This window comes from Aristolochia californica, unplaced genomic scaffold (genome assembly GCF_029961685.1).
Source record: "Aristolochia californica isolate CCGP_79_NKW_82.1479 unplaced genomic scaffold, dmAriCali1.0.hap1 SCAF_1, whole genome shotgun sequence".
NCBI classification, from domain to species: domain Eukaryota; kingdom Viridiplantae; phylum Streptophyta; class Magnoliopsida; order Piperales; family Aristolochiaceae; genus Aristolochia; species Aristolochia californica.
The window spans coordinates 6,373,107-6,656,729 of record NW_027181770.1 but is presented as its reverse complement, the minus strand read 5'-3'; the positions used below and the strand labels follow the sequence as shown (position 1 = coordinate 6,656,729).

General features: G+C 38.1%; 25 protein-coding genes and 1 pseudogene across 44 annotated transcripts in view; 14 read left to right on the top strand and 12 right to left on the bottom strand.

The window, feature by feature from the left end:
• The window catches only part of LOC137944207 (uncharacterized protein At3g49055-like), a 13,115-nt gene extending 1,242 nt beyond the window's left edge, over nt 1-11,873 (bottom strand). For 2 of the 4 annotated variants that reach the window (XM_068789808.1, XM_068789791.1), the window contains exons 1-5: nt 9,515-11,215; nt 9,347-9,423; nt 2,228-2,339; nt 1,985-2,101; nt 1-134 (exon numbers count right to left, since the gene is read on the bottom strand). The exon at nt 1-134 is cut by the window's left edge. In XM_068789808.1, the coding sequence (XP_068645909.1) occupies nt 1-134; nt 1,985-2,101; nt 2,228-2,339; nt 9,347-9,423; nt 9,515-10,885 (1,811 nt within the window). In that variant the 5' untranslated portion in view covers nt 10,886-11,215. Of the gene's footprint in view, nt 135-506; nt 1,167-1,984; nt 2,102-2,227; nt 2,340-9,346; nt 9,424-9,514; nt 11,216-11,807 lie in introns of those variants that run through there. The other 2 variants (XM_068789799.1, XM_068789818.1) reach the window with 2 other exon arrangements.
• Nucleotides 11,874-11,969: 96 nt separating this feature from the next.
• On the top strand, nt 11,970-24,981 carry LOC137944225 (uncharacterized). Of its 2 annotated transcripts, XM_068789831.1 has the most exons (16): nt 11,970-12,624; nt 14,011-14,105; nt 14,260-14,373; nt 15,537-15,641; nt 15,730-15,801; nt 21,242-21,354; nt 21,438-21,572; nt 21,658-21,726; nt 22,196-22,283; nt 22,399-22,470; nt 22,580-22,680; nt 23,083-23,200; nt 23,725-23,784; nt 23,910-23,969; nt 24,200-24,310; nt 24,595-24,981. In XM_068789831.1, exons 1-16 carry the CDS (start codon nt 12,528-12,530, stop codon nt 24,700-24,702), a joined length of 1,518 nt encoding a protein of 505 aa, XP_068645932.1. In that variant the 5' UTR covers nt 11,970-12,527; the 3' UTR covers nt 24,703-24,981. The 2 variants fall into 2 exon arrangements, with proteins under 2 accessions (XP_068645932.1, XP_068645941.1); XM_068789840.1 differs by lacking the exon at nt 23,725-23,784.
• Nucleotides 24,982-25,180: 199 nt separating this feature from the next.
• On the bottom strand, nt 25,181-26,404 carry LOC137957803 (uncharacterized protein At4g14100-like). Its single transcript, XM_068805203.1, has 2 exons — nt 25,785-26,404; nt 25,181-25,480 (listed from the first exon to the last, which is right to left on the bottom strand). The coding sequence occupies exons 1-2, from the start codon at nt 26,260-26,262 to the stop codon at nt 25,314-25,316; spliced, it is 645 nt and encodes a 214-aa protein (XP_068661304.1). The 5' UTR covers nt 26,263-26,404; the 3' UTR covers nt 25,181-25,313.
• A 6,707-nt stretch (nt 26,405-33,111) lies between these two features.
• Nucleotides 33,112-37,685, top strand: LOC137944198 (LRR receptor-like serine/threonine-protein kinase RPK2). Its single transcript, XM_068789779.1, has 3 exons — nt 33,112-36,740; nt 37,249-37,322; nt 37,459-37,685. The coding sequence occupies exon 1, from the start codon at nt 33,453-33,455 to the stop codon at nt 36,651-36,653; it is 3,201 nt and encodes a 1,066-aa protein (XP_068645880.1). The 5' UTR covers nt 33,112-33,452; the 3' UTR covers nt 36,654-36,740; nt 37,249-37,322; nt 37,459-37,685.
• A 1,731-nt stretch (nt 37,686-39,416) lies between these two features.
• LOC137945366 (uncharacterized) lies at nt 39,417-39,824 on the top strand. The gene has a single exon (XM_068791234.1). The coding sequence runs from the start codon at nt 39,417-39,419 to the stop codon at nt 39,822-39,824; it is 408 nt and encodes a 135-aa protein (XP_068647335.1).
• Nucleotides 39,825-46,721: 6,897 nt separating this feature from the next.
• Nucleotides 46,722-48,594, bottom strand: LOC137959181 (pentatricopeptide repeat-containing protein At5g48910-like). The gene has a single exon (XM_068806538.1). The coding sequence runs from the start codon at nt 48,525-48,527 to the stop codon at nt 46,839-46,841; it is 1,689 nt and encodes a 562-aa protein (XP_068662639.1). The 5' UTR covers nt 48,528-48,594; the 3' UTR covers nt 46,722-46,838.
• Nucleotides 48,595-50,672: 2,078 nt separating this feature from the next.
• On the bottom strand, nt 50,673-52,951 carry LOC137957794 (succinate dehydrogenase assembly factor 2, mitochondrial). Its single transcript, XM_068805199.1, has 5 exons — nt 52,813-52,951; nt 52,612-52,704; nt 52,386-52,512; nt 51,076-51,144; nt 50,673-50,973 (listed from the first exon to the last, which is right to left on the bottom strand). Exons 1-5 carry the CDS (start codon nt 52,923-52,925, stop codon nt 50,830-50,832), a joined length of 546 nt encoding a protein of 181 aa, XP_068661300.1. The 5' UTR covers nt 52,926-52,951; the 3' UTR covers nt 50,673-50,829.
• A 521-nt stretch (nt 52,952-53,472) lies between these two features.
• LOC137957778 (uncharacterized) lies at nt 53,473-56,858 on the top strand. 2 transcript variants are annotated; one of them, XM_068805198.1, is made up of 6 exons: nt 53,473-53,569; nt 53,708-53,895; nt 54,461-54,653; nt 54,735-54,816; nt 55,800-55,864; nt 56,255-56,858. In XM_068805198.1, the coding sequence occupies exons 3-6, from the start codon at nt 54,480-54,482 to the stop codon at nt 56,492-56,494; spliced, it is 561 nt and encodes a 186-aa protein (XP_068661299.1). In that variant the 5' UTR covers nt 53,473-53,569; nt 53,708-53,895; nt 54,461-54,479; the 3' UTR covers nt 56,495-56,858. The 2 variants fall into 2 exon arrangements, with proteins under 2 accessions (XP_068661299.1, XP_068661298.1); XM_068805197.1 differs by having other exon boundaries at nt 56,252-56,858.
• Nucleotides 56,859-57,176: 318 nt separating this feature from the next.
• On the bottom strand, nt 57,177-72,130 carry LOC137944181 (uncharacterized). Its single transcript, XM_068789755.1, has 5 exons — nt 70,719-72,130; nt 61,226-61,797; nt 60,121-60,340; nt 57,556-58,886; nt 57,177-57,478 (listed from the first exon to the last, which is right to left on the bottom strand). The coding sequence occupies exons 1-4, from the start codon at nt 71,904-71,906 to the stop codon at nt 57,579-57,581; spliced, it is 3,288 nt and encodes a 1,095-aa protein (XP_068645856.1). The 5' UTR covers nt 71,907-72,130; the 3' UTR covers nt 57,177-57,478; nt 57,556-57,578.
• Nucleotides 72,131-73,649: 1,519 nt separating this feature from the next.
• Nucleotides 73,650-77,439, bottom strand: LOC137957760 (probable leucine-rich repeat receptor-like protein kinase At5g49770). 4 transcript variants are annotated; one of them, XM_068805182.1, is made up of 9 exons: nt 76,684-77,439; nt 76,538-76,582; nt 75,961-76,178; nt 75,631-75,866; nt 75,250-75,376; nt 75,078-75,149; nt 74,700-74,889; nt 74,482-74,614; nt 73,651-74,164 (listed from the first exon to the last, which is right to left on the bottom strand). In XM_068805182.1, the coding sequence occupies exons 3-9, from the start codon at nt 76,109-76,111 to the stop codon at nt 73,901-73,903; spliced, it is 1,173 nt and encodes a 390-aa protein (XP_068661283.1). In that variant the 5' UTR covers nt 76,112-76,178; nt 76,538-76,582; nt 76,684-77,439; the 3' UTR covers nt 73,651-73,900. The 4 variants fall into 4 exon arrangements, with proteins under 4 accessions (XP_068661297.1, XP_068661283.1, XP_068661292.1 ...); XM_068805191.1 differs by lacking the exon at nt 76,538-76,582 and having other exon boundaries at nt 76,684-77,053; nt 77,145-77,439; XM_068805196.1 differs by lacking the exon at nt 76,538-76,582 and having other exon boundaries at nt 73,650-74,164; nt 75,631-75,863.
• A 2,142-nt stretch (nt 77,440-79,581) lies between these two features.
• On the bottom strand, nt 79,582-83,471 carry LOC137944188 (probable protein kinase At2g41970). The gene is made up of 8 exons (XM_068789767.1): nt 83,394-83,471; nt 82,719-82,904; nt 81,239-81,486; nt 80,726-80,852; nt 80,367-80,640; nt 80,119-80,251; nt 79,940-80,026; nt 79,582-79,813 (listed from the first exon to the last, which is right to left on the bottom strand). Exons 2-8 carry the CDS (start codon nt 82,801-82,803, stop codon nt 79,694-79,696), a joined length of 1,074 nt encoding a protein of 357 aa, XP_068645868.1. The 5' UTR covers nt 82,804-82,904; nt 83,394-83,471; the 3' UTR covers nt 79,582-79,693.
• Nucleotides 83,472-84,661: 1,190 nt separating this feature from the next.
• LOC137944164 (gamma-tubulin complex component 3-like) lies at nt 84,662-90,868 on the top strand. Of its 3 annotated transcripts, none has more exons than XM_068789743.1 (4): nt 84,662-86,963; nt 87,089-87,492; nt 87,584-87,636; nt 90,267-90,868. In XM_068789743.1, the coding sequence occupies exons 1-2, from the start codon at nt 84,688-84,690 to the stop codon at nt 87,372-87,374; spliced, it is 2,562 nt and encodes an 853-aa protein (XP_068645844.1). In that variant the 5' UTR covers nt 84,662-84,687; the 3' UTR covers nt 87,375-87,492; nt 87,584-87,636; nt 90,267-90,868. The 3 variants fall into 3 exon arrangements, with proteins under 3 accessions (XP_068645844.1, XP_068645836.1, XP_068645827.1); XM_068789735.1 differs by having other exon boundaries at nt 90,311-90,867; XM_068789726.1 differs by lacking the exon at nt 90,267-90,868 and having other exon boundaries at nt 87,584-87,813.
• A 671-nt stretch (nt 90,869-91,539) lies between these two features.
• Nucleotides 91,540-94,197, bottom strand: LOC137945357 (indole-3-acetic acid-amido synthetase GH3.17-like). The gene is made up of 4 exons (XM_068791222.1): nt 93,908-94,197; nt 93,721-93,822; nt 92,763-93,595; nt 91,540-92,153 (listed from the first exon to the last, which is right to left on the bottom strand). The coding sequence occupies exons 1-4, from the start codon at nt 94,195-94,197 to the stop codon at nt 91,540-91,542; spliced, it is 1,839 nt and encodes a 612-aa protein (XP_068647323.1).
• A 16,863-nt stretch (nt 94,198-111,060) lies between these two features.
• LOC137944154 (chalcone synthase 2) lies at nt 111,061-112,714 on the bottom strand. The gene is made up of 2 exons (XM_068789715.1): nt 112,458-112,714; nt 111,061-112,293 (listed from the first exon to the last, which is right to left on the bottom strand). Exons 1-2 carry the CDS (start codon nt 112,636-112,638, stop codon nt 111,290-111,292), a joined length of 1,185 nt encoding a protein of 394 aa, XP_068645816.1. The 5' UTR covers nt 112,639-112,714; the 3' UTR covers nt 111,061-111,289.
• A 29,344-nt stretch (nt 112,715-142,058) lies between these two features.
• On the top strand, nt 142,059-148,550 carry LOC137957747 (calcium-dependent mitochondrial ATP-magnesium/phosphate carrier protein 2-like). 3 transcript variants are annotated; one of them, XM_068805176.1, is made up of 6 exons: nt 142,059-142,306; nt 142,976-143,453; nt 145,398-146,183; nt 147,090-147,180; nt 147,286-147,714; nt 148,270-148,550. In XM_068805176.1, exons 2-5 carry the CDS (start codon nt 142,979-142,981, stop codon nt 147,476-147,478), a joined length of 1,545 nt encoding a protein of 514 aa, XP_068661277.1. In that variant the 5' UTR covers nt 142,059-142,306; nt 142,976-142,978; the 3' UTR covers nt 147,479-147,714; nt 148,270-148,550. The 3 variants fall into 3 exon arrangements, with proteins under 3 accessions (XP_068661277.1, XP_068661276.1, XP_068661275.1); XM_068805175.1 differs by having other exon boundaries at nt 142,945-143,453; XM_068805174.1 differs by having other exon boundaries at nt 142,059-143,453.
• Nucleotides 148,551-155,884: 7,334 nt separating this feature from the next.
• LOC137957734 (nudix hydrolase 13, mitochondrial-like) lies at nt 155,885-160,752 on the top strand. 2 transcript variants are annotated; one of them, XM_068805173.1, is made up of 7 exons: nt 155,885-156,297; nt 156,391-156,495; nt 156,611-156,699; nt 158,796-158,904; nt 159,049-159,132; nt 159,932-160,081; nt 160,204-160,752. In XM_068805173.1, exons 3-7 carry the CDS (start codon nt 156,629-156,631, stop codon nt 160,426-160,428), a joined length of 639 nt encoding a protein of 212 aa, XP_068661274.1. In that variant the 5' UTR covers nt 155,885-156,297; nt 156,391-156,495; nt 156,611-156,628; the 3' UTR covers nt 160,429-160,752. The 2 variants fall into 2 exon arrangements, with proteins under 2 accessions (XP_068661274.1, XP_068661273.1); XM_068805172.1 differs by having other exon boundaries at nt 155,885-156,495.
• Nucleotides 160,753-167,122: 6,370 nt separating this feature from the next.
• LOC137945342 (ethylene-responsive transcription factor LEP-like) lies at nt 167,123-167,953 on the top strand. The gene has a single exon (XM_068791198.1). The coding sequence runs from the start codon at nt 167,156-167,158 to the stop codon at nt 167,951-167,953; it is 798 nt and encodes a 265-aa protein (XP_068647299.1). The 5' UTR covers nt 167,123-167,155.
• An 11,838-nt stretch (nt 167,954-179,791) lies between these two features.
• Nucleotides 179,792-182,070, top strand: LOC137944134 (pentatricopeptide repeat-containing protein At5g61800). Its single transcript, XM_068789680.1, has one exon. The coding sequence runs from the start codon at nt 179,795-179,797 to the stop codon at nt 181,316-181,318; it is 1,524 nt and encodes a 507-aa protein (XP_068645781.1). The 5' UTR covers nt 179,792-179,794; the 3' UTR covers nt 181,319-182,070.
• A 480-nt stretch (nt 182,071-182,550) lies between these two features.
• On the top strand, nt 182,551-185,069 carry LOC137945335 (uncharacterized). The gene is made up of 5 exons (XM_068791185.1): nt 182,551-182,630; nt 182,767-182,962; nt 183,052-183,168; nt 183,286-183,456; nt 184,941-185,069. The coding sequence occupies exons 1-5, from the start codon at nt 182,551-182,553 to the stop codon at nt 185,004-185,006; spliced, it is 630 nt and encodes a 209-aa protein (XP_068647286.1). The 3' UTR covers nt 185,007-185,069.
• Nucleotides 185,058-188,489, top strand: LOC137945326 (U-box domain-containing protein 44-like). The gene is made up of 3 exons (XM_068791173.1): nt 185,058-186,242; nt 186,323-186,620; nt 186,890-188,489. The coding sequence occupies exons 1-3, from the start codon at nt 185,058-185,060 to the stop codon at nt 188,449-188,451; spliced, it is 3,045 nt and encodes a 1,014-aa protein (XP_068647274.1). The 3' UTR covers nt 188,452-188,489.
• Nucleotides 188,233-229,357, bottom strand: LOC137944140 (sucrose nonfermenting 4-like protein). 3 transcript variants are annotated; one of them, XM_068789691.1, is made up of 13 exons: nt 228,729-229,357; nt 228,546-228,633; nt 212,563-212,742; nt 212,172-212,306; nt 211,766-211,825; nt 211,434-211,523; nt 208,093-208,215; nt 196,082-196,226; nt 195,828-196,001; nt 195,371-195,434; nt 195,171-195,240; nt 188,836-188,947; nt 188,233-188,725 (listed from the first exon to the last, which is right to left on the bottom strand). In XM_068789691.1, the coding sequence occupies exons 1-13, from the start codon at nt 228,794-228,796 to the stop codon at nt 188,634-188,636; spliced, it is 1,401 nt and encodes a 466-aa protein (XP_068645792.1). In that variant the 5' UTR covers nt 228,797-229,357; the 3' UTR covers nt 188,233-188,633. The 3 variants fall into 3 exon arrangements, 2 of the variants coding, with proteins under 2 accessions (XP_068645792.1, XP_068645802.1); XR_011110791.1 differs by having other exon boundaries at nt 188,638-188,725; nt 195,161-195,240; XM_068789701.1 differs by lacking the exon at nt 212,563-212,742.
• A 1,967-nt stretch (nt 229,358-231,324) lies between these two features.
• On the top strand, nt 231,325-234,902 carry LOC137957719 (uncharacterized). Of its 2 annotated transcripts, none has more exons than XM_068805169.1 (4): nt 231,325-231,553; nt 233,293-233,509; nt 234,125-234,185; nt 234,264-234,902. In XM_068805169.1, the coding sequence occupies exons 2-4, from the start codon at nt 233,295-233,297 to the stop codon at nt 234,546-234,548; spliced, it is 561 nt and encodes a 186-aa protein (XP_068661270.1). In that variant the 5' UTR covers nt 231,325-231,553; nt 233,293-233,294; the 3' UTR covers nt 234,549-234,902. The 2 variants fall into 2 exon arrangements, with proteins under 2 accessions (XP_068661270.1, XP_068661269.1); XM_068805168.1 differs by having other exon boundaries at nt 231,326-231,553; nt 233,288-233,509.
• A 2,998-nt stretch (nt 234,903-237,900) lies between these two features.
• On the top strand, nt 237,901-238,889 carry LOC137959673 (uncharacterized). The gene is made up of 2 exons (XM_068807011.1): nt 237,901-238,083; nt 238,295-238,889. The coding sequence occupies exons 1-2, from the start codon at nt 238,063-238,065 to the stop codon at nt 238,748-238,750; spliced, it is 477 nt and encodes a 158-aa protein (XP_068663112.1). The 5' UTR covers nt 237,901-238,062; the 3' UTR covers nt 238,751-238,889.
• Nucleotides 238,890-239,242: 353 nt separating this feature from the next.
• Nucleotides 239,243-239,984, top strand: LOC137945318 (uncharacterized). The gene is made up of 4 exons (XM_068791162.1): nt 239,243-239,260; nt 239,381-239,505; nt 239,584-239,865; nt 239,942-239,984. The coding sequence occupies exons 1-4, from the start codon at nt 239,243-239,245 to the stop codon at nt 239,982-239,984; spliced, it is 468 nt and encodes a 155-aa protein (XP_068647263.1).
• Nucleotides 239,985-242,364: 2,380 nt separating this feature from the next.
• Nucleotides 242,365-266,445, bottom strand: LOC137957656 (ALBINO3-like protein 2, chloroplastic). 4 transcript variants are annotated; one of them, XM_068805166.1, is made up of 15 exons: nt 265,918-266,445; nt 265,439-265,545; nt 263,208-263,335; nt 260,005-260,076; nt 256,618-256,719; nt 254,209-254,268; nt 253,920-253,985; nt 251,766-251,813; nt 244,850-244,957; nt 244,626-244,739; nt 244,484-244,539; nt 243,830-243,950; nt 243,622-243,690; nt 243,067-243,176; nt 242,365-242,984 (listed from the first exon to the last, which is right to left on the bottom strand). In XM_068805166.1, the coding sequence occupies exons 1-15, from the start codon at nt 266,328-266,330 to the stop codon at nt 242,870-242,872; spliced, it is 1,689 nt and encodes a 562-aa protein (XP_068661267.1). In that variant the 5' UTR covers nt 266,331-266,445; the 3' UTR covers nt 242,365-242,869. The 4 variants fall into 4 exon arrangements, with proteins under 4 accessions (XP_068661267.1, XP_068661264.1, XP_068661266.1 ...); XM_068805163.1 differs by having other exon boundaries at nt 244,626-244,706; XM_068805165.1 differs by lacking the exon at nt 265,439-265,545 and having other exon boundaries at nt 265,918-266,024.
• A 15,930-nt stretch (nt 266,446-282,375) lies between these two features.
• Nucleotides 282,376-283,324, bottom strand: LOC137945310 (mitogen-activated protein kinase kinase 9-like; annotated as a pseudogene).
• Nucleotides 283,325-283,623: the final 299 nt, after the last annotated feature.

Sequence of the window (283,623 nt, the reverse complement as noted above, 5' to 3'; positions counted from 1 at the left end):
AATTTTAGGGATTTCTCTGCTGCATCACGAGCAGCCATAGCTGCAACAGCAGTCTCTTCTTTGAACTTAAGCTTGTTCTCAGATTCCAACATTTTTTGTTTTGCCTCCTCAAGCTCCTGTCGGAGGGTTGTTAACTGCAAATTGCAATATAAATGGTTACATTATTAGATCCAGCCGCCAATTGATAGTCAAGTCCACAAATGGTTATTTGTAACCAAGTGAATGAAATGATACAAGTTCACTAGTTTATTTTATGGATAACAGGACCTACGTGGGCATCAACCTGACAAAAACAGTTCTAACAGAGAGAGGGAAAAGGAAAAACAAACACTTAAAGAGAGACAGAAGCAAGCATCTAAGATACATTTTCTCTGTAACTACTGTTACATTTTGCCTCATGCCACACCTCAAAGCTAGAGCTTTTCTGTTCTCACCATATAAATGTTTATGATAATCAATGAGAAAGAAGTGAAGCACTGCTAAAAGTAGCCAAGAACCCATGACTAAGATCACAAGTCTCAGTGATATATATGATGGCCCAGAACTGCATGCAGTTACCGCCAAGATCTTCCAGAATTGTCCAGAACATAAAATCTAACTTATCAAGGAAGTAAAGAACCATACCTAACATAAAAGTGGAAGCCCAATCTTAAGACAAAACAGTAATGATAATTTACCATGTTTATTACAGGATACTAATCCCAAAAAGTCAGATGGTTTAGTAGAGGTCAAATACTTGATGATATATTCAGCTCGTGAAGAAAACTATTTGTAGCAAATTCTTCTTCCATAAGACTTCCATCAACGAACCAAACTTTTACCCCATTGTTTAAATAGCTTACAACTTCCATACAACTTTCGGTAATATTGTGAGGTTGTAGGTGGTTACCAGTTTGAAACAAAGTAAACCAACAGCTTTCATGCAGGCAGCAGTGGTTGCCTGATATAGTGTAAGTTCATCTTTTATCTTTTCATTGGAAGTGCAGAAAGAAAAATCCCAAACACACATGACCTAGTCGTGACGAGCTGCTTGGGTCATCAAGGCCAACTTTGTGTAAATGCATATGATGTGACCACAGAGTCGCGAGGAAGTTTTCCACTCATGCTACAGTCATGCCTTTGCCATTCAAAATTGGAACGAAGCTTCTCTTGGCCATAGTGGAAACCTAAGTCAGTGGAACTCATATGTTGATTAAATTGTTAACCAAAAGGCAGTTTGTGCCACTTCACCATTTGACAAAGCATATCTTGGACATAATAAACGACAAGGCCAAAGAAAATTGTTGACATTAGGAAAATGAAACTGTAGAAGGGAAGAATAAAAAATTACCAAAGAAAAAAAAAGGTAGAAAATATGCTCCTTGTAGGATTTCAATGCAGGAATATTAATGACCAATGCCCTCATAAAGGAACAAGCTAAACAGAGGGTTTGGAAACATAACTAGTTCTTACTGACTAAAGGATGAAAACCAACACACAGAAGCATTCACAAGAACAACCAAGAAAGGTACTGCCATAAGGTTCTATTTCCCACAACAATTTTAGGCAGGCTTTCTAGATATGAAGCCCCAAAACTGACCGGTACATCTCATAGAAGGGAACTTTTTTCTTAAGAATTGCACAACTTAGTTCTGCTACCACCATGAATTGGATGCCACAAATGAAGAATCAAACAAACATTTTAGAAAAAAGATTTTTTTTTTTTTTTTTACAAGGAGATGCCCACGGATATCTTGAAAGAATATTATCCAAAATGGACCATAAAAGAATACTACAATAATATGTAAGTACGACTCTACAAGATTAGCAGCCTTTATGAAATGTCGTGCTAAGCATGTCATACAGTATGATATTGAAAGATACGACTTGCATTACGAAAAGATGCTACATGCATGTAATGGGCGTAACATTGACAGCACGACCAACTGGAGTCTGAACCTCAAAAATAAAAGAGAGAACAAGTTCATCATGATGTGAAGCAAACCTGGGCAAGGAATTCTTGTTCAACAGCTCTTCCTGCTTCTGCTTCTTGCTCTGCAGCCAATTTCCACCTTACGATTTCTTCTTCTGCAGCTGCAATATCCATCATAAGGCCTTCAACCTGTTGGTGATTTAGCCAAAGTCAGCATGCTTATCACAAGGGAGTTAAAATCAAAGATAATAACTTCATTGTGCCCAAAAATCCTTGGTGAGCATATGCACAAAAGTTGGTAAGGCAGTGAATTACACTGTCATTTGCCACTCTCTCTTTTTCCTCGAGTTCCTTCATATATTGTTTTTTCTGGCCAAGCTCTTTTGCCTGAGCCTCCAAATGTCCTCTAAGTAGACATGACTCTGCCCTTAATCCATTAAAAACAATGACGAGTAATTAGTTATTACCTTCCATTTGATTGAGTTGTGAGCTGTAAAAGAAAGTGGTATTGCAACTAATAGTAGCATCAAACCCAACTTGATAGCAGTAAGACAAATAGTAACGCCACCCATCCTTTTTCCTTTTGCATTACACAAGTTAGTGAATTGGGGAATCATATAAAGGATACCATATTAACAAATTTGCCAGTGTCTAATGCCTAAGTTTGTCTCCATCAGGAATTGGAATGTATTGGGTTGGTTCTGAAAGGTAAAAGATGTGAGAAATTTTCCCAAAAATAAAGTACAAGACTGGCAAATCCAAATCCCTATCCAGAGAAAATTAAGGTTTGCCTACGATAGAGAGAAATTATGTGTCCAAGATTTATGGTTCAACTAGTAGTATTTTATTTTATATATAAGAAATGGTTTTGTACAATTTTACCTCCAAGATAGAAGTGATTGGTTCCCCTCTGCCTGTGGACCTATCAAAATTAATGTTTTTTTTTTAAATTAGTGAGATTTTAAAACACATTTGCGAGACTAATGGTGGACTAAACATATTTGTAAGACTACGATTCCATGTATCACATTATCAGTCAAAGTCCACATAAAAAAAGAAAGCACATGACATAGCACACGATAATGCACATTTAAAAAAAATCCTTTCTAAAATCGGTATCCTCAGTTCCAAGTTCATAACAATACAAAGACAAGGAAACTCAGGTTCAGTGATTCTGACTTCACAATTATTTCAGCAGTCGGCTTTGCTGCTACCAACCAAATTATATGGTATGGTCACAGCAAGGGTACCGACTTCAACAAACAACCAGTAAAATGCGAATTTCATCTTTCCAGGTTTCATCTGCTTTATGGACTCACTTAGCCGCACCGACAATTGATACTTGATGTGCTTCCAGGCAGAGACTTCTCAAGCAAACCTGATCACTAAAAGACACTTGTCTTTCGTTTTCATTGGTTTTTTCTGATTTTTTCTGATTTTTTTACTAGTAAGCAGTCAAGCTGATAAACATCAGAACTTGAAAAAGATTTACCTGAACAGTTTACAGAAGAGAGGAATGAGGCAGTGAGAGATGGGACATCTCAACAACAAACCTATCTTCTTCTGTTGAGTAACAAATAACAAAAGGAGCTCTAAATGGAGGTAGGGCCAGCAGCAGCATGTGCGAAGTTACTTGGCAACGAACTCTGCAGTTCATCTCCATTTGGATTTTGAAGGGAACTGATTCTCAGCTGACAATGGCAACTTTAGCATGAACAATAAGTTCTGAATCAGATTCCCTGGGAGTTTCTTTCTTCCCAAGACATAGTAGGATGACACTCCCATAAAGTGAATCAAATGACTACTTATTTAAAATGCCTATGATCCAATCTTATAAACTGAGTTCAAACATTTTACCCAGGTTAACACTGTAAAAGGTCAACTTTCCAAACATTTTGCCCAGTGAGTGTCTTTCAGCAGAACCGGAGGAAGATGACTCCCCAATCCCCAGCTGAGATTGAGATCCCGTCCCATAGGGTTCCCTCTCCTCAGATGCCATAAAGCTTAATTTTGGTAGCAGTTCTAAAGGCAATCCTTGTACTGCTGGCCTCTCCCTGCCTCCCTCTTCTGTGAATGCCCTAAAGCTTGATTTTAAAGGCATCCCTTATACTGCTGGTCCTCCCTTCCTTAGCAGATGCTCGCTTGCATTTTGGATATGGGATAAAACTCATGTTTTTGAGTATGCTATCGTATGCATGAAAAATTCTACCTTCATTTTCCTATAATAAAATGGAACGATATGGGAGAAGTTTTAACTTTATGATGATCCTAGTGTGCTGCTTATAAACTAAATCAGGGGCTCCTTGATGCAGTGATACGGCAGAGATCTTCCTTTATACTATACACTACGTAGAGTTACAGGGTTTGTAAAACAAAGGACAACACTAAGATCCAGGAAGATCCAAAGGAATAGAAGAAGAAATATATAGTACAGCTAACTGTGCTCAAATTATGTGGCAGAATGAGATAAAAAAACTCCAACAGGACTGATATCCAAAGTAATCTTACTCTTGTAATCTCTCTTTTGAGTAAAACAGTCCCACAAAGTAAGGGGAAATTACTTCCAACGATAAATTAACAAAAGAAAAGAGACAGGAAATTAGATAACCCAAGTATAACAACAACCACTCAAGTCAAAGTGTGGTGCGGGAGTGATGTTTCTCCCAAAAAACTTGTTTCATTGAACAGTCAGGAATCTCAAGAATGTTATGCTCAAGAAATATCAAATCTACTTTGATGTGCCAACTGAACACCAGTTCTTGAGTCAGGGAAGAGACTCACTCCCTCTCTAGATGTTAACTTTTGTGTAAGAATTTTTATGGGTCTTGTTACAGGAATCTATATTGGACTGGGGAAGGGACCATCATCAAAGACCACAATGATGACCCAAAAAGGGACACCAACCATGCGTATGCATAAAGTTAAACCAGGAAAAGGCTGTTGTATGCTGCATCCTCAGTTTTTCCCAGGAAGGATAGACTTATGATGCTCCAAAAGGCCAAGCCAAGAATATCCTTGATCATGGTGCTCCCAAACAACACAATGTCTCATCCACATACACAACCAGAACAATAATCCCAAACTTTCTTTTCAGCAAAAAAAATAGAATGATCACAATCGTTGCTTCATATAAACCCAAACTTCATTATTATATTACTGAATTTTTCAAACCATGCTTTGGGACTTTGCTTAAGCCCATAAATAACTTTTTTTAACTAGCAACTTTCCTTGTCTCTAAGGGGTGGCATCTAGCCGAGCCAAGCTCGAACCTCCATATATTCGAGCTAGGCTTGATCTGAATACTTCGAATTTGAGCTCGAGCTCAGCCTCGAGCCTAAAATTGGAATCGAACTCGAGCCCAAGAATTTTAAAAAAGTTTGAGCTCGAGCTCGAACCGGGTTCGAACTCCAACCTACATTTAAACTTTGCATAAAATACATATCAAATAAACTGTAGGACTCTGCATCAAATTATACATAAACACTGATAAATTATGCATAAACTTTGTTCAATAAATAATGCTAGCATAATCGATAGTTTAAAACAACTTGCTGAATCAAAACTACAAAAAGAATCTTATTTGACTCTCGTTTAGTTGTTAACATCTAGATTATTACAGTTTTCAATAATGATTGATACAACAAAGTATATGACAAGTATCTTTTCCAAACTAGTTCTATATTATGTTCCTTCCAATCCCTTACTTGATTCTGGGCCAAAAAGTTCCAATACAAATATGATTGGGCCTTTGGCTGGCTTCTGAACAACTCTTCTTTCAACCTTATCCCTTACTTGATTCTAGGCCAAAAAGTTCCAATACAAATATGATTGGGCCTTTGGCTGGCTTCTGAACAACTCTTCTTTCAACCTTTCTAACAATTCTTTTGCTAACCAAAGTTTTAATGTTAGTAGCTTCGGCTGCACTCCTATCTTGTAATTCAGGTTTCTCTGATTGAGTTTGAGTTTTATGAAGGCTTTCACTTTTCTATCCATGGGCTTACTCTCTTTTACCACTGGTGAATTATCATCAGCATTACTCTTCTTCTCACCAACTTTCACTTTTACCTTCTTGATAATCTTCTTCTTCACTGCCTTGGAGTTTCGGCAACTAAAATCATAAGGGCATCGATTCCCAAAATACAAACAACAAAATAAATGGAAATTGAGAAAACAAGATGGACCTTTAGCATCCTTATGTGGATCGTATCTTTGAAAATTCCATTGCAACCAATTGGTGGGTAATCTGATTGCAATCAAGTATACAATCACATAAACCCATTTATGAGTTGTTCAAAATTTTCAGCATATCCACGCAATGGCTCTCGATAAGAAGAACGATAAACGTGCAAACAATTTGCAAAGGGCCCTTATATCTTTCTGTGACCCAACATGGAAAAACCAAAACTTATTTGTGCGAAACAACAATAAAAATTGAAACTTACCTATAGGGCATGAGTGTTTCACTACTCTTTTCTATGCCGGAAAAGCTTTTTACAATTAGGAAGAGGGAAAGTTCTTTCTCCCGCGTCAATTCCTTTGCACTGTGGAAATTTGTTTGTGAATTTTTGAAAGAGGAAGACGAGATTTTAATGCATGTAGAGCTTGAAGACGCCGAAGAGCGAAGACAAACATGGTTTGCCCTAGTTTCTTGACAAACGCCTCTACTTTGCTAAATACCTGCCCAAAGAGTAGAATGCCCTTATTCCCCTTGTTGCCTACTGGTTTAAGTAAACGAGCCGGCTTGTGAACCAAAGCGTCGCTCGTTTGAGCTTGGCTAGTTTACTTAAACGAACCTTGAATTCAATCTCGAATTTGATTCGAGATCGAAAATTTTCAAACCGAACCAAGCCGAACTCAAGCTATTCGCAAACTGGCTCAGTTTGATGCCACCCCTACCTATCTCCCACCGAGCAACATACCTAAGAGGTTCCTCCACATAAACCTCTTCCTTTAAATAATTATACAAGAAGGCATTTTTAATTTCCAATTGAAATAGTGGTCACCCTTTTTTTATAGCCACACAAATCAAAATACGAACCTTGGTGAGTAGAGCAACAGGAGAACATTTCAAACACATCAACACAAAAAGTTTGTGTATATCCCTTTGCCACCAATCTAGCTCTGTATCGGTCAATAGACCCATCATCTTTGTGTACACCCAATGACATCCCACAACAACTACCCCCAAAGGTGGATCACAAAGACTCCACGTCCCCCTAAACTCCAAAGCATCAATCTCTTCATCCATAGCTTGTTTCCATTTAGGAGAAGCCATAGCAACCTACATTGAACGAATTCAAGGAGATACAGCTAATGATCGTGCAAATGACTTGTAGGCGGGTGACAAGAAATCAAGGGACACATATTTCAATATAGGATGAGAAGTACATGACCTTTTACCTTTCTGGAGACTAATTAGCAAATCCAAATCAGATGGAACTGGACTTGTTGGCAAAGAAGAAGATGGTTGGTCTTGAGAAGGGGGCTCATGAGTTGGAACATCAGGAGCCTCAAGTGCTAGTAACAGATGACGAGAGTGTGGTTATATACTTGAAGTGGCGGAGAGGAACCTACGGTAGGTGCATCCATGACAGAAATAAGCAGTGGGTTATCCAGTTCCAAATGATGACTGAGAATCAATAGAGGACTCAAAATAGGTATTCTCAAAAAAAGTAATGTCAACAAAAAATATGGCTTACACTTAATGGGATCATAACACTTATATCCATTCTGACGATAGGAATAACCCACGAAAACACATTTAATAAGAATGAGGAGACAATTTATCAATAGAGTTACTTATATCCATTCTGACGATAGGAATAACCCACGAAAACACATTTAATAAGAATGAGGAGACAATTTATCAATAGAGTTACTAAACAAATGAACAAAACAAGTAGACCCAAAGGTACAAGGAAAGACATCAGAAAGTTTATATTGTAGTTTTAAAACCTGCATAGGAACTTATCCTTGCAAAACAGATGATGGCATATGATTGATTAAGAAATATGATATTAACACTGTATTGCCCCAAAAAGATTTGGGAACATTCATGTAGAATAACAAGGTACGAGTAACTTCAAGGAGGTGCATATTTTTCGTTCAACAACCCTATTTTGTTAGGGAGAATATATGCACGAAATTTGATAAGTAATACCATGTAAAGGAACAAATGAATTAAACTTTTGATTGAGAAACTCAAGGCCATTATCTGTACCAAAAATATGAACATTAGTACCAAACTGGTTTTTTATTTCATTGAAAAAATTCACAAATACATCAAAGACTTCTCCCTTCTCCCTTAGAAGATATACCCATGTAACTTTGTTAAAATCATCTATAAATGAGATATACTCATGTAGCTTTCTTCTCTCTTTTAGTTGCCTTTTAGTTGTCTCCTCTCTCTTTTCTTATTTCTCCCTCTTCTCTTAACTTCTTTATTGCACAAATTTATAGTAATTATGTTTTTCTAAGTTAGTCTCTGCCACATCTAGAACTAATCCTGGCACACATATTAGAAGGACTCATTTCTTCTGACATATATTTTATTTCTCATATACTCTAAAACTGAATGTATGAATCATCTCCTCTCTTTGCACTACTACATTCTTCCTTGATAAAATCATTTTTAACTCTCACAAATTAGTTAAAAGAAGAAGAACAAGCTTCATTTTTTGGAGTTCTTGGCTGGATATCAAGGTACAAGCAAGATGCTATAGAGCAAATGTTCATAACATGGACACACTAATCAGGTAAATTATGAAGTTTGTTGGTGGGTAAAATGTCCACCCATCTGTAGTTGTACGTGTTTCATGTTCAGGCTATTTTTCTATAATGAAAGTTGTTATAAGTGGGACAATAGTCCCATATTGGCTTAGGCATAAAACAATCTTATCCTTATGTATTGGAAAAACGCATCTTATCTTCGGTTAGTCATTTTTGGATGGATCTGGATCCAACTTTAACATAGTATTAGAGCTAACTCAAACCCAGAGTTCGAGTTCTATGTAGCCTCTATGTGTATTCTCTTTAGGCCGAGTGTGCAGGTCTTCTATGCCTTCGGTCGCATTATTTGTTTATGCCTGGATGTGAAGGAGAGTTTGAGTGGGTAAAAAGTCCCCCCACTCTATAGTTTTACATACTCCACATTCAGGCTAGTTGTCTGAAGTGAGAGTTGTTATGTATAGGTGAAATACTCCCATTTTGGCTTGGAGATACTATGCTTATTTGTTGGGAAGAGGCATTCTTACTTCGGCTAATGATTTTGGAATGGACCTGGACCAAACTTTAACAAAGTTCTACTATGAGTTATGACTAACCAATAAGAAAGAATGAAAAAAAAAAAAAAAAAAAAAAAACAGGTGTAGAGACTTGTCTGCTTGCAATTAGAACCATATTTTGCATGTTTATCACAGAGCAGTATGAACTAACCTCAGTGCTTCTGCAGTGTTTTGCAGCTCAATAATCTCCACTTGTGATGCTTTCACTATCTTCTCCAATGCACCAGCCTAGGTGAAAATACAGATGATATTAAATGATTTAATATAAGGGAAGCATAATCCCTAGTAGCTCAATCAGCAAGACAAAAGAGATACTAACCAAAGAATAAACTTCGTCCTCTTCTCTCATTCGAGAACCAGGCTTCGCCCCATTTGCCAGAAGATCATCAAACCTAACATCTAAGCCTGCCTTTCTTAACCTAGTTTCTGCAATATGTAAGATCTCATTTGTTTTAGCTGAGGGATCCAATGCCATCTTGCTTGATAAAGCACTTCTGAGCAATGAGCCAATATGTTGTTTCTCCTTCACTAATTGCGCATTTGTTTCATTCAGGACTTTCACTTCACGATTCCTTTGTTCAATTCCATCCCTTACTCTTTCCAAAATATGTCTACCCAGTTCACCAATTGAGATGATACCTGTTAATGAGGTCCGGAGATTCTCTTCCATATCCGTTTCATTTGGTAGAAACAACGACTCCGTCACATCCGCTTGATCTACAATATAATTAGCACTAACAACCTTAAATATTTCACAGAGTTGGTTGTGAGCTTTGGATACGCAGTTCAATTGGTCAATAATTAAGGGTTTCTGCAGATCCAACTTGGACTCCATAGCCCTCAACCTATCGTGGGATTCCTCCACTTCCTTCTCGACCAAAGCCAACTTCTGGGAGAGCTCCTTCTCCATCTCCAACATCTTCACATCTTTTTCCGCAGCCGCTTTTTCCAAATTCTCAGCTAGGGAAGTTCTGTTCTTAAGATCCTCTCTTAACCGACTAATTGTGGCTTCCAGCTCCGAAACCTCAATAGCAATTTCGTAGTTCCTCTGTTCCATATTTTCACGAGCCTCGTTTCTAGACTTATTGGCTGTTTCAATCTGTTTAAGAAGTTCGTCAACTATTTCATTCGTTCTTTTGATAACCCCATATGCCACTGCGGACAAACCGGTGAATTTCTGGGATCTCGGTAGGGCACCAGAGAAATTCTTAAAGTTACCAACCTTACCGGATATTTTATCAATCCCCTTAACAAGCAAATGAGCAGCGGGCTCAATCTCGGACCTGGAAGAATCTCTCGCCTTAACGGCTTCTTCCACCTGGCGAGCGATCTCATCCCTTTGCCTCAAAGCCTCGTCCTTCAACCTCGTGGCTTCTGACAATTCCCCGGATAACTTCTCATTGGATCTCAAACTCTCCTCCTTATCCCGAATTGCCTCGTCCCGCTTCTTGATGGCCTCGTGAGCAAGGACCTTGAGACGATTGAAGGAGATTTCGAGCTCGGACTTGGCGGCCTCGACGGCCTGGCGGGACGCTCGTTCGCGTTCGAGCTCCGCTACGATCTCGCGGTATCGGTCAGGGAAGACGGTCTTCTCGTTGGAAGGCGGAGAGTTGAGAATCAATGAAGGAGGCTCGTCGGTTTCGACGTCGCTAAGGACAGTGTCGTCGTCACCATCGCTGGTGGTGGCCATACAGTACACGGCCGATCAACCTGGGGAATAGAATTGCTCCTCAGGAAGGTTCCAAACTTCGGCGGAAGGTTTTGGCAGAAAAAGGAAATCCACCATTACCAACCAGTCAATTCTGAATTCTCTCCTGGGTTAGGCCTCTAATTGACAACGGCTGACTCGGGCAGGGAGGTATGAGGCATCAGGCAAGCAAAGGAAAAACGAAACAAGAGCCCAGGCTCGTCGCAATCGACAACGACCACGAAATACGTGAGTGCGTTAAAATTTACGGCAGAGATTGGGAAATACGTCTAAGATGGGAGAAGACGCAGAAAATATGAAATCAAATTTATTTTAAATAATTTATTTATTTTTGGATAAGATTTAAATAATTTATAAATACCATATAATTAAAATAAAATTATCATTATTTTATTAATTTAAGTTATAATAATAATTATTCTATTTTGCTTCCTCCCATGAATTCCGTTTGATCAATTTTTTGGAGGTATCAATTAGAATGCAACAATTACTGAAAAAAATTTACGGTTTACAGTAAACTGAATTTCAATTCCAGAATAATTCCAGACACATTAACTCCCAGTAAAATGGTTTTGCATCAAAGACAGGACTAATCCAAAGCTATTAATATGAAGAGGATGAATCTTCGAGAAAAAACAAAATGCAAACCACACATACCCTACACAATAATCTACTGCAATCTATGTCGGAAATTCGGCAAATCTGTAAACTCCATAGGAATCAAATAATTGAGTCGTCCGCGACAAATCAGCACCAACTTTTAACAAAAAAGTTCTTATCAAATGTTGATAATATGTGGTTTGGATTCTGCCAGTAAGTGTCGGCAACAGTCTTCTGCTCTATACTGATCCGTCCATTGATCAATTCTCTGCAGACCGATAGAAAATAGGAAGAGGAACTTTACCTTCTTCGATGTTGGAATCTCCAAAGGCCTTCGATCTGTAACTCTAACGACCTGTACAAGAAACGAAAGGATTTGCTAGAGGGCCGGCGCAGGGAGCCCTCCACGCTTTCTGGGTTTATTCAGCCTTCTGAGGCGCTAGGTTGCCTTGCTGGAGTTCCGGATATTCCCTCCCTCGGGTGTCGTTGCTGAATTGTTTTATATTTCTCTGTTTTAATTTTTTAAAGGCTGAAGTTTGAAGTTTTTGTAACAGATTCTTGTATGAGAATCGTGTGAGAAGTCACTCAGGGTCCCAAGTGTTCTCATTCCTCTGGTTCTTCGAGGGTTAATTAACTGCCGACTCAGCCGTTAGACTGAAGACACAGAAGAAGAACTAGTAGCGGGTCTGGCTTAGAGCTTGTCTTCTCATAGTAACGCATTGTCAGTGTATTAACTCCTTGTATCTAATGAGGTGAACGTTACCTGGAAGAACAAACGGCGAGAAGTCTTACAAACCCGTCGCCGGATCGATTTACTGTCTCATAATTTCTTGACATTTTCGTGTCTGCGGAGCATCGTGTCTTGGAGGGATTGTGGAGAAACTCTAGATTGCACTTCTCGTATTTGAGCGTCTGCTTGCTGTGGCGCATCTTTAGCTTGGCTTTAAATTGCGGTTTGTGTTCAGTCACGCAGAGCGTCTGTCTTCGTTTGGTCTTTCCTTGTTTTATTTGATTGTTGTCAAGGATGAGTGGACATAAGAAAGATATCATACGCCTGGAGCGGGAGTCTGTAGTTCCCATTCTGAAGCCCAAACTCATTTTGAAATTGGCTTACCTTATAGGTATGGATCTCATTCTTTGCCAGACTTTTAGGTACTTAAGGATCATTTCTTGTTTTATCTTTGTTGGGAAATGAGTTCTAAGACGTTTCTCTTTTGGCTATTCGGGATTTCGTTGTAATGATTGTAGGTTCTCTGGTTTTTGGTGTTTGAACTGATTAACTTTTCATGTTTAGAGCTTCATTCGTGTGCTTCATTCAACTTACCTAATTCATTTGTATTTTTTTATGGGTTTTCAAGTTTGAACAAAGCGACGTATTTTGGTTTTCTGAAAGTTATGATTCGGTTGGTCCAGGGTTTTTGGGCATTGTTCCCTGGATAATTTCCCTGTATAGCAACGTGTGCTTTCCTTTAACCATCTCCAGTTCTGTTTGCCAAATTATTCTGATTGTTGTTCTTTAATTTTCATCATTTTTCATTTTGCGCTGGGTCTGTGATTCAACAATTGGTTGATGTGTCCATGTATTTTGGTCTTGCAACTGCATATTGTTGGTATTGTATTTTGTCCTTGGTAGTTTTCGTTCATGAATCTCAAAGAAAAAAGTATTCTGGTTCAAGCTATGACATGAATTGATATAATGATTTTAATTTTTTTATCCTTTCTTTGAATTTTTTTCCTGAAACTGCAGTAGGTTATTCACTCCGTTGTTATGATTATAAACTGGATGGCAGAAGTGTGGATGAACCGTGTTATCTGTAGTATGACAGTATCATTTTTATCAAAGTTCTGTTTTATGGGTTTTCCTGTTTAAATTAAATGTCTTTGTTCTGGCATCCTTTTTTTATATTCACTTGGTTTGAAGCTTTCATTTTTTTAAGTAATTCATATTTTTTTCTCCTCAGTAAACAAACTTTTCCTCTCTTTTGACTTCTATAGTCATGAAGCTTTTCTTAGAAAAATATTTTTCCATATTGGCTATATCTTCTTGGGGTTGGTTTATCTCGATTTTGCTTATGGTGTACATATTTCAGATCAAACCGAGCATAGTTCTCAAACTTATTGTTTTCAGTGTTTACTATTGTTATTTATTTATTTATTATATTTTTATGAAGTAACTGTTTTTCAATTCCAAAAGTTTGAAGCATGATAATCTTTTAAATTTAGAAGGCTTCTGATGTAATTTTGTTTTATGTGTCACTGTATTGAATTAAGTGATCATGCTTACTTTGTTGTCCTTGATAAACCTTTTGCATTTTTTATGTAATTGATTCCCAAGCAACTGTGATGCGAGTATTTTACAGATATAATAAATTTCTTTTTGGAGGTCACAACTATATTTTGCAGACCCTTCTTTAATTTTTTTTTTTTTTTTTTTTTTTGTATTTGTCATATTCTCTATGTTTGAGGCTTGCAAATATGCATGTTTTACCTTTTCCATTATATTGTAGAACAAGCTAGTGATCGTGCTGAGTTTTTGAAACTATGTAAGAGGGTTGAGTACACCATACGTGCTTGGTATCTTCTGCAATTTGAGGATCTAATGGTATGGTTATCTCCAAGTTCCCATCATACTACCATTCTTCCATAATGTGGCTCAATTATAGTTTTACTTGCTCTGCCATTTATAAGTAAAGCATTTTGTTTCTTGCTCCATTTTTTTTTGGATGTGTACTGAAGGGGAATTTTTATGCTTCCAGCAACTGCATTCCCTCTTTGATCCAATTTATGGATCTCAAAAGTTGCAGCAACAAACTCTTTCCTCAGAAGAGATTGATGTTCTTGAACAAAATTTCTTGACATACTTTTTTCAGGTCAGCCACTAAGCCCTCAATTAATCCTCCATATTTATTGTGCCAGACAAGTCTTGTCATTAATAAAGTTCATCAGAAGTTTAACTACAGATTTCTGTAATAGAACTTCAAGTTTCAAAAAGCTTTTGCAGAAGTAGTAAGGAAGTTGTTCTGTTTGTCTACTTTCAAGATAAGAACAAATTTCAGTACAAGTTTGTGCTATTTCCGGATTGTGAGATTATGGATATCTTACTGATAGCCTCTAAGTGCCTACTTCATCATTTAATAAGTTTGGTACCGAGTGTGGTAGTAACCTGAAATTGGAAGCTGTAAATTTAAGTAAATAACCAAGGTGCAAACCACTATTGGCAAAAATTATTCTGTTTAATTAAAGAGCAATATTGTCTTTTTTTTTTTTTGTGAAAGTCTATACTTGATCTAATCCTACGTTAAGATGATAAAAAATTATAGGAAGGTTCTTGTCTGTACTACTTCAGAAGGTTCTTGTAAAACAGGGAAGTTTAGAAGAGGAAAGAACAAGTGGGCAAAAAAATCCAAGGGAGAGACGTACCATCCACAGAGTGAGGAGATAAAACCCTTTCAAAACTGTTGACTTTCCATTATCTTTCTTGGTAACTTAAGTCATTGTTTTCAGAAGACTACTATCCCCCCACTTATACTGCACTGATTTCTCTTTTGAGTTGCATAACAATTACACCTCTATGCTAAATAATAGAGCTCAAGAGTCCTAATGACTTATTCCGTGGTTCTTGGATTGTGGAATTTCTTTTACATGCGAAGCAGATTACGTGACTTACATATGTACATGTTCATAATTAAAAACTAAATAGAAAGTTAGGACTTGATCTCCTGAGAAGAGAGTCCTGTAAACCCGCAAATGCAATAGTCCAAGCAATCAAACCAGGTTGTCCTATATAGAGGTCAGAGTTCAGAAATTCCACTACTTGGATTATTTCACTCGTCTGATATAAGGTGTACTTCATCATCATGAGAAGGGATAGAACAGTTGAGGCATTGTTTGGAAGGATAAACCAATCCAAATGGTGATAGACCTTGCCTTGGGCATGCAGTATTCATCTTGTAGATTACATCATTATGATGGTCCATGTACTTTGTGGCATGATTTTGAAGATGTTCAGATTTTTCCTTTTCCTATTTTGCAGGTAATGGAGAAGAGTAATTTCAAAATAGTGACTGATGAGGAGATCGAGGTTGCACATTCTGGGCAATATCTCCTGAATCTTCCGATCACAGTTGACGAGTCAAAGGTTCTCAATGTCCATTTACCAGATTTTGGTTTATGTCAATATGTTTGTGTTATGTATGCATTAAGTTCACAAATTTGTGTGCATACAGCTTGATAAAAAGCTTTTGAAGACGTATTTTCAAAATCATCCTTGTGAAAAGCTTCCAAACTTTTCAGATAAGGTACTGCATCAAATCTTAAGAATATTTAAGTTCCTTTATTTTAGAGTTTGTTTTTCTTGCAGTTTCCCTGCTTTTTAAATATTTTTTGCAATTATTGTTTTTTATAACTGTCTCGTATGGATGGTTATCTTTCACCTCTGTAAGTTTAGTAAGTAAAGCTGCAAAAATAGCTTAATTGCCGACCACTTATTAGCTTTAATATATCTGGTACGTTGTATTGATGTGCATGTCAAAACCATTGCACAGCAGTTTAAAAACAGAATTGAAAATGTACTTTGGCTGAGGTTCAAACTATAGTTGGCTTCTGCTGTATGTATTCATGGATACTTCATATTTTTGTGTACTGGGGCCCTCTACCTGATAACAGTAATACACACTATGTGCATCAGTTGCATAGTCTTTACACAGAACTTTACAAGTGTTCTTGATGTATATCTCTCTTCTTTAACTTCGTGTCTGTGTACCCTCCCTGTGGTAACACACTAGACTATCACATTGTTTCCCAGACATCTTTTGATGATTTACATATAATCAATCTTGGTGGAATTGATTTTAAAAATATATTGTTGAAAAACAAGAACAGAGGCATTTCGGTCATTTTACCTTGTCGTTATTCATATTTCTTGATGTAATCTTATTCTGCATGTCAAACTATGTCTACAGACCAAATTTCATGTAAAGGGGACACGTAGAATAGGAGATATAGAAAATTAGGGTTTTCACTTAAAGTAGGGGCAATGTTGTAAATTGATCTCACCTATATTCAACTCTAAATCTATAAATAGAAGCTGGAGGAAGTCCAGCCACAAATTTTTAGTTTTCTTTTCTCAATTTCTCTTCTCCAAGCTCTCTCCTTCTCATTCTCTTTCTTCAACCTTTCTTTTTCTTACTTTTTACATGGTATCAAAGCAATAGATCGCATCTGGGAAGGATCTTTGTGAGTTTTTTCTCTTTTTTGAAGCAGAAATATATATAAAGGAAGATCTTTTTCTAGGTTTTTTGGTTATTGGTTAGTAAAAATCCAATTTTTTCTCCTTTTTTCTCTGCCATAACCCTAGGGTTACTGGCCCTACTGTTCTAAGAACATATTCTGATGTTCTAAACTACCAAAAGAGGCTCTTTTATGTTAATCTGGAAGTGTGTGCCAAAATTCCAAAACTGTAACTGCTGATATCATCTGCACACTTGCTGACGTCCACCCTGGTGCAGGTTACAATGCACTTTTTCTTCTGATTTTAATCCCTTTGTTGGATTTTCTGGACTGTTTGATATGCGCACATCTTATAATTGCCCTAATTGTGTTTTTTTTTTTTAAGTGGCGGGGCACACTTGAACTGGTTGATTTGGAACTTTTTGAAGGGTTTATTTGATCTTCAATATCTGATATGACCAACTCTGTGAGGTTTACACTCCAACGAAGGGGTCATATAATCTTGATGGTAAAGATATTTTCACTATCACCTCTAATAGGTTGAATGGTGATAACTACCTTGCTTGGTCTAAATCTATTACAATGTACTTGAAGGGCAAAAAAAGTTGAAATTTATTAGAGATAATTTTAGCAAAGGACAAGGCCGAGGAGATGGTAAATTTGAGCGCAAGTGTGTTCACTGTGGATGCACCAATCATTACTCAGATACATGTTGGAAAAGAATTGGGAAGCTTACATGGGCAAATGCTAGTATACATGAAGGTACAACACCAGGGTCTGAAAATACAATCCCACCTGGTGCTCCAGTTGAATTACAAAAATTGATCCAATAACAATAACAGATCTCACAACAGCAACAAAAGATTTCTCATTGTATGGCACAACTATCTATTTTCCCCTGCATCCTTGACACATACGAATCCGGCTGCATGTATGTCTACACTCTCAGTGTCTTATTCCCCATCTTAGGTTCTTTACTTCAGTGCTACAAAACACATTCCAGGTATGTCCTCATTATTTTTTAATTTAAAAGAGTTTGTTATCATTAGGCATGTTAATCTTGTTGATGGGTCAGTTTCACTAGTACAAGCAGTGGGAAATGTTACCTCCGAACCTTTTATTTCACCTCAATATGCATTGTTAGTTCCAAAATTTCCTTTAAATCTGTTATCTGTCATTCAAGTGGCTAATTTTATGAATTGTTCTCTCACGTTTTACCATACTCATTGTGTGTTTCAAGATCTCATGACGAGGAAGATAATTGGTCATCTCATTTCTAGGAAAACTGATTCAATTAGTTCTAGATCTTCCTTCTAGTATTACTTTCCAATGTGAGTCATGTCAATTGGGCAAGCATCACCGGAGTTCCTTTCCTATTTCATCTCATAAAACTAGTAAACCTTTTGAGCTTGTCCACTCAAATGTCTGGGGTCCTTGTCATGTGACTAGTCAGTTTGGTCATAGGTATTTTATTTCCTTTATTAATGATTTCAATAGATATACTTGGATTTTTCTCATGCGAGCAAAATCTGAAGCTTTTGATGTCTTTCAGCTATTTTTTAATGAAATAAAGAATCAATCTGCAACTTCTATCCATATATTTCGTACAGACAATGGTCTTGAATTTATGAATCTTAAATTTGACTCTTTCTGTCAGTCACAAGGAATCATTTATCAGACTTCTTGTGTGTTTTTCCACAACAAAATGGAGTTGTTGAATACAAGAATCGTCATTTACTTGAGGTAGCTTGTACTATGCTGATTCACATGAATGCACCTAAGACTTGGGGTGATGGTTGTTCTTACTGCATGTTTTTTTATAAATAGAATGACGTCTTCTGTGCTTGATGGCAAGATCCCTATTCAGATTGTTTTACCTATTGCACCTTTGTTTCTAGTGACACCTTGGGTCTTTAGGTGTGTATGTTTTGCACATGTTTTTTATTAGTCAAAGGATAAGTTGTGTCCGCTGTCTATCAAGTGTGTTTTTCTGGGGTATTCTTGAACTTAAAGGCTATTGTCCATCTATGAGAAAAACATTTGTTTCTACTGATGTTACCTTTTTTGGGGATGTTTCCTTCTTTGAATTTTCTACATTTGAATCGATTCCACCTAAACCCTCTATACCTACTCCAGTTATTCCTCTTCTAGTTGATGAATGTGCTCCAGCTTTACGAGATGCTCCTACTAAAAAACTACTACAGGTATACTAGCGCCGATAGCAACCTTCTCATTCTGATCCAAACCCCCTCCTCACATCCAACCATGACTCTTCATCGTCTCTTGATCTTGAGGTAAGTGATCTGTACCTTCCTATTACCCTTCGGAAAGGTGTTCGTAAAGGTACCCACCGTCCTTTATCTCATCTTGTCTCCTTCGATTCCTTGTCTGATAACTATTGTAAGTTTGTTTTATCCATATCCACTTGCACTATTCTTTCTTTAGTGCAGGAGACCTTGTTACAACCTCACTGGAAGAATGACATGGATGTTGAGATGGAAGCATTAACAGATAGAAGGACTTGAGAGTTATGTGACTTACCTCCAGGTGGTGCTATAGTTGGATGTCGATAGGCCTATACTATTAAATATAACTTAGATGGATCAATTGAACGGTATAAGGCCCATCTTGTTGCCAAAAGGTATACACAAACATTTGGGGTGGATGTTTTTTAGACTTTTCCTCCAGTTGCTCTCATGTCCTCTGTTCGTATACTTATTTCTGTTGCAGTCCATCATAGTTGATCTCTATTCCAGCTAGATATTAAAAACGCCTTCTTATATGGTGACCTTGAGGAAGAAGTCTATATGGAACAACCTCCAGGGTATGTTGCTCAGGGGAAGACACATAAGGTATGTCGTCTAAAGAAGACTTTTTATGGTTTAAAACAGAGTTCGTGAGTTTGGTTTGAAAATTTTAGCCAAGTGCTTATATCCATGGGATTTCGTAGAAGCCATTGTGATCACTCATTATTTATTCTGAAACGATCATCAGGAATTATTATCTTACTGGTATATATATATGTCATTCTATTTGGGAGTGATAGATCAAGTATTGAAATAGTTAAATCCCAGTTGGCGAATCATTTTCAGACTAAGGATCTGGGTCAATTGTATTGAGGTAGCGAGAAGCAAAGAAGGAACAACACTAACTCAGAGGAAATATATTATTGATATGCTTCAAGAATATGGTCTTTTGGGGGTTAAACCTGTGGATACACCTATGGAAGTAGGATTTGATCTTCATGATGATCAAAGTCCAGAATTGCAAGATAAAACAATGTATCGAAGGTTAGTGGGCAAACTCATCTATGCTACATTGACTAGACCAAATATTTCATTTGTAGTGAGTCTAGTGAGCTAGCTTATGGAGCATCCATGTAAAATTCACCTAGAGGTTGCACAAAGAATCTTGAGATATCTAAAGGGAGCACCATGAAAAGGTCTTCGTTTCAAATCTAATAATCACTTGAAGATTTAAGTTTTCTCTGATGCTAATTATGCAGGTTCCAAGCTTGACAGGAAATCAACCACTGGACATTATGTATTTTTGGGAGGAATTTTAGTCAGGTGGAAAAGTAAAAAACAGAATGTTGTTGTTTGGTCCAGTGCAAAAGCGGAATATAGAGCAATGGTCCACACTACCAGTGAGCTAACGTGGATAAAATCTGTTGTCTAAGAATTTGGCCTCAATCAACAGGATCCTACGACTATGTATTGTGATAACTAGGCAACAATTTTTATTGTAAATAATCCAATCTTTCATGAAAGAACAAAACATATAGAGGTAGATTGTCACTTCATCCGACATGTAGTAATGAGGAAAGAAATAACTACTCTATATGTTCAGTCTGGTGATCAACTCGGCGTATATCCTAACTAATGCACTGGGAAAGCATGAATTCCTAAATTTCTGTCGCAATTGGGATTGTTCGACATATACTCTCTAGCTTGAGGGGAAGTATTAAAAAACAAGAACAGGGGTATTTTGGTCATTTTACCTTGTCACTATTTATATTTCTTAATGTAATATTATTCTACATGTCAAACTATGTCTACAGACCAAATTTCATGTAAAGGAGACATGTAGAATAAGGGATATAGAGAATTATAGTTTTCACTTAAAGTGGGGGCAATGTTGTAAATTGACCTCACCTACTCAACCCTAAATCTATAAATAGAAGCTGGAGGAAGTCCAGCCACAAATTTTCAGTTTTCTTTTCTCAATTTCTCTTCTCCAAGTTCTCTCCTTCTCATTCTCTCTCTTCAACCTTTCTTCTTTTTACTTTTGACATAAACCATTTAGCTAATTTGGTGTCTCAAACTGTTTCCTTTGATACTCATTACTTGAACCACCATTTAATTTTGACTTTTCTTTATCATTTCTTTGTTTTCTTGTACCATTTATTTGTTTTGTTTCATTTTATTTTGAATTTCTTTACTTTGTTTACATTTATGTTTATTTTCTTTTAAAATATTATGGTAATCTGGTATTTCTTGTGCGTTGAAGTATGTTATATTCCGTAGAGGCATTGGAATTGATCGTACATCTGACCTCTTTTTAATGGAGAAAGTGGATATGATCATTTCTCGTCTTTGGGCGTGGTTCCTCAGAGTGACTAGGTAAGGTCTGTTTTCTTTTGCTACGGTATAATTTCTTGCTTCTTAAGTGTTTATATAATTTTGAATGGGTTTGGGTCTTTCAGGATTCAAAAGATCCTTTCCAGAAAAACAAGCTCACGAATTCGGCAAGATTCAAAGAAAACTGATGAAATAACAGCTGATATGGAAGAGGAAGACCTATTTGTGGAACGGATTCGTATAGAAAATATGGAACTTAGGTTCTCATTTATTCCATCATTATGAATATTTTGACTTAGTTGGAATTAGCTTTAAACTCAGGTTTCATCTCTGAGTGTCCTGCAGCATGAAGAATTTGCTTGGTAAGATTACAGTACAGGAACCAACATTTGATCGGATGATTGTGGTATATAGGTAAGAGCTGTCTAGTCTGGTTCTACATGACAAGCTGTTATCGTGACCTTAAATTTCTCTGAGAATTGGTTGTTTGATTTGATTTTGACTTGTGTGGTTCCACTGTTAATTATTCATGGTTCACACTCTAAGTGGGCCAACTGTTTGAATTGTTAGGATCTATCTCTTAATACAATAGAACATCGTTTAAAGACTATTCATTGGATGACCAGGTTGATGTAGTTTGTTTAACATTTGCATGTGCATTATCCATGACGCCATAGTCCACTTGTAGACAAGCTGATTCTGATGCAGTGGACTGTCTCTAGATGACTATAAAACTTTCTCTGAGTTTGTAAAGTTCCAAAAACTTGTTGATCTTAGAATGATCTGGAAGTGTTTTTTTTTTTTTTTTTTGACTTATTAACTTCTTTAAGATACAGATATTTTTTACAGTCTCATTCCACTGCTGATTATGTAAAAATTTCAGAAGAGCTAGTACAAAAACAAACACAGAGCGAGGAATCTATATAAAACATTTCAAAAACATCCCCATGGCTGATATGGAATTGGTTCTGGTGAGTCATTTATGTAAATGGTTTTGGATTGTAGGTCCTAGGCTTTATTTGAGCATAGAAAAGTATATATAGTGGCTGACATGGAATTATTTTTCTCCTCTCTTCCTATGAGCAGCCAGAGAAGAAAAATCCAAGCTTAACTCCAATGGACTGGGTTAAATTTCTCATCTCCACCATTGTTGGACTGGTCAGTCATTTAAAAGTTTTTTATTTCAAAAAATTCTTTTATTCTTTTTCTATTATTGAACTTAAGATGACAGGTATGTATATATATTTTATCTCTTTCATTCTTTTAGGTTGCACTTGTTACTTCACTTGAGATGCCCAAAGCCGATATTTGGGTGATTATAGCAATCCTTTCTGGAGTTGTTGGTTATTGTGCAAAAATCTACTTCACGTAAGTGTTTCATTTTATGTCCTGGTAATGGGACTTTTCTAGTTGTGATTCATCTCCATGTCCAATTAGGCCATAGCATCCTTTTGATGCTTGATTGGGGTTGGGATACTGAAACCAGATCTGAACTGTGTTCAGATTTGAGCACTCTTACCATAGTTGGGTTTTTTTTTGGAGTTCTTGAGTCGTCTAGCGTTCAAGATTTGAAGAGATCAATGAAATTTTATGAAAAGAAAATTTGCCATTATGAATGGTGGGGAGGCAGGGGGCATTTCATAACTGGTGGGTCGAGTAGGTGGTGTTTTTGTTGGTGCCATCTACTAGCAGTTGCGCTTGTGACAGGATCCAATGTCGTTATCCTCTTTGAAAGCTAACACGTTTAATGTTTCATTTTCTTTCACTTAGGTTCCAGCAAAACATGGCAGCTTATCAAAACCTAATCACACAATCAATGTATGACAAACAGTTGGATAGTGGGAGAGGAACACTGCTTCACATGTGTGATGATGTGATTCAACAGGAGGTAGTTGCCAATCACCTTATCGTATTTCCAAAGGCTCATTATCAAATTATCTGGGTTTGGAGTCGGTATCTCCTTTCAACAAGCCAACTCATTGGGCAATTTTTTTTGACTGCTTGAACTCACTCTTTCTTGCTCGGCACACTTTCTTGCTGATTCACTTGATATGGATACACTCACTGTCAATGGTCTTTGTATAGCTTGTCCTCTTTGTAGACAGCTTTTTCTGTTAGTAGTTTATTTCTTCATCAATAACATTCACTCATTTAAGATAGAACAAAAAAAAAAAGATTTTTCTTTTTAAAAAATGCAAGATAGAATTTATTGATGAGAGAATGAGGACACGAGGCCATCCTAAAGAAGGGTGAGGCCAACAGCTAAAGATTACTGAAAATTTTAAAATAAATGATATAACAATCCTGAAAACAAGAAACTAGATGAGGTTCTCGTACTGGTGAATATTCAGCTTGGAAAGAAAAAAAACCCTCTTTGGCGAGTTTATCTGCCTGCCGGTTCACTGATCTCAGGGTGTGGGACCAGGAGATTCTGAGGGGCCTAGCCAATTCAAGGATTTCTTCTTCAAGATGGTGAAAATCCCCAGTCTGATTCAGTTGATTCAGTGGATTTATGGAGTACATTTTTTTCTTAACAAGAATTCTCCATCACATTGCATCTACACATGGAGTTAACATCTTGCTATTTATTTGTGCAGGTGAAGGAGGTCATCATTTCGTTCTTTATTTTGATGGAGCAGGGTAAAGCTACACTACATGTATGAACACAAAAAGTTAAACAGCTTGTATTTTATCTTTTTGATATTCACCCAAATCACAGATAAATAGTAACTGATATGAAGGTCATATGGGGGTAAGGGAGATGTGTGCATGTGTAGTTGACATTCAAAAAATAAATAAAAAAACTGATGCAATGCATCTGTAGTTGAAGAAAACAATAATAATTTGAAGGATTTCTGACCGTTTAATTTGTGTGATTTATTTGTAGGATCTTGATCTTCGTTGTGAAGAATTGATTTTAGAGGAGTTCGGTGAGAAGTGCAATTTTGATGTGGTAGATGCTGTACAAAAACTAGAGAAGCTAGGGATAGTTTCTCAAGTGAGTGATCATATCTGATTTTCATTAAGCTTTTCAATCATCCTTTTCCTTCTCGTTCCTGTTCGTCTTGAAAACATTTTATTCATATATATGTAATGTGTCTGCTTATAAATTTGGGCATCTGTTTCTGGTAAGCTTGCATGATGATGACAGCTATGGTTTATCATAAATATCCTGGAAGGAAAACATATCACCCTCACCCTTTCATTCTGCGAGTACATGCAGCACTTGGGTTTCACAATGTCCTCTGTCTTCTAACTCGTGAGACATAACTCTCAATTCAGGATTCTCTTGGAAGAGTTTACTGTGTTGGCTTGAAGCGTGCAAATGAGATCATAGGCATCACTACAGAAGAATTGGTGATGAAAGCAAAACAAGCTGCTGCTGTGTAGAACTTGAACAAGCTGGAAGCTTATCTTTCACCTTAATGTAGACATCTCATCTCTTGATGAAAATTCCTACAATCTTGTAATGTGTTTCTTGCAGGCATTATGTGCATATGCACGTCACTAGACTGTTGGATAGCTCTTGTAAAGGTTTGGTTTTCTTCAAATGGTTTATCCTTCCACTTCAGCTATTCCTACCTACAGATTTTGTGTAATTATCGTGAAAATGATAGGTGACATTTTTGAGATATTCAGTAATATTCTTATATATGTTACCCATCCTAATTATGAAAGGTTTGTTAGTTGTAGAAGTGAAGGAGGTCTAAGGGAGTCATTTGAGATGTTGAACGCTTCTGTCTTTTTGGCCCTTGAAAGAGCTTTCGAGGCCGGAGTTTTTGCTCCACATTCCAACTGTCCTGTGTGGAGCAAATCTCCGGCCAGTTGGGATGATTACAGATAGGACTGTTGGAATGTTCAAGTTGGCATTCTCGTTCAAGAAATTTGAGTAATTTCACCGAGTTTATATAGCTGTTTCATCAAACTCGGAAAGCACCGAATTCAGGGTGAAAAACTAATATGGTTCTGGGTGAGATTCTGCTAGTTGTCACGATACAGCATCAGCATTTTTTATACAGGCTTCTCAATTCTCTCTCTGCTATTGCAGATACTGATTGCAGCGTTGGTTCATCTTCTTCCTTTCTCTCAAAACAGTAGACAGGGGATTGCCATTTGTCATCCACCAGCACCGCACCAACCTCAAATGTCATAACATGAGCTGATCTTCCTGCAAAAATCACCGTGTATGGTTTATATTCCCAACCAAATACCAGGTCGTCGCATATTTACATCTAGGAAAAAATTGGCTCAAGATAAAGAAAATAAAGAACTTTGAACAGTATAACTGCAGAAAAAAATTGGCTTCAAGAGGATCATAATCTGAACTTGATGACAAGGATGATACGCGATAAGCGGAGCCAAAGACAATGAAGCATAGGCACAGCATGGCAAACCAAATTTTGGAGAACACATAAAAATTATGGCTTCAGGCCAGAAAAGGAACAAAATAACAAAGTTCCCATGTGAATTACCAGTGTAGAAGACCCAATGAACAGGCCTTTTGGTGACAACATCCTCGTAATACCAAATGAAGTCCACTTTCTCCCACACGTTGCAGAGAAACCCATCCACGTACTCCTGTCCAAGGTAGCGAGCCCCATCGAGCCAATTGGGGCGGAGGATCCCAACCTCAAGCTGCGCGGTCCTGCACTTCTTCCTCTCGTCCAAAGTGTAGATGAAGGAGGTTGCATTGTTCCATTCCAAATCGTAGAGGAGCTGGCCCAGCTGGTCCTGTATAATGTTAAAGTTCCTGCCATTGGGCCAATCGTACCAGAGGTCGATGAGCTGCAGCGACCCGCTGTAGTTCATGAAGAGGATGGAGTGGAATTGGTGCGGCCATGGAACTGGGGTCGGAGGTGGGTCGTTGGAGCCCGAGGGAAATAAGCAGAAAACGGAGGGAAAGAGGACCAGGAGTAGCAAGGCCCAGGCGACAGATGTCGTCTTCGCCATCACGACGAAGGATGCAGGATAAGAAAAGTGGGAAAAGCAGAGAAGGCAAATGGGGATAGATCCATTGGAAGAAGTGATATTTTAGCAATTCCACTGCGACGAAGTTGCGCTTCCAATATTGCTTCCAATATTGTCCGGCGACGCGGTTATCTTGCCGGAAGATTTCAGACATCAAAAGTAAAAAGATCTCTGGTACAATATACCGTCGGGCGTCTTTGCTACATTATACCGTTAGACGTAGGTAGCACGTGCATACCGACTCGTGCTTCCATATTGTTGCTTTGAAATTTTATAATCATGCTCTCACAAAACTTTAAATAACATTTTAATGAAACCCAAATAAAAAGATTGGTGCAGATATATACCTCTTTGTCGAACCCTAATACCTTAATTTTGCCTTAGGCATGAATTCACTGTCTTTAAACGATTTATCTCTAAAATAGAACAACTATTTTTGTTATCTTAGACATACATAGTATGAAGGGGGTTCGAACTAGACCAAACGACGGATTTTTCCTCCTTTTCTCTCAAGTACACGAAGAATACTTTCAAAACACTTATTAGAGGTCAAATTTTCATTTTTTTTGGCTCTCCCTCAAGTTCAGGTGTTCAGATATGTAGTTACATGATTTGATGGTTCAAATTTATAATTGTCCTACCAATGGTTCAAGTTTGTAACCGTTTTCATCCAACTGTGTTGATCCTCATTCATCTCAACAAGATTGATAGTTTAAAAAAAATCATCTTGCCTTGCCCCTACATGTCGCACAAGTGACATGCAGGGCCTACCCGAATATGGGTAAACATATGTGGCAGGCCATGCATGTGCAAGACCACACACACATACACAAATGGGCGCCTCATGCACGAGTGCCTTTGTCTCACATGTGCTCAAAAGTTATGGACTTATTTTCCTAACCCGTTCTTTAAGCTCAATTTATAGATTAATGAACCTACAATATTACAATTATACCCCTGGAACTTAACTTAATAGGCCTATAGGCCTTCTCCTTGGTTTATGGGCCTTGGGTCAATTTTCCACATCTCTTGGATGTGTGGGCTTTCTCCTTGGTCTGTGGGCCTTGGGTCAATCTTCTACATCTCTTGGATGTGTGGACCTTCCTTGGTCTTATAGGTTTGAGCCCATCTTGTAACACACTTGGATGTGCGGGCCTTCTTTGGTCTTGTGGGTTTGGGCCCATCTTCCAACAACATCTAGCGCTCTCATTCTTCTTACTCATCCATTCATTCAATTCACAGTGGCTCAAATTTTCTCATGGTATCAAAGTTGACAGTTTGATCATGACGAGGGGGGGGGGGGGGGGGGGGGGGGGGGGGGTGATCTCATTCAAATACGTATGTCCTCTTCCATTAATTTCATATTATGTTCTTATATTATCATCTTCTTCATAAATATTTTCATTGTCTTCTTACTTCTATCTCTTATAATCATCATGAGTACCAATGTCATTTCAATACATTTTATCTCTCATGTCCATTAAATTTATTACTGTATTCATTTCAATTAAATTCTCCTCCAACAACTATGTGTTATGCAGAAGTCAATGGATTCTGGTTTTGAAATTTTAAAGCCTCATGGGATTTATTACGATACCTTCACAATTTGCTAGTCATAATTCATCATTTGAATAATGGAGACTTATAGACCAGTTACTTGTTAGTTAGTTCAATGCTACAATGGCTGAAAAAACCATTTGCCATGTGGTTGGTTTCAAGACCACAATGGATGTATGACAAAAATATGAAATCATTTTTACAAATGACACGAAAGTACTTGAGATGCACCTCCGTCAAGCTTTAAAAACAAAGATGAAGAAGATGGAGGATCAAACTTTAATAGACTATGTCACAAAATTCAAAGGAATATGTGACACTGTAATAGCCATGCAAAGTCCTATTTCAGAAGAGGACAAATCTTTTTGGCTTCTCCATGGGTTGAATGCCCCACATGAATGCTTAGTCACACCAATGCTTGCTCGACCTCCATTGCCAACTTATGAAGAAATTCCACTACCACTCCAACGTCATGATCTTTGGATAAGTCAAACACTTGGAAATTCATTTTCAGCCATGATTGTGACCAAAACTTTTGCCAATAAGTCATCAAAGGAAAAAAAAAAATAACAACCGATTTTTCAACCAAAATTCAGGTAAGTCTCCTAAACATAATCACTTCACCCAATCTGGAAAGAATACTTCCGTTCAATTCCATAATAAGAAGTAACCAGCATCTACTATCTCATCAAATGGGATATGGTGTCAAAGTTGTCACAAACCCAATTATACTATTAATACATGTTGGCATCAACTCAATCAAAAATACCAAGTTGAAAATATCCCAAGTGTTTAGCAGCTCTCACCATCTCCGAATCGAAAGAGGACTCACAATGGTTCCCTGATACTGTGCTACAACACTTATAACAAACAATCCATGTATATTCTCAAACCTATCTTCTTATAAAGGATCAAAAAGAGTACAAGTAGGAGATGGTAATGCTCTCTTTATTGAAGGAAAATGACAAGTTCAACTACCATTCTCTATTGGTTCCTTTTACCTTAACAATGCTCTTTTAGTTCCACATATAAAAAAAATCTCCTTTGATTTCAAAGTTTACAAAAGACTATAATTATTTTATGGATTTTCATCCAAATTATTTTCAAGTGAAGAACACACATAATGGAATAATTCAGGCTAGAGGGACATTGTCTGATGGTCTATACTTTTTTCCTCAAGAAAAAAAAAAACTTTTGAGTCACAAAAGAATCAGAATTTATGTTGTGGCATAGGAGATTTGGTCATTCATCTTCAAACTTTGATTTCATCCTTAGTTAGACAAAAAAATACTTCCTAATTTAAGCTCTGTTTCATATAGTTGTGTAAGTTGTTGGATGGCAAAACATACTAAATTGCCTTTTAATCGTGTTGAACATAAAGTGACTAAACGACTTGAAGTGGTTCATTCTAAATTGTGGGGACCTTCACCATTAATGTCTAAATTTGGATCCAAATATTATATTATTTTTATTGATGATTACAATAGATTTGTGTGGATGTATCCTCTAAAGGCTAAGAATGAAGCCTTTGGAACATTTGTTGGATTTAGGAATATGGCGGAAAATCAATTTTCTTGCAAGATCAAGGCATTTCATGCAAATGGAGGAGATGAATACATGAACTCTCTTTTAAAAGATTACCTTATTTATTATGAAGTTCTTCATCATCTCTCTTGTTCTTCTACTCCAGAACCAAATGCAATAGTTGAAAGAAAATACAAACACATAGTTGAAGCCGGATTAACATTGTTATATGAAAGTAAGGTTTCAACTAGTTTTCGGGTTGAAGCTTTTCAAACTACAATATATTTGATTAATTGGCTTCCTATTGCTCCCTTACAAGGTAAAGTTCCTTACTCTTTACTTCTGAATGCCTCTCCTACTTACAATCATATTCATGGTTTTGGATGTCTATGTTTTCCTTATTTATGACTTTATAACAAGACCAAGTTTGAACCACGGTCTATACTCTATGTTTTTCTTGGATTTCATGATTCTTATAAAGGTTATCAATGTTTCTATCCATCTTTAAACAAAGTATTTATCACTAGGCATGTTGTTTTTGACGAGTCATGTTTCCCTTATTCATAACTAGAAAATTTTGAAACTATGCATCCATTTACTCTTAGTGTATAAAATTTTTTCCACAAATTACAAGAACCACCACCTACTTCACCACCTCTTTTAACCTATGATAACATTTACATTCATAATCCTCCAAACATATCCTCCGAGTCTGCAACAACACCTCCAACCTTATCCTCTACTTCCTCAAAATCTTCCTTAGACAATGGTCAGATTGAAATTATTCTACCTTTTTCCCTTCCTTCTTGCATTAATACTCATCCCATGATGATTAGAGCAAAGAGTATTTGTTTGTGATGAGTCATGTTTCCCTTATTCATATCTAGAAAATTTTGAAACTATACGTCCACTTACTGTTAGTGTATAAAAAATTTCCACTAATTACAAGAACCACCTACTACTTCACCACCTCTTTCAACCTCTGATAATATTTATATTCATAACCCTCCAAACTTATCCTCTGAGTTTGCAACAACTCCTCCAACCTCATCCTAAGCTTCCTCAAAATCTTCCTTAGACAATGGTCAAATTAAAATTATTCCACCTATTTCTCTTCCTTCTTGCATTAATACTCATCCTATGATGATTAGAGCAAAGAGTAAGGCAGCTGCCTCAACACTTCAAGCTCATATGGTCACACATTTATCTAAACATAATATTATTATCCGGCTGAACTAAATCTCAATCCCAATTGAATTGGGTTCAACCAAATGACCCAGTTACTTCACCAAGTCAATGATTGAATCAACTTTTATAATATTTCTAGAATATCTGTATTAGGCCCTATTTCTATTTTTTTTTCAATATTTGTATGTATCTCTTGTTTCATTTTCACTCCAATGTGGCATTGACCCTACTAATGTTGCCACATCATATCAAACTGGAGTTAGTAATCTAGGTTTTAGATAGTGCCTGGATCTGATGGTTGAAAGTAATTGGATCCATTGATGTAATTTACAAATACTAAATCTTGACGATTAATTATTCCAGATGATTTGTGAAGGGAGGGGAGAGGTTTATTACTTACTTGATACTTCAAGCAATCAGAGAGTTTTGGTCAAACAAGATTTTTTTATTAGCACGAACCCACGTACTCAAAATTTAAAAGATTTTGTATGTAACACTTAGAATCAAGGCTACCCTAATTAAGCTAAGAGAAACAACATTTGATCAATAATTAGGCATGTAAATGCTCATCTTGAAATAGTAGAGGTTCAAGTTAACTAGGCTAAAAAGGAAAAATCATTAAAAAAAAAAAAAAAAAGCTGACAAAAAAAAAAATGGAGAAATTTTTTTAATAAAAAAAAAGTATGGTGTAATGTGATTGATGCTTTATATGATTTGATTGATACTTGTATTCATTATGAATATTTAGAAAAGAGAATGTTCATGAGGTTTAGCATTGAGATGTAAAAAGAAAATTCCTAAGCCTTGTAAGCTCTTCGTGTTAGAGCTTAGAAACCACGAAAACAAGCAGAGGGAAATGGAAAATTTTAAGTAGTTTGATCCACAACGAGAAGAAAAAATTGATTCACTCAGATTCACTGGTGAAAATGCTTTCTTATCTTGTTGTTATATTTATTTTAAATCAGTCTTAGTCTTTTCATGCACAAGATCCAAACAATGGTTTACCCTCCTTGTGTCATTTACTCTTGTCATCAGTGGTTCTCCCTGTTTCCTCCAATTCCATGGAGGTGTAACATCAGTAACGAAATTGCTTGTCATCATCCTTTATTAATTACTTCTAGCAGAGACTCCAAAAGGCTCTATTCATCTTCATCTATTTGTCCTTTTTTTCTTCTGTGGAATTCCTTTGCTTGAAACCACTCAAATTGAACAATCCTAACCATACCAGACAAAAACAAGAGTTGGGTGTTCTTGCAGGCAAAAGAAAAATCTTCTTTCCTCACCCTCTTTAGTTGATGCAAACTTCAATATAAGTTTTTGTCTGATAGTGTTGTTTGGGAACCAAACCATGAAAATCTGGCACGGATGATGTCAAAGATTAAGACCGTTTTATATTTTAGCTCAACGTTTATATCGCAGAACGGAAGAGTATTAATTTTTATCTCAATAGATGGATCAGTCATTCTGGTAAATTGTTTATTGTTCATTGTAATGGTTGACCTCATTCGATCGAGCTTGAAAAGTTTTTCTATTTCCTGAAACAGTGTGGATTCTGAAGTTGAAGCCTGATCTGTTTTGTTCAAATCCTTCAACCGGGCCATGTTTAGCGTTCGCGATTCCACAAGGGCTTATTATATTCTTAGACGAGATTGTATTTTTGCGAAGATGGTGAGCGGTAACAGGTGAGCTTAAGCTTGCCATGAATTGTTTGGGAGAATTTATTAATTTTTTAAACGGATATTCATCTGGAATCCAGGTCCTATGGGTCTCTCTGCTCTTCTGTTTGGCCTTTGCATGGGAAGCAGCGAAGCAAAAGATTCAGAAGAAGAGTGGAGGGTCGTGGGTTCAGTGAATGCGTCAATGGAGGTCTGGAGTGAGGAGAGAGGAGTTGATGAGCGGCTTGCCACTTCGAGCCCTTTAGATCGCATCTCTCTTTGAAATTTGCAGAGCCAGATCGATCTGCTTTTTCCTGCTGTCCTTTTGAACCCTCCAAACAAGATTCGGTGGAGAAGAATCCTTTTATATAATCAAATTCAAACTCTTCATTGAAACAAGATTTCACGGCGACTGATACGAGCTTGATGCCGGAGATGCCCCCACACTTATATTCTTATTCAATCAATGCTCACGTGAGCTGCTGCAGACACTCACGTGACTTGAACTGCCGGTCATGCCGGCGCAGGGTTTTTTTTTTTCTTTCCTTTCGCGTATCTCCGGTGATTGGACCGCCAGGTCGCCGGCCGACAAATGATTCACTGCAGAGATAAATTTGGTAAATTCATCTCCACCGTCGAATAAAACCTGAAAACGAAGAGTGCGTACGACTACGAGAGCTACTGGGAGGGAATCCTACCCTTTTGGGTCCGATCTCCATTTCAAAACAGCGCCGGAGGCGAAGACTGAGCACAAGGTCTCAGTTGTCGCTACTTCTCTAGAGATTTTGATCTCGTTGGGACACGCATTTACGGGCTTGAATCTTTGTTCCGTCGGTCGTCTTTCCCAAGCCGGTGCGTCATTTTTCAGTGTACTGCCTTCTACTCGTTGATGGAGATTTTCCGGCCAAGGCCACCATTTTAAACGTCTTCCACATAATCTCTCTGTAGTGGTCCTTATATAGCAAGATTTTTAGCGCCGGGTTGCTGGCAAATTGTCCCGGCTGGACTCGCGCCAATGTTTAATGTCTGCTGGAAAGTCTGAATCTTTTGGAAACGTATTGTAACTTTTTAAGGACCTCGGCGTCTGTAAAACCGTAACGTGTCATTGATCTTGGCTTGTGGCCGTTACAGAGTTTTTTTGTTTCGGTAGGTAGGTGGCTACAATGAGTTTCTTTTTTCGTCTCAAATATTGAGACAGCCAGCATTTACGGATCGAGATCTCAGAGGCTATCACGTCTTCCAGCGACAATGGATGTTACCGCTTTCTTCATTTTGTTGTTAGCCTGTCGATGTTCGAGTGGCATTGCGTCCTCTTTTGCCGGTGACTTGACTTCTCTTCTCAGTTTTAAAAGCTTCGTCTCTTCTGATCCATCGAATCTACTCACAGACTGGAATCCTGCTGGTAAAAACCACTGCGAATGGTACGGAGTAACTTGTGATAGAGTTTCTGGCCGAGTGACGGCTTTAAATATTACTGGAAGTAGAGTAGTCCGGTCATCGGACTTCCCCTGGGGATCGCTTGGGTCACTGTCCGAATTGGCTACTAACGACTCTTCCCTGGTCGGGACCCTAAGCCAGGCTATTGCGAACCTCACGGAACTTCGAAATCTCTCGCTACCTTACAATGCATTCTTTGGCGAGATACCGGTGCAGATAGGTAAGCTTCTCTTCTTGGAGATTCTGGAGCTACAAGGAAACAACTTTTCTGGGCGGATTCCAGATCAGATAAGTGATGTATCGTCTCTTATTGTTCTTGATCTAGCTTATAATTCTTTGTCTGGTCTGATCCCAGAAGATCTCGTCGGTCTCTCCAGAATTAAATTCATTGATTTGTCTCATAATCAGCTTTCTGGTGGAATTAAAGTAAATCGTTTCAGTTGCCAGTCCCTTACTTATCTGCGACTTTCTGACAATTTTCTGGTGGGTAAGATTCCACCAGATATTGGCAACTGCTCAAGCCTGCGGTCACTTTTACTGAATGGGAATATCTTAGAAGGTCGAATTCCAGTGGAGATTGGTCGGTTATCCGAACTCCAGATTTTGGATGTTTCAAGAAATAGTCTCACCGACAGAATACCTAAACAGCTCGGGAATTGTATGAAACTTTCAGTGATGATATTGACTAACATAGTCAGTTTCCAGAACAAAGAGTTTGGAGATAGTATTGCTTCTGGAGAGGAATTCAACGCTTTCGTAGGAGAGATTCCTCGGGAAATTTTCTCGCTTCCAAATCTTGAGATTCTTTGGGCTCCTAGAGCAAATCTTAACGGTCATTTGCCCTATGACTGGAACAACTTATGCAGACTACGAGTTCTCAATTTAGCACAGAATTACAGGATTATTGGCCAAATACCAGAAAGGCTCGGAATGTGTAGAAACCTTTCTATTCTAGATTTGAGTTCAAATGATCTGAAGGGGTCCGTTCCTTTGCATTTGAGAGCTAATTGTATGGTTTACCTGAATCTTAGTCGGAATGCGTTATCTGGATCTCTGCCAGAATGGGGAAAAACAAGCTGTGGTCAATACTCCACTTTCTTCCAAACCGAAGCTCTGCTGAATGGGTACTCTTCAAGTCTTCTTTCAAGCACATGGTTAAGTTGGCCTTTCACTTCTGTTTCGGGTCAGACTTTTGCAGTTCTGCATGATTTTAGTTGGAACAATTTCACGGGTCATGTACCATTGTTCTCCCTTGGAGATGAGTTTCTATCTGAAAATGAGAAATTGTTTTATGGGTTGTCTCTTAACAACAATCTGTTTAATGGGTCCCTGCCTACTAACCTTTTCTTGGACTGTGATCTCGTAGAAGGCTTTGCAGTTAACTTGAGTGTTAATCAGATATCAGGTGCAATATCCTCACTTGGTTGTTTGAAATTAAAGGGATTTGAAGCTGCTCATAATGAGCTAATGGGCTCAATTCCTACTGGCACTGAGGTTTTCAAAATGCTTTCCCATCTTGATTTGAGAGGAAACAGAATGAATGGAACTTTACCTCATGCGATGGGGGAGTCCAAAAATCTGAAATCAGTACTTCTCGGTGGGAACAATTTTACTGGAGAAATCCCCCCTCAACTTGGTGAAATGCCTTCTCTTACTGTTCTGGACTTGTCAAAAAATTACCTAACAGGTAATATCCCAGGAAGTCTAGCAAGTGCCTCTCACCTCAAAATTGTGTTGCTTGATCACAATAAGCTTACTGGTGAGATTCCTCCGTCTTTCTCCAAGCTTGCCAATCTGACCATATTAGATGTTTCTTTCAACAACCTATCAGGCAACATACCATATCTAGGGCATTTGAATGACTGTGACTATTTCCAAGGCAACTCCTTTCTTCAGCTATGTACTAATTTGCTCTTTGCCCCACCAGTGGGGCGTCCATTCCCCCTTCAAGGGAAGAAGGGATTGGCCAGTCAAAGGAACAAATTGAAGCCATTTTCCATTGCACTTGTGTCCTCAGCTTCTCTTATAGTCATTATCCTGATAATTCTGATTCTAATCCTTGTCCTTGGAAGGAGAAGGAGGAGACTAGTTCGAAACCGCATCCTAAGGAAACTTGTTGTAACATTTACAGACGTTCCTCCTGAGTTCAACTATGAAAATATTGTTAGGTCTACAGGCAATTTTAGTGTCCAGAACTTGATTGGCACAGGTGGGTTTGGTGCAACCTATAAAGCAGAGCTTTTGCCTGGGTACCTTGTAGCAGTAAAGAGGCTTTCCATTGGCAAATTTCAAGGCCTTCAGCAATTCGATGCAGAGATAAGAACACTAGGAAGAATTCGGCACAAAAACCTTGTGACCCTAATTGGATACCACATGGGAGGAACTGAAACATTTCTTATCTACAATTATCTATCAGGTGGAAACCTTGAGACTTTCATTCATGACAGATCCACCAAAAACATGCAGTGGCCCATTATACAAAAGTTTGCTCTAGACATTGCCAATGCTTTGGCCTATCTTCATGAGTCTTGTGTCCCACGTATAGTTCATAGGGACATAAAACCTAGTAATATATTGCTTGACGATGATTTAAATGCATATCTATCAGATTTTGGGCTAGCAAGGCTTTTGGAAGTTTCTGAGACTCATGCTACCACAGATGTAGCTGGCACATTTGGATATGTTGCACCAGAGTATGCAACTACTTGTCGGGTTTCTGACAAGTCAGACGTGTACAGCTATGGTGTGGTGCTCTTGGAGCTAATGTCCGGCAAGAGGTCTCTTGATCCGTCCTTCTCAGATTATGGAAATGGATTCAATATTGTGGCATGGGGAGAATTACTAATCAAGGAAGGAAGATTTTCAGAGATATTCTCTCCAGACTTATGGGAGGCAGCACCCAAGGATCACCTGATTGGGATCTTAAGACTAGCTTCTGCTTGCACAGTCGAGTCCCTATCTGTCAGGCCTTCAATGAGACAAGTTGTGGAAAGATTGAGACAGTTAAAGTGAAATTAGAAGATCAGAACTTTCATTTGAGCTTGGGAAAAATTATCAAAGATTTAAGGCTGAAGCACATTATTCATTCAGATCATTGAGGTAATTTCACAAAATTTCATTAATTTCTGCATGTTGATGAGTCTACTCTTTTACTTTCTTGAGTAATCAATTCTTTAGATTCCTTTCTAAATGTCAGAAAACTCATTTGTCCCACTTTCTGGACTGTAAAACTATTGGATTGATGCTTATCATCTCATTACCCCCCGCCCACACACACACACACCCAAAAAAAAAAAAAAAAGAATAAATGAATGGATGAAAGAAAGAAGAAGAAAAAAAGAAAAAAAGAGAAGATGAAGAATGGTTACATTAGGGCCAATTATGATATCAAACATTACCTGATTTTACTGTCATCTACTGAAAGAAACCCACTAGCTAAAGTCTGAGAACACACTAGCAACTTGCTTTTTAATTTGATATACTGAGCTGATTTGTGTTCTCGTGCTGTTATTCAAGTAGAATATTGTTATTGCATTCCATATGTCAAACTTCGTTACTGTACATTGTAATATTTTAGTAGATTCCTTACTGTAACTTCTGTTTTCAGGCACTGATCATAAAGACAACGGGTTTGTTTCGCAATTTGCATATGGTGACAATTATCCCTCACACAGATGTAAGGTTAGTGTATCTTAACCTTTTCTCCTCACATCAAAACCCCCCCATTTAGCCAAAGGTCCAAGTCACTAGATTATCGATCAGGGTTTAAATATTATGATATGGTCAAAGATCAAATTAATTTATTTTACTTGTGCAGATTTCATTTGCCAGCAGTTCAGCAAAATCTTGCATTGAGAAACAAGACCAGTAATCTTTATGTGTGAATAGCTGACTCACTGTAATATATAGTTGTTTCTTTCATATAAAATGATCTTTTCTTTCATTGTGGAAATTTCAAATTACAGAGTACTTTAGATTCTTCTGTTTGGGTTGCCCAGTAGGATTCTAAGAATTATGCTAATGTAGATGCTCACTTGTATTCATGTTTATTACCGATGTTGTTGTTTTATTGTTACCATTATTCCAAAAGTATAAGTTGAAAATTGCCTGTAAAAGAGTGATAAGTTGGGTCCAAGCCCAAAATGACTAGTCAACTTAGAAAACTTCTTTCCTAACTAATAAACTCAAGATCTTTGTACTCATTAATCTATGTGGGACTATTCCTTAACACTCTCCTTCACGTGTAGGCCCTCTTTTGTGGCTCTACAAGTGGATAGTTTTAGGTGTAGGCCTTCTTTTGTGCCTCTACAAGTGGATAGTTTAGGTGTAGGCCCTCTTTTTGTGGCTCTACAAGTGGATAGTTTAGGTGTATGCCCTATTTTTGTGGTTCCACAAGTGGATAGTTTATGTGTAGGCCCTCTTTTTGTAGCTCTACAAGTGGATAGTTTAGGTATAAGTCTTCTTTTTGTGGTTCCACAAATAGATAATTTAGGTGTAGACCCTCTTTTGTGGCTCTACAAGTGGATAGTTTAGGTGTAAGCTCACATATGAGTACCTACTTTGATACCATGTTAAGTTGGGTCAAAGGCTAATCCCAAAATGACTAGCCAACTTAAGAAACCTCTTTCCTAACTAATAAACTCAAGATCTTTGTAATCATTAATCTATGTGAGATTATTCTTTAACAAAGAGTGTTCTTGCCATTGTGTACTAATACTAATTCTGGGGCAGACTCAAGCATCCCTCTCTGTTTATCCATCTGCTAAACTTATAACTGATTAAAAGACAAAGTTTAATTATTAATAAAGAAGAGAAAGAGGGAAATTCAACTTAAACCGTGCTTCATGTCTTTACTTACCAAAATTGGAAAAACAGTTCATGAGAAAATGTACTGATGGTTGAGGAGAAGGTTCTCCAGTGAAAAATATATAGTCAATAAAATCCAATGAAGAGCAAGTGGATAAAAATTCAACTAAAATGTTGCTTATAAGAGCTAAGATAATTGTTGGTAACATATTCTTTCACATTTAGTGAGTATATAGAAATTTATGACTTAACCAAATGACAGGGCATCTTGTAGAAAACTAGGTGTTGGAGCAGAGGTGTTAATTTTACCCATTTACCTGATTTTTTTATTGTTTATTAATATCATTAAAATATGATGAAAAATTCTCACTTGATTAGGCATTTGAATAATTTTACTCCATTAGATATATATCATTGATTAAATTGAATGAGAATAATTTTAAATACGAGTAATTGAATTTATGTTTATAATCATAAAAAGAAATTTTATTACTCTTCTTCATATTTAGTGAGAAAAGGTTAAAATTATTTTAGGGGGTTGAAAATGTAATGAAAAGTGAATTACTTTTTATGTTAGTGTGCGTAATGAAAAGAATAGAGTAGGAGAGAAAGCAGGGCAAAAGGGAGCAATGCCAAGAGAGTTCAATGGAGAGCAATGAGGGGAAGTGAAATCACAACCTCATTTCTAGGTAAAATCTTTCACCGGATGTGATTTCACTTTCACTTGCCGCTCTCTTCGGCCCTGATGGTAAGAAATTTGAATTGTGGAGTGGTTGGTGAGTGGCCGACAAACGCGTCCCCGGGAAGCACCTGGCTGTTTCGTCCCCCCGACGCCGGGATGGACTTGGTCTGTTCAACTAAATACCACGTTTGAGGGCAGCGTCCAGACGGGTATTAAACTCCCATGCATTCTCTGTCCATTCTGGACTCCAATAATTCACGTAGTTTGAGAAGTGATTTGGACCAGCCATGGCCGACGTCTCCACCGCCACCGCTCACTCCGCGCTGCGTTCGATTTCCGTCTTCTTACTTTTCTCCTTCTGTCTCCTTTCTCCAGTCGTCGGATCACGTATCGACTCCCCCGCCGTCCGGCTACTGGAGTCGGAACCCGATCTCTGCCCCGGAGAGGCACATGGAAGTTGCCCCGTAAACTGCTTCCGTCCCGACCCCGTCTGTGGCGCAAACGGCATCACTTACTGGTGCGGCTGCCCCGACGCCCAATGTGCGGGCACCCGTGTGGTGAGCCTGGGACCCTGCGAGGTCCAAAACGGCGCCAGCGGCACCGTCTCCGGTCAGGCTTTCTTGTTGCTCCACATCGTCTGGCTTCTGGCTTGGGGGTTACCATCCCCTTGGGGCTTAGCTGATGGAAAGCTTTGACCCCTTCCATATGCTCCGGGATTGGGTGTTCGTGCACTCCTGTAAATGTATTATTTATTCAAAATGATCTCCATTATTTCTGAAATCGATTCATTGTTACGATCCAGAGCTACTGAAATCCTATCATTACTATTAGTTACTGTAAACACTTGGAATCTGTCTCTGAGAACTCAAAATTTCAAGACGGGCAGATCTTTACAGCCAAGCTCCAAGCACCTGTAAAATATATTAATATTTTGTTACTTTGTCCACAAACCTCCTCAAAGCACAGTTGCAAGGTGGCATAAATAGGGGTGGGCACGGGTTTGGTCGGGGCTTAAGTTTACCAAAATCCAAATCCGAACCCAAAATCGTCGGACCCAATCACCATCCTTGTAGCATGGTCCCTGTCCCGTCCCCATAAACTCGACTAAACCCGACCCCTCTCAACCCCATTTTATATCTTTATCTTATATGTGGGTTAGTTTCGAATCGGGTACCCAAAATCCGGTGGGTTTTTTCTTGACTCGTCGTCGACCGGTTCTGAGTCAGCTCGAGCAAGTCAAGCTGACTCATTCTACCACACAGGATTAAGACAAGTAGGCTCAAATTAGTAGTAATTGAGATACATTACAATTAATCAATCATTTTTCTAGCATTATTACCAATAGAATTATTGAAATAATTTGAAAGAATACTACAACTATAAATATTTTTATTGAATTAAGTTTGAAGCGTGGTTGGAAAACTCGATAATCGTAAATGAAAATGGCAACCTAAAAATTCTAACTTGGAAACTTTTGCATCGATAACTCGTACGGATGCTCTATACATCAATTAACAAAAATTACTAGTTAAGTTTTTGATATATCATATTTTAATGTTCTATAAAATAGTTCGCGAATCAACAATTTTGTCTCTTAATTTCCCTAATGACTAACATCATTTGTATAATTTTATGCTTGTTAAAATTAGAAATTAATCATTTATAGATAATGATTAAATAAATAAATTAGAATGTATTATTTAGATTAAATAATTTTTTATTCAATTAAACAATTATTTCGAGCTTGAACCCAAATTATGATTTATTACTAATCCATTGCTTTTTCTAATTTTTTTTTTAAAATATTCCATTTTAAGCAAAGAAAACCTCCCATGACATTTTTGGAGCTACAAATTAATAAACCCTCACAATTGGATAATGTTAAGTTTTTTCATATGTTTAATTATTTATAGCTTAATAAATAATGATTCCTACTAATTAACTTAATGACTTATTTAATTATATAAAATTTAAGGGTTTTTAAATCCCTAAAACTCAAAATAATAATATTATTTTTTTAAAAAATTTATATAATTTAAAAATATATAAATAAATAATAAGTACCATTAATTAACTTAATGACTTATTTAATAATTTATTAAGTAATAAATTTTTTAAGTTATTTGATTAAGTTATTAATAATGTACTATTAGTTAATCACTATTATCGATCACTATTGCTCTAAATTATCAATAAAATAATAATTAGTAATTATCTTGACATAGAATTAATTGATATTATAATGAAGGAAAGCAGGATTTTCCAACCCCATAGAGGAAAAGACACAGCCTCAATAAAACATGATCTTGAAATACCAGCTTTTGCTAGATGATCTAAAATTGCATGAGCCCAAGATGCAAAGATACCTCTGCATGACTGTGAGTGTAACAATAAAAGAGAATTACAAAATTTAAGGTGATGTAGGATTCAACCTCCAATTTAATCCTTTGATTCGATCACCACACACGAACTTAACTTCGACCTTGCTTAACCTGACGAATGAATTGGAACTTCCTTGGTCGACTAGTCTTGATTTATAACTTAACTTTCCGTTTGATAGTTGACAAGAATATTTTGACTTTGTATTATGTGTAACAACTTCAAGGATAGGGACATAGTAGTGAGCAATGAGATTGTTTGTTGCCACGAACCTGATGGAACTTCGGTCTAATTTGAAATTTAGAGCATCATGAGCACAATTCAAGTTTTTCTTTTCTCACGAGCAAAGTTTGGCAAACTTGAAATTTGAAGAAATCCTCTAGCAATTTTCTCCCAAAATTCTCCCTAGGATTATTTATTGGGTAGTGGAAGGGTTAATATGATTCTTTTATTTTTATGGTCTTATAATATTTTAAGTTAATTTTCTTATTATTCCATTTATATCCTGATTACTCATGGTATCACTTGATAAATAGGTACATAAATGGTGTATAAAATAACTTGTTCTAAATACCAATAATAGGGTATATAGATATATACCCATTAAATTTTATTCTATATAATCAATTTTATTGTAAAAAATCGGTTGAAGTCTTTCAAATACAAGTGATGAATTTCTGCTTATAATCATAAAAAGACATTTATCATGCTTCTTCATATTGAGAGAGAATCGGTTTTACATATAAGATGTCTGTTTCAATAGGTTAAAATCCTTTTATGGGGGATCAAAACTGTAGTGAAAAGTGAATTACTTTTTAAGTTATTGTGCGCAATGAAATGTATAGAAAGGAAGAGGGAGGATAAAAGAGAGCAAGGTGAGATGGCGAGAGGTTGCGAGGGAGAGCAATAAAGAATTCACTTTCACTCGTTACTCTTAGACCCTGTTGGAGCACTATGAAAGTGAAAGTGGAAGGGAATTCACTTTCACTAGGCAAAAAGTATATGTGTACTTATTAGAGGCGGGTGAAAGTGAATTAGGTATATTACTTTCACTTGTTCTTAAGAGAAATAAGATAAAGTGAAATCCTTCACTTACCCTGTGGATTTCACTTTTCACTTGTTTTTAAGAGAAATAAGAGAAAGTGAAATCCTTCACTTACCCTGTGGATTTCACTTTCACTTGTCGCTCTCCTTCACACCCTCTCGCCTTACTCCATTCGGCCATGCTCTCTCCGCTCTTTTCTTCTCTCTCTATACTTTTTGTTACCTATGCTAACACAAAAATATAATTCACTTTCACTTTTATTCTCATTTTTATTTTGACTTTTTATGGTACTTTCAAAATACACTAACCCCACCCTCAAAAAAAAAATGAAATACCTAAGTAATTTACTTTCACCCGCCTGTAAAACGTATACTGACATTTAGTGAAAATGAATTCATTTTTACTTTAACGCACTAAAAGGCCTTAAATGTGTGTGAGAGTGTAAGAAATCGAGTTATGGAGTTGCATGGTGTTTGGACATATTACAGTATTGTCAAATAAAGTGGCGCAGCCGCCATCGCCGCCAGGATGGACTTGGTCAGTTCAACTAAAAAATACGACGTTGAGGGCGGCCGCCCAGACGGGTATTAAACTTCCATGAATTCTCTGTGCATTCAGGACTCCAATAATCACACGAAGTTGGGAAGTGATTTGGAACAGCCATGGCCGACGTCTCCACCGCTCACTCCCCGCTGCGTTCGATTTCCATCTTCTTAATTTTATCCTTCTGTCTCCTTTCTCCAGCCGTCGGATCCCCTATTGACTCCCCCGCCGTCCGGCTACTGAAGTCGGAACCCGATCTCTGCCCCGGAGAGGCACCGACACCGGAAAGTTGCCCAATAAACTGCTTCCGTCCCGACCCTGTCTGTGGCGCGAACGGCATCACTTACTGGTGCGGCTGCCCCGATGCCCTGTGTGCGGGCATTCGAGTGGTGAGTCTGGGACCCTGCGCGGTCCAAAAGGGCGCCAGCAGCACCGTCTCTGGTTAGGCTTTCATGTTGCTCCACATCGTCTGGCAAGGGTTCAGGGGTTTCCATCCTCTTCGGGCTTATCTGATGGAAAGTTTTGACCTCTTCCTTGTATGCTCGAGGATTGGGTGTTCGTGCACTCCTGTAAATGTATTATTATGCAAAATAATCTCCTCATCTTCTGAAATCGATTCATAGTGACGATCCAGAGCTACTGAAATCCTATCATTACTATTAGTTGTTGAGAACATCATTCTGTCAACACTTGAATCTGCCTCTGAGAACTCAAAATTTCATGATGTAGGATTCGACCTCCAATTTAATCCTCTAATTCGATCTCCACACACCAACTTAACTTCAACCTTGCTAAACCCAATGAATAAATTGGAACTTTCTTGGTCGAACCTGATGGAGCTTCAGGCTAATTTGAAATTTAGGGCATTAGGAGCACATTTTCTTTTCTTGCAAGCAGAGTTTTGCACACTTGAAATTTGAAGAAATCCTCTAGCAATTTCTCTCCCAAAGTTCTTCCAAATGTTCTCTCTCAAAATTCTCCCTAGGAGCTATTTATTGGGTAGTGGAGGTTGTTCTACCATCCCACCTTGCTCTCCCTAATCTTATCTCTATCTCCTTTACTCTCAGTACACATATAAGGAGAGAGAGGTAATATGGCAAGATCCATTCTTATTTGATGAGAATGTGACACTTCACCTTATCCTTTGCTACCTTTTATTTAAGGTGGAACTTTCCTATGACACATAGTGTCGCCCATATGTCACCCTTCTTACTCGGGTGAAGCTTTCATGCAACACAATGTGTCACATTTTGTGCCACCTTGTTGCTTATGTAACACTTACGTGGTATCTTCACTTGATTTAATCTTAGTCATGGCCCCACAAAATCCGCTTCATCTTGATCATTGATTGGACCTTGATCTCAATGATCGACTCCAATTTTTACTGAAACCCCAATTTTGACCATTAATCGACCTTTAACTAATCTTCCAGACTTTAACTTTTGAGAACTTTGTCTTTAACCATTGTTCAACTGGTGATCAAGTTTCTCCAATTTTGACTTTTGATTGAAAGTCAATGATATGGACCATTGATCGGGTCCCAATTTGATGATTGAAATTTTTATGTCTACACCCCCTCAATGAAACAAGTTCTAGGAAAAACACCTTTAGCTAGATCATCTAAACAGTTTAGGCTCCCCAAGGACATGTTTTTACAAAACAATGTAAAGAACTCTGAAAATGAAGAACATCATTATTAAATATGCCTAAGCCATGTCTGCACCCCCTCAATGAAACAAGTTCTTGGAAAAGCCACTTTAGCTAGATCATCTAAACAGTTTAGGCTCCCCAAGGACGTGTTTCTACAAAACATGTAAAGAACTATGAAAATGAAGAACATCATCATTAAATATGCCTAAGCTATGTCTACACCCCCTCAATGAAACAAGTTCTTGGAAAAGCCCCTTTAGCTAGATCATCTAAACAGTTTAGGCTCCCCAAGGACATGTTTCTACAAAACATGTAAAGAACTATGAAAATGAAGAACATCATCATTAAATATGCCTAAGCCCCAGGAAGCGCCTCCCAAAAAATCCTTTACTAAGGACAACTAAACAACAACTACCATCAAAATTCAATTTCATAAAGCCAAATTAAGGGATGTTCCTGACATAACAACGACGAAGATTTATATGAATGATGTTTTTCAAAGTGTAATCAATCAGTTCATCCTCATAATGGACCAAGGGAATGTAGAGTAAAGAATTGGACGCACAACGGCTTCAATCACACCGATTAATCATTAAACACCATTAAAGTTCAAGAATTTCTTTGTTTCCATCAATATTAGATAACAGCCACAATCGAGAACTTCCACTTATCTACAGTATAGGCAAAAATAATGCTGAAAAATATATCTACCATGAAAGAATGGGAAATTCATAATGAATATCAAAATTCTTTAAAATGTCACCCCATACCTGCTAATTAAAAGCCTAAAATGTGATTAGTTATATTGGGATAGAATTCTTGTCTGCTTGTGGTAATCAATGATAAACAAATAAATAATCAAAACAAATGACACCATGAAATCCATAACAAACTTGAGTTGCACCTAAAAAGTTGTCAATCAAAATAATTGTATACAGATTTCTATAAGAAACTTTATAAATGTTAGAACAAAGTCATTAGCTATCTATAGCAAGGTAACTGGCGGAGGCGCCAGTATGGCCATTGGACTCTAACGGACCTACCAATTATGGTTAAAATAAAAATAATTTTAACAATAATTGGTGGGTTCACTGGGGCCTAATAGGTATACTGGTGTCCCCACCGATTCTCCTGAAGTTGGAGAACTCAACCCCGTCGAGTTAGCTCTTGAAGTGTGGACAATACCTCAACAAAAAAGTTTTATAAGCTATAATAGGATGTCGAATTCAGATTATGAATTTTTGAAATCTTCTGTTTCGGGCCTCTCCTTTTTTCCTTCCCCTTTCTTCTTCTTTTTTTCCACCTCCTATTCTTCTTTATTCTTCTCCTTCTAAATTATTCTTCTCAATTCTCCTATTTCTTGTTCCCAATTACCAATATCCGATATGTCAATTAAAATCGACGCTACATTACATATTCATCCTGCATCAATAACTGAATGCTAAAAACGGACAAAAAAGTAAAAGCATCCCCATCCACTCCAAGCTACACCATATGAAGTTACTAGTAAATTATATTGAACCCAAACTTATAGCAAATTATACTGCTTTTAAGCTCCTCACACCATTTGTATTAGGTGTAACTCAAAGAAAGCCACTGCATTTAGGGTCACTGAAAGAAGGCCCACAATCTGCCAGGAGAGAGAGAGACAGACAGACAGACAGACAGACTGAACAGCCAAACCTGGAGCGTGTAAAAGAATTTGCTATTTTTAAAAATTTGGCCTCATAGGATAAGAAAATAAAAAATTATTTGAGGACGATTCGATGCAATTCTTTCAAGCTTGGTAGAAGAGTTGAGATATTACCCTTTCTTTTTCCTGCCATCTTAATTTTGTAAGACCTTCACTGAAGTAGTCATCTGCATGACAATGGAACATCCCATATTCATACAAAGGTCAGAGATGGAACAACCTCGCAGAAGCACAAAGCATGCTCTGGGCCACTGTAGATTTACTTTCAGCAAAAGTACCTGATTCAATGAATAATATTTGTACTGTTAATTGATAGTTTATGAACAAACTCTTTGGCAGGTCACAATACAAAGGCCTGGATGGATGAACAATCATATAAGTTCAAGATACTGGAGCAAATCACCAGTAATCACCACAGGAACATAATCCTCCCCTAAAATGATGAAAACGACTGCGGTCTCTAATAATAATTCCTCTCTGAAATGTATTTGACACAAGCTTCATAAAATAATGACAATCCCCGCAGATTCGGATGTTCTTCACAATCCTGATTGAACTCTCAGGATCAAAACAAAGAAAAGCAAATGCAAGGGCTAATTTTTCACTGTGGTAGCTCAGTGTTTGCTCCTTCTCCTCATCATTAACATCAAACAGCACGTTAGATGTGTCTGGGGCATAGCCCACAACTCTTAGACGTTCTAATATTAGACCCAACATTTCTTTGATAGCCACTGAACTGGGGTGTGAGTCATCTCCAGCAGCAAATTCATGAATTACCGGTCCAACCTCAATTAAACTACATCCAGGTCTCTTCCCTATTCCTTTGTATTGCATCAAACTCCTGACTTCAGCTCTCTCAACCCACCGTCCCATCCCACCATACGCATTCGAGATAAGAACATAATCACCATCATGGTAAGGATCAAGTTCTGATATCCTCTTCTTTACCTGCTCAGCCATGTCAAGATTTCTATGATTAACACAAGCTCCAAGAAGAGTCCTCCAAATAACTGAATTTGGGTTAATTGGCATTTTCTCTATAAACTCATAGGCTTCTTTAACCAAGCCAGCTCGACCCAAAAGATCAACCATGCACCCGTAATGCTCAAAGCCTGGATCAATATCATAATCTCTCTTCATACTGCTAAAAATCTTCCTTCCCTCTTCTAATAGACCTTTGTGACTACATGCAGATAAAAGTCCAATAAAAGTGATATAGTCCGGCCGAAAACCAAGTTCCTGCATTTTGTTAAATGCTTCCAGTGCCTCTTCACTCCGACCATGAACAGCGCAGCCATCAATCAAGGCAGTCCAGGTGAAAACATTTCTTTCAGGCATTGCATCAAAGACTCGAATAGACATATCAATCGAACCACATTTTGAGTACATGACTATCAATGCCGTGCCAACTGATACTCTGAGACCGAATCCATTTTTAATAATGAAAAAGTGAAGCCATTTGCCCAATTCCAGAGCCCCAAGACTCGAAACCGCTGAAACGACGCTAACTATCATAATCTCGTCTGGCCTAATTTCCGTTACCATTTGCATTTCTCTAAACGCGGCCAGGGCTACTTCAGAAAGGCCATTGTTCACATAACAAGAAATAAGTGTTGACCACGAGACAATATCTGGTTGAGGCATTTCAGCAAAAGACTTCTGAGCAGGTTCGACGAGACCACAGTTTGAATACATACCGATGAGAGCGTTCTGCACGAAGATGTCATCATCTAATCCAAGTTTGGCTGAGAGAGATTGAATTTGTTGGCCCGTCTTTGGAATGACGAGATGACCACAAGCTTTGAGGACAAAGGGCAGTGTATAGTGATCGGGAGAAACATGCCTTTGGCGCATTTTTCCAAATAAACTCACAGCTTCCGAAAAAGAATTGGCATTGGCGTGAGCCCGGATGATGGTGTTCCATGAGAAGGTGTCAGGAGAAGGAAGCGAGAAGAATATGGAGAGGGAGTAGGACAATGCCGCTTGAGCGTTTGCTACACAGGACAACAGGATGGGCTTGACAGAGAGAGGGTCTTGATCCAATCCCTGTTTTATAAGACGGCAGTGGAGCTTGTAGGCATAATTCATGAGATTTTCCTCCACAATCAACCGAGTTGTCCCTTCTCATTTCTCCATCTCTCCTTAATTTTTCTGATTTTAGTTTTGGCTTTAAACTTGAATCAAAAGTGTTCTAAGTGCAGGTTTTAAACCGTTAGGGTTCTGAAATTGTTTTTTTGTTCGATTTGAGGGTGTTCAGTGATGTGTGAGTTTGGGATTTTCTGAGTCCATAGATTCTGATTTGGATTAAAACTAATTGGGTTCTTAAACTTTGTATTTCGGATTTGATTAAGTACAAAAAGAAGCATAAATTGGGCTCAGCATCTCAAATTTGATGTTTCAATTCTGATTTAGGGTGAATGAGTTCAGAAATTTCATGTTTGTCTCCATCTAAGCTTGATTAGAGGTAAATTAAGTTTAAATTTTAAAAAATGAAGTTCCTGAATTGGTTTAGGGTTGAAATTGGTTCTGAAATGTCTTGTTTCATTTGATTTAAGCATGATTAGAATGACGTTGGGTGTAAACAAATTCTGAAATTGAGATTCCTGAATTGGATTAGGGTTAATTTAGGTTCTAAAATGTCATATTCTTATTCTGTTTGATCTAAATATGATTAGAACTAGATTAGGGTGAATTGGGTTCTAAACCATCCAACAAAGGTATTTTACGATGTAGATACTTTATTGTGCTAGTTTGCCTTGTATTAACATGGGAAAGTCTAAGAAGCAAGCTTACATCCTACATGAGCCTTGCTTCCCGATTTACCGATTTATTGCAGTTATGAGTTTTTTTTATATACTATACTTTTTTAAAAAAATATCGTGCTAATGATAGTGTATAAATGAAATTGGAAATGTGGAATGACTAAGTTGTTATTCTTGTGTTGGATGAGACCTTTGACTAATGTTTTATAACAAGAATTGAGAGTTGTGAATTAATATTAAATTTTATGTCTTTGAATATATGCCTCAGGTAATTGTTATCTGCAATATTGAAAACTGTGTGTATAAATGTAATGCCCTCATTTGGCATATGCAATAATAATGAATAAAGCATTTGGGACTTAGTCTCTTATATATATACTTGAATGAACTGTCATAATTGACCTTACTTAATTATAAGAGTGAGGGGATTTGGGCTCCTTTTAAAATTAAAAAATAAATAATAAAACAAATATTAAAATTTGGACTCTTTGCATGTGGGGTTAAGCATATGCTTACAAATGAATCTTTGTCCCAATTGCAATGGAGAATCTGGGCCTCAACTGGATGACCAGGAGAGGAAAAATATTGTGCCCTATTTGCATAGAGGAGTCTAGGCCTCAATCGGGTGACCAAGAAAGGAAAAATAATTGTGCCTCATTTATGGTGGGGAGTCTGGGCCTCGACTGGTTGTCCAGAGGAGGATAATATGGACCTTGTTAGGATACTGACAAAAACACGAGATAAATGTTAACTAGGAGTAAAGAAAGGAAAGTTGACACAGGTTAATAAGGACCCTGCCTCAAATTAGTGAGGAGTGTGCACCTGATGGAGTATTCAATGAGGGCACATCATGAGATAGTGATATAAAAAAATTAAAAAATTCTTATATTTCACAAGATCTAGTTGCAGGTACAATTGAAAAGTTGAGGCTGAATTGGATTCATGTTTATGCTAAATAATCATCATGAGATATCTATGTGGGATTGATGTTATTATTAGATGGTACCCTTGGTGTTAACCGAATGATACTTGTAGAAGTGTATATATAGACTTGTCTAATGATTGAAGTATGCAAGAGTTTTGAGTTGGGTTAAATAATGAAATTTTATAAAAGTATGTGTAAATTGTAAGTTTGACTGTGTCATTTCTGTAGTGATAAATAGTAATTCTGTTTTAGATTCCTATTTCGAAGTTTTCTATGACCAGCAATAGGACATATACTGGACAATAGCTCACCACATTTTTCCAGGGGAATAAGAGAGTTGGGTAATTTGTTTCATACAAGAGCAGAAGCACTTAAAGAATCATAAGTAAGAGATTGGATAGGTGTAAGAGTTTGAGTTTGTTAAATTACAGTTGAAGAATTTGTGCCCAAGATATCTGGAACATGTACAAGTATGTGATGTAAAATACCAGAGTCTGACACTAAGCCCTTTAAAGTGTGTATTTCTTAATTTGAAATTTTTTTATAAAAAAAAATAATTTGAAAATAAAAGCATATTTATCAGGGGGCTGAGTTTTGACATTCAGTGACATGCACACTAAAAAGTTGATTATTATAGAAATACCAAAATCATAAGATATAATGCATTTATTGAGATATATACAACACCTCTCTGTGCTATAGGCTACTGGTTTCCAAATTTTGAATTCGCCGTCCCCCTCTTATCATCCCACCCTCTCACCCATGGATGGCCGGGTTTTGCTCGTGTCTCTGGGGCAGCATGGCTGTCGAGATTGAACAAAACTTTTGATCGGACAGCAGAAAATACCTGTAATATTGTTGGTCCATCACAGATTAACACACGCAAACAACAAGAGAACCAATATCAAAATAACTAAAATACATTTCCAGTAGTATTTGAAAATTCTACCGGATTGTTAATAACAGCCTCTGGAGGTTGCTCCTGACCAGTGAGCCACTTCCATAAGTCTGGGTTTTCCTGCACAAGTCATTACGTGATGTTTAAACGAAGCTAAAAAAAATGTACAAAGCTCCACTCATTAAAGAACTAGATGAATCCAAATCCTGTCCAGATAAAAAGTCCTTAATAATCATCTAATAGAAATGGCTTTCTGTGTGACATTTAGAAACGGTTATACTCATCCAAGAAAAGGGGTTCTCTCAATTTGAAAGGCCATGGAAAATTATTACCAAGAAGGAGAAACAGGAAAAAAATTTATGTACCTGGCTGCTTAAAACTGCCTATGAACAAAACTGTAATTGCAGACTAAAAGCACACATTCATGCAGGCTTGGTCCACTTTTCTACACCTTACACCAGTTTTTGTTAATCAATTGGATGACAATCTTGGTATCGGTTGTCCCTCAGCCTGGATAGGGTGTTTTGGGCATCAGGGCTTATGATATCCATCCCCCACATTGATAAAGGCAGGCCACAGGCATTCATTAGAAAGTTAGACAGGGTAAATGGAGATAAACCAATATTTCCTTTTATTTGTTCTAAGAAGCTATACAGGATTACAACATTTTCTGAAAGCCAATATTTCCTTTTATCTGTTCTAAGAAGCTATACAGGATTACAACATTTTATGAAAGCCAATATTTCCTTTAATTTTTTCTAAGAAGCCACACAGGATTACACCACTTTTGCGTAGGTTATGCCTTTATTTCCTCCACAATCAGAAGTTGAGGGCAGCACATGAGTTAATCCATAAAGAGATTTGGATAGTAATTCTGAAAGAATTTCTGTAATTAGATAGGATACAAATACTCGTTGCAGACTAGATCACACTTGTTCTTTTCAGGTTGATCAGGTTAAGAAAACTAGTATGCACACACTCAACCTATTAGTTAAGCATAAAAACAAAATTCAGCAAGGGTCAATGCAAGAATAATATGTGAAACCATCATTTCCTGTTTTGGTTTGGATAAATAGAGTCCGGCACTTTTTTTGTCAAACACAACAGACCAACATTTTTTTGCATGATGTAAACAGACATCATAGACAACTAACCGCTGCACTCAGAAAATTTAACAATAACAACTGACAGGTTTCATCAAAGAACAGGACGATGTCAAGACCATTTCCTAAATTCGTCAAGGTCCAGAATGTCACAATCCCCAGGAGAAGACATGAACATATAGAACATCGAAGAGTGCAATCATAAGACACTTCAATCCACAGAAACTACAAAGAAACAAAGGGACACATCACAATTACCAGATCAAGAACCTCAACAAGTGCTTTGATTCCTGCTTCATCCATCGTTCGGATATGGGTCTCCACCCAGTTGCCCAACACTAAATCCAATTCGAGAAATCCTCGTTGCCTACTCCTGTATAGCAATCTGCCGATCAAGACAAAAACCAGAATTAGAATTTCCAACCATAAAAGATTTACCTTAAACTAAACTCACAGAGTGAAAGAGGGAGCCCCACTTCCCTACCTGTTAAAAAGACGTCTTTTACTCTCTTCATTAGAAAAATCAATCCCAGTCCCAGAACCATCAGAAAAGCAAGACATAGTGCCCAACTGAAACCTGAAAAATATTTTAGAATAGAAAACGTTAGATCTCATAGCAACGGAGCAGAAGAACTGAGTGAATCAATAAAAAGTAAAATTGAACAGGAAAATCAGAGGCCGATACCCCAACTGAGTTTCTGGCAGCCTACGGACAATCGATAGAGAAGGCCGATTCGCCGCGAATGGCGAAATTAGCGTTTTGTTGAGTTGAACAAGAGCTCTTCGCAGATTCGCCATTGTATCAACAACAAAAAGAAAAGCAGGGAAGGTCCTCGCGTTAAAACGGAAGGAACCAGAGGTCCAACAATTCCTGTAGTCCTCGGGCCACCGTTCGTTTTCCACTTTACACTTAGACTGCACTGTGGATGCATGGCTGGCCGTCTTCCACGATGCACATTCGCGAGCCCTAAAATGAAATCGCAGCGGTTGTTTATGAGGCCCACGCGTGACAAGCTTGGACCCACAGTCATCAACTCATCGTCTCCTTCGACGGTCACGATTACAGAAACACCTCCAAATCCACAGAAGTCAACGGCGGAGTTTCCAGCCGTGGCAATCTAGTGGGCCCAAGAATAAATGCTTTTATCTATTCACCTCTCCTATTTATTTCCTTTTTTTTTTCCTTTTTTCAATTTCTTAATATCTTTGCAGTGCGTTTCATTAATAAATATATAATATAATATTCGCGGAATTAATATTATATTTTCCTATTTTCTAAGTGAAATAATATATTATTTATTATTCGACTATTGGAGGTTTTTCTTTTTTCATCTTCATAGGTTCTTCGAGGCATTCCTTCTCGCCTCTCCTTATTTTCACAAATTGTGCGGGCTGGCTGATCGTTGATCTCGGTGAGGCCATTGGTCGTTCGTTCTCGACAGGTGAGTCTGCATCCTGGAAAAAAATGAATTTTTTTTTTATGATTTATGCTTCACTTCTTTCGATTTAGCTCTTTTAATGAAGAGGTTCAAGGCTATGATTAAAATTTTGATGTTTTCCTCTACTCTTTTTCGTTTCAGGTTTGGTCTTTGTTTATAGATCAGGTTTTGTGGTGATCAGATCATAGTTTAGGACTTCTATCAGTATCATTGTCTTTTTTATTGGTTGTTACGGCGCTATGCTCTCGGATTTGGACCAAGATTGAAGATCGCATCTAGTTCTTTTGCTCTGTCTACAATATATCAGTTGTATAATCCATTTTTTTACGGTAATTTTTCTTATTTGATCCTTCTATACGCTATTCGTTGAGCTGGAAACTTCCATCGTTATTCTGAATTTTGGTTGACATATTTTGATGAGAAACTTCACTGAAAATTTTAATTGGAAACTTCCAATGTTATCTTCGTTTTATTTTTTTGGTTTTGTTGTTGTTGTGGTGGTGGTGGTGGTGGTGGTGGAGGAGAAGGATAATGATTATGTGGATAGGACTCGGATGATGCCTCTCTTGTTGCCAGTTTCGGGCATCACTCAAATCGTGCTGGTTTTTGCAACAGGATGCATCTGTGTTTTGCAATGTCTTACGATCATCTTTCTACTCATTGCCTTTCGAGCACTCCTTGTAGTATTGGCTGATCTCACATTTATTTTCGCATTTTTAAACATTATTCTAAACATTCCTGGCGGTTTTTGCTTTTCTTTTCTTCTAGTATAATGAGGTTTGCCAATTCGTGAAATTTCCCTTCATTAATTAAGTTTGATATTCCAACCAGCAATTTACTTTTAATCCCTACTTCGTTCAAATTAGCTCTCAGTTTATTTAAATTTCTGTATAGTGGGGGTGCCCATCATATCATGAATAGATCGAGACAAAACCGGAAATTTATTCAAGATCTTGAGCTCAGATTAGGCCCTTCTTTTCCTCCAAAAGGAGGAAATATGTTGACTTCAAATTTTGTCAGGGGTTTCCCTGATCTAATTACTATTGATGATGAAGATGAGGATGTGCAAGTATTTTCTCCATCTGAGGTACCCTAAGCATCTTTTGATGGATATTCTTAATCAATTTTAAAAAAAACACCTGTGGCTCTTACACCATTTGATTTACAGACTCTAAGGTTCTTTCCTCGTGTGAGTTCCTGGGTACCTGTTATTTCTGATGAAGATTTAGAACTTCGGCTTGGACTAAAAGGTAATCTCCTTGATTTCCTTTTGATGCCTACCTTCTTGTTGTATATTCCGTACGATTGGTTCCCTTCACTTTTACATTTTAATAATCTTTCAAATCACAAACCCTTGGCTACAATTGAACGCTCAGACCTTAGTTGATGTATTGAGATCGACTTATTGACTAGACAATTTACTGTAGGAAGGGATTGTCTTCTCTCTTGTATACTTGCTTACTCCTTAGGTACATGTCCAGATGCATAGACTTTCTTTTAGTTCTCTTGTTAGAATGATATTTTTAGTCCAATCTACTGTTCCCTTTTGTTCAAAAGAATTTGTTCTGGTTCATTGTTTATCTCTCTAGTCTTAGAGGATGATGCATGTATCAACTGGAATGCACCAAGTTAAGGTATTAATGGATAAGATGCTAAAATATCATTTTTATATTTTTTCTTTGGTACTTGAGTTGAATGTACTGGATCTGATCGAATTAAAAGTAGTCGAAGCATCAATATTTCCATACGATGGACTAGGCAGAATGCATTCTCTAGGTGTAATTATGGGATTAAATATTGAGTATCCATGTAGCATTGGAGAATTGGAAGAAGGTTTCAATTTAGTTTTAAGTGAAGAAAGGCACTTGGACTTGGTTGATAATTTGGGTAACTGTTGATTATGTGAGAATAAATGGTACCTAGGGGAGACAACATAACTAGATTCTTTAGTTAGTGCAAGAGTTGAATCGTTGTCATCATAGGCTAAGCATTTTATTAGTTGTTAGCCATGCATTAGTTTTTGGTGATCTCATGAAACATTGATCCATGAATCCATTGTTAATTAAATTTAACTGGGCTTAAATCTCTTCTATGGCTACAGCCTCATTTGTATTTTTCCATGTTCTGATACTCATTTTCTTTCTGTATATAAATTTTTCATCTATTTTTTTATGATTCATCTATAAAATAAGCTTTTATGAATCAGTTTCTTATATTTTTGGTTTTGTTGCAGCACATAATGCCATACAAGTACCAGATGACACATTAGAAGATCCGTTTACATGGGCATTTGTGAAGGTATGCAACCTTTTAGCTTTAACACTGACTACTGTAACGAGTGGAGTTTATTAGCCTCCCTCTGACTGGCGCTTGGTACTCAAAAAAAAACCAAATGCCTCTTAAATTTTATGGGGTCCTGGACTTGTTTGATGGATAAATGAGCATAATGCGTAAAACGTTGTATAAAATTTCTTAACACTTGTGCATTTGATAGACTAATCATCTACACATTTATTTTAGACGTCTACTGAAGCCCTAATTGATTGATGATCAGTTTTTTTTTTTTTATATAATATTTCTTTTACCAAAACTAGAACCTTCGGACCTAATGGGATATAGAGTTAGCCTGGCTCTCTTTCTTCTAGTTGGTTAAATTTAACAAGGTAAACTTTTTTTCCTTCACAGCAGAAGAAAAAGCTGGGTCAGGCTTCTACCAGTCAGTGTGGCATTGAGGTACAAGAGGTGAAATTCAGGTGCTCCATTTGTATGGATACCATGAAAGAGGAGACATCAACCATATGCGGGCATGTTTTCTGCAAGCCGTGCATAACGAATGCCATTCGTGTTCAGAAAAAATGCCCTACTTGTCGAGAGAAGCTCACTCCAAGCAATATTCATCGCATTTATCTTCCCGGAGCCACTTCCTGACGGACATATACAAGCAGTAGTAACTTTCCGTGATATATTTTGCAAGTATAGTCATCTTGCTCAATGATCAGCATCATACCTGAAAGTGATACTTGTAGAGAAGTGATCAAGGAGGGTGTCTGGTGAAGACATCTTTTTTATGGCATCCTCAGCCCAAAAATGCTGTTTCCCCGACAGAAGGTTATGAGAGGGGATGAAAGAAGAACTTGGGGTGGTAGTGTTTTTTTCTTTTCTTTTTTCACTTCTTTTACTTCCAACCTCTACAAGAAATGGTTTGGTGATTGTTGATTCAAAATAACCCTTGCTCCTTATCATAAAGTCATAATAACTGTGGGTTATTTGATGACGATCCTGTTATCATTTGCAGTAATAATCGCCAAGACCAGTTCAACATTATAATTAAATTGCTGCACATTTTAGGCCTTATTTGAAAAAGAAAAAAAAACGTTTCAGTTGAGATATAACGCTGATAATTTTTTTCCTCAGAATAGGAACCCTTACTCCCTACTGAACCAAAAACAGGGCACGCTACTTCTCCTGCTTTTTGTTATTTCTTTCCCTAAATTGAAGGGAAATTTAAACTTGGCAACACCACAGATGAGTATCCAATGTCGACAGAGCTTCGCATATAAGATCCTATTGCATTCAGAATACAGCCAGATCTTCAGCATCTATACTTGGATTATTAAATGGAAAGAGTTTTTACGAAACTCCCTGTTTTAAGTTAGGTATTCGTACAAACATGACTGTCATCGCCACTGTCGCCAAAATCAGAGGCAGACTGGACAGGACACACAACTTCTGGTCAATTTCTAGAGCCTGCTTCACTCTTTTCAAATTACACAAAAGGGCAAATGGTTCAAAAACAACATGGAGAGACAAGCCCTTCGCTTGGTTTTGACAAGCTTCATGATATCAAACCGATGCTTGGCTCTTGCCAAAATCATGGCAATCCTCACTTCCATTGCACCAGAAGCATATAACCTGTAAGCATTACAAACAAGGAGATCAGAAAAATGAAAACTACAGGTAACAAGGAATGGAGTAAACAGTATTTGTACCTGTTATCAATGTCACATTCGGTTCATATATACTTCAACCCAGCAATTCTGATCTGCCTTGATATCAAATACTGGACCAAAGAATAGATAACTCCTAAGAACCCTAGCACCCTAATCGTGATTATATCTGTAATTATAATTGAAGGTAAGTTAAGAGGCATTGTCAGCAACAGCATTGCATCTGTCTGCTTCACATAATCCCACAAGAAACGATTGAAGAGGATATGATTAGGTAATGTAAGGACAAGAAGGGCAGCATTTTTTACAGCAAAAAACCACCCCGGCCCACCAATTTCTAATCCCCATCCAGCATCACCATGCCAGACTTCCTCCCATATTCTGTACAAGGCGGTGAAAATCAAGTAGCCAGATATTACCACTGACACTGGAAAATACCTTTCCCGATCTCCAAATCCAGCAAAAAAGTCCATATCCTGATTGAGAAGTAGCAAGATAGGCGCTAACAAAAATATTGCACGGTTTGACCCACCCGTCAGATTAATACTCAATATTAGGCAGATAATAAAACATAAAATTGTTGAAACGTTTCCCACAGCAGGCATCCAAGCTCCTTCTGCTGCAAGCCTCTTCACAGTAAAAGAAGGTGCAAAAGCTTTTCGCTGATGGGCAAGTCTCAGTTTTGGGTGCCCAGAACTTCGACCCATCTGAGCAACAGAGCCATCTTTTTCAAGTGCTTTCTCCCGTATAAGTGATGCCAATTCATACTTGATTTCTAACGCTATCAGCATAAATAATGTAGCATACAGCCCCAAAAGTGACATTCTTGCCCCTTCAATTGCCAATAAATTTGTAAGCTTATCCCCTTCACCTTCTCCAACTTTTACTCTGAACTGACCCTCCAAAAGGTATGTAACAGGAAAAAGTGCCACCAAAAGAGCAAAATCCCAAGGCAAGAGCCTTGCGCTTGAAGCAGAAGGGAGGTGAGTGAAGACCATGAAGACAGATGCACATAAAACTGCTGCAACAATTAGGATATGAATGACCCCAGCCTGAAGGAAATATTCAGCACAAATGTAAACGCCCAACGTGATACCAACTCCAACAGCATAGAAGGCTCTCAACTCAACAACATATTTGATAGGTATAATAGAAGTAACAGCAGACAATGTCAGTAAGATCGCCGCAATCAGCAGCCACGATGGCCATGTGGGCCTTGAAGACACAAAGCCATAAATTGAAATATCATCAGCAGATTGATGTGAAGCTCTGATTAAGTCAGATTCAAATGCCCATGACCATGGAACTGGTGGTTGAACAAGAATAAACAGAAGACCAGTGGCCACAACTAGGACTAGGAATCTTTTAGCTGACTGCACATTGAAAAGAAGTAGGCATATTAAAAAGTTAGTTCAGATAAATAATTAATAGCAAAAGACTGAAAACAGTGATATAATTTGCTCACTATCATTTTTTTCATGTAAAGGTGCACAAACAAGAAAAAATCAAAGAAAAAGAATATTTTTTTTGAAAAGTAAAAAATATAGCAATAATTGAAATGCTAAAAATCACAAATACAAAAGAATCAGTAAACAAGAAGGAACTCCAGATACTTTGATGGTTGTTCATTTTGAGTAATCATTAACTAAAATTCAAAAACTTCTAATTAAACACAAATTTTATTAGCTCTTACATGTTCCTATTAAACCATTAAACCATCTCAAGTGCACATGCACAATCTTCTGAACTTACACTTAAGATTCTAAGGTTTTCTGTGCAAAGAACCTAGCATATGAGAGCCTGGATGTTAAATCAACTTCCTACACCTTCCAGGACTTTTTTATAAGTTTAGAAAAATGTCATCCTCCATATCAATAATGTTGTCCACCGAAAACCCTTCAACCCTAGGCATAGGTAGCACATGATAGAGGATCAAGCTATTCCAAATTGCAATGAACACTGTTACTGAAAAAGCTCAATGATTTTTCCACTATGGAGTTATCAAAAAATCTTCTATTAAAAAAATGCTGGATTTATTTTTTTAGTTTTGATTACACCAAAATGAAGCTTGAGACTAAATCCTCCTATTATCAGAAACCTGGATGTGGCCACTCAGCCAAGGCTCAGCACACAGGATTATAAATATTGCTCTGTTAATCTCAGTTTTCTCCTTGGAACGTCATGAATTTGTCAAATTTTACATTCAATAAAGATCTTAGTCAAAGTCCATGGCATTTTAAACCACAAATTCCCAGGTCAACCCTAAAGACCGATGCATAAAACAAAGCGTAAGGAACACCAAAGATGTTTCCATGCACAAACAGTTTGGAGCATAAATGAAAACAAAATGAAATATAACAGGACCTAGAAAGTTATAAGAGCTCTGCAATGCTAGCAGATAAGTTTGTTATTTCAAGCAGACAATATTGAACAGCCCAGGGATGCCCTGAGACAGCTTTGGGTGTAGAAACATCAAATCGGTCCAAACTAAAGCCTCGCAAAAGACACTAAAATGTTGCATGCACAACTACTAGAACAGCACATAAGGAAGCCAGAAGAGACAGGCTCATGCACTAGTTAGCTGAAACACCAAAGAAATGAGAGCACCTGCACATGGGAAAAGTGAAGGGTGACAATTGGTATGCAAGCCAGCCCTGTCAAAAGTATATATGATCCCAAAAGCAAGCCATCAGAGGGGACTCTGCCATTCCACCACCGTAGCACCTCAAATATTGTCTCACGACAGAACCAGGCAGATATAGCTACTAGGCCACCATGTGTAAAACCTTGCCAGGGTTTCATTCTTGGACCTGTGTTTGACTTATTCCTGAAAGTTTCAGGCACCAAAAAATAAAATAGAAGAAATCATTGAGAATATGTAAGTAGTCAATTTGTAAAAAGTTCTTTCAACAAGAACACAAACAAGCAACAATTTCAGAAAGTAAATAGGAACTTCTCTAGAAACAAAAGGGTCACTCTTATTCCTTACTCCGTATTGCACAAAAAGCTACTTTTAGCCTGAAATTTCAGTGCAGCAAATATTAAAGGAGGATTAGTGCTCAGAGAAAATAGATCACCTAAAGAAAGAGAATGCAAGTTCATTCCATGGTGATTCACTTTCGCTAGAGAATGTTTTTTTTCTTTTTGGTGCTTGTATGTATACATGAAAGTGTGTAACAGAAATTTAAAAAAAATAGTGGAAGATTTAGTTGTATTTTTATTCTAGGGTTGACATGGAGGTTATTACCATCCTACATCATCTCAGTTAAGATTCTCAAGAAAAAATGAAATTCCATCCTTTTACATAGAATTTCACTCTCATTTTTTATCCATAAACAAGGTGATTCACTTGCTTTAGGTAATGTAAATTCCAGTAAAATTTTCTATGTACTATCACATTTTAGACACTTTTCCACAAAATCCACTCTCCCTCTCAACTTTCCTTGAGCACTAACAGAGCCTTAGCATCTATTTTGAACCAGGCAACTTTACCCACTGCTTGGTTCAAACATTTGTTTAAGTCTAAAACAACAGCATCAACCAAAAGCCTTCAAAGTTTGGAATAAAGAAATTTATCACTTTTCAAAACATATCCATATTTACCGATGAGTACAATTCCGAACCCATCTTATTATGAGATTTTTTATAAAAACAAGAAAATAAAAAAGAAGAATTTAATGCAAATGGTTCTTCTACATGGTAAAATTCATACTTGTAAAGAAGTAAGGGAGGGGAAACTGCCAAAAGCAGAACAGCTGATACCCATACAACACTCTTTGATGTAATGAAGAGCATAGACAACTTTGATAAGTAGAGACATGTCAAAAGCCAAACTGCTCTTGGACCAATCCGATGATCAAGTACCAATCTTCTCACAAGTGCCAAGCCCAAAAAAGTAGTTAATATAAGCATGTAGCTTGGATATATCACATCATCCTCCAACCCAAAATAGTATAAGCCGGTATAATTGAAAAAGCAATTCTCTATGTAGCAAATCAGCAGGGCATGGCTGATAAGAACAACTTCAGCAGCAAACCGAAATTTCAAAGGAAGAAGTGCCAAACCAGGGACAGCCATAGCCAAGATTACACTTGCAACGATCATCTTACAGAAGGATTTGAGAGACATTCCAGCAAACCAAATATTGAGATCCCAGAAGTTATGCATAACAAACCATGCAACCATTAAGCTTGCGAGCAAAACAAAGGCAAAATATGAAGGTAAGCTCTTCTTAGTGAAAAACCGAGCAACATAGAACCCAGAAATCAAGGGTAGCGGGAGCAACTGCAAAGGACAAAGAAAATTTTAGGTAAACAAGATAAACTCTAGCTTAATGATACAGGTAGAAATCATTATGCAGTAGATACAATGGAAACAGAACATGTAAAGCAAAAGCATAAAGAAGTATCTTATTACTGGTTTTGTTGGAGAAGTTTTTACTTTTATTATTTTTATGTTTGGCAGCCAGAAAGACAGAGAGTTTCACACAAGTAATAAGAAGAGTAGCTGGAATATGATGTAAGCTATTATAAGAGATGACAACAAATACTACTCTTTGATTAGGGAATTTGATATACATTTTTTCTTGGTTCCAGCTACCACTATTTGCCTCCAAGGGATACCACATGCCACTGTCCAATCAATGGCATGGTAGAGCCCTTCTGCCAAAGATAACCTTCGCAATGTTCCTAACCGGCACATAATCCAGTTGAAATGCAAGTCCCAACACAAAATTAAGAACCACGACAGACTGCTTATCCAAGTTGCGTCAATGACCAGGAGGTTCTAGTGTGAGGACTGGAGTCCCACCAGGGGTATTGAGAAAAATGTGCTGAGTGTGTATGTGTGTGTGAGGACTGGAGTCCCATCAGGGTATTGTGTGTGTGTGTGTGTGTGTGCGTGCACGCGCATGTGTGAGTGTGAGAGTGAGTGTGTCTTAAAGAGAGGATATCCTTCAAATGGCTCTATGTCAAAATTTATGATGTTTAAAGTCCCTTAGCTTGATCACCACCATTTAGTTTGTTAACAAAATTGCTAACTGATTTCCCATGAATTATTATTTTAGCTACTAATACTGCAAAATGTATAAAAATTTCACTCTGTATGGTAGAAATATCCATCAACAGAACAGACCATGTCAGCAGCAAACACACTTAAAAATTAAAATTTCTCTATTTAAATGTACACTACACCTTTTCTTCATTTGTAGTTCACTGTAGTACTAAATTCAACAAACTCTTCTCAGCCTTATCTTTCTAGCTTTATCTGAATGGCTCCATTAGATGCATGGTTCATTGAAACCTCAAACTTTGCTCTTTTGTTGAGCATTAAGCCTTCATAGTTTAATACTGCTCAAAGCCCCAGGCACACAAGAGGAGGATAGTCAAATTTCACACTAAATACAGCAAGAAGAACAGAAAGACTAATCATCTGGTAAGTTTTCATGACTGACATGTAACCTCAGTCTCGAGGTTCTGATTTTCTTCACCATTTCATAATTGTTTTTAGAAGACCATTTCAAAAACTGCTAAACAACTTGCAGTGACTTGCTACAAAAATGAGAGAGAACGAGCGACAGCATGGAAGAACGAAGAGAGTGAAGAAGAAGAGAAGCGAGGGAACAAATGCTAGAGAAATCAACGAGGCAATAGAGCAAGAAAAGGCGAAGGATGTCATCAAAATGCTGAGGATTCAATGGACTTGGAGCGACTTAATTCTCCTAGAATCATCCAGTAAAGAAATGGTGAGAGGAAGCGATGCATCATCAATCCTACCTTCCAAAGCGGCAGTCCAAGGACCGTGCAAGACGTGGAGGATGACAGTGGATGGAAGATCAAGGGAAACCAACTTAAGAGAAGCAATGGATTTCATTTCTCGTTTGGAGATACAACATTATCTATCACTGAGCTGAAGGGGCGCATTGATCAAATCATACGTGTTACTATCAGGAAACAAGTGTTTTTTCATATCCATCTCCACTATGGTCTGCTCTTCCTTCATCAGATGGTTTGAGAGAGTCACCTTCGACCGTCATTCTGGTAAGGGATCGAAAGAGCTCTAGCTTGGAAATCTGGTCTTCTACTTCATAGTTTGCAAGTACAATGGCACCTAGGAATGTAAATTTGTTCAATGCTGGGAGGGCACTATTATGGCTAACCTGTACATCCCAGAGTGCACCAACTCCAACTTCAGATGGAAATTTTTCTTGGATAGCCTCCACATTTTTATATCACCTAATGCCCCTCACCAGAAAGAGCAACAAGTTGTGAAATTTATGGTGCAATCCACCCCCCTTCCTTTTACCCAGACAACACTGCTCGTGACTTGCAAAACCCTCCTGCCACAACCGTGTCATTCCCCACCCGTACCTTTGTCCCAATTACACCCAAAGTCTAACATTTAAAGATAAGTCATAGCATAATTAAACAACTCAACATAAATAGACAACTAACATAACTAAAACACCTTTAAATTGAGACTCTTCTATGAGACCTCCTTCTGTGAGACTCTTGTAAGACTCCACCATATTAATTTTGGCTCTGTGAAAATCATGTAAGAGTTTTCCATATCTTCTCTTCAACACCACCCCTCAACTGGAGTTTATAACTTCAGCTTGTAATGAAAAGGATCATTGATCTTCAATTTTCTTTGTTGCAAAAAATTCTTCATAGATACAAAAATTTCATCTTTTGTGCTTTTGGTCACATAAAATTACCACAACATGTGGAACAAAATGCTTATTTCTTGTACTTCTTCTTGTACTTCTATTTTTCCCCCTCAAGCTGGGGATAAAAGATATAGAGACCCAGCTTGGACAAAACACAATATGGGAGAAAAAAATCACTCCTAGCCGTACAACAAAGCTCCATACACCAATCAAAACAGTCAATTTAAAACACACTCCATTCAATTTTAAAGGCAAAAAACTAACCCAACTTTAAGGCTTAAAAAAGTGACTACTCACTTTTTAAGGGTAGAGCAAACACAAATCACCTCTTGGGTGAAGAATAAAATACTTGACTCAAGATGGACGTTGGGCACACTCCTATACTTTTTAGGTAGTGGGTTCTAGGCATTGCTCTGAAGTGATAAAAACACAAGATGATAAACTGAAGAAATACTTGAGGAAAAAAACTTTAATCGGAAGGAGGTGACTATGCAACACTCATACTTCCAAAGTGACCTCTTTTTAAAAAAAAAAAAAAAAATTAGGGGAGACTATAACGGTAGAACTTAATAAACTTGACCAAGTATAACTTTTTTGGGGTAATCACATTTTTTTGTTAACTATGCCGAAGATATACAACCAAGTAACAAAAACACAAAACTTGAAAAACAACATTGATGCAAGATATTGCATATCTTGAATGAGCACATCATGGAGTGATTAAGTTGGATCAAAACTCTCTAATTAGAAGACAAATTTGGTCAAAAAAATCGGATTTTAGGAGAAAACGAAACTCAAATCACGTCAATGCCTGGAGTGATAATAGGAGAGAAAATTGGGAAAATGAGATATTTTTGCCAGAACTGACCTTTGATACTTCCGATATCAATATCTCCAAAAATATTGTTCAGAATCATAAACGGTTTTTTGCTCAAGAAACTAGACTCAAATATCTTTAGTTTGATATCTAATTTGACACAAAAATATTTGTTCTTGAATATTTTATGACCTCTTGATTCTCTTCATTCGGTATCTTGACCCTTTGAGACGAGGGGCAACCAGCCGAGTCCAGACGGCACGCCCACACGCCCACCACACAGCTCCAGCACAAGAGAAGGCAATGCGCATACGGCAGAGGAAGCGCGTATGGCAGCCATTCAAGTTTGGGAAGCAACGCACGCAAGGCAGCGCACCAACAGACGCGCAGAGGCGGGTCAAAATGGGGTTACGTACGGCCAGGACTCCAAGCGCACACGCGCAGCAAGGACTCCAGGCAGGGCTCGCGGCAAGACTCCAGGCGGGGCGCGCAACAAGACTCCAGGCGGGGCGCCCGCAAGACTCCAGGCGGGACACCAGCAGGACTCCAGGCGGGGCACGCAGCAAGACTCCACACGGGGCGCCCGCAGGACTCCAGGCGAGCTGTGCACAGGACTCGAGGCGGGGCGCGCGCGGCCAAGCGCCAGGAGACTCCAGAAGACTCCTGAAGGCACCGGAAGGCGCCAGAACGCGCCAGAAGTGGAAATCTCTGGAGCTAAGGAGTTTTCTGGGCACCTTTAGAAATTTCTAGAGGTCAGGGACAGCAGCCAGGTTTCTAGGAATTTCTAGAGCCTTCTAAAGGCAAGGGAGGAGGCCTATAAATAGGAGGGGCCTCTCCCATTGTAAAGCATTCTTGAGCATTCTTTGCATTCATTGCTCTCCAAGTGTATAGAGAGTTTTAGCCTTCAATAGAGTTGAGCTTTTCTCTTCCATCTCTTTGGTCTTTCCATTGTCCCTTTGTCTTGCAACATCGAGTGTGAGAGGTTGGGAAGAAGATCCGAGGCACAAGGAGGCTGACTAGTTCTTGGGAAGAGCTAGGCCGCACGAGGTAGATATTCCGCTTGGCTAGACGGACTTAGCCAAAATCTAACCGCGTGACACCCTTGCTGATTGGCACTACCCTAGCATGGTTGACAATTTTGCTCGCTGCCTTTAACCCATACTACACTACTCGTGACTTGCAAAACCCTCCCAAAGCCCACTCACATTCCAAAAACACTCCTACCCCTGTCAACAACACTTTCTTTGTCTGCCAACCTAACATGGTCTGCAACTCTTCAACCTCTCATCGACCTTGTACGCGCACCCTACCCAAACCACCAAAAAACCATTTAATGTGTCATGGGGCTAACAAACTATTGAACCCTGGCCTGATATGGGTGAGACTTCCCTTACCACATGGCAGCCTCCATTTAATGACATTTTAAAACTATGGCCAGTCCCAACCACCCCCCTTCTCACTGAAACTACTGGGGGATGAAGGAACTTCAGGAGTCTCAAAATATAACCAGGAATGATAGTTTTATCATGGAATGTACGCGGAATTGGCACCTAGAGGAAGCATGCCATGACCTGAAGTCTCCTTGCCTCATCCAAACCTACCATTGTCATCCTTCAAGAAACAAAATCCCAACGCATGACTGATTCCATTGCCCGAGACATTTGGCAATGTGCAATCTTGACTAGTGGGCTGTTAATGCAGTGGGAAACTCGGGTGGAATTCTTATTCTTTGAAATATTGACAATGTTGATGTCCTTGATTGTGATTCTGGTCTGTAATCAATTGGATTGAAGCTTCATGACAAAATTTTGATTTCATATGGTGCCTTGCAGGGGCATATATTCTATTGAAATTGGATATATTTCTGACAAAGGGTGCTTTGGATGAGATTACATGAGAGTGAGAGAGGAAGGATTCTTAATCACACTGATTCTGATCACTGGCCGATCCAGCTGAATACGATATTTGAGCAGTGGGGCACACTGCCATTTAGATTTGAAAATTGCTAGTTGAAGGAGAAAGAATATGATAAAGTCCTTGCTGATTGGTGGTCATTGTGTCCGGCTCTTCAGGATGGATCATCCCTATGAAGCTCAAATGTTGAAAGTTAAATTGAAACATTGGTCCCAGATCGCCAGTCTGTTGCTAATGCTGAAAAGGCCTCCCTCCTATCTCAGATTGCAGACCTTGATGCTGCTGAAGAGCCAAGGTGCTTCACTTCTATTGAATGTTTTACCTGAATTTCTCTTCAAAACAAATTTCAAATTTTAGTTCACAGTGACAAAATTCAATGGACACAATGGAGTCGCTTTAAATAGCTTATTAAAAGAGATGTCAACACAAAATTCTTCCATACAGTCACTTCTGCAAGGAGAAGGCCTAACCAAATTACTTCATTATGCATTGGTAATGAAGTAACATCGGATAAAACCTCTATTGCTAATGCTTTGATTAGCTTCCATGCAGCTCTATACTGGAAGAATGCTTTAATAGACCACAACTCCAGCACATAGGGGTCTCAAGGATCTCCCCTTTTGTTGCTTCACTGCTTGAGCTACCATTCTCTGTCAAAGAAATCGAGACAGTTGTCACGGGAATGCCTAATGACCGGACACATAGGCCGGATGGATATAAGGGACAGTTTTATTAGAGGAGTTGGTTGATCATTAAGGAGGAAGTTCTTGCTATGGTGCATGATTTCAACGCAAGGGCATATCACACCAAAGCATGGGTGCCTCATTTATTGCGCTCATCCCCAGAAAAGTGGACGTGGAATTCTCAGCTGACTTTCGTGCCATCAGCCTTATTTTCAGCTTGTACAAGATCATTGCACATCTTCAAGCCCATAGGCTTAAGGTTGCTCTCCCAATGGTAATTCACTGCAGTCAAAGAGTTTTTGTGAAAGAAAGAAGCATTCTTGATTCTATGATGGCGGCTCATGAAATCCTTGACTATTTCAAGAGATCTAGATTGTCTCAAATCGCTCTTAAGTTTGACCTTGAGAAAGCTTTTGATAGGGTCAACTAGTTGCTATTAGATGACATGCTTGGGCATATGAGCTTTGGACAGCGATGGAGGTTTTGGATTAAAAGTAGCATTTCCTCGGCTTCTTATCGCACTTAATGGTACTGTTTGCGAGTTCTTTGACAATACTAGAGGTATCCGACAGGGGTGATCCCCTCTCCCCTATGCTCTTCAACATTGTTACTGAGTATCTATTTTCCACAGTTTACTCGTCAAAGTCTGTCAAATGGCTCAAACCCATCGTTGCCCAAGTTGAATTTGATATTCCCCTTCTCCAATTCATTGACGATACTATATATTTTGGGGAGGTCACTTTCAAGTAGGATAGAAAAGTTAAAGCTCTCCTTGGGCTGTTTGAGCTTTCATCTGGGCAGTTGATCAACTAGCACAAGACCACTCCTTGGCCTCCCCGTCCACCACCTACCTCGGTCTCCCTCTATTTGACAGTTGGCCTCACAAGAATCTATGGATCATAATAAAAAAAATTAAAAAATAATAATAAAAAAGATCTATGGACCCAATGGTAGAAAAGCTTGAAAAATGTTTCACCACCTGAAGGGGAAAATTGCTCCCTGAAGTTGGAAGACTTATTCTTCTCAAATCTTGGTGTTGGGATCTTGAATTACTCCCTATCCTTCATGTCATGTCCTACTTCTATCTATCGCCACATTGAAGTCACCAAGAAGCACTTCCTCTAGAGGGGTATCGGAAAACCATTCAAATACCACCTTGTCAGCTGTAGTGAAGTCTATACGCCCAAACCCTCGGTGGTTTGGGTATTCGCCTTGCCAAGGATATGAACCGGGCATGTGGAGCCCGATGATTGCTGCAAAGCTTCGTTGGGGAGGTAATTGGTGGATTGGGGTGGAAGGCGGAATTGGTTATCTCCACTTTGGAGATCCTTATTTCTCCTCCTACCAGCATTTGAGACAGTGATACGCTATTTTGTTGGAGATGGGTGCAAGATTCAATTCTAGAATGACTGGTGAAATGAGGTGGGACCAATTAAAGACTTTCCCTAATGCAAATCATCACACAACGTGAGAGTTGTTGCTGCATGGAACATTAGTGCTTGGAATCTTCATTTCCAACCTGGGTTCAATAATGAAGAAGCCACTGATATATGTCGATTAATAGTAAAATTGGTATTGTCAAGATCCAAAGGCATGTGCAAGATAGAATGATCTAGCTGCTGGAAGAAAATGGCAAGTTCTCAGCCTCCTCGGCATATAGACACGTAAATGGTTGGGCTGCCAGTTGGCGACTCTCTACCCCCTACAAAGAAAAAATTCTGCTTTGGAGTTCCTACTTAAACAAGATTCTCATAGTGGACAACCACCATAGAAGGGGCAATCTTAATCAGTGACTCCTTTGTCCAATTTGCAATGCTTAAGAAGAAAGTGTCACCCACCTTCTCACTCATTGCCCATTCGTGAGGCAGGTATGGTCCTCTCTACTTAATCGCATCGGCCTTCAGCTTTGTTTTCCGAAGTACCTCATTGGCACTTGTTGAATGCTCTTAGGGACTAATATCCTCTCAGTGTGTCCCTCAGCACATATCTCTTGGTGCCTTTGGAAAGAAAGAAACAACCCAATATTCAATTGCAAATTTGGTAATGTAAAGGAGACGACTAATTGTATTATTGGACATATGTCCTCTTGGCTTCACACTAGGAAGGAGTTTGCTTGCTTATCGATGTTCCCCTTCATATCAATTGGAATGCAGTGGCACAAATGGCAGCCCCCTCCAAGCACCCTACAACTATGCTGAATGGCAACCTCCTCCTTTCCGGCACCCTCAAACTCAATTTTGATGATAGTGCTCTTGGGAATCCTAGCTTGGCTGGCTTCGGTGGGGTTTTTTGAGAATCAGATGGCACCCCTCTCATTTCCTATTCGGGACCATTGGGAATATTTGACTCTACTTCTGTGGAGCTTTTTGCCCTTCTCCAAGGGCTCATCATCTACTGTGACCATCTCAATGGTCCCTTACTCATTGAGGGAGACTCGAAAGTGGTGATTGGTTGGTATTCATCTGTTGTTGAGCCCTCTTGGCATCATTGGGATGTCTTTCATGAGATTTTTTATATTGTTTTTGGTCAACAAATTCCTTTGCTGACAAACTCGCTAAGCAAGGAGCCTCCCTCCAATCCTTTGTTGTAAAGGGAGGGCTCTTTTGAGTTGTTTCCTTTTTGTTGAAATAATAACACATCCTTTTCAAAAAAGACCATTTCAGTAATACCCGCACCAGTTTATGAAGAATAATTTTGATTAAAAATCTCACAAACAAAAAAATATTCTTTCTCTTGAAATTTAATAGCTTGATAAACCAATATTCTGTTTATTTGTTCGTCGTCATGGTGTCCCATCACAACAAATCAACAGGACCTATTATTATAATTGTTTGATTTTGAAAATTTGCAATTCTGCTTTTAATACTTAGAAATGGTTAGTCTTAGTCAAGACACAAACAAATGATTGTGAAAGGCAAATTTAGTTCAAAAAAATATCTACTGGGGGACCCAGCCTCCACTGCTTTGCTCCAAGGAAAAATAAAAAGGAGAAAAAGATTATTATGAGATCATATAGAAAAAATTGATCGAAGAATATATCAGGAAATCAAGATGAACAATTAAACTTCAAGTCATTCAAATAGAAATAAGATAACGAAAAAAAGAATAGACTCAGGACACATACCCAAAGAGGAAAGCCAACAACAATAGCCCCAGCCGCACTAGCTAAAACAGACATCGCTGTGAAGGCCGCGGAGCTAAATGCATCTCCAACCAACCCAACCGCATAGGCTCCCACGGCAGAACCCCCTCCAAGCATGGCCACTGTCACAAGAAGATAATTCAACGGCGGCGGGACATGCAAGTACTTCCCAAAAGAATGGAACACCACCCGAATCTCCAAACATATGACTACTACGATAAGTGCCACAGCCCCATTGACCACACGTATCCTCTGAATTTGATGTTGGTGTTTCGAGACCCACCAGAGCGCTCCATGAGTCGATGCGTAGAGCAAGAACAGGAACGGGATGAAGAAGAGGAGAAGCAGGTCGCAGACAGAGGCAGCAGAGGAGAAAAGGGTCGCGTGGTGGGCCCCAATGTGGAAGGCCACCGGAATAAAAAGTAGATTAAGAGTGTGAAAGCAGCTCTCCAGCGGACCAAGGATATAAGCGTCGTCATTGGAATTGTGATTGCCGGGTTTATGTTTGAAAGAAGATGTGCGGGGGAGGGAGAAGATGTAAAAGAAGACGCAGGTAAGGGCAGCAAGATAGTATGCAGTAGCATGACCCAGACCAAGGGCAGCAATGGTAGCCCAGGTGAAAAGGGCTGGGCAAGCGACGGGGATAGACGCAAAAAGGAGGCGCTCCAGGGCGACGACAATCGAGGGGTTCTCGATCTGGATCCATCGAAACTGGAGCGAGGCCCAGACACCGATCAAGAAATTGTGCTGTGCGCAGAAAAGGATTGAAAGGATAGAGAGAGGAAACGAGTGGACGAGAGAGAAGGAGTTGGATGTAAAGAAAAAAGCAAGCTGGGAAGCGATTAGCGAAAACCAGACGCCAAAAAATGCAGCCGATTTTAGGCGGAGGGAATCCAAAATATAGGATATCATAAGTCCAACGGTGAGGGTGCCAGCGACGACGGGTCCCCCGAGGTCAAGAAGAAAAAGGCCCGCCGGGATCAGAGCGACTGCGATTCTAGGGTTCTGGGAGAAAGAAGCGGAAGAGGATAAAGAAAATCTAGGGTTGCTTGAGGGGGAGGAGCGGGAATTGTGAGCGGAGAAGGAGGAAAAAGTGGGGGCGCTCATGGAGGGAGAGATATAGGGGGGGCGGCGTGGGTGCGGGTAGGGTTGGGCGTCGTCGAACATCATCTTGCGGGACTGAAGAGAATTTAAAATGCTGAGAGTGGTGTCTTAGTCAGGATCTTCAATTGAGGCGGGCAGCGCGCCCAGCGATGGCGCTGCGCATCGGTCCTGACAGAGGGAGATGAGAGTAGAGAAATACAGGAAAGAAGACGAGACGCTTTCGCAGTGGAAAGGAGAAGAAACGGGACGACGGGCGACGACGACGGGGCATTGGACCTATTTACTAAAACACCATTGAATGGAAACCTGGAAAGTTAAGATAGACTCGCATGGCCTTTCTAGGCTTTACGTGCGGTCTGCCCAAGCCCACTCCGCCCAGTGACTCTCAAAGTCTCGAACCCGACTTTGCTATAGGTGGATGGACATCAATCCCAATTGCTTCAATTAAGATGATTTTATAATAATTAAATTTTAATAATTTAAAAAATTAAACATTTTTCTTGGGGGGGAGCATTTGATCAGGTTGCCCATTTTTATTTACCATTTATTAAATAAATTAAAAATGAAATAAAAATTCTTACTCAATTAGGTATTTGGATAAATTTACCTGATTATCGTTTTGTAGTTTGCTTCCATCTCATATATTAAACAATATATAGACCAACTTATTTAGAAACTTCACCCTATTGGGAGGGAGAGAAAGAGAGAGATGTCTTCTCTCTTTAGAAACTTCACTCTATTGGGAAAAAGAGAGAGAGATATGTCTTCTCTCTTCAGTAACTTCACCCTATTGGGAAAGAGAGAGAGAGATATGTCTTCTCTCTTCAGAAACTTCACCCTATTGGGAAAGAGAGAGAGAGATGTGTTCTCTCTTTAGAAACTTCACCCTGTTGGGAAAGAGAGAGAGAGAGATGTGTCTTCTCTCTTCAAAAGCTTCACCTGTTGGGAAAGAGAAAACGAGAGAGAGAGAGAGAGGGGTGTCTTCTCTCTTTAGAAGTTTCACCCTGTTGGGAAAGAGAGAGATGTCTTCTCTTCAGAAACTTCACCCTATTGGGAAAGAGAGAGAGAGAGAGAGAGAGATCTTCTCTCTTCAGAATCTTCACCCTATTGGGAAAGAGAGATAGATGTTCTCTCTTAAAAACTTCACCCTATTGGGAGGGGAGAGAGAGAGAGAGAGATGCCTTCTCTCTTCAGAAACTTCACCCTAATGGGAAAGAGAGAGAGATGTGTTCTCTCTTTAGAAACTTCACCCTATTGGGAAAGAGAGAGAGAGAAAGAGAGATGTTTTTTCTCTTCAGAAACTTCACCCTATTGGGAAAGAGAGAGAGAGAGATGTCTTCTCTTCAGAATCTTCACCCTGTTGGGTAAGGGAGAGAGAGAGAGATGCCTTCTCTCTTCAGAAACTTCACCCTAATGGGCAAGAGAGAGAGATGTGTTCTCTCTTTAGTAACTTCACCCTATTGGGAAAGAGAGAGAGAGAGAGAGAGAAAGAGAGATGTTTTTTCTCTTCAGAAACTTCACCCTATTGGGAAAAGAGAGAGAGAGAGATGTCTTCTCTCTTCAGAATCTTCACCCTGTTGGGTAAGAGAGAGAGAGAGAGATGTCTTCTCTCTTCAGAATCTTCACCCTGTTGATGTCTTATCTCTTCAGAAACATCACCCTCTTGGGAAACTCTACAATTTATAACAACATGTCTTCTCCATTTCTGGGACGGGTAGCATAATAGCCCTTGAATCTATAGAAGCTTGAACTTACTGTATATCAGTCCACTACAGACACTCCAAACTCATCAAATTATTTCCCAACATACAGTACAGAAACCAAATCTTCAAAAGAGATCAGAAGAGAAAAAACACAGAGTTTATACAAGAACATTTTCCTTCACTATAATAAAAGAAGAAGAAAAACAAATTAAAAAATGATGCAGCTGTTATTTTATACACTTAACAAGCAGCTGAAACTCTCCACTCTACAGGTCCCAAAAAAATAACGCACAAAGAATTAAAAAAGCAAGCAAACAAAAGAACAAATGAACAAACAAATAAAGCAGTATACATCCTTCATCTCGATGATGTAAATAGCTGGCTCCCAAGAATCACAGTTGGGGTGCCTTCACCCATTACTGTTGTCAAGCTTATCTCTTTCTCCAATATCCGGTCAAGCTCTGCAACAACATAGTTCATGGTGGGCCTTCTGTCGCCAGACGGGAGAAGACATTGGACAATCAGATTTACAAACTCCCCCATGCTTTCAGCTGTGAAACTGCTGATCAATCTCGTATCCACAATGGCGGCAATGTCGTTCAAGTCCTGATGAGTTTGGACCTTAACAAGATGCCAGAAGAGATTGTTCTTTGGTCAGCTACCAGCATAAGCCACAACTCAATAAAGGCATCATCATCAATTATCATTAGATGAAACATATTCTGACGCTTGTTTTGCCTATGAATTCACACTTTTAAGGATTACTATCCTGCCCAGAAAAAAAAAAGGCCACGGCTACCATTGACCCAGGCAATGCATAGCAAATAAGATGTATGATCTCGTATGCTTGTCTATTCAAGAACAAATTAGAATACCATGTGAAAGAATTAACAAAAGATAAAAAAAGAGGAATTTCAGTGCAAGAGCATATTATGTACCCATTGGGCCATCCTTTGATTAGACTCCAAATGTCCAGATTGTACAGCTGCTCGCCCACTCAACAGCTCAAAAAGAAACACCCCAAAGCTATATACATCACTCTTCTTGACAAATCTTCCACTCTCTCTTTCCCTACGAGACAATTAGACTGTTAGAAATGGAACTTATTTGAAAAAAAATCTCAAGTACTCAAAAACCTTTGACAAGTGATCGTTACTCTGGGTCAACGAATATGTCACCATCCCCGGCCAACTGAGAAGACGTGCCTGCAGGATCAATCCTACTAAGCAAATTACGAAGCCCAGCATCAGCAACTTTAGCTATGAAATTTTCATCCACAAGAACATTTTTGGTAGTGAATCCTTTGTGCAGTAATGGGGGGTTCATACTGTGGAGATAAGCCAATCCTGTAAGATACAGAACAGAGAAAAGTCAGAGCTTCTGTACGAAAATATGATACTCTTGGAGAAAGACATTCAGTGGAGGAGGAAGGGCTATATGAAGGCATCAGAGCAACAAACTGTTTTTAATTCATTGAGAAAGAAATTACACAATGTGTTTCACCAAATTCTCTATAATTTTGCAAAATAATTACCTCTAGCGGCTCCCAGAGCTATTGAGAGCCTATGCTTGAACTCCAGCTTTTTGTTGGAGACTTGAACCGTACCTGAGAGAGAGGGAGAGTGTGAGCATAAAGGTCTGCTTAAGAAAAGTTCAAATTACAACTTTAAATACGAAAAAATCATCAAAATTGAATAGATAAATACCATATAGGTGACTAGAAACACTTCCATTGGGAATATATTCATAAACAAGCATCTGTAGTTCACTTTCCTGACAATAGCCTAGAAGACTCACAAGATGGTGATGCCTTACAGATGACAGATATAGCACCTGAAACAGAATATGATCACATTGGTTAATATAAAAAATAAAATATTAAGTAGCAACCACAGGATTCATGCTAAAAGGAAACAAATCATCTGAAGCTCCGGTCAAGTTTACAATGGAACTTGTGTTAATGTATGTATAGCTAGATAAATTGCTGTGATTACAATTTATAGAACAATAGATACAAGGATATCTTTGATTGCAGTCCAACTTTTGTATTTCCCTTTGATAATGCGAATGATGAAGTTCAAATGTACCTCTTCAATGAATTCTTGACAAGGAGGCCCCAGCCGCTTTTTGATTGCTACAATCATCCCATCATGAAGCAAACCTTTATATACTTCACCAAATTTCCCAACTCCAATCATATTGATTTCACTAAAATTCGTAGTCGCTGAAACCAATTCTTCCAAGCTAAAGCGCCTTGTTCCTTGTGAGTCAGACGGAAGAGGAGCTCCTCTGAGGGGTAATTCAATGCCAATGTTTCGTCCTACTGAAAATTATGATGAAGCCATAATGCCATTGTTTCCCTTCTTTCTTCCTGGAAAAAGGGAAAAGAAAACAAGTATAGAAGCAAAAATCTTCACCTTGAAGAGATGGATCAGAAGAACCCGTTTCAGAAGTTCTTGAGAAGCTCCTGTTACGTGATAGGCAGTACCAAAGAAATATGACTAGTATCACCACAAGACCAACGGCTCCTGCAGCACCTCCAAGTACTGCTGCAAGAGAACTTGACATTTGATATTGACTCCACTTCAATCACAAGAAACAGGAATCCGACTATATGTATTCCCCACCATTGAATCTGAAATGGATAACACCACCAAGGAATTAGAAAAAGGATCTGTTTGTTCTCAAATCTTTCATGGATCAAATACTTTATATTTAGGAAAAATGATCGATTTGGGCATCTGTCCGGTAAGAATCGGATGAGAATGAAATCAAGGCAAGCTTCCAGGAAAATAACTACATGAATTAATGTCAGGAAATATTCTACCCATGACTAAACAATCTGGTTCCAATCATTTTCAACTTCAAGCAAAAATAGAGAATAATTAGTTTAAGATCATTTCAGACAAATTCCATAAAATTGCTGTCCATATTAAGGATTTGTAATCATGAAGGATGTATCTTTAGATGTGCATGAAATCAAAATGTTCCTACCTTCGTGATAGGAATATATGCTAAGCATACATCGGCCATGCAATGCTGCACTTGGTGAACAAATAGGACAGTAATAAAGCAAAATTTCAGATCTCTTTCTCTTCTTCTAATAATCTTCAAGTAAGAAATGACCACAAACTATGTACCTGCAATCTTCTCCAACACAGAGATTGAGGAATGATCTTAAAAAAGATAAGCTTCATTCGCTAACCAAGAATTAACTGGGTGACATTTTCCACAAGTTCACATCATAACTCCTCACTGGATTCGATTCTGTGCAGAATCTCCAACCAGACAACGAGAAATGCCCAGCAAACAGATGCGCCACCAAACCCTGTACAAACTGATCTAGGAAGAACTTCACTTGGTTTGCCAACGATGGTCACTTCATCAGGTCAGAATTTGCCACTTACCAGAAGCAAATTTCACCTACATTCTCATTCCATACCTTCTCTGGTGGATCGAAACATTTCTTGCTTTGAGTCTGAGAAGGCAGGGATAACCAGATAGCCATTACTGCAGGAAATCTAATAAGTCCCACCAACTGCGATTGATTCAGGAACTTCCAATTGCAAAAACAACCAAAATAAGCCGTCACCAAACTGACCTTCCAACTGCTTCCCAAGTACTAGCCCATTAGCAAGCACCTCTCTCCATTGTAATCAAAATAAATAAGACGGAAACCCCACCTCCGAGTATCGTCTGTAATACCGACAGAAAGCGACTGCACGCCGACACGATAAAGGGATTCGAAACATAACCAGACCAACAATAAAAATCACCAAAATCACAGCGAGATAAAAGCTACCCATTCTTCATTGTCCCGATTCCACCCTGACCCAGTAGCTGTAGCAAAAAATAAAAACTATAGTTGAACTATCTGAGAAAATCAACCCCTCCTCCCCCCCACCCAACCCAAAAAAAACAAAAAAAACAAAAAAAAATTGAGAGCGAGAGAGTATCTTCTCTATTCAAAGCTGTGGGGTTGTTGTTGCTAGCATCCAGCTGTATTGACGTTGCTCTAACCGAAAAATGAAAGGCAATAACGGCTACCTCTCACTTCCCACTCTCTCCCCTGCAATATTCCAATTATCAGTCGTAAAAGAATCCACAGGCAAGGAGCTCCAGATGGTAAACAGTAAAACTGTCAAAGAGGGTACTCATTGCTAATTGATTCCCAGAAACTCCCAACAGTAGATTCTCCAATCTTCATACGATTCCGTTTGCTTTCCAGACAGATATACCCTGCTTGTACTTGGAGCGGATAAATATACGATAATGGCGAAAAGACGAACCATATTCCAGAAAGGAGAGATGGGGGTGGGGGGGGGGGGGGTGTGTGGTGTGAACCGTAAATAATCCCCCATTCCCCCCGCAGTGACGCCGTCGAGAGGAAAGCTGTCCTCGATCGCGTCTCTCTATCTGGCTCGGTCAAGCAAACCTTTTTGAACAATTAAACGGACATGTTAATTGCTGCACCAAAACTTAAATACGATTTCAAGAGCGCCACTGAGGAGTAAATACTGGAATTTGTTGGAGTTTGAACTGAAATACGAATGAACTTTTCTCTTTTAGCTTAAATTCTAATCAATAGTTACCTAAAAACAGCGACATGAAGAATTAAGTGTACAGTCTTGGAACCATGTGTTAAAGAAATGAAATCAGTTTTTGACTGCTTCTTTCCCGGTACTACTATGTTAATGAGGGAATCCATTATTATTGAATGCCAATGAGGGTCGCCACCATTTTGGGTAATTCTTAAAAATTATATTTTAATTTTAATTCATAAGACTTAGAGGTAACACTAAAAGACAATGGCAAAATTCTAAAACTGTAAAGAATTATCTGTCAGATTTGAACTGTAAAGCCCTGCCGTTTTCAGAATCATGGTCAATAACATTTAGAAATACGGCATCCATATTTGAAAAAAACTTAAAAATCATCTTTCCAAGAAAAAATGGGTGTAGGTGAGAGAAAGAGCAGACAATACCCTGTTGCTATAGATTCCTTTTTTAAATCCGATTGCCAGATTATAATTTGCTAACAGATCCAGTGAAAGAATTCTGATACAAATCGTTGCTTTAGCTGGATTACAAATATGCCTCTCTTCCTATACTTGAATTCTAAATAAAAAAAAAACATAGCAGGCCAGGATACCTCCTCTGTTTGAAACGAAACCAGCTGCTGGAAGCCATTGATGAACCAATCCAGCAAATTCAGAATACTATGAACAAGAATGACAGCTTCAACAAGATGGAATGAATCAGTCCTCGATCGAGGGATTTGTTATTACATAATTTATTATCTGGGTGTCAACCCATGTCTCATATCTCGAGTTGGTTTAAAGGAGAACAGATAGCACCGTCAAGAAAGTAAAAAAGAAAAGAAACAGAAGAAGCAAACATTGACCAGTAGAGAGACAGAGATGATGGAAAAATGGTGAACCCATGTGTTGACTGTTGACCTGCAGCAGCTGGTAGGTCCTCTTTGTCTGATTCTTATCAGACCATGTTCATTCTAATCAAGACAAGAGGTAATTCCTTTTTAATCTTGCATTTCCCAATGATCAGAGCTTAAGGGAGTGTGAACTCAATCTAGATATTTCGGGGAATTAGAGTAGGGGTAAAAAGCAGCCATATGAAGCTACACCAGTTTCATATATTTGAGACAAAAAAAAATGTGAAGAAGAGCTGAAAAGAATGCAATACCCACTAATAGGTCTATTTATGTGGTCTCCATCTAATTTTTTATGAGATTCATAAATCACTCGTATGAACATTTATAAAAGAACAGATTAGAGTTAATTAATTGAACTGTAATGGTAAAGGGTATGTTATTTTACTGTTTTTAAAGATTTCTGTTGATTTTAATTGCAGTTTTTTAAAACAGAAAATTTTAAAAATAATCATAGCAATTTCCCCTCCATTTAGTGGCAAGCATGGAAGGAACTTTAACTCAAGTTAATCTTGCAACATTATACATACCAAAGAAAGTTCTGTCCTTGGCTAAAAAAGCACTGGCAGCATTTCTAACTAGTGCAGATAGAACATAAAACATAGACTTGGTATTTGGTATTTGTTTCTCAAAATTTGATACTTGTACAAGGAAGTTCCAATGGATTCAGTCTAGAAAGTTTCAACAAAGGGAAGTAACAGGTCATGTGTGAGGGTCAGAGCCCGCCTGTTTAAGAAGTTGTTGTAGAGCCTTGACAACAATTGTCATATTTGGCCTGAAGTCTGCTTCATACTGAACGCACAGTGCAGCAACTGCTGCCATCTGATACACAAATATAACATCAGAGGAAGGCCGGGGAGTGTGTATTGTATGTCCACGACAACATTATTTTGTTTTGCAACTGAACTCGGTAAAAGTCAAAATAAATGGGGGTGACAATGGGGGCACCTTAGCAACAGCCTTGGGTGGATACTCGTTGTTGAGTTTGGGGTCGACACACTGCTTCACCTTGTCCTCGCTTAATCTTGGGGTTGCCTGCATTGTAATTGTTGTTTGAAGTTAGAGATGAAGGCATCAGTTAACACAGGAAATGAACAGAAATTACAGTGGACAAAAAGTTCACTCACCCAAGTAACAAGACTCTGTTGTCCCTTTGGCATGGTATGGTCAACTGGTTTTCTTCCTGTTAAGAGTTCCAAAAGAACAACACCGAAGCTATAAACATCACTTTTCTGTGTTAGTTGTCCAGTCATTGCATATCTGGGCAGGGGAAAGACAATTGTCAATAAAGCAGAGCTGCAAAAGGTAACAAAACCCTCTGACAATAGAAAACATGTAAAAACAGCCAAGTTAACAAGATTAAATTAAAGCTTACTCCGGAGCGTGATACCCAAACGTTCCCAAAACTCTTGTAGAATGCAAACGAGCAGCTGTATCGGGAGACTGGTTAGACAAATTAAAGTCTGCTATTTTAGCCAGAAAGCCGTCAAACAGAAGAACGTTGCTGGATCTGACATCCCGATGAACTATTGGAGGCTGAACTTTTTCATGTAGGTACTCAAGTCCTCTAGCTGCACCACAAGCAATTTTCACACGTTCACTCCAGCTTAACACGAGTTCTGGTTCTGCCCCCTGTACTCCTTTCCTTCCTGTGTCAAAAATTGACAAACCAAAATATATTTCAACAATGAGAATGAGAGAGAGAGAGAGAGAGAGAGAGAGAGAGAGAAATACCATGTAAAACATCATGTAAAGAACCTTTTGTGGCAAACTGATATGCTAAAATGCGATTGTTTGCATCCAGACAGTAACCCAAGAGCTCAGAAAAATTTTCATGCTTAAGTCTCGATAACATTGATAACTGCACCATTGACAGTACAAACACATTCCTCAGTCCAGAATCATGTGCTCAGAGGAGTTGAAAAATTATGGTTTAATTACATATTAATACATGTAACTTCGTTATGCTGGTAAAGTACAAATTCCAAAATTGCTGAATCTACTAAAGATGGAGGACTAGTTGGTTTTAAGCGAACTATGACTCTATGGCATGTACCATTCTCTCCCTATTTTTTCGTTTTTTTTGGAGCAAGTTTCTCTTTCTCTAATTTCATAGTCAAATGAGAATGAGCACTGAGTTAAGGTTAGATACATGAATAAGCAGCTTATAGGGATTACTTAAAGCTATGACAGTTAAACAAAAGGAACGTGTATTAGAATAACAGGACCTTTTAGTCCAAATATTACCTGGGCAGCAAAATCAGAATCAGGCTCTTGTGAAGAACCAGGATCCAACTTCTTTATTGCAGCAGCCTCGCCAGTTTTTAATACTGCATAGAAAACTCGACCATAAGACCCTTCTCCAATCAAAGCCTTTGGACCAAAATTACTGGTCAATCTGCTCAGCTCATCCAATGATAAGGCAGGTGTTTCGATGGGTAAGACTTTGGCAGGGGCACCACTCTTGGCTCCAGCCCTTGGTTCTCTGTCATTCCCTAAAAATCATATAACACATAAATGACTTTGAATCTTTGCCTTATTATGCAAGTTTTCTTAGGATATGATGATAAAGTTGAGGACAAGGATGACAGAATTATTTATGGATATGCAGTAGTAGTACATATTTGATGAAAAAACAACATATTGTAACCAGTTCTAAATAAGAAATTTTGGCAGTATTATAAACAAGACCAGATACATGATAGATTTTCGAACTAGGACAGTATGTTACTCCTTGCAAATCCAAAATTTGGCCCAAAACGATGGGCAGACCATGGTTCAAATTCTTGTATAATTGGTTGATCGAAATTTTACAGGTTGAATATAAATCAATTTGTTCTTAGAAAAGAACTTAGCCTCCAGTCAAGCAAAAGCAGAAATTAATTTGAAAACATTGATGAGCAATATACAAACAACTGGATCACAAACTTGTGCTTCGCTCCCATTGAGAAATTTTATTATTTCAGAAAGAAGACATTAACCCTTGGTTTCTTGGGACTAACTCCCCTCCTGAGATCACTTCACTTTATGTAGCATCTTTTGCACTTCCCTTTCTAAAATGGAGAGCTCTGGCTATTGGCACACACCCCTGTCCTTTGTATGTTACACTTAAATGAAAAGTGAGCACATGACTTATGTTCTGGGGCAAAGGAACACTAAGAATAAAAAAAGAATGCAAACAAAGTGTATACACACCACGAAACATTTCACATAAAATATGTTAAAGCAAGGAAAATTGTTCTTAACAGTGCGAGGCATTATTCTGTGGCTGGAATGATCATAAACCAACTAAATCTCTGATAAAGAGAATAAGAAATGGAAGAAGATGAAGAATAGAACAAGAATGCTACTAATAAGTAATTTGTTAATGGTGGCCGTCGGCCTCATAAAAGATTGACTTCTTCACAAGGACACCAAAGAGCCTCAAGATTCAGGGAAGCTCAGTAACGTATATCTATTGTAGAGAAACTGTTTGTTGTTTAAGACTGATCACAGTAGCGAATGGAAATAAAACACTTGTACATAAAAGAAAAAGCCATAAATCACCATAAAAAACCCCATGATCAATATGTTTCCTACAGAAAAAAAACAGGATTATAACTTCATCAGATTTTACTATGCACACGGGATAAACAGTAGAACTGTACATAACTGAAAATTTCAGATTTTCACCAATAAGTTGTGCCAGGGGATGATTACGGCTTACAGTAAACTCGAGAAACAGTACCATATGAATTTCCACGAGGTGGAGCAGTGTATTGATTGACAGGCTGACTAAAAGGCTCCTCTTCGGCACCTCCACAGCACAACATATTGTATGGTCGCAGTATAAGGAAACCACTACACTTCTGGAATGGATCAATAACCCATCCCGATTGAATTCTCCCTGACGTTATCTGGGTTCCCCAACCTACTGAATCGCATAATTCGCCGCCCGAGTTTTAATCAAGAAGTAAAAAAAAAAAATCAGTTTCAAACGGACAAAATAGTTCATAGAGAATAAATTTAAAAATTTCCAGAAAATCCAGATATTTAATTTTGTCGCCATGTTAACAAGAAAAAAGTAAAAGTTATAGCCAATAAAACAAAACATGTTGTCTCAATAAAGACAAAATCTCCGCAAAGAGGAATTCTTTCACACGTTCAAACCCTGCAGTTTCCTAAATGTGAACAAACGGCAAATTTCACAATGGACAATGGAGAGAAGAAATGCGAACGGGATGGAAATCAAGCAGCACGTAGAAAACCAATCTCATAAATTAATTAAAAGCAACTTTTAAATAACTTCGACCAATTCAAATTCATCGAAATGGAACAAAAACAAACAAAAATTAAACAGATTTTCAATTTATTATTAAAAGCAAGGAAAAATATGGAATAATTGGGATAGTAAGTTGAATACCAGTGAGATTGGGATGGGCATCGACGAGATGAGGCGCAGAAGAATCGCTGAGCGAGAGAAAATTGGAAGCTTAGTTGGGATCAGACAGACAAATGAAGGCCGGCCTCCTCGTTCGCTCGCGCGAAAGACGTTTTTTGCGAACCCAACCGCCAAAACGAACGGGCCACGTCACACCAATCAACCTCGCACGATCGCATGTGCGAACACCTTCCCATGTTCGCACGACGCAATCGTTCGTCTTTGACGATGAGAAGATCCAGCGGCCGGCTTTTGGTCCTCGTCATGTGGGACACTAAAGATTCTTGCAAATTCATAGAAAAAAATGGTTTTTTTCCTTCTGTTCTCGTTTACTTTAATTATGCCAATTATATTCGAATTATAAGATCCTATTTATTTAGAAATGTTGTCTTGTTAATTTCAGAAAATCCTTGTAAATACATTGAGCATGTTCGAGCTCGGCTTGATGAATACTTCAAACTCAAGCTCAACTACCAACCTAAAATTGGAATTGAACTCGAGCCTAAAAATTTTATTCGAGTTTGAGCTCAAACTCAGAGTCGGGTTTGAGCTCCAAACTACATATAAAACTTTAAAAATAAAAATAAAAATAAAAATTAGAAAAATAAATAAAAAAAATATTGTGATGACTTTGGTACTATTGAACCGTAAGGTATCACAAAGGAATCCAAGACCAGTTTAATAAACCTAAAAGAATAAGCAAATACTTTCATTAGTAGTGTTTATTCCATTCGCAAACCACAATATTAGATGTTGTGGGACGTAAAGGGTTTGAACGATCAATCGTCTTTGAGTTTTGAGGTAAATAAGAATAACTACCATCTACGTTAACGAGTCGACTCACGAGCTAACAAGATGAGTTTGAAAAATCTCGAGTTTGACTTATTATACTTAAGAGTCTTATTTTAAGTTTGAACTTTATCCAAACTCAAATTAAAATTGAACTGAATCTAGTTTTTTTTTTTTAGCCGGTTTCGCTTAGTGCCATCCCTAGTCTTAAGCAAAGTCATAGGGTGAGGGCAGTTTCAAAGTGGCCACTGGTTTTCCCAAGCCAACTCACCGGCGTCCGATAACCTGGTCGATGGGCCCCTGAGGGTTCCGTCTTCCTTCGTTTCAAAATATTAGAGTTCCGCGCCTTTATTAGAAAATTAAAAAAACCCCCAAAAGTTTTTCAAATTACAAGAATCTTCTCATCCCACTGTCGAGGCCCCGACGAGGAGGAGCTCTTTTGTCTCCTCGATTGACTAGGGTTTACGGGTGGGTTTTGAGCTTCGCCATGGAAGACCAGCTCAAAACCCTTGATCTCGTCAAGGAGCTCGTTTTCCGCCTAGTTGTTCCTTCAGATCAGAACTCTGCAGTTGAGCACAATCAACCGCTAGATCTCGAAAAGCCCCTGAAATATGCAATTAGGATTCTCAACAGCCGCATGACGCCTTCAATCGCTGCAGATGAATCCGCCATGGTTGAATCTATCAAACGCCTTCTGGTCAATGAAGGTAAGTCTTCCAATGCGTTAACATTTGCTGACATGTACGCGAAGTTATCAACGAAATCTGGTCCTGGGACCATCAAGAACAGGTGGGCCGTGGTGTATCTCCTTAAGGTAGTCTCTGAAGATTGCCGCAAAGAGAAGTCGTCAAATCTGTTTCCACCCAGTATCTCTAATGGCCTACCACTATTAACACATGAAACGGATAACCTTAGAATTTTCAAGAATCAGAAAGCCATAGATGGTAAGGGCAAAGGTGGCATTCTCATGGTTTCAAAAGATCCGGATAGTATTCGTGAAATTGCAATTCGCGAGTTTGCAGACTTAGTGACTGAGGAAACTGAAGTGCCTGAGGATGCCTTGGTCCGTGATCTGCTGTTCGCCTGTCAAGGAATCGATGGGAAGTACGTTAAATTCGATAACCATTTGGACGGCTATGCACTGTCTGATTCTTTAATAGTTCCTCGGGCTACAAGAATTTTGGTTCGCAAGCTTTGCGAACTGGGGTGGTTGTTCCGGAAGGTGAAGAATTATATCTCTGAAAGTATGGAGCGGTTTCCTGCGGAAGAGGTGGGGACTGTGGGCCAGGCCTTTTGTGCAGCATTACAAGACGAGCTTTCTGATTATTACAAACTTTTAGCGGTTCTAGAAACTCAGTCATTACATCCAATTCCATTGGTTTCAGAGATGGCTAGCTCCGGGCATTCTGGCAACTATCTATCCTTACGGAGACTGGCAGTTTGGTTTGCAGAACCTATGGTGAGAATGAGATTGATGGCAGTTCTGGTTGAGAGTTGCAGAGTTTTACGTGGCGGTGCTATGGCAGGAGCTATCCATGTGCATGCACAACACGGGGACCCCATGATCCAGGATTTCATGCGACGCCTGTTGCGCCGGATATGCTCACCACTTTTTGAAATGGTCAGGAGTTGGGTTTTGGAGGGTGAGTTGGATGATATTTTTGCAGAATTTTTTGTGGTTGGGCAGCCTGTTAAGGCTGAGTCACTCTGGCAGGAAGGTTACTGCCTGCACAGTGGGATGTTACCTAATTTCATTTCACAATCCCTTGCACAGCGGATTTTGAGGACTGGAAAGTCAATTAATTTCTTAAGAGTTTGTTGTGAAGATCTGGGGTGGGCTGAGGCTGCATCTGAGGCAGCAACAGCAGCTGGAACCACCACAATGAGAGGTGGGCTTGGGTATGGTGAGACTGATGCCCTTGAGACTCTTGTTGCTGAAGCAGCAAAAAGAATTGATAAACATTTGATGGATGTTATATACAAAAGGTACAAATTTAGAGAGCATTGTCTTGCAATTAAGAGGTATTTACTTCTTGGGCAAGGTGATTTTTTTCAGTATCTAATGGACATAGTAGGTCCTGAGCTGTCAGAACCAGCAAACACCATTAGTTCATTTAAATTAGCTGGACTTCTTGAAAGTGCAATTCGTTCTTCGAATGCACAATATGATGATCCTGATGTTTTAGACAGATTACGGGTGAAGATGATGCCACATGGTGCAGGGGATAGGGGTTGGGATGTCTTCTCTCTGGATTACTGTGCTTGTGTCCCCCTGAATACTATTTTTACTGAGTCAGTCATGGCTAGGTACCTTAGAATATTTAACTTCCTCTGGAAACTTCGGCAGGTTGAACATGCATTAATTGGGGCGTGGAAAATAATGAAGCCGAATTTTATCAGCTCTGCTCTCTTTGCTGTCAAAGATGGCTCTTCAATTATGCCACAATTTGTCTGGATATCTCGGAGGTGCCAAGTTCTTTGGAACGAGATGAACCATTTTGTGACTAATTTGCAGTATTATATTATGTTTGAAGTACTTGAGGAGTCTTGGTCTCATTTTCTGGAGGAAATGGATGCTGCTAGAGATCTGGATGACCTCCTTATTGCTCATGAGAAGTACCTCAATGCAATTTTAGAGAAATCTCTTCTAGGGGAGGTATCATTACCTATTTCCAAGGTTCTCTTTGTGTTGTTTGACCTTATGTTGCGATTCCATGGTCATGTGGACCGATTATATGAGGGCATCCATGAGTTGCAATCAAGGTACCCTCCATTTTTTGTCTCTTTAAGAACTTTTCACTTGGTCTTCTTTGTGCCTATAAATACTCTCTGTTTTCATTTATGTTGATTAACATTGTTTACATGTTTTTCATTCTTGGACATCTTAGTCTCTGGAAAAATGATTCTGGAGGTAGGCGTAAATCAAAGCTGAAGTCCAATAATGAGGTTTCAAAGTCAGGTCAATTGATTAGTGAGGGAAGAAAAGCATTAATGAAGTTTGCTGGAGAATTTCGTAGGAAAATGGGTGAAGAGTTGGACACAATTGCAAAAGAGTATTTGTCATCACTTGAAAGTTTCCTTGCTCTATTGCCTGTGCAACTGAATGTTGATTTAAAGTTTCTACTTTTCCGCCTGGATTTCACTGAGTTTTATAGTCGGCTTTGGGCTATGTAAAAATGTTTACTCAGCAAGCAGTAAATTTGACTCCAAGTTCAATCATACTTGAACTGACTGTGTTTATATTTGGGCCAAAGAAGATGGTTTTTGCTCACCTTCACACAATTTTATGCTGGTAATATATCCTTTTTATTGTTTTAGTCTCCAAATGTTTTTTACTTGTTTGCTATTCTGTTGGCCTTATCTTTGCATGCTCTCTGTTGCAGATGACTTGTACTTCTGTGTGGTCTTATTTGGTGTTGTATGGTTGCTTTGAGAGGTATGAATCTATTATTTACCTGGGGTGCTCGATATAGTGGATGGTGAGTTTTGTATTTGATGATTTTGCTAATTTGTTCATTTTGTGAGGATACCACTGAAGATTCTGTAATTTCTGAGGTTGTATATTTGTACAATATTCTTTTCGTTGTGAAAAGGCAAGCCTTTCATTGATTTCTGTATGGTTAGATGCAAAATTTTGCTCTCCTCTGTACATGTTTCTCTTGGTTTCCTAAGATGTTCTCCTTTGAAATTGTAATAGTTATCCTAGAAACACTCATTTTAGCTTTAGATATGCTGCAACTTTGTATTGTCAACAACAAATTTAACCTCTGAATAAAACAATGAACAGATAGCTTTTCTCTTGGTCATTTCAATATCTCCATGCGGTCTCTCTAACTTGGTTTTTGTATCATAGTTTACTGAAATTGGGTTGGTTGTTGATTGGCTGGGATCTAAAGTTGAATCAAACTGATTGAATACACAATCAGTTGTGCATCAGGTAAGTTTGTGAACCATTTTTGTAAATGTGGTTCATATGGATGGCATAAATTCTTTCTCGACTTTGTTTTCCAAAGTTATTTCCTTGGGTTCTCTTGACTTTAGAATATCTCCATTAGAATATCTCCATGCGGTCTCTCAGACTTGTTAAGAGAGTTTAAGAGATAGATTAGTAGAACAGATTAGTTGTGGATTCTTTAAGCATAATTGGAGATGATGTCAAAGACAAGGTTCTTTCATTTGCTCAGAGCATTTTGCTACAGGTCTAGGAACTCTCTATTTTAGTAGGGTTGTCCTAGACATGAACTTGAAAATTCTTTGGCAAGTTGAGTTTCACCAGATGCTTGCTCAAATTTGTATGTATTCAGAAGGAGACTAGCATGGTGTTAGTTGACAGCAACAAATTCTATTCATGACAAGCGATCCTCTTGTCCTTACCATCCTGCTTATATTGCTCTAAATGTTCACATTAAACTATTTTAACAGATTTTAGTACCATATGGAGTCCATGTTTTAGATGTGGTTCCTTGTATCACCTTTACTTTCATGTTGGCCAATATACCTAAAACTTTGTAATGACCTAAACAAGGTGCATCAGTTTATACATGTCAAGATGAAGTCTTGGACTTGCTGGTATGTGATATGATGAGCTATGCTCAGAAACAATCATTAGATACCCAAGGTTCAGAAAAGCTGGACTCCCTATATAGTGGTGAAGACCACTTTGATCTGTTTGCAAAATTGCAGGTTGTTATGCATGACTGTTAAATTAGTAATGTCTATGATGCTAGAATGTTGATCCGCAGGGTCAGCTTATCTACATTTATTCACTAGATGTATCAGTTGTTTACAAGCTTACAGCAATTGGAGATGGTAGGCTTCAATGTGATACTAACAAGTTATTCTTAACATCTTGGGACATGCCTTGTTTGAAACAGCTAACACTGGGTGGAGGGATTTGTAAAGAACCTTGCATATATGTATGAGCATGGTGGTACTATTGAAACCATGCACTCGGGGGGAGCCAAATGCACATATTGGTACAAAAAAAATGTCAAAAGGGGCGGCTTGCAAATGCAAAACAAGGTTTTGGATATCTTCAGACAGAAAATAAACCTTCAAAAAGAAAACAATGGTTATGGTTGATGAGAAGTTTCACTAGGTCTTCCGTGCTTCTATATTTAGAACCAGGTCATGTAGCTTGTATCTGGTACTGAAAATGCTGGAAGGGAGGGTGGATTAAACATGGCAATAGTCAAATGGATATTTGATTATCACTAAAGGGAAGGAGCTGTTAAGCAGACAGTGATGACTGGTTCAGTACTCTATCATGTGGAAGAAGTGTGAAATAGGTGGAAGTTCATCTTGTCCCTAGTTTCAATATCTTTCACCTTTTTATCTCGGTGGATCCATTTCATATTCATCTTAAGTCTTGGTTTATAAAGGTAGTTGGGTCCAGGATTGGTTTTAAATGGTCTAGTAGGAGTTACGTGGTTCTTCCCATTAACGATTGGAGAGTGGGTTTCTTTCAAATGATACACCATTACTTTTAATTAGGGAAAGGATTAGTAGGTTGAACTGTCCTTAGACAACTGTTAGGATTTTAGTTTTGCCTTTTCCGATGGTTATTTAACTTGAATAAAGGCTCAGTCATGTTGTATTTCAAAATACAAGGATATTAGAGGTTCTGACTCGTGTGGAAGCTTTTTGGGTGGGAAATAATAGCTAGGTCAAGATGTAAGCCATGCTGCACTATGTTAAATTGTGCTTCATGTGATTTTGTTGTCATTTTTTCATTCTTTTGTGCCTAGGAATTTTGATACCTATTTATTTGGTTGCATCTATAGATAAATTTACCTCAAGCGTCCCTCCTCTGGCTATCATTCAATTGGTTTCTTCAAGCCGTCTGATGTGGGGGTGGTTGGGGCTTTAAACTGTTAATTTAAACTTATATATATATTTTGTGAACTAAAAGTGTGATACTGATCAATATAAGGTTTATGATAACTTATTTTTCTAAAGTTTTTTAAATATGTAAAATACTATACAATGTTACTTGTAGTCATATCCGTTTTTCATCTTCTGTCAACTGACCTACTCATGTATCTCTGCCGGAGTTTCGGATTGCAGCTGTGACATGATACCGAGTCTGAATTCTACAACCATGTTTTCAGGGTGGCTTTTATTCTGTGGAACCAAGTAGTTCCCTTGAACCTTGCTTTCGAGACGATAGCAGTAGGACAGGATGAATGGGTGGCCGGCCTGTGACAATACATCCACAGCTGCACGAACAGGGCTCTCAAAATTCTAATAGTTGATACAGAAGCTAGTTGGAGGCCTAGTTCCGTATACTGGCTCTGCCCCAAAGGTGAATCCGAGGGTAAGGAAAGGTTTTGCTGGTGTAGCTGAACCAGCCGGCCATTTGCATTGGCAACAACTCTGCTGCCTGTCTGGGATGACAAGAGAAAGAGACGCCTGACCTGATGAAATGGACAAATCTTAAAAAGAAAAGTCTGCAGTTATTGAGTTGTTTGTGATAGCGAGAATATGTCCACAGCTTTCCTTCACAGATTACGCATTTGACTATTTGCACTTTAGGGTGACGTTCAATCCTAACTGGCACATGACACGTCCACATGAATTAGCTCCATCAGCCCTTGTCACCCCATCCCCCTCCTCTAGCGAGTGGATAGGGTTCATTCACGCTTTTCTCCGCCCACCACACATTAACACTTGTTAATTTTTCGTCACTCACCTTCCCTTCTCTCTTTCAGGACTCTGTAAATGGGAGGAAGAGGAAGCCATGACTTGGACATTCTCAAGACTGACATTTTCGGGATCTTTATCAAGGAGAATCCCTTCTGTTCTTGTTATCAAGGTGAGGAGCAGAAGCCATGGATGGGAATGGTCCAGGTCACGGCGAGTGATTAGAGAGGTGGTAGTTAAGGTCACATGTCGTCCTTTAATGCGAGCCACTCGTGTGCACCTCTTGCAGTTCATGGTTCAGACAGGCTATAGCTCTTGTCCCCATGGGTTGCTCTCAGTGTCTCCCCTTGCCAGGCTCATACCCTTCTGGCCTTCAAGGTTTTCAACTGCTCTCTCTTTTAATGGTTTCTAACGCAGAGCAAATCATCAACATCTCTCAATCAGATGGACTGGTCTGGTGAATTAAAGTGATGAAGCAAATTACAACTTTGAAATAGATTTCCTCTTTTCTCTAGAATAACAAACCTACCTTCACACTACATCAATCTTCCACAAATAGTACAAAAAAATAACGCTCCCAAGACAAATGCTTTCCCTTTACGATTTTCTACCCGATTCCTACTTTAATGTATCTGAAGAGGTGTCGTCCAATTCTACCCACCCTTACTGGTACAGAAATCAATGATACTCCGGCAACTTACCGGGAAACTGCTCCCACGATAAACCCAGGTGCCGGAATCCGGTAAAGTTGCCAGTGAGGAGGCTTGCTGCTGAAAAAGTTCCCCACCACTCGTGAGTTCAACAACTCTAGAGCTTCTTTCGATTTGATACACCTGGGAGTCTTGTACTGGTTGACTGAAGATCCCCGAGAAACACAGAAATCCATCAAAGCATCAAATGTCCCTTGCTTAACAACCCGGATTTCTAATGGACCGATCGACTTATCTCTGCTTCGGCACCTCCTGTAAACTGAATCCAGTGATTCTTCTACCGTGGAGCAACAGGGTTCCATTACCGTAGAATCAAGTTTGGAAACATCGTTGGTTCCCCTCGTTTGGATCTCCCAAAACAGAACGTAGTGACCTGGGATTGAGGATGTATCGGCGTAACTGGTGTACTCTGTCAGCAAACAGTCGAGCTCCTCCAGGAGGAGTTTTGCCTTTGTTACAGCTCCTAAGAGGTCTTCTTCATTGGTTTTATCTGTGTCGATGCTCAAGACCACGTTTCGCCGGTGGACAAATCGGAACTGGGGAGCCTTGTTGTGGAATCCGGTCACCATAAGAATGTCACCAACTCGGTACCTGTAGAGGCCTGATACAGAGGAGATTATTCGTTTTGGTAAATAAGAATTTATGGAGGACGCGTGCGACACTATAATACTGTGTGACTCGAGTGTAAATCGAGCAGCTTAATGAAGCGAATTGCAGTGAATTTGAAGAAAAATCTTTTATTCCTCAATTGTGGAATTGAAAATCATGTTGGTGCTCCGCAAAAATGACAAGGTAGTTTCAGTCAACACAGGGCAAAAACTAATCAGGTGGAAGTAATCTTCTCGGTCCAAATGGCAACTAGGAGACATTTGTGGGATCAATTTCCAGTGAAGCTTAAGGTTCTGGTATAGGATGATTAACAGAACTCTGTGGGTCCTTAAAGGGTCTACTCATCTGAGGAAGAAAATAAATTCTATGGGGCATGTAAATGATAGCAGCAATGACAAATTTTATGTGGGTCAGAGGCTGGTAGGTCCAAGGAGATCAAAGAAGTAAATGAATTATTAATGTTTGTCTCAGATTCCAATGGCGACAGACAGGGTAAAAGAGTTGCTACTTTCTTCTTCACTTTAGAGAGAGAAAAGAAAAAGAAAGTAAAGGTGAATGTACAGGGAAAGGAAGGGGCAGAATGTTGTATTGAGAGATTCACCTGTGAAAGTCGTGACCACAAGCTCATAGAAGTGACCGAGCTTCACATTCACAAGATCGACTGTTTCGTCCTGTAGCTCAGAGCGTTTTGGATCTAAAACCCCATTGCATCGACTTTCCTCTTCATGGCCTCCCTCCACAGGAAGAAATTCAAAATAAGCCATGTTTGGTAGAAGGGTGTAAGACACTTCGGAAGGTTTGCTCAGTGGCTTCAGATTAATCCCGAAATAACACTCAGAAGAAGCGTACATGGTTGAAACCAGAGGCAACCCACCACTGTAAAAATCCAAAGTGGGAATGTACTGCGCCATGGAGCCGGTAACTATGACATCGACATACTTGGTTCTAGGCCACAACTTCTTAATTATTCCTTTCCATGATCTTTGCCCACATTCTGATTCGATTGTGTCCGCCAACTCTGAATATGGTCGATCAAGGATTCGAAGTACCGATTCCCTGCAACTCTGGTCAGTAATCCAGTCGCTTACTTGGCCTGTTCTTATGTTAGAGCAAAGCTCTTGCCAGTGACCTTCCAAAAATTTGATGGCCCTCAGAAAGGCGGAAGCGAAAACTGCACCTACCCGAAGAACTTCAGCTCTCTGGATCAACCCACAGAGTAATTGGCAATACATGCTTTGTTTACTGTCTGAACATAAGATAGTTTCATCTGGGCTAGTGTAGATGCAGAACGTGTTGGAGGGTCTGTTTCTGAAGTTTGAGCTCTTGTAGTAACTAGTTAGGACTGGTCTTGCCATTAAACCTGAAGGAGTACTGATCTCTGGCTTCACGAACAACAGATACATTCCCTTTCCTTGGTCTAAACCACTGAGATACCTGTAACACAAGCGAAAGGAAGAGAGATCTCAGGGACCCTGTTCGTTGTCAAGCTCATCGCATTTTGTACAGAGGAAATGAGGGAGAATGGGACAGAAGGACCGAGAAAGAGAGGAATTTCGTACTTGTTCATCACAGGCACCAGGAGACTGTAAAAGAAGGTTTTCCTCTCCAACTCTTGAAGAGTGGAAGGCATCATCTTTGGCTGCCCGCCTGATGTTCCCGAGCTACAAAGGAAAACCATAATTAGTTAAGAAATACACGATGAGTAATGGAGGAAAGGAGATGAGAGGTTTATATATGTCTGTTTACCTGGTAAGGAGCTCCGAGATTGGTTCCGCGGAGATGATATGGGACGGTTCTCCGTTCGTAATTCTCTCGATATAAGGCTTGATATCTTCATAATTCACAACAGGAACTTTACTTTTGAAGAGATCCTTATCAGTGTTGCCACCGAGGAACTCACTAAGATACTCAGTTTCAGCATTTCTTTGTAGAATCTGCTTCAGTACTTCTTGTTGAATTTGGCCGGCATTTGTGGTCAGCTCCTCTATCAGCTTCAGATAATTTTCTCCATCATTAGGATCCGAAGTCCACAGCATTTTCGATCAAACTCCAAGAATAACTCGACAAGAGAAGGAAAAGAAGAAAAAGATATCTAGAGCAATCCGTTGGAGTCTGGACTAGCCATGAATCAGAAAAGCTGGCAATAGGTAGTTTTCTGCGGGGTCAAAGGTGGAGTGTGTTCCTTCCCGCTAAACTTGTAGACAGGAAGCAGGAAGAAGGACCGAGTAGAAGACTGCAGGAGGCTGAGGAAAATCAACATTAACTAACTTTCTGTAATGCCTTTCTTGGGCTGGGCTCCCTGTTCTCTCTCCTATTTAAAACACTGCTCCTCGCTCTCTTTGCATTGGGAAGCTGCTTCTGGGCGACTGCTGTTACACAGGGGTGGGGACTGGTTAAATATAATGGTTTCTGGAGGGGATGTTCAGCATTTTGTTACCAAAAAAAGAAAAAGAAAAAAGAGCAGGAAGTCTGGACGAAGACGAGGCTGCGCGGCCCTACACACGTGGCCATGTCTTTTAGCCTGTATTTAGATGCAGCAATTGAAGATCAAACAACTATGTGGAAGTTTTAGATTTTCCAGCCACAAACCCAACCTATTTTTGCCTATTTCCTCACGTTCTCTTCTGTAATCTACACCAATAATATATAAACAACTGAAGAACCTCCATGGAGGATCCTATCACAAGCTTTTTGCTGGTACGACTTTATATAAAACTCCAGTATAGGATAAGTTTTCGATGTATATTATATTTCCGCATTAAATGCTAATGCTGCCTTGATCAGGACACGGTCTCGACTGTAACTGTCTTCAGTATAACGATGGCCAGGCAGATGAGATTGGATTCAATTTCCTTTGAAGTTCTTTTTATACAAAAGGAAAGCAGGAGGAAAAAATATATTGAATACCACAAAAAAATCCAAGAATACCTGGCAGCAGGTGACAAGATGATCAAATAACAATCATGGAGAGGGCTTCTTTACAGCTCAAGAAGTACGTGCGGAGATCACAACAGGAACAACAATTTGCTGGGGCAGCCATATTTGTGTTTAGTTAAGAAGCAGTGTCAGTGAGAGTTTTAGTTGAGGTTGTGGGTGGCATTACACATGAAGAGGTACAAAGGATGACTTGCCTTGGATCATGATTCTATCAGAGCACCCGGTTGTTTGGTTTCACTGGGATTATCAGAATCTGGTGCAGAGAATCCACTTCCCTCCAGTGTCAAGCCAGGCGAATCTCTACCATAATCGTGCAACCTGGTCATGGAATTAGGCAGTATCAGTCAAACAAATGGGGCCACTTTTGTTTTAATTATCCGAATGATTCCATCTGACGCAGGAACTCCGATATCTCCAAGACCAGACCATTTCCATGAAACAGTCGAAACTTCCTGAAAGCGAACATGAAAATTTTCATGAAATGGGTCCTTCCAATTCTCCATTGAAGACAAAGTTAATGATTCACAAGGAAGAAGAAAATACAGGTTTCATGTCAAACTGGGCATGCCCAGAAAATGTTATTTTATGTACTAAAACAGTGATATTAAGCAGGAAATTAAAATTTGTTATCTCAGAGGAGAAAAGCTAGTCTTGGAAAGCACGAGACGATGCAACGAAAGTTTAGAATAATTGCGGAGTCAGAGATTGTATTAAATGAGGAAAAATTAAGATAGGAATAGAAAAATGTTGTGTGGAAACTGTGGGTAAGGAATAGAAAGGAAAAGAAGAGAAAATAAATGGAAAAGAGGTAGGTTGTTAGTTGTTAAGACAAAGGAAACGGGATTTGCTGGATTTGCTGTTGCAGCATTTTGGACTAAAAAACATGACGCGTGAGTGTGTATTAGGGGGACAGGGTACCCTTGAAAAGGGCAGGAGAAGAGGAGGAAAACCAGGAAGAGACTATGAGAAACAGCCAAAGGAAAAAAAGGTTGCCCTTCGTCTCCTTTCATAAGATGCAAAGGTTGTTTGTTCTGCTTATATGAAAAGAAAGAAAAAATGTCTTTCCTGGAACAGTCGATGGAGCAAAAACTAGCTCAATGGAAGTGCGTTTAGCAACAGAGATTTCTCTCAGTTTCAAAACAGAATGACCAAACCGATTCTTCTTTTCCGTCTGGTTTTGTGTGTTAACTTGTCTATATTAAGCAGCTAATGGCCATCGAAGATTCGAATCCCAGCTTCATTTACTGACATGGGAGGGTCCATTTCAAAAGGGATCAATTCGTCAAAGCGAAGACTAACAAAGATGTACAATAAAGTACTGAATGTCTCGTCTCTACAGTTTCTCTTCACGTAACTAAAAGTTGGGAGGCCATTTATTGCAGCCAAGACCGACTATGCGAGGTAAACAAAAAAAAAAAAAAAAAGACTCGAAACGTTGTCTTTGTTCGCCGCAGCGCCGGCAGTGGCCGGAAGATCTGCGCACAAATGGATGGTGGGAGTGCCCTTGCCAAGGGATACGCTAACACAGTTCCAAACCCTAAAACTGTGGTTAGGGTTCATCATGCTGAACCCTAACACGTCCCTACTAGCAACTGCAGCAGGGACAAAACCCTAGAAAGACCCGTGAAGGACCACGGGAAAATCCATATTAGAGCCCACTTGTTAGATACAGAAGATCCATGGAAGACAAATTAATAGGAAACAATATTTGGCAGTGACGAAAGTCAATGAGATTAAAACCCTAGAAAAAAACTTGTCACAGCGTTGCATAACACCCCACACATCAGTCAAAACCCTACAATGGAAGCCATAAACCTTTGGAAACTGCAGAAGTAGGGGTGGTAAAGGGGGAGGTTTCAATGCTGAACCTTCTTCAACCTCACCTCCGTTTTGTTGGGATAGAGTGGTTAAAACCCTAAACCCTAAAAAAAAAAAAAACCTTGATCTAATTTTGGAGGTTTATATTACGTGTATTCCTTTTGCCTTTTTCTATTATGTCTTTGTTTTTAAACGAAAACATATATCTCTTTGAAATATAAAAGAAAAAAATATAATTTTTATAATGTTTTTGTTCATAAACGAAACTCTCGATGAAGTGAGGTCTAAGTGGTGGCCTGGTAAGTCAAGTTTCTTAAAACTTTACCTCATTTCGACCTTTCGACCTCTCTCTCTCTCTCGCACACACACACACATACACATATACAAAAACAAGTTTAACCGTAAATATATTTCTTCTTGTGCTGCGATGCTTTTATTTCCCTAAGCTATGTTTTAGTCACTTGTGTGAACTCTTTTCCTCATTTATGTTAAAAATTTACTTAGTTATACTAGTAATTGTCATTCTTCAAGTTTTACCTCAAGGATTGATCGAAGATAAAGTCTAGTACTATGTGGAAGATTTCGATTATATACAAGATACGCTTTGTTCGATTGCTACTCTTGTTAATTACGATCTACTAATACGCATTTACAACTTCACCTTTCTTAGCTTCCCCATATACCCCACTTGAATATTCTTTACTTTATCAACTCATTTTCGTATCCAAAGGCAAATTTATGAAACGAACTCTTTATATTTAAATAGTGATTAATTTTAGTTTTAGTATTGACAGATCTTCTTTCACAAAGTTTTAAAGCAAATTTGCACTTGTTGTATATTCTAATTTTGTTAGGTGACAAATGCATAGGGATTGCAGACCCTAGAGAAAGAACATGAACACTAATCATCTTATGCTTTGTTTAATTAGCCTTAATCACTGAGTTAGCAAGCCTCACAAGCTCCGGAATGGATTATAATGAAATTGCCCAGCATTGAGTTACAACAAAACTGCTGCTCGGAATCCTTGGCTGGTCCCCCTTCTCTTCTTCTTCCATGATCAAGCAACAGATAAGAAAAAACAAAGGACTGTGAGCTGCCTCAATCTAATTAGCAATTGACACCATTTCTTTTTTGAGAACTTAAGCAAACATAGTCAATCACTATTGCCAGATCCAAGAGCCATTAAAGAATAAGAAGAGAAAATAAAGAAAAATTTGCACCAAGTTGATGGAAAGAAGAAGAAAAAGATCAGCAGGAGACATGTCACATGAGCAAGGCGCAGATCTAATAAAAAGATGGCACACTGGTATGCAAATCTTTAACCTGAGGAGGTGCACATGGGACAGGGGCGGCTCATTAACATAAATTATCCCTGAATAATTGTGTTGGGTTCAGAAACGACGTTGCAATTATCATTATAATAAGATACTCATCCTGTGTGTTAGCCCCTAATCCTAATCCAAAACCCACATGAGGTTGAATTTCTTGAGGAGAGATGCACATGGAGGGTCGTATAAGCTGTTTGCAGGTGATTAATTATTCCAACTGCTCGGTTCAAGTCCAATCCAGAAGAAATTTCGGTGAGATTTCCTTTATGAGGACTGAATCTTCTTTGTGGTCAACAGGAGAAGTCATTGCTGATTCTCATCGAAAGAGAAGAAAAATAAACAAAACTGACGAAGAAAGATGATTACCCTCTCTGTCTCTTTGACGTGCCGAACACCCCACATCCATGAACAAGGCAACTGTGAAACTGAGAAGCTATGGAGGCATGGCAAGCTAATTTAGTCTCTAGCATGGGACTGTAACAGAGCAAGCCAGACAGGCGAGAGGACTTGGGTTAATGCATAGACAAAGGGTCATTTAGATTACTGAATTTGTGTGAAATCTTAGGATGAAAGATAACATTGCGCCACCTACAAATCTTCTGTGGTGAAAGTTGAATTATTTACACCCTTTTGCCTAGTTATTTACTTTCCAGCATTTAGGCCTAGAATATAAAACCTAGAAGAAACAATGTCCCAATGTTTTTATGCTTTAGATGAAAAAATAACATTAGAATGGCTAGCATCAAATGTTAGGAAATTCATATTTCCTATTCTAATTTGGGTAACATATTTATCATACAATTATATTTTCTATTTTTAATAGAATGGGCTGAAATTAAGTGATCTAATTTTGTTAAGCCCGTTAAGGAATGGGCCATGGATATAGGCCAATTGAGTAGATACCATAAGGAATTATAGGAACCCTATATAAGGAGACACAATATGGTGATGGTCCCCAATATACTAAATCACACACATTTCCCTTCTCCCCATCCGGAAGAGAGACGAAGGTCCCATTGAGGAATAAGAAGATTTAGTTGAGGAAGACCACAACACTAATCATTCGTTCTTATCATTCGTCAAAGAGATTCCGCAACAGAAAGACAAAATTTCAGGAATGGATTTAGGTATGTATTCAATCCTAATTTTCTGGCATGTTGTAAATTTTGGATTAAGATTTACTACGGTTTTCTAACAAGTGGTATCAGAGCGGTACTATTAGATTATTAAGATTTCTAGATTAATTATGTGGAGATCGACACTAAGCGCCAACTCTGTCCAAAATCGGCACCAGCGCTCTCCAGGAAAGTTGAATTTCTCCACGGAAGTCGTTAGGGCTGTCCGTCGGCCAGCATCGCCATCAGAAGACGGAGGCTGACGTCCGACGGTGGCAGCTCGGGCTGCAGCATCCGCGCGTGGCTGGAGGTTGAAGGCAACCTCCGACGCGCGCATGAAGGAAGAAAGAAAAAAAAACCTCGTTATTGATAGTGTTCAGGTCTCCATACCGATTGTTGTTCAAGACACAGTTCAGGCACTAGAGGACAATGTTCAGACTCCTATTCCTGACATTGTTCCAGATCAAGACAACAATGAGATTCTTCCTCTTGCACCACCTTTAGAACAAACTCAACAACCTCAAGAAGTGTCATTAAGGAGATTCACTAGGGAGAAGAGAAATGCGATTTCAGATGATTATATCATATTTTTCCAAGAACATGAGGATGGCGTCGGATTGACAGAAGATGACCCAATTAACTTATGTCAAGCTTTGCGCAGTTCTAACTCTCAAAAGTGGATTGATGCCATGAAGGATGAGATGAAGTCTATGAATGACAATGACGTTTGGGATCTCATCGAGTTGCCTAAAGGTGCGAAGTCCATTGGTTGTAAATTGATATTTAAAACCAAGAGGGATTCAAAGGGCAATATCGAGAGATATACGACACGTCTAGTCCCTAAAGGCTTTACTCAAAGGGAAGACATAGACTATAAAAAGACTTTCTCTCCGGTATCTTCGAAAGACTCTTTTAGAACAATAATGACACTAGTGGCTCATTTAGATTTAGAGCTACATCAAATGGATGTCAAAAGTGCGTTTATCAATGGAGACATTGATGAGACGATTTTTATGGTACAACTAGAAAACTTTGTATCTGGTGATCCAAAGTTTATGGTCTGTAAATTGAAGAAATCCATATATGGTCTCATACAAGCTTCCCGTCAATGGTATCACAAGTTCCATCAAGTCATAACTTCGTACGGTTTTCAGGCGAATGTTATTGATGACTGTGTATATCATAAGTTCAGTGGGAGTAAATATATCTTCCTGATATTATATGTCGATGATATTCTATTCGCTAGTAGCGATATAGGTTTATTGCACGAAACCAATAAATTTCTGACGAAGAATTTCAAGATGAAAGATCTTGGTAATGCCTCTTTTGTATTAGGTATACAGATACTTAAAGATCGTTCTCAAGGTATCCTTAGGTTGTCACAAAAGAGCTATATCGATAAGGTTTTGAGCAGATTCGGCATGAAAGATAGTAAACCAGGAGACACACTCGTCGCTAAAGGCGACAAGTTTAGTCTCAAACAGTGCCCTAAAAATAATCTTGAAAGAACAGAGATACAAAAAATTCCCTATACATCAGTAGTAGGGAGTTTAATGTACGCTCAAGTTTGTACTCGTCCTGACATAACATTTATAGTAGGAATTTTGGGCAGGTATTTGAGTAATCCGTGTATGCAACGTTGGAAGGCAGCCAAACGCGTGATGCGTTATTTGAGGAGAACAAAAGACTACATGCTTACTTATCGGAGATCAGACAGTTTAGAGATCATTGGGTTCTTTGATTCCAACTTTGTTAGATGCCAAGATAGCAGACGCTCCACATCAGGCTACATCGTTATGTTGGGTGAAGGAGTTATCTCATGGAAGTCTGCTAAGCAGACTCTCATAGCTTCTTCAACCATGACTGCGGAGTTCATTGCTTATTTTGAGGCATCCAACCACGGAATATGGTTGCGAAACTATGTCACCGGGCTGCGAATGGTAGATGGCATTGACAGGCCATTAAAAATTTATTGTGTCGGAGGTACTTTATTCCAACAACAACAGGAGCTCGACGAAGTCAAAGTTTATCGACATCAAATTTTTAGTTGTTAAGGAGAGAGTTCAGGATAAGCAGATTTCTATAGAACATATAAGGACACACTCTATGCTAGCAGATCCATTAACCAAGGGTTTAATGCCTAAGGTCTTTCATGAGCACACTGCTCATATGGACATCATTTCTGAGGATACCTTGGTTTAGTGGGAGTCATTTTTGTACTATATGTTTGCTTAAGACATTGAGTTATTTGATTTTTTCAGTAATAAAATTGATTGCTTATTATTCTATTTATGAACTTGCTTGTGTTTTTTTATGTGCAATGTTCACATTGCATTAAGGACTTTGGAAAGATCTCACTAAAGACTCAAGAAGGACCAGTTGGAAATAAGCATGTCTGAGATCACATTGCATGTAATTTCCATTCTACTCATCCATATTTGATCTATATCATTGAGTGTATTAGTATGGTGATCATTGTGGTTTAGTCATGACTGTAATGTGATGAAAGTCACGGTGGTTCCATTCTTAATATATAAGATGGTTCCATTATTAATAGTATACAGATGTGCGCCTCAAGAATTTGTGATATAATTGTTTCAGGAATGATATGTAACCCAAGTGGGAGATTGTTAGGAAATTCACATTTCCTATTCTAATTTGGGTAACATATTTATTATGCAATTATATTTTCAATTTTTAATGGAATGAGCTGAAATTAAGTGATCTAATTTTGTTAAGCCCATTAAGGAATGGGTCATGGATATGCGCCATGAATATGAGCCAATTGAGTAGATACCATAAAGAATTATGGGAACCTTATATAAGGAGACACAATATGGTTATGGTCCCCAATATACTAAATCACACACATTTTCCTTCTCCCCATCCGGAAGAGAGACGAAGGTCCCATTGAGGAATAAGGAGATTTAGTTGAGGAAGACCACAACACCAATCATCCGTTCTATCATTCGTCAAAGAGATTCCGCAACAGAAAGATGAAATTTCAGGAATGGATTCAGGTATGTATTTAATCCTAATTTTCTGGCATGTTGTAAATTCTGGATTAGGATTTACTACGGTTTTCTAACATCAAACACCTAAATACAACACAAGCATACAATATTTTATATTTTATATTTGATTTTAATCATTTTTACTTACCGGAACAGACACCACCTAAATACAACACAAGCATACAATATTTTATATTTTATATTTGATTTTGATCATTTTTACTTACCGGAACAGATACCATTTTGGCTGAGAGATCTAATGATGGTTCTGTGTATTGATCCAACCATGGCAAGACAGTGAGACCACTGATTCATCCTCCAAACAGTGGTGTTTACTGACTCTTCCTCAGGGATGCAGGCCTCGAGGTTGACACAGAATGCTTCACCTAATAATCGTTTCATTTTTATCCTAAGATGGGAACCATCGGTCCAGCACCTCAACAAGCTCCAAAGGCAAGTTGCTATTGATTATAGAAAAGCCTTTTCTGTCATTTGCTCATGTAAAAAGACATGAGGAGAGCACTCATAAAGCTAGTCTTGGATTCAGTAAAAAGCTGATTTCCTGCCTCTCTGCAAATTTTTTTCTAGTGGTGAGTTTGTTTGGCTGTAATGCAATCCAGACTCAGTGTCATCACCTTCCTCAGCTGATATATTGCCCTGCCAACCACTCATTGCAGTGTCTTCACTAAACCTGGGCAATAGCAATTGATGTAGATCTTCTGGCTCTCTGGGCGATTGGAAAGTTTTTTTGCCATTAAGAGGGTGTACGCATTGACAGCTCGAGTAATCAGTAAAGTTTTGAGGCCAGCCATCATCAACCATAACTTTTTTCCTTTTGTTCTGGGCTTGTTAAAACAGAGTTAAAGATTTAAAATTGATAAATTCTACAGCCTTGTAATGAAAAAGGAAAAACAAGAGTAAGAATTAAACAGCAGTCATGAAATTGATAAGAAAAAGAGATGAGAGAAAGACAAGATGAGGAAATCAAGATATCCTTCTCATCTCCCAAGTTATTGAAAATTACATACTTGTTTACTTCTAACAAGGTTCTTCATTACAGTCTAATATTCCATCAAAACTCTCGCTCTCCTAGTAAAACCAGACAATTTTATGTTGATTCGAACAAAAATCATAATAAACCAAAATCTTTCCGAGACACTAGAATACTTGGGAAAGGAAACTAATAGTTACATTGACCATGGAACAAAAAAGAGGGGAAACTAGGGTCGTAAATCTATAAACAATATGGAAAACATCATGCTGAAAAACTTGGAATGGTTGTGTAATTCAGAAAGCATATGAAACCTTCCATTGAGCCTTGCAAGCCTTGAGCTCACGTTGACAATTCAAGCACCAGAGGCTGATGGTTTCTGTTGAAACCAGTTACGCTAAAACCTCGAGGCATTAGTGAGAGGCGCTACAGGACCTTATACAAGAATTGGCCCGAGCGATTCAAATACAGTTCCACATTCCCCCGCATGGGGAATACCTGTGGAAATTCAGTGGCCAAATTCACGGCCTTCGGGGGGGGGGGGGGGGGGGGGTGGTTACCAGTTACGCTAAAACCTCGAGGCATTAGTAAGAGGCGCAACAGGACCTTATACAAGGATTGGCCCCAGCGATACAAATACAGTTCCACAGTTTCATCAAAGGAAGGGATCATGATTTCAGTCATCCCTGTAGCACCAAAATAATTTTTTCTGCTTTATGCAGCTTCTACTTCTCTCTTTTGTTTCCTTGGTGCTTAGCTATTGTTGTTTCCGTCAGAACTCCTCTCTTTAAACTCCAGCCGTGGTTAGGTCTCATGTTTGTTGCTTGATGTCCTCTCTGTTTGTCATCTTATTCTAATTGCTTCTATCCTTGTTGGTGGTAATTACTTCATTCATGCGTTGATTACTCAGCCAAACAGTTGGTGTGGTTGATCAATCATGTGCTGTCTTGGAAAGTTTGGTTGATGAAATCAGCAGCCATTGAAGGCACTGCAGAGAGTAACATCAGAGAGACTGGGCAACCAGAATCAAGCACCGTGGTTGATGCAGCTTGCTTGGAAGTGGGCAGTGGGAGCTCACATATCTGTCCAATTATTTGCCGGATTATACCTTCTTCAGCAATCCAATTTTGCCCACGGATTATATATATATAATTGCCATATACTGCTGTTGGTTTTGCTGAATTATATATATATATATATATATATATATATATATATATATATATATATATATATATATATATATATATATATATATATATGAATGTATATATTCAAGTTGAGATAATTGCCATAGACTTGCCAACTTGAGAGGGAGAAATAGAAGAATACATGTTCCAAGTGCAATCTCAAAAGCCACAGACCAGAAAAACAACAATTTTTTGAGATTTTTAAAGCCACAGATTTTTGGAAGACCAGTTTTTTTTTTGTTGAAGAACAATTTTCATATTTTATTTTTATGCTTAAAATGGGAATTGAGAGAAAATTTTGGTAACAAATTGAAGCTATATAATCCAGTCTAAGAGGAAGTATTAGAAGGTATAATTAAGTTTTACTTATTTTCCTGGAAAGTGTTTTCCTTTAAAAACTACATTCCTAGGTATTATGGAGGGTAAGAAAATAGATGTAATTTTTTATTTTTTTAATTATAAATAGGGTAAGAAAGGTCTAAAAACCCTAATCTCTCCTCTCTCTCTTTTTTTTTTTTTTTTTTTCTGTTTCAAATTTCCAGCACACAGTGAAGTAGCTATGAAGCAGTCTTTGATGCCAGTAGGGTTAGAAAGCTAATAAATCTCAAAGACTCACCAAGTTGTCAAGGCTACCATACTTGGCTGCAATCAAATTGGCAAACTGTTCGACAGAGGTAGAATCAGAAACATCTGATTGATGAAATGCCGCATCCAAACCTTCTTTGTGCAAAGCTTTCTTTGATTCATGGCCTTTATCAGTGTCCCTTGCAGCAAGAATTACAGTTAAACCACGAGCAACAAGGTTTCATGCAATCTCATATCCAATTCCTCAGTTACTCTCAGTCACCACAGCAAGAGTTTTAGAACACCACCATCCAGATGTTTTAAGAAAATTAAGTAATCCTGAGTTTAAACAATAAACAAACAACCTCAGGAAGAGAAACAAAGGCATACTAGCAACTAGTTTTAGGTAAGATTAGAGTTATATGGTGTTCAAACCAAAAGAAACTACTGGGAAAGCTTAAGAAGGATACTAACACTAGTAAGCTTTTATGGTAGAATGAGTGGTGTATATCAGAGTTGCCCCCTTTGTTCTATTTTTGTGAGATTATGGTGCATATGTTGATTCTTCAATGTTAAATTAACTAAGGAGATTGTGGTGCATATGTTGATTTTCAATGTTAGATTGACCAAGGAAAAAACTACCACTGCATTAGACATGAGGGTTTAAGCAAGACCATTGGTTACAATCCTAATCATACTGTCAGCACATTCCTGTTCAGTTTTGCAAATAAACCATGGTTCTGTTTGAAAGCTCATGAACTGGCTCGTTAACATACTGAGGACCAACAAGCAGGAGCCGGGAGCGGGCACGTTTTGGCTTCCTTCTAGCTAGGCTTTTATAAACCTTCCTCGCATGATATTTTCTTCATTTTACCTAAGTGGGACTAATAAGCCTCTAGTGAAGAGAAGAAGGGAAAATAGAAAGGAAAATGAAGGTAATAAAGAAAAAATAAGGGAAGAAAAAAAGGAAAATATTGGAGAGTAAGGAAAAATAAGGAAAATAAAAAATATGGAGAAGAGGGAAAAAGGAAAATAAAATAAATAAGAGTTGAACGACAAAAGGAAAAGGAAACAAATAGCAAGAAGAAGAGAAGAGTGAAGGAAATATATATATATATATCTAAAATTTTAAAATGAATTAAAATGAAAATTAATGTGAAAATGAGTAAATAAATATAAACTATTTTATAAAAATATAAAGAAAAAATATGGGCAGACAAAAAGGAGAAAAAGGAAAATGAAAAAAATGAGGAGAGAGAAAAAAGAAAAGAAAAATAAATAAGAGTTTAAAGACAAAAGGAAAAAGGAAACAAATAGCAGGAAGAGAAGAAGAGTGAAGGATATAATTGAAAAATTAAACATATATTTAAAAATTTTAAATGAATTTAAATTATAATTAAAGTGAAAACTGAGAAAAATAAATATAAGCTATTTTATAAAAATATAAAGAAAAAATAAGGGAAGAAAAAAAGGAAAATGGGAGAATAAAGAAAAAAAGGAAAATGAAAAAAAAATGGAGGATAGGAAAAAGGAATAGAAAAATAAATAAGAGTTGAAGGACAAAAGGAGAAGGAAACAAATAGCAAGAAGAGGAGAAGAGATAAGGAAAAACAAAATTAAAACATATATTTCAAAATTTAAAATGAATTAAAATTATAATTAAAGTGAAAATGGGGAAATAAATATAAAATATTTTATAAAAATATAAAGAAAAAGAAAGGGAAGAAAAAAAAAGGAAAAAGGAAAATGAAAATAAATGAGGAGAGAGGAAAAGGAAAAGAAAAATAAATATGAGTTGAAAGACAAAAGGAAACAAATGGCAGGAAGAGGAGAAGAGTGAAAGAATAAAAATTAATTAAAATATATATTTAAAATTTTTAAATGAATAAAAATTATAATTAAAATAAAAAATGAGGAAAATAAATATAAAATAATTTATAAAAATATATAAAAATAATAATGGTAGAAAAAAAGGAAAAATGGGAGAATAAGGAAAAAAGGAAAATGAAAAAAATGGAGGAGTGGGAAAAAGGAAAAGAAAAATAAATAAGAGTTGAAGGACAAAAAGGAAAGGAAACAAATAGCAAGAAGAGGAGAAGAGTGAAGGAAAATATATATATATATATACACATTTAAAAATTTTAATTGAATTAAATTATAATTAATGTGAAAAATTAGGAAATAAATATAATTTTTTTTATAAAAATATAAATAAAAAAAGGAAAAAGAAAAATGAAAAAAAGGAGGAAAGAGAAAAAGAAAAATAAAAATAAAAAAGAGTTGAAAGACAAAAGGAAAAAGGAAACAAATAGCACGAAGACGAAAAGAGAGAAGAAAAAAATAAAAAAATAAAAAAATAAAATATATATTTAAAATTTTTAAATGAAATAAAATTATAAATAAAGTGAAAAATGAGGAAAATAAATATAAAAATATAAATAAAAAATAAGGGAAGAAAAAAAGGAAAAATGGGAGAATAAAGAAAAAGGAAAATGAAAATATTGGAGGAGAGGGAGAAAGGAAAAGAAAAAAAAATAAAAGTTGAAGGACAAAAGGAAAAGGAAACAAATAGCAAGAAGAGGTGAAGAGAGAAGGAAAAGATATAAATATATATTAAAATTTTTAAAATGAATTAAAATTATAATTAAAGAAAAAATGTGGAAAATAAATATAAACTATTTTATAAAAGATATTTTTATACACGAGAAATATTCTGTTAATATTTTCTTATACAATTGAGCCATGCACTTAAAATCATTGTACTTAAATCTTGTTCTCAGTTTGAAAGTTTCTCTTGTTGAAAACCTAGAGTGTATTTCAAGTCTTTGTGAGGGCCAAAAGGTAGAAACCAGACGAAAGTTGAGACCAGTACGTAAAAGAGATGAAATTGATCCTATTAATTGAGACTCAATTATTAATATGGTTTGTCAAGTAAATAAGACTCATACAAAATACCCTTTCAATTTAATTGAACCATCACAAAGATAAATTTTATGAGGTACAAATAATTAGTAGTATTGGTAATAAAATTTTATTAAAAATGAAGGCCATATTAGTGGTTTTTTCAAGAAATCTTGAAAAAGTATTTTTAGTAGAAAAACGTTTTAAGGGAATTTTTTATTAAAAAATCATTTAATCATTTAATTTTCTAGGTAAGATTTTCCTACCAAGATGGGCTATAATATCATATAGAATGTTTTTGAATAAGTATTTGACAGTTAATGTTGTAATACTTTTTGCACAAGGCAATTTTCATAACAATTTTGTGTTTGACATTTTATTTGATTAAAAGTTTATCGATAAGTACAATAATATATTAGATTGATTATTAATTTTTATTTATTTCCCTAGAAGAGGCAATAAGAAGTCCATTTAAATTTCCTAAGAAAATTTTAAAATATTTCTTGTAATTTTCTAGTAAGTCACTAATAGAATTTTATTTAAAGGTTTTTTTTGGAAATATGTGTCCTAGGAAAAACATTTCTAGTTTTTCCTAGAATATAAATTTTCAACCAGGGGCTCTAAGAAGGTCGTAGTAAATTTATGGCCATATTCAAAAATTACAAAAGAAGTTTGACAACATTTAGGGTTTTTCCAATGTCCTTCAAACCCTCGAAATACGAAGTAAAAGGCAACATTTCATCTCCTGGGCCCACTACCCCAATGTCAACTCCACTTTCTTCATCTCTACTCTGGGCCAACAACATGGCCTCGTTAAGGTCGATCGAGACAATCTCAACCTTACGTGGTTGACCCCACCCGAAATCCATCCTGTACACGTAGAATCTAGGTGACCTGCGATTGATGAGGCCTATACTTTCCCTATCTCTTTCCTCTTCCGGAAGGAATAGTCGGTTTCTTCCAACACTCCCTTGTTGAGTTGACGGATAGCCCGGTGAATTGTCTTGGACGCGGCCCATTTTCCCCGATCAATTCAGCTTGACTTGCTTCGACCTAGGTTGATCCAACACAGTTCCCAAAATAGGACTTGGGAACCGACATGTCTAACATAGGGCGACAAATTATTGGGTAAGTGATTGAATCTTCGCCTTGGGGTAAAAAAGATTAATATTGGTGCGATCTAATCCATTATCGAGATTCAAACCCGAACCTCCCCTATCATTCTTTTTTTTTAAATGTATGCATAATTTTATATATAATTTAATTGACATGTATTTTATGCAGAGTATTAAATGTAGGTTTAAGCTCGAATTCGATTACAATTTTAGGCTCAATGCTAGGCTCGGATTGAGCTCGAGTTCAAAATATTTGAATCAAGCTCGGCTCGAATATAGGCAGGTTCGGGCTCGGCTCGATTCGATGCCACCGCTACTGAAGAGTCTAACAACATGTCACCACCACGTCATCCTCCATGTAGAATGCCACGTTTCATTTCATTACCTTCACTTTAATATAATAAAAAATATAATTTGATTATTAATTATTTTTAAAATTTTTAATGTAATTAATACCTTATTTTACTTAATATCTTAATGTAATTATTTTAATTTAAGATATTATTTTATTTAATATAATATTTAATAAAAATAATTTATTTTTAAAAAAATTCTTATTTGTTGGTACACATTTTTTGCCTTCTTTTTTATAATAAAAATATAAAATCCCTATATTAATTAATTAATTTTTTATTTTAGTGATTTAACACCTTAATTATAGATTTAAAATATTTTTAATTGAAAAAATTATTTGAAAATTTTTATTAGAGTTAAAAATCTAATTTATCGGTACTTGTTTTATTAAATTATTTTTAAATATTTTTTAAAACTTATTTAAATCTTTATTTTATAAAATTAAAACATTCAATAATAATAAATATTTTTGGAAATATTTCCGAAAATTTAAAAATATTTTAAAATTTTAAAATATATCTTAGATATTTTTTAGAAATTATTTTTTTTTTAAATAATATTTTTAATAATATTTATTTGATGATGTGGCATCCTAGATTGAGGATGTTGTTGGTTCTCGATGATGTGGTGGGTGACATGTGGTTAGACTCTTTGGATGCTGATGTGGTACACAGAAGCGATAAAAAATGATGTGTCACCTTTGACTATACGCATGTGTAGTCAAAATTGGTTATATGTTATATTAAGTTAAAAAAATTCATTATTTGTGTTATTATTTTAAAAAAATTGAGTAGTACAATAAAATTCCTTGCATCGGCAGTTGATCAAGCCACCGTTGTTTGCTTCTTTGTTTTCTATGAAATGGGTGATTGTCCAAGAAATATGAAGTACCCTGTTACTGGCCTTCTTGTGTACTTGTAGAGGATAATAGAATACCCTATCTTGGAGTTTGTTTTAGGTATCGAAGAACTTTATGTGCTGCCTCAAGGTGAACCAGGTGAACGACGGACAAACGTCAGCGACGCCAGGCAGGACGTCGGAGTGCGGTTTGCGAGAGTCATCTGTGCGGCAGGGGAAGGTCGGAAGGTGCAGTTGCGGGACGACGCCAGGAGGCTCAGCGGAGAATTTGGAATCTGGGCGAAGCCGGAATGATAGTGATGAAGATGGTCGGCAGGTGTTGAAACCTTGATGTTGCGTCGTTGGATCTGGGAGAGACATTTGCCGGATAATAAATGAGCTCCGGTTGCATCTCTTGACGATCGGCGTAGATTTATCTCCGTCCGTCGAACGAGGGTTTGGACCTCGACCGAAACATCGTCGGAACCAGAAGCGGCAATGAGACAAACGGGAAAAAAAATAGAAAGGAGCAATTTCAGGATCGTCACTATGATACGATGTAAATTTCTTTATTTCTGATTAAGATTTACATTCAAATTGCATTTACATATAAGGGAACGAATCCCGTTTGAAATAAAAATACATATCTGATATTTTCAGATCATATGAACAATTAATCTCAGATCGTAAGACCTGTTATGTTCGGATCTTCAACACTGGCGTTCACCGTATCGTAATCCAAACTCTTTCATTCATTTATTCCATAAAAATATGCTTGCAGAAAACAAAAGGACTATTAAGAGTTACTTAAGAAGACTTATGAACCGACCAACATCTTTTCGATCCAAACTCACCCTACAACGATTTCATGGCTAATTCTGTTTCACCCGGGGTTTAATTCGAGTGATCCTCCAGCTTGTAACGTGTAAGATCAGGCAAACAACAGGGCTGCATGCAGCTTCATTACTGGGTTGCGAGTAGAGGGACGCTGTGGAGGACCACAGTCTCCACCGTCAATCCGGGGCCGAACCCGAACAAGACGCCCCATTCCAGGCCTTCTCCTGTGGTGCTCTTCCCTTCCTCCGAGCTCCTCTTCCTCATCTCGTCCAAGATGAAAAGCACGCAGGCGCTTGACATGTTCCCATACTCGCTCAGGACCTGCTTCGTCGCTCTCAGTTTCTCCTCCTTGAGACCCAGTTTGGCTTCCACCTGGTCCAGTATGGCTGGCCCTCCCGGGTGCGCTATCCAGAAGATGGAGTTCCAGTCCTTGATACCCAGTGCCTCGAACGCCTCTTTCAGACTCTTCTCGATGTTCTTCGAAATGATCCCCGGCACGTCCTTGAGGAGGTGGAAGGTAAGTCCCACCTCCCTCAGGTGCCCGTCGATTGCACCGTCCGAATCGGGGAGGATCGTCTGCGCAGCCGAAACCAACTGGAAGAGCGGTCGCTCCGTCGACAGGTCGGGATCTGCGCCGATGATCATAGCGGCGGCGCCATCCCCGAACAGAGCTTGGCCTACCAGGCTGTCGAGGTGGGTGTCCGATGGGCCCCTGAAGGTAACGGCAGTGATCTCGGAGCAGACAACCAGCACCCTTGCTCCGACGTTGTTCTCGGCGAGGTCCTTGGCTAGGCGAAGGACGGTGCCGCCTGCAAAGCAGCCCTGCTGGTACATCATGAGACGCTTGACGGAAGGACGGAGACCAAGGAGTTTGGTGAGTTGGTAGTCGGCCCCAGGCATGTCGACGCCGCTGGTTGTACAGAAGACGAGGTGGGTGATCTCCGACTTGCGGTGGCCCCACTCCTTGATGGCCTTCACGGCCGCCTCCTTCCCCAGCTTGGGCACTTCCACCACCACCAAGTCTTGTCTCGCGTCCAACGAAGGTCCCATGTACTCGCAGATGTTGGGGTTCTCCTTAAGTATCTCCTCCGTTAAGTGCATGTAACGCTTCTTGATCATGGATTTATCACCTGATACACACGACAAGAGAGCCAAAAACACGTAAACGACAACTCTTCTTGCCACTAACAGAGAAAACAAAACCGACCGAAAGAGACTTCGCATTAGAGTACGTAGCAGAGAGCCTAAGTCGTGAACTAAATTAATCCAGAAACAAAGCTAGCCAGCCACTCACACATCCGTTTGAATTTCTCCTTGAGCTCCGTCATGTGCTCGCTTTTAGTGATTCTGAAATAGTAATCGGGATAAGTGGCCTGGTACACGCAATTGGACGGCGTCGCAGTCCCAATGGCGAGCACCGTCGCCGGGCCTTTGGCCCTCTGCGCCGCCCGGATTTCCTCAATCGATTTCGACATCTCTTCCCGAGTTCCGGCACTCGGACAAGTCCGTTACTACTCTAGTCAAGTCGAGAAGTGCAAGAGCAAGAGTAGGTGGAGTGGTGGTGTGGCGGTGCTGGAGTCGGCCCGGTTCTTATAGCAAGAAGACACAGGAGGGTAGGTCGGAGCGACGGGCAGATGTGAGCCACGAGGGGTTTGTGTTGGAATCTTGACACGCGATTTAAAAACTGCCACGTATGCGTACTCAGATCCCATTTAGGAAGTCTTTTCCTAGGTCGTTATGAGATTGAATCCGACTTTTTTGGACTTTTATGGCTAAGTTAAAAGGGTTTAGATTTTCTGTGATCTTTTAAACGTCCACGTCCACGTCGACTTTTCGATGGAACTTCAACGTCCACGTCTTTCAAATACGAAAACGACAAACAAATACGACAATTTCATAAAATAGTAATTTTTTTTTTAACTAATAAACTTCAGATATATGTGATCCCTCAACCGTATCACATTGAGCAAGGAAAAAACGAGAGAGATATACCTTGGAATAGAACGGGAGAGTCTTTTTAACTCTCCCACCTAATTTCCTCAGAATTTGCCATATCCCTATGCACCCACCCCTGACAATAACACATAGAATGGTTGTTCCTACCAACCTTTTTCGATTGGAAAACTACCGGGTTTAGAATTTCCTGGACTATGTCCATAACTGATATTGAATGAGCTGTAGGTGTCTCAACTCTCAACCGTGGAAGACCTTTCTTGGTTTTCACTGAATTATAAGAAGTAAACTGGGTCGAACCTCGATCTATCAATCTCCTCGTCCAACATGAGTGCGACTTAACAGGAAGGATTTTGAAGCCTGTGGATTTTCTGGGGGAGGAGGGTATTCATACTGGACAAGAATTAAGATCGTTCATTCCGGGATTAACCAGTTTTTGGTCTCGCAGAAAGAACAAGAACAATTGTTAGAATTTATATGTAACTAAGCGGCGACAAATCCTGATAATTCCTGTCTGAAAGAACCCAAGATGAAACAAGCTGAATATGACATGTTTGAGTAGATGGGTGAGAGGGACGGATCCTCCACCTTCGAAAGTTAACTACGAATATGCAGTTAATGGCATCATCAAGTCGTTCCAAACTTCAGGACGATAGTCAAATGAAACTTAAACAGGGAAACTGTAGGTTTTCCTAGTTTCTGTGCTAAGGAGAGAAGTGTTTGGCAGGATGACAGTGTCGGCGGGTCATGTTTAGGTTAAGGATTTAACACGATTTCGTGTCTGCCCAACCGGAAAGCTTCTTTGAAAACTCAATAAAGAGATACATCCCTCATGGACTGGAAAGTTTCCTTGTCTAAGGTGGCACTGGTTGGGCTTCAGGAGATTTAAAACATTATCTCAAAATCCCCATTTTGTGTCATTTAAAAAAGAATTAAGATAATCTACGGCCTCTAGTGCTGCTCCGAGAAATGTGGAAGACGGAAGGGGGTGGTGAGAAGAAGAGAGTTGGCCAAAATCAAATTACCTAAGAAGATGAAGTTCAACTGAATATAGAAAGAATTCATCATTGTCACTTGAACATGCAGGTACCACTGTTTGGAACAGATTGGTGATGAGATGAAAAAAATACCACAAATGGCTAATGAGTGCCATCAACCCTCCTACTCTCAAACACGAGTAAACGATCAAAAGTAAACAAGCATCTCACCAGCTCAGCTAGGAGTTGTGTCAAATGTCAATTACATTGAGTTGAATATGTTGAAGAGAAGATATATAAGAGTCTTACATGATTCTCACAATAAGAAGTCTAACAAAGCTAAAATTATTATGGAAAGAGGTCTCACAAAGGAGTTTCAGTTAAAAGGTATTGTAGTTATGTTAATGTTCTATTTATATTCACTTGTTTAATTATGCTTGGACTTAACTTTAATTGTTAGACTTTAGGTGTAATTGGGACAAAAATAGTTTAATTGTAATTGGACTCTATTACTTTCCTCTATTAAAAATAACGGCTCATGTACTAAAATTACAATAAGTTAATGAAGTTTTTCTCTTTTCCAAAAATTCAACATAATACATTTCACTTGAAGCACATTTTATAGTTTAAAATGACCCACCAGTCCATGGTTCTATACTTCAGATGATGAACTCAACTTATTGTTACCAAAAAACGTTGGAGTTCACCATTATTGAAATTTCCATATTGAGAGTGATGGGAAAAATAGATGATAAATCTCTTTTATGTGCTAGTTGAAGCTAGCAAATAAGATCCGATAACATCACATCACAAATAAATTCCATGTCGAATTAGCTATTTATAATGAGGGTAAAGAGGATTAGTAAAGGTAAACCATAAAAATCAGCACATAATAAATCCAAGCCACCAAAATTTATAAGGAAAACCTTTCATGGTTAAGGGAAAAACTATGGAGCAACTTTGAGATCATCCACTATATCAATTGGAGAAAATATAAAGTATTTTTGTCAAATTCTTTTTCAAAATTTGAGGGTTAAAATTTATAGGAGAGAAAATTTCAAATTGAAATAGAACTATAAGTTATTTCACACCCATAAAGCAAAATCACTTCTAATTTTACTTCAAACCCTCAAAATATTCTTCTAATAGTTTAGAAAGCCAACCGGATGAGATAGACCACCAACAAGGCCCCTAATGCAAATAGAGTAATTCAAGTTGAGAAACCTACCTCAATCAGTACAAAATGGCGTAAAATACCTTTCTCTTGAAGAAACCAAACAAAAGGAACAACCTTTGTACTTTCTTTCTTTTCTTCTCCTCCCTTTTCTCCTCTGTTTCTCTTCTCTCTTCCCTAATGTTGTTGCCCTCTTTCTCTTGAGAAATCTCACTCTTTCACCACATTTTTTGAGACTTTTTTGGTTCCAACTCTGACCCTTTTCACTTAAAAGAGGGGCTGAGTCATTTTCTTCATGAAACCCCACGAGAAACCCAAGAGAGAGTACTTCATGATGTACATATAATCATTGAGCTTCCAAATCCAAGGTTGTCCCAATTTATATGATAATCCCTCATCATTCCCTCTTAAGATAAGCCACAGTTAGCGAGGTCAATTTTATCTCTTAGCAACTAATACTGTGAACGTGGCAATGACTTTATATGGAGATCAGCAAGTTGCTCCTGTGTGAAGACCCGGTGAGAGTGATGGAGAGACCATTGCCATCGCCAATCATAACATCATCAGAGCTTGTATAGGGCACATGAAGAGATATGTTTCTCAAGTCTATGGTGACACGGTGAGATGTTCCACTATCAAGTAACCAAACCGATAAAGACAAATTTGAGCCAAGAGGGGGATGCATGAATTTGGGAAGAGATTTGTAGTGAGAAATTTTGGTGGATAGGGTTTGGAGCCATCAATGTAACTAAGGAGATCATACCCCAAGGACAAGTTTGAGCCAAGAGGGAGATGCTTGAATTTGATGAGAGATTTACAGTGAGGGTTTTCAAAGGACACTGTTTGGAGCCATCAATGTACCCAAGGAGATCATACCCGATAAGGACGAGTTTGAGTCAAGAAGGAGAGACCTAAATTTGGGGAGAGATTTAAAGTGAGAGTTTTCAGTGGACAGGGGTTTGAGCCATCAATATACCCAAGGAGATCATACCAGATAAAGAAGAGTTTGAGCCAAGAGGGAAAGACTTGAATTTGAGGAGAGATTGGCAGTGATTGTTTTCGGTTGACAAGGTTTGGAGCCATCAATGTACCCAATGAGATCATGCCTGATAAGGATGAGTTTGAGTCCAAAGGGAGAGACTTGAATTTGGAGAGAGATTTGTAGTGACTTGGAACTGAGAAATAGTGAGTAGGCAGTCGTTGAGTGTGAGGAATTTTGTTTTCTTCTTGCACGTGTGCACAATTCCCCTTTAGGGCTTTGATTAATTAGACTGATTAATTGAAGCTTGACACAGGGGGAGCGCTACTAGCTGGTTCCCAATCTTCAATGATAGTGACGACGAAGATGATCAAGGTGAAGGTCGATGGCGACAATGAAAATGTTCAAAAATGGAGGAAAGAGCTCGGTGCCGGTGAGTGGTGACGATGATGACATCTCTTGCAATCTGACGAGTGGAGAACAATGCAGTGGAGTATAGTGTTGTTGCCCTCGGTGGTAGTACACCAGAGGAGTGGTGACGCACGCACATGGTTCACATAAAGCGTAGTTGGTGGTTCAACTTGAATGGTTGGAAGCTCGATGAGAGTTTTCGCTGGAGAGGGTGTTGCAGAGAGGGAGTGACGGGCGGAGAGGATTTCGAACAAAAATAATCAGAAGATAGCATATGCAGAAGATTATTCAATCCGCTATGATACCATATTAGATATTGAACTGAATCACCTATTTGCTTTGATAAAGAGTGGTATTTACATAATTTTGAATAGAAAAGATAAATACAATCATGGAGATCTTATCTCCTAAACCGAAGTGCAGATAATATATCTTATCTTCTGAACCGAAGGGAAAATAATTCCTTATCAGTTTATGTTGGCCAACTCTATTGATTCTACACTGCATTAACATCTAAAAAATAAATTACATAATGAAAGTTATGGACAAGGCACCAACAAATCCGAAACTAGATTACGAATAGTGACGAATGTCAGAGTGGTTCCGTCCACATTAGCGGAGAAACCATTTTTCGAGGAAGTGCTTGTAAACAATTACAAAATTATCTAGTTGATGGTAATGCGTCTCTCTATTAAGTTGCCACTTAGTGATTAATCTTAATGAGGTTATCTTAAATTTCTTAGATTTTTAAGTTACACGTTCATATGAGATAAAATCAAGGTTATTTATTCATGTAAAATTCAAACGAATAGACGACATGATTATACCTCATTTTGTGTTTCCAGATAGTGGAAGAGGCCTGGTCGGAGTTGAGCAGTAAGAGGAAAGAGGAAAGATGAAAGGGGAAGGACTTTTAGGGTTTTAAATAATATGTTAATGTGGCGCCATGGTGGACATGTTTTGGTTATGTGGCAAGTTGATCAAGCCACATGGATTTCAAACTTTGAAATCCAATAGTTTGGAAAATAAGTGTTGGAATTTGATATCTTTGTAAATAGGATATTCAAATCCAGTATTTTCGTAAATGTCCCTACAAAAAATGCCAGATCATGAGAAGTGCCACTCTCTGTTTATCTTGTTAGTTGTTTTCTTGGTAAAATAGCAAAAAAAGTTGCTGATCAAAATTCATGTTTAGTATAATTCATGAAAAGATTCTTTATAATACTTCATGATACAAGATATCAAAATTCTACTTCCCAAGCTAGTTCTTGTTAGAATGTCCATACATGTTGTAGATACATTAGAAATACGAAAACGAAAGCTTGACAAGCAATTTTTTTAATTCAAAACCTGGTTGTAGTGGACAACATGTTTGATAGATGCTCTACACTCTACCATTCGGCTAGGAGTAACAATTCTGAGATGTGTTGGATCATCCTGACCAAGTTAACGAGCAAGTTTCTCAACATCATCATCATAAATGAAAAGCATTGACCTAGAAAGTACATACTAAAGTACAAAGATAGGAATTAGGGAAGACCTAAATGACAACATAATATTTGAATATTGACCATCGAATGAAACCAAAAGAGAATAATATCTAAACCAAAAGTTTTGAAATATATGCTATTGAATTTCTAGAAAAGAGAAAAACTTCACTAATTTATTGTAATTTGAGTACATGAGGCTCTATTTATAACAAAGGAAACAGGTAAAATCCAATTACAATTAAACTACCATTATCCCAGTTACACCCAAAGTTAAATATTAAAAGATAAGTCCTAGAATAATTTCACAACTGAACATAAATAGAAAACTAACATTGGTAAAACACCTTTAAACTGAGACTCTTCTGTAGATCTTATTCCTTAATAATTATGACTTTGTAAAACTTCTTGTTATGAGAGTCATGTGAGACTTTTCTATACATGCTCTTAAACACTCCCCCTCAAGCTGGAATTTATAACTTCAACTTGCGATGAAAAAAATTCTTCCTCTGCTAGAGCGGATGTCTCTCGCCACCTGCAAAATCGGAGAGAAGAAGTTGGTTGTTCCATGACTACAATCCTTGCAAGGAGATCCTTTGTTGTTTTTCACGCCCGTAGCCTAGGTAGGGGCCAATATGTGCAATATTCACAAATGATGTTCTTCATAGATGCAAAAACTTCCATCTTTTGTGCTTTCTCTTTCTTGAATATTTTGGTCACATAAACATTAACACAACATGTAGAATTCTCTTCATTGTAGATAATACTACTTCTTCTTTTTCTCATACGTGGAATTCGGAAGGAGGTGTAACCACTATAGTAATCAACTTCCAATCTCATCCCCATACTTCTCCTTCTATTCTTCCCCTCAAGTTGAGAGGTAATAACAACGATCCTAGCTTGAAACAAATAAATTAGTTGTAATAATGATCTCCTCCATCAAGGTTTCCAAAGGATAAGTACGAAACTAGACACAAACTCTCAATAAGTAAAAAATGGATAATAAAACATAAGTCAAAACCAACCACAAAGGATTTCAAACAAAAATAATGATAATAATCACTAAAGTTGGTGGTAATGCATGTCACTCATAAGATGGTGATAAAAACCCAAGGGTAACAATAAAAAATGTCTCATAGGACAACACCCATCTATATATATAAAGATGAACCAAAGCAACACCAAAGGGTTGGCCAAAAAAGGGGTAAACGAGAGTAAAAAAGGATGGTAGGAGAAAGACTGCCAAGTAAAAGATTAATGGGTAAAGTAAAGGAAGAGAAAATAGCCACTACCTTAATATGAACGAGATTGTAAGGGTAGTAATGAAATAACTAAACAAATTTGACCAAATATAATTTTTTTTAGGTGACCACAATTTTTCGGAGTTAACTATGTAGAATATATACAACCAAGTAAAAAAAAAATAGAAAACTTGCAAACAATATTGATACAAGATATTGCATATCTTGATTGAGCACATCATGGAGTGATTAAGTCAAACTAAAACTCTCTGATTAGAAAACAAATTTGGCTAAAAAAACTCAGATTTCAGGAGAAACTAATCTGAGACTCTTCTGTGAGACCTCATTCCATAATAATTTTGGATCTATAAGACTTCTTGTTGTGAAAGTCATATGATATTTTTCCATACCTGTTCTTCAACACATACAAATCTATACAGAAATCAACTTGCTTGGGTATGTCCAGAGATTGGAAATGGACAACCTAAAACAACCATCATGCATAAAATTTAATTTTTAGTACAAATATAAAAAAAGAATTTTTGGTTGAGATAAAACAAAGTTGCGCACTACAATGACAGTATGGACTCTACCAGATGTCAACTTCTCATCTAGAAACAGCATAAAAGTTCCATCTTCTTTTATGAAATTTCTTTTTATGTTGATGGGAGAAGAGGAAAACTATCTACTTAGAGGCACTTTAAATAAAGTATTATATGAAAAATTATACAACTGCAACCATGAGATGCAGTCTGGTTAGAGAGAAATTGGACATGGCTGCTTTTAGTATCAATGCATGGGTAAAATTATTAATGTGCAAAGTGGAATGTGTTGCAATTGCTAACACACTCAAATGTACTCAGTTCAAAAGATGATGGGACCAAAAAACCAAGACAGTAATAAATGAGATAAAAATCAAAAATTTGAATCCGAATCAAAGTGCAAAAACTCTGAAAAAAACCTTGCATTTCTAGCAGAATGTCCAATATTTCTTTGTAAAGATATCTTAAGTCTGCTTCACAAGCTAGTTCTTGTTAGAACTTTGAGATTTTTCTTTTACTATTGGGTACCATTAATGCTTGTACACAACATGGATCAAGTACTTGTGTATTAAGTTTAGTGTTTCAAAGACCAGTTTAGATCTATAACCAGTCTAGGAAATCAACAATTTGACCGATTAGTACTAAGAGAATAATGTACATCTTGAGCAGCTCCAGCATTAGAGAGATTATGTGATGCTGTGATAAATTTTCAAAATGCTCCAACACAAAAAAGATCAGGTCACTAGCAAATCCTCCTGACTTCTCTAAATCCGAGTAATGATGAATAATTAAAACCATTCTTAGAGATATAATAACTGAGATTCTAAAAGCTATTATATCAAATAGCAGAGAATAAAAATTGAAACCTCACCTGTCTTCCACATCTGTAGTCGAATAGCTATCGAAGAGAGGTAGAAGAGGAAAATCCATATGAAACTTTGGCCAAGTAAGAGATGACACAAGCTCTATAAGATTTACTGGCACATATAACCACACTGACAGAGATGAAAAATGAAAAAGTTGGAAATGAATGGAAGGAGAAGAAGATTGCAAGAATCCTCACTCACTAGCGACATCGGCCATCAGAAGCCATTTTCAATGGATTTGGAGCCCATGGACTCTTTGGAGCTGATGCATCTGTAATCGTAAGTGTCCGAAACGATTTGACAATGGATTTTTTGTGCGTTCATACATCAAGAAAGAGCTAAAAGAGAGGGCACCCAAAAAGAAGAAGAAAAAAAATCTTGGATTCTTAAGATGATGGAATCCTTTTGTTTCCCGGCGTATCGATCGACCAGGTTTGCTTATGCTGCTTGATGTGTAGTAAAATATAATGAAACATGGACAGAAATAAAATCTTTTCACATGAATCGAACTTAGTCGAACACTACTATTCGTTTTCATCAGTTGTTCTAAGATGCATTCATAATCTCATAGAGAACACCTGTCGAGAAACATGATTGAAAAGAAACTCTCCTTGTTGAAATATTTGTTTGAAATATTTGTTTGTATCGACCGGGCCAGCATTTGTATAAGATCTGTTCAATTGCTTTCCTAACAGGTTCGACCCTTAGGTATCAAATTACCATCTCACTCCTACAGAGAGAGGTTTTATTTACTAACTGCAAGCTTGAGGGAATGAGACAGCATCAAGCATGGGGACATTTACTATTGCAGGTTTCCAGCTCTCTGGCACACCGGATTACGCAGTCACTCTTATTGGGGTTTGTACGACATCCCTCGGCATCTCACACGCCATGCATGGCATTTCATCTTACACCAGTCGCTTGGCTGCGCCATCAGCCCTAACATGAGCTCCATCGTAACCACTGAAACTATAAGGATTACGAGAGCGATTGAAGAACATCTTGCTTGTGTAGCCATGTCTTGATGCGAGGCGTGGGGGCAGAGTTTGGGTAGTTATATAAAGCGAGAGAGTTTAAGGTGGTGGAAGATGAAGCTACCTTCCTTGACTCACAACTAGGGGTGGCTTCGAACCGAGCTGGCTCGCGAGCGGCTTGAGTTCGGCTCTGTACCGGCTCGGTTCGATTCGTTATCTATCGAGCTCGAGCCGAGCTCAAGCATCGAAATCTGCTCGTTTACCTTAACGAGCCGAGCTCGACCAAAGCCAGGTTCGGTTCGTCGGCTCTCGAACTGGCTCAAAGTGAGTCGGATCGGTCGGGATCGAGAGCGGGGGAGCGGGAGTGGGATCGAGAGCGAGGGGGGGGAAATTTTTTTCCTCCCTTGGTCACCGCCGAGCCCCTCCCGTCGACTGTTCCTGCCGCCTCTACCGCCGTCACAGCTGTTCGCCGGTCGTCTCTACCACCTTCGTAGCTGTTCGCCAGCCGCCTCTGTGGTTGTCCGTTCGATTTCTTCCTCTCCTCGCCGTCCCCTTCTGTTTCCATCGCCACCACTTCCGTCACCGCCGCTTCCGTCGCTGCCGCCTCCGTCGCAGCCGTCATCCCCGACGATAGGTCCTCCCCGGCGCCGTAACCTCCTTCCCTCTGCGTCGTCTTGGCGAAAAACCTGAACCTAAGTTCAGGGGAGAATTTAGGGGAGAAATAATCTCCCCCCTCCCCGCGCGAAGATGATCTCACACGTGCGAGATCATAAAGTAAACAAAAAAAACTTTTTCCTCTCAAAAAAATTAAAAATAAATTTTATAGAAATACGTTTCTATAAACTATTAGTGTATCATGTTTTTTTGAAATGTTTTTTTAATTAATTTTTTATTAAAAATCATATAATTTTCTAAGTAAGATTTTGGTACCAAGATGGGGTAGAAAACTATATAGAAATTTTTTGAATAAGTATTTAATAGTTGATGCTATAATAATTTTAGCATGAAGCAATTTTCGTTGCAATTTTGTGTTTGATATTTTATTTAATTAAAATTTATCGATAAGTATAATAATATATTATATTAATTATTAATTTTTATTTATTTCCCTAGAAGAGATAATAAAAGGTCCATTTAACTTTCGTAAGAAAATTTTAAAATATTTCTTGTAATTTTCTAATAAGTCACTAATAGTAATAAGATTTAATTTAAAGGTTTTTTTTGGGAATATGTATCATAGGAAAAATATTTTTAGTTTTTCCTATAATATAAATTTTCATCTAGGGGCACTAAGGAGGTTGTAATAAATTATGGCCAGATTCAAAAATTACAAAACTATCTAGACAAAAATTGGAGTAAAAAAGATTAATATTGGTGCATTTTAATCCATTATTGAAATTCAATCCTGAACCTCCCCTATCATTATATTTTAAAAAATGTATGCATAATTTTATATCTAATTTATTCAAAGCCACCCCTACATGCGAGATCATAAACAAGGAAAAAAAATTATTTGTCCCTTCCTCATGACTCTTAAAGAAATTGAAAAGATATTTTAGTAGAAATACGTTTCTAGAGATTATTAGTGGTTTTTTCAATAAATGTTGAAAAAACATTTTTAGTAGAAATATAGGGACCATTAGTGCCTCATGTTTTTTCAAAATATTTTTCTAATTATAAATTATTTTTAAAAAATCATATAATTTTCTAAGTAAGATTTCCTTGCCAAGATGGGTTAGAAAACCATATAGAAAATTTTTGAATAAGTATTTGACAATTGATGATATAATACTTTTAGCATGAGGCAATTTTCAAAAAAAATTTGTGTTTGACTTTTTATGTGATTAAAAATTTATCGATAAGTATAATAATATATTAGATTAATTATCATTTTTTATTTATTTCCTTAGAAAAGGCAATAAGAGGTCCATTTAACTTTCCTAAGAAAATTTTAAAATATTTCTTGTTGTTTTCTAGTAAGTCTCTAGTAGTAATAGGATTATATTTAAAGGATTTATAGTTTTTATTTGGGTGATTGTAAATTGATAGTGATATTTCATTTAATTTTGTTGTGTTTGATTATCGTATGGAGTTTATTGATAATGTTATGTAGTGTATGGAGTGTTTAAACTATCTTATGAAGTGTATAAACAATTTCATAGAGTGTTTATGGAATGTATGGACAATTTTATGGAGTGTTTATGAAGTGTTTATGCAGGTATTATATATATTGATTATGCCCAATTTTAAGTAGAGGTCATGTCGAATTTTATACAAGTATTATACATATAGATTATGCTCAATTTTAAGTAGAGGTTATGCCCAATCTTATACACGTATTATATATATAGGTTATGCCCAATTTTATGTAGAGGTCATACCCAATTTTATATAAAATATATGCACAATTTTATATACATTTTATTCGATATATAATTTTTGAAATGTTTTAAATGTATGTTGAGGCTCGAACTCATTGGGTTCGAGCTCGATAACAATTTTAGGCTCGAGGCTCAGCTCAACTCGAAATATTTAAATCAAGCTTAGCTCGAACATAAGCAGGTTCGGGCTCGACTCGGCTCGATGCCACCCCTACTCACAACCAATGAATGGAACTGAAGGGAGTAGTGTCATTCTTTCTTTGTTATAGTATTGAAACTAGTTACGCTAAAACCTCGAGTTCTCAACACTTCCCCGCACGTTGCCATTTGTGGCTCGTGGAAATAGGTTGGAGCGAGACTCGAACTCGGGACCAACCTTGCTCTGATACCATGTTGAAACCAGTGCGCTAAAAGGCTCGAACCTATTAGGAAAACACAACAAGTAAATCTACAAGGACTGGCCCGGTCGATATAAATATCTCAACAATCTGTATTAGCTAGAAAAGTCATCGGTGAAAGAACCATCCTAACCACAACCTTCCATTCACTACTCTCGTTGAGTCCAAACAGGGAGAAAACAGGTTTATTACTTTGAAAAAGTTCTCTATATTTATATTTTTTTTATTAATGGAACTTCTTATGTGTGATATATAGACATCATTCATAAACTATGTGAAGGCATGCATCTTTCCATTTCATTTGTGACTCAAAAAATTTAATATCAGTAAATGCATAGCAAAATGTGAATGTTATCGTTTAGATTAGATGGGCGTTTGGTGGTAATTCTTACTCTAGAGGCCAAGAATCACAAATGTATATTTATAATTAGATAGGACAATAATACATATTTTATCCATAAGTACTTAATTGTTCTTGTAAAACAATTGATCAATTAAATCGTTATAATGAATGATCCATCATATTTTGACCAATAAATTATTTGGGTAATAAATATAGGTTTTTATTTAATCTTTAGCTTTGTAAAGGTAAACTTGTAATTTTTAAAATAAAAATAAACAATAAAAGAGAAAGTTGTTTGGTCTCCGAGCCAACCAAAAATTCACATCAAATTGCTATGTTTCTCAAATTGATACAAACTATCCTTCACTTGTCTTTTTACCAAATGTTAATTTTTCATAATTTGTGTATATCCCAATGATTTGTATCAATTGGTATCGAAGCTGATAAATTCTTAGTCTCACTACAAGAAAAATGACTCAATATGATGAATTTATTCTCTACAAAATAAATTTCTCTAGTAAATGTTTGTTTTGCTTGCGAAATTAATTTTTACAACTAAAAACAAAAAATATTAATGAAAAAATGTATTTTCATTGGAAAAAGTGAAATTTATCGTTGAAAATCAAAATTCATTGAAAAAACCTTCCCTCAACAAGGTGGAAATATGGATTTTCCAGTGGAAATTTTTTTTCCCTAGTAAATATTTTCTAATCATCGGAAAAAGTTTATTAGTGACAAGATTTAAATTTTGCCAAGAAATGTTACCTTTAGCGGCAAAAAGTTTCACCGAAAAATAATTTAAATTATTATTTTTTTTAAACTTGTATTATATCATTTAGCAGCAAAATTCAAAATTTGTCAACAGTTGTATATTATATGTGGCAAAAAAATAATTTCATTAGTAAATAACTTATATTTTTAATTTAATTTTTAAATAGTTTACTTTTTCTTTTAACGGAAAAATTCAGCTTGTCCTCCAAATTTGACCTATTAGAGGATGTTAAAGAGATTGATGTAATATTTTTACTAATTACTCTCCTTATTTTCCTCATTATGCTTAAGGGTATATGTGTAATTATCCAAAGACACTTATTATAAATAAAAAGATGGGGGGAGCCAACCCTATCTAGGCATAAGGAAGCCCTCCCCACGAGTTTGCTTCCTCTCCATCATTCTCTCATTGTCTTCTCCCTCCCTACAACAACACATCTCAAGGTGATAAACCCTATAATCTAATATGATATTAGAGCAGGGGTTCTAGATTTTAAAATAAAGCTACATAAATTTATTATGCAAAGGTGAATGAGGTTCAAGTTCATGTCCTACAAGCCAGACAAGCAGATATTTTTTTTCAGCTTGTATTTGAGAGCCATAATTGAGCTCTTCCTCTTCCAGTTAAATAAATCTTTGAAAAATCTAATTTTGTTATGTTTTCAGTGAGTCATTAAACAACATGCTAAGTCAGATTTTTTTTTTTTGTAATAAAAAAGTTCAAGGCACACAAAAGAGGGTTTTTGTACCATCGGGTTGGCCCAAATTCACTCAGGTCCCCCCCTTCATCTCTATGTTGGCAAGCTGCACCTTCCGCAGCAAATCTCAACCTTTCTGGGAGGAAAAAGGCCTTCTTCATGAGATCATGGGAAGGGAACTTGTTAGGAAAGCAACCCCATGGATTTTATATAAGGATTGGCCCGGTCGATACAAACAAATATTCTAACACTTCCCCGCACGGGGAAAACCCGTGGACAAATTCATCGGAAAAACCCGGGACAAATTCACCTGAAATATCTGGGACAAAATTTAGTGGGAGCGGGATTCGAACTCGGGACCAACCTGCTCTGATACCATGTTGAAACCAGTGCGCTAAAAAACTCGAACCTATTAGGAAAGCAACCCCATAGATCTTATATAAGGATTGACCCGGTCGATACAAACAAATATTCCATCATTGCTTCTATTCATTTTATTTGAGACATTCCAAGCACCAATCACTACATTGTTTATCTCCACAGAGAACACTAGTCAAGAAACTTCGTGTCTACTTAAAAGAGAGACACAGAGATTTTATTTAATTACCAGCTGCAAGCTCGGGGGGGATGAACAGCATTAAGCATGGGACCCTGAGAAAGGCCTTTGTACAAACTCGGTAGGAGTAGCATGAGAGAAAGGCCCTTGTGCATACTGGGTAGGAGGTTCACGCCTGGTACATCTCTCTATGCATCTCTCCATGGCTACATCACACTTGAAGAAGCAGGCTTCCGCTTCAGGCCCTCTTCGGAGTGGACATCTCTCTTGGCATCTCATACGCCAAACATTGCATTTAATAACACACCCGATGTCTGGCGATGCCTTCAACCCTGGAATGAGTTCGCTAGTAACCACTGCAACGAAAAAGATAACAAAAGCGATGGAACAACCTCTCGTTTGTCTAGCCATGTCTTGATGCAGGGCGGAAGGCACAGTTTCGGTTCTTATATAGCGAGAGAGTTTAAGATAGTTCCTTGTTACAGTGTTGAACGCAATCCTGTTATCATCCTTGGTGGAGGTTTCTTTCAGGTCGGCATCAGCAACAAACACCATGGTGGATTCTTCTTTTTGTAGCGGACCTCAGTGTCTCGGATTTGTGTTGTCGATGGTTGGCTTTGGATTCGAAGCTCACCCAAGAAGAGAGAGAGTGTTTTTGCTGTTTTGCTCCTCTGCTCCACCATAAATGAGTGTCTATCATAAATGTCGATGGTGGAGGCAAAATATACCTCCACCATTGGAATAGTGTCTAACAATTAAAGGTTTATTATTTCGAAAAGTATAGTGGCAGCAACGACATTTACAGCATATAAAGGTGGCAAAGACGGTTGTTGTGCCACCAACATGTCATGGCTGCTTTGTTGTATGGAACTTCCCATATGTAACATTCATATTGTGCATAAAGCATATGAAGACATGTCTGTCACTGTTTTATTTGTACCTTAGATTATTTTATTTTTTTAAATTTCTACCTCAAAAAATCGAGAGCTAAGATTTAATGTAAATAGAACTGTTTTTAGCTATTGAGAGGATTTAAAAACTTCCTATAAATGTTATGGTTTACCCTATTAAAGAATGGTTCTACATGGCTCAATGAATAGAACGATCTGTTTGTCAGTTGAGAAAAACTTCGAACCCAAATTTCACATGGTATTAGAGCATATGCTCATGTTTAGTCCTCTAACTAAACTATCCAAGAGTAGGAGTCATAAAGAAGGGTTACACATGGGGCCTCTGCCTAAACATTCCAAGTTCTTGAGTTGAGGGTGTCCATTTTATATTTTCCCCCTCTATGGCTTAAAAACAAAAATCTTTAGGTGATTAAGTAATTAGGAAATGTAATTTCTTATCTAATTATAATTTATTAAATGCCATTAGTAAAAACATGGATATAATCGACGGTTTCGGACCCTCAGTGCTAAAGTAAATACCAATGGACAAAACCAGTAGCAATTATTTTTTATAATGCATAATTGATATTAAAATAATGTCAATGTTACTACCGTTAGAAATATAAACATCAACCAACTGTTGCCCAATAATGTTTAGATTTCAAAAGCCAATGATTTAGAACAAAAAGAACTCTCTGAAACCAATTCAAAATAAGATAACTTAAAATGAAGAACTTTGATATCTTCAACAAGAAATTGCATTTGGATCAAACTACTAACTGATTAAACCACATACTAATCAATCCTACATACATGAAATCATGTTAAAACCCAATGTAATCCATTTCAAGTTATCTCAGGGAACAACAGTGAAAGGTATAGTTCAGATATCCGAGGTAAACTGCTAACTTTATCTGATGCTTCTAATAGTAAAACGTGAAAAATGGAAAAACCATCTGAAATCGAAAGCTTCTAAAAGCAAAGATAAACGAATGAACCTTAATGTGGTTATTGTTTGTCATGGGGAAGTCAATTATTTCTGAAGGGCACATAAAAGGCTACATAAACTCAAAAAATTTAGTAAGTCAAAATGTCAAGTTCCATAAAATATTGTGCTTGAAAAAGGATAGAAGATATATCACTAGAAAATCATGGACCATGAGACAAAGAACTCCTACATTTAGTTGTCCTTCGAGTGTGGTCTTATTGAAGTTATTTTCAAGAACTTGTCCTCCCTAGAAGCCTATATACACCAGACATTGCCCATGTTATAACATGAAATATAAAAAAAATGTTGATTTCTAGGGATAAACATAAAATATCTCAAGAGTAGGAGAAAAGAGAGGAACTCTAGCTCTTGGGAGAGAGGAGAGAAGAAACCAAAAGAGAGGTGTTGATTTCTAGGGATAAACACAAAAGATCTCAAGAGTAGGAGAAAAGACAGGAACTCTAGCTCTTGGGAGAGTGGAGAGAATAAACCAAAAGAGAGAGAGGTGTAAGGACGGATTTGAGCCAAGAGGAAGAAGCTTCGTAAAGGGCATTGATAGGGAAGGGGGAACTAACCTAGAGATCTCTATTCCACCAAGCTACTACACGCCCAGTGGGTTTACATAGTAGCGAGTTCACCAACTTCATCAATGCACTTCTTAGGAGGCATGCACCAAAGAATGTGATGAAATTCAAATTTTACAAAGATGAAGATTGTTTTCAAACATACTTGACATGATCTAGGTAATTCCACTTTGTTTAGTTTTACTCTATTAATTATTTATGCTATGTTTAATGCATAGTTTCATATGTAATTAATTTTGGGTTGTTCCATCTGCTTTATAGAGGACAAATTTTTAATCAGTTGTTATAATGACAACACTTTTAGATGCATTTGTACATCGACTTGGGGCCACGTATTTAGAGATTATCGTCTGAACATCACACAAGTGGTTCCAACAATTTGGGGGTTTGGAAGAGGCAATTCAACATCTATTGCCCAGGTATTCCCAAGGTGATTGGGATTGGATATGTCAAAATGTCTTTAATGATGATAATTTCAGGTATTTTATTTATTTTTTGTATTGACAAATTTTCTAGAAATGTGTGTGTGACTCATATTCATTTGTTTTTCTTAAATGTACAAGAGATCAAAGATCAACTGTCAAAATGCTTGCAAACAAAAAACACACCCACTCTAGATAGGACACTAGATGGGCATTTGAGAAGACTAAAGGTGCCCATGTTAGTATTATGTATTTTTATGGTTTATTTTTTTTGTTACTAATTATTTTATACAATGTTTAACAGAACATATGGACAGTTTAGTCTAAGAGGCACGAGCTCTGCACCATTTATGATCAACTGATGGGTGTATGAATTGGTTATGAGAAGGGGATGGGCCTTGGTGTACACCCCTTCCTATAGTTCCGAGTCTAGGAGTCATCAGTGTAGCCAGAGAAGTTGACTTGGAGAAGGCAAATAAAGAGCTTATAAAGACGAGGGAGGTAGTCACGCAACAGTAGACTGCTATGAGCAGGCTCGAGATTTAGATGAGTCGGATCATGATTTTGTTAGCTTCTTGTGGCATAGTGATTGAATCACTTTCATAGCATCCAAGTATTTCTAATTCCTCTCAACTTGGGCCTTAATTATAGCATTTTTTTAATTTTTTGGAAATATATTATTGTATTTAGATTTTTGAAAATTTGATATTATTTATTAAATATATTTATTTACATTTATGTATTTTTTGTATATATATATTTTAATATTCAATCGTATAAATAAAAAATTTCACTTTGTTAAAATTTATATTTTATTTCTATTAAATATTTAAACATGCTAACATGAACTTTAATAAAAATATAAAATATAAGAAATAATTCTTAGGGAAATAATTTCACTGTAAAATCTATTCTTAGAAATTTATTTTTTTCATAAAAAAATATTTTTGATGAAATTATTTCAATGTAAAAACTATTATCAGCAAAATAAAAATATTCTCAACAAAATAATTTCGTCGATCAAAACAAATTGAAATTTATTATAGATGAAATTATCCTTCAAAACACCAATTCACGGCAAAATAATTTCACCATAAATCTATTATTGGTAAATTAATTTTATGGGAAAATTATTCTTAACAAAATATTTTCATTGAGAATTAATTTTTAAAATAATTCTATGCAAAACTTGTTTATCGAGAATTGTTTTTATGACAAAATTATTTTGTTGAGAAAAGTATTCTTGATGAAATAATTTTTTATTTTTCAATTTAAAAATAAATATAAATTAATTTTTGACAAAATTATTTCTCTGCAAAAGTATTCTTGATGGAATTATTTCAACAAGAAAAGTTTTCTCAACAAAGTTATTTCACTGAGCAAAGCATTCTTGACAATATAATTTCTTTGAGAAATGGTGAATTATTGTTGAAAAAATTTGCTTTTTGCCAACAATTACTTTTTCTGTTGGTTATTCCCAGTGAAATTTCTTAGCATAAAATTTCAACTATGAATACTTCTTGACGAAAAATAGGCTTTTCATTAGGAAATGTCAAATTTCTTGTAGTGAAGACAAAATGACAAGATGTGGATTTGAGCCCAGTATTGAACACCCACACTACATGTACGAGTTAACCCATGGGTGGATTCGACCCCATTTGACCATTTGGGCGAAAATCAATAAAGAAATATGTGAAGTTGAGTTATAGAAAGTTTTGGCACAAATGATGGATTCGAGCCCTATAGGAAGTAGAAGCCTAAGGAGTTGAACCCAAGGGAGGATTCGACTTTGTTCAAATGAATTTCTGTGCTCCCAAGTGTTTGTTCAAAATGAAAGTCATTTCTTCATAGTCCTATCCATTAGGCTTTCATTTTCATATCAATTGACATTTTTTGGAAAAACTTCTCATATGCCAGAATTTATAAGTTCTTTAGTGCTTTCATTTTGAAATCCAAATTAATAATGTTATTAAAATTTCTAGTAAGTGTAATCATTCTTCCATATTCAATTGTCATATTTGACTAAGTGGATTATTTATGTTTTAAATAGTAAACAAAGTCACCTTTGCATGTAATCCAATTAAAACTTGTATAATCATATTAGAAGTTGTTAAATTCCTTTCACTGGGTCTAAGTGCTTATACCTAGGCGTTGTTGATCATAAATCCAAAGTGTTTGGACTCGTGTTATAACTGAGTCTCTTGTCACTGTATGTTGTAGATGTCGTTTGGTTTTTCATAGTGAAAAGCTTAATTCCAAGGCAAGGGCTCCTTCGGAGTGGAGTAGCAATATCAAAATTTGATTGTGAACCATTATAAAAAAAAATTTAGTGCACCGGTTAATCATTTTCATTTTGCTTATAAACAATTTGAATGCAATCAAATTTAAATTTAGTCATATTTTTTTTATAAACCTATTCATTCTCCGTATATATATATGAGTGTGTGTGTGTGTGTGTGTGACAGTTGGAGAATAGAAAGAATTCTAGTTTTCATTTTTGCTTCAAATCTAGTAGGGGGAAGGGAAAGGCCCTATTCCCTTTCTCTACTTTTTCCCCTGTCATGAGTGTTGACGATATTCGAGAGCCAAGAGATCATGGGTGTTGACAGTATTCGTGAACCAAATTATTTATTTATATTCACAAAAAGACTCATCAACTGCGTCGTCTATCCCACTGGAGGCGACAGAGAAACTTATTTGCACTGCAACAGGTTGAAGAGCACGAAGCAAACGATAGATAAATCGTCGTTTGAGAAGCATTAAGCATGAGGACGGGAGAAAGCCTTGTGTTCAAACTCCGTCGGAGGACGACGACGTCGGTTGTGACAATCTTCCACACACTTCTGTTGCTGATTGTCGCACTGCATTAAACAGGGTATACTGCCCGGCCCCTCCGGCGGACACTTCTCCTGGCATTTCATGCACTTCAGCACGCAATAAGGAATGCAACCGTACTCCGGTTTCGCCACCGTGCCGGAAACAAGAACCGCAGCGACGACGGTGAACACGAGCAGACCCACTGAAGAAGTATTACCTCTCACCTGTCCAGCCATGTCTGCCACACTTGAGAAGATGCGAAGAGTGAGCGAGGTTCTGAAGTGCTCATATAGAGAAGCTCTCGTATGAAATGTGTCGTACTGGATGAGATTGAAGAGACGGTGCAGAGGTGATGGTTGCATGAGACGAATAAATAAGGTAATGAACCAACCGGAGAAGTGGAGTCCAGTGCGCAACAGATTATTCATTTTAGCCAGTGTTGTTGCAACCATTTTAAGCCTTGTTTGTTGAGGATCCCTTTCTGATTGCTACGGTTGGGTTCAAGATCGAGATATCTAACAGATATCAAATAGAGGCTTCTGAATTCTCAGCGAAGAGGAGGTTGATTGCTGCTCTTTTCTTTCTTTGGTTATTTGAAGCTGTTTCGGTCGTTTATGAGTTGTTTGCTGTTGTCCACTATCAAATAATGGCATAGAGGATAACCCTCTAGGCTCTAAGATTATTCGAAAACTCTAAGGTTGTGTTTGGAACACTGAAAGTGGAGACAAAAGAAAAGAAAATAGGTTTATTTTTTATTGTTTGGATGCACATGAAAAATGATAGAGAAAACGGAAGAGAAATGTAGTTTTGTCTTGTTTGGATACACGTGAAAATAAAAATAAAAAAAATTAATAATATTTTAAATTTTTTATGATTAAAATTTTCTCTTAAGTTTCTAATTTTTTTCTCCCTAAATTCCATTATTTTGTGAGAGAAAATTTATTAACTAAGAGAGAGTGATTTTCTCTCTTAATTTCTTTTCTCTTAATGATTCTCTACTGTCAAATAACAAAAAATAACTTTCACTCTTTTTTTTTTCTTCTTTTTCGTGGGTTCCAAACGGGCCCTAAGCTGTTCCAAAACCAGGAAATCTCTGTACCTGGTCATCACCTGCTCCATCATGAATGAAACCCAACTCCCTTGAGCACAAGATTAAGTGATTGGCCAGGTCCACAGATTTCTTAGACGTTCAGGAGATCTCCATTGCCTAAACCAGGCCTACTTACCGATTACAAATTTATGCAGCCCTTTGTTGGATATTTCCAAACATGAATTCCCTATAAATAATGAATATTTTTGGTTTTGAAATGGAAGCTCATAAATAGGAAGTGAAAGGAGGTGAGTGAAAGAAGAGAAGTGAGGAAATAGAAGGGAGAAACCCTAACCCATGGGAAAGAGGAAGAGTAGCAAAGAAGCAAAGAAGAGAGGCTAGAGCTGAATGCTCGAACCCATGCCCCCATTCCTATATTTATAGTTGCAATATGAAGATTATAATGTCAATAATACCCTTTAGGGTTATACATGTTGAAAGAAAAAAAGACATACAAGGATATACACCAGCTTGTAAAATTACAAACTGATGTCACATCTTATTGGAGAGTTGTCCTACTTACCATAATGCCATCCTACACATGTGGATGTATTTTAATACTCTCCCTCAAATTGGTATTTGTAACTTCAACTTGCAAAGAATCTTGGTCAAGAAACTTGTGTGGTTGAAAAAGATATTTTGATCTTGTAGATATTTTGATCTTGTGTGGCTTGAAAAAGAAATTTTCATGGCTCTGCTTGATTCATCTTATTCTTGTTCAAATCTTGTTTATAGTCTTCATCTTGTTCTCTCCTTTATTTGGATATTTTGGTCACATAAAATTTGACTACCACAACACGTGGAATTCTTCATTGTTGGTTACCTCTTTCTTATATTTCTTCTTCTACTTCTCCCCTCCATCAAACTAGAGATCTTTTTATTATTTGCAAAGAAACCATACTTGCTCAAAATAATAGTGAGAAAAGAAAAACCACCCCTAGCTCAATGACAAAGCACCAACTCCAATCTAAAATTTACACTCAAATTTAAAGGCAATTTGGCCCCTTTTAGGACAATGAAAAATTTTACTTACTTTTTAAGGGTATTTTGAGTAAGGGGCGAGTTTGTAAAAAAGAATAAAAGAACTTAATTAAGATGGATGTTGGGTCCACTCCTGATCTATGTAGGTAGTGGATTTGTAGGTATTGCTCTAAAGTGATTTAAAAAAAATACAAATTAAAGAAAGTACTCAGAGGAATTAAGGGTGTGAATAAAAAGATAACAACTTTCATACTTCAAATAGAAGAATTACATAACGAAGCTCTTCATACTTCCAAATAAGGAGGAGACATTTTTAGACCAATAGATGGATAAAAAGTGATTAGGTTTGTTTCAAGAGGGAGATAAAAAGTAATTCTTCTATGAACATGCATGATTGAGAAAACTTTTAACAAAAAACTCAAATAAAGAAAGTTTTGAGATGGAGCATAATAATAAAAAATTTCTAAAAACATAATTCTCATGTAAGACAATTGTTCTTTTAATACAACTTGACCAATTTGAAAAAAATATATTCAAGAAAGAAATTTTGGAATAAGGGAAATTTAACACACTAATATTTGGAATTTAGAATAATTTTTTTTTATAATTCTTAAATTTCATACTTCTTTTAAGGAAACTCACGTAATAAGATATCAAATAAAAGAAACTCTTAAGGAAGAAAAGATGTTCAAGTTGATAAAATCTTGACTAGAGTTTGAAAACAAATGGGAAAATTAGTTAAACTAATATTATCAACTCAAAAAATGAAGCAAAAAATCGGCTTAAATTCGGATTTTTGCATGCAATAGGTTATTAGCATGACCTTTGATTCTTCTGATGTAGATATCTCTTTAGAAAGATCGGATTGAAAAGCAAATGAAGCATGTGTTGACCAAGTACCAAGTTGGGTCCTCCACTCTTTGTGCCATGCAATGGAGGATCCTCAACTTGCTGATGTAGCCAGCTCTTATCAACCTAAATAGGATTTGGGTATGAGAAATCTGATTCAACCATTTGATCCCAATTTTTTATTCTTTTTTTTAATCATTTTAGGACAAATGATATATATTTTGTCTTCAAAATATAGCAAATATCGAGCCCTACCCCTCATAAAACCACAAAATTGCAACCCAAGTTAGATTATTCTATGCCAGATTCATAAAGGAGCATTTGGATTGTTCAAGGCTGTCTTAAAAATTTTGTGATTATTGATCATATTATCCAACTCCAAATTTAGATGACTCAAGGATGGATAAAATATTATGTAATTTCCCAATGGGTCATTCATAAGATTTTAAATTAAAAATTATTTTTAACGGCACTAACCAGACTACGTAGAGGTTATCTGAATAATCGATTTGTTTGTCTCTTTGTAAGATTTATTTGTAATTGACTGGTCGTTCTTGTTAGTAAGGAATGACATTTGTCGCTCTTTGAATACGAGTTGTGGATGCTTGGCACTTAATGGACGTTGGAGTCTCAACTGCTGGGTGCAAACCGATGAAGTAATAGTTTGAATGATTTTTGGGTTCTTTGGCTGAAATTTTGTTGGGCATGTTTGAGTGGTTCGTTTAGATTCGTACCTATGAATACTGTTTTATTTTTTCAATTGATATCAATGAATCCTTTGCTTTTGTGCAACAGGTCCTCAAGGGGACCCATGTCAGTTTTTATTTGAAGAGACTGTTTTTGACAAATTTACATAAGAGGAAGCGTGTTCTCGGAAGTGGTTTGGTGAGAAGAGTAGCAACTGACACTGGTTAGAAACTGGGACGAACGGAATCTCATCGTCCGGTGGAAGAGTAGTGGTTGGGGCGAACGAAATTTCATCATCTAGTGGAAGAATAGTGGCATTGTAGCGGCTAGGGCAGACATAATAACATCGTCCGGGGAAATGCAACAACACTGGTAGTGGTTAGAACGGACAAAATTACATTGTCTGGGGAAGAGCAGTGGCACTAGTAACGACTGAGAAGAGCAGCAACACTAGTAGTGGCTGGGGCGGATAGAGATGCATCGTCCGGTGAAGAGATGAGGAAAACCAGCAGCACTGGTGAGCCTGCAGGTGATGGGCAAAGAGTCAGCCTAGGGTTCAATGCTACAGAGGTGGGGCTTGGGGTTTGGATTCGATGGGAGAGAGGCTGCTTCTACGATCAGAATCAGCAAGCCCCGACGGGTGAGGAATTGGACTAGAGACGACGGTGGGAAACAAGATGCAGTGGCGATGGCAGACGGTTGAGCGAGAGCTTTGATACCATGTTGAATTTAGGAGTATAAAATAATAATTAATATAATTATCATTGATCATGTGTACATTATTTATAGAATTACAACAAAGATTATAGGTGATTACAACTCTATAATTTGAGTTTGTCTCTAATTTAATTACTTACAATTTGAGTTTATTTCTGTTTCAATCACCTTTTATCTTTATCTCTATCAAGGTTCACGGCTCTTCCATCGTGGTTTCCACATCAGGAACTGTGGAAAGGGAAAACATCTGCCTGAATTTGATGATATTATTTTGAATTTCACAAAGATGTTGTCAATATTATCTTAGTGACAAAACTAATAGGCTTCGTGATAGTAAGCTGCAATTTTAATTTCTCTGAAATAACAACAACAATGAAATGGTTCTTGCTCTCTATTCTAGCTTACCTCCTTTTCTTTTGTTATCTTATGACGAGTAGAATAGTTTTCTGCTATTCTGTAGCTTTTTGTCAACTGTGTTGGAAATTTGACGTATGAACCTGCTGTTTCTCTCTTGTCTCAGACATAATTGTTTGACTACTTTGCATCGTTTATACAGATTACAATCAGGAAGCCCTGCAACTCTTTACTATCGGCAGCTTCCACTGAAACTCATTTGTGCCTTTCATCCACCTTTCGTTGTTCACTTTTTCTTTTTCCTCCGAATATTCATCGAGAACTGTCTCCTGCTTGGTCACCTCTAGTTTTAAGTTGAAAATTTGAGAAGAAGTTCATAATGCCCTAAAGAATAGATTCTTAGCTCAAGTCTTCCATTTTTCTTGTGGTGTTGATGACTTTGTCATTTTCCAATGCAATTTACTTTCCTGTTTAGTTTCTGCAGCCTTATTCTGTCTCTTCTTTATTTGCTTTGTTCTACTTATACATAGTTACCCTCTTGCTTATTTGCATTTATGTCTGCAACAGTTTAGAATCAAACAGTGTTCACATGAAAAAATCTTCTACATTCCCAGGAAATTGAAGCACTATTCTCTTTGGACAATATTCACATCAATTATCCTACTCTTAACTGTATATGCTTATGCCGCACTGCCTGTCATAATTGATGAACATGGATGGAAAGGTTCTGCTTTTTTGTCACCTCTCTTTATTCTGGGACCTGGATTGGTGCTGAACAAGTTTTACTATGATATTACTTGTTTCTTCTCAAGCAAACCAAGCTCAGAATATTCATGTATCTAAGCATATTGTTGTTGGAAACTCAGCTATTTGTCCAGGTAATGTTCTTAGTCAGCACCATGTACTTGGATCAGAAACACGAGGTACTCTCACAAAATTGCCAGATAGTTAGGGTGTGTTTAGAACACAAAAAGTGGAGAGAAAGAGAAAGAGAAAGAGAAAAGAAAAGAAAAGGAAAAAAAATTCTTTATATTTTTTGGATGCCCATATAAAATGAGAGAGAAAGCGGAAGAGAAATATAGTTTTTCTTGTTTTGATATATGTGGAAAAAGAAACCATATGCACTTGATGTTGCCACACAGGAAAAGTAGAGGGAAGGCCCGGTCTCAGTTATATGTCTTGCTAATCTACCACCCTACTTGGATGTTGCTAAGTCATAGGTACTTAACTATGCTTCAAAACCTTCTTTTAATGATGTATGTGCAAACATACTACAAATTCTAGGGAAGGAGTCCAACAATCAATCAAAACAAGTGAAAAACTCAATTATGTTTTCCCAAGGGAGAGGGAACAATGGTTTTGGTAGAGGTAAAGGAAGAGGTGAAAAAAATACCTGGCAGAGGAAGAGGTAGAGGTGGGAATGCTCCTACTTCTAACACTGGTGATCAGCAAAGGAAGCATACCTTTTGTGGGCTCAACTCAACAACTATCTAGTTGAAAATTATTGAAACTTACATGGCAAACCACCTTACTTCAATGTTAATCAAGTATCAACCTCTACTACATCTACCAATAGTGAAACATCCTTAGAGTCCTCCAGAGGAAGATTGACTCTATAAAAAAAGGATCATGGATTGTGTTGATTTTAAGAACTCCATGGATCACATCTTCGATAAAGAAGAGAAGGAAGAAAAGGGAGAAGAATATGGTTATGGACTTAATTCAAACCCTCCCCTTAAGTTCTATTTATAAATGATTAAAGTATAATATTACAATTACACCATTCAGCCCCAATAATAGTGTAGAAGAGACATAAAACATAAAATGATTACATCAATGACACCCTAATTACATCATATATTCTAATACTCCCCCTCAAGCTGGGAGATAATGAAAGTGATCCCAGCTTGAACAAATAACAGGGATGTAATAATAATCTCCTTCATCCCAGTTTCCCAAAGATAATTATGAAACCGGGCACAAACTCTCAAAGGGTATAAATGAGTGATAAAACATAAGTCAAAACCAACCTCAAATGATTTCGAAAAAATATAGTGCTAATAACCACTAAAGTGGGTAATGCCTATCGTTCACAAGATGACGATAAAAAACCCAAAGGGTACCAATAAAAAGTCTCAATGGACTTAAAAACACCCATATATATAAAAAGGGCAAACCAAAGGAACACTCCAAAAAGGGTTCGCCAAAGGGGTAAGTGAGAGACAAATAATTGATGATAGGAGAAAGATTGCCAAATAATAAAAGGGTAATGGGTAATGAGGAAGATAAGATGAAGAAGTCGGGGTCATCATGTGCTTAATTTTCCTAAGTAATTCAAATTTTCATCATATGAACCCAAGGCAAGCATCCGAGGAGTCCTTCTTTAATAATAAAATCTCAATCAAAGAGACACAATAACAACAATAGTAATGATCCAATGCCTAAATAACACGTATCAAATAATGAAAGTCCTCAAGAGTAATAAGGACACATGAAATAATTTGCAGCGAGTCCATATTTGAATAAGCAAGTTGTGCACCAAATAATAAGTTGAGGGTTAACCAAGGCAATAATCAAGTCGAAGTCAAGTGACCGAGTCAAGATTGAGTGAGCTCGAGTTAAAAAACCGAGTTACACCAAGTCGGTGTTAGACTAATATAGCCGAGTCGCTGGAGGATTCGGTAGAGTACTCGAGACCCGGATCAGTATAATAGAGGCAGAGAGGGGGCAGAGTAAGGCTGACTCGAGTCCGAGTTGACCCCATCCAAGCTAACTTGTTGGTACTGAATCAATTTGAGTTAAACCGGTCTGGGTAGATAAATCAGCATTATTCAGTAATTTGAGCCTGATTCAGCTTAACACTGTAGATTAAATTCAAACAGGGATTAATGCGACTGACTAAATACAAACCCAGTCGTTGAGTCAAGAGAACCAAAGATCAATGAGTTGTCGAGTCTCTGTAATTGGCAAAGAAGTAATAATTATGTAGAGATAAATCAAGAAGATATCATAGCATCGTTCCATGAGGATCAATCCAATCCAACACCAGCGAATACACAACCACCCAATAAAGGAGATAAAAACAACAACTTCCTAGACAAAGTTATTTGTGATAAGGGATTAGCATAATCCCTCCAGTTATTGGATAAGATCCTATTGGATTTATTTTATGTTATATTTTTTTTCTTATGTAAAACTTATCTTTTCCGTTCTAAATTGTATAAATACCACTCATAATCAATTGTAAAGGTGTGGTTCAGTTCAATATCTAACATGGTATCAGAGTAGATTGATCTTCTGCATTTGCCATCCTTCGAAAAAATTTCGCTTCCTCTAACTCTCCACCCGTAACTCATTCTATGTAACACTCTCCCAAGTTGAACCACCGGGATGATGCACTCTTCCATTCGTCCATCTCACCCTCTCCCACCATTGTCACTGGTCTGATCCCTCTCTCGTCACCCCACACCTCACACTTGTGCCACGCCATGCAAGACTTTCCCCAGCAGAGCCATTGCATCTATCGCCACCATTGTCGTCGTCGTCAACCTTCGCTAGCTATCAGTATCGAGTGTCATTATTCCATATCGTTGGCGCCCACGCATAACCCTTCGTCCTCCTCTGTTTAGACCTTCCCCGAGCCATCACCACCGAGCTCCGCCCGTTGCACCTCTAAAACGTCAACAGACCACCAAAAGCTCATCTCCCATCACTTGACGCCGCACACTTGTGTCGTGTTGTGCAGGACTTTCCCCCAACCGAGTCATCGCATTTGTCGCCACTATCGCCGTTGATGTCGTGGTTAGCCTTCGTTGGCTATCCGCATCGACTGTCACTGATGCCAACCCAAAACCCCTTCTTCCTCTGTTTCAGTTTCGATCCTTCCCGAGCCATCACCGCCGACTCTACTACTGTCACCCTCATTGTTACCATTCTAGTGCCTCCGTCGCTTCGTCTGTCATCATCCCGCCGTATTCCAACTCTTTGCTCATCGCCAAACATCGTCGTCATCTTCATTCGACCATCACCTCCGTCGATGCCATCAACCTATAACCCTATTGATGTCGTCACGACCGTCATCTGTCACCGCCGCCACCACAACTGCCACCCGTTGTAGTCACAGTCGCCGTCGGTTGGTAGATCCCCCACCCGATCTGTATCTCTTGTCTAGCTTCCATTAATCAGCCTAATTAATCGAAACCCTAAAAGGGAATTATATGTCCTACGGTCAATGTGGCCCATGAATTCAATATTACCCAATCTACCATTAATCAGCCTCATAAATCGAAGCCCTACAAGGGAATTATATACCCTACAGCCAATGTGGCCCATGAATTCTATACTACCCAATGTACTTGGTTTAATAAATCGAAGGCCTCCTATCCCTTGCTTTGTGGGGTCTGTTTCTCCTTTTTCTTGTGGACCAGGAAACGGTCGCATTGCTTCCCTTCATGTGAACCAGAAGCCATCGTGAAGGCTCCGAGTTCGACGCACTTACTAACCCAAAAAACATTTCTCTTCTCTCTCTCCTTTTCCCTTGGAGGCACTAACGCCATAACAAAAATCTAACTATCAGATGGTCAGGATTTTCGGACAAGGAAAATGGACTAACTGGGCAAAGCTATCACTGGCCCCACCCCATCCACCTGTACGGTGATAAGGACGCGAGCCGCAAAATCATTTCAAGAATCTATTTTCTAGTAAAAGGAAAGCGGGATTTCCTGGGCTGAGTGCAAAACTCCCGCTACACCAGACATATCCTACATTCATCCCACGCTTGATCCGACAAGATCCCCTTCTCTTCTCTCTCTCTCTCTCTCATGGCGTCTTTCCTCGGCCATCGACTGCCCTGGCGGTCCGCCCCTCGCCGGCTCAGCTCAGACCAATTCCGCCGGAAAAATGAACTGAACTAGGGTTTCCGACGTACTCGGCGGGCTCTGGAAGGTGTCTGATTCCGCCTCGGAGCTTGTCGCGGATATGATCGAGCTTATTCTTCTGCATTGAACAAATTAGGTCAAAATTCCTTGGAGTTAAACTCAGTTCGATATTCCGTCTTTGAAAGTCTATGACCGTTGGATTACCGTGTTGTCTGTGCGCGGTGGTTTTCTATTTTGACGTCGAGTTGAACATGAGGTCTTTGCCGTGCGTCCCTCGCTTCCAATTCTGAGTACTATAAATTCTGTTCTATTTTGAGGATTTGAAGTCATGTTCCGGCTCTTTTGGCGTATTGGTTTTCGTTGAGAATTAAATTGATATTTGGGCCGGTTTAAATAGTCGGACGGAGATCATATTATGTCTGGTTCCGCTTTTTTTATTTGAATTTTCGTGTGTTTTGTTGTTGCTCTGCGCCTTTCTTTCTTTGTTTATGTTTGTCCTAGATTTTATCTTATAGCTTAAACTTTGGAAATAAGAAGCGCCTTTCTTTTTTTTTGCATGTCTGTCGGTTTTCTGTTGCTCATTCTTCTAGCAGTTTTTGCTTGTAATTGAAATGAGAAACCTGCTTTTAACGTGAGATTTCACAAACGTTTCTCAATTTCATAAACAAATTCTACCTGACAGGGTCCGAGTCATTTTTGTATCTCCTAACCTTGAGGAGGCCCGTAGTTTTATTTTGGTTTTGATCGTATTCTCTGTTCCATTTGTTATTGAAGGCTAGGAATTTTGCCCTCCTGTAACAATTAGGGAATGTCTGGTGCGAGTCAGGCGGTTGAGCATGTTGGACTCCCAAAAATGGAGACAATGTCGAATGTTGAAAGCGGAAAACAGCGAACTGACAGTTGCAGCCCTTGCAATCCTGTCAGGAAACCAGGGTCTGTCACCTTGGATCACGTTCTATTGGCACTGAGAGAGACGAAAGAGGAGAGGGAGGTGAGACTTCGTAGTCTTTTTAATTTCTTTGACGTTGCAAATATTGGATATTTGGACTGCGTGCAGATAGAGGCAGGTTTATCAGCTCTTCAAATACCTGCCGAGTACAAATATGCAAAGGATCTTTTAAAGGTCTGTGATGCCAATAGAGATGGCCGTGTTGATTACATTGAGTTTAGAAGGTATATGGATGATAAGGAACTTGAGCTGTATCGCATCTTCCAAGCAATTGATGTGGAACATAATGGATGCATCTTACCTGAAGAACTATGGGATGCTCTTGTTAAGGCAGGTATGATGTAATTTCAGCAAATCAACGTTTTTCTATCTTCCAATGCGTCTAATGTTTGTTCAGATCATATATTACTATGTTGAGGAAGAATAATGGGCCTGCTATGCGCTTTAGTTTATATGAGTTGACAAGAAATTTTTTATCATGGCCGCGGGACATGAGTCTTTCATAGGATATGCTGGAATAAAATGGAGAGTGGTTTTCATTTAAACCTTTTTGTTCTTTGACAAAAGGTAAAATATTAGTCGAGGTTTCATAAGACCTTTTAACTGCCCTTTGCAGAGATTTGTTAGGTGAAGTAGACACCAATGACTATTCTCAGCATGTGAAAGCTATTTTCAAGTCTTTTGACATTTTATTGCATCAGTGGATGGGGTCTTCTTATGAGAGAGAGAGAGAGAGAGAGAGAGAGAGGGAGAGAGGAGTGGAGGGAGTTGAAGGATTCTTGTGCCCTTATGTCTAAAGATGACCTAATTGTAAGTGGGAATTGTTGGGAAACTCTTCAACCAATTGGCTTCTCAAAATAAACTAGACCCTAACATGCTATCTATCATCTCATAAGAGATGAGTTTCACCTTATTCATGTAATTTCTATTTTCTTTGCACCGAAAGAAAAAAAAAAAAGGATTGCTGCACTTTTTTTTTGTTTGGTAATGGAAAAGCTCTTTCCTTAAACCATATTTCGTAAGATCTTCATTATGCCTCTGTTATGGGCAGTAATTTTTAGCTAGATTCAGCAGACAAGTACTTTCTCAAAAGGATACCAATATTTGCTTAAATTTTAATATTCATCAGGCTCCATATACTGGATTCCTAAAGTCCGAGTAAAGGTGAAACCCTGTCAAAAGTGATGTTTGGGCATCTGAATAGATATTGGTGATATCAGGTGCTCGGTGAATGGTTCCATCTGCCCTTACAGAAAAGATACTTTGTGGTGATTAGGAAGATACTTGTGAATGCATTGGGGCTGAGATTTCATACTTTTTAGCGTAGTCTGTATTATGGACAAATGGTTAATCAATATGGATCATAGCCCGGGGTAGTAGAACCTCTCTTTATGAGTTATGACAAAGTGAAGTGACCCATGTCTTCATCATACTTGTCTAAGCCTTTTCCAATCTGTGTTTGGGTTGAGCACATGAATGCTTTTGCTCCATACTATTCAATTATTGAACACCATTGTCTCTGTTTGGAGTCCACCACTTCCACTTATCTCAATGTAGCACTTTGTAATGGTCTGCCAACCTCTCAATTGTACTCAGTTGCATCTATAGTAAGCATGTCCCAGCAATTTAGATGACCGTCCTATTGTCTGACTAGATTGCCTACTTCCACATTTACTTTATATGCTCTATTTTCTTCGTGCTTCTGTTTTTGTTTTCCTGGTTTTGCTACAACTACATCTCAGGATTGTAACCTATATTGCACTATCTTCTGTGAATGCTGCTCTTCACATAAAGTGTCTTTCTAACAGCTCTTTTATAGAACGGTCATGCACTTCTCACATGGTTGTGCCTATGAGATTGCTGGTTTGCTTAAGGAAATTCCCTTGCTTTCTTCATTTTTGTCGGAACAGTCTCTTAAAGCTCCAACCCCCACCTCCCATGTTCATGAAGCTAGAACTTGGAATTAAGAGTGGAGTTTTCTTGAAGAATATAGTTCTCTTTATTGTGTATAGGAGTGAGCTTAACCCAACTGATAGTGTGAGTCTATCTTGAGTGAGACACCTGGTAACAGTGTTCGTCCTAGTGGTTATGACAGAGGCATGGTTTTGGCAACACTGTTTCTCCTGCTCATGAAAAAATAGTACTGGTCTCTTATTTTAGATTTAGAGAGTAAGTATCTCTGCTGTAAGATGCAGATTCCATTATGATGTCTGGATGGTTGTACTAACACATTCTGGTGATCTTTCATTTTATAATCTGAGTCGGTTGTCTTCTGCAGGTATTGAAATTGATGATGAGGAGCTTGCTCGGTTTGTTGAACATGTTGACAAGGACAATAATGGAATCATAACTTTTGAAGAGTGGAGAGATTTTCTTCTTCTGTATCCACATGAGGCCACCATAGAAAACATTTATCAATACTGGGAGAGGGTTTGTATGGTTGATATTGGAGATCAGGCTGTTATTCCGGAAGGCATCAGCAAGCATGTTCATGCTAGTAAATATCTTATTGCTGGTGGTGTAGCAGGAGCAACGTCTCGTACTGCAACCGCTCCTCTTGACCGTCTAAAAGTGATCTTGCAAGTACAAACAACCCAGGCCCGTATTATCCCTGCGATAAAGGAAATCTGGAGAGAAGGTCGTTTCATGGGATTTTTTAGGGGCAATGGATTAAATGTCATGAAAGTGGCCCCAGAGAGTGCAATTAGGTTCTATGCTTATGAGATGCTGAAGACTGCTATTGTTGATGCAAAGGGTGAAGATAAAGGTGATATTGGAACTGCTGGGAGACTTTTGGCTGGGGGTTTAGCTGGTGCAGTGGCGCAGACGGCTATTTATCCAATGGATTTGGTGAAAACTAGGCTTCAAACTTACACTTGTGAAGGTGGGAAAGTTCCTAAATTAGGGGCTCTCTCTAAGGATATTCTTTTTCAGGAGGGTCCCCGGGCTTTCTACAGAGGCCTGATTCCATCTCTTCTTGGTATTATTCCCTATGCGGGTATAGACCTGGCTGCATATGAGACATTAAAAGATATGTCAAAAACACATATACTTCATGATGGTGGTAAGTATTTGGAGTTACGCCTCTGTCTTATTACTTTCCCAGCTCATTTCTTCTTGCTTTCCAGATTAGATGTAGAAACTGCATGAATGTTTGAAAAGTCAAAACTGTATGCCTTTTTTGGGGTTCTTGTGTTCTAGACTGCAAGGTGTTAGTTGATACTCCAAAGTTTGCTCCTGAAAAGTCAAGAAAATCATAATTACCATTTTGTTGTGTTCTTACATTTAGCTTGTAGATGTTCAAAAAGAAAAAAATATTCTTTGACAGAAATCAACTGTTTTCTCTTCAATGTGGGCCTATGAGATGCTATTCCAATATGGTCCCATTCTTTTTCTTTTGAGCACAAATGGTCCCATTCTTTTCTTTTTTTTTATCATTTTTAGCACTAAAGGTCCCGTTCATTTGAAAGTACCAACTGCTCATACGCAGACCGGCTATTTAATGTCTGGCTGAGGGAATGTTCCACATCACATGAACTTGTCTGACATTGAAAAAGGAGTACTGCAAGCCCATGTCATAGTGGAGATCTAATTGTTGTTGTTGAGAGTTAATTTCATCTATATGAACATCATATGCTAATTGATGAAGGGGAGAGTGAGCTGGTGGGTTCTTGAATCTTAAGGATTTTGTTAGATTAACCCAAAAGAAAAGGGCATAAAGGAATTTAGGATTACCCAACATCGACAATGTATTAAAATTTTTTTGTAGTATACCATTTCTTTTCTTTTTTTTTAAATGGGAATTTACCAAATTCAACGTCATACTTTTCATTATCTGCTTGTTCTTCAATACACTGTCACACTAGATCTCTGGAGAAAACACATTGAAAATTTTGTAGAACATAACTTGTAGCATTGGTTCTGCTGCCTCAATCGAAATGTGACCTTAAAATTATTTTCTTTAATTTAGAACCGGGCCCGCTTGTGCAACTGGGTTGTGGAACAGTGTCGGGAGCTCTTGGAGCAACCTGTGTTTACCCCTTGCAGGTTATCAGAACAAGGTGAAGTTATGGCAGTATTTCTGTCTTCCAATATTATTTTTTTGGATTGGCCACTATTTGCTTGTGCTATCTTTGGAGATGTTAATTCTTCCAACTGGTGTACAGAATGCAAGCTCAACGTGTTAGTAAAGGTGAGACAAATAAGGGGATGGCTGAAGTATTTTGGAGAACCCTCCAGCATGAAGGCTTTTCAGGATTCTACAAAGGGATCTTTCCCAATCTTCTCAAAGTGGTGCCTTCTGCGAGCATTACTTATCTTGTTTATGAGAGCATGAAAAAGAGTCTTGACCTTGATTAAAAAGGGGATCTGGCTTTACATGATGACATATTGTTGAAGTAGCTAACTATATAGAGTTGATGGTGCTGACGAGAATAAGATTACTAATTGAGTAGGTGTGATTGCTTCGGTTATGTTATGTAGGTGATACGCTTTTTGTCCCCAACAGGATGAGTTTTTTGTAAGGTTCCTTGAACTAGTAACAGTCAAATGCTCAAGGATATGTACTCCACAAATAGTGACACCTGACTTGCCAGGTAACAGTTTTTCCTTGGACTATTGATTTTTAATGCTTGGTGTATTAAAGTCAAGACTAATGACATTTATGTGTTTAAAAAAGTAAGATGTATTTTTTTAGAAGGAAAAAGAGCTAATTCAAGAAAAGTGGTAAGAGATATATTTGCTTGACTTCCTTACTGCACATCATTTACCGCGACCGTTTGTTTCAGGCCCAGTACATCAATGGACAACCTCGTCTGATAATCTAGAGTTTTTCCTTTTAGAAGTAAAATCCATCTGTCATTAAGTACTTTAAACAAATTGCTTGGTCTTATAAGAGCAAGTTTATACTGTCTATGTTATAATGTTTTACTGGGGATTTTATTCATCAACCTTTGTTAGCTGAGAGATGCAACTCCTGGCACAGCTTCTCACTAGCATAGAAGTTGTAAATTTAGTAACTAAATGAAGAGATTTTGGTATGTTTGATGCATCTGTAGACAGTACAATGGCGGAGATTCTGTTTTGGGTCTCTACCTTAAACTCCTAAACACTTTGTGACTCACATTGTTTAGTCCTTGTGTCTTTTTCAGGCAAGTTGCTTATCAGCAGGAGCAACATTCCACTTTCAAGGACCAAATTGTTTTCCCTTGACAGGCACTTTCTTTTGAACTCTGTATTTTATTTCAATTGTATGATACAGAAGGCTAGAGACGGAATAGTTAGTCTTCCAATTTTTGTAGTTGATCCATTGATGCATTATAAAATTCCTAATAGTTGGAATTTACGACAACTCAGTAGAAGGTGTATGTGTATCTATTCATATTTCTCCCTCAAGCACAGTGAAAATACTGATACATGGTTGGTAAACAGATTCTTTTGCTGTATACATCTGTAGTTGGACTTCCCAAGTGTTCATTGTTAGTGTCAGTGCAGATATGAGAAAGACAGACCAGCCAAAGCCAGAATATACTATTTTGATTCCAGTCTAAAGCTAAATTTCCTGCATTAGCAGCCAGCTGGTTCCTCTTTCTGTTTGTTGATTTGTTTTTTCCTCTCTGCTTTCTAATTCTATTCCTGCTTATTTGGTTTTTATTCACATAATTTGCGTTTACTTAGTTAAATATATAGAAATCAGTTTGTCAAGTTGATCAATTCTGTAATTTGAAACGGTTAGTTTCCGTAGTCTGACAATCCATCACCCTGCTTCCAATTGTTACGAGTTGAATCAACTTTCCACTATGATCCTGAAGGTACTTTGGTTGAAGAAGTTGTGCAGGTTTCCTCAGTCTGATCGATATGGTTGATTCACGAGTGGGGCCATTCAATTGTATTGACCTTTTGGAAACAGGATTTGTTAGGCCTGATACTGATTAGCAAATAGTGAATTTCTCTTGGTTCATATCTCAATACTGAAACGATAAAACCTTATCTTCGACATCGTCTGTATTGTAAAGTGTGCAGTATTTAAGACAGACTTAAATGTCACTTTCCAAATCCCTGTTGGTCATCCAACTTAACAAGTAAGAGAGCACCTCCATTGAAGAAGAGACAAAAGCTTCACATTACATAAAGACGCGGAACGTCATCAACCAGAGGAAAACGTAAGCCATCACACTCAATACCAGTTAATCTCTTCTGCATGGTTGCCATTTGTATTACTTTAAACCGCTACTCCCTTGAAACGATAACTTCTGCAGCAGCTCGTCGACGATGAATGCCATTTGTAAGCATCCAAGAGTGGAAGTGCTAACAGTTTCAGACAAAAACGCCGGACTTGTTTTAGCATATAATCCTATCGATTTTGCTGCTTTGAGCATCAAATAAGACACCTCTTGGTTTCCGTCAACGAAGCAGTCATTACGAGGAGTTGAATTATCTCTCATTTTATGAACATTTTAATCTCCTATCAAGTAGGAATTTATTTGAGATAAATTACGGCGAGCACGCCAAAATGGACCATTCGTCCATCACTTAGATCGATATACCTGCAAATGCAATTCTATATATGTTGTCCATGGTTTGCTCCACCTATCTCCTTTATAAATTGAGTTATTAATTTTTTTGATTAAATAAAGATTTCCTACTATGCCCTGGGAGCTGCGATCTCCTGTCACGACGTAATCCCTCGATGGATAACGAAAGAGGAGCGACCTGCTCTTGTCCTTTCCATCTCACCTCTGCAACCTGTGAACCAAGAGAAAACCGAAGAGGAGACGCAATTTGTTGGAATCCGTCCAAACTACCTTGACTCCACGAAGCACCTCCCCTACTCGTTAACTCTCTCTATTCTTTTTCTTTTTTGACTGTCCCATCTCCGTCTCTGTCTTCGGAGAAATTGTTTTAATCATATATAACAGACCAAATGACTTCTCTGCGTCGCCGGATTAGAATTCAATGCCTCGTGCTCACATTTCTCTACTCCCTTCTTCTTCTTTTTTGAGCTTGCTTTTCAACATCAGTCATAATTTACTGGTTTTAACACGGATTTTCCCATTTGGTCTCCAACGAAAAGAAATACTGACAGACAGACAGAAAACCCTTGTAAACCACAGGGACAAGTGATTACAGGATGATCTTCTTATGAGATCTTTCGTTCGTGAAACTACGTTTCCCTTCCTTGTTCCAAAACCTTCTTCTGAGTACTACATTACGCAACACCTGGATTTCAGATGAAGCTTTCTTAATAACTCTTCCGAGTATAAGAGCTGCGCAAGGGACGGAGAAAACAAGGAAGGTAATTTAGGTCTCGTAGGAGAGAAGGATGAAGAGATTAAAGACCTGTTAAACAGACAATGTGACTAGCCTTGCTTAATTAAGAAAATAGACACGTAGAGAGAAATAGCCAGTAATCACCAGATTAAAGTATCACATTCTTTGTGATATCACATTCTAACTAAAGTGCATTCGTTCTTGGCTGCACGAAGCCAATTCCACAAGCTTTTCCAGGTTGTCGACTGCTTCATAACTCTAAAACCGAGTGCGCCTGTCATTGAAGCACTGCGCATGGATAAGCCCTGGGGATCTGACTCATCTTATATATGCAAGTCAAATAGAATTGCCATTTGATGATTTGATCGTTGCATTGGGTTCTTGTTTGACTGATTCGTTCCCTACCTTTTAAACCCTTCAAAGCATTCAAGGCAGCTGATGCAGCAACAGGAAGATTTCCACGTCCAGAAAGTACTACTGTCCAACCTCTTTTAATTTCTTCCTTCGGCATTCATTGTTGCTCGGAAGCTTCACGGAACGTTCGTAGCCTGAAAAAGCAAACCTTGTAGATTAGGCACATCCGGCTCTAAAGCATAATTCTCCTGGACATAATATCATTCTCCTCTTTTATCCTTAAGAAGTATCATGCGAAATTTCTATGAAGAAAAGTAAGCTTTTAGTGGCTTAAAAGTGCATTGAGATTCTTTCCAAACGAGGACTGGCTAGCTTTGATTGCTTCCATTAGAAGACTGGGTCTACAAAGGGATCCTCCCCACAGGTTTGTTACGCCTTTGTGCTCGTCACTTGTCAGTAAAGTTCCCCATGACAAAAGCTGACGTTTTCTCGGCATCAAGCTTGATCCAGCGCAATTCAGACCTCTTAGAGTCGCAGATAAAAGTAATCTCACATAGCTTAATGTAAAAAAAAATTCATGTGGTTAGTGGAGAAAAGGTCTCCAACTCTTTACAGTGATTCTGAGATGCCCAATTTCACATTCAACAAAAGGTTGCGAAGGCCACAAGAAAGAGATATCTTGCAGTAGCTTTCTTCTATTCTTTTTAAAGGTAGACAGAGATTTGTTGTTTCTTAGTGTGAACGTTTCTTCGACCTCCCCAAAAAGAGTTCCTGTTTGAAACTCAATTCCCACTTCGAAGCTGATGAAAAAAGAAATTTCTCATACAACTTTTGGTTAAGGAATTTCCACAAGAAAACTGGTTATAATTTGCTTCAGAGGTTCATGTAACCCAATCACCTTCATTCCATTTCAGACTAAGTCAATACTTATCAGCCCAAGTGTAACCATTACCACATTTTTATAAAATGATGTTCATAAAGATTCTTCTCTTAACTCTATCATGGACCACATAACCTAATTTAATTAGGCTATAATATAAGACAGGATTAAAAACTACTGTAAACTCACCCAGAGCTTCCAGCTACATGTGTAATGGATTGATGAAAGTCTTACCTAAACATTGTCAAAACAACATGGGCAGATTATAGGAAGCTTCACGGAACTTTAGTAAAAGAAAGGGGGCTCAAGCCCTTTTATATAGGCACTAAAGCAGAATTCTGGTGGATATACCCACTCTCCTGTTTCATGTTTAAGAGGTTTCCTGTGAAATTTCTATCAAGAAAAGCAAGCTTTTAATAGCTGAAAGCGATCATGTTTCTTTCAACAAGAGTGAGTAGCTTTGGTTGATTCGATTTGAAGATTGGATTGAGAAAGGGATCGTCCCCACGAGTTCTTTACTCATCCGAGCTCGTCAGAGAACTTCCCGATGACAAAGAAGGACCCATTTGTAGGAGGAGATAGGTGCTCTCATCTGCCAACTTAATTTTTCCTAGCAATAGAAGTAAATTTTCCAAGGAGTTAGCTATAGTGCCTTAAAAGCTGCTGCCAATCAATGTCCTTCTAGCCATTCAATTGATTGAGAGGTCCCCACGCACCTAGCAGTTAATTTAGTGACCACAAGAAAGAGATTTCTTGCTTGGTTTTCTTTTCTTCTTTTAAGGGTAGGTAGTCTTATTGTGAACATTTCTTCAATCCTCCAAAGAAAAGTTCCTTTTTGAACCTTTAAAGAGTTGAAAACTCATTTTCCACTTTATAATCGATGAAAAAGAAATTTCATATACTACTTTCGGTTGAAGGCTCCCACGAGAAAGCTGATAAATGGCTTATCGAAGCTGATGTTATTAAAGATTACCCTAACTTAATTAGATTATGGACTACTCGTATAATTTTATTAGATTACAATATAAGATTGTTGAATAGTAGATATGGAAGAGTCGTACATGACTCTCACAGTAAGAAGTCTCACAGAGCCAGAATTAATATGGTGGCATCGTAAAGGAGTCTCACAAGAGGAGGTTTCATAAAAGAGTCTCAGTTAAAGGTGTTTTAGTTATGTTAGTCTTCTATTTATGTTCACTTGTTCAATTATTTTAGGACTTATCTTTTAGTGTTTACTTTGGATGTAACTAAGACAAGGGTAGTTTAATTGTAATTGGATTCTACTTGCTTCTTTTATTATAAATAGAGACTCAGTGTACTCAAATTACACCAAGTCAATGAAGTTTTTCATTTTTCCATAAATTCAATATGGTATCAGAATGGGTTTTATGAGTTGACTCAGTCAACCCACAGAGATAATGCGATGATTTTCTTATCTATCATCTGTAGTAGTTTAGGTTCATATTCTATCTTTTTTTTTACTTTCTTGTCATAGTACCCGTTGTTTTCTTGGTGTTTGCACCTCCCTACTGAACTTTTCATATTGCAAATTATATATTGATAGAAAGTTTTTTTATTCTACTTTCCAATGCAAAAGAAAATTTGGCAATTGAATTTTTCTACAAAGTAAAATCAATATTTGAAGCAACAAATGTCAGAGTGCGAGAGAGGTTTGAGCAGCAATAGAAAGTTTAACATTTAAGGCGATTTATGTCATCAAGAACAAGATTTTTTACGGAGAATTATATGTCAAAAGATAGATCTGTAAGTCTATTTTCTTAACTATTAGACCAATTCTCATACACGCCAAATAAGAAAGAGTATTTAGTTTGGCCAGATTACAAGTCCGAAATCTATCAGATTATTTCTCTCCAAATAACTATACTTTATGAAGAAATATTATACTTGAATGAAAAGTATCGAATTTTAATTTCAGAATAAGAAAATTTCATGTCATCTACATTGGAGTAGCAACCATCAAGTTACATAATTAAGAAAATAAAGAAGTCGTAACAAAGAAGATAATCATCCACATGCAGGGGAGAGGTCTCTTCCAACAAAAGAAGAAAAAAAAAATCCGGGGCTGGGCTCCATTTTCACATGTCCTGCATCCGTCCTCTTGCAGTCATAAATTTGATTTATGCATGGGTATGTATCTGCTTCTTCCTTGTCGTGTAAACGCCGACCTGTGAAAACAACAGTCAGACCATCGTCCTCGGGGAAGCATGGACGATCGGACACTCATCGCAAGTGAAATTAGTTCTAGAAAAGTTGACTTCATTTACACGGTGACCCGTAGAACATTTCTTTTTACCCGGAGAAAATAACTCCATTCACTTTTGTTCCTGGGTTTTTTCTCAGAGAGAAGTTTCTTGTTCGATTCATTTAATACGTGAAATATGTATTGACTTTTCTTGTCGGTGCATCCAGGCTCCTGATAATGAATGATTCAACGTAGGAAACGGCAGAAAATCGAAGAAGAATTCGGTGGAAATTGGAAACTGGTATTAGGTCAATCTTTTCTCTCTCCGTGCCACCATGGAAGAAGTAAAAGAAAGCTGGCTTTCAGAACCATTTTATCTGAAAGCAAGCTGGCTTTCTGAATCTTTCTCAGCTTAAACCAAACAAATCCGTTTTTTTACAGTTTGAAAGGGTCGACAGTTCGAATTGAAACTGAATGCATTGAAGTTTTCAACATCCAAATTCCTCCACTCGATTGGAAGAAAACCGTCGTTAATACATAATCCATTTCCGTGACCAACGTAAAGGAAAGATTTCGGTCAAAGCAGAAATGCTCCGTGTGAAACGATTCGATAGCAGGCAAAGATACCTGCCAAAAAAAATTATTTGGAAGAAGAATCACAAAACTAGTAATCGTCAAGCTTAATAATTAACGATTGCTTACTATATTGTTCTAACCAACTTTCGGAAGGTCCTGAACACGTACAAGGGAACAGCCTCTGCCTTCCATGAAAACTGCAAAATTTTCTAATCGAGTTGCAGAAAATGATGATCCTTCTTCTTTGTATTTAATCCTGTACTAAACTTCAAAAGATGCGATATGTCGAACCACGTGAAACATTTCAAACAACATCTGCGCCCATGCAAATTAATAATGAAAACCCGGATTGAAAATTACGACTGTTCCTCTAAAGATCCAGCAACAGAACCGCCGGTGTCATTCGAGCCAGGTTTCGACATTGGTTGAACTGATCAAACACGGGAGGACTGAGTTCAGGTAGGAATAATTCAAAATGGCATTCTCGTAAATGTGTAAGAAAATTCCATTCCCAATGTTAACGGGAGAAGAAAAGAAGAAGAAGACTGGGTTGCGCCTAGTTTGGTTTGATCTAAAGAAACCGTCACCGTTCTAAAAGACAAGTTGAGGGTTAATCCAATACGAAAAATCATTTAGTGTGAAATATATGAAACAACTATCTCAGCCAACCGATCATAATAAACGACTATCTCATTTCGCATGTTTCGCACCAAAGATCGAAGATAATTGTTTTGCATATTTTGCACCAAATGATTTTTTTAGGATCAACCGTGAAGACAAATGTTCCCCGTGCTTTATACGGGCTCCAAATTTGAATTTCATGGGTTGTCCCATGCGGGCGAGTGTTGAGATATTTATATCGATTGGGTCAGTCCTTATAGATTTACCTGTTGTGATTTTCTAAAAGGTTTGAGCATTTTAACCCACGGGTTTCAACAACAAGTCAGATATAACTTATGTTTTGGTATTTGACTTAATCTAGGTTTTTAAATTTTAATTTATTTTGTATGATTTTAAAATAGAATGAGAAATTGAGGATCAGATTATATATAGATGAGCAAACCGGATTAATGAATCTCAAGTAAACCCAAACTGGCTCGGTTCGATGTATGTGCCCAGCGCCTTAGGCCGCCCTTTTGATTTTATAAGATTTTAATATTGTCTACATGAAATATAATATGAATACGGGTTGGCGGTTCGGGCCGGGTCATAGATGGTTCGTTAAAATCCGGGTGGGCTGCAGTTTTAGATGGGTCCACATAAAAGAAACGGAAAAGGACGCTTTCATCCGGTGCAGCAGCCCAATCCAGTCCGTCCATGGAACAAAATCGGGACACGTAGCGTCATTGCTGAAAACACTGGGGGTTTTTTCGGTAATTCTATAAGCGTAATTTTCCCTCCTTTTAATAGTCCCGCGGTTTTTTTCCCCTGTCAATGAAAAGTGCCCGATTTCCGGCTGTCCTCGACCTTATCTTTCTCTTCTGTTCTTCTTCTTCGAGTAATGGCCCTCTTGTCTCCGCGTCGACGAAACGATGCTTCTTTCTCTTTCCGTCTCTCCCGGTATCTAATAAAGTATTTGTGAAATTAACATGGAGGAGAAAATAATTGATTGTCTAATAATAAACTTATATAAATAGAGGTTTGGGCTTGTTGGTTCCTTCTCATTTGAAGTCTCTGCATTCAACGGCCTTCGTTGTTTCTCTGAAGCTCCGTTTAGAAATTTCACTTCGCCTTCTCGTCTGTTATCGTGTTAGATTCTTTGTTTCTTTTAAGTTTCTTGTTCTGGGTCCTCGTGATAATCTCTCCTTTTGGCGCGGAATCTGTGTGAAACCTGGGGTGAGTCGGAGGTTAGCATGACATTCGATCAGCTGGTGCTGGTCGACCATCGAAACCTCGGTATTGAGATGTTCTTTCTGCGTGAATCTGCGCTAAGTTTTTGTTTTTAGGGGTCTGTGGAGCGACGATGTTGTTGTTTCGGGTTGGATGCAGTTGAGTTGCTTGCGGAAAGACGCAAGGTGGAAGGAGAATTTGTTCTGGGAGTAGAGTGGTGGAGACTTGCCGAGGTTATGAGAGCACAATCTGCTTTTCTGAACGGTAACTCGTTCATGGGGACTGGGAAAAACTCTTTTTTTTTTTTCTTTTTAAATTGTTGTTCAGTTGGGCTGTAAGGATTTGAGTTCTTACTCGACATTAATCTTCATTTGGTTAGGAATCTCGGGAGAAAACCATGTCACCTTTGCAAGCTCGTGTTGGTCGCCAGAGGCAACTTTATGATCAGGGACTTAGACTTGTCGCCGGGTAAATTCTTGGCTACTTTTTTCTCCTACCTTCTTTTTTGTTTCTTCTTCTCATTGTTCCATTTTCATTTTTTTTTTTTTTTTTGGTTCTTATAAACTTCTGTCATCCAGTCATAGGGATTTGTCGTCCGTAATGTAACTGTCACTTTGCTGCATCTGTGTTTATCAGTTATGTGTTCATTGTTATTTTTATTTTTCCGAAAAGTGTTTCTGTTGCTTTCAGTACATTGTTTGGATGTATCTCGTGTGCTTCATAAAGTTCTTAGATGCAGAAAAACCTTTTTCTCTGGCGTATTTCCTTCTCTCGCTCTCTCTTTCTTCTTCTATTTTCTTAGAGGCGTACAGAAGCCCTTCTTCATTTTCCACCTGCTTAACCCTGGGCATACATCTGGTGGGTCGGTGCCAAAGTTGCTCATGTCTTTTACAAAGTAATTACTCTTGTGGATTCGACCGGTGGGAAAAGTCTGTGAATTTCGATGCCGAGTGTAACTACAACATTCCCGCAAAAAAGGATACTTGGATCTGGGTAATTATATGTGTCGATGAGCTCCCTGTTCAGTCTTGGCATACCAGGCTTGGTGCCTGCACAAACTCTTTTAGGGGATCTAGGCCTTCATTTTTGCGAGTTTTACTGCAATGGTCCTGTCATGCAAATCACAAAGTTAGGTCACTGAAGAATTTGTGCTGGGCAAATTTATAATTTGTATGGAATTGCACAGTTGGGCAGAACCGGGTTATGAGTTCTTATGCTAACATATTCACATGTACATCCTTCTGGCAGGATCCTCGATTGACCTGACTTAGACAACTTAATTGCTCTTTGATGACTTTCTTCTTGTTCATTGGGCTGTGATAGTGATGAAATTGTGAATGGACATCTGATTGTAACTTTTACACAGAATGGTCAACGCCAAATTTGCCAGGCCATTAAGTATGGAAGATATTCGTCTCCAATTTACTAATTTTACTTGAACGTAAAGAAGTGGTTTGGTTGCTGGTGCACCGGTATGAAATTTTTGTCCATTACTTGATGCAGCATCAACCTATTGTCAATGATCAAAGCATGAATCCAAATCCTACTGTGTTTGAGTATTTGAGCTGTGGAAGTTCCTGCATGAATATGTCTTGGTCAACAAGCTTTATCATTTCAAGGGGAAGATCCTGGGGATCTCGTGTCTCATTCTTGATCTCAAAGCATGGATGCCTAATAGTTCTCCGTATAAACTTAGCTATCAACTTGTAGTTAGCTATTGCAGAGTTATAAGTTCCTTTTTCAGCTACTTCAGAGCCAACAAGCTTTGTTGGCCATCATCTTCTTTAGAAAATCAACATTAAAAGATGCAAATTTCCTGCTTTAAAAAAGGTACTGTATTGAATACAGATAGTTTTCTAAAATAAATAAAGAACCATTCTGTTATTTATTTGTTCATTTTATCTAAAGATCAAGAGATCCAATCTCAAGAATATTTTCTTAAATCACTGTTTTTCTTTATTCTTTCTTGTCACTCGTGCCAATGTTGAAACTAGAGAAACTAAAAAAGCAGAGCATAGAGTTCACTAGATGAAAAGATCTTGTCCATTTCATAGGGAATGTGTTGACCAGAAAGCAGAGAATGATTAGCTTTTTCTTATGAGATGCTCTTTAGGGCCTGGCATGGTATTATCTCAGCGTGGCTCACATGGTAAGCTTTGCTTCTCCACTGAAGTTCCAGAGGAACTGGGGAATGCCGAACACAGATATGTGGGATGGTCAGATAGCCCCTGGATCCAGCCAACACATATTTGGAAAATTTTCACTAATGTGTGACCAAATCTGCTAATTGTCATATTTTAATTCTTGTCAAGGTTTTGTGACAATTTTGAATGTGTTTTGCCTCCTTATTACTGCCGTTTGGTTGTCATTCAGTATCTTAGAGAGTTTGAATTTGGTTGACCATATCATCAATCTTTTTTGTTTTTCTGTTGAAAATGTTTGATCTTATGCATCGAATGTTGTGCTGTTTACCATTTTTGTGCGGTGTCTGCTGTATCTAATCTAATGTAGAAAACGTATATAACTCATTTTCTTACTTGCTGACTATGGTAAAACAAAAACAGATGTATCCCTTATCGGCTCAAACATGTAGAGGATGCTGCTGCTTCAGAAGACGGCTTTGAAGTTCTTATGGTTTCTTCACCAAATCGTGATGACCTTGTTTTTCCAAAGGTTTGTGAGTACACCTCCTTTGTTATAAAATTTGATCTGGAATAGGCAGTAAAGGCAATAAATTATGAGAAAACTTTTCCAATTTGTTCACTGCTGTTGACTTGACAGTTCGAGTTGAATGTCATCTATTCTGTTTGATTTCAGGGGGGATGGGAAAATGATGAATCTGTGCAGGATGCTGCACTCCGTGAAGCCTTGGAGGAAGCTGGGATTAAGGGAGAACTTGAGGTATAGCCTTCTTTACTTTTGGTTTGTTACCAATTTGGTGTCTTTTACTCTCTTTTGTTCCCACCTTTTCAGTGAAATGCAACAGACCTTGGTTTTGCGTTTCTGTTTATGTTTTTCCTATGAAAAATAGAGATGGAAGATTCTGCTTGTAGAATCAAACTTAAATGACAAATCTTTTTCCCTGATTCTATATTTGAGAGTAGCTGTGACCGTTTTGTTGTGTCCAGTTAATTGGCCTGTTGAATTTTATTTTTTTCTGGATATGAGAACTGATAAGTACTGCTTTTAGTGGTAATTTCCTCTCAACCCCTCCACTTATAACTAGCGCACAGTGATGATCCTTTGTTACTGTCTTCATCACATTCTTTTACTGTCTTCTATGTATTTGTTATCCAATTATGCTCTATTTTTATGAAAATTTCTTGTTCTCCTGATTATTAAATATTTATGAACGGAACCAATTCTATTGTTGACTCTTCAACTTGATACGACCTTCTCTTTCACATGCATTTTGGGAAGATATCTGCACAGATCATTGTTAACAAAAGAATATGTATGACAAGTTCACTAGAGACAAGTGAATCCAGTGGAGTCCTTTTCCTATCAATTAGTCATCAGTCATAGTTATTGTTGTTTAGTTTGTACTTCCTTCTTTCCTGTTTAATGGGTCTCTTGTGACTCCTTGCAATGTTCTCTCATCATAAAAATTATGTTCTAGTCATGTTTTTAAATAACAGTAAAAAAAAAAAATCACTTATATTATACAGGGTCTCAATAAATTTTTATGCTCCTGCTATAGGATGAAGAATTAGGTATTTGGGAATTCAGAAGCAAGAGCAGGGAAAACAGTTGCAGCAGAGAAGGATATTGTAAAGGTTACATGTTTGCATTGGTGGTAACTGAGGTGCTGGACTACTGGCCGGAGCAAGGCAGCCGAGAAAGAAGATGGGTCAGTACTCCTGTTTGAAAACATACTCTGTTTCTTGTTTATCTCTCTTGTTGGAAATGAGATGCCTCGTCAGGAGCTTTTTAATGTGTTCACTCTGGTAATGATCTTTTTCCCTTCAACAGTTATCCATCTCAGAAGCCATTAAGCTGTGCCGCTATGATTGGATGCGGGAAGCTCTGGAAGTGTTCCAAGAAAGACTTCGTTGCAAGGACAGGAAGCATCAGCTGAGGGAAGAGTCTATGGTGGTGTCTGTTTCAGAAGCAACTGATCATCAAATTCCTTCTATGTGCTTCGTGAAAACTTCTGATACCCAATGCCTAGATAGTCCTATCAATGCTTTATGTTGAGACAATTCTTTACTCTGTTCTGTAGTCCCCAAGCGTCAAATAGGTAGGTTTTTGCTTGTCTTCTTCTTGGTCGTGAAACTTGTGCTTGTAGCATGTTTTCTCTGTCAAACCTGAACTGGTTTCGGTATCATGGCCGAGTCTGTAACTGTATAGGAGTAGCAGTAAGAAAGCCTCAGTTTAACTTTGATGTGCTTGTCAATTGTAAAATAATAATCACACAAGTAGGAGAGGGCTTGTTGCTGAAAATCCTGCAGACTGGAGATGCCAATCCAGTATATGGACGCCATTAAAAAGGGAGTAAATCTGATTAGTTAAACTTTTTCAGAGAGATGTAGACGGGTTCAAATGACATAAATACTTCAAGATAGATCGTCTTGCACTATGTCTACCCTTTTTATTTTAGTTTTTATTAAGAAAACAGAACAAAAAGAATGTTAATTATTATTAAGAATTTTGAAAAAATAAATTTTCATTTTTTTATTTTCATGGTCGAAAGATAAAATTATTTTTTGGGTAATTTGGATACTATTGTAATGGAACGGAAGGGGTGAGTCAAATCTCCTGTTGGTGAGTAGAACATGGTTTTTTTTTTTGGAATTGGGGTCAAACTTGTGCGAGCCAAAGTTCACTGATCCAACTCGGCATGGGTAAACTTACCCATTTGGGCAAGGCTAAGGGGAGCATCAAACCAAATCGGTTCACAAACTGTTCGAAATTCGGTTCAGTTTAGTTTTTACTTGTTCGACTTGGATTCAAACTTGAAATAAGGTTTGTTAAGTACAGTAAACCAAACTCGAGATTTTTGAAGTTAGGCTTGTTAGTTCATGAGTTGACTCATTAACATATAATTTTTTTTTATGAAAATACCCTTTACTCTAATTGTTCTTATTAATTCTCTCTTTAATTGGTTGATAGTTTCTCTTATTTATGTCAAACCTTAAAGACGAATGATCATTCAACCTTTTAGGGTCCTTCAACATCCAATATTGTTGTTTGCCAATAGAATAAACACTATTTATGAATGTGTTTGCTTTTTTTAGGTCTATTAAGCTTGTTATTATACATTAGTATGATCTATTTCACTCCTTTACGATAGCTTGTAGTTTAATGAAATTAAATTCATCACAATATTTTATTTATTTATTTTTGTAATTTTAAAAATAAGTTGGAACTTGAACACCCGCTCGAACTCGGTTAAAAATTTTGGACTTGAGCTCAATTCCAATTTTAGGGTCGAGGTTAAGCTCATGTTTGAGATCGAGTTCAAAGTATTCAGATCAAACCAATCTCAGCAGGTTCGAATTTGGCTCGGTTCTACACCACCCTAGGCAAGGCTGCAAGGGTCAAATTTGATTTTCCAAACCAGACCTGTCGAATGTTAAGTCCCGATCGTGATTAAAAAACCATGCAAGGTGTGAAGGGCCTCTCAACGAAGGAAGAATACCAGGCCCAAAAGTAGTCTCAATTTGTTCATTTTTCAAGCTAGCTATTTTGTCCTCATAAGAAGAAGAGAGAGACGATTGGGCTAAAAGTTTAAATCTAGTTGAAGTCCATTATATGATGATAATGAGCCATTTAGCTTTAAAAGGATTTCCCTCAACCTCCATGGAGGATTCTATCTTTGTTTTATCTTCGAGGGTTCGACTTTGATTGCTCTTTCTGCTTGTGCAATGGTCCTACACTAGAGGCTCTGCAATTGCCGTTTCCCCGTTTTACGTAACTGGCTTTTTCGATTGGACTCTTGTTTCCTTCAAAGATGACAAAAGAGAGAGAAGCCAGACAAATTCCAGGTAAGATGTTTCGGTTGAATTGAGGGGCTTCCAGAAATGCGTACAAGTGAATATCATGTCAAGGTCACTGAAGAAGATAAAGATGAACAGGGTTAGAAGGTGAAAGAACAGACAAGAAATCAACTCCAACACCCACCTCGGCCAACCCTCAAATTCCGGAAAAGACCACTCACGCACGACAAAACATTCAAACCCATGACTCTCTCTCGAAGTTCTAATCTTCCCACGACTGAGCTTCATTTGTTTATTTATCTGAAATCAGGGTTTCTCTCTCTGTCCACGTATTGTTCGATAAAACTCCTAATCGTAGAGACTACCGGTAGGCTGGTACTGTTGCACCCATGAAAGAGGCCAAATGGGTGGCATGTTCACCTGTGAAAGGGTCTTTCTAATCCCACCAAGAATCTTCCCTTTTCTGTCCTTGTAACGGGATTTGGTCTTTGACTTATCTTTTTAACGCTTCTTTTCATAGTGAATGTTCACCACCCTTGAGCTTAGGAAATTGAGATTCACGAGATTTGGAGAAAGGACCCGTCTATTTCTATCTCCACTTGATTGAATTCTTCATGCGTGTTCCTGGCTTTTTTGTTTTTCTGGTCACGATCTTACTTGAGCAAGCTTCAAACACGGAAAAGACATCACTTTCTACTCGTCTTCTTATTTGCTGTACTGTGCATGAGCTTCTAACGCGGTCTGTCATCGAGCTTGCATTTCCTTATCTAATTCCTGAATTTCTGTCAAGTCTGGATCCCTTGACATTTCTGGGAATGTTAGACTTCCAGTACATAGTTTTGGAGCTCAGTTTCAATCATAGGATACTGGTATTGCTTGACCATGATTATGATCCTGCAGAGCTTCTTTACGATTTCGTGATTCAGAAACTAGACAAGTGGGACCCTTCTGCCTAAATTAATCAAGTCTTTCTCCTTGTCTTGTTTAGCCTGACAGAGATCTAATAGTGACAGTCACGAGTCAAACAGGTAAAATACAAGGATTCAACGGATCGAAGTGTAAACAGTGTATATTGAGTTGCCAAATCGTAAAACTTTCTTCCGGAGATCCTCCTTTTAGTTTTCCATCTTTTCATGAAGGTTTGGACAGCTGAGCAAAAACCCTTCTTCCACCTCTTCTCCTGGATCCCACCGTCTTCCATTTCCAAACCATGCAAGTTAGGTTATGAACTGGCGTTTTCACTTCATTAAATTATATGTTTTATGATGGAGAACTGATAAGACTTGTAACCAGTAGTTGCTTAGTTCAATGTGAATGTGGAGTGTAGATTGCAGTTAGAAAAAAAAAAAAAAACCCATCTTGGATGCACATGGAGAAAAATATATATATTTGGAAACTTGAGAACACTTAAAAGGAGAGTAGACTCATACCCATTTGGCCTTCTGTTCTCATTCCCAAAGATGCTTTGTGAATGTGATTGCATTATATGGTACGGGACCCACTCTCTCTTGATTAAAGTATAATTCGAGTTGGATCGAGTGTGGTTGAAATTATGAGGTCTAATTTGACTGACCTACGAAGACAAGATAGAGGCATCTTTGGCCTCTACATTATATTTCAAAATTTTCAAGAAATATGATGGTTATGTTTAACATTTTAAGTCCTTAATGAGTTGCTTTAAGAATCTTCCTCTGTTTGTGATTGATTTGCTTCTCTGCGAGAAGGTTTTCACCTCAGATTGTCTATTGCCCAGGAAGAGAAATCTCTGTTGATGCTGTGATAGATGCATGGAAATGGTTTCTACAAAATAGCAGATAAGTCCTCTCTCTCTCTCTCTCTCTCTCTCTCTCTCTCTCTCTCGTGTGAAACCTGTTGAGAACAGCTGACTGGGCTGCACCTAGACAAGCATCCAAGAGAAAGCGACAATAATTACACAGTGAACTTGGATAAAAAGAGTGCCAAATCCAATGGAACTTTGACACTTTCATTCACTGAAAATTTCTTCACCATTTAAAATACTGCTTGTTACCTTGAAAGTCTCATTAGGCTCTTGGCATGTTTGTCAAGTTGGCAGAAGACCAATTCCTTGACTCATTAATCAATCGGGTCATTACACTTAAGTCATTAACTCTCTCTGGCAACTCATGCTAAGGCTTATAAAGCACATCCATTTAGAAGATTGAACTACTAAAATGGTCTTGAAGCTTTTCTATCCCTTAGTGAAAAATACCAAATAGAAGATAAATAATATATGCACTCTCCTCTAGGAGGAAATGCAACTTTTTAGGAATTCAGTAAGATATGGACCTCATCATTGACCCTTTTGGTCAAGGGTCACCTGATTTTTGGCATTCTTATTAAGAAGAGAGAGCCTAGTCATTGAGTTCCTGAAAAAAGGCATGCCTAGGAGTCCTCACATGCAAGCCAACACCCTTCCTCACCTTGTTGTCCATCTAACATGGTACTTCTCTTCAGTCCCTGCCAATAAAATAAGCAATGAAAGAGCATTCCCATGAGTATGAAAAGCTTAAAGAAGAGAGTCAGGTGTGGAAAGTTGGGGCTTGTGGAACTTTTTATTGATTAAGCTCTAATTGGAAGCACATGGGATGGACCCCAACATTCCTTAAAGAAACCCAAATTACAAAAATCCAAGCAACAATCCCACATTATTGTTGGCATGTACTCTCCATTTACCAAATAATCAAGTACTCATAATTTAATTCCCAAGGCCTAACATTGCTGCTTCCATGCCTATTTCCATGATTTGGACTCAAAAAAGAACATTTTACTCTATACTTCTTTCTTACTCATCCGCATATAGATCATGTTTGGTGTAGATGTTATGACTTGATACACATGATTACTTTTTTTTTTTAATTTCTTTCTTGAATGTTAATGCCCATCCTTACTTCAAATGGAAAAGATTTGACGAGGATTGGGATAACACTAAACCCTAAACCCTAAACCTCATACGAAGGATAAGAGGAGGAAAAGGTGGTCAATAAAGTTCATACTTGGTAGAAAACACTTAACCTTAATTCATGGATTAAACTAATAGGGGGCAGCTATTGCCCACTGCAGGTGCCATTTCATCAAGCCTTGGTGGTGGAAAATGGGAATGAAGTAACCGACCCTATCAGAAGATGCTAAAAGGCTGTGACTGTTCAATTATGATTTAAAATTCTTGAAAGCACCCTCAAGTGAAGGGTAGTAAGTCGACTTTACTGATTCCTTTGAATGAGTTTTCGGTCAAATTGCATGTTCATACCTTTACTCCTTCAACCATAAACTATTCTGTTGTAGTAACGTAGCATGTTCCAAAGTTGGAACCCAGTTTTTGTTCAGATTTATGCTTGCATGAGCTTAGCAATGAAAAGCTGATTTGATCTTTATGAGGCCGATAAACTGATAGAGGAATAAAAGTTTGAATATCTAAGCTGATACTTGATGTTAATGTAAAATGAAGATTGAATGAAAATAAGGAATCATCATCTACAAGGATGAGTCAAGGGATCATTTTAATGATTTCAGGGAAACAATAGGGAAGGCTTTTGAGGCAAATCTCATGAATCAAGTAAATGGTCTCAAGCTTGGCATGATTGAGTTGGACCATGCTGAGTTTATTCTGTCATTACAGGTCTTAAAATATTACTCAATTACATACTGAGTTGCCTCAGGTCTTTATTTTTTAGAGTCTCACAACAATTGCTCCCAATTGACCACTGAACCCACTATTTCATCTTTCTTGAATCTCATAGATGGTGTCCAGGATTCATCCTCGACCTTGATCCTATATCGCCTTTTGCTGTAACGTCTCGCTCTCCCTTGTCGAGATCAGCGCTTCCACCATTCGGCCTCTACCCCATGACCATAAAATATCTCCTCTGGGATGGTGTCCTTTTAGTCAGATCGTTAAACTTTGATACCATATGAGAAATTGATATTTGTTGAACTAAAGCACGATTGTGCATTGATTTAGAGTGATATTTATATATAGATTTGTAACGAGAATCACTTTAAGAGATTAGTGATTCAAAGGAGTCTTATTCTTATGGAAGAGTCAACTAATTAACTAATCTCAATATATAGGAATTTTTACAGAGTCAAAGTATCATCAATTCTTTAGACTTTACACAATGCCAAAAGGAGCTCCGCGCATGGACGGAGTTCATTCAGTAAACCATTTTTGCTGATGGAGAAGGGAGTCGATTTTAATAAACCTGATAAAAATCATTCATTAATGGTTTAGAAGTGAAAAATTGATCCAATGCAAAGACCAAATTCTTTGAAGAAGATGGGGCAATATTCTTGTTGTATTTGATATTGTTAAAGAAAATAGAAAAAGAAAAAAATCCAATTGCTTTTGTTCCTTAGTATCCAATTCAATGTACAATCTCAAATGATGCAACTAAGATTATAATTTGGGAATAGATTTGAGGAGAAAGCATCTAAGAGGCCATGGCACATGCTAATCATTTTCTTAAGCTTTCTAATCATGCAATCAAGGCAATTGATTATAAGGGATGCACTGCCCCATCATTAGAAACTCATTCCCTTAGAGATGGATTCACTCAGACCTTTTGACAGGACCACCGCCCCTCGTGTACGCCGTTTGTCCAAAATGTCCTTCCTTCTTCTAAACATAGATGTGTGACTTGCGAGCTCACCTGGGCGGGTCGACTCGGAGAGACTCATCAGGGTATCCAAGGCATTCTGTTTTAAAGAAAAGGGTGTTTAAGTGAAACTTCAGGGTCAGATGTAGGTGCTGTGGCCCACAAGATCAAGGGAATTAATGAGGACATGAATGGAATTGTTGCTATTGAAGTGATAGATGAGGTAATAAAAGACGGATTTCTTTCCAGAAGCTCTGCTCTTCTATATATAAATAGCCGAGATTCGGAGCAGCCAAACATGCAGAGAGTTCTTAAACAAGAATCCGAAGAGCAGTTAAGGAAGAGCTAGACGACGTTCCTTCTCTTTCTTTCATGGATTTCAGCTACCACACGAACTCCTCGTTATCCTCCTCCTCGTCTTCTTCTTCTTCTTCTTCTTCTTCGATGGAGAGAAAGCCAAAGAAAAAGCAATCCCAGGATCAGCCGACCAACAGGTTCCTCGGGGTGCGACGGCGGCCCTGGGGACGCTATGCGGCGGAGATAAGAGACCCAACGACGAAGGAGCGCCACTGGTTAGGCACGTTCGACACGGCGGAGGAAGCCGCCCTCGCCTACGACCGCGCTGCTCGCTCCATCCGCGGGGCACGCGCCCGCACCAACTTCTACTACTCCGACATGCCGCCGGGTTCATCTCTCACCTCTATTATCTCCCCCGACGAGTCCCACCTCTACGCCCCTCCCGTCCCGGTCGCCGGCTCTCACTTCTCCGCCAACTCCACCCACTTCTCCGCCCCTGAGGCATGGTTCCCTCCGGCTGCACAGATAAACACGCCCACCATCCAGATGGATACACCGGCACAGACACCCCACTCCCTACCCGGCGGCGATGTCCACCAGTTCTCCATTTCGGACGTCTCACCGTGTGGCGGACTCGGGTCATACACTCCGGTTCCCCCGAGCCACAATAATGCGCAAGGGGGAGAGCCAGGTTCCAGCGATTTCTTCGGGTTTTCGGATCAGGCGAGCGGGTACGGGTACGACACTCTCTTCGGAGTGGGTAGCGAGGAGTACGTGCACAGCCCGCTGTTCGGTCACATGCCGCCTGTCTCGGATACGGTTTCGGATATTACAGACGGCTTCGATTTGGGTTCGTCCGCTTATTTCTTTTGAAAATGGAAGGAGTGACAGGGGATGCTTCTTTTTTGCCTGTTTTTGCTTTTTGGTTTGGGTTGACTTGAGTCGCGTCCCGATCCGGTGACGTTCCGTTTCGGCGAGTTTCGGGTTTGAAACAAAGAAATGGTTTCGCTTTGCAAAGTTACAATGAATTTGCTCTGGAGTTTTGTTTACAGAATTACTCGTGAACCGTGGTGTAAATCTCCATCGTTTTACAATTAGCGTCCGTAAGGAGTTAAATAAACTTAGAGGCAGGGATACCCTGCTGTGAAGTACTGGGTACCCTACAACTTACCCTAATAGATCATACCTGAGATGTTCAGACAAGCTGCGTCTTGGGTCTCGGTCTCAACTCGACTTCTATCGTTACTGAGGATCGAAACTGTAAATCAAATAACTTATTCTGTTCCTACAGAAGCCATGGCAAGACTTAATTCCTGGGTCTCGTTAGTTGATACAGATAGGAGAGGAAGGACGAACGGTGATTTGTTCTTCAAAGATATGTCTTTGTCGTTGGTGGGCACAAGTTTGCTCTTCTACCCTGTTTCACTTTGGATTTTCTTCAACTTGGTTGAGAGTTTCGGTTGAGGACTCCTTATCGATATGAGACTTCAGATGAGACCATCACCGAACGAAAGAAATCACTTATGTCATATACAGTTCAGATGAGACCGTCACCGAACGAAATAAATCAGTTCAGAAGTGATTCATTTATGTGATTTACAGTTCCAGAAAGCTGCTATTGGCAGTAAAGAAGGGAGAGAAAGTAGAAGAGAAAAACTGTTTCCCTTGTGAGCCCAAAAAGTCATTATTACAACCATTAACATGGATTTGTGGATTCTTCGTGTTTGGGATCTGTTATACACGATGTATGCCTGAAGAAATCGCGTAGGGGTGTATTTTTACGATTATCCCCTCCTCTCTCTGTTCGGAAGCTAAGTAGATCCAGACTTTTTCTCATTAAAATAACAAACTGGTTACAGACTAGAATTGGAATGTATTCCATCCAAGATGTAGCGTAAGAGAGAGAGAACAATCGGACTAGTAAACGGAATCTTAAAAAGTAAAAGAAACAGGAGTAGACAGAGGTCATTGACCTTCATTTGATCTTTCGGGAGATCAAACACAGTAGAGATGGAGATGAACTTTCCAAGTCTGTAACATTCTAGTAAAGACTTCATTAGATGGATAGTAATCAGGAAACACAACAAGAGCGGTTTTTTATTTCAGTCTAACAGCTTGCATAACCATGTAATACATTCTGTAGAATGCGGAAGCCAAAAGAAGAAGATGCCACAAACGCGGTAATAACTGGCTTGATCAAACCAACTCTATTTGATCACAAAGGTGAGAAAATAACAGAAGACAGCAACAGTGGAAGAGATGCAACATTAACAACGGTAAAGATACCCATCAAAGCCGAGGTGAAAACCTTTGCGGAAGAAAAGAGAAAAAACTGGTAGAAAGGCTTTGCCTCCCCTTTGCCCAAATGACTTGCCTCTTGATCATTTCATCTAGTCTCCTTCTCGAAGGAGGGTCTCTGCGGCCTTCAGACATGACTGGTGCATCTTCGTCTTCCTCGTCTTCCATGCACTCTCCCTGAGTTGAAGACGGGTTAGAAGAGACACACAAGCTTCAACGAACTTCAAGACCGGTCCCTCCTCCTTCCATCATTTTACACCCATTTTATACCCAACAAAAGGCAAGAAATCATTCCGACTGATATGGAATTCAATATAATATTCAAAACAAGCAGGAGATGGTTGAAATGTGGCCGGTCCCCATTATAGACCCTTTTGCTGATTCATGCTTATCTGCAACACTTATGATTCTCCATCTTTTGATTAGTTTACTTAAGCAAAGCCATTCAAAAAGGGTAATCACAGCTTAGGGATGACAAGAAACTTACAAGTGTCCATGGGGACAAAAGCAAAAGGATGTGTTAACAAATGGAAGGGGGAGGAAAGTTACAGGGAGCTGTAGTGGGGGCTTTTTATAATAATTGAAGGGAAAAGAAGACATAATGGGGAGGTCTAGAGGGAGAAGATGCAACCCTTCTTTTTATTGATCCATCTAACTGTGGTTTAGAATCTGATTTTTGTAAAAAGATGCTTATGTGAGGTGTCAAGAACAGAGATAGCCACCACATTGAGTCACAATGTGACAACTGAAGACAACATTTAACAAGTTTTTAAGGATTGTTGAGTGCCAATTTTAGTAAGATTGCACCAAGCAAACACAATAAACTGCAGGCTTCTAATCAATTTTGAAAAGGGTTGTTTTATACTATTGTAGTTAGGGTAGGACAATCTTGCAGCCAAAGCAAGACCTGCTGTGAAGTCTGCCCCAAGATCACACAAATTTTCACGATCCCAAGTTACTTCAAAACTCAAGTCTGTCTAAAGACCCATTTGAAGGGCAAGATTCTTTCAGTAGAACATCCTTAATGGCCACTAACTTCATAGACTACCAATGCAAACTCCATGATGCATCCCTCCTCGTCTAAAATGTTGAATTGATTTCGGATTTTCTAAGCTCTAAGTTAGAATGTGATAAAATTAGAGTCATTCATTCATGTAATTCGATATGAATCAATGGTTATCATTTCATCCCACATCGAGATATCGATCAAAAAATTTTAGAGGTAAGTTAGTACCCTTTAACAAAAAATAAAACGTAAATTTCTAGAGAGGGATGGTGAAAATATATGCAATTTTGACACACACTGAGGCTATGTTTGGAACACAAAAAGTGGAGAGAAAAGAAAGGGAAGAGAAGAGAAAGAGAAAGAAAAAAGAAAAGAAAAGAAAAGAGGTTTCTTTTCTCTTGTTCCCATGGAAAAATTTGATGATTATTTTTTTTTTCTTAAGTTCCTATTTCTTGACAGTTCTCTCTAAATTCCATCATTTTTGTGAGAGAAAACTTATTAATTAAGAGAAAAAAATAATTTTCTCTCTTATTTTCTTCTCTCTCAATGATCCTTTGTTTTCAAACAACAAAAAATAACTTTCTCTCTCATTTTCTTTTCTTTTTTGGGGGCTCCAAATAGGCCATAAGGGTTAGAAACATAAGAAAATTAATTCTAAAAAATAATAAAAAATATAGCTTTTTTTTTTCGTTATATCTATATAAAATTTTCATTAAATGATAAAAAAATGAGAAATTAGTGAAGATACAACCATTTTGAGTTTTTCGGTTGGTTTTGACTGGAGGAAAACTTTATTAAAATAATCTATACGAATCTAGAACAATAAGAGCTTGGAATAATGTGTACAAAGGACAAACAAATTATTTTTAATATTTCATTATTAATTTCTCACTGTAATTAACATAACTAACAAATGAACATTGTATTTTGTAATAAAATTTATTTTATTTATGTAATAAATAATTAATGATATAATATTATATCATATGCTCATATATTGTTGATTCCAAAAGAAATTAATTGATAATTCATATAGTTGTCCTTAATTTATCGTATTATTAAATATGTAACAAATAGCAAATTTTGAATAGTTAAACAACTTGCCCTTTAAATCATGTTGGGATTTGCAAATCTTCCAACTTCAATTTTTAGTCGTACATTCATCATGTTGGGATTTGCAAATCTTCCAACTTCAATTTTTAGTCATACATTCATCATGTTGGAAGACACCTCAGGTGGCATTAAGCTAATATGCATGCCTCCGTCAAGGAGGTGGCACGAAGGGTAAATAAGTGCGCATCTCATAAGGATGATACAAGGGTGTAATTATGTAAGATGATGTACGTCTACTTATGTTTTTTTTTCTTTTGAAAGTTTGTAGCCCTAAAGGCATTGTAGTCAATTTAACACTCTCGCATAAACTATAAATAGAGGCTCAAGATGAGGGGTAGATCATTCAAGCTTTCCCCTCTTCCATCAAATTCGTCCCTAACCTTTCTCCCTTCTCCCAAGCTCTCATGAGCTCCATCTCTCTCTAGCCTTCTCTCTTTTTCCTCTTCTCTTCTTTCTTCCACTCCCTTATCCTCTTCTTCTTCTTCTTCCTCTCCTCTCTTGCCACTTTGGTCGAAGACCTTATCTTTGGATCCTAAAACCAACATGGTATCAGATCAATGGGTTTAGGATCCCGACATTAAGGTGGTAATTAAGTAAGCTTTATCTAGCTTCACGTGTTCTTGTTGGTGAACTAAAGGCTCGACAAGCAAGCAAGATAAAAAAAAATTCTCTATCTTTCATGAGATGTTTTTTATAATGTTTTCATCTCGGTAAGAGGTTTGTTGGTTGATCCTTCTATGGATAAAATATAAGCATTCCATCTCATACAAGATCTCTTATGCTAGGTTTACTTTGAAGAGAATGCTAAAGTGCTTTGGTTTGAGTATATGTTGGATTAAGCATATGTTTCGATTTTTTGCTCCTAGAAAAACATATGGTGGATAAAGTTTTATCGTCCTTTTACTGTATATGAGGATTATCCTGATCAAAACATGATTAAATTCGTTCAAAACTGTTTTATGTTGATGTTTACATAGTTACTCTAAAAAAGGGCTCGGTGGAGATTGCTTTCAAGAGGAGGATTTTTTTTTTTTTTTTTAAAATGTGCTGGTCTTTTGCACAATTTTTTGATCTTCCATTGGATGTGTTATCCTCTGGGTTATCTTAGATAATTGAAATAGAGTTTTTGTGTTCACAAGAAAAAGGAAAAATATAAGGAAGCATAGCAAAACCACTGTTTTTCTGCTGGACATTGCAGATTTGTTGATCAAGTCATGGACAAGCATTAATTACTTTTTATCACATTCCCACCAAAGTAGCAAGACCATAATTGGTTTCATCACTCTTTTTAACTCAAGAATACCCCTTTTTCTCAATTTCTAATGCTAAAAATCATGTTTTCAGGCGGAGTATGGGGAGTTGGATTTGATACAAAACCTTTGGCACCGAATGTTTTTGAGAAATGCCACCGAATGTTGCATCGAATTCAACTTTGAATCCCGAAACATCCTCTGCAAGGATCACAAACAATGTTAATGTCTTATGAACACAAGTATTTTCAATCGAGACTGGACTCAATGGTTGCAGTGTTTCCATCTCTTCTTTTTCTACTACTGGCAAGAATATCAAATCCCAAATTAATGTGTGAAGAAGAACAACTGTGTAGAGATTGATGGAATCGGGGGCAGGAGGAACTTCCAGCTAAACGCTTTCGATCTTTTGAGACGTTCGAGATAAAGCGCCCACCAAACTACGCCGAAAACGCTGGCAATTGTGTCCCTTCTCTAATGGCAAGAGAACCAGTTTTTCGCAAGTCTCTGAAAACAAACGACATGGAAACCAGAAAGCGTGGAGAGATCGAGAGCTTGAGAGGAATGGTGAAAGCAGGCTTTCGAAGACATGGGGCTTCGGACCTTGGAACGGGACTTCTTCAGTTTTCTCCGCGATCCACCTTCCAACCTCGCTTACGGAAAAAGATTGAGTCGACCCGCGTGGCAACCGTGTCGACCCCGTGTGGCAACCGAGTCCAACCAGCGTGGCTACCGTGTCGAACCCGCTTGGCAACCGAGTCGACCCCGCGTGGCCACCGTGTCGACCCCGTGTTGCCACCGTGTCGACCCGGCGTGGCAACCGAGTCGATCCCGTGTTGCAACCGTGTCGACCCCGCGTGGCAACCGAGTCGAACCCGTGTTGCAACAGTGTCGACCCCGCGTGGCAACCGTGTCGACCCCGCGTGGCAACCGAGTCGACCCCGTGTTGCAACAGTGTCGACCCCGTGTGGCCACCGTGTCGACCCCGCGTGGCCACCGTGTCGACCCCGCGTGGCAACCGAGTCGAACCCGCGTGGCAACCGAGTCAGCAGCATCCCCACTTTCAAAGCCTAAAAAGCTTTAAAAACCGAGTCAAACCGACCCCGCGAGGCTGTCTCTGTGTTGTCTTCCGGCATCAGCCGAAACTGCTCGGGTACCAAACGGTGACTCCTTTCTAGAAAAATACTGCAAATACGAGTGACTTTCTAGAAAAAAAAATCCAAACGGTGAACCCTTTCTAGAATTAATTCAAAAATAATAAATTTACTCACCCCCTCAAGGTTTATCCGCCGTGTCTTATGAGTTTGCTGAACATTTTCAAGTTCATTAAAATCCTTTCCATCTGTAATTGCTGGTTGACTTGCAGTATGTGATAGAACGTTTTTTCCCTTCCCTCCAGAAGGAGATGTCTGAAGTTGAGGGTTTCTTCAACAAGAGGGTCCATAAATTGCTAGCATGAGGTCTCAGAAAATATTTTTTCTGGTTCAAAAGAAAGCTGCATGGTTCTATTAATGAAACTGCCATCAGAAAAATCCTAAAGAAGTAAGACAAGGTAGTTATCACTATGCTAAACTGAACCTTTCTTTATTGCTAGTAATGTTCTGCTTATGAACATACAGATACATTACTCTTAAACAAAGACAAGCTCCTACTTCTTCAAAACGATTTGTTTGTAGTATCACATCCACCGAATATGGCAAACTAGCCAATGGGTTTATAGCTTCCAACCAGCCTCCACTTCTCATCCATTATCTAATGACCTAATTGTTTATCTCCTTGTTGTTCATTCCTTACAGCCCTCTCTTTTGAGCCAATTCCTAATTCATATGAAGAGACCCTTCAACATTCTAGATTACCCTACATGAAAATCATACATGCCATCGAAAAGATAAATACATGAACAAGATAAAGAGATGATATGACATATACTACCAATGGGGTACAAGAATTAACTTAATATAGGAACAAGGTAAATGCCACAAATGAAACAGTGTAAAAGCTCTGATGTTATCTCCTCCATCTTCTCTAGCACCTTCAACAACTGATGTTGCCACCATTGCTTCAGGCATGCTTTCAAACACTTCCTCCTCTTCATCCCGGATTATTGACTTAGGGGCTTCTAAACATCTTACAGGTAATAAGAATCTCTATCCCCATCTTACAAGTTTGTTACCATTACTGACGAATCCCAAACCAAAGTTCTTGGGAAGGGATACCCCCTTTTTATACCATCTCTTTCGCTTACCGTTGTCTTATTTGTCCCTCAATTTCTTTTAAACTTGTTATTTGTTAACCAATTAACCAAACGTTTTAATTACTTCATCATCTTCTCACCTTCTTCTTGTGTCTCCCAGGATCTCACAACGAAGCAAATGATTAGTGGCGTTCATAAACAAGGGGACATGTGTTACATGAACCTACCTTCAGTCACTATGATTGCCGCTTCTCAGACAAAGGCAAGATTATAGCACAACCGGCTTGGTCATCCATCCACCGTATCACTTCAGCACTTATTTCCATCCTTAAAAGTTTTACCAAATTTCAATTGTAAAGTTTGTCAGTTAAGCAAACACCAGAGGATATCATATTCTCCTCAAACTAAACTTAAAGGCATTGATCCTTTTTCATTAATTTTTTTTAATATATGGGGACCCTTAAGTGTCTCAAACATATCTTAAGTTAAGTATTTCGTCACCTTTGTTGTTGACTTTAATCGAATAGCATGGCTCTTTCTTTTTAAAAAACAGTCTAAAATTTTCTCCATATTTAATTTTTTTCATGATATGGTGTCTACTCAGTTTGGAAAATAAATACAAGTGTTTTGATCAGATAATGCTAAAGAGTACCTATTTAGTGACTTTCAATCATTTTGATGTGATAATGGCATTATTCATCAAACATCATGTGGCTATATCCCTCAACAAAATGGTGCAACTAAAAAAAAATTAAAAAAATCGACATCTCCTTGAAGTAGTATATGGCCTCCACTACTCAATGAAGGTACTCTACTTTTACTGGTCTCATGCCATTCTCATAGTATGCTATCTTATTAATAGGTTACCTTCGTCAGTCTTTGGCCATAAATCCCTATACTCATTATTATTTCCAAATGAAGAGTTCTTTTCCCTTTCTTTGAAAGTTTTTGGTTGGACATCCTTTTTTCATATATCACATCTCCTCAAAAGAGTAAACTTGAGTCAAAATCACTTTAGCATATTTTTTTGGGTTACTCTGGTACACAGAAAGGCTATGTTTGTTATAATCCCTCTCTTTAAAGGATAATTGTCTCAAAGGATGTCACCTTTTTTTAGGATTCACCCTTTTATTCCTCGAAAGATGCACCTATTTGATACTCGGTCAATAGCTCTCTGATAGGAGCCTCAAACTTGCACTAGGCCCTCTACTTCTCATCCTCTTTTAAACTTTGTTTCTCACCATCGATTGTCTTCTTCATGCTATCAGTTTATTGCATTTATTTCTTCCTTCTTCGTACCACAATCCTATCAAGAGGCTCTGAGGACATCCATGATGGAAGGTTGCCATGGAAGAAGAAATACATGCCTTATATGAGAATCAGACTTTAGCCCTTGTTCCTCTTCCTCTTCCTCTCGGCAAGGAACCCGTGGGCTGTAAATAGGTTTTTACTATCAAACATAATCTAGATAATTTTGTTGCTCGCCTCAAAACCCGACTTGTTACCAAGGGATACACTCAGTGTTATGGAGTGGATTATGAGGAAACTTTTTCTCTAGTGAGTAAATTAAATTCAGTATGAATCTTATTATCTCTAATTACTAATTCCTCTTGGCCACTGTTTCAATTGGATGTCAAATATATATATATATATATATATATATATATTTTGAATGGGGACATAAAAGAGGAGATATATATGCATCAACTACCTGATTTTGTGGTTGAGAGGGATTCTGTATGCAAATTGAGAAAGTCTCTATATAGACTTTAAACAGTCTCCTCGGGCTTGGTTTGACAAAATTAGCCAAACAATGTTACGGTTTGGATTCAACCGGTGCTCAATAGATCATTTTGTCTTAATCAAGAATACCTTAAAAGAGAAAGTATCAGAAGTAGTTTATGTGGATGATATTGTCTTAACTAGTAATACAAACAATATAAAAGAAGTCAAAGAAAAGATATGGCAAAAATTTAAAACAAAATATTTGAAACTTCTAAAACATTTTTTGGGAATTGAGGTATTCCGATCCAAGCATGAAATAATATATTATCTCAGAGAAAGTATGTTTTGGATCTACTAGAAGATATACGGATGATGGAGAGTCGACTTGTAGATACTCTTATGGATGCTAATGTAAAGTTATGTGCAAGCTCTGGAGAAAATGTTGATAAAGGTAAATATCATAGGCTTGTGAGAAAGTTTATCTACCTCACGGTGACCAGAACAGATAAATTATATGCAGTGAGTGTGGTGAGTCAGTATATGGACAAACCACAACTTACCCATTGGCTAGCCTTGGAGATGATACTAAGATATTTAAAAGGAGCTCCGAGAAAAAGGGTTTCTCTATAAGAATCATGATCACTACAACATAAAAGATTTCTCAGATGCAGGTTGGGTTGGATCACCCGATGATAGGAAGTCTACTTCGGGGTATTGTACCTTAGTTGGAGGTAACCTAGTTACATGGAAAAGCAAAAAGCAGAATGTGGTTGCAAGGTCCAGTGCAAAGGCAGAGTATAGAGTTATGGCCTACACAGTCAATGAGATCATATAGATCAGATCCCTTCTTACTGAATTAGGATTCTATAAAGGAGCTTCTATGAAATTATATGGACATTCATATCACTATATGACAACCATGCGGACATTCATATCACTTCAAATCCTATCTTCTATGAGAGACAAAACTCATTGAGGTAGACTGCCATTTTATATGGGAAAAAATTCATGCTAATATTTTATCTCTTAGTCATATTTTATCACAAGGTTAAGTGGTGGACATTCTTACAAAACCAGTCACATTCAAGATTTTAACCACTATATGTGGCATATTGGGTATCTACGATGTTTTCTCCCCACCAGTTTGAGGGAGTGTTGGAAGACACCTCAAGTGGCATCAAGGTAATGCGTACGCCCACATCAATGAGGTGTCACAAGGATAAATAGGTGTTCATCTCATAAGTATGACACAAAGGGGGGGTTAGTGCACATTGTAAGTGCGGAGGAAAAGTGGATTACAATGTAAAGTATTTCCCTAGGGAAAGTGAAAGGGAATGTAAAGTACTTGTTTGTGTTAATGTGCGCAATGTAAAGTACAGTGTAAATTACTTGTTTGTGTTAGTGTGCACAATGTAAAGTACAGTGTAAAGTACTTGTTTATGTTAGTGTGCACAATGGAAAGTGTGGTGTAAAGTGTATATAGATTATTTATTAAATAAAATATTTTGATATATCTGACTTTCAGAAAATTAAATTAATATTAGTTAATACATTTCACTTATGCTGCGCACTAACAAGGCCTAGAAGTGATTTAACGTGTTGTATTAGAATATATTAATATCCGAATTAATAAAAAAATATTATATTACTTTATTATAGTTTATTATAAATTAAGACAATAATTACGTGCGACTAGAATAAATTATTAAAAATAAATAAATAAAAATAAAAAATAACATAAGTGAATATAATAAATAAATAAATTATTTTTTAATAACATAAGATATGTTTTAACATTAAAAACCACTAATTTAATACAATAATAAAATTTTGATATAATAAATAAATATATATTTGTTAATAACATAATATATTTTTATGTATTATTAATTAATAATATATTTTCACAAAATTTAAAACCATTGGTTTAATTAATTATAGCAATGAGATAATTAAACCAAAACAATTTATCATATATTTATTTTAAAAATATTTTAATTATGACTATTAAATCACTAATTTAATATAGTAATTATAAAATAAATATATTAAATCACGGCGCGTGTTGTCTTCCTCAGCGGCAGGAGACTACGGCGGTTGGCCAGCAGGTAACGGCGATGAAGGCAGTGGGCCAGCGGACAACGGTGACGGAGGCGGCGCTCCGACGGTATACCAAGAGGGAGAAGAGAGGGAGACCGAGAGGCGTTGCGACAAAGGCTCGGCCTCCTGTGCTCTGCAACAGAGGCTTGGCCTCCCGTGCCCTGCAACGGAGGTCGAGAGGGAGAGGAAAAGGAGCTGAGAGAGAAGAGAAGTCGAAAGTGACACAACAGAAGGCGATTGAAATCGCCCAAGGTCACGAGAGAGCGAGAGAGAATTTTTTTTTTTCGAAACCCTCGTTCGACAAAGCTTCCTTCCCAACAGGCCGAGCCCAAGATGTAATTGAGCGATAGTAAGTGAATTCAAAGGGGTCACTCTGAATTCACTTACCATCGCTTATACCTAAAACGGGGGGAAGCGAAATACATCTGTATTACACTTTCCCCCTGCACTTACATTGCACACTAACACATTTTGGCTCCATTTACCCAGCGTGTATTTCACTTACGCTGCCTACTAACATGGCCAAAGTGAAATACATATATAAGATGTGTATATCTACTTATGTTTTTTCCTTTTGAAGGTTATCAATGTAATAATCTCTCATAAATCATTAAAGTCTTCCCTTCTTCTCTCAAATTCATCTAGCCTTACTCCCTTCTCCCAAGCTCTCACTTAGCTCCATTTCTCTCTAGCCTTCTCTCGTTTTTTCCTCTTCTCATCTTTATTCCTCTCATTTCTCTTCCTCTCCTCTCTCACCACTTTGGTCGAGCACTTATCATGAGATCTAACAGATCACATATCTCATTCTGATTCGTGAGTTGCAAGGTCTGGACGAGAGATGGAACTAAAGAATTTATTGCATGTCCGTTTATTAATAGACGGAATTATAAAACAGTCAATAATTAAAATGACTAACCCTCTTTCGCCGAATCAGTCTTGAGGTAAAAAGCCCTTCAAGAATTCTCCCTTTGAACTTCAAACACAAGGGCTATCGAAGTACCTGGTTCGCCTGGCCAGCACTGCTGTCTATGAAAATCGAAACCATTCTTCAAATTTTCCGCCTTCCTCAGCACCGTCATTCGATTCGAAACTTTTCCGGCGACCAAACTCTGCTCCTTCTCAGCCACTGCAAGAGCCTTCAACAACTCCAAGCAATTCATGCACAGGCTATCACAAACGACCTCATTTCTTTATACCCTTCTTTGATACTCAACAAAATCCTCTTTTCCATAACGCTGCTCAGCTCTTTTCCCACTATCCACTATGCTCTCGACGTTTTCAATCAAATCCCGAACCAATCAACTTTCTCTTACAACAATATCATCCGCGCCTACACCCTTCAGGCCTCTCCTCTGTCTGCTCTCCGTATGTTCGCAAGAATGCGCCACTGCGTACCCCCGGACTCCCACACCTACCCCTTCGCTCTCAAAGCATGTGTACGCCTGCGCGCACACCTGCTTGCCCGGGTCCTCCATTCACAAGCATTGAAGTTTGGTTTTGTTGACGATATTTTTGTTCGTAACACTCTCATACACGTTTATTCGGATCCCAGTTCGATGGCTGAAGCGTGTCTGCTGTTCTATGAGAACTCGATGCGGGATGTGGTAACTTATAATGTGTTGATCGACGGATTTGTTAAAGCCGGTGACACAGTTCAGGCCCGCAGGATTCTCGACGAGATGCCTGCTGGAGATTCTGTGTCTTGGGGCACCCTCTTGGCAGGGTATGCGAGAATGAAGCAATGTAAAGAAGCAATCCAACTATTTGATGAAATGATTGCTTCCGGAATACAGCCTGATAATGTCGCATTGGTAAGCGTTCTCTCGGCTTGTGCCCAACTGGGTACAGTACAACGAGGGGAAGTTATACATGATTACATAAAGAGTAACCGGATTCAGCTGGACGTCTTCCTCTCAACAGCTTTGGTGGATATGTATGCAAAATGTGGGTTTATCAAGGTGGCATTGGACGTTTTCCAATCCAGCTTTCACAAGAACTTATCAACATGGAATGCGATTATCATGGGGCTTGCCATGCATGGACACGGAGAGCTATCACTAGAGTACTTCTGGAAGATGCGACGGGCTGGAATACGGCCAGATGCCATCACTTTTCTCGGGGCATTAGTGGGATGCAGTCATGCCGGACTTGTGGATGAGGCGCAGAGTTTGTTCAACATAATGGAGGATGCTTACGGGGTTCGGCGCGATCTGAGGCATTATGGGTGCATGGCCGATTTGCTCAGTAGAGCCGGGTTAATTGATGACGTGGTCAGGTTGATAGAAAAGATGCCCATGCAAGCTGATGTCTATGTGTGGGGTGGATTGCTGGGAGGTTGCAGGATACACGGCAGAGTTGATGTTGCAGAAATTGCGGCGAGGCGTCTGATGGACTTAGACCCTGAAGATGGTGGAGTATACTCCATCATGGTTAGCATGTATGCCACCGCAAACAGGTGGGAAGATGTCGTCAGGATAAGGAGGTTGATGTCTGAGAGAGAGGTGAAGAGAAATACCGGTTATAGTTGGATTCCGACTGGATCTAGACATTGATTTTGGACCTTCGATGAGACTGAACACCGGCATCTGGAAGTTATTATCATTTCAAAAATTTGGAATGCTCCATCAACTGTTGAGCCTGCTCATTCATTTGTTCTTCTTCTAAGTGGCCAGCCCTTACTAATTCTGTGAATATTTTTGGAAATTAGAGTTCTTGGCTCTAAAAACCATTATGAATAAAAAACATAAGAGATGAACCCCACAGAGACTCAGAATAGGGACCTAATCTGAACCTGGTGTATCTTGTCTTTGGAAGAAGCTCTTCCGTTGACTTGTGAGTTATAAGATACAATGCAGGCATCCATTGGGACCGACTGTGTAAAGAAAGAATTTTCATTCGATTTTGTTATTGGATCCCTACCGAACTCTTGAAATTGTTTGAGATTTGTGGAGTCACTGTAATCGACCACAGGATGCATATTGAGAGCCCGTCCTATCATGGACTATCATGAAAAATTAGTTCACCACGTAGCCTCCCTAAGAAGCTCTCACATCTTATGTCTTTTTCACCATTGTAAATCCAAGAGATGGACTTGCTGTATTATTCTAAAGCCATTAATTTTGTGATCAGCGTGTGGATTAGATGGGTGTCAGTCATTGGGTGGTTAAGATCGACTTCTGGTCTTATTTATTTGAAGAGCTCTAGGGACATGGAAGTGGATGCTTTAAACAACTTCAAAGATGGCATTGGAGGTATTTCAAGTAGGACCATGTTAGGGACATCAGTTGGGTTTTCTCGTTGGACAACTTCTCTGCGATCATAAAAAGCAGAGTAGCAATTGATCTCATTCTTCAGCAAAAACTACTTCCTTTTGCACGGTCCGGTTCCCATGCTGCAGGGGCAGGTATCCAACATTCTGGGATGAACTCATAGGGATGGCGAAAGGGAGTGGAGCAGCACTTCTAAATGTAATGTTTCTCAACTTATTTCCCTTTCAGATTTTTTAATCTCTTATACTATTGAAGAACATATCTACTTAGGTAAGTTTAGGTGCTCCTTAAGAAAAATATGGCAGTCCAGCAGGAGATACTACCCCATCGAGCCTAAGTAACTTTGGACAAATCTGCAATGAGAAGTACAAGTTGCCATTTTCCCTTTGAAGAGATTAGGAACTCCATAGTGTTCAACTAAGACGGTGATAGTTTACAGAGGACCATGACATTGTGTCAAGCCTTACATACTTCATGCTTCACTTGTTTATTTGAGAAGGTCGACAACTCAATAAATGGCACTCTTCGGCATGCTTTTCTTGACAGATACTTCTGCTCAACTTCCGGAAGGAAATCCTGCCATTAGTCCCAGATTGTGAAAAAATTACAGAAGATACTCTGTGATAAGATTGTTCTGATCTTCTCATTGTAAATGATTCAATGGGTATTGCAGCACATGATGAGGATGGAAATGTTGCTTTAGTTGGCCATGTGTAATGATCCTACTGACCTTACCGACATTTGCAGTCAGTTATCAACTTGACAACTCATATCTTTAAGCAGATAAAAACAAGCACCGGAGCCAATTTGTTGTTGAACTGCAGTTATTTGATTAGAGCAACTCTATCAAATGGACTATCCTTCACTGCTTACACATACGCTGGAGAACTTCCAAGCTGTGCCTTTGGATTCAACAGTAATGGGTTGGTGAGATCTCCCTAAATAACTTCACTGCTCAAAACCCAATAAAAATTCATGCTGTAAATTTTGACTGCCTCATTTACTCTATTCTGCAGGCATTTACACTTGATTCAGTTTCACCTTCCATGGAGGAAATTATACCAGGTGGCATTGATCGTAACTTGATTTCACATGATTTGCTCAATGCAACTGGACTTGATGATGCAATAAGTGTACTAATCATACTTCCTCCCCATATAGCAAATACTAGTAATAATGACTAACTACCCCGTCATTTGTGTAGTATTTGCTAAAACCTTTTTGCCGATGGATGTGTTTCTGATATGCAGAGAATTCATTCATCAAACGTGTCTGTTGGGCATAGTTACAATCTTATTGATGTCCACAAGTGCAAGATTATCAATGTTGAAACTGCGTCAGGGAAACGTGTTTCAATTGTTGAGGTGGGTTCAAAGCCTTTCTTCCATGCCAACATGTATCTCCACCTTAAAGTGAAGCAGGTAATTATCTTACTTGTTACAACTCGAGAGCTTATACAGTCATTTGAATAGCAGTTAACAAGTATTAGCATACTTGTAATTTTATAGTCATTCAGATGAATAGTCAGATAAGGTGACAAGTAGAGAACCTAGGAGAGTGAATTAATGTGACAGCAAGCTCATTTAGTTGATATGCAGATTGTATTAGGCCCAGTGCTTTTCTTACTCATCTACTCGTAGATGATTCAGAGTTACACAGTAATTCCCAAAAATTGAGCAAACTAACTGAATGTTTCAGCAATGGTTGTATTATGATCCTGTGGAAGGGTGGAGTATTCGAGACTACCACCTACTCGGTATGCTCCCCTTCAAAAAGTTTTTTGTTCAGCTCCCCATCATGTGGTGCCCAACCTACTGTATGGTCATTGGGTTGCATCAGCCAAATGTGGGAGATGGATTTGATGCCCTAGTTTTTTGTATTTCATCAACTCGAAGCTTTTATCATATTGGCTAAGTACCTAACATGTTGGATTAGACTATGCAGCCTGCTTAGACCTTGTTTGAATGGAATTCAATGTAGAAACTGATGATCCAGTCGTTGGTTGTTGTCGCGAAACTTGCCAATCTTATACGTCGTAGTAGAAGTTCGTGGCCATTTTCTTCTTTATCGGTCTTTGTCAATCACTCCAAATCAGAAAAAGTTTGAATCCGCCACCGGCTACACCGTTTTTTTTCTTCAATAGCACGATAAACTATTACTATCCAGAGAAAAAAAAATGCATGCTAACTACGCATTGACTAGAGACTTAGCTGTTGGCTTATTTGACTTCAAGATCTAGATTGGGGAATTCAGATTGCTCCATGACCTTCAAGAAAAGAAAGGACAATCGCAAACAATCGGGCATATCTAGTCTGCTCATGTGCACTTCCAGTATCAAAATCAACCTTAAAATTTCATTTAAAAAAAAAAGACACCAGAAACATTAACTTTCAACGCAAGTTCGACTGGTAATTTTGGTTGACCGAGGCTAGTTGGGCATTTCATGTTCCACGAGTTTTCTTTGTCACTATACTCGATTTTAATTTTTCTACTCGTCGTTTCATGCCTTCTCCATTCCACGAACCTGCATAGCATCTCCCATTTTGTAAGAAAAATTTAAACAAGACCAAACTCCACAAGAACACCAACCAGACTTGTTCTCTTCCCGATCCTTCTGTTTCTTCTCTGTCATCTTTTTCCTAGTATTTCCCAGACTTGTTCAATCGTCCCAGAAGTCTCTCTCTGCCAGAATTAGATCCTCCATAGTTTGATTGAGAGCCTCATTGGACCGATTCTGCTGGAAACTGCAGTGTCGCACACCGGTTCTGCTCTTTTCTAGGCCAGTGAGTTTCAAAAGGAGATTTTTTTTTCGACTTTCTTGATGACAGCTGGTAGAACGTGCACAGAAGTGTTCTCTGTAGAATCCATAGCTGTGAATGTTCACCAGGTACTCTTTCTTTTGCAGAGTAAAGGCCTCCTTGTGAGTCTTGTGATGTTTGTGCTTGAGTTTGCTACAATAGTGATGCATTGAAACTGGCGGATCTCAAAGGATAGTAGACACTTTTCTTTTTTCTAAATTGAGATGGACTTTATAGTTGATGCAATACAGGAGTTGTGCAACAAAATCAGTAGTTTGATCTTGGAGTTTGAGGTCAATAGTAAAGATGTGATGATCGATAAGGAAAGCTTCAGGCAATTTTCTAAATATATTTTGGAGATAAAGGTGCTTCTTCAAGCCCTAAAACCAAAAAATGTGCACGCCAGAACAGGTTCAGTCCTCAATGCTTCATTGCAGAATCTGGAGTCCAAGCTCAGAGACACAAGTGAAATCATTGAGAAGAACATATCAGGAAGTAAAGTCAGGCTCTTACTCAACTGCAGTTACATGCTTGCAGAGATGGAGCAGTCAACCAAAGAAATCGCTGAAGCAGTTTCTTTCTTAGATATCTCTAATGTCGATGAGACCCTCTGCCTGAAATCCAAGATTGACAAGCTTGTAAAGGAAATGAGTTCCATGGAATTCAGAACAGCAGCTAAAACTGAGGCAATTTTGTTGGAGGTGGAGAAGATCACAACCTCCCATAACAAGGAGAGGAAGCACACCGTTCTCCAACTAAATCAGATTGCAGAAGCAGTGGGTGTGGATGCAAATGCCTTATTAGTAAGAAATGAAGTTCAGCAGCTGAAGCAGGAGAAGGTAGAGTTGGAAGCTCAGAAGAAACATGCTGAAGCCCTACAGCTATCTCAGTTAATTATGTTCTTGCACAGCTCAGAAATGACCGAGGAACCAAAAGAGAAGACTCTTCAAAACCAACATGACCCATTTGACTCATTTAAGTGCCCTCTGTGTGGAGAAGTGATGAAGGATCCAGTTGCAATCATTTGTGGACACAGTTTTGAACACAATGCAATCTCAGAATACTTCTTAAGAGGGGAGAAAACCTGTCCCACCTGCAAAATTGATCTTCATTCTCTTGACTTAACACCGAATATTTCACTGCGGAACTCCATACAAGAATGGGAACAGAGAGAAACAGAGAAAAAGCTTGGTGCTGCATTGGCAGGTGTTTGCTCTGATCAACCTGACAGTTTAAACCAAGCATTTGAGGACCTTCTAGTTCTTCTAGAGATGCCTCGATGCAGAAATGCAGTTACAGAAAATGGGCTAGTAAGCAAGATCATCTTATCCCTGAAAAACAACAGGGTCAACACTAAAACAGTTCTGAAATGCCTTTACCTCCTTGCATGCCACTCTGATGAAAATAAGGTGAATTTTGATCCTTGGCCTACCTGTCAGTTGTGTCCTTTCACTAACCAATACATCCATCCTTGAATGCTTTTCTACAGGAAGCAATTGCTGAAGCAGGTGGCATTTACTCTATAGTGAAACGGTGTTACACTGGAGAAGCCAACCCAGAAGCCATGGCACTCTTATTGGAGTTATCACAGAAGGAATCACTGGTTGAGAAGATTGGAAAGGTTAACCATTGCATCTCTTTCTTGGTGTCCATGCTCCAGAGCCCTCATCCAGGAGTCTCAGAGAAAGCCCAAAAAGTAGTGCATAAACTCTCTTCAAACATCCACTTGGTCATTGAAATGGCCAAAGCTGGACACTTCCAGCCTTTCCTCAGTCACTTCAACCAAGGTAAATATACTGTAAAAGCAAAACAGGGGCAACTCTGCATGCTGTTCCAAGGCTGGCATTTGTTAGTAATGGTTAGAATATTCCACTCAAAATCATAATGCTCATCTGAGTGCCAAGATAAAGTCAGAACTAGCCGAATTTGTACTTTCGTTGACCTATTATTTAACTTAGCAAAAAAAACCAAAGGTGTTCTTCAGTTGCCCAAACAGCCCTTAAAGATGCATATTCTTCATTAGTGCTTAATGGACTGGTTCTTTGATTCCTCTCAGGGCATCCAGATACACAGGCTACCATGGTAGCTGCCTTTCTGAAAATGCGGCTCAATGAAAATAGTGTGAATGTCCTTGAACAAGAGCACTTTGCCAGCACTCTAGTTCGTTTCCTATCTTCAAGTTCTCCCGCATACAGATCGGATTGCCTCCAGTGTATCAAGAAGCTCTCTGCTTACCCTGTGATAGGCAAGCAGTTTTTAGAAGAAAGTTTGACAATTCCCACCATGCTAAGAATTCTATCTTTCACAGGTTCTGATCAATACTGGAAGCACATTAGTGCAGATGTCTTAACTTCCTTTGTAAGTTTGACACAGCTCTCTGATTTCAAGAATAACATAAACTTGCAAGAGCTCCAATCACAGCACAACATTGGCCTGATTCTGCAACTTGCATTAGAGTCCACAATGCAAACAAAGGCCCAATTCCTACACCTACTACTCGCACTTTGCAACAAATCAGAGACAGCAAGAAGCATGATAAGAATGGACACTAATGCTCTGGCTCACCTCTTTTCTTGCCTTCAAGCAAAGCACTCTGAAGTCAGATTAGTTTCACTAAAGCTCATTTACTCCACCTCCAATGGCAATTATTCTAGTATTCCTCTTCCAGAGTCTCATACAAAAGAAGCTTCCATCAACTCGGTTGTTATGATTCTCAGCAGTTCACATGATATTGAAGAGAGATCTACAGCAGCTGGAATCATCAGCTTGCTTCCTTCTAATGACACAATGGTGGATGAGCTGCTCCAAAAGTCTGACACTTTGAAGGCAATCCGAGAAGTGATTTGCACCATGGACGATGACATCCACAAGGTACTATCTGTACAAAACCAGTCACTGCTGGAAAATGTTCTCGGAGCACTCTTGCGATTTGCAGAACCTACCAAGCCAGAGCTCCATCAGCAATTAACAGAGTTGGAACTCTATCCATCACTCATTGGAGTCCTCTCAAGAGGAAGCTCCCTTGCTAAGCAGAGAACAGCCTTGGCTCTGGCTCACCTTTCCCGGTCTACCAACCAACAAACTGGCAGACCAATCAGGGCACGGACCTCCCATCGTCACTTATGGTTCACCAGATTTCTTCCACGTATATCTTGCAGCTGCTCATCAGAAAAGATAAAGACCAGCAAATATTGTGCTCTTCATGGTTTTGATTGCTCCTCTAGGCGCTTCTGCCTAATTAAGGCTGATGCAGTGAGACCACTCATTCAGACACTGGGTGAGACAGAGAGTGGAGCTGCAGAGGCAGCCTTGGAGGCCCTTGATACTCTGCTTGAAGACTCCACAACAAGACAACATGCTGCAAAAGCAATAGTAGAGAATCAGGGCGTCGGAGGCATTCTTGATGTGTTGGAGAAAGGGCCATTGCCTGCCAAGGAAAAGGCCCTTGACATCTTTCCAAAGATCTTTGAGCATGTCCATAACCAGATGGTGAGCCCACAGTTGCAAAGGGCTCGTGGGGTTTTCATCCACCTCCTCCAGAATGAGTCTCTCAAGAAGAAGGTTGCCATGGTGCTCGGTCAAATGGAAATCATCCCAAAGCAGTCATCTTACTTTTAAGAACAGTACGTCAAGTGGCAAGATTCTGTACTGGCATTAAGGTGATCTTATCAAAATTTTCTCCTCTAGAATGGAGAGCTCTCACAAATACAGCGAATTGCTCAACCAGAAGTATTTATTAATTTTTTAATCAAGAAAAGCTAAACAAAGATTGAGTCGTGCAGCAATTTTACAGGTAGTTCCTAGCCAAGAAAGAAGCTAAATGCATCTCTTAATGAGATTACACCTTCAACTCGCTGAGTGTGTGGTTCAATGACAATGAGCCTTCGCACCGCTGAAATGGAACAAACAGATATGTCAGTTAGTATCAATTAGAATCAAAGTAGTAGTGCAGTTTAGGCACTCGTATTTAGATATACTAACAGCATAGTGTTACTTGAGCACCTGGATCTGAGAGGCGCTCCAGAATTTCATGGAAGCTATCAGAACGCAAACATGTGTGACACCGCCTTGCTCCACTACTAGTGCCATTTGCTTGGTATCCCATTTGTAATGCCTGAGATCACATTGCAGGTGTAACATCACTAAAAAAGGATTCAACTGAAAAGAAACAGATTCCTTGTCTAAAGTTTTAAACAGTAATGTGAACATTAAATTCAGATCATCTATCCTTTTTTTTTAAGAAGAAGAAGACGAAAATTCTCACATCATCTACCCACTAAAAAAACATGATAAACATGTATAATTTGTTTCACTATGTATATCGTAGCCACACCTCCTTTCTGCTATGACTTGCTCTTACTGCAACTTCTGGATTTTCTCCACAAAAAAGTTTACCACATAAAATTTCTTTTTGACTGTAGTTTTCTGGCCATGAACTAACTATAACATGAATGGGACTTGGGAAACTCACTTTCTTTGCCAACATTTATATATTTTTCACACTTCTCCATTTATGCTAATAATAGGTATTTCAATATATCTGTCAAAATACTGGTATAGGGGTAATTGGTCATTTCATAGTCTCATATGATTCTCATCAAGTTACACTTCATGTCAGCACTCCAGTTTTAAAGTTTCATTGAATTCTGACTGGTATCTATGAAGTTAATAAGGATGTTTGCAATGAGGGGTATAATTATACTTTCATGTAATTTTTCACTGAAGTCGAGAAGTTAAAAGGAGGGCTCGACTTTTCTGAGCCCTCAATTGAACGCAGCCTTCTGCTGCTTCTCCATCTCTCGTCTCCTAATTTTCCCTCTCTTTTCTATTTTAATTCATTATATACTGCACTTTTACATGGTATCAGATCAACAGAAGTCAGTTTTGAGGGGTTCTTCAACAAGTTTTTGGGTTCTCTCTACAGTTCTCTCATCCTTATGGAAAGTGTTTCAACCGGTTTCTGTATTGGTAGTGTAAAGATCAAATTTTTTCCTTATTCTTTTTCCTGCCATAGTAATTTGGCTGATGGCCTCTACTGCTAATTGAGCAGTTATTATGTTTTACCACCCCTAGAGGTTTCTCAATTGAATTTTCTACCATATTTATGCATGCGTTGTTAAGTTGTGGAGCCTAATCAACGCCCTATGCTGAGTCGGTATGTGAATCGACCTTCGCGGTAAGGTCGCCATGGGGGTAAAAGGGGGGCGAAGCCCCCGCCCAGTCCACGATATATTAATTGCTATTTCATTAAGGGTAGTTTGGAAATTTTACTCTTGTATCGAGGTTACCGTAGTTTCCTCTTTATATTTGGGGCACCGGTATTAGGGTTTGATCATCCGAGGAGCATCAGTTGCGGCCGAGAGAGGTTAGAGAAAAACAACACCTGTAAGTGTGTGCAATCTTTCTTGTAAACTATTTCATCTTCATAGTGGATTACTACAGCGGCGGAAGACAGGACGTAGTCTCACCTTGAGGCGAACCTGTATACATCTTGTTGTTTTTTCGTGCTTGTTTTTTCCTTCTTCTACGTTTATTATTATTGTTCTCGTTAGCTTGGAATTAGGGCGTCTAATTCCTAACATGCACATCTTCATTGTGCCTGCAACATCCTTGCCCACCTGCATCATCCTTGTAGTTGATAGTTTAGATTGATATGTATGAGGATTGATAGCTAATTTTGAATGTTGTGATTGCTATTGCTCATTGTAAATTTGTGGTTGTGCCGACTTGCGCTGCGGGAATCTATATTTACTGGATTTTTGAGTTAATTGTATCATCTTGGATACATTTGGAATGAATTTCAAAACACTGAATGGCTGAGCAAACATATAGTTGTAATTAAGCTGTATGAGAGTTCAGACAGTGAAGACTCATTCTGTTCAGATCAGTTCCTTCAAGTTGCATGGTCCAATTATGTGAATTCGACTCAATTTGTTATCATGTTTTTAAAGGCAAAAAGGTTGGCCAAATATATTAAGGATGATCCTCCTAATCCCATAACTAAATATTAGGAGAACAAAGACAATCAAGTTATGACTTGGTTGGTCAACAACATGGAGTTCCAATTTAGTGATCAAATCTGGAGTTGTGGGACTTCAAAGGATATGTTGAATACATTAGCCTCAATTTCTCAGGAGAGCAATTTGTCTAGGATATATGAATTGTATGTCTGATATTTTAACATGCAGAGTGACAGAACAGTCACTGATTATTTCACAAAAAGGAGGGAAGTTTTGCAGGAAATCAGCACTTTTCATCGTTATTATGAATGCAGATGATATCCGTAAAGAGAAGAATCATATTCAGGTGGCAAGGTTTTTGGATGGTCTTGGATCTGAGTATGCTGCAATTCGGGCACAACTATTAGCAATGATGGTGTGACTACACTGAACAAGCATATAACTATGTAGTTCAAGCAGAAAGAACAGCGGTAGGTAACAGTGAGAAGGATTCAAAACTCAATGATGTTACTCTTCTCATCATTTAGTAAGTCTAAGACCCGAGGCCATCGAGGCAGTAGTAGAGGGCATGGTAGAGACTCTTCTACTCGAAGTCATGGATGCGGTGACAGAGGGGATAGAAGGTGCAGAACAACCCACTTTCCAAATAAATGTTGGGAAAAGTTTGGCAAACCTGCATGGGCAAACTCCACTATGGCAGGCATCGATAACGTGTCATATACTAGTCCACAAGAGGAAATATTCCAATTACTCCAGTGGCTTGGTCAAGTGACCTCCACACCTACCATTACTACTACCACGACATTGGATTCCTCTTCCTCAGCAAGTGCCACAATGGCGAGCACATGTATGCTAGGATTGAATGTGTCTCTCCCTCTTGGATCATCAATTCAAGAGCTTCCACATATAGGTCATGTTATGGCTTCATTGTTTCAGTCTATCACTTCTTCTCAATCCTTCAATTTTATTTTGTTTGTTCCAAGCTTCCTTGTTAATCTTTTGTTTGTTACTCATATCACCAAAGCCCTAAATTGTTTAGTAATATTCTTCCCTAATTCATGTATCTTCTAGGACTGCAGACAAAGAGGACGATTGGTTCCAAGCATAGGGAGGATTCTACTAGCTGGATTACGTATGTGTTCCAAAGGCGGCAACTCTTATAACTAAATATTTTCTATATCTATGACACTTGTGTTTGAGACATCCATGATTACCTAAACTTCGTCAATCATTCTCATCTTTGTCAGCTGATCTTATCTTTGATCGCGAGTCGTGTCAAATTGGGAAACATCATCGGGCTAGTTTCCCTGTTAATTATAGACATAGCTCTTGAGTTTTTGAATTAATTCACTCTGATGTATGGGGCCCATGTTGGGTCCCTAATCTCTTTTGTTTTAAGTACTTTGTTTCTTTTGTAGATGATTTTAGCAGAGTCACTTGGGTGTATCTCCTAAATGAGAAATCCAAAATCTTTGATGTATTTGTGAAATTTTTCAATAAAATAAAAAAATCAGTTTGGTGTTAATGTTCATATTTTTCATACCGATAATGGTCTTGAGTTTTTCAATCATAAGTTTACTTTTGTGGTTTACATGGCCTTACTCTTCAGACTTCCCATATATATTCTCTCCAACAAAATGGAGTTATTGAACATAAAAAACAAACGTCTTCTTGAAGTTACTCGTACTCTACTATTCCACATGAATGTTCCCATATCTTTTTGGGTGGATGCAATGTTAACATCGTGTTTTTTAATCAATCATATATCATCATCTGCCTTGCAAGGACAAATTCCAATGCAGGTTTTAAAACTACAGGGTAAGTTGTTTGATATTATTCCTCGTATCTTCATGTCTAAATGTTTTGTTCATTTATTCAGTAACTCATTGGATAAGTTGTCGCCTTGGTTTAAATTAGATTTTTTGGGTTGTTATCGTCATTAGAAAGGATATAAGTGTTATGATCCTGTGAAGGGTAAGACATCTATTTCTACTGATATTAAGTTTTTTAAGAACTCATTTTCAATCCTCTGTTGATTCTCAGTCATCCTCTGATTCTTCTCTGAATAACCCAATGCCTATTGCTATTATAGATGCACCCACCATAGGTTCCTCTCCATATACAGTTGGCTTTTTCATTGTCTATTACCAGCACCAGTGCCTCCTGACACTCCAGCTCATGAGCCCTCTCCTCAAGACCAACCATCTTCCTCTTTGCCTACAGGTCAAGTTTCTTCTAATTTGGATTTGCCCATTGGTCTTCGAAACGGTAAAAGGTCATGTACTTCTCATCCCATCTCCAAAAATGTGTCCCTTGATTTTTTTGTCACCCTCCTACAAGTCATTTGCTTTGTCATTATCTATGTCCAATGTTCCTTGTTCAGTGCAAGATGTTATGGTGTAACCTGAGTGAAAAACAAGCAATGCATGAGGAGATGGATACTTTGGTATTGAGTGGGGCATGAAGTCTTTGTGATCCACCTATTGGGGTTGCTGTCGTTGGATGTCGTTGGATGTACACAATTAAATATAGAACAATGGACTATTGACCAATACAAGGCTACATAGGTGGCCAAGGGCTATGCACAAATCTTTGGGGTTGAGGTATTTGAAACTTTCTCTCCACTTGCTCGACTCACATCAGTTCGAATATTGCTTGCTATAGTTGTTAACAAAGGATGGCCATTGTTTAAACTAGATGTTAAACATGTCTTCTTGTATGATGATTTAAATGAGATTTATATGGAGCAAGCTCCTAGGTGATTGCATCCGCAATACCAATGGGCCCCGAGTAGGAGACAAGGGACTGGCAGGTATGGTCCCAAAACATCCTTCGATACCAGCCGACCCCAGATAACCTAAAGCACTACCATCAAAATTGAGTTTAATGACATCGGGGGGATATTCATGCAGAATGGTGGGTCAATTTATGACATCTATGCAGATAGGTGCCAATTATCACGAGGGGGGAAGGCTAATAGATTACTGAGTTCACCCTGCATACTCAACCAAACCACAATGGAGCCGGTAATTCTGTTGATGACTTCATCTTTAGAGGCTCTAGAATGTTGAAACCTTTGATTGTTCCACTCAAGCCATAGACCCAAGGAACATGAACAAGAATGGCTGATAGCAAACATTTTCCATACTCCGAAAGGCTTGCCCCCTTGGTGAATTGACAAAGGATACTCAACTTGCTCAGGGAACAAAAGAAGAGACCAATTTTGCAAAGAAAGTGAGCCCAAATGCGCCATGCAAAGGGGCAGTGGAGGAGGATGTGATCAACACATTCATCAGCAGTATCACAAAACCAAATTATATCATGTGTTAATGTGGTTAAACAATTTATGGAGAGTCCTCGACAGGTTTATCCTGATGCAGTTAATCAAAATTTCAAATATTTGAAGGGTTCACCTAGTAAAGGTTTGTTGAACAGCTTCATGGCATCTAAATATTAAAAGGTTTCTCAGACGTACCTTTGCCTGGAGGAAATCTAGTAACCTAGAAAAACAAAAAACAAATTACAGTTGCCCAATCTAGTGTAGAAGCTGAATACAGGACTATGGCGCACACATAATTGTTATAGGCGTAACCTCTCATGATTGAGTTTGGGCTTGATATTAAGGAACCTATTGTAATGAAGGGTGATAATCAATCAGCCATTTTCTTTGCGAGTAGTTTTGTTTTTCATGAGCACATGATACACATAAAAGTTTATTGCTATTTCATCAAGGACCTCATCATGAGCAAGAAAATTATTACTCAAATGTTCGAGCTGCAAACCAGCTTGGTGGCTTGTTTACTAAAGCTCTAGGAAAAAGAGAATTGATATTTTTTCTAACAAGCTGGGCATGTTAGATATTTATAGCCCAGCTTGAGGAGTGAAGAATGCATATGTCAATGGCATTTTTTGGTCATTGGACTTGTGAGCCATTGAATCATTTTAGTTTCCCTCTCACTCCATTGGAAGCATGTTAGAAGCATTTATATTCTGTTATTTCTGTATTTGAATTCACAAGGGAGATGTTATTAGTGAGAAGAGTATTTATGATATTATGTATGATATTGTATCAATTATGACCTGAGAGATGAATAAAAGAGAGTTAGAGGTTGACTTTGGAACCCTAACGAAACTGGTTCTCTCTGCCACAGAAACAATTTTTGCTCCTATCTTTCTGCTTCTCTACTTTCTCTCTCAATCGCTCATTTACCTCCTACCCTTTTCACAACAACTCTCTTTAGAAGACACCAGAAAATCTATCTTCCAGAAAGAGTAAATAATAAGACCACTACAGTAATCAGTAATGAAAAGATATATTCAGATGTTCTTTGGATAAGCCTTCAGACATTAAAGAAGCTTTGCATTACATGAACTTGCCTGATGCATACTTGTTTGATCTAGGTGTATACAAGCATATGCCTCACCATTTGCCAAGGCCATAATGTCACTGCACATAAAAGAAAATGATAAAACAGTGAACAATGAAGGACATGTTGATGCAATTTCGCATGCATTGCCTCTCACTAGAAAAGAGAAAAGGGGAGGTTTGGTTTTCTTCAACCAATAGGAAAAATTACCTTCGTGAATACACATCCAACAAGGATCCGTTTTCATCAACAATGGGTATTGAACTTATATTATCTGGACAACAAAAAGAGACATGATGAGAAATTCAAGGTATCCAGTGAAATTTAGAAATAGTGCAAAATCATCTAGGTGAAGAGGACAATATTAAACTGAGGTCCAAATTTTGTCCAAATTCTGAAAACAGAGCAGGAAGCACTCAAAAGTAATAAAGACAGTCCAAACTATACAGAAAGCACTCAAAAGTAATAAAGATAGTCCAAACTATACAGAAAGCACAAGAATGCCCAAGAATGCCCAGTATTAAACAAACCAACCAAATCAAGTCAAAACTTTTGCCAATCTAGTGAAACTGACATGGCCAAGAATTATAATAATTGATAAAAGAAGACAAAAGATCAAACTCTTCAATGGAGTAGTGGAGTAAATGTAGCTAAATTAGTGAAGCACCTTGAAGTAATAAATTAAGTGCCATACTCAGAGGAGCATTTGCCCGTAATACTGTCAGTGATGGCCCACTAGACCCATCAATTTCTGTCACCCAGGTACCTATTGGAATCCTATAAATAGGTTGTTGCAGCAATGGAAACAGCACACGAGAGTGTCTAAAGTGCTCGCATATATCTGGAAGTTAAAAAAAAAGGTTAACAAAGCTATGACTAATTACAGTAATAAGTAAGGAAGCAAGTTAACTGGGCCTTGACATTTTAAAATCCCAGGTAGGCAGGCAAGATGCAATAGCTGGTGACTGGACCCATCTTGAGTAGATGGGTTGATTATAGGAATTGCACAAATCCCATTGTGTACGATCCTTGAAGCTACATCTTTTAGAGACTCATGTGGCCCAGCCTACAAAAAGTGGAGACCAACAAAAAAGATTAGCACATAAAATTGAAGCTTTTAAGGCATTCTTGGATACAACGAGATCTTGAAAGTGTAGCAATCAAATTTAAGATAGGAAAAGACTGAAATCTGCATTTTCAGAAAACGAAAAGAAAAGAAAAACACTAAAACCTGGCTTTACATATTTCAGATAGCTCATGTAAACAAATTTTGTACTAATTAAGTCTTCAACCTAGTTTAAGTATGTACTTTACATACAAAAATAGTAAAAACCATTTATGTGCAAAATATTCATGAAAGATGCCTATAAGCATGCGGTCTTAGTGCATTCTACATGCACTACATGATGATGAAAACACTGTAACTATGGAATCATGAGGGGTATCGTCTACACAATTATTGACACAACTTAGTATAAAATGTGGCACCTCAGAGTCTGCCAAACTCTGTTTAAATCATAGTTATCAGAATAAAGAAATGGAATCAGAAAACAGAATGGAAAAAGGTTGTAAAAAACTGTACTGAAAATGTAAAGTAAGAAACAAATAGGAAACATTTGAGAAACCTCAAAGAAACATAATGAAAACGAACAAGACACTATTTGGAAATTTAAGAACCATACAAGAAATAAACAAAAAATACTCAGAGATTCTACTAGAAATTATTTAAAGAAATAATTTGAACATTGACAAATAATTACCAAATAAAACAAAAACATTTAATTGGTTGAAATAGATTTTACTTCATTAAATAACATATTTGGCACAAACACTAAATAGTTTTTTTCTCTATTGGTGTGCTATTTCAATCTATGTCCTCTTGTCATGGGCTGAGGCTTCATAGCACAAGATTTTCAAGAGCGGAGGGAGTATTTTAAATCAGTTATTTTCTGGTGCTCAGCTTCTCTGAGGAGATTTTGGCCTGTTTCCCAAAATATTAAAGATTTGCAATCTGATGCAGCACATCCCCCAAATATCTTGTGTTTATGAAAGAAGAAGAAAGAAGGACACTCAATTTAAAGAGCCATGAATTTGCCATTTTAGACTGAAGTTCTGAAAATAGAAAGCCTCTCTAAGTGGCAGTTTGGCTGAGGTAAGAAGCTTTATTGGATGGTAAGCAGCTGCATTTTTTTAAGGGAAGTATCACTCTGCCACTTGCTATTTTGGTAAAAGGTTCATTTAGAAAGTCCTCTTTTAAAGGGTAGTTTCCTGTTTTAAGTGTAAGTCCTTGTTTCTAAACTAAGAAAACATAAATTTAGCAACTCTATAAATTAGAAGTTGTTTCCTCTTAAATTTATTTCCAACTAGTAGATACAGATTTTGAAAGTATAAGAGTCTCCTATTTTGTTGAATTTTATGCCAATAAAAGGTCCAAAATATGTAACACAGTAATTAGGTTCTTGCTATTGAATAAAGTTCAGGGTTTTGTTCTCTCTTGGATTAAATTACCCTTTGTGTGTTTTCTCTGTTTGGTATTTTTCTTAATAGACACAGAACCCCTATTTTCTATCCTGCAAGCTTTACCCAATAAACTTGAACCTAAACCACCATGTTTCGCAAAAAATAAGGTTACTCACAATAAATATTTTGCAGCACAATTATCAGTAAAGAAATGAGATATAGACGATTGAGAGAAGAAAGGAAAAGGAAAAAGGGAGACGAAGATGCTGGAAGAGAGCCAGAGAGGAGCTCTCGTTAGGGATCAGAATTAGACCCATATATACCCCTCTTACACTTAACCACTTATAACTCCCAATCTACACTTCTAAATTACATGCAAATTGAACCATAGAGACATATAAACATGTTGAGGAAGCTAGTACCCTCACTGGTAAATACAAAGCATGTAAAAAGACCAAGCTACCCCTTGTACTACTTTCTAACACTCCCCCATAAGCCGGAGCATAAATGTTTAGCAGCCCCAAATTCACGTTTACTCAAGGCTTTAGTAAACATATCACCAACTTGATCACTAGACCGAACATAGGGGGTAACAACTTCTTTCCACATTACTGCATCTCAAAATAAAGTAGCAATCAATTTCTATATGTTTGGTCCTTATATTTTTTTTATGAAATGATGTTGAATTATATTAAAAGGCTCCGAAGAGCAGGATTATGAGGGGTGGGTGGGTGGGGGGGGGGGGGGGGGGGGGGGGGGGGGGAGCTGATATACCCCAACACAGGAATAAAGATTTTCAAGCCAAAACAAACGAAAAAAGGAAGACGAACCTTTCCTTCCCTGCGGTTATCGTCAAACCCGAACAAAAATACCTCCGATGAATCCCAGTCCTTTGCGCATACAACCAACGCCAGAAAACGGAAACTCCACTGTCGAAATAAATGGAGAACTCGTCGGAAAATCGTAGCCGATAACCCTGGTATTCGAGAGACCAGTACTCTCCCCGAGCCACGCTCTGAAGACAAAACGACGCCCCCTCCTCTCCTTTCCTCTCCCCCCTAAATTCCTTCCCTTGGCAGTGCCTCACCTGTACCCAATTGAACGCCATACTTTGCTGTTGGAGATAAATAGAATTAGCATACAACCTGTGTTCTCTTAATTTTTTCAATACGGCAACTAAATGATCACAGTGAGCACTCCAACTTGGACTATATATCAAAATATCATCGAAGAATACCAATACAAATCGCCGGAGAAAGGGTTTGAATACCTCATTCATAAGGGATTGAAATGTAGCCGGTGCATTGGTAAGCCCCAAAGGCATGACCAAAAATTCGTAGTGTCCTTCATGAGTCCGGAAGGCTGTCTTGTGCACATCAACTGCTTTCATTTGGATCTGATGGTATCCCGACTTCAAGTCCAATTTCGAAAAGACTTGTGCGCCATGAAGCTCATCTAACAACTCATCGATTACTGGAATGGGAAACTTATCCGGAATAGTCTCCTTGTTAAGGGCTCTATAGTCCACACAGAATCTCCAGTTGCCATCCTTCTTCTTGACTCATAGCACGGGGCTTGAAAAAGGACTAGTGCTAGACTGTATGATTCCCGCCACCAACATTTCTCCCACCAATCTTTCTATTTCATCTTTTTGTCTTTGGGGGTATTGATATGGACAAACACTCACCGGTGAAGCTCCCTCCTTTAGAGTTATGGCATGCTCCTTTTCTCTGTTTGGGGGTAACTCTTGGGGCATGGCAAAAACATCCCCAAACTTCGTCAAAACTTTCTCCACCATCTCAGTCTTGTCCGCCCTCGGTTGTGATTCTGCTACTATGGTACTACCCAACTCCACAAGAACCCCATGTCCCTCATGTTTGATAGTTCGCATCATCGCCTTAAGTGAAACCAGAGTTTTGTGCAAGGAGGGATCTCCCTGTAACACCACTGTCTCATTATTTCGTCATGTCTACCATGGACGTGGTCCTCCCATTACCCCCAACTATGTTTCCCACTAGTTTTGGAGTTCCCATCCCAAACTGAGTCTACTTGATAACTTTATGTTTTTCTTCCAACTTCTGGGCCAACTCCATGGTCCTTCCCAACCCATTTGACTCCAAAACCCTCACCTCGGCCTGAATTTCGGGCTTAAGTCCATTAACGAAGTTGGACTCCAACACCTTTTCTGGGATATCTTCCAATGTGGAATCCAAATCCTCAAACCGCCTTCTGTAATCTCTCATGGTGGTCTCCTACTTCAATGCCAGAAATTTCTCATAAGGAGAGCCGTCTTCGGAACTTCGGAACCGTTTAAGCAATAAGGACTGAAATTCTTCCCAATGCATGATCTCCCTCCTATTATTTTCATACTTGAACCATTTTAATGCCTCCCCTTCAAGACATACTACTGCGGCTTCCAAATTTTCACAGTGAGATACCCGGTTAAGCGAGAAGTAGCATTCAGCTCTGTAAATCCAGTCATCGGGGTCTTCCCCCTCGAAAATGGGCAACTCTAACTTTCTGGGTCACACATCATATCGACTCGGCCTATGTTGATCAACCTCGCCATCGTCTCTTCCATGTCCGATACCTTTTTGGATCGAGTTATTGCCCATTGCCGAGTCCAGCCCTTGTCTCACCGTCACAGTCCTACTCTGTGCATTCAGATTTCGGTTGAGTTCCTCCTGGGTATGCAGGAGTTGTTCAACCCGCCCAATCAGCACCGTCAACCCTTGTTCCATGGCCGGAATCTTCCGAACCTCTTCCTTCATCGAGCTCACCTCCTCCCTTACAGAACCCACAATTCCTTCCACCGATTCCACCCTGGACTCCATTCTGGTAGTCGCCATGATTTTTTTTTTCTTTTTATCATCTTTTTGTTCTCTACCAATCGCCGAAGTCGAAAATCACCGTCGACTCACTCTCGACCCCCGGAAAAATACGCTTCGATCCCTACTCCCGAAAACGTACAGAAACCCCCTGCTAGCCGACGACACACCGGAAAACCTCTGATATACTTCCGATTTAGTCAGACAGTGCCTTGAATGCAACCGAAATCGAAAAATGGAAGCTCTGATACCAGATGATATACCCCAACACAGGAATAAAGATTTTCAAGCCAAAACAAACGAAAGAAGGAAGACGAACCTTTCCTTCCCTGCGGTTATCGTCAAACCCGAACAGAAATACCTCCGATGAATCCTAGTCCTTTGCGCATACAACCAACGCCAAAAAACGGAAACTCCACTGTCGAAGTAAATGGAGAACTTGCCGGAAAATCGTAGCCGATAACCCTGGTATTCGAGAGACCAGTACTCTCCCTGAGCCACGCTCTGAAGACAAAACGACGCCCCCTCCTCTCCCTTCCTTTCCCCCCTAAATTCCTCCCAAAAATACTCAACATTATTAAATTCGGAAAATGCCCCTGACCCATTAATGACCCTCTAATTATTCTTTTGTTTACTCCTTATAGAGTAGGTAATACTAATTTGGGGTCTATCAGAAGCCTTCCCAAACAATGACAGATTGTTAGGAGGTTCCAATTTTAGCTAATCTATCAGTCAAGGAGTTGGCTGATCTAGGAATGTGATTCCAAGAATAAATTATGGACACTATGCCAACAATACAATCAATGATAGGTCATTGGCGCCAGGGGGAGTTTGACCAGGACCACCAACTGATGATGACTTTGGAATCCCCTTCGATAAGCAGGTTTTCGTGAAGACAATCCTTGAAAATTTGTAGCCCATAATGGAGAGCACTCACTTCAGTAGTGTTTGAGTCGACAATGCCAACCGGCCCCGCATAAGAGAGAATAACTTCACCAAAACTGTCTCTAAAGACACCTCCCGCACCTGCCGGCCCGAGACAACCCAAAGCACGAGCATCGAAGTTGAGCTTGATGCAATCAGTAGGGGGAGGTTCCCATACAGCCATGACCGGCCTTTTATGGGAACCCGCCATATGAGCCAACAAACTCCAATTTTCTCAAAGGGGTATACCTGCCAGAGAGGCAAATTCCTTTCTAGTGTGCAACCAGCTAAAGATCAAGCCCACTGCATAAGAGGCGATGCTATCCAGGGTGCTGGATTTGGTGTTGAATCTTCGATTTTTGCGCTCTACCACAGGCACCACAGAATATGAGCAAGGCAAGCCGAGAGGAGCAACTTGCCCAATCTAGGCAGGCGAGTCCCCAACACCATCTAGCAAGTGCACCCCATTACAACAAGGGATTGGAGGGTGACACCCTCTCTAGCCAAGGAATCAGCCATACAATTGACAGATCTAGGAACATGAACCTAGGAGCAAACTGAGGAACCCAGGTGCAAGCATTTCTGCACCTCTATGTTGTCAGATTTTCAGCCATGATCAGCTTAGTACAGTTTCTTTTCTAACAGCCAGCTACAGCATAGCTGCTACCATTTCTTTGAAGAAATTCAGACGCCATTGGCAAATGTCACTTGCTAGGCTGGTTCTGCATTTAGAGTTCATCTCACTCAAAATTTTCCTAACAAAAAGTGGAGGTGAGAGTCCTGAAGTGCACAACTTAATTCAGCTCTCTGACAAGCCTTGATCCTCTCTTATCAGATCTTCTAAGATGAAACTCTCCCCTTTGATTTTCTTCTTCTCAACAAATCCAAGGAAAATAAAGACTTAATCATAAAACCATTGGAAGGTGATTTCTGTGACTGTTTTCTTTCTTTAAAAAAAAAGGATTGGATGGTTTTGTTAAAAAGCAACAGAAAAAACTAAAAAAAAACAGAAATGAAGAGGTAAAAAAGGATCATAAATTGGGGAAAAACCACTCTTCTTGGCTATCACATTGATCCAAATGGACTTCGGGATATGGCGAACTACCTGGGATGCTCTATGGGAAATATGCCATCTACATATCTTGGGTTCCCACATTTTGATTCTCGGCCTTCGGCGTCACTATGGTCCCCCCTCATTGAAAATTTTGAAAAGAGGCTAGCCGCTTGGAGGGGTAAACTTTTATCAACAGTGGGGCGTCCCACTCTCCTCAAGTCTTGTCTGGCTGGGCTGCCAAATTATTTGTTATCATTCATGCACTGTCCGGCCTCAATTTGCTCCAAAATTGATGTCATCCGTCGACGATTTCTATAGAGAGGTTCAGAAGACACCTTCAGATACCATTTGGTTAGTTGGAAGGATATTTACATGCCTCATAATAGGGAAGGATTGGGCATCTGGCCTACAAGAGAAATGAACAAAGCTCTTATGCTCAAATGGATATGGAATTTCAACAAAAAAACATAACAGTTTATGGAGGAATATGGTGAAATTCTACCTTCAGTTTTCGGGTGCCTGGTGGAGAGAGGGTGGTGATAGATGCCAGATTCTGACATGAGAACTAGGTTAATTATAATTGAATAACCCTTATAATTGTGTTATAGGTGGTTATTTATCGGTTTTCACTTGAAACGTGCATTTATTGAATTTGACATTAATCATTGCTTATATTGCATATTTTTCTCTCCTGAATGATATTTCATACCTTTTAGGGTTTATTTCTTCTTGAAATGATTTTTATGGATTTAATTATGGAATTTCAGGAGAATTTTGGTGGAGAAGGAAATATTTACCAAAATACCCTTAGTGAAAGGGAGGTGATTTTTTAGGGCAAATCTTATTAAAACGAGAGCCCGTCGACGGAAACAAGGGGGCTGTTGACCGGAAAGAAGAGAGAAACAGGGGAGGCCGCCGACCGTTCGGAGGGGAGACCCAAGAGGGCTCCCTCCGAACGGCGTTTGTCACCGTCGTCCATCACCATCCGGCAACCGAGAACAGACCCGAGGAGAGCTCGAGAGAGTCTCCGTCGCGGCAAGTTCGACGCTGCCATTCTCTGCTCGCCAGGCCGAGAGGTGACCAGAGAGGGCTCCTCCGGCGCCGATTCCGCATTCCGACCATCCTCCGGCGGCGATTACCCATTTCCGACCATTTCCGAAGCTATTTCGACTCCGACCGAGACTCGAGCCGATCAGAGGATTTCGGCTCCATTCCATCGTCCGCCGGTCGTCACCTCTGTCCGTCGGCTTCTATCCTTCTTCGCCGGCGTCATTTCTACCTCCAGCCACTCGCTCTTGCTACCCGAAGCCATCAATTTCGGGAAATTGCAGCACCCGTGAGAACGAGTCTGCTGCCCGAGCGAGAGGAAGGAGAAGGGGAGTAATCCGTCATTTTCGAATTTAATTTTTCTATAGTTTGAACTTAGGTTTTGAATGTTTATTAAATGTGATTTGATAATTAATGTTTATTGAATATTTGTTTTCCCGATATTTGATTAAATTAAATAGTTAGGGTAGGATTATAATTTAGGTTGGATTTTGGTATTTTAATCCGATTCCTGTCTTTCACTCTATGCGCCCGAGAGGGGCTAGACGCAAGGATTGAGAAATCGGACCTGTGGTTACGTGGTGCTCGAGAGAGGTGCGAATCACAGTAAAATCCAGAGTTGATAATTTTAGTGTCATCACAATAGGAAATTGATTATATGCATTCTATTGTAATCCGATCTCTATCATTAACTCTAGGCGTGCGAGAGGGGCCAGACGCCAGGATTGAGAATCCGGATTCGTGGTTACGTGGCGCTCGAGAGGCACGTATCACGGTAAAATCCAGAGTTGACGTTTCCTGTTGTGGAAGTAGTTAACCAAATGATGACTTGATAATTTAGGATATAATTAGTGTTTAGTTTAGATTAATTCATCATATTTGGTTAGGCTAGTTGACTGAAGAATACACAAAATTCAGTCCTCCCTATGGATATGACCCTTGCTTCCCGCTAGATTACATGAACGATTCGTACGCTTGCGAGGTATAAACGCCGATGTAATTAAATTTTGCATCAAGTTTTTGGCGCCGTAGCCGGGGAGAGAGGGTGGCGTTGCTCGCCTCCTATCCCCGATATGGAAATCAGTTTTCAAACTCCTTCTAGTATTCAGAGATGCTACCTCATTTCACACAGGCAATGGAAGGACCATTATCTTCTGGTCAGACAAATGGTGTGGCCCCGATCCCTCTCGGAGGAATTCCTGGGGTTGCATAGGGTGGCAAGCGACCTCTTTTGCTCTGTGGCTGATTCATGGAGTGATCACTCGTGGAGTCTCCCATTCCGTCGGGGATTAAATGATGAGGAATCGTTGACTTTTTGCTCTCTCCTTACCAAACTCAGCAGTACTATTATCTGGGAGCACTCAGTTGATAAACTGATTTGGAAGCCCAATAATAATGGTCGATTCACTGTCACTTCAGCTTACTCTCATATCAGAAAGCAAGACTACAATATTCATGAGCACAAGGCGAATCTGGCTTGGAAACTCTCAGCGCCAAGCAAAATCAAATTTTTCGTGTGGTCAGCCATCAAAGAACAGATTCTTACTTTAGACAACCTTCATAGAAGAAGCTTCACTGCCCCCGATCTTTCTTGTCCCCTTTGCAATGTGTGTGAAGAGATAGTCCAGTATGTCCTCTTATACTGTGGATTTTCGTGGCAAGTTTGGATGAAGATCTTTCAGAAAATTGGACTCCAAGTGGGGCTACATCAAGACCTCTTTGGCACCTTTGAGATGGTTCAAGGGATTCTCCTTCCTCGGTTGGGCAAGTTAATTTTTTCGGTCTGTCTTGCGCATATTCCATGGTGCATTTGGCTCGAGCGGAACAACCAAAGATTCAACCCCAAAGCTAGCACCAGACAACACGGCTTCTCATGCCGCTGGCCTCATCTCAAGCTGGCTTCATACAAAGAAGGATTTTGCCACTCTATCAAGGGTTTCCCTTCGGGAAAATTGGAATTTGATCGCTCATATGTCTGGCCCCAGCAAAACTCCGAGTATGGCTATCTGGGATCCTCCCCCTTGCGACTGCATTAAGCTGAATTTTGATGGTGGTGTTACTGGATGTCCTGGGCCAGCTGGAGTAGGTGGTGTGTTCAGAGGTCATAATGGAGACCCTATTCTTTCTTATGCGGGTCCGGTGGGCATTGCCGATTCTAATACTATTGAAGTTAGTGCTCTGTTGTTCGGCCTCCAAATCTTCAGGGATCGTCTCCATGGCAAGTTAATCATTGAAGGCAACTCAAAGACGGTTATTAGTTGGTGTTCCAAAGACAGCTTCCCCCCTTGGTGCCACTGGCCCATCACTGATAGTATTGTTGATATTGTATCTTCTACACATTATAATTGGAATCTCATTCCTAGATCAGCCAACTCTTTGGCTAATAAATTGGCAAAATTCGGAACTTCCCAGCAATCTCTCATTGTTTTGGAAAGCTTCCCTCCTTTGTAATATGCTCTCTTGAGCTTTTGTCTTAATAAAAATCATCATCATTTCAGAAAAAAAAAAAATACAAAGAAATTGGCAACCAAATGGCACCTGAAAAATACACCTAATCAACAAAAGTTTCCAATGGTCATTTTTAAATTCGAATTGTCACATCCTCCTTCAATCAACCTGAAGCATGATAAAGTGGATAAAACTATGAAGACCTTGCAGGTGACACGACAGCAGCCTATCACTATCAGAATGGTAAATGGAGGCTCCTCCACTCAGTCAGTTCCTTCGAATAAAAATCTCCAAGGCACAAGAAGTTAGATTCCATCTCTACCTTCTTGCATTTCCAATATTCCTTTAAACCTCGGCCTCCCCATAGCTCTCCATAAGGGGCATCTTCAACTACTGATAAAGATAATGAAACATTTAAAACTTGTCACTCATTGCTGCATGTCAAGTCCTTTAAATCTCTTCCCATGTTATAGAAAACGTTTGCCCTGTTAACATATAACTCTTATGGACTGAAACAGAGCCCACAAGCTTGGTTTAAAAGATTTAGAAAAATTCTGATGAGGTTGGATACAAAAGGCATCATACAGACCACTCATTGTTTGTTCTTCAACATGAGAGAGTTGCAGTGTACAAATTATGTACATTGATGACACTATAATTTACAGAAAGGAAAACAAGGAGACAAGACAAAGCAGTGGGTCAAGAAGAACACTTAGCCTAAGGAGGAACTTCTGATGGTCTAGCTAAAAACGGAACCACTCTTCTGGATCTTTTATCCTTAGTTCAGATCTGTAATTTTGTTTTTATGTTCCTTCTGTTTCCTCCTATTTGGATGACTAGCAAGATTTAAATCCCACTTGTTTGTTCAGAAGATCAGTTACAAGATATTATACTATGTCTAGTAAAGTTTTCAAAACTTATTGTAACTAGTTTGATGTGAAGGATATTGATGTCCTGCTTGAAAGGGAGTGTCGAGTTGTATAAGGCAAGAGGGGTATATTTGTCAGATAACTTACGGGATGCTATTTTCCTATTCATAATACGGATATAATGGCTATTACATAACTTCATATGGAATTGGAATTAGGATTAAAGAGAGGCACTAACCCCACCCCCACCCGTCCACCCCTAAAAAAGCAAACAACAAAAAAAAAAGATTAACAAGAGGGAGTTGAAGCTTATCAACCGCTGAGCCCTATTCTCTTTTCTCTATTTTTCTGTCTTCTTATTTCACACTCTTTTCCTAATTTCCTGCTGTCTGTTACCAATTATCATTTACATCAACATCTTTCAAAATAAAATCTTATCCACCACAAAAAAAGATACAGAAAAGCTGAAAGCATGTCTACTAGATTTTATTTAAAAAAAATGAATAGACTCAAAAACCAAAATTTGCCTTATTTGATCCGTAGCCAACTCTAGTCAGTAAAAAGTTTTTGAACCCAAACAGGAAATATATTAGTCACAATTCATAAAGAAGTATATATAATTGTTAAATGGTACTTCAATATTCTTTCCGCAGGTAATTATGTAAAGAATGAATCCTACATTCACCAGCTAAACAAAAAAAAAATATTGTCAAATCTCCAAATTATTTATATCTAAATTCCCAAATTAGCCTACATTATCTTGTTGTATAAACTAACAAAACTATCTTTGACATCATCAGCTACAAAGCCCAGTCCCAGCTATTGAAGTGGGTATACCTACTCTTATTATCCATTCTCATCATCACCTACCAATGACATAGTTAGGTCTATCCATGTTATTTCTATTCTTGGTATGATCTCCAATTTTAGATGTCCCCGGCTGAAGGAAATACAGGCGATCATCTAGAAATCCCTAAAAATTTAACTCACACAGATAATTAAGTTCCTTCAAGCATAATGTTAAGGCAGACAATACATATGAATGTTGAAGACACGAGTCCTTGTTTGTAATCAAGGATCATGACAAATCTAATCCTAGTAGGGCTACTCACACTAAGATATTAGGGCAGACAACAGATAAGATCTAAGACCTGGAGCCACTGCATGACAACTCTGATTCAGTACAAAAGCAGCATACCAACCCGCCATGTGAAACTCATAAAAATGCACATAAATATAATCAATACAAGCTGATCTCCGCAGACAATTATAAAAATAAGTGACATAGGAAAAGCACTTTACATGGATCAAAGCTCTTCGAGTTCCACTTGAATCTCCACTTAATTGACATTTCCATTCTTTCCAAGCAGAAACAGAGTGCATTTCAAGCTCTTCGCTTGTCAGGGTAGACCCGTAAGTATGAAGCTGCAAATAGGACGTGGCTATCAATCAAAAATTAGTGGAGAAGCACCTGACCAAAGATAAGAAAGCTTAAAATTCGAAAATATACTAATCTTAGCATTTCTAGATTGAGGGTAAACAGCACAATATTTAACTTTTAGTATATAAACCCCAAGATTTGGAGGTTGCCAAAAGGTATGCTCATTTCCTGATACTGAGTATAAACCTGCTGTAGCAGAAGATTAAAATCAGGTCGGTTCAAATTGTAATCTTTTTGTAGGGGGGAGGGGCAGTTAGATACCACATTTCCAATTGTGGTCAGCTAATGGCATAATTCTGAATAAGGGCTTATAATTCGAATTTGGGGGACAATTGATGTAACACAATTAACAGATTTTAGTAGAAAAATTAAAATTAATAAATTTTCCATTTTGAAATTTTTAATTTTTGTACTATTTTTAAGTAAATTAATTAAAAATTTGAGTGCAACTCTGCCATCTTGAATGCAATCACGCTTTCAAAGCTCAACACAGCCACCCTGAACCTATCCATGCTGGGTTCATCAATCATCAATGCCTTGATCAAACTCTTGGCTTGGAAGATCGAAGTTTGCTGTGCACTGGAGGTGATAGACCCATTGAAGAACAAGAGATCTGGCATGTAAAAGGCATACTTTCTACTAAGTGATACCAACTGCCACATCCATGTTAGAAACTGTTTGTAGTAAACCCATGAAGCAATACAACCATAGACTCCTCTCCAACCTGCATAACACTCAAAAGCACATTACAGTTCCTTCTTCTATATCCAGCACCTACTTCACAGCTTTGCTAATAACTTGACCAACCCATGGAAGACTGGCATCCGAGCCTGCAGCAAGTACAGTATGATCTCTTGGGAACCAATGTTGGAAGCTCTGAGACACGAGCCTTCTGCACTAGTTTAGTGCATTCATATCCTGTATGTTTGCAACAACTTGGTTCCATAGATTACTGTGCTCAATGAAAGTGAATGGGTCTCAGTACAGTGAAAAGAGTTAGGATCAAGATCGCCTTGTTCAACTTCATCCCGGTCTATTCATAGATTCTCCAGTCCTAATCTCAATGATTGCTCTGACATATCGGAATAGAAGAGAGAATCTTCCCCCTCCCCCTCCTCTCCATTCAGCATACCGAAGAATAGAGAGAAGGGGAAGAGGATACCCCCTCATTTTTTAGAAGGGCCCCACACGGACCCCTCTTAATTTTTAAGTATGTATTTTGTAAGAATATATTAAATGACCATATTACCCTTGCATTTAACAGATTCAGTTAGCTGTATTGGGAATATAGCTACATTAGGAAATATGGAATCTAACAGGCTATATTTGGAAATATGACATCTAAGAGGGTCATATTTGAAAATTACCCTTTTTTAAGAGGATGACAATTTATTAAGAGAGAAGAATATAAAGGACTCAAAAAAAAAAAAAAATAGAGCAGCACCAAATTGAGCCCAAAAAATGCAAAACTCAAAAATAAACTAATATCTAAAGGAAAAGAATCACCGACAACAAAATGCTGAACTACCAATTCGGCTGCTGATTTGTGTGTTAAATAGCAACCCCCCCCCCTTCAATCTCTTGTTGTTAGGGGAGGCCTCCTTTGATGTTTTCTCTCTCTCTTTGAAATAAAATTATCACCATTTAAAAAAAAAAACAATATGTTGAACTAAAACTCCTCTCCTAGCTAGAGAATCTGCTATAGAGTTTGCTCTTCTAGCTATATGCTTCCGGACAACTGAAATAACCTGACACAAATTACAAATAACATACTAAACTAGAAGTAAATGGCATGGTGGAGTTCTCAATCGAGTGAACCAACTGATCACAAATGTTGAGTCTCCTTCCACAATGACATGTGATAATGGAGATTGCTGATAAACTCTTCATTCATGAAGAAAAACATGAAGCTGTGCCTCCTTAGAATTACAAATACCCAATGGTGCAGTGAATACAAAAATAATAACACCTAAAAGGTCTCACAAAACTCCCCCTCCTCTCACGGGCACTAAAGCTACTAAATCAGTATTCCAAAATCAATTTTGTTGCTAAAATTTTAACTGATTTTAATGTTATTTATGGCATCACCTCCTACTGTCCCATTAGCAAACTTATTCAAAAATGAAAAGGTAAAATTTGAGACTGAAAACAACCACAGTCAGGTCAAGATAACAAAACATAAAATTAGGTCAAATTGGGTGATGTCTTATGCAAGCCAAATAAGAAGTCTATTCAGTTCTTTATCAGGAGTCAATATGTTAGTACGCTGTATGGTAACCGGTAGTATAATCAACAATAACCAATAGTTAGTCTGATATTTCATTTGTTCATCTTTAAGTTACTTACTAATGCAGACATCAATTACTCCAGATTAGCATCTGCTGTGCATTCTCATTTATGGCTGATAAAGGGCTGCCATGTGTTTAGATAGAAGTGTTTTGGACCACATGCGGCTTGTTAGTTGTATTAAGGCATTATTCGTATTTGCAATGTCAAGCATAGCTGAGGCGACTAGTGTTAATTGGGTTAGTTAAACGTTTGGGTTATCTAACACTAAAGGAAGAGAAAGAATACATAGAACATGGTGTAAATGAGTATTCCACCTAAAAACAATGTTTCCATATGGAAGTTTACATCTGCCTACACTTGTAGAATGAATTAATAAGCTGTTTTTCATTAGTTACTGTACCACATGTTACTCCCTCACAGACTATTAACAGTTTCCAAGCCAACCACCCCAGAACAGTATAAAGTACATCTGCAGCTGAGTGCTTCTAGCGAGCATGATGCAAGGACACATTACTATATACTAAATCGATAGATGTGGCCACCATATCTTATCAAATGAATGGTGACTCTTTAGCCAACAATAATTGGAGATTTATCAAAATGGGACTAGATGATTTATCTAAATACTTCATGAAAGAGTATAAAAGAAAATAATTGCAACAGATAGTGAGCTAGAAGACTGTTGATAACATCCAATAGCTGGGAATTTCAAACTTTCACATGAGATCAGAAAGTATAATGCCAAAATGACCAAATCAATAACAGCAAATTAGGAAGCTTTTGCTCATAATTTTTATCCCTGGAAGATAAGGTATCTCTCTTTTAATGATAGAAACACCTGAAATTAATTTAAAAAATTGTCAAGATTAGGGTGCTTCCAGATTATGATAATGAATTGAGAAATCTTCCAAACCTCTCGTAAGATCATGATAAAATCAGAAGCTGTTAGCATCCCAGAAACTTGTCCAAGACAATCATCCCAGAGGGGCATAACAGCTAAGCCCTGTCGAAAATAAGATGGAAACTGAACTTGATAAACCTTGAAAAAATATATAATGTATCTGATAAGGACAAATACCCACATTCCAATCCAAAGTGAAATTCTAAGCAGAACCTTATTGGAAAAAACAACAGTAACAAAATCCTTGGACAAAAATTTTAACTGATAATGATAAAATAATTGGTCCAAAATTTTACAAGAAACTTAGAGAACAGAAGCCCACCAGAAGCTTAATTATATATTACCTGTTCGTACATGATACAGAAAGCTAGCTTCACAGGCAACTTAACACTGAGGGCAAAAACCTGAAAACTCGCAATAACCATCCAATTAACACCACATAAGAAAATAGCAACAATGAAAAGGGGCTGTTTAGCTGGGTTGAAATAGTTTCTATTCATCAGTAATATCTCCAGTGGATGACAATTACACATCGTCTCTTCTTCACAGTTGACTATCAGCAAATGTAGCCATCATAGGATTCACACTGTTTGATGTGTAATTCCCACGTAACAATCAACAAATAAGCTAATAAATAAACCTATCTTTCTCGTTTTTAATAAACGTAGATGAATGGAGAACTCATACAGCCAACAGCCCTAAACTGAATAAAAATATTTAATAAAACAAAGAAATACGTAATATGCGAACCTTGCCTGATTGTGGAAGCAACTCATATGCCGTATACCTTGATAAGAGCATCAATAACCAATGGTGCAAATCCTCAAAATCCTGAACCGGAATATGTGCCACTGGCACCTGCTGAACGCCACCTGGCAATGAAGCCTGATTGGTAGGCAAGAATATAAATAGAACATCAAAGCACTGGTAACAAATAACTTCTCTAAATGGTTCAAGAGAAATATAAATAAATAAAATTTCGAGAAAAGGAGAATAGTAAACAAATAAAAGTATGAAAACAAGTGGTTTATTTTTTAACTTTACAGATTTTCCGCTAAACAAGAATATGACAGCAATTTCATCTCCAAAGTTTTGTTTTAACTAATACCTAGACAAGGGGATAGTTCCTCATTCAACTAACCGTGTGTACATTGGTTCCATTATCAACATCCATGCCTGACCTAGCGGTTTCCAGAGGTAAAACTGAAGGGGCAAGCTCTGGTTGTCTGACAAGTATGATATTATTCACTATTCCAAGTTCATCAGTAATAACATGGCATTGTTGGTCATGCTGCCATACGCCATCAACCAAGAATTTATACTGTGAATCAGCAAAAAAGTAAAAGATAAATAATCACAAATAAGGAATTGGAGGAAAACTGAGTGCATCTAATGCTTACATACCACAAACAAAATGTCAAGAACTTGGAGAGACAAAGCAAATGGAAACAAAAGGTAGAGAAGTAGAAAGAGTCATAGATACAACATTTTCTTATTTTCAGATAATTTAATATTCAACTCACAAGCATAACTATTTAACATCAAAATGAGCTTCCTACTTGAGAAACATGCAGTTCCATATTTAAATCCTTCATTAATGAATGAGATGAAATATTGGAATTACTGGTGAGGAACTACCCATCGCTTACAAAACAAACATTAACTGTCTGAGAAATACCCAACTGCATTTTGTTTTAAATGAAGATGTATAAGCTATTAAAAGAGTAAGGATTACAATACCTAGCTAAATAGGGTCTTCCTCCACAACAAGGTGTTGGAGTAAAACACCAATTTAGCCTAAGTGTCAACTAAATGATTAGCTGACCTAGGAATGTGCTTCCAATTACAATTTAAAAGAGATATTAAATTACATATATCAAAAAACATGTCCCAGTGTAACCATGGAAGAAAAGCTGACTTCACACACCAGTTGATAACAATTTTAGAATCGCCTTCAATGCAGAGAGGCCCCACAAGATGGCAATTGAAGATCTGAAGCCCATTAAGTAAACCGGAGAGCTTAGCTGTGGTTGAATCTGAGATTCCAATTGGCCCAGCAAAAGAGAAAAGAAGAGTGTCGTTACTGTCATGAATAACACCACCAAAACCCGCAAGGCCTAGGTATCCAAAGGCTCTTCCGTCAAAATCAATTTGTAGTAGCCCATTGGAGGAGGAGACCAAATTTCCATAATCGGGGAGCGAGGAGGATAAGACATGCCAGCTATCACCCGCCAGTTCTCTCAAAAGTTGGAACCGTTTAGATTTCGAAATTCCTTACACAGAAGGATCCATGTAGAAGCTTGGCCAACAATTTTTTCTATCAGTGTATCGCTAGGGATAGGTTTTAAATTGAATTTTCAGTTGTTTCTTTCTTTCCATAATGCCCAAATGATATGACCAACACAGCAAGAGATAAGTAATTTCCCGAGTTTTGGAAGGCTAGCATTAGTAACTGAGAGAATTGTTGATGAGAGATTTTGAGAGGGGTAGTACTAGAAACCGATTTTGTTGAGGAGGCTAATCCATACAATGTGGGCAAAGTTGCAATGTAAGAGGACATGGGTGGCTGTTTCTGGGCAAATTTGGCAGAAGGCGCATAAGGGGTCCTGGATAGGGGTTCCTCGTTAGATTAGAGAATTGGATGTGAGGATTTTATTCTTACAGGCACACTAGATAAAAAAATTTGCACAAGGAGGGGCAAGCAAGGTCCATGCGATAGCATCAGGATGATTGGTTTGTGGGGGGTTGGGGCAACTCAGGAAATTATAAGCAGAGGAAGTGGAAAGTACCTTGAGTGCAAGGTGTCCATATGAGAGTATCAGGCACATTTATGAGGTTTACCGAAGATAGATTAGCGATGAGGTTGGATGCCACCAAAGCCTCTAAGTCCGAAAGCGCTCTCTGGAGATTTAAGTTCCATCCTCCAGAATCGGTCCATTGGTCAGAGATAAAGGCTTCGATATTTTTGGCCAAGTTTGAAATCAAACTATGGCTGATGTTGATACTGCAAAGGCCCATCCACCAGTCTGACCAAAATTTTGTCAGATTTCCCTTACCAGTGTAGCATTTGACAGCCTTTTTGAAATCAGGTAACAATATTACAATTTTTTTCCACACAGGGGGCAACCTATTACGTCTCCCACCCTCAGTCCACCAACAAGATAATTTATTTGCTTTAGCAGCAACTAAAGTCCTTCAAATCAGATCAGGATACAAATTAAATTTCCAAATCCATTTAAGCAACAAGGCCGAATTAGTGGTAGCAGTATCACGGATCCCGAGACCTCCAAGGATTTTTGGTTTGCATACCTTAGCCCATTTCACAAGACTAAACTTCCTTTCACCGTTCGGTCCTCCCCACAAAAATCTCCTTTTGAGTAGTTCAATTCTTTTCCGAACAGAAGCAAGGCATCGATATAATGAGAGGAAATAGGATGGGATACCGTGCAGGCAAGACTTAATAAGAACAAGCTTACCTACTTTGGAGAGAAATCTTCCTCTCCAGGAAGCCAGACGGCCCTCCAGACGCTCAATAAAATGATGCCAAGAGCTTTTGGAAGGCAGAGTAGATGACAAGGGGAGGCCCAGATAGGTACAGGGAGGTGTAGCAATTTTGCATCTCAGATAACAAGCCATAGAGTTCAAGACATTAGGATCAATATTGAAGCCAGCGATGGAAGATTTTGTCCAACTTACCTTTTGCCCAGATGAGAGTTCAAATAAGTTAAGTAGGGCTTTAATATGAGATATTTCATTCATAGTTCCTTTACCAAAGAGAATAGTGTCGTCGGCATACTGTTGGAGGGCAAGCTAACCGAAATTTTTTGCAAGAAGGACCATAGAGGAAAGGAGATAAAGGGTGCCCTTGCCGAATGCCTCTTGTTGCACTAAAATAACCACAAGGTTTTCCATTAACAAGGATAGAGTATGACACATTAGAGATACGACTTCTCATCCAGAATTTCCAACGGGTCCCAAAACCCATTTTGTCAAAAAGCTGGTCAATTAGTTTCTAGTTGACACGGTCAAAGGCTTTTTCAAAGTCAAGTTTCAGGACAAATCTGGGTAGCTTAAATTTTTTGAAGGAATCTAAAAGTTCATGAGCTGCCATAGGTGAATCAAGGATATTTCGACCACGAATAAAAGCATCCTGACAAGGGTTGATGATTTTGGGAAGGAGGAATTTGAGGTGGTTGGCAAGAATTCGACCTATGATTTTGTAAAAATTAGTGGTGAGGCTGATAGGTCTAAAATCTTGAGGAACAGCTGAGTTGGCTTTTTTAGGAATTAATGCAATGAAAGAGGCACCAACAGCTTTGTACTGACTTGGTGAAAATTTTGAACAAATGCATATACATCATTTTTTACTACTCCCCAGAATTTGTGATAGAACTCACCGTTGAAACCATCTGAAACAGGGGCTTTGTCCTTATGAAGGCCAAGAGAGGCCAGATCGATTTCTTCATAACTGAAAGGGCATTCTAGATAATCCGCATCAAAAGAGGAGATACGCTTATATTCAAGCTGGTATAGCGAAGGACGGTTGAAGCATTCCCCTGAATAAAGATTTGAAAAGAACTTAACAAGAATATTAGATATGGAGGGGTTATCCGTGATCACCTGGTCTCCATGACAGAGAGATGTGATACGGTTAGCCCTCCTTCTGGCTGAGGCAATAGCATGGAAAATTTTTGTATTTCCATCCCCCTCGGCCAGCTAGCGGAATCTAGCTTGTTGTTTCCAGTGCATGGTATCATTACGAAGAAGATTTGAAAACTCAAGATTCAATTAAGTTCTAAGAAGTAAATCACAAGAAGACAGGAACCTTTGCTCTTCGAGGAGATCAAACTCAGATAAGCGGCGGTAGATCGAATTTTTCCGAGAGGCAGCAGTAGCATGGTTGTTGAGAGACCATGTGCAGATCTTCACCTTCAAGGCTTTAAGTTTAAGGGGGAGTGTCCAACCCAGGTTAGGGTGATGAGAGAGTTCTTGCCACCATACAGCAAGATCGGAATTGAAGGATTCAACCAGGATCCAAGAGTTCTCAAATCGAAACGGAGATCGACCCCAACCTGGGGGGTGTGTATTGATTAGAATAGACCAATGATCGGAGCCAATTTTATTGAGGACTTGGCCCGATGTGTTAGGGAAAAGATGGAACCACTCATCACTTGCAAGGAATCTATCAAGTTTGGAGAGGACAGGGGGTTCTGGCCGTTTGACCAAGTGAATTTTTTTCCAAAGAGTGGGATTTTAGAGAGTTCAAGGCTACTAATGAGATCCAATGTGGAAGAGGTTCTAATGGCGGAAGGGCATTTTTCAGAACATTGAAGGATGGCATTGAAATCCCCGGCAAGGAGCCAAGGCAAGTCCCAAAGTTGGACGAGGAGGAGGATTTCTTCCCAAAAAGAGGCACGGTCATTGTGGCGGGTTGGTCCATAGATACCAGCTAGGGCACAAAATGTCCCCAAGGTTCGATCCTGAAAAACGGATACCGATAGAGAATAGGCCTAATTGAGTGAGAGTGGCTTCAACTGAATTTGGGTTCTAGATGACAAGGATGCCACCAGAATGCCCAATCGTGTCAACCTGCGCCCATTCAGGGTCCGAATCATACCAAAGGTCACGAGCGACAAAGTTATCAACAGATTGTAACTTAATTTCAACCAATATTACAATATTTGGCTTACATTCAAAAAGGGCCGCCTTGATAATTGCATGTTTAGAGCGCGAGCTGATTCCTCTGACGTTTCATGAGAGAACAATCATGGGAGGGGGAGGGGGTGGTGATCCTCCTCTGGGCCTTGGAGATTGTCATGGAAGTATTTGCAGAATTCCCACGTTAACTTTGTCATCTCTGTGAGTTCCTACGGAGGGTACTCGTGCTCTTGATCTTTGAGGAACTGGATGAAGTCATTTTGAGCCTCAGTCTGAGAGAAATTTGCCAAATAATCAGGTCTTGGAGGGAGGGGATTGGATGGAGGGCTTTCAAGAGTGTTTGATTATGGCGGGCTATTTTTTTTGGCCTTGCTCTTTTTCTTCCTTCTAGAATAAGTGAAAGCAAAGGGGGTGATGGGAGGTTTCTTTTTCAGAGATCTTCTGGAATATGTGAGAGCAAAGAGGGAGATGGGAGATTTGTTGATGGAGCTTGAGGCCTCCATTGGATTATTAGACTTAGGCTTGATAGTCGCCAGAGGGGTTGGACAGAAAAATGCTCCCACTTATATAATCTAACTTTATCTCCCTATATCTCCCATTTTATATATCCTATGTACATGAAAATTGAACCACAAGTACAATTCAATATGTAGAACAAGATTATAGATAAAGATAAATCTACCGAAGTGATGAAATGACCAAAATACCCCTGGACTTGTTTTCCAACACTACCCCTCAAGCTAGAGCATATATGTTTAAGAGGCCCAGCTTGTTACATAAAAAACAGAATCCATGCTTTCCTAGAGCCTTAGTGAAGAATCTCTAAGCTGATCTCCAAACCAAACAAAAAAGGTGACTACTCCTTCATCACGACATCTCGGATAAAGTGGCAGTCAACTTCTATGTGTTTTGTCCTCTCATGGAAGACTAGATTGCTCACAATGAAGATAGTTGCCTGATTATCACAAAACACGGTCATAGATTCATTCTAGTAGAAACCAAACACCTGTGAGACTAATCTCACCCACATCAACTCACTAATAGTATGAGTCATTGCCCTATATTCAACTTCAACATTACACCGAGCCACAACATTCTACTTTTCATTTTTCCAACTTACAAATTACCCCTAGGAAAACGCAGTAGCCCATAGTTGACTTCCTATCTAGTTTGGAAAACCAGCATAGTCTGTATAAGAGAAGGTTTCAATTTTCAAATGACCATTAGGTCTAAAGAAAAGACCCTTTCCTAGAGCCCCTTTAAGATACCTCAAAAAATTTTGTGCAGCTTCTAGGTAGACTTTGCATGGATATTCCATAAACTGACTCACTACACTTACTGCAAATGAGATATCAAGTCTATTGATTGTTGGGTATATAAGTTTACTCACTAATCTCCAATAGATTGTCTTATCATTCAATTCTGCACTCTGATCATCATGGAGATCATGGCCAACTTCCATTGAAGTATCAACTGGTTTAGCTCCTAACAGGCCATATTCTTGTAGCATATCTGTTACATATTTCCATTGTGTCAAGACAACTCCTTCATTGCTTCTTGCTACTTCAATCCCCAGATAGTATTTTAGTAGCCCCAAATCTTTAGTTTGGAAGTGTGTTGCCAAGTGGCACTTAACTTCTTCAATACCAGAAACATCATTGCCTAATAAAATAATATCATCAACATACCCCAGCAATACAATAATCCCATATGACCTTTTCATCACGAACAAGAAATTATCAAAATGGCTTCTCAAGAACCCCATAGATATCACCACCTGGCTGAATTTTTCAAACCAAGCCTTTGAACTCCATTTCAAGCCATAGATTGCATTATTGAGTCTACAACTTTTATGTTTCTCCCCTTGAGGAACATATCCCGAAGGTTGCTCTATATACACTTCCTCTTCTAGATCACCATACAATAAAGCATTTTTTATATCTAGTTGGCATAGGGACCATCCTTGATTCACTGCAATAGAAATCAATATACGAACAGAGGATAGTCAGGTCACACCAAATGTTTGGGTGTACCCTTTAGCCACCAGACGAGCTTTATACCTCTCAACAAATGTATTAGCATTATACTTCATTGTATACACCCATATGCAACCAACAACTGCAGTCCCTGGAGGCAATTCACATAATTGTCAAGTTCCTCGATCTACCAATGCTTCCATCTCAACATCCATGGCTTGCTTCCACTGGCGAGACAAAAGAGCATCCTACACTAAAGAAGGAAATGCCTAACGAGCCGGCATAAGAGAAACAATGATTGCCAGATGGATCTGAAATAACTCCCCCAAAACCAGCGATCCCCAAATTGTCGAGAGAAGACCCATCAAAATTCAACTTTAAGTAACCAGCTTCCGGGGGAGTCCACTCATGCATGACTTGAATCTTGGTCCCAAAGTGCATCTTTGCCACATTGCTCCAATTATCACGGATAGAGGTACCCCTGAAGGAGGAAAAAGACTTCTTAGTTAGGAGCCAGGTGGAGATTTGCCCCAACACCTTGTCCGCTACTCTTACCTTTGATTCACTTCTAGCATCGAAACGCCTCCGGTTACGCTCATTCCAAAACCCCCATAATACAAACTGGCATAGGCGGAGATCATCACTTTACCGAGCCCAGGAAGGGGATAGCCAATGATCGACTTGCTGAAGGAGATCAGATCAACTAATATACTGAATTGCAGCCCCAACTTGCAGAGGACAGAGGTCCACACATTCCTCGAGAAGGAGCAATGTAGAAGAATATGACCGGTGGTTTCAGCCTCAGTATTGCAAAAAGGACAAAGGGGGTCAATAGATGGGTGACCCTTCTTCTAAACACACTTCCCAAGTACTTTCTAAAATATCACCAGTGTTGGCACCAACTTGCAAAATTAGGGTTAGGGCAAGAATGGGATGTAAGTACTTCAAACACTTTAATCAACACATAAACTCCAACTTTCAAGTAAATAATACCAAATAACCCTTAAAAAGGGTTGACATCAGCTTTAAGAGATGATGATGCAAGCAATGATGCAGGTATGGATGGTGCACATCCAAAGAAGAATCAAACAAACCCTCTTTAGGGTAATTAAATCATAAAAGATCACTCAATGATCAATAAAACCAGTAACCCTAGGGTTATGGGAGAGAAAAAGGGGAAAAAACTTGGATTTTTACCAACCAATAGCTGAGAGAATTGATAAAACTCCCTTCCAAGAGATCGCCCCTTACAAAACTTGATGATTAGAAACAATTTATTGCTCTAATACTGTGTGAAAATCAAAGATTGGAAAGCAAACGAGAGGACAGAAGGAAGAGAGAGAAGTGAATAGGGGAAAGCTCAGAATTAGAGCTTCCCCCTCTCTATTTAATTAAGTGGGTCTTTACAAATTACAAAGATGCCCCCAGTTATACAATCTAACTTTATCTCTTTATATCTCCTATTCTATATATCCTATGTACATGAAACTTGAACCATAGGTAAAATTCAATATGTAGAACAAGATTACATATAAAGATGAATCTATCGAAGTGGTGAAATGACCAAAATACACCTGATTGTTTTCCAATAGGGTCTCTCATGGAATACTGGATTGCTAGCAAAGAACATAGTTGCTTGGTTATCACAATTAAGTTCCACAGAGTATTGTTGCCTAGTTATCACAATTAAGTTCCACTGGACCACTCCCGCCCAAACCAAAAACCTGCAACACGGATTTCACCCACCTAAGCTCACTTACAATATGCGTCATTGCTCAAAATTCAGCTTCAACACTTGATCTAGCAACTACATTCTGCTTTTTATTCTCCCAACTTAAAAAAATGCCTACCACAAGCATACAGTATCTTGTAGTAGAGTTCTTGTCTAACTTTGATACCGCATAGTCAACATCTAAAAAACCTATAATATTCAAGTGTCTACGTAGTTCATAATGCAACCCTTCACCAGGAGGGTTTTTCAAGTACTCAAAATTTTGTATGATGCCTCAAGATGCACTTTCCTAGGAATTTTCATAAATTGATCCACAACTCCAACAACATATAATATGTCTGATCTAGCAATAGTAGCATATATAAATTGGCCAACCAATCACCTAACCATAGTTTTATCTCTAAGCAGGGGAATATTGTCTTCATGCAAGCTCAAGGTCATCTCCATAGGTGTGTTTATAGGTTTTGGATCCAGTAATCCATCCATGTTCACTCAGTATATCAACCATATACTCCCTAAGTAGAATCATACCCCTCTTGCTTTTGGCCACTTTGACTCCCAAAAAAGTATTCAAGTGTACCAAGGTGCTTTGTTTGAAAGTGTTGCTTGTGATGCCTCTTCACATCCTCAATCTCTTCAATATCCTCTTCAATAAACACAATATCAGGTACATACACTACTAGCCAACAACACCAAATTGCATATGCAAAATAAACAAGGAATGGTCACAATGATTTATGATGAACCAAATGACATCACCACCTTACTGAATTTCACAAACCATGTCTATGGATTCTGCTTCAAACTATATATAGTTTTTTTAAGCTTGCACACCTTGTCTGTCTCCCCTTAAGCAGCATCCCCTGGAGGTTGCTTCATATACACTTCCTCCAGCAAATCTCCAGAGAAAATGCATGTTTTATATCAAGCTTGTAAAAAGACCAGCTCCTATTCACTACTAAAGAAGCCAAGATCCAAACAGTATTGAGTCGAGCTACAGGGGAAAAAGTATCAAAGACATCTACACCATAAGTGTGGGTGTATCCTTTACCATCTAACAATGCTTTGTATTGTTTCACAATCCAATCAGCATTATACTTAACTGTATGAACCCATCTACAACCAACCATAGCAACCCCAGGGGAGATCAACCAAGACTCACATTTTTCAAGCAACTAAGACACTCATTTCCTCAACTATGGCCTTTTTCCACTCTAGAGAAGTTAAGGTATCTAGCACTTCAGTAGGAATAAAAATTCTCGACATAGACAAAGCAAATGATCTATATATAGGGGGAAAAGACTCAAAAGACACATAACGAGATTTTGATGGTTGGGGCAATGATGGAGTGGGAGCCATTGATACTTGTGCATGTCCTTAACTAGTGATATCTACAAACACACACGCTTTCTCTGATACACCTATAATGATTTTGGTTGTTGAATTGTGGAGCCGATGCTTGGGACATCTATGACAGGAATAGGTAAAGATGACTCAAGAGATAGATCCCTTTTGGAAGGAGAGACGTCAAAAGACAAAAAAATTGGTATATTCTCAAAGAAATTCACATTTGCAAAGACAAACTTTTTTAGACCAAGGATTATAACGCTGGATAACTTTTCTGGTTTCTAGAATACCCAATGAAAACACAACGGACAGCCCAAGAAGACAATTTATCAATATGAGGACCAATAGAATAAACAAAACAAACAGATCCAAAAACTTGAGAAGGTAAATCAAATAGTTTACACCGAGGTTTCAAAACATGCTTAGGGATACAACTACTTAGGACAGAAAACAGCATTTTGTTAATCAAATATCAAAATGTGAGCACAACATCTCCTGACTTTGGAACAAGCATTTGGAACAACAAACGAGAAACTTCAAGCAAATGTCGATTCTTTCATTCAGCTACCCTATTTTGCATGGGAGTATATACACAAGATGTTTAGTAAGTGATCCCATGCATAGCACAAACAAATAAGAACTTATTGTTTGCAAATTCAGAACCATTATTGGCATGAAAGATATGGATAGAAGCACCAAAATAAGTTTTTATTTCAGCATGAAATTTGACAAATAAATCAAACACTTTTGTTTTCTCTCAAAGGAGATACACCCAAGCCACATGACTATAATCATCTATAAATGTTTAAAAATACTTGAAATCGAAAGAACTCTAGACCCGACATGGGCACCATTAGGGATGGCATCGAGCCAAGCCGAGCCCGAACCTGCCTATGTTTGAGCCGAACTTGAGCTCGAGTGGAACCCAGCCTCAAGCCTAAAATTGTTATCGAGCTCGAGCCCAATAATTTTAACCGAGCTCGAGCTTCAACATTCATTTAAAACTTTTCAAAAAATACATGTCTCGAGTTCGAGCTCCAACATACATTTAAAACTTTCAAAAAATACATGTTAAATAAATTATATATAAAATAATACAAAATTGGGCATAACCTCTACTTATAATTGGGTATGACCTCTACTTATAATTGGGCATGACCTCTACTTATAATTGGGCATGACCTCTACTTATAATAAGGTATGACCTCTACTTATAATTGGGCATAAGGGTGACATCGAATTGAGCTGATCCAAAACCTTCCTATATTCAAACCAAGCTTGATTTAAATATTTCAAACTCGAGCTCGAGCCGACCCTAGCCTCGAGCCTAAAATTGTAATCAAGTTCGAGCCTAATAATTTTAACCGAGTTCAACCTCGAGCTCTAGCCGAGTTCGAGCTTAACCTACATTTAATACTCTACATAAAATATATGTCAAATAAATTATATATAAAATTATGCATACATTTTATAAAAAGAATGATAGGGGAGGTTCGGAATTGAATCTCGATAATGGATTAGAACGCACTAATATTAATCTTTTTTACCCCAAATGGTATCTAGCTTATTTTGTAATTTTTGAATCTTGTCATAAATCTATGGCCTCCTTAGTGCCCCTGGTTGAAATTTTATATTCTAGGGAAAACTAGAAATATTTTCCTTAGGAAACATATTTCTAAAAAAAACCTTTATATAAAATCCTATTACTATTAGTGACTTACTAGAAAATTACAAGAAATATTTTAAAATTTTCTTAGGAAAGTTAAATGGACCTTTTATTGCCTCTTCTAGGGAAATAAATAAAAATTAATAATTAATCTAATATATTACTATACTTATAGATAAATTTTTAATCGAATAAAATGTCAAACACAAAATTGCTATGAAAATTGCCTCATGCTAAAAATATTACAGCATCAACTGTCAAATACTTATTCAAAAAATTTTTATGTAATTTTCGCAGGAAAATCTTAGCTAGAAAATTATATGATTTTTTTAATAAGAATTTCCAATTAGAAAAATATTTCAAAAAAACATGAGGCACTAATAGTCCCTAAAAACATATTTCTACTAAAATTATTTTTTCAACATTTATTAAAAAAACCACTAAACGTGTATGATTAAAAACGTATTTCGAAGCCACCCCTAGGCACCATACATCAAAATGAACAAAACGAAATAGACTCTGACTCTGCCAACTACTTAGAAAAAACAAACTCTGATGGCGATTCCCTAGCTGACACAACTAACATTCAAATAATGTATCTAAAGGTAAGGTAGGGATGAATTAATGTAGCTTGACCATTGATGGATGTCTTTCGTGTAGATACCACAAGTAAGGAGAAGACGCAACTTTCAATGCAACAAACTTTTTCTCACTAACAACATCGAGGTAATACATCTCATCAGTCTCATGCCCTGAACCAATCTTTCTCCTTATCTGGAAATCTTGAAACACATCATGAGAAGGAAAGAACGTGACAAGCAATTGAGTGACTTAGTAAGTTTACTGAAAGACAACAAATTGACAGAAAAAAATTGGAGCATACAATATTGAAGTTAACAACAAGCCAGTTGAAGAGCAAACATTCCCCTCACTCAGACAAGAAGTAGAGCCATCGGCTAAGGCAACCAAATTTATATGATGAAGATGGTGAAAAAAACAAAGGACATACCTGAGTCTATCACCCAAGAAGAAGGAGAGGATACATGAGGTTTAGACATACCTAAGTTTGCCATTGTGGTATTAATTATAGGAGTATGAAGTGCTTAAATTGTCGGAGTGGTGGTCATTGCTAGCTGACTTGACTACTGAAGTATCTTCTGAAGCGTCTCTTGAGTACTCTCAAAGAACCCATTCTGATGTAAGAATGTGACGAGGCGTGAATTTTAACTGTCGTATTGGATATTAGTTAATTTCTGGAATTAGAAAGAGAAAGGAAGAAAATAGAGAGAAAGAAGAAGAATTGGGAACCAGAAATAGGAGAATTGAGAAGAAGAATTTAGAAGAAGAATAATAGAGAAGAAAGAAGAAGAAGGGGAAGAAGAAGAACAACAAAGGGGAGAGAGAGAGAGAGAGAGAGAGAGAGAGAGGGAGAGGCCAGAAACAGGGGGATTTCAAAATTCATCATCAAAGCTAACGTCAACATCCTGTTACAGCCTTCAAATATCTAAAATTAAAATTTAAAATTCAAAATAGATAAGATCACTATCTAATCAAATCCAATAATATTAGAAAAGATAAACTAAAATTAGAATTTAAATTTAAAATTCAAAATAGATAAGATCACTATCTGATCGAATCCAATAAAATCAGGAAAAATATAATAAAAATAATTTTAACCATAATTGTGGGTCTACTGGAGCCCAATGGGCATACTGGTATCCCCACCACATTCTCCCCACTAACCACCTCTCCACCTTCTACCAATTCACCAGGATTAGCCAAACCTCTTCCACCACTATAACTGCCACATTCCATACCTCCAATGCCTCTTCTTCTTCGTCTTCTAGAAGATTCAGACCAAGGAATAAGAGAGGAGATATTAAGGGCAGCATCATAACTTTTTAAGAGCTATACCATTTCTCACTCTCCTTTAGCATGAAGAACTCAATTATAAGCATTCTCCAATGTATGATCTCCATCATCAGCCAAAATTTGGGTCCGGACAGCATCATACTCTGTCACCAACCCATTTAGAAATCATGTAACTGAATCTGATTTTTCTCCTTCTTAAACTCAGCAACATCTGTACTAAAATAATGGAATGTATTGATCTCTTGCGAAACACCTCTCATCTCATTAATGTAAAGTATAGTGTCATTGTCCTATCTCCCCTTGACATACAAGTATTTTGCATATAAATCATAAATTTGGACAAGTTAGTTTCTTTAAAAAAAAAAAAAGAGTTAAGTGTGTCTCAAATCTCATTTGATGTAATAGAACTCATAACCTGATTACTCAGATTTTCCTTCATACTATTCACTAACCAAGTCATAACTTGGTTGCCTCTATCTCCCAGACATCATTAGAGGATGAGAGAGAAACTTCAACCTTCTTTTTGCCTTAAAGAATATTTTAACAGATCTAGACCAATTTATGTAATTCTGCTCATTCAGCTTAGTAGAGTTTATTTGAATGGTGTGAGTCCTTAGAATCTGAACTACTTGATCCTTAGAACAACTTCACCTGCGTCAACCATTGATATCCCTCTAAGAATTACAATCTATCATCAATAGTCAATACCAAATCCAGCATACCAAACCCCACTTTATCACTCCAAGCACTACAATTGCACAGCCACCCTGTGGGCCTCAAACCAGCGCACACCTAGGGCTCAATTACCTCAGTACACACACAAGAAGAACAATCTTTACTAATCAAGACATCAAAGATGATCTCCAACTCACAAACATGCAGACACAGACAAAATACCGGTGACCCAAAAAAACAGTAACACCTGGAGCTGTGCGCAGGTACAGGTCTCAGAGAAGACCTTAAACCAACCCTCTTGCAGCAAAAAAACACATAAAGCTACCTAATTTGCAGCACATGCCATCACCTTGACGGTTTTGCACACAAAGAGATCAAAACACTCTACCTTTAGGTCAATCAGCAAAAAATGATTGAAGCTTTTCGCTCAAGAGAACTCCCAAACTAAAGAAGAACAACGGATGAAGCTCAAATATGACAGGTACTCAAGTGGACTTACTGCTCAGATACCATAAAAACTAAGAGAAGAATAAAGGTTAAAGAGAGGAGAAGAGGAAAAGAAAGAAGAGAAGAAGGAAGAAAGAGACTGCATTTAATTCCAGTCTTGTTAGGGTGTCTGGTCAACCCCTAATCCTCTTATTAAACAGCGTCAGTGATTTACAAAGAAAAGGACCATATTGCCCCTATGACACTTATACCACTTACAGCCATAATACCATATTAATATAATGATAAAAATTACATCATTGGAGATCCCTAATTAACATCTTGTTAACAAAAACATCAAGACATGTTAATATCCTAATAAAATTACCAAAATACCCTTGAACTTTACCGGTACTCTTTTATACAGGAAATTTTTTCCCACCGCCTCAGAAAAGGAAGAGAAAAAAATACTGGTTTCGAATCAGTTAGCAGACTGAAATTTTAGTCCTTGGTTTTATGTGAACACAACTGCTTTATAAAATTTATTGCTTTAGGCTATGTAGTTGAGATTTTGGCCGACTCTAAGCCCCTCTGGTTTCAAAAAAACTGGCTTTAAACAATGCCTCATTTGTCTCTTTCAACAACAGAAGGTTCGAATTAATCAAAATATCATGTCGTGATTGAAAATCCCATGCATTCCAGTTAGACCTAAAGCAGAAACAAAGTGGGACTTAGGAGTTAAAGCTATTAACTCCCTGACCCATTACAAATCTATAAACTACAAGAATTACTAAACAGAGAAGTACCTATAAATAAGTCATTTACCCATATTTGGGTAATGAAAATACCAGGGTTACCAATATGACATAAATACAGATTTTAAACCAGTCCATTATGGTAAATTCTCAGAAAAATCATACAATCAAAGTAAAAAGATCAATCATACAATTGCCAGAAATGAGCTCCAAAGAACACACCTAAAATATGAACATGAAAAATGCATGCATTTTTCTATCAATGTGGCGCCAAGGGGGATTGCAAAGGTGGCTAATAGTCTAATATTTAGTTATCATCTAATAATCTATTGAAGTAAGAGCAGAATAAAAAAGAACCAGATCCAACAACACTCGTTATCAACAATGCTGACATTTTTATCTTGAGAAATATATCATAATAACTGGACTATATGCCTCATATAAAGGAACCAAATCCTACAGCATGATGTGAAAAGATATGTATAAATTTGCATATGTATTTTCATCACTGAATTTGAGCATGTCTCTCAAATATTTGTAATCTAAAATTTCATCCAAGCATGCAAGTTGTATTCCGGTGTGTTCTGCTTAGGAAATGGGATTCCTCAGACAAGTTACTGCTGCAAAATGGTTCTGTTTAGACAGTATTGCCATCCTCTGGCATCTGTAATCTAAATGTTAGTAAACTTTGTTAGCCAGTGCATCAAGTGGGATCATGTAGCCCCTTTATCATATTGCTTGCATATATTCGATTTAAAAAAATTTAACCAAATAGATGCCTTTTTATTTTTATAGACAACGCAAATAAAGATAAATTCATCAGAAGCCTTTGACAGAGTCCAGTCAGTAGTTCTCTCTTCTTCTTCTTCAGCATGAATACTTTGAATGCCAAAGACATTCATCAATTTTTCCTTTCCAGCGGCTCCTGGGCACTCTTTTTTACTTCCAACGGAAATTTCACTCAACGGCAGTAAAATAAAAGGAGAAAGTAAAGAAGAATCGAGATTTGGTCCATGCCTGGTGATATCCAGGTGCAAGATTGCAAATTGTCTGAAAAACTGTGGAGGAATTCTCAACCAAAGTCATGGGTATGCGCTCAGTCCACCTAAATTGGACAGTTGAACTTCCAGTAAATTGGAAATAAAGAAAATATTCAGAGACAACAGAGGAAAAAAGAGCGCGAAAACAAAAAATGATTACCTATCGAATGACCCGCTGAGAAAAACCTGGCGACCTCCATACGGCCACGCAAACCGCGTCGGTACCATTGTCAGCCGTTTGTTTACCAGAAGAGATGAATCAAAGAATCAGCAATTGCTCAAATTTTCGAAATACCGGCAAAAAGGGATCCTCCATCGAAGCAGAGGATCCCTTAGAAACCAAGAGTTCGGACTCTGTAGCACCTCGAACCGTATGTCCGGTTAAGGTAAGACATACAAATGAAACCAATAGGGTTCCGATCGTCCAACCGTGTACCAAGCCGCTTCACCGACTTCGATAATCAACTCTGCGCTCTAAATCAACCGCTGAGGACAGAAGATGAGGAAAAGACGAAAACAGAAAAAGAGAGGTAAAAAAAGGAATAGCTCCGAGTTTGTTAGCCTCGATGTCTCCGCACAAGGAGTTTCCATTGCCTCTCCAACCAAATGCCTGAAAGGTGATGAATGCAGCCGGCGTACGTCATCCTTGAACAGTCGATCTCTCGTAAATTCGGCACCCGTGATTAACTTTTGCTCACTATATGCAGCTCCAATTGCCTTTATGCCACAAAATATTGCAGTTATCGCTTCGGTTTGGACTCTCTCCGTCCCCTCTCTGGTTCTCCCATAAGCCCACTTTCGCTCTTTTGGAAGGTTCACAGTCTCCAGATCCGAAAAGAGTCAAAAAGTTTGAGTGGGACCCTGTGCTAAGATCACCTGATCGCGTGTACTCGTGCGTCGCGTGCAGGACCTGAGGATTCTGTGGGGTCATTTCCAATGGGACCCATCGTACCTGAAATGTTCGATCTTTCCGATGCTAGTCGAATATCGAAACGAGTGGCGGGAACGCGATATAACGTGGAACCGCCAGTAGCCGGTTGGAATCATATTCCGTTCCGAGCCACCAACCTTTAGCCAATGGTTTGGAACCATGCGGGGTCACGTTAACGAATGTGTATGCATCAAGTGCCGACCTTTATATAGGCTGGAATTTTCGAATTTTTTAATAAACTTTAATTAGGGCTCAATTAAAGCTTTAAACAAAGGAAGGGGAGCAGCCATTTTTTCTCTATTTTTACCTTAAAGAAGGAAAAAGGAGAGAGGCCTTCAATCCTCAACCTATGAGATAGCTATTTCGCATGTTCGTATAATATTTAAAGATTATAGCAGGCCAAGCCAAAAGTCTCATTAGAAAATTACATTGATTTAAGTTCAGTTTTGCGGGAGAAGAGGTATAGGAAAGACTCCAGCGAAGAGAGACAAACACAAGAGCCGAGAATGGGAAAGTCTCCCATGGCAAGAGATGGAAGCATACGAATTGCGACATCGATGTGTAAAATTTCCAGTTTCACATAAAATAGCAGAGATTCTCCACTAGTTTCCCTCAACAGCGACGGCAGAAAAGCCGATTGGGTGATCGGACTCATCGGAGTCCACTTAAATCAACAACCAAAGCTGGATTGGGTAAGGGAGCTGAAACCGATACAGTCTCTGTCTTCATTTACAACATAACCGCTTCTTTGGCCGGCTTTGGCACAATCGAGCATTGCGACGATTGGGTTTTACTCCAACAGTTCAACCTTCTTTTACTCTTTGTTTTTCTCTTTTCTCTGGACGTCGACAGAGACAAGACGCCCTAAAGCAGCCAAGAGGAAGCGTCGTGAACTCGATGCCGACCGGAACCCGTCCTTCACTCGAGCTTTCTCCTTCCCGACTCCCGAGTCCCGAGTCGTAACACGGCCGCGTCAATTTCGTTTCTTCTGCGCTATGTGAACGCATTGAAAATAAAGCGACATTGACAGCGGAGCGAGGCAGAGCTTTCAACCGCCATTTATGTATCATTTTGATGGAGAAATTGAAGTGACGAGTCATGGGCTGCCCAGCCGTTAATCACTCGTTAGTCAACTGCACATCAATCCAGTTTTAATTTTAAAAGCTAAGTTTGACTCATTTGACTCGTCCTTCGCTTTAATACGTGTAACGCGTTCGCTTCTTCTAAAATTCTAAATATATTTATTTTCGCATTAAAAGCAATAAAACGTTTTAATTAATTATATAGGCGTTTGGAGATTCGGAATCTTTTGGATTCCGATAAGCACAAACTGAATGCTTATAAATACACGTTGTCAAATCGAGGGAATCCGATACCTCAGGAGACTTGCGTCACGTGGCGAGTCAACCCGGTCTGACTCGAGAAGTGAGGACTGACAAGGCACAATAGTCCGGGTGACAGTTGTGTTCGGCGCAATGAACGGAGAAGATCGGGGACGAGGCGGGTCCAGAACCGGTTGAGGATCCGAGTGGTGGTTTACTGGTTTTTAGCTTTTTACAGCTGTCGAGCACGACAAAAGTAGGGAAGGGAGTTGGGAGTTGGGAGCGGGGACAGGCTCATAAACGCCTCTCTAACCGTAAAAAAGAGCGTCGGGAAACGAAACCACATTAGATGACTTAATTAAGTTTGTCTTAATCCCGATTAGAGCGGCATTGTGACGTTTTTCTTTTCGTTTTATCTTGGCCTTCTTCGTTTATGGGATTTTTTTATTTTTTATTGTAAAACCAAAAGAGGTAAGCCCGATCCGATTTTACTAGTGAGAGGAAGCGTTAAAAGGCCGCCAAGGTCGCATCGGGCGCTCCGGGAGAAGGGAGCGGACGTGAAAAAGGGCGGGGAAAGGGAAGGTGTCCGGCGGGCTCTCGCTGCGTGCTCCTTCTTCTTTCTCGCAAATCTTGACTGGTTCTCTTCTCCTGCTCGTCTGTTTCGTGTTTTCTGTCTCTCATTCTCTCTGGCGGGGAGATCTTTCTCTCGGATCCTGTGGTCTTGAAGTTCCGGTAAGTGACATCCATGCCGACTTACGAAATTTCTTTTTTCTCTGTTTCCATTTTTTTTTTCTTTCTCTTTCAACGGATTTCTTTTCTTGATAGTATTAGGGCGTTCCGGCTTCGCTGCTAAAATAATCTTGGTTGATTTTCTTTCTTTTACTCCTTTTTTCATTGATGTTTGCTCATGCGTGTTTTTCAGTTATTCTGGTAATGATGTTCGTCTAGGATGTCAAGATCCGTTGTATATCATTGGCCTGTGCGATCGATGGAGTTCTTTGGTCCTCGTAATAAGAGGATTTTTTTTTTAAAACCTTTTCTGTATTCTTTCGGTTTTTTATCCCTTTATTTTGCACTGGATTGACACATACGATCTCAAAGCTTCATTGTTCGGATTTCTTTTTCAGCGAGCCATTTTTCTATGTGATCCGATGGAGCGGAGACGATTTAGTTTTCGAAGAGATCCTAGTCACTACCTTTTCTTACAGTTTTGTGGTATGGTGGTTCTGTTGGTTCTCTGTCTTTCGCATAAGTTAAGATATTATATTTAGGTTCAAGATCATCTCTTTTATATATAGTGACGCGCTGATGTAGGCTTAGGGCTGTGTCTCTTTCTACTTTGCTTTACTTCCTTTTGGATTAGGTTGCATCTGTCTATAATCTGATGGAGAGAGAAAGGGGGAGGGGGGTTATGGAGTTTTTTGGTTTCCTCTAATAGATTAGGTCATATCTTTTCATGATTTCTGGAGTAGGGAATTCTCGTTTGTTTTATTATCCTTTGAGAGTATTTTATAATTTTTTTGCGGTAAAGAATCAGAAGCTATTTTATTTTAAAAGGTTTATTCGTTATGTAGAAAACTAGTCTTCAGTCGTACTTGGGGAGTTTGTTTTCTGTACAATAATTAGTTTATGGAATCCTCAGTTTCCAGATTTGCCGTTATTGCTTATGATCAAGATCTGCTTTGGAATATATATCTTTCTTTGCTGGATTTGTTTTTTGCTTCTTGTGTTCTAACGTTTTGATGTAATGATTCTGTATTTTCTTTTTTGGTAAAGGGAATTTAACGTTATTTTTTATTTTTTATTTTGTCTCTCTAGACCTTTTTTTCTATTGGTAATGGAAGATTCTGGTTTCTGTCAACTTTCTTTTTGTTTTTCCGTTTTCTATTTTTTCCTAGTTAATCCTATCTTTAAAAGCTAATTTTGTGTAATTACTGATCGTGGTTTTTCCTTTTAAGATCTTTTTTCTAGTCTTTTACTGGGATTATTGTTTACTTTTTGTTTTTACCTTTATAATAAAATTTGAGATTGCTCAGTATAAGTGTTCAATTTCTGATGCCTTTTGGTTTGTCAGGCTTCTGAGTTCCTAGTTATTATGTTCATGCTAGACATACCATTGTTTGAGGATATTTTTGTTTTTACTTTACTGTGCATATGAGGTTTGAATGTCACAGTTTGCTGTGTGGTAATCAGATATCTGTCAATACAATATAATTTGACCGTCCCCTGTGTCTGTTAGTACACTATTGATTTTCTAAAATTCAGTATGATTAGGTCTCTATGCAAATTGTATTGCTGAGCCTGAAAATCCTTTGAAATGTTGTATTCCTGATCAAAATTTGGCAAATGTTGTGTATCACACGGCAGGTTGGCAATATGGTTAACCTTCCCACAATCAGGGAGGTTCAAAATTCTACATCCCTATGCTTGTATAGACATATTAATACTGTAGCCTTTACTTGTCAGGATAGATATGGATAACCTGAAGAGGCTTGTTGCTGTTGAGCAAATTGCCTTGGACAATGCTGCGATGAACTGTGCTCTGGATGTGAAACTAAATGAGCATCAAATTGGCAATCAAGTGATTCCTAGTCCAGAGGAGGTCATAATTTGTCCTGCACCTCTGAGACCTTCCAGATCTCCCTATGTTGTGGATAATCTCAATAGATTCTGCTGTATCCCTAAAAGGTATGTATTTACAGATTTGCCAGAGCAAAGTAATTTCTAGTTGTTTGTTAGCGTACTCTGTTCAGGTTGTGTTCACTTATTTGAACTTCCTTTCCGAAGCATTTATTATCTTAAAATAATTACTTTTTTACCAAGGGAATGTATTCCCCATGCAGATATTTTGTGTTGTTTATAGTGAAGCAAATGCTTCCATGTTTGTTTCACTGTTGTGTTCTGTTACGTGGTTGGGGCATTAATTTCATTCCTGTTGTTAGCAAGTGTTGCTTAGAAATGTACTCATCCTCCCATTTTCCATCTGTTCTTAATATCACAATGACATAAGCGAATTCGCTGTGATATGTGGCACAATACCTTGTACAATTATCTGTTGCAGTAGTCAATGAGAAATGTTTGTCACCATTCTATCATACTTGATAGTGTGTCCAATTGGTGCTTTTCTTTCTAATCTTTGAATGAGCGTGAGGTGGTTGTGCTCACCCAGTGAGCTGGTCTGATTTTGAAGACTTATTTTTTGTACCTGATATTAGAAGGCGCAGTTTTGGCTTCCATTCTTACTCAATGTGGCCTGCTGTAACTGATCTGTTATGCTTATGATTGTTGTTTTATTTATGCCAGTAACCTGTTTGTTCAAAGAGGAGGTGCTGGGTTGGAGTTGTTGAATTGTTTTGGGAATAAGGTATGACCTGCATCCAAAGTCTCCTAGATTTGGTTCTCGTTTAAGGGTCACTTTTTTAACAATCAAATTATTTGGTAGGATGATCTGGAAGATGATGTGGATGGTGGCAGCAGCTGTAAAGGCTTCTTTTGCGGTTCTCCACCAGTGCGCACAAACAACCCACTAGTCCATGATGTACAGTTTGTCAGACAAACATCTCCTTTTGCGGCTTCTGCATCTCCATCAGGAGCGGCCATGGGGAGGGCAGAAAGAGTGCCTTGTGGAGCTTCTTCATTTGGTGGGAAGTCTAAGCCAATGGTCAGAGTTGAGGGGTTTTCATGTGGAAATTCGGAGTCCCATTGCTTTGTCCCTGCTCTTGCTTAGAGAGTTTCCCTGGAGTTACATGTGGTTCCCCTATCCCAAGCAAATCTGTTGAAGTTGGAGTGAGCTTTCTATACCAGTGTACTGTATAGATTTTGGGATCATTGTTTGTCTCATGCTGGCTGTACTTACAACAGCTGCCTACGGCTTTTTACAATTAACCCTTCCCGCCAGAGTCTTGGTTTTGTATATATTGGTGCCTAGGGTAAGTGCCTATCAGATGTTTGATAATCATGTTTGCGCTCTGTAGCTTTTGAAAGCTGGTTCGTGTTTGCGTAATGTATTTGTATATAAAAGAATGTGTATATAAACTTGATGCAAGCTGATTGTCATTGAAAGAACGTTCATTTTATTTCATCTCTCTTTTATTATTTTTTTATTACTTTGTCCATTGGAAGGAGTGTAATTACAATGCTTGTACATGTGGGCATAAATTGGAGAGTTGTCTTCGGCATGGTTCTATTTCATTTGCTATATCTTAGTTCATTGTCACTGATGCCATTGTCTGATACCAATTTGTCACTAAATATGCTTAGCAGTTAGTTCTGATTTAATCCAGACTTGAGTGGTCTCTTTGTGTTGATTGAGAGGGTCTGACTACGAATTTGATCTGCTGAAAATAAATCTTAGGCAGGTTTGGCCTTGAGTTGACTCAATTCTAAGCCTAGGCCTATGTTCGCATTGTGATTTAGTGATTGTTTCTTATTTTCCATTAGATTGGAAAGGAATATTTATTATATTATTCTTATTAAATGTACAAGTATAAGGTTTTGATGAAGTCTAGTTTTTAATGATCATCTTTCTTCAACAAGGGTTTTAAGAAGGAAAAAAAAGGTTTTATAAGGGTGGGTTCTTTAAATAAAATAGGTCTAATTTGAGGTTTTTCTCTCTAATCTGTGAATGAGCGTAAGGTGGTTTTGCTCACCCAGTGAGCAGGTCTGATTTTTGAAGACTTACTATTTATACCTGATTCTGGAAGGCCTAGTTTGGAGTCCATTCTTACGTGATGTATGATGTGGCCTGCTGTAACTGATCTATAAAGTACTGTCTTTTATTTGTGCATCCAAAGTCTCCTAGATTTGTTTCACGATAAACAGTCATTTTTTAACAATCAAATTATTCAATAGGATGATCTGGAAGATGATGCGGACGGTGACAGCAATTGTAGTGGCTTTTTTGTGGTTCTCCTCCAGTGCATACTGTACAGTTTGTCAGGCAAACATCTCCTTTTGCAGCTTCTACGTCTCCACCAGGAGCACCCATGGGAGGGCAGAAATAGTGCCCTGTGGAGCTTCTTCATTTGGTGGGAAGTCTAAGCCCATTGTCAGAATTGAAGGGTTTTCATGTGGAAATTCGGAGTCTCATTGCTTTGTCTCATGCTGGCTGTTTGACCATTTGGCATGACATAAATAATCCCGAAATTTATATAATACGCTAGTAAAGAAGCTCTGTCTAACGTCAAAAGGTTGTTTGTGACGAAGAATTACATGTGGCTTTGGAAAACTCTCTAAAGGAATAGAGGGAGAAAGCAATTGAACTCTGAATTTTCAAGTGTGAACTTCTCTGTGACGATTGGCTTTGGACTTCCCATTAAAATGAAGAAGTTCCACATAAGACACTTTTTCCTCTTTCCTTGAGAAAATTCCTGATGGGGATGTAGATGCCGCTGAAGGGGATTAGTTCTGCTTTCCTTCTGCCGCTTTACCCCGTCAGGCATGGTTCCAGAGCTATTGCTCCTTCTCTGCTCTTTGTACGCGCGAGTTGATTTACATCTATGGCCGTCAGACATGGCTTCCTGTGAGTGTGTATCTTCTCTGCTCTTTCTACGCTCGCGTTGAATTACATATATGGTGGGTCTCTGTAGCTTTAATTTTTTATGTTTTATTCCATGTATTTACTAATTTTCTGGTTTGTTTTGCGATGGGATTTTACAATTGAAGAGTTTTGGCCACACCACTGCACGACATGATCGACGCAAGCCGGAACAATTCCAAGTGATTTATCTGTCTATGAACTAAAAATTCCCCTCGAAATTATCTGAACGGGTGGGAAATTGGAACAGGATGGTAGTGAGAGGCGATTTCTTCGCTGTGTACGATGAGGCTTCTCACCGCAAAACAGTAGCTGCTCTACTCTCCCAACGAGTACGTGAAGAAGAAGATGAAGGAGACGGTGCCGGAGGTGATTGAAACTGACTCGGTCGTTGATGTGGCGGACAGGTTCATTCTCAAGTCTCTTTTCAGGCATGTTCAGGAGTTCGACACAGTCCTGGGCGACCCCGTTCGAGGCGACCCAAAAACAGATCCATTTGGGTATGAGCTAGATATTCCAATTTCAGTTCCTTTATTGGATTCTAATCCAAAACTTCAACACCTCATATGTGAGCTTAATATTTAATTATGAGAAAAATTATAGTGAAATGAAAATATTGAAACCTAACCTGGAAATTGTTTCTAGCGTCAAAGGATCTCCAGACGAGTATTATGATCTTCTGGGTCGTAAAGAAAGGCTATAGATACTTAATGAAAAGTGAAAACACTCTCTAAAATGAAACAAAGAGGAAATAATGGCTCAATAGAATTGAAATTCGGAAACATAGCTTAAGTTTTACTGCTATTTTGAATATTCAAATGCTTATTACAACCGGTTGAGCGTGAGGCCAAGGAATAGGGTAGAAGTTGGAAGAGATTGAGCGATGAAGAACATGACTGAAATAGGAAAAAAATAGGGCAAATTGCAGAGAAATGAGTTCAAAATTGAGTGAAGTTGGAGGAATTCCTAACTCTCTTGCAGTGGTTACTGCTGGTTAAGAAAGAACGGAGAGTGTGATTCTTCTATAAGCCTGTTGAAGACTGGTTTTCATAAATTTGGTGATTATTGCATAGCGCGCTTGTATTCCCCATCAATGTGCAGAAAAGGGCAAATTGCTTCCTTTCTTCTCTGTAATTAACTGGGGAAGGGGGGAAGAAGAGGCACTAGTCTCATATAAGGAACCATAAGGTTGATCTCACAAAATAAGCTTCACGACAGCATTCTCAGTGTACAAGCGGTGAATCAAGTAAAATGAGAAAGCTATTGGTTACTGGTGAACTGGGCCAAGTCCCTTCTCTGTAACTATATCTTATGTCTGTTTCAGGAGTCTGGTTTCTAATCCGCGGGGACAGCCACTGCGGACGCCAAAAAAAGTTCATAATCAGCACCTCTGTGAATCTGTTACTGTGACTGTGACGTTTTCAGGAGCCTTCTAATGTCTTCGATCCTCCATGACGATGGTGACGTTGTGGAAGTGATCTGTCATCTTACTTACTGAACACTTCTGGAAAATTCTCAGGGCTTTAATATATACTAACTTATCCCCTCCTCCCCACTTTCAAGCAAAGCATCGCTCATCTGCTTGGCAACTTTCTGTGACTTTCCTGCTCTGAGTTCACTTCCATTTCCAGCTCCCAATTGTGTCAACTTTGAAACTTCTCTGCTTCTGGTTCTATTGCTTTCATTCATTGCTCTCAGTTAGCTGATGATGGCGTCTAGAGTTCCGGTGAGTGCCAACTCGGTTGGTTCTCTCTCTTCATTGGTTTTATTATTAGCTGATCGTCAAATTTGGGGTCTTCTCCGTTTCGAATCTTATCATTTTTTTTTGTATTTTAATTTTTTAATTTTATGTTTATTATCTTCTCGATGTTTCTGCATTTGAAGATTATGTCTGTAAAACGCTGTAAATTTAATCGCGGGTTTTGTGATATTTGTAGACCTATTGGAGAACAATGGTGAACCGAATTGGAGGGAGTCCGCGATCCTTCACCAAGTCCACCGCGCCTAAAATGAAAGCCTCTGTCGCGACGCCGCAAGACTTGATGAATGCTGACCGCGGTCGTAGCTCCAAGGCGATGTTGAAGGGGGAATTCTTCCCGGTATACGTGGCTCTGGGTTTGATCACGGTGTCCGTCTCGCTGGGGCTCCTCACCGCCAAGCAGGAACTGCTCTACTCTCCCAACGTCTTCTTGAGCAAGAAGAGGAGGGAATCGGTGCCGGAAGTCAACGACCCGGATTACGTCTTCGACGAGGTCGATAAGTTCATTCACAAGTCCCTCTTCCGCAAGGTAGCCCACATTCAGGACGTTGATCGGGACCGCCGCGTTGCTCTCACCAACTCCAAGAAGATGGAAACGCTTAAATCCCTCGGAGTCGACCCTGCTGCCCACTGATTACCTTCCATCTTTCTTCTGCTTCTTCTAATTCTCTGTATGCCCTGTCGTTCAAATCACTTCTTCGTCTTAGTTATGTTTCTTAATGTGTAGAAGGATATGAAGTATAAAATCAATAAACAGATATCCTACCCTGTAATTTTCTTCCCCTGAATTCTACATTTCAGAAGGGTTAATCAACCAACAATGGAAAGATGGAACTCAAAATCCCAACTCATCCCTGAGCAGAAGTCGGATTGTCAGTTACCTTGAACTCCATATCGTGGCCTTTCGTGTCTTCCTCAAATTTCTCAATGGTGCGAAATTGTTTTTGACCGGGTTGTAACTTAGTACCGATTTGAACGCCACTCCGCAAAATTCGTGTCATGTGGCACAGATTCGTGCAACCAAGTTCCTCGAATTCTATATAAATAACAGTTGGATCAATGATATCTTCCTTTTCTTTCAGAAATCTCTTAAATCGATTTTGGTTCCGTCATTCTTTGCTTGATCATGGCGTTTAGAGTCACGGTGAGTTCTACTTACTGAAAACGATTGGCTTCATTGTAATTCTTTGGAATAGGAAATTGGAAATGATTAATGGAAACGCTGAAAAATATCGAATAAACAGATCTTAACGAAACATTGCAGGGTTACTGGAGGACCACTCTGAGCCGCATGGCCGGAAATCGATTGGTAGCGACATCGACCATGCCTAAAATGAAACCAGTCACGGGGACGTCGGAGATGGTCGACTCTCACCGTCCAAAGCATAAGTCGGTAAACTACCACTTCGGTACTAATCTTACCAAAGTTCAGAGGTGATTTTTTAAATGTTCTGTGGAACTGAACAGGGTGCCCGTAGGAGAATACGCGCCAATAGCGATGGTTCTGGGATTGTGCGCGGCGGCAATCTCCATGGCTGTCCACACTGCAAAACAACAACTGTTGCACCATCCCGGAGTTAACATAAGCAAGAAGAGGAGAGAGTCTCTGGCGGAAGCCGACGATCCAGACAAGGCCTTGAGTGAAGCGAATAAGTTCCTGAACAAATCCTTCCTCCGGAGAGTCGCGCACATCCAGGACCGCAAAGAGGCCATCGTGCCCGATTCCATTCATGGCGACGTCTTTGCCAGGTAAAAGAAATAAAAAGCTATGTTTGCTTGAAATGGGATTTTTATGCATCGATTGTAATTGTACACATTGATGCAGTGAGAAGAAGGCGGAGACATTGAAGTCCGTTGGAGTGCTGTAGGCGAAAGACTAGCTAAGCTGGTCGTTCAATTTTTTCCTTGGATGATGGACAGCTTTTGCCTTTGCTTTCCCAGTTGTAAATGAAGTTGAGAAACCTTCTTCAGTTTCCACTCTCTGTTCTTTGTTTTTTCTTCTTCTACTTCCCACAATGTGAGGGAGGCCGCGGCCTCTGTATTATCTGATGTGCTGCTACAGGAGAATGGTTTGTAATCTATGCATTCTTTGTTGAATAAAGAGAAAATTGTTCAAATAAAAAAGTATTTTGTAGATGTCCTGAACAACGTATTTGAATAACTCAATTCTTCGATGGATCAACCAACATTAGACTGTTTGCAACTTCTCTCATGTCTTCTTCTTCGACGTGGGTCTATTTTACCAGTAACAGCTTCAGGTTTCGTAAAGATTTTACCAGTTCCCATGACCGCATTTCTATTTTGTAGTTTTGCAGCACGAACACAATCTTTTGAACTTTTGTAGGAGATAACCGTTGAGTTGTTCCATCTTCTTCTTTCCTGTCATAATCATTTTCTTTGCCTCCCTTGTGACCAAGATATTATGCAAATTTATTTTACTACTTAATTTTTTTTAAATAAAACCAACTTTTCAACTTATTCGGATTTTATTCATCAATTTCACATGCGTACAATCAAAGGTGATATGTAAGCTTTACTACATGTTGCCATGTCATCCCACCACATCGGTACCAACCACATAATTGAGAAGATATGCCATCCTCCATGTAGTATGCCACATCATTGAATACCATATAAACCCTTACTTTGATCACCCTTTTTTACTAAAATTTTTTTAAAAAATAAAACCAACTTTTCAACTTAATATCACGAATACCAGACTTTGATTCATCAATTTCACATGTGTGCAGTCAAAGGTGACAGGTAAATTTTGACTGTTTACATGTGCCATGTCATCACACCACATCAGCATCGACCATGTCATTGAGAAGCCATGTCATCCTCCGTATAGTATCCTACATCATTGAATACCACATAAGCCTTGACCTTTCTCCCTTTATTTATGATTGATTTATTATTTTGTAATTAAAAATATTAATTTCTGGTTTTAAAAAATCTTACATATTTCATTTCATTACCTTCACTTTAATATAATAAAAAATATAAAATTTAATTATTAATTATTTTAAAAATATTTTCAATGTAATTATTTTAAATTAAGATATTATTTAATTTGATACAATGTTTAGTAAAAAATAATTTATTTTTAAAAATTCTTATGTAAAGGTACAAAATTTCTACCTTTTTTATAATAAAAAATATAAAATTCGTAAATTAATTAATTAAAAAATTATTCTTACCTATTTAACACCTTTTATTATAGATTTAAAAAAATTTTAATTGAAATTTTATTTTAGAGTTTAAAAATATAATTTCTAGGTACAAGTTTTATTAACTTATATTTAAAAATATTAAAAAATAATTTATATTTAAATAATTTTAGAAAATAAATATTCTAAAATTTAAAAATATTTTCAAAACTTTATGAATATTTAAAATATTTAATTTCAAAAAATCTTTAAAAAATTATTAAAAATTTAAAAAAAATTATGTATTTATTTAATGATGTGGCAGGATGACATGGTATCCTGCATGGGGGATATGTGGCTTGCCAATAATGTGGTGGGTGACATGTTAGAAAGTTAGGATGTTAATGTGGTATAATTACATGGCACCACGTATGTGGTCAAAGTTTACATATTATCTTTGATTGTATGCATGTATTGTTAACCAGTCAAATTTAGGTATTTGTGATATTAAGTTAAAAAATTGGTTATTTGTGTTATTATTTTTAAAACATTGGATAGTACAGTACAGTATAATTCCCAAGATATTACTATTACCAGTCTTTATATTGCTAGGCTTCCTACCAGACATTTGATCGCGCTAAGTCTATCTAGTAATAGCACCTTCTGTTAATCTCTGTTTAGAGGATGATAAGAGAAGTCTAGAAACAGAGTGCCCAAATCCAGCTGACGATCTAATATAGAATTTACTTGTCCAAGAATGTATGATACGGAATGAGTGCCGCCTACCCACTACTGATGAGAGCTTCTTTATGGACAAATTCCTCAAAACTTTCTTTTTAGTCCCTTTCCTTAGTGTCTCCTTCTGGTTATGGGAGTATGCTCTTCAATGTAGGTATTGTAGACTGATTAAGAAACTCTTCATTGAAGTGATCAATGTCATTGTAAAATTCTTAAGACGATTTTGGATCCTAGTTTTGTAATGTCCTTTTGTTTTGCTTGACACGAGATTCTCTTGTGATGTCAACATAGATCATAAATATAAGCAGTGCCCAATGTTCAGAAACTGAGAATATATCTTACAAAAATGGACACACAAGTATGAGTAAGTTTATAGATGGCATTGATGAAGTAGAGATGGCTAAATAATGCACTTTGTTTATGACATTCCGAAGAGGGTTGAAGTCCAATCCAAGCAGTGTCAGTCAAATCTAGGCCTGGAGGCTGTGGAATATGACTCTGCCCTTATGTAGGCGTCTAGCCGGCCCCAGGCCAGGGTTTTATAGGACCTGACCTGGTTTCTACTCACCCCAAGTTTAAGAGCTATCAAGGGGGGACTAACTCAAAACAGAAGGGCCTGAATCCAACCCTTCCACCCCTTATAAAATTTAGGTCGAACTGGCTCATCCAAAAACCATGCTCTATAAGCTATCCTCCGCAGCCCCAGGAGAAGACAAAAAGTAAGAGGTAAAAGAAGGAAAACAAGGGCACATTTGAGAATCTTTGGTGACTTTTGGAGAGAAAAAAAAAAAGAGTATCTTTGGATATAATGAAGCGGCATAACTTGTTTAGATATATCAGGAACACAGTGTTGCCATCAGTAGTTTCTACCCTTCGGCACGTTCACACTCTTCAATATATTTGTTGACAGTGGGGTCAAATGCAGCTGCTATGCGTAGATACTTCAAAGCTTCAGCTTTCTGACCTTCGTTAAATAAAGTGCTGGAGGTGTTTGCAGTTTGTCAGCTCAGGTAACAAACAAACACACACACACACACACACACAAAATGTATCAAACCCATACCTTCCTAATATGACCAACCCTTGAAAGTAGCAAAATTTATCCATAGGATTTTCTGGTTCCTTCAACTCTGCTATTCTTTTTAAGAGTTCAATTCCTTCGCATCTTCTTCCCTGTTAAAAAAAATATTTCCTCATACACCTCAGACGAAGAGTAGCAGACGGCAATTACTAGGTAAGTAACACAGCCAAAGTTGCACATCTCGACAACTTTACTTCAGTTATTTCAGATCTTGGGAATCCCAAGACATGATGAAAGAATTGGTTTGCTTGCCAGTTCGGCTGCAGGCAAATCATCTCACATTTTGGCTGCTTACAATGAGACCAATACGAATTGGGTAACTTTGTTGAAGGCTTAACAGTCACAATAAAAACACGAACAAATTGACTGAATAAAGGTGAGCAGAAAAACTTAGCTAGTGAGTCAATGGAAATATGCACGGCCAGTAAATTGGGATGGTTCATAAGAGAAAAATTAGTGAACACAAATTGCTTGGCATAATTGACTTTCAGGTGCTAATGAAATCAAATCAGGAATTAATTGTTCTAATGTAGATACCTGGAGTATGTGTGAAAAGCCAGCCCCATAATATGCAATAACCAAATTGGTAACTTCATCATCCTTAATCTATAGGATAGAAAGGAAAAGCACATCAGATATGATAAATGAGTTTTTTCAATGTATATACATGTAAGAAAGATTATACCAACTTCTTGAAAGAAACAAGAAAAGGAAAAAGCAATTTCAAAGCTGAAAAAACCTGGACCTTAGAAATAGACTGCTCAAAACACTCAGCTGCTTCCATATGAGACCCTTTGGAGAGAAGAAAAAGGCCCATAGCAAGTGAAGTTCTCTCCTCCAGTTCCGGATCCTTCTTTGATGCTAGCCTATCACAAACATAATCTAGTGAGTAAAGAACATTCATTCAATCAGGTAGTTCAGACAAAATAAGTCCTGCTATAGGTAGGAAGATGGGAAATGAATTTGCAGTTATGCAAAAGCACATCTAATGATAAAAATATATACAACATAGTTAACATGGAGAATAAGAGCACTGAAATCTGCCCTTTTATATTGCACGCCAAAATTAATCTCTAATGACACAAGTAAACTCATTAATATTGTATGTCCAACATGTTTACATGGAGAATAAGAGAGCTCAAGTCTGCCCATTTCGCATTAGCTAATGCATTGTTAGGAGTAAGTCCTCCAGAAATCAACATATCATAAACGGACTCTATTAAAATAATCATATCAAATTTACCTTTTTTCTATTCTGGTATATAGACGTATTTATGTTCCCCTTTTATAGTTACTTCGATTTCTTTTCCCAATTACATAAAAAGTTCAAATAACATTCACAGTCGAAATCACATTACAGAGAGAGAGAGAGTAGAACAAGCAAATGAAATCACAGTACCGTAGTAAGGGAAATGCATTCTCCTGATTCCCTGTTGCCAAGTGCTGGAGTGCGAGCTACAAAAGTCACAAATAAAGATTGAGGTGGAAATTTTCACAACTATGCCATTATTAATGGACAACCAAATCTTCAGTGTACTCACACCAAATAACTCATCAGGGGGGAGGTCTTCTGCACAAGTACTGGGGTCAAGTGAAACCGAACTTGCTTGTAGCCCTAACTTCTGAAGAATGTAAGGATGTCTCAGAGATAGTGGCTGTGTCAATCCATTTGAAGAAGAATAAGGATATCACCTTTTTTTATTAAAAAAATAAGTATAACAGATGACAATTATCCAGAAGGACAAATTCATATCTACTCTCTTACATGAATCGATTTCTTGTTAGATCCTTCGGTCATATCCTGAGTTGTTGGAGGATTTGTTGCATGAAGCCCCAACTTTTGGCGAATGTAAGGATTCCTCAACGATAATTGCTGCAAAAGTCATTTTGTTGGAAAGGAAATAAGAATAGGAAAGAAGAATACATTTTGCCAGCATGTAAAATACCCTTCAAATTCTAAAAGTTTCAAAGAAGCATACTGGAAAGATAATAGCTGACAGGACATAACTAAACTTCCTACTGTTTTATTGAAAATACATTTGGATTAAGAAAACGGATCTAGACTATCAATCATGGGTAATCAGAATGATACATTTTTCTGCATGTATTTGACGAGCTCTAACGAGTTGCTAGGATGGTGCTTAACAAATTGTTCCGTCACGAAGACACCACTTTGCCCAGTGAACTGATTACAAACATATACCCTACAGATCTAACATCAAAAACTTTTCAATAGGGAAACTATATCTACATAGATTGCAGATTTGGAGTCCACATCAGGTCCCTCAAATTCCGAGATATGTCATCCCCTGTGGGTCAAGTGTCTTGGATAAATTCTAGAGCACCCCTAAATACATGTAAAACATTTTCTGAAAAAATAAACAGCAAAAGAAACTCACTGAAATAATATTTATCATATGAAATTCATTGCTTCAGCATTATAAAAGAAGTAAAAGATACGTGTCAAGTTGAGAAGCACTTAATCCATGGATCTGACCAGTTTCTACAATCTACAGACTTACCCATCTAATGAAGCTGGAAAAATGAACTACTGGTTTTATTTGCCTTAAAAGCTCATATTTTAGTCATTAACCTTAATCATATGATTCGGTAGATTAATGATATCTACATTTTCTTAGCTATCAACCTTAGTCATATGATACCATCAATCAGTGATTAACTATATTTTCTTAGATCCAACCTTGGATCATATATTGGAAATAAATAAGGTACTGGAAGTTAGAATCACTTGAGCTCATCATTTTACTGGTATCAATAATGTTCTTGCAGTCATAAATGATTTATTAACGCACACATCCATATTGTGATAATTGCATACGATAGTTTGAACATAGTAAGGCATGATAGTAAAAGTATTATATAATATTCTATGTCGAAGTTAGATGGGTTATAGTTTTCAGCACCTTGTTTTCTCATATAATCTTAAAGCCAATGTTGTTTGAAGTTCTGTACATAAGACTTTAACTTGGCACCCGACTTCTACAAACTAATATACTGAGAACAAAACTATGTTCCATAAATAGCTGAACTCGATCTACAATTTTTGGGCACTACAACTATTTTTATCTCTAACAAATTAAAAATAAAAAATACACATAATGCAGGATGACAACATAAATAGAAATATAAAAATAATAAAAAACGACTTAAAGAGTCACCATTTGCAATTTTTTAAAAAATTACAATCTAATTGAAGATTGTTAAAGTTGGATTTAGGTTCATCCCAAAAATGATTGACTAAAGTTACGAGACTCCTTCCAAAATAAGTTCAAGATCATTGTACCCTGTTAATGCATATGTAGAATTTTCATTAAACTGTTTTCATTTCAAAGAAAAAAAAATGCATATGTAGACAATTTTTGGGTGGAAGCCCATGTCTAGTTGCCTGCTCTCATACCATGTTAAAGTAGAGACCAAGTCAATCCCAACATAACTGACTAAAGTTAGAAGCCTCTTCCCAAGTAATTAGCTCTGGATCTTTCTGTAGGATATTATTCTAACAAAGGTGAATCAAATGGTTAGAAGCTTTAAATGCTTCTAAGATCACTTTCAACTCGTCAATTTAGATTTTATGTATGAAAGAATCTTGTTCCCTCCACTTGGTGATTGCAATTCGAGAGGCATAGGTATGATGAAGAGACATGGCAACAAATGATGAATTTAGCAAAAATTATGGGAGTGGCCTAAGGAGCAAATTTACCGAGATATGGTAAGGAATCGGGAGTTTCAAAACCCTATAAAAAATGATCAATACCTCTTGGAATGTGCATGGTATTGGCACCCAAAGAAAGAGTGGCACAATCAATCATCTCCTTACATCTTCCAAGTCTTCTATAGTCATTCTTTAAAAATAAATTCTAATGCATGACCAACGTGATTGCTCGTGACTTGTGGCACTATGCCATGCTTGAATGGCAGCCATTAATGCCATGGGGAACTTTGAGAGAGGAGAGGGGGGGTTACTTCTTTGTTCTTTGGGACTCCAACAGCATTGATGTCCTTGATGACGAGCCAAGTGAAAGCAACCTCATGCCCAGTACTGTGAGTGAGCCAACCCCTGATTGAGTAGTAAGCGGAGGTGACCGAGGAAGAGCCACTCTTACCAAGCCACCAAATTAACTTGTCTAGGGCACGAGCCTGAATCCTGGTCGGCTGAATGGTGTCCAAAGGCCGACTAGTCTCCTGAGCTTCGCATCCGATTGGCCCTGACGAGGGTGAAGATTCCAACCCCACCATCACAAGTGGCCTCATCAACCAAATCCTCTTCTGCAGGGAGAGACTAAAGAGAATAAGAAAAGACTTTTGCAAAGGCGCATTACCCATCCACCAATCTTCCCAAAATCTGATTGACTGACTGAGCCCACATAAAAGCGAATTGCAGCAGAGAAAGAGAGATCTCCAGAGAGCCCCCCCCCCTTGTGGTCCACCAGATAGAGGGTTGCCGAGTTTAGCATGCACCATATCCTTCCAAAGATTTGGGGCGGGTGAGTTGTATCTCCAAAATCCATTTTAGGAGTAGAGCACGATTCATGTCCTTAGTAAGACGGATCCCCAAGCCCCCACAGGACTTGAGAAGACAGACATCCTCCCAGCTCACCAAATGATACTTAAAATCAGAACTAGGCCCCCCGCCATAGAAATCTTCTTTTCATTTTTTTCAATAATCGACATACGGAGGCAGGGCATGGCATAAGAGATAAGAAATAATTTGGGATTCCTGCAATACTGGATTTGAGGAGAGTGAGAGCCTTCTTGCCTTGCTAAGCAAATGCCCCTTCCAGGTGGCAAGCCGCAACTCGACCTTTTCAATCACCGACGCCCAGAGCTCCTTGCATATGCACCCAAGAATAAAGGAAACCCGAGGTAAGTGGTAGGGGTGGATGAGACGGTGCATCGCAAAACACCAGCCATTTCTGAGGGTTAAATTGAATTGCAATTACTGCTCTTAACCTGTGCAGAGACAATAGGGCTGGTTTTTTTATTTTTCTCTTGGTAAAATTGTGTTCTTCAATCAAATGCCTCAGTCCTAAGGTGTTTGGGAACTGGTTCCACTGATAGTCATTGATCAATTGGAGTAGATTGTCACTGAAGTATTAGTTTCAAACACTGAAGTGTTGTTTTAGGTGAAATTGTGCAAATACCAAATCTGCACCCAGGCTCGTAGAACTGAACTGAAGCACTGTTTTGCTAGTTGATCATCGTTTTGGGTTGAACTCTTAACTGAATGGATCTTAGTGTGTGTTGGGTGGCAGTAATTGAGGATAACCTTGTCTAGTATAAATAGGATTAATTCTTCCATGATTGATTCAGGTAGAGAGGATAAAGACTTGACTCGTGTCTAAATTACCAAAAAATTGGAGGGTAAGAATTATTTGCTACAGTCTAGAGCTTTAAGATGTATATGAGGCATGGGGAAAACATCATATTATGATCCTCCATCTCCTCTTCAACAGGGTTAGAAAAAGAACAGTGTTGTAGTGATAACCTGCCTGGTTAATAGAGTCCCACATTGGTAGTCAAGTTGTGTTTTGTGACACAACACATGATATGTGGAATGCTTTAAAAAACAATATTATCCCATCAAAATAATCTCTCTATTGGAAAATGGGCCCAAGCCCACACGACCAAGGAAGGCCCACATATTTAAGAATGACGGAAGATGGGACCAAGCCCACACGACTAAGGAAGGCCCACATATCCAAGAATGTTGGAAGATGGGCCCAAGCCCATAAGATATGGAGCCACAGAAGATGGGCCCAAGCCTACACGACCAAGGAAGGCCCACATATCTAAGAATGTTAAAAGATGGGCCCAAGCCCATAAGATATGGACCCACAAAAGAGTTTCAGATTAAAGGTGTTTTAGTCACGATAGTCTTCTATTTATATTGGGTTATTTAATTATGCTAGGACTTATCTTTAAGTGTTAGAGTTTGGGTATAATTGGGACAACGGTAGTTTAATTGTAATTGAACTCTACTACCTTTCTCTATTATAAATAGAGGTTCATGTACTCTGATTATAATCAAGTCAATGAAGTATTTTTCTTTTCCAAAAATTCAACATGGTATCAGAGCAGGTTCTGTGATTTGACTCTGTCAACCCACAGAGATAATGTGATATTTTTCTGATCTATTATCTCTAGCAGTTTAGGTTCGTGTTTATCTTTTTTCAGTCCCTACAACCGTTAGTTGCTTTATGTTTTTTACCTCTATACTGTTATTCTATTTCCGAGAGTTTCTGGTTTATGACAGGCAATAGCGACGATCCCTCTCTTTGAAGCTGCTCTCCCGCTCTGAAGCTTGATGCCGTAGGCCATGGTTGCCGTCTGTTTGGACTTGAATGTCCCGAGCCAGATTCTTAGGTGGTTGGCACAAATTTGGGCTCCTACGCATCTTTCATCCCAAGAGAAATTCAGCCACCGATTTCTATCGTCAAAAGGTCGCAGCCTCTGCTCCGCCGAATTATCATCAACATTCATCTTCTGTTACTGATCCTTTGTTGTCAACCAGAGGTACCTTCCATCTAATTCTCACGGAAAACACACTGCTGATTTTCTGGTTCTATCTCATCGTCACTGGGTTGCCGTTTTGGGAAGACGAAAGACAACATCAGAATCGTCTTCCTAGACTCGCGCTGTTACTGGCACCAGCCTCGCTGACAAATTTTTCCGAAGCACGTCTGGTATTGCTCTCTGCTTCGCTGGCTGTCAATCCGGGATTATATCTTTGTTTCAGACGCTGTTTCGGAAGTTATCTACCAAGTTGCTATTTCTGTCTTGCTGTCATTCCAAAATTATTTCGCTGAATTATTTCCTTTGCCGGATTTATCTCTGTTCTCGAACTAACGAATTATCTCTACTCTCGTCAAACCATTTATTTTCGGAAGAGTTGAGCTGGTTGGAAGCTTTATCTTCGAACGTTATCTTCGGAAAATATACGTGATATCCAGCAATACGTCCATCCGAAGCCTGTGGTCAGCTCGGAAAATATTTCGGAAACTTATTGTTGTTGCTACTTCTTCGAGATTTTTCTCCGATCTTCGAAAATATTACGGCAGAGATCATTCTGCTGGAACATTTATCCTTCGTTGTTTTTTTTTTTCTTCTCTGGCGTTGCCTATCTAGTTCGCTGCTGTCCCGTTGTTCGATAGTCAGCGCCGCAGAGAAGACGACCCACCGTTGCCGAAGAAGATGCACTGTTGATAAATTTTTCCTTAAGTTAGGAAAAATTAAGTCTTGGTTCTGAGTCTTGCGCCGACCCGTGCTTGTTCTGATCCAACCCAAACCGGGCCGAGTTCCCAACGATCACTTGATATTTCAAATTCCACCAAGTTAACTCGGGCCAACTCGATCCAGGTCAACTGAGACAAGGCCCACTCATTTTTTGCCTCGGTATATGTGTCCAAGACCAAAGTTTATACATATTTCTGCCGTGACTCGACTATATTGGTCTACTATTTGACTCCTCGGTACTTTTTCTCTGGCTGGATGATTATTTTGAAGTATTGACAACTTATTCCTTGGTACAAATACTTGCATTAGATTATTTCATGGGTCATTTTACAAGGATTTTATTATTTTGGTTTGTGTTATATGGGCCCAGGTCCTTTTTAGATGCTGCTATTGTGTCTCTTTGGATGAGACATTATTATTGAAGAAGTGGTAGCCTCAGTATCCTTTCTCATACCATCCTTTATTTGACTCTCACACATATCTAAGAATGTTGAAAGATGGGCCAAGCCCATAAGATATGGACCACAAAAGAGTTTCAATTTAAAGGTGTGTTAGTCATGATAGTCTTCTATTTATATTGGGTTATTTAATTATGCTAGGACTTATTTTTAAGTGTTAGAGTTTGGGTGTAATTGGGACAAAGGTAGTTTAATTGTAATTGGACTCTACTACCTTCCTCTATTATAAATAGAGGTTCATGTACTCTGATTATAATCAAGTCAATGAAGTATTTCTCTTTTCCATAAATTCAACACTCTCTAGAGTCTATGAACTGTATGCTGAACTGTTTTTCCTACAAAAAGGTGATAACAGTGTTATTGAGCATTTTAGTGAGATAAGTAGAATTTTAACAACTTAAATAATCAGTGTGCTGGAGAGATTAGGGTTCAGAAACCCCTCTCCCTATTTATAACTTAAATAATGTCAAAATCACAATAATGCATCTGCTTGACGTTAGGAATCTAGTGTCTATAGGAAAATACTTTCCCAAAAATAAAGAAAACTAAGTAAACTCAAAAATATAACTGTTTTTGTATGAATCTTTATTCGTTTTTCAACGTGCTTGGGCTACTTTTTTAATTGAACTTTTGTGCCCTATATTTCCTTCGTGGAACTTCTATATTTTTTCTCCTCTTTAATTTAGTTTTCATTGTTTCCAAGACAAGAAATAACGCAGAATATACAAACAAGCACAGAAGGACAACATAAAAAAGGAAAGAAAATATCAAAAGTATGCCTTGACATGCCTATAGTCTGTGAAGTGGAAGAGACTTCCCAACAAACAAGAAAGTCATTGAGAAGATGGGCAGGCAACTGTTCTTCTTCTTTTCTTTTTTTTCAATGCAATTATTTTCTTCAGATTTACGTCAGGTTTCCACCTCTACAAGTCTATCTGAAATGAAAGTAATTGAAGCATCAATGCACACCTGAACTGCATTTAATGAGCTATTTGTCACCCAATAGACCAAGCTCCCCTGCACAAGAGAGAAACAAAGATATCAGAATGGTTGTTTTCTTGAAAAGAATTTCATGATGGTAAGGCAGAAAAAGTAGGCAATGAGAAATATCAGTGATAAGCAATAGAGGACACCGTATGTTTTAATAAATAATGTGGTGGTTGTAGCAGTTATTTGATTCATTAATTTTGCAAACTATGATTGGGTGAAAACAGATACAAGCATCTATGTTTAACCTGCCCAATGTCAATAATCTGAATTCAGACAATACAAAGGAACACAATTTGGATCCTGGGCTAGCCATCCCTGTACAAAAATGCTAGTTGCCATAGTATAACTAAGAGATTACATGATTTTTTATATGTGATAACTTTGAGACATCAGATAACTAAAAACATAGAAACTTTTGAAATATTATGAAGCAATTCATGGAATAAGGACCTGATGGAGTGACTAGGCCTGTAACTCACGAGGTTATAACTTTCCTAATAAATAATCAATATTACATAAACAGAGAAAAGACCCTCCTTGGCACCTTTGGCAGCAGCTTTTGAAATTTAGAACTTGTCTCATGTTTATAGGTTCGCTAATAGTGTTGCTGACTTTTTAGCCCAAGAGGGGTTTCTTCTCCAATCCCTCATTGTAATGAATCCCTTTATAATGCTCCTCATTTACCGTCGGGCTTTAATGAAAGAAGCCTCTTCTCAAAAAAACATAAACAGAGAAAGTGGCAAGCCTCAGGACTCAAAGGGGAAGAAAACCCCCACCACACAGCAATGCAGTGATCATGCAAATGCATCTCCTCCAATACATGCAGGACTGGGGTTTCCTCTCAAGGATGCATCAAACTGCAGTTTCAACCAGCCTTGTGGAGGTGGAGCGCATGCTAGCATATGGATATTCGTGGTCTTGATGGTTTATAAAGAGTAACCAATTCGATGTACAACAGAGCTTCAGAAAGCATGGAACCAAGAAAGAATAGAATATAGCACATTCTTAATGATTAATCCGATTGTGCCATGCCTCCTACCAAAAGTTCTTGTATCTCTCCTTCCACTGGTGCCATAAAACATCAGTAATTGCAATCTTCCACAATTATCTCCTCACCTTGGAATATGGACAAGAGAGGTACAAGCATAGAAAACTTGCAAGATTGGCTAGGAAACATGCATTGACATTGAATCACTTGAAGATTCTGGATATTGCCTCTCACTTTTCTTGTATTTGGTCTCACATTCCAACATCCGCTAATTCGGCAACTGATGTGCTTGCCAAGCAGGGAGCAACCCTCCAATCCCTTGTTGTTAGGGGTTTTCTCCCCTGATTTTGTCTTGTTCTCTCTTTGTTAATATATACATCATTTTAAAAAAAAGAAAAAAAAAAGACATTGAATCACTTAAAGATCGCCACCAATACTTGAACTGAAGGAACAGTGAAAGAGTAAATGATTAACCATTTCCTCTCTTCTTTCCCCATATAGTTTACACAAAGCGCCAATAATTTGCTGCCCCGTTTAATAAATTCATCACATGTTAAGGTTTGCACTTGAGCTGCTGTGCATGCAAACTAGACACCTTTGCTGGCCTATTGAACTTCCATGAGCCTGCTGCTAAACAAGTGTCCTTGGTCCTATAAGATAAGAGGAGAAGATTGTAACATAAGGCTTTTGTGAACCGACAAGGAGAATTGGGTGCCCAAATTACTAAATGAATTCCATTGCCCGTAATGAAGTTACACTCAAGTAGCTGGAGCAATTTGATCAGCTCCACTGTTTCATCATCATTAAGCAGCCAATAGAAATTTAAATTCTAAACTAATCAAGAAGCTTGATTGCCTCAAAAATAAAAATCATCAAAATGAGAGGCCTTAAATAACAAGACTATGAGACAAAGAGAGATCAATTGTTTTATTCATTTTCAAGGAAATGTTATACTCTATTGAAAAGTGAAAGTGCTTACATGTAGAAGCCAGAATAAAAGCTACCCAAATGCAGCTATTAATACCTCTTATAAAAATATAATATTGAAATATTTCAGAAATACAATTGTGAAACATTGTCAGTTTAAGGAAATTGGATCAATTCAATACAAGACGAGCCTATTAGGGAGAGTTGAGTTGACATACCTGGGGAACATAGAATCCAATAAGAAATATAGGGATGGTCAGAATATCCAAATATATTTTATAGTACTGCCACAAAAACAAATGCACAATAGATATCAGTAGAGAAATGAAAATTCACTGAATAAGTGCCAAGCTAAGCCTAGAACATTGGATTTCCGACTATGAATATGGCTACCAGAAATATAAATATATATAGGTATCAGTTATATTGGATGAGAAAAAAAGCAAAAAAGGAGCTCTAAGATCCAAAGAATAAGATACATTTACTAGTGGACACCAGAAGACCTACTTTTGCGAGTAATCCAATAATGCCAGGAGAGCTTCTAATTGTGGACGTCTTGAAAGATATCTGATACACATTGCAATGAGGCACAATCTTCATACTTCACCTAAGCTTATATACACATATAATGCAAGATGAATCAAGCAAAACAATTTCAACAAGCGGAAGATTTTTTTTTTTTTTAAATGATCAACAAGAGCAAGATACAAATCATCCTCCACAAAACATGAAAAGCAAACAGCATGTAGCATTCAAGGGCCAATTGACAAGAGTCATTTAACATTTAGAACCTCCCAGGGACACAAATGAGCCAATTAACTCAAACTGAACTAGTAAACATAAATAACATCGGCAACTAGATATCAAAGCAAACAAATTTCTGTTTGCTGAGCAACCAAAAGGTCTTCCGAATGATATTATGGAGATAGACACAGTATATACCAAGGGAAGAAAGATCAGGCCAAAGGAAGAACTAGAAGTAGATGCCTTGGTAGTTTTTATTTTTTTAATATACTGAGAAGGTGGATTCCATTAAGCTCCCAGAGGAGGAAGGTACACAAGCAACAAATACCAGGTAGAGGAAAAAGAAACCACAAAAGGGACTCACAAGTTGGTGCTAAGGCCAAGTCAGATTGGGAGCGAGGTTCTCACAGCAAGGTACTGATATGGAAACCCCTTCCTTAGCTAACATGCCAGCTAGGCTGTTAGCACATCTTGGGGTGTACTGCCAATTTACAGATAAATTTCTACATAAATCCTCAATTTCATCAAAATACATTAAAAAATGCTCAGTGGGGATTTCTTCACAAAGGCCCACAACTGCAGAGTCTCCTTCCACAAGTAAGGGGGTTGTGAATTTTCCCACACAGAGTTAAATACCTGCAAACTCCACCACTATAGCATTCCCAATACCAAAGGGAGCAGAGTAGACAGGTTGGATGCAACCAAAAGAATCTTTGATCACACTACCCTTCAGACTGGACCAATGTTACCCCACAAGCTACCATCAAACTATAGCTTCAACAAACCCTTGGGAGAAGGATCCCAAGTGACAAGTTGGGAAATCGTGTGATTCGATGAGGTGATTATTGCTTTCCAATTTCTTCTGATAACAGCACTTAGAAAATGGGAGGTGTCATGAAGTTTGCTTGCCAAAAAGCACGCAATGCATTGTTGCTTCAATAATGCCACCCGCGGACTTTTCACAAATCCGTCAGTCTCTTTTGTTCCAGACATTCCAGACAATTGCTGCGAAGGATAGCATCCAAAAATTTTCCCCCATGGCAGGTAGATCAATTGTTCCAAGAAGGGCTGATAAGAGGAAAGTTAACCAAGTTTAGATAGAAAAACATGACGTACCCAGTGATTAGGCAATTGAGGAAGAGGTGATCTGTCTGTTGCCCATCTCAATGCTTCCATGTTTGGTTTTCAATGTTACTTCCTCTTCTTCAGAGCTGATCTAATGTGAGAATTGTATCCTTAAGAGGGGGGGGAGGTGGGGGGGTGGTGTTGGGAGGGGATTGATCTTCCTGATGATGGCCTAAGGAACCTTTTGCTAAAAGTCATAGCAACAAAGAAAACATACTGGGAGGTGACCATGTATAGCCCTGAAGCGCCTCTCTTCCTGAACCTCTAAGGTAAGAGTTTTCAAGGACTGATATAAGATTTATGGCATTTGTTTGCTCATTGTCCCTAAACGCTCTTCTAAGGTTCAAATCCCAAATGCGGACATTAGATTGGATGGAATAGAGTTTCTAATAGATATACTTGAATGCCTGGCAATCCGAAAAATAGATGGAAAAATGTTTGATAGGCTTTGCTCCCTTATTCACTAGTGTGTTTTAAAGCTGAATGGGCCAGAATAGTATTAGTCACTTGAGCCCATTTAAGAGAGTTAGAGATCCAACTATTAAATGCTGTTTAAAGGACATCAGAAGTCATTCAATAAAACTTAAAATTCGTCACTTTACTTGACTCTTGATTTTACCCAAGGATTTTCACAAAGAAAACCTATTCTTCCTGCAACATGTATGTTAGATCAGCAAGTTGTTGATAGGAACTCTGTATTCCCAGCTTGCACTACATTACCAAATGAATAACTGAATAAACAGTTCAATCTTTTTTTTTTTTTTTTGAAAAGTAGTTCAATCAAATTTTAAAGATATTTTGATGCAATTGCACTACTACAAGTATGAAGATAAACAAACGCAGAAAATGAAAGGCTCATTATCATTCTGAAATATCAGAATAATTTGCCAGCATCAGAAAATCTTAGGTGTAGTTTTTCAAGCCAAAATGAATGTAAATGAAACAATTGTACATCTTAAGTTGGGTCCAACTTAACAGTACATAAAGAATAAGTGGATATGCTAGAAAACTCAAACTCATAAGGAAACACAAGACAGAAACAAATACCTGAACATTGATGAAATGCAACCCAGCAATCAACAGGGGAAAGACAGGAGCTAAAATACCATGTGGAAATTCAGTCAGATTCTGAAACCAAAGTGCTCCACCCTGCAACAAAAATAACACCAACCCTCATTTAAAACAAAAGAAGAAAATAAAATGCACCATAAAGCCAAAGCAAGATCTTCACAAAAATATTATTATTTTTTAAAAAGATTTTAAAATACTATCAATCTAAATAATTTTTTTAAAATAAACTATCAATCTAAATACGGTACTTACCACTTTATGTGTTTGTCAAACTAACTCTCAAGTAGCCATTTAAACACATTTAACACTAGAATACTTATATTGCAACTCTCTCTTCTGCAAAAAATTTACAAAGACCAGACATCTTGCCCATGCAACTTGAAACACAATATGCCCCAACTAGTGTACCTAGAGAGAGGCCCAGATGAGTGATGCCAACAATGGAGGGGCAAAAGAGTCAAAGAAGATTCTAAAGGAAGAGAATCCAGCTTGTCTAGAGGCAAAACAGTCCAAGGAAATCCTCTAGAAGGGGTTGCCTGCCAAGTAGGGGTAAAAATGTTCAAAGAAGTCTCTAGAATGAGACATTGGGACATCTTTCAGGAGATTTTAGATATTACCTCATTACTTTCTTCTATTTGGTCTCACATTCCGAGATTTGCAAATTCGGTAACAGATGTGCTTGCCAAGCAGGGAGTGTCCCTTCAATCTCTTGTTGTTAGGGATCTGCTCCCTCTTCCTCCGTAAATTTTCTCTTGTTAATATAATACATCTTTATCAAAAAAAAAAAAAAAAATCTCTTGAAGGAGCACCTACTCAGCAGAAGAATCTAGAAGCGTCCGGCCTTAGTCCCACATAGGGAGATTTGTAAAAGCAGCTCCTCTCGCCCATCTATAAATAGGCAGCTTCACAAGCATTGTAATCATATTTTATTTTATTTTGAAATGACAGCATTGTCATCATATTCAATCAATACAAACTTCGTTGATGGAATGAGCCAACCCCGAGTCGTCTTAACCAACAATTTAAAGATCACTTAGGTAGTTGGCCCCTGATGAAAGGATGTCTATCTTCACATAAGAGGTTCTACCCTTGGCAAAGGTAAGCCACTTTGGTTTTCTATCATTTCATCTATATTTTAGCTTTAGTCTTGTAGAGTATCTTTGATTACATTAGTTAGATACAAAGTAGCTTTAGTGGGTTCATTACACACTAAGTGAAACCTATCTTCACTAATTAATCATAGTTCTCTTCAAGGTTAACTTACCATACCTATCGTCTCAATTTTATCATCTCAAAACCCCATAAGAAGAGAAGTCCCTTGTCATTGCTTAAGTTGGCCATGAGTTCCCTCTGGTCCTAAAGTGTTCCCACTAGTCTCACCTCCCTTGCCAAGCCATTCCGCCCTACTTATTCCGCCCCACTCGAGCCCAATTCTATCCAACCAAGTTAGAGTCTCGTTCAGTTAACCCTAATTATCCACTCAAAGCTAAAGTTAAGGACCTCTTACTTATAGCTCTAGCCTCTGGAGCAGTACCTTGGAACCGGGATGGTAACAATATGTAATTGTCAAAGTTTATTGTCTCTTATTTAGTTCTATTTGGGTATTTTACAAGGGCAAAAAGGAATGCGGACATAAGTCCATCTAGGTTGGGTGCCCCCAATTTTTCATTTAACCATCAACTTTGAATTAAATGACTTAAAAACTTAATTTCTTCTTATTCTACATGCATTCGTGATTTATATTCTTCTTAGATTTTTCTTATTTTTAGCATTTTTTGTTGATAAAATTGGTATAATGCAATTGTTTTAAATACAATTAAATATAATAATAATAGAATCCTTGTAAATAGTACAACTTTTTAAAGAAGAGAAAGTCGGAAAACCATGATTGGCAGCAGTTGCGTAAGGCCTCCTTTCCCTCATTTTAATTTTTTTTAACCATCAAAGGAAAGAGTTGACAGATGTATTACAAGCTGTAGATTTCTGCAATCATATATGCATCTAATTCAAACACACTGACCAAGATGCGAAATACTAGCTGATTTCCTTGATAAGGAGGGAGATTCTGACAATCTCTTGTTTGTGATTTCCTAACTACTTGTCATTGCAAATATGAAAACTTTGTTCCAAAAGATCCATGTAGCCAACCCTGCCAGAAAGATGATGTACAGATCCGATCCCTCGTTTCCCTTTTTAAGTTACATGCCCTGTAAAAGCCAGTCTATGATACAGATTCCAGTCACCGATTGTTTCTCAGTCTAAATCTTCTTATCATAAAAGCTTTTTGGGTTCAATTCAATCTTAAAACTTTTTCAAATCAAATCCAAATTGTTGCTTTCTCTTAGGCTTCTATTGTTGCCTCTCCTTGGAATCAAACATGCGACGAAGCTCATCCAGTCATAGCAGTTAGGTAGAACTGCTAGATGACCTCCTTACCCATGTTCTCATACGCTTAAGCCTTGGTGACTTCCTTCACTAATAACTACACACCCGAGTATCTGTGGCAGATACTCAAAGGTCATCCTCTTCCGCACCAACCCCAACCCCACCATCGGCAAGATTGACAAGCTAATTGAAGTGCTGATTCACAAGTTAATTGAAGTCATGAATGTTGATCTCAGGGTAAGGTTTGATTGCCTTGGCTCTTCTTATAGCAGGCTTATAATAAAGAATTATTGTGCCAACAAGTCTGAGGTTTTGTTAGCAATCCATTGTCTCAACTACAGCTCTGATTGCCTAGTTTCAGTTGCTTCAACTATTGTGCTCTTGAAGTCGTAAACTCATCTTATCTTTGAGTTATTCCTCTAGTGCAACCGTCATTGCTGTAGCCTTAAGGATATTCTACCATGCCAGTAACCTGACCTTTGCCCGGCTTGGAGACAAGTGGCTTGTGATCCAACCCATAATCCAATGGTTGATGATCTTGGCATGAATTGTGAAGACAACATCTTTTACAAAGATAAGCTTTATGGGATTACAGTTAATGGAAATCTCATCTTCCAAAGCCATGAAGCAAAAGAGTTGCTACATGACTCACAGTAGACGTTGCAAAAGAGGATGGCACTAACTGAGTAATGAGATAGGTTATGAACAGCATATGGCTAGCAAATTAGCTTGGCTGATACTTTACTTCATGACAGCTGCTATTCTACTTTGCCTTTATTCTCCTTGTACCCTTTTATCCCCTTTATTTCAAAAATAAAATTTCTTGAATCACAAAAAAAAAAAACTTAAATAATAGTCTAACTACTGTTTGTAAAAAAAATACTCTTAATAACGGTTCTAGTATACACTTGAGAAAGGAAGTGCTAAAAGCCACACAAAGAAGAGGGAGGAGGGAACATTCAAAAAAAACTGTCTTACCGTATCAAACCCAGGGTGGTGGTTCAGAGACATCCTTCGGATGCTAATCATCCACAATACAAAGCATGGAACCTGCACAGAAGATTATTTTTTATAACGGGTCAGCTCTAATCAATCCACCAGCAAATTGAATCAGTTCTACATGAATCCAAATGCCTAAAACAACAAAACAGAACTCTTTTACAGGAAAAACTTGTGCATAATCAGAAAAGACAGTTTAAAGAACACCATGACAGAGAAAACAGGCTGCCATGCTATGTGCAGCATATACAGTACATAGCAGATATCCTACATTCAGATTCTACCATGAACGTCACATATTTTAGCCTGAAGGCAGACACTCCATTTAAGTAGGTTCATAATGCTCATTTTAGATGTAGCTTTCTCCTCTTTTAAAGTTTGCACTGATCCACTGTCCACCAAAGTTGGTATTTTGCAATGTCAACATTCAGTACTCTCCCCAGCTTCATTAGTTATGAAGAAATCTTGGCATAACGAAGTGTACGAAAGCATTTAGATGAAAGACCCCAAAAGGATGAAGGAAATGAAGCAGATTCAGACAGCTGCTAACCAAGGAACCCAACGAGGAAAGCATCATGGAAGAAGACATCCAACCAGGGTAACCTTAGCCTTCCTATTCTCTTCCTACTAAGACTACCATGGCCTATTTCCAGTCTCTTCCTTGCATCGGAGAATGAATCAAAGGGTCACATACCACTCAAAATCATAATCAATCATATTAAATATGGGTCCAGGTTCATCCCAAAATGACTAGCCAAAATTAAGAGGTATTTTTCCAACTAATAACCACAGGGTTTTCTTCTAACATTGATCAATGTGGGATTATCATCACTAACACTCTCCCTCAATTCTATGCTTAAACAAATAGACAGCATGCCTCAACAACCCAAACTAGATGTAAACTAAATGGTCACAAATTTTATTTTATTTTTAAATGATGCTGATTTTTATTAAGACAAAAGCTCAACAGAGCATATTACAAAGGAGGGAAGCCTTCCCAAACAATGAGAGATTGTTGGGAAGTTCCGAATTTTGCCAATTTATCAGCCAAAGAGTTGGCTGATCTAGGAATGAGATTCCAATTACAATGTGTAGAAGATACAATGTCAGCAATATTATCAGTGATGGGCCAATGGCGCCAAGGGGGGAAGTAAATGGTCACAAATTGAGTCTACTACAATAAACACTGTGCTCTAATACCATATGAAAGTTGCTCAGATCCATCATAAAATGACTAGCCACAATAAGAAGGCCTTTTCCAACAAATAACTACAGAAATTTTCAAGACATTAACCTATGTGAATTATTCTCGCCAACATATGATAGTTTATCATCCAATTTCCTGATACGATTCATACATATCATGCAACTCTGATATATACTGTTGTCTTTTAAATGGGACTGTGCTATCTTAACTGAAGAAACCAAACATCAGAGACAACACTATGAAGATGATGAAGATGATGATGACAATATGTCTTGATCAATACAGCCAAATAAATAAGTAGCAATGTTTTTGAAGAAACTATTTATAAGCAAGGAACAAAGGACTCACATCATATTGATCATACAGAACTATACTCAAGATCAATGTTTTGGATCAAGAGTCTTCCATGAAGATTAAGATATGAAGTCGTATGAAAAAGCTGAACATTAAAAAAAATCTCATTTGCTCATAGATTCATTTAAGGACTTTGATATTCATAAACCTCTTTTTTTCTCTGATACTGGTTAAGCGATAGATAACCAAAACACCTGAGAGTCTTGAACCAGGACCTCATACCTAGCAACTAAGCCAGAGGCTCATTCACTAGTAAAAATGATTTCGTACTGGATATATTTCATTCGTTGATGAGATATGAGACCTTCTAAGAAGCCTTTGGAAGCAGTCTCACATCCCCACTCAACAATCTTTCCTGCCACTTCTTTGGCTAGGAATGAAGTTTTCCATCAAGATCTTGCTATGAAAGTTGCCTGAAGGCAAAAACATACAAAGGGAAAAAAACAACAAAGAAATAAACTCCAAGGCATTCAGCACTAAATGGTACAACTTCAAACTCCCTTGTCTCTTTTTGGACAGACATGTAACTTAATCAACCTCAATCAATGACAATATATGACTTTTTGTTTGCTCAGTTGACCAATTGGTCCCATCCATATTATGCTCTGAGATTTCTCAAAGAATCAAATTGAGCTTGACATGAGATTTCTGTCACATTATGAGGGCAGAAGGAAATCCCAGTATAAATCTGATGGCGGAGAGAGGGCTAAGCCCTCAGCAGTAGCACTCGTCTCTGCTTCACATGTGACAATTAAAATCCCTCATTTGCAGATGACCAAACATTAAGGTCTTATTTTTTCAATGAACCATATACAAAAGCTATAGACCCAGAGAGAGAACCACTTCCATAATATAACAACACTACAATAAGTGGAATAAGATTCAGCACAACTTCGCCATTATTTTCCAAAGTCAATGACCAAAAGGTCCAAGTCCATTCACAGAAGAACATATTAGTGCAAAGCAGTCAGAATGATGTTCTTGGGCTTAAATATTACAGAACATTAAAAGACCATGGTATACCATGTTGACTACTTCCACAATACCATGCTGTGTTTTTCTCAATACAAAATCAATTTGCTTCAAAGATATTACATATCAGGTTTCAGGTGTCTGATAAGAATCCTTCTATCCAAACAGCAGAATGCTACAGCTGTGTTTGAAGTTTAAGCTTCAAAGAAATTTACATATTAGGTTTCAAGTGTCAGATAAGGAACCTTCTACCCAAGCAGTAGAATGCTACAGCTGTGTTTGAAGTTTAAGATGACACCTTTTCACACACAATCATGTTGTTTTCTTCTCCTACGCAATGAAGTGCTGCCCAAACCCCAGAAGCGTCCCCTGGACAGCTTCTTAATTTATTTTCCATGAAATAAAAAATCTTTGTAATAAGCTAGAAGTAACTTGGCAGCACAGTATTTTCCCTATGCACTTGTGCTAGTACTCTTTCCTCCTTTGGAAGCTTTCTTAGTGGAATCCTTCTTCTTATCGTTGCCTCAAAAACAAATAAAAGAAGTTCTCAACAAAAAAAAAAAAAAAAATCCATCTCACTCGTACCAAGAGATGAAAGGATAAACAGAAAGACAATTTGAAAATTATTATGTAATAGACAACAAATAACCTGGACAAGAAAAGCAGCAAAGCTCCATAATGGTGAGGGACACCCAATTGCTCGTCTTTGCTTCTGAAAGAACAAAAACTGCTTTCGGTAACTCCTTCCTGAGAATGGTGGTGGGAATGGAGGAGGCACTTTTTAAGAAATGTAAATGGGTTAGAAACATAATCGAATAAATTCAATTGTTGCATCTGCTGTGAAAACTTATAGGTTTGTACAAAATGACTGATTATTATGGGAATCATGGCAATAATAATTGTACAATATAGGACGCCAACTAAAACAACTGGTACAAGATAGAATGATTTGGAGGAATTTAAAGAGAAAGTTAAAGATTATTAATATGATTCATTTGGCAAAGATGGATGAAATTTCCATAATCTTGTTGAAATCATTAATTTCAGTCTTCCCCCCATTCAGCTTAAGGGAGCTATCCTTTTCTGTTCTTTCCTTTATACTTAATTAAAAAAAAGTTCCAGCTATTTAAAAAAGACAGAAATACTTGCATTTATGAATCATACCAATGTTAGATGTATCTTAAACCTCAATCTTGTCGATTCAATTATTAATCCTAATAACATTACAAACTTCAAATATGCAAGGATGCTAAATAAAAAAAAAAAAAAAAGGATTCTAGAAAGCAATCATAAATAAAGCAAGAAACAATTACGTTGGGAGCCAAAAGTCTTCTGTCATTCTACTGGCAGTTAACCATTCATGTCACCTTATGCTTTGTATAATGATTGTGCACACTCAAAAGATATCCTAGACGTTAGACTTGAACCCAAGACCACAGATTTGAATCTGTAATGTGGCCATTGAGCTTTTTAAACAGTCCACTTACACCCTAGCCCCTTAACTCCTCATCCTGAGGCTATTGTGCTTTATACATCTTTTATTTTTATTTTTTGATGAAGTGTGCTTTATTCATCTTCAATCCTTTTTCTTGAAGGGTCATTCTCCAATCCTCTTATTAGGAATTGGAGATATAACCGTAGTTCCAACTAACATAAAGTAAGCATGCAGTAAAATGCATCATTTTGAAAAACTTCATCCTCAGTAAAAGCACCCTCATAAATCAAGCTTAGAGGCATAGCAGGTAAAAAGAGTCAATTGATTTCGCAAACAAGCCAAGCAAGGAGCCTCCTTGCAATCTCTTGTTGTCAGGAGTTAGCTCCTCTTTTTTTGCTCTCTTAATAAAATCACATTTCATAAAAAAAAAATGATTCCGCAAACAAAATAGACTGACTAGGTGAGAGGAGGTGACAAGTCATAGTTACTGCAAGATTGGAATATTTTCTGAAAATTGAGAAAAATTTATTGAACACAAACAAGAATCGCTCTAGGAAGCCTGTGGGAAACATTTTACAAATATGGGCACTAGATGTCCAAAATATATCTTGTTTAGTTTTAAATTTCGATTTTAAATGATTATTATTACCTGCTTTTGGCCTATCCAGCATCAACAAACAGCCCCGGATGCTCTTCTATGAACTGCATGGATCCACATCTCCCAGAAATATCCAGATAGAGGCCAAACTGAAGTCTTTCAACATGGTAGGCAGTCTTATGTGTCTCTCTACTTCACAAATTTCTAAACAGATCCACCCATCTTCAAAACAGGATACTTTATGTATCAAATTCACAATACCATTTAGTTGACCAGCTCCACTAATGCTATGTTTGCTCGGTAAATAATGATCTAAACAAGTAAACTGTTCCTACTGTCCTTTGGATTTGTGAGTTGGATAGATAAGGCAGTTCCCAATTTAGTATTCACAATCATTTTTTTTTCATTGAATTCTATTGTCCATCTCATACACTCATAATTCAAAATTCTTTTCCGACTCCTACAGAATTCCATGTCGTACTTCAGTAACTAGATTGCAACACTACAAGGAAATGACACATTCCTATCCTTAACTACACTGAGTTCTTCATATTTCCTCTTCTTTGTACTTCAGTAACTAGATTGCAACACTACAAGGAAATGACACATTCCTGTCCTTAACTACACTGAGCTCTTCATATTTCCTCTTCAACTCATACTGTATCACAGTAATGGCAAATTATTTGGATCACACATAAAGTTCAAAATGTTGACATAATAGTTCCTTGACACTTAGAGGATAAAATTTCAAAAAGAAATTAACGTTAACCTTGACTGAATTTTCATTTGAAAAGAAGGAAGAAGCAGACATGACCTCGAATGCCAAAAAAAATACCAATATTCTCACATTTTGGTATTAATGCTGACAACCTTTCCAGCTTCTTAAGTTGCAAAATAAGCACAGGAAGCAGTGACAGTCTGAGAGCCAAAGTAGAAGAAGCAATTATTACCCACCTATAATATCACTTCAAGAGTTAGAGAAACAGCGCATCGTTTTTAACTTCATATAGGCATTAAAGGATTCCATCAAGTTACAAAATCAAAGAAGAAACGTCTGAACTTGAGTTCACGACAAAATCAAGCTATGAAGCACAAATGAAAATATTAAAAATCACCCAAAGCTAAAATAAGTAAAATTATTGAAGAAAACGAAATTCCCTTGCCTTCTCTACGCTTGACAGAAGCTTGCAAACGTCAAACAAAAAAAAAAATCGACGTAAGACGTCATTATCACTTCTCTCCTCCGCTTGAATAAGTGACCTCCTCAAAACTATTTTTTTTTAAATAAATGTTAAAAGGCACTTCGTTCAATTTTTGGATACCTACCAAGGAAAACCGGAGAGGTCATGATATCCGTCCAAACAAAGAATTACAGCACGAACCGGAGAATACCATTTCATATCACCGGCGGCCTCTTCTACAAGTTCCAAGCCAGGAAAACCTAGACTAGGGGATTCCAATTCAATCCCGCTGCCTACAGAACTGTCGTTATCATCAACCGTACTTTCTGTCGGAGAGGCCCAGGAGAAAGATCTAACCGATGCAAGGCACGCAGCCTGGTGGAGGCAATTCCGAACCGAGGGGAGGTAAAACTTCCCACCAAGTCTTTGATGGTACCCGCCGTATATGGAAGATGATAGAGATCTAGGGTTTTGAAAGGCGTCAACACGGGAAGAAAGACGAGACAATGAAGAGGAGGAAAACCTTCTGAGCTCCAGTAGGAGTTTCTCTCGTCCCATGAGAGCGAACTCAACAAGGGAGCGAGTGCCGCACCAACTGAAAGTGGCGGCAAATAGCCAGATTTTCCGTTTTAAAACGAACTTCCGAGGACTATGGAGCCGAAAGTGAAATGAGGGGTTGCGCCGTCTTTCGTGAACGGAAACGAGTAATTCTTAGAAGATCAATTTAACCTATGGGGGGGGGAGGTTTAGTGCCCCAAATGGATTCTGATCAAGTTCATGTCCAATATGAAGATCATCTTCATACTTGGGGAGGGGTTAGTCAATAAAATGAAAATTTGATCTTCATCTTCATCTTATGTATCTACGTGATCTTCATCTTCGAAATGGGTGTTAGTCAAGACAACTTCATCTTCATCTTCATCTTCATCTTATAGAAATTTAAAATTATTGATTTTAATAATTATAAAAATAACTAATTAAACCAAAGTGTCTGAGTTAACAATATTTTAATTACCACTATTAAATTACTAATACAATAGAGTGAATAAAAAAATTCTGATTAATGAATAAAAATATTATATTAATAACATAAGATAGATTTGTATTGTATTAATTAATAATATATTTTGACATAATTAATGATGATATATTAATCAAATGCATACTTTAATTATACTTTAATTATATTTTATAATTATACTTTAATTATATTTTATTTACCACTATTTTAATTATATTTTATACTTTGAAAAAAAATTATTCAAATAACGAGTTCGTGCCTTTAATATTACAATCAACGAGTTACAAGTTTAGTACATATAGATTATGCATGTTCAAAAGTAATAAGAGTAAACCATCATTTATCGTTCCACATGGATGTCGATATGGCATCTCGAAATTGTGCGGCTCTTGTGGATTCTAATGCACTCTGCCTTCGAATGCTTGTTACTTGGCTACCCACATCCTCAAGATCATCGCAATCGTCACTGTCTGTATCATCCATTGCACCTAATTGGACCGCATCACCTCCTCCACTGAGCTCGCCACCCGAATTATCATCTTCATCTTCAAATATATCATCATAATCTTCTGCACGTATATAATTGTGCAATATGCAACAAGCATGTACAATTTTCACCTGGATCTTAAAAGAAAATGGAGGAGTGCCTTTTAATATTTGAAATCGAGCTTTTAAAGCACCAAAAGTTCGCTCAATAATATTCCGTAAAGATGAATGTCTTCGGTTGAATAATTCTTTTTCATTTCTAGGAATATTATCTCCAAATTCTTGCAGATGATATCGGGTTCCTCGATATGGAGCCAAAAATCCCGGAAGATTTGCATAACCAGCATCGACTAGATAATATTTTCCTATAATAAAAATTATATACCACATAAAATAATTGAAGATAAAATAGATAAAAAAAGTACTGCATAAAAATATATTACTTACCTTCAGGTACAAAGATTTTATCTTGACGAGTCAATGCATCCTTCAATACACGGGAATCGGCTGCTGACCCCTCCCATCCAGCAAGTACATAAGTGAATTGCATATCAAACGAACATGCAGCCATCACATTTTGTGAGAGATAACCTTTTCTATTCCAAAACCTTGGTTGATCTTCAAGTGGAATGTTGGCTTTGATATGAGTTCCATCAATAGCTCCAATACAATCCTAATTATACATTTTTAATTAATATTTACTAACTTTGTATATTAATGTAAGATTATTTAGTTATAGGAAGTGATGTTACCTTGAAGTAGGGATAAAACATTGAATTTGTTAAAATCTTCGAGTGTGTGCGTTCCGAAGGCCGTTTGACGTAATCAGAGTGAAGTTTGAGGATTGCATCCAACACCTTGTTGAAATACTTACTTATCGTCCAGTTTGATCTATCAAACATCTCTGCTGTGACACTATACACTTGTCCTTGACCAACAGTTAGGAGGAAATATACAAGTTGTTCTTCAACTGAGATGGTCTTTGTGGCTGATAAAAACCCTTTACTAGAAAGTATATCTGCGAATTTGTGAAATACCAGTTGGTTCATCCTGTACACTTTACGAAATTTAACTGGAGATTTGTCTAGTGCCTTTTGCAAATACAATGGACCATTCATCCCACAAGAACGTGGTACACGTCTGTTGCAATGGTACATATAGTATCTTTCCATGGCGATCATCAAAGTTGTGAATGCAACCATAATTGCAACCTTTTCATCGTCTGTCATAGTATCCATGGAAATCCATAAATTCAATCGCCAAAAATTCATAAACACGAGTAAACATCAATCTTCAATCATAACCTATTTGCAATCACACCTATAAACAACCATATTCATCCACATTCTCACATCCTACATTCAATCACATCCTACATTCATCCACATTCACACATCCTACATTCATCCCCATTCCCACATCCTACATTCAATCACATCCTACATTCATCGACATTCCTACATCCTACATTCATCCACATCCCACATCCTACATTCATCCCCATTCCCACATCCTACATTCATCCACATTCACACATCCTACATTCAATCACATCCTACATTCATCCACATTCCACATCCTACATTCAATCACATCCTACATTCATCCACATCCTACATTCAATCACATCCACATCCTACATTCAATCACATTCCACATCCATACTCAAAACACCATATTTATCTATGCAATATATAAACACAACAACATATCAAATTTAAATACAAACCATACTAATAAGTTTTGCAACGTCATAATTCAAATATCATGTCTACTACATAATAATATTCCAAAAAAATAGTGTATTTATAACGCATTACAATTAGTTTTCAAAACAAAATTTAAGCCACTCAACCCGCTCTTCCACTGTCATTTCCATAAACATGACCTTCTTAGTTGGTGTATCCAACCATGAAGGAGCGCGATACTTCAATTCTGTAGGCAAGTCCGGGATTTCCCTGAGGGCGTTGACGCAACCTCTTACAATATCGTCTTTCATCATGAAATTCTGAAATGTCTGAGCAATTCGATCTATTGCATCAAAAATTCTGCTACTAGTGTCGTTATCGGGCATTTCGGTTCTCTTTCTACGACGACTTGAAGATGACCGTTTACTTCTTTCAGATTGATTACCTAGAGACTCATCCATGCTTAATAATGGTGATGGAGTATCCCTAACTATATCAACATCCGCTGGCTCATCCATCAGGACATGTTCTGATTCACGGATCACCTCATCGCCCTGATCTACAAAGGTTGCAGCTCCTGACCCTACCGCTATTGTGTTTCCCACCACCACAGCTAATTTGTCGTATAGGGGGCAGCCTTCACGTCTGTACTTCTCAGCATCTTTATGCTCCTACAAGAATAAAACATCATTTAGACGTCTTGGAATAGAGTTATACTAACGCGAAAAACATAAAAAATATTTTATAGTACATCATATAGTCGAGCCATACAGATTTACTGACCTTTATGTAATCAAGCCATACAGAATTACATGCAGTAACTCGTTGTGTGGTTGCATCCCAACCAAACCCACTAGTGTTGATACAGCTCGTTACCATTTGGTATGTTTTCTTCCATGCTCTTGTTCGATTCTTCACCTGCTCAACAGTTTTTTTCATGACTGTGTCTTCATTTAACTTATTTACACAATCCATGTATACCACATGCTTCCACACCCCGTTAGGCAACTTGTTCCCTAGATTGACCTGCTCGACCAAGAGATCGAGCATTTTGCTATCATCATCGAATGTCCAAATATCATATGTTCGACCACTTGGTTGTCTTCTTGCAGCCATGTATAATCTAAATCCGATACGGTCCTCACGAAAAAAACTTTATCAAACAACCTTTACTCGTCACGGAAACACAAACCATAAAAAAAAATATCATGTGGTGGATATGTATAATACCCGAATCTCCTCACCACATGGCAAAAACATTTCATAGCACTTCAAAAATTCTCACACATTTCAAAATTAATTAAATTATTTTCACTAATGCATATGCACTAAACAATGAAAACACACACACATCAAATCCAAATTCACCGAAGACCCCTGGTAGAGCCCCATATAACTTCGCAGTCACTATGAACTGTACCTCGTCAGTCATTGGGGTCGGGTTTCGTTGGCTAATGGACGCCCGTGTAGGCGACTCAACCTTGTTTGAATTGGACTAAAAACCCCTAAACACTAATTTCAGAACTTAATACCTTAAAAGCCCAAAACCCTAAACCCCAAACCCCACCCCCCCAAAAAAAAAAACCTAAAAACCCCTAGAGCTTAAAAACACAAAACCCCCAAAACCTTAAAAACCATAAACCCCCCTAAACCTTAAAAACACAAAACCCCCTAAACCTTAAAAACCATAAACCCCCCTAAACCTTAAAAACCATAAACCCCCCTAAACCTTAAAAATTATAATCCCTAAAATACCATAAACCCCTAGCCTAAACCTTACCCGAAACACAAACCATAAAAAAAAAAACTAAACCATCAAACCCTAAACCCTATTACCTACTAAACTCTAAACCCTAAACACTAATTCCAGGACTTAATACATTAAAAGCCCTAAACCCTAAACCCTACACCCTAATTCCAAACCCTAAACCCAAAAAACCTTATAGCTTAAAAACCCTAAACCCCCTAAACCTTAAAAACCCTAATCCCTAAAATACCCTTAACCATAAACCCTAATTACGTACTAAACCCTAAACCCTAAACCCTAAACCTTAATCCCTAAAATACCATAAACCCTAAACCGTAACCCTAAATCCCAAAATAATGCACAAATAACCCCCAATTACGCACTGAAAATAAATTTAAATCAAATAAAACACTAATTTAATGAAAAAAAAATCGGGTTTAGGCATACCTTCTGAAATTTGGGGAAATCCGAAGCCGAAGGGTGAAATCGAAGGGGAAATCCGAAGCCGAAGGGTGAAGCCGAAGGGGGAAATCCGAAGCCGAAGGGTGAAGCCGAAGGGTGAAATCGAAGGGGGAAATTCGAAGCCGAAGGGTGAAATCGATGCCTAATCAAGACTAGCCAGAGAGATAAGGGGGTGGGAGGCCGAAAGGGAGAAGAGAGGGAGAAGACAGAGAAGAAAGGGAGGTCAGGAGGGAATAGAGAGAGAGAGCTTGTCTGAGAGAAGAGAGGGAGTCACGGAGACGAGAGAGGGGGTGCGACAGAGAGGGCGAGGCCGAGAGAAGACCGAGAGTTGAAGCCGAAGACGAGAGGGAACTGAGATAGTGGCCGAGATCAACGTCGGGGACGTAGGGAGACGAAGGCCGAGATCAATGTCGGGGGCGCAGGGAGACGAGAGAGGGAAGGGAGTGCGGGAGAGAGGAAGAAAAAAGAAAAAGACGACGTGCGATGGGGGGGGGGGGGGGGGGGGGGGGTGTGAGGAGAGAGAGCGAGGCCGAGGGCGTCGCCCGTCCTTCAATTCGAAGAAGATCAAAAAGGGCCTTATTCCACATGATTGAAATTAAACCGTGGAGATGAAGGGCCCCTTCATCCCCTGCATCGAGATGAAGCTTCATTTGTGCTCCACTATCGACTTCAAGTGGAGAAGGGCGTTATGTGGTTGAAGATCATCTTGTCCTTCAAGTTAACTAACCCCCCCTTGGTGTTAGTGTTGACGACTTCATGTGCACTGGAAAACAGTTTCTAGTGTTAGTGCCCCAATATGAGAAAAACATAAAAAACAAGAGAATCTCTAAACCTTTACAGTACACTTAATTACAACATAATCCTTAAACCCCAAATTAGGTAAAACAACCATTATTACTACACAAATAAGTTATTTAATGTATAATTAAATATATTAATATATTTATTAATTGAATTAGATATTTTATTATGCATTAATATGGTAATTACATGAGCCAATGAAATACGTATATGATTAATTACAAATAATAAATAAATAACGTTATAAATAAAAAAAGAAAGTAATACGTTAAGTTATTAATTTATTAATAACATATGATATACTTTAACCAAAAAATGAATAATTTAAGAGAAAAAATTGATCTAATCATAACTTTAACACACAATATATTTGTACATAATATATTTTATGTATTATTAATTAATAATATATTATCACAAAATTTAAAACCATTGGTTTAATTAACTATAGCAATAGGATAATTATGCCAAAATAATTTATCAAATATTTATTTTAAAAATATTTTAATTATGAATATTAAATCACTATTTTAATATAGTAATTGTAAAATCAAAATAATTATTTTATACTATAGCAATCGGATAATTATGCCAAAATAATTTATCAAATATTTATTTTAAAAATATTTTAATTATGAATATTAAATCACTATTTTAATATAGTAATTGTAAAATCAAAATAATTATTTTATACTATAGCAATCGGATAATTATGCCAAAATAATTTATCAAATATTTATTTTAATAATATTTTAATTACGAATATTAAATCACTATTTTAATATAGTAATCGTAAAATCAAAATAATTATTTTATAAATAAAAATTATAAATTAATGATTTTTATGAAGATAATTTAATTTTTCCTAACTTAGGAAAAATTAAACATCTTCGTCTTCCTCCGAGTGAGCCAGCGGGCAACGGCGATGGCGACGGGGACGGGCTAGGCAAAGGCGACGGCGGCGGGCAATGCCGACAGAGGCGACGCTCCGACGGTACGCCGAGAGGGAGAAGAGAGGAAGGCCGAGAACATCTGCAACAGAGCTTGACCTCCCGTGCTCTGCGGGAATGAGAGAGGGAGTAGAGAATGAGAGAGGGTTGTGGGAATGGAGACGAGAGAGGGAGCAAAGAATGAGAGAGGGTTGCGGGAATGAGAGAGGGTTGCGGGAACGGAGATGAACGAGGGTTGCGGGAATGGAGACGAGAGAGGGCTGCGGGAATGGAGACGAGAGAGGGAGCAGAGAATGAGAGAGGGCTACGGGTAGGGGTGGCTTCGAGCCGAGCCGGTTCGCGAGCCGGCTCGGTTCGGCTCGGTATCGGCTCGGTTCGATTCGTCATTTTTCGAGCTCGAGCCGAGCTCGAACACCGAAATCGGCTCGTTTACCTTAACGAGCCGAGCTCGACCGAAGCTAGGTTCGGTTCGTTGGCTCGCGAGCCGGCTCGAAATGAGTCGGATCGGCATGAATCGGTGCGGGATCGCGAGCGAGCGAGGGAGCGGGAGCGGGAGCGAGAGCGACGGGGGGAAAAATTTCCCCCCCCCCCCTCGTCACCGCCGACCCCTCCCATTGGTTGTTGTCGCCGCCTCTACCGCCGTCGTAGCTGTTCTCCGGCGTCTATACCGCCGTCGCAGCTGCTCGCCGGCCGCCTCTGTGTCCGTCCGTTCGATTTCTTCCTCTCCTCGCCGTCGCCTCTGTTTCCGTCGCCGCCGCTTCCGTCACCGCCGATTCCGTCGCCGCCGACTCCGTCGTGGCCGTCATCTCCGACGATAAATCCTCCCCGGCGCCGTAAGCCCCTTCCCTCGGGGTCGTCTCGGCGGAAAACCAGAACAGGGGAGAAATAATCTCCCCCTTCCTCGCGAGAAGATGATCTCGCACGTGCGATTTCGCACGTGCGAGATCATAAAATAAAAAAAAAAACTTTTTCCTCTGGAAAAATTAAAAAAAAAATTTATAGAAATAATTTTCTATAAACTATTAGTGTCTCATGTTTTTTTAAACACTTTTCTAATTGAAATTTTTTATTAAAAATCATATAATTTTCAAAGTAAGATTTTTTGTACCAAAATGGGGTAGAAAACTGTATAGAAAATTTTTGAATAAGTATTTAACAGTTGATGCTGTAATACTTTTAGCATGAAATAATTTTCATTGCAATTTTGTGTTTGATATTTTATTTAATTAAAAATTTATCGATAAGTATAATAATATATTAGATTGATTATTAATTTTTATTTATTTCCCTATAAGAGACAATAAAAGGTCCATTTAACTTTCCTAAGAAAATTTTAAAATATTTCCTATAATTTTCTAATAAGTCACTAATAGTAATAAGATTTTATTTAAAGGTTTTTTTGGGAATATGTATCATAGGAAAAATATTTTTAGTTTTTCCTAGAATATAAATTTTTATCTAGGGGCACTAAGGAGGCCATAATAAATTATGGCCAAATTCAAAAATTACAAAACAAGCTAGACAACAATTGGAGTAAAAAATATTAATATTGGTGCATTTTAATCCATTATTGAAATTCAATCCTGAACCTCCCGTATCATTATATTTCTTAAAAATGTATGCATAATTTTATATATAATTTATTCAAAGCCACCCCTACGTGCGAGATCATAAACAAGGAAAAAAAAAACTCTTTGTCCCTTCCTCATGGCTCTTAAATAAATTGAAAAGATATTTTAGTAGAAATACGTTTCGAGAGACTAGTTTTTTCAATAAATGTTGAAAAAACATTTTTAATAGAAATATAGGGACCATTAGTGCCTCGTATTTTTTCAAAATATTTTTCTAATTATAAATTCTTTTTAAAAAATCCTATAATTTTTTAAGTAAGATTTTCTTGCCAAGATGGTTAAGAAAACCATATAGAAAAATTTTGAATAAGTATTTGACAGTTGATGATATAATACTTTGAGCATGAGGCAATTTTCATAGTAATTTTGTGTTTGACATTTTATGTGATTAAAATTTTATCGATAAGTATAATAATATATTATATTAATTATTAATTTTTATTTATTTCCTTAGAAAAGGCAATAAGAGGTCCATTTAATTTTCCTAAGAAAAATTTAAAATATTTCTTGTAATTTTCTAGTAAGTATGTAATAGTAATATGATTTTATTTAAAGAATTTATAGTTTTTATTTGGGTGATTGTTAATTGATAGTGATATTTTATTTTATTTTGTTGTGTTTGATTATTGTATGGAGTTTATTTATAATGTTATGCAATGTATGGAGTGTTTAGATTATTTTATGGAGTGTATAAACAATTTCATGAAGTGTTTATGGAATGTATAAACAATTTTATGGAGTGTTTATGCAGGTATTATGTATATTGATTATGCCCAATTTTAAGTAAAGGTCATGCCGAATTTTATACAAGTATTATATATATGGATTATGCTCAATTTTAAGTAGAGGTTATGCCCAATCTTATACACATATTATATATATAAGTTATGCCCAATTTTATGTAGAGGTCATGCCCAATTTTATATAAAATATATGCATAATTTTATATACATTTTATTCGATATATATTTTTTGAAAAGTTTGAAATGTATGTTGAGGCTCGAGCTCGGCTCGAAGCTCGACTCGAACTCGTTGGGCTCGAGCTCGATAACAATTTTAGGCTCGAGACGAGGCTCGGCTCGAAATATTTAAATCAAGCTCGACTCGAACATAGGCAGGTTCGGGCTCGGCTCGGCTCGATGCCACCCCTAGCTACGGGAATGCAATGGCAGAGAGGTGTGCGGCAGAGAGAGCCCCGAAAGACAGCCCCGCGCGAGAGTCATGTAGATGATTCTCAAAATCGGGCGGAAAGCGCTTTCCACAATTTACTCTTGGGACATGAACTCCTGATTCATGTATATTCATGTACATGACATGAATTTCGGCGCCCCCTAACGACACGAGGACATGAACTGCGTAATGCGCATGAAGATCATGTCCTGAGTCATGTGCACTAACCCCCCCTAGAGGTAGCATAATGAACCACTAATCTTTCACATGAGTCCATGACATACGCCATTTGTGTGGTGGCTTCTCAAGAGTGGTGGACCAATCTAAGTGAATAGATACACCAACTCAAGCACTTCTTTCATATAAATAGTAGCTTGATGGGTCCTGGAATGACCACATTTCAAAATTTAAGCTCGATAAGAACGAATTGTTTTTCAAATAGGAGAATTTATGTAAGCAACTCATATAATAGATAACTTTAAAGTCTAAGTCCACGAGTAGTATTATCAACTTTGACGTACAATTCCAATGTGGAAAGGCACAAGTTTAAAGAACTCGACCGAGTTCAATTAGAATATTTCAAAGCAAAGGGCACATTGAGACACTGATTTTGTAATGCAACTCCCAAGTAATAATATCATGTAAAAACTCTTTCAAATGCCCCAACGAATCAATATGCTAGAATGTATAATATGATTTCAAAGTATGAGAGCAAAGACTCTATTGTGAAAAATACTAAACAAGAAGATTTCAAAATATAAGCTAGAAAATACTTAACTCTAAGGTGGGTTATCTTTTTGAATGCCCCATCGATCCCCAAACTTGATTTCAAAGTGTAAAAGAACTTTGGAGTGCTCGTAGAAGCCTTAAGAGTCAAGAGAGACAAAAATCAACTTGAATAAACTAGTTATCAATGTTAAAAAAATTGAGCATTAAGTTGAGAAAGATTTTTTTGTCCCTTTGCAAAATTTGACCATATCTTCACTAAACATTTTGAGTCAATGCTTAATTTTTTTTTATAATGAACTGTTAATCACATGGATAGGTCACTTAAAGATGTTGGAAACCTATCTCAGCCGAATCAAAGTCTTTAATCTCATTTCATAACTTTTTTTAAATATGTCGTTTAGACAATTGTGGACTGATCAGACAAAGTTCATTGGATGTCCTTTTTCTTCTCTTATGGATGTTCGTCTTCTTTGACTTGGTTGACTAGTGGTCTAAGCTAATGATTCCAAATAAAACCTTTCTCTCTCTCCTATCGGTTAGATGGGGCAGTCCAGTTGGTTGACTTCATAAACTAGTTCTACTCTCTTCTTCGGTGTGGTTGGTTGGATGACATAATGTCTACTTATAATATGTTGAATCTTAGGGTCCCATTATTAATCTCAAGGAGAATTTGGTGAGAGGAGGTAAAGAAGGAGAAAGAAGAAGAAAGAATGGGTTAGTGGAGAAAGAGAGAAGTTCAAAGGTGAGGATGATGAAGAGAGGAATTCGATAGATGAGAGAAGGCAGGATAGGATTAGGGTTTCAAAGTGAAGCCTTAATCCTCCCCCTTAGTCCTTTTATGGCTAATTTAAAATTTAATAATTACATAAATACCCTTTATTATGAGGACTGAAAATAAAGACCTAATTTAAAGACATATTACAACTATGCCATCTTTCTTCCCATCTTCTAACATAGAACCTTTTCTCTCTCATGTTGTTTGGACAAGATCAATTTGGTCAGATGACCTTCTTTATGTGGCCTTGTTTTCTTATTTTATTTTTCTACCTTCATTGGGATACCATTTAGACATTTGGGTGAATGGGATTCAAAATATTTTTTGTTGCTTCTATTCAATGGGATGAGGAATGTCCAGTGGAGCGATTTAACCTCGCTTGTTGTGCTAAGTTCTCTTGCTTGGTCGAATAGTGCTGTTAGACCTGACATGAACTACTTGTTTCCCTTTTTATATGAGCCATTTGAATGGACCTTGGTTGGTCAAACAGATATGTTATCATAAATTCCTCTAGGGACTCTTTGAGTTACAAAATAGACTTAATACATGTCATTAATAACTAAAGTATTTGTTATCATCAAAATTATCTCAATGAGGATCTTGAGACCAACATTCTCTCCCTTTTTATAATGAGAAACACTCCTAAACATATAAAAATATAAGAGCAAATGAGTGTATAAATATGGGCGATCGTTGAAAACCTTCCCTAAGATTTATATCTACCACTTTCATCTTGACTCCCTTTGAGTCCAATCTATAATTTCTTACCCCTTTATTAAATTCTAATAGAGAATTTTCAATAGATCCTCCCCTCCAAGAATTATTATTGTGCACACTAATTTTTTTATATGCCTCCTAATTTCTATGCCCCTTTTGGCATTATCAAAATTGATATTAGGGACTATAGGTATACTCCCCATGTCATAATGCAATGCTCTCCTTGTGACTATTGCATTTTACTCCCCCTTTGTATGGGATGTACACTTTGTTATGTACATCTATTCTCCCCTTTGTATGGGATGTACACTTTGTTATGTACAATCTATTCTCCCCTTTGTCATTTACACTCCTCCATGTGTACATTTAGATACACAATCATTCACAACCAATCTCAAATATTGTTACAATCAAAGCATACACACATTGACAAATAAGTTACATTTAGTGTAAAACCATCTTAGGAAGGATCTTGAAACCTAATATTGGGTCTTAGTTCACAAACATTCGAGACATCTTTTTAGCTAGGGGATTTCCTCTCTTTATGTGAAGTGGAGCTGCCAATGACTTCATGTTTACCGCTGCTAGGTGATTTCTGAGAGACTAGTTTTCAGTCTCCAAATGATGTTCTTTTTTAACAACCCTTGCCTATGGTGATTGCCTCCTTTTGGCTCGCATTTTCTCTTTACTATTTCTTCTTTATAGTCAGGTTGCTCCTTCCTATAATTTACTTTAGTTTCATTTACGTTTTTCCAACCTAGTATGGTGATTTGCCTCCTTTTGGTTTGCACAATACTTCAAATTCTTGTGCCTGCATTCTCGTGCTCCTTTTGAGCTTTTCTTTCTTTCTCATCTATCTCTCTTCTACTAAAATTTCATCTGTCTCATTTTGTCTAAAAATACTACCACACATGCAACACACGTTCAACTCTTAAAATAAGTGGGCATAACCCTCATTTATCACAATTATAAGCATAACATTCATATAACATGAGCAACATACATAAGACACACAATCATTTGGATCATAAAAACAATAAAAAACATATAAGTTCCTTTTAAGTCTCATGTTGAGATTGATAGATGTTTACTCATCAAATAATATCAATTTAGTAAAAATTTAGTAAATTCGGAAATACTAGCACACAATCAATATAAAAGGCTGCCATATAGTTGCATTTTTTGCTTGCCAAAACCATCTTTTGAGCTTGTTCCTAACTAGCATTCCTCTTTGAAGCAACTCATCCTCTACTTCAATATTTATGTGCCTAGAAGTTCCAAGTGAGTTTGAAATGCTGAAACTTATTTTTCCATCAAAGCCTAAGAAATCATTCCTAGACTCATTCCCTTTTCTGGTCACTGTCTGTTTGATCTAGAAGTGTGAACTTGCCATCCATAGCATCTACTTGATTTCTCAATAACTTCTTCTGTCTTCTATCCCTCCTATTATTTCATCAGTGAGATCATAAGAAGCTGCAATTATGGCTTTGTGTTCTTTCCTCTTTTTCTTCCTCGAATGATCAATTTGTCATTCCTCGTCCCTTTTGTCCCTTTTTCTCCTCTACAACCACTTCACTTGATCCCACACTACCTCTTTTAGGAATGTTGTGTACTAAGGAGGTTGTGGTCATTCCTTAGACCTTCTTCAACTCAATTGCATATATTTCTATAGCATGATTCATGAGCAAATGTGTCAACGGCCATCCACTTCTCATCTTCCTACAATGGTAAATGGCATTGACAAGATAAACTCCTAGGTCCATCATCTCCTTCTTCTTCAAGTTATATACAAAAGTACAATATTGTTTAGAGTGAAGCGCCATAATTTCTCCCATAAATAGTGGTAAGACCAATTGAGTACATAACCCTTGACAACTTGTCTAAATTTTTCCTTGTGAAGGCATTTTATTTGCATAGCTCATAATTGATTCTTCTATGGGTATCTGTGACTCTTTGCTTTGGGCTCCATCCAAGAACCCTTCATTTTATATGTTTAACGTGAATTGTAGTAAAATCAAAATTTACCATTACTCCAAACACCAATGAGTACAAGGTTCTCAATGTATGGGTTCTAAGCATATCAATACCCGCATGCTCGTGTAAAATATCCTCGCAAGATCCTCACTTACAAGATAATTTTTATGTGCATACAAACGAAATTGTCCCTGTACATCTAGAATTTCTTTGATAGTTAGTGTGTACATAAACTGAAACCGATAGGACACCTTGGGTAAACAACCCCTTTTCTCCATTTCATTTTGGTATATGAATCTAAAACATTCATCAACATTGAGTGGAAAAAGTTCCACATTGAGATCTGTTAAGAAATGGTATTAGTTTATAACGTTAAATAATAATCTTCCCAATTGGCTAGTCATTTTGGGATATGCCTTGGACCATAATTTCTAATATGGTATCAGAGTGGTACCCAGGCATGGGTTTTCACCCCCACATTGTCCATATGTATTAGGAGATAAAAAAAAAAAAAAAAAAGTTACTAAGTGAGAGGGAGTGTTAGAAAGAATGATCCCACTTGGAAATATGAGTATTGGGGCATATTAATTGTTAGGGAGAGTTCTTAACTTGGCTAGTTGTTTTGGAATGGTACTAAAAAATATTGTACAGTGGTATCCAAGCAAGTTGAGTACGAGGGCAAAAGCCTACTGTGAAATACCCCAGGTTATTTGTGTATTATAGGCTATATAAGGGAAGAATTTTTTTTGTTATGTTTGTGGACATGCCGTAGACATGTTACATGTAAGCTTGGATGTGACAAAAAGTGTTAAGTGATAAAGAGTTCCACATTGGGTCTTCAACTTCAAATTTAGTGTTAGTGTGGACGAGTTCACGTACACTAGAAAATAGTTTCCAATGTTAGTATCCCAAAATAAGAAAAATATAAAAAATAAGAGAATGAGTAACTTTTAATAATATACTTAAATAAAACATAATACCTAAAACCAAAATTAGGTAAAACAAAATTATTACTACACTAATAAGTAATTTAATGAATAATTAAAATTAATGAATATATTAATAAACTAATTTAGATATTATATTATTTAATGATTGCAGTTTGTTGTACATTAATATAGTAATTACGTGAGCCAATTAACTGTGCACATGATTACTTATAAAAAAAAGTTAAAAATAACATAAACAAATATAATAGATTAAGTTATTAATTTATTAATAACATAAGATATACTTTAATATAAAAAGGAATGATTAAACAAAAAGAATTGATCAAATGTTTACTTTAACGCACTATATATTTTTATATATTATTAATTAATAATAGTTTTCTATTAAATTTAAAACCATTGGTTTTATTAATTATAAAAATGGGTTATTTAAACTAAAATAATCGATCAAATGCTTGATTTAATAATATTTTAATTACCACAATTAAATCAATAATATAATATACTAATTACAAATAAATATAATGAATAAATAAATAAGGAATACAGTAATTAAAAAACAAATATAATAAATAATTAAATCACTAATATAATACAATAATAAAAAAAATCACTAATAATATACAATAATTTTAATTTCCTCCATTGAGCTCGACTGTGTCGTCCTCCACTGTTGATTTACTTATTCTGAAACCCTAAAACCCCAATTTGAGGCGACAAGGGTTTTCTATCTCATGGTGCAAGATACTCAGTGTTGTTGAGGGAAATTGCCTCATTCTCGTATTCTTTTGACGTTGTTCATAGTCATGGGAGCTGTAGGCTCAAAACTCGAGAAAACACTCGGTGATCAGTTTCCCAAATGAGAGGTATTTCGGATTGGAGAAGGGAGAAGGAAGCCGAGAGGGAGAAGAAAATGTGAAAGGAAGAAGGAGACCGTGAGAGGAAGGAGACCGTGAGAGAAGAGAGCGGGAGAAAGGAAAAAAAAATCAGGATAGAGCAACGACGTGTCTTGATGGTTCATCCGGATGAATCGAAAAAAACTAAGGATTCCTGATTCCGAAAAATTATACCTTGAGCATCATCTTTGAAATCATCTGGTTCATCAATATGAACAGAGCACTGGTACACCATTAACGAAGTCAGGAGATGAACTAAATAATATGGGTGAATTTCATCTCCTGATTCATGTTGACTAAGCCCGCCCCCCTAAGGTTGAACACTAAGCCTCTTAAATGGTTAGTCAAATTTGATATGGTATTAATTAATAATATATTTTCACAAAATAAAAAATAATTAATTTATCAAATGCATACTTTTAACTATATTTTATGTACCAGACTTAAATATCAAGTTTAATATAGTAATAAAATTTAACAAAAATATTAAATAGTCATGCTTAAATCCTTGATTGTTGGTTTCAAATTTCAATTAGAATCTGTAAACTGTGAAAGAGAAGGTGAAACGTCGACCAGTTTTGTACCACTGGAGGCCGAAAACGGCATTTCATCTAAATCAATTCTAAAAACCTTACAAAGAAACTCTGATTTTTGGAACTACAGAATATTTACAAATTCATCTTTGATTTCCGACGACGGTTCAAAAACTTCCGGCGCCTGGAACTTGAGGGCGATTCAATGGGCTTCCTGCAGTCCATCTCTGGTGACGAATGGGTGCCCAAAAAGATCCGAAACGGTGGATCTCTTGTTCGAGTCCTTCCGCAAGCAGCATCTCAAGAAATCGTTGAACTCGCCGGAGGTGCTTTCTGGGAAATTGGTCATATCGCCGAAACAAATGGCGCACATGAGCGTCGCCCACTCGGGCTTCTACCCCGACTACCCAACATAAAGCTCCCACAAGGTGACCCCCAAGCTCTAAATATCGCCGGCGAAAGCGTCGTAGCTCCCGCCGTTGGTGTCGCGGTCGAATCTTTCCGGGCTCATGTACGCGTTGGTGCCGACGTAGGAAGCGCACGTCTCCAGGCGCCGAACCATGATCTTGCTAACCCCAAAATCAGAAATCTTTACCTTCATCTTGCTATGAGCAAATTGGGCGGTTTAATGTCGCGGTGAACGATTTTTAGGCGTGGAGGTAAGTAAGCCCCAATAGTACCTGCTTGGCGTCACTAGCGAGGACTTCTTCGGACAAATTACCGCTCCGGCGGACAAGAGACTCAAGGGTACCGGAATCCATGTACTCCAAAACTAGAGCAACATCACCCGTGGCATCTTTCTTGAAAATTCCGTGGCAGCGGACCATGTGAGGTGAATCGGTGCACGCAAGAATGTCCATCTCACGAGTAACCTGACTGCGGAGGAGGCAGCCGGATTCCGTGTCGGAGCTGGGGATCTGAACGACCTTGAGAGCATAAAACTTGAGGAACGGGAGGCCGCAGAGAGACGGTGGAGAAGAGAGAGGGAGCAGGGAGAATGGAGGCCGCAGAGAGACGATGGAAAAAAATAGAGAAGGAAGAGACCGAGAGAGGGGGAGCAGGAGGGAGCGAAACAAAAATTAAAATCGCCGATGGGATTCCATAAATTAATCCGTGGAGATGAGATTCGTAGGAGGTTCCACACTTAATTCGAAAGGAAGCGATGAATTCAATTCATATTAAATAAAATTTAATTTTATTACGGACGACTTCAAATATAATGGAAAACAGATTCTAGTGTTAGTGTCCTAAATAAAAAGTATAATATAAGCAAGAAAATGAGTAATCTTTTATAATATACTTAAATAGAACATATATCTAA

Coding starts and splice junctions, on each gene's coding strand:
- LOC137957778 (XM_068805197.1), top strand. CDS start 54,480: ATGAATAGATCGAGACAAAACCGGAAATTTATTCAAGATCTTGAGCTC. Junction 54,817..55,799: donor ACTTCGGCTTGGACTAAAAG/GTAATCTCCTTG, acceptor GTTTTGTTGCAG/CACATAATGCCATACAAGTA. Junction 55,865..56,251: donor TTACATGGGCATTTGTGAAG/GTATGCAACCTT, acceptor TTTCCTTCACAG/CAGAAGAAAAAGCTGGGTCA.
- LOC137945366 (XM_068791234.1), top strand. CDS start 39,417: ATGGCCGACGTCTCCACCGCCACCGCTCACTCCGCGCTGCGTTCGATT.
- LOC137959181 (XM_068806538.1), bottom strand. CDS start 48,527: ATGAATTATGCCTACAAGCTCCACTGCCGTCTTATAAAACAGGGATTG.
- LOC137944134 (XM_068789680.1), top strand. CDS start 179,795: ATGAAAATCGAAACCATTCTTCAAATTTTCCGCCTTCCTCAGCACCGT.
- LOC137944188 (XM_068789767.1), bottom strand. CDS start 82,803: ATGTTGTGCTGTGGAGGTGCCGAAGAGGAGCCTTTTAGTCAGCCTGTC. Junction 80,853..81,238: donor ATTCTGATTTTGCTGCCCAG/GTAATATTTGGA, acceptor TCAATGGTGCAG/TTATCAATGTTATCGAGACT. Junction 80,252..80,366: donor TTTGGGTATCACGCTCCGGA/GTAAGCTTTAAT, acceptor TCCCCTGCCCAG/ATATGCAATGACTGGACAAC.
- LOC137944140 (XM_068789691.1), bottom strand. CDS start 228,796: ATGGTACCGACGCGGTTTGCGTGGCCGTATGGAGGTCGCCAGGTTTTT. Junction 211,826..212,171: donor TGCTTCCACAATCAGGCAAG/GTTCGCATATTA, acceptor GCGAGTTTTCAG/GTTTTTGCCCTCAGTGTTAA. Junction 188,948..195,170: donor ATCAAACAAGTATGCATCAG/GCAAGTTCATGT, acceptor ATGTGATCTCAG/GCATTACAAATGGGATACCA.
- LOC137957719 (XM_068805169.1), top strand. CDS start 233,295: ATGGATAACCTGAAGAGGCTTGTTGCTGTTGAGCAAATTGCCTTGGAC. Junction 233,510..234,124: donor TTCTGCTGTATCCCTAAAAG/GTATGTATTTAC, acceptor TATTTATGCCAG/TAACCTGTTTGTTCAAAGAG. Junction 234,186..234,263: donor TGAATTGTTTTGGGAATAAG/GTATGACCTGCA, acceptor ATTATTTGGTAG/GATGATCTGGAAGATGATGT.
- LOC137945342 (XM_068791198.1), top strand. CDS start 167,156: ATGGATTTCAGCTACCACACGAACTCCTCGTTATCCTCCTCCTCGTCT.
- LOC137957760 (XM_068805182.1), bottom strand. CDS start 76,111: ATGTCAAGTTCTCTTGCAGCAGTACTTGGAGGTGCTGCAGGAGCCGTT. Junction 75,150..75,249: donor TGTTTCTAGTCACCTATATG/GTATTTATCTAT, acceptor CCTCTCTCTCAG/GTACGGTTCAAGTCTCCAAC. Junction 74,165..74,481: donor ATCAAAGGATGGCCCAATGG/GTACATAATATG, acceptor CATCTTGTTAAG/GTCCAAACTCATCAGGACTT.
- LOC137957734 (XM_068805173.1), top strand. CDS start 156,629: ATGTCACCTTTGCAAGCTCGTGTTGGTCGCCAGAGGCAACTTTATGAT. Junction 158,905..159,048: donor ATGACCTTGTTTTTCCAAAG/GTTTGTGAGTAC, acceptor GTTTGATTTCAG/GGGGGATGGGAAAATGATGA. Junction 160,082..160,203: donor GCAGCCGAGAAAGAAGATGG/GTCAGTACTCCT, acceptor TCCCTTCAACAG/TTATCCATCTCAGAAGCCAT.
- LOC137944181 (XM_068789755.1), bottom strand. CDS start 71,906: ATGATGTTCGACGACGCCCAACCCTACCCGCACCCACGCCGCCCCCCC. Junction 61,798..70,718: donor TTGTTGGCTTTCCTCTTTGG/GTATGTGTCCTG, acceptor TGTCCTTTGCAG/TTGCTCCCGCTACCCTTGAT. Junction 58,887..60,120: donor TTCACTTTTCCCATGTGCAG/GTGCTCTCATTT, acceptor TTCAATGTGCAG/TCAGCTAAAAGATTCCTAGT.
- LOC137957747 (XM_068805176.1), top strand. CDS start 142,979: ATGTCTGGTGCGAGTCAGGCGGTTGAGCATGTTGGACTCCCAAAAATG. Junction 143,454..145,397: donor GGATGCTCTTGTTAAGGCAG/GTATGATGTAAT, acceptor TGTCTTCTGCAG/GTATTGAAATTGATGATGAG. Junction 146,184..147,089: donor ACATATACTTCATGATGGTG/GTAAGTATTTGG, acceptor TCTTTAATTTAG/AACCGGGCCCGCTTGTGCAA.
- LOC137957803 (XM_068805203.1), bottom strand. CDS start 26,262: ATGGCGAAGACGACATCTGTCGCCTGGGCCTTGCTACTCCTGGTCCTC. Junction 25,481..25,784: donor TCATTGGGTCTTCTACACTG/GTAATTCACATG, acceptor TGATTTTTGCAG/GAAGATCAGCTCATGTTATG.
- LOC137944225 (XM_068789831.1), top strand. CDS start 12,528: ATGAGTGGACATAAGAAAGATATCATACGCCTGGAGCGGGAGTCTGTA. Junction 14,374..15,536: donor TCTTGACATACTTTTTTCAG/GTCAGCCACTAA, acceptor CCTATTTTGCAG/GTAATGGAGAAGAGTAATTT. Junction 22,681..23,082: donor TGTGCAAAAATCTACTTCAC/GTAAGTGTTTCA, acceptor TCTTTCACTTAG/GTTCCAGCAAAACATGGCAG.
- LOC137959673 (XM_068807011.1), top strand. CDS start 238,063: ATGATGGCGTCTAGAGTTCCG. Junction 238,084..238,294: donor TGATGGCGTCTAGAGTTCCG/GTGAGTGCCAAC, acceptor TGATATTTGTAG/ACCTATTGGAGAACAATGGT.
- LOC137944154 (XM_068789715.1), bottom strand. CDS start 112,638: ATGTCGAAATCGATTGAGGAAATCCGGGCGGCGCAGAGGGCCAAAGGC. Junction 112,294..112,457: donor GGAGAAATTCAAACGGATGT/GTGAGTGGCTGG, acceptor CGTGTGTATCAG/GTGATAAATCCATGATCAAG.
- LOC137945318 (XM_068791162.1), top strand. Junction 239,506..239,583: donor TCTCACCGTCCAAAGCATAA/GTCGGTAAACTA, acceptor GGAACTGAACAG/GGTGCCCGTAGGAGAATACG. Junction 239,866..239,941: donor CATGGCGACGTCTTTGCCAG/GTAAAAGAAATA, acceptor ACATTGATGCAG/TGAGAAGAAGGCGGAGACAT.
- LOC137944198 (XM_068789779.1), top strand. CDS start 33,453: ATGGATGTTACCGCTTTCTTCATTTTGTTGTTAGCCTGTCGATGTTCG.
- LOC137945326 (XM_068791173.1), top strand. CDS start 185,058: ATGGACTTTATAGTTGATGCAATACAGGAGTTGTGCAACAAAATCAGT. Junction 186,243..186,322: donor GCCACTCTGATGAAAATAAG/GTGAATTTTGAT, acceptor GCTTTTCTACAG/GAAGCAATTGCTGAAGCAGG. Junction 186,621..186,889: donor CCTCAGTCACTTCAACCAAG/GTAAATATACTG, acceptor GATTCCTCTCAG/GGCATCCAGATACACAGGCT.
- LOC137957656 (XM_068805166.1), bottom strand. CDS start 266,330: ATGGGACGAGAGAAACTCCTACTGGAGCTCAGAAGGTTTTCCTCCTCT. Junction 244,958..251,765: donor GCTCATTAAATGCAGTTCAG/GTGTGCATTGAT, acceptor TGACTTTTGCAG/CAATTATCGTTGAGGAATCC. Junction 242,985..243,066: donor GGGTTGGTCATATTAGGAAG/GTATGGGTTTGA, acceptor AAACACCTCCAG/CACTTTATTTAACGAAGGTC.
- LOC137945357 (XM_068791222.1), bottom strand. CDS start 94,197: ATGCTGTGGACTTCGGATCCTAATGATGGAGAAAATTATCTGAAGCTG. Junction 93,596..93,720: donor CTGGTGCCTGTGATGAACAA/GTACGAAATTCC, acceptor CTTGTGTTACAG/GTATCTCAGTGGTTTAGACC. Junction 92,154..92,762: donor TGTGGTCACGACTTTCACAG/GTGAATCTCTCA, acceptor CCTCTGTATCAG/GCCTCTACAGGTACCGAGTT.
- LOC137945335 (XM_068791185.1), top strand. CDS start 182,551: ATGGCACTCTTCGGCATGCTTTTCTTGACAGATACTTCTGCTCAACTT. Junction 182,631..182,766: donor CCTGCCATTAGTCCCAGATT/GTGAAAAAATTA, acceptor ATCCTACTGACC/TTACCGACATTTGCAGTCAG. Junction 182,963..183,051: donor GATTCAACAGTAATGGGTTG/GTGAGATCTCCC, acceptor TCTATTCTGCAG/GCATTTACACTTGATTCAGT.
- LOC137957794 (XM_068805199.1), bottom strand. CDS start 52,925: ATGGCGAATCTGCGAAGAGCTCTTGTTCAACTCAACAAAACGCTAATT. Junction 52,705..52,812: donor CTGCCAGAAACTCAGTTGGG/GTATCGGCCTCT, acceptor AATATTTTTCAG/GTTTCAGTTGGGCACTATGT. Junction 51,145..52,385: donor TTGTTGAGGTTCTTGATCTG/GTAATTGTGATG, acceptor TGACTTGTGCAG/GAAAACCCAGACTTATGGAA.
- LOC137944164 (XM_068789743.1), top strand. CDS start 84,688: ATGGAAGACCAGCTCAAAACCCTTGATCTCGTCAAGGAGCTCGTTTTC. Junction 86,964..87,088: donor ATCCATGAGTTGCAATCAAG/GTACCCTCCATT, acceptor TGGACATCTTAG/TCTCTGGAAAAATGATTCTG.